The sequence below is a fragment of the Acartia tonsa genome, chromosome 7 (assembly GCF_053477335.1).
Source record: "Acartia tonsa isolate MP-2025a chromosome 7, ASM5347733v1, whole genome shotgun sequence".
Classification (NCBI taxonomy): domain Eukaryota; kingdom Metazoa; phylum Arthropoda; class Copepoda; order Calanoida; family Acartiidae; genus Acartia; species Acartia tonsa.
Genome location: NC_137266.1, coordinates 2471220 through 2712663, shown reverse-complemented (window position 1 = coordinate 2712663; position 241444 = coordinate 2471220). Strand labels below are relative to the sequence as shown.

Sequence of the window (241444 nt, the reverse complement as noted above, 5' to 3'; positions counted from 1 at the left end):
TTTATCTGCTTCATAGAATTCAAAGCCCTCGAATAGTTTGGGCATATCAGCAAGTATGTACAATAGCACATTCCTTTTTGAAAAAAAAGGATACCAATACAATGTAAATTTGAAACATTTAATAATCACCAAACCTTCCTGTATTCTAGCACAGTCAAATATGGATTAGTGTTTAATTAAAGAATAAATAAATAAGTACAGATGTATAACCCAGACAACTACATGAGTCTAGTTGTGGGGACCTTTTTCGTCTGCTAGCATATTGCTTTCTGTTCTTTAGTGGCGACTTGGTAGTGTTAATATTTCCGACGCTATTGGCTGATATCAATGATCCTATTCAAAGTCGACACAGGGTCTCCAACCCATGAACATTTATTCTTTTAAATTAATAATTAAAGGTATGGTTTTGTACAGTTCATATTTTGTAAATATAGGTTTTTATTTTACAAATGATTTTTTTAAATTTTGTAAACTAAAATTTATAAAAACAGAGAGAGTTTTAAAACAAATATTAATTTATCTTAGAAGCATTTAAGTCATTAATTGTACTTTTTAAATTTACATTCTTAGTCTACTGGGCGCTGCTCTCCAAATATGTACTAGGTATCTCAATAATCCACCTTTTAATATCTTTCTATCGATCTATCCTATTTGTATTCTATGTATTGTTTGTCTATGTTAGAAAAAGGGATAAGGAAAAATTATATACAAAAAAATTTTGTTTAATGTTGAAAGAGAAAAATTGTTATTAATCGTCCCTAAGAAATTCTCCGTGACGGGGTTGGGGTTGTTATAGGCTTCTACTATCCCAAAACATCCCAATTGTGAAGGAGAACCATATCAGCTTTTTATAACGTTTTTATATTCATTGGCCTAGCAATTTTGGGGACTTTTTAAGAAAAATTGGTTAATGAAGTTGAGTGCTTCTCGAAAATTTCACCAATTAAAATCCACAGTAGGGATATTTTTTTTTATCATCATTTAAGATGTACAGTACATCCATTAATCGGCCATTGTCTTATCCCTTTGGATCCCTGGTTCTGAATTCCCTTGAGACTGCGACATTCTCTTCTTTTACTTTCTCTTTCATCATCTACTAAGCCAGCACCAGGGAGCTAGAGGATACAATATTCTAGTATGTCTTCGAAACCGGTCAATATCCGCTGGGTTAGAACCGGTTTTACATAATGAAAAATCATGTATAGCATCTTATTACAGACAATTTGCTATGAATATTAAATTATAAATCATAAAATTAATACCAGTTTTGTTAACCCATGCCTTCGACATATCGGGTCTAACAAAACTGGTTATAATCTTATAATTGTTCATTTATATCCGCGGGAAAATGTTTATAATACGATGCGATAAATTTCAACTCCTAACCTGCGTCCGTCGCATGGCTTAACACGTAGCGCATCCGTTAGTCGTTGGGGAGGTGATAGGTTCAAATGAGGGCTTAACACCGCGTCATAAGAAGGTAAAAATAGTTCCTACCGCTGGTATGTCAGGTGCGCGACATTAATAAACAGAGTATACGGAATCTCTACTTATTACCATGCACAGATAGGACTTCCTGACAAAGGTCGTGTGATCAAAGTGTTGGTTGTCTGTTGGTTGTTACTGAACATAATACCAGGGTGTTTAGACAGAAAAGGAGAAATTTGGCTCCCCTTAGTTTTTCTGGGTTGTTAGACCTTACGTTACTGTAGCCTCGCACATATGAGGTAATCATATGTAAAAAGAAGGTAGATGATACAATATAATCTACAAACTCTTCTTCCCCCCCCCCCCCAATATTTTCAGTGACAGCATTTTATTTTTAAAAATTGGGAATAAATTGTTATTTTTTACCAACTGTCCCATCCCTGTATCTTTAAACACTTTTTGATTATCAGGGATCTAAAGGGATAAGACAATTGGACAATAAATTAACATTCATCCCAAATAATGATTGACAAAATCAACTTCTGCTGATAAAATGTTTTGGTTAAAAAGTAGATTATGAGTTTTAAACCAGTCCAAATTCAATAAAAGTACCCAACAGATAAAATAGCTTAAAATTAAATTCCCTCCATTCATGGCGTTTCTTAAATTCATCCTTACCTGTCCTTTAATATCCTGCCCTTCATAGTTTTTTTTTAGTTTTTAAAAGATCCATTCATGTTGTTTTTACTTTTTTATGCTTCTTACTTTTTTCTTTTTCTTCTTTGTAATCTTCCCTTTTCTATTTATGAAATCAAAGGTTTTCTACATTAAGTTTCAATTCAAAAGTCTGTAACGAATAGATTTTTTTGTTAATTGTTAATTTAGGCATGTTACAAAGTCTTATATATATGCTCTAAGATTATAATTCAAATGTTATTTATTTATTTTTATACCTTAGGATTTTTTAAAAAGAATGTTGTCTGTTTTTATATCATTGTTTATTTATCATCTACGCTATATTTTTCATCTTTTCAGAAACAGTACATTGAATGTTTTCTTTTAATAATTTTTTTTGATATTATTTTATACTGGGTTTTTTACTGTTCTATTTTAGGCAAAGAAAATCTTAGAACAATTAAATGAAATTTATCTGTACATTAGCCTGTCCCGTATTTGAAAAATTTTGTTAAAATTTTTGCCCCCAGCCATAATATAGTTGATTTATGCAAAATATTGACCCATGTAAAATATTTTTTCTGTGATGCAAAAATTGCAATGGTACAAGCACTACAAAGTTTTTAAAATTTGCAAAAAAGACCTGTTTTTAAAGCTCTTGTACCATCTCAATTTTAAAGATTTTTACAAAATTTCAATTCTAGTGTGTCTATATAAACCTGAAATTTACCAAAAAAAAAATGGGGGCAGTCTCAATTCTAACATATAATGGAAGAAGGTGTAGCAAGTAATTTTCCAAAGTAAAAATTGCCAGATTTCATACATAAATAATGGGGTTGGGCTGGAATCGATATATACAGATATCTGGCTGATTCATAATTCTGGATATCAAGTATTTAGGGTTATATTGACACACTAGAATTGAAATTTCATAAAAATCTTTAAAATTGAGATGGTACAAACTTTTTAAAATCTGCAAAAAGAACCGTTTTTAAAGCTTTTGTTTCATCTCAATTCTAAAGATTTTTATGAAATTTCAATTCTAGTGTAACAATATAAACCTAAATACTTGATATCCAGAATTATAGATCAGCCAGATATCTGTATCCATCCAATCCGGCCTAACCCTATTATTTGTGTATGAAATCTGGCAATTTTTACTTTAAAAGATTACTTGCTACACCTTTGTCCTTCATATGTTAGAATTGAGACTGCCCCCATTTTTTTTGGTAAATTTCAGGTTTATTTTGACACACTAGAATTGAAATATTTATAAAATCTTTAAAATTGAGATGGTACAAGAGCTTTTAAAACAAGTCTTTTTGCAAATTTTAAAAATTTTGCAGTGCTTGTACCATCGCAATTTTTGCATTACAGAAAAAATATTTTGCATGGGTCATTATTTTGCATAAATCAACCATATTATGGCTGGGGGCAAAAATTTTAACAAAATTTTTCTAAAACGGGACAGGGTACTGTACATATATTTTCTAAATTTTTGTTTTTATATTTTTTAAAAACATTCTTATTCAACTTCTATTAAACCTGCATTTTTCTAGACATTCTATGCTGGTTCTAAAGATAAAACAATCACACTAGATTTGAAAACTGACCAGTTAAACATGCTACTATTGCACAAGGAGTAAACATTTCTAAAAACCCAATTCTCTTAGCAAATAAAAGAATCCAAACAGCCATTAACAATTGTGTACTTAGGATTTAAGGTATCTTAGACATAAAAGGTTTTTACATAAGAATTGTATTTTAGAGTTTAGATTGAAAATTGAAAACAAATGCCTAACCAAAACAAATTGAATGGCTGCAAGATTTAATATATATCTAAAAAGAAAAATATTTATATTTTTTGATTCCACTATATTAATGCTAAAAAGAAAGCATAATAAAGTTGAAATGTCTTTAGCTTGATTGGATTTACAAGAAATGAACTTTGAAAGATATAAATGATACTGGTAGAACTTATTTTATAAAATTTGTTTGAAATTAAAAGGTATGCATAATTAATGAATTGAATTATGCATATTTAGTGAGATATGTATCATTACAGAATTTATGCGAAAAAGACACTCAACAGAAAATAATTTGGCGTATATTAGGTGATAATGTCACTTTTATAATAAGGCCAAAAAAGAAGGTCTTCGACAAAGCCCCACTCCCTGAAACATTTTTGGATCAAATAAAATATAAATTTTATAAAAGACCAAAATTATTTTGGCCATGGAATATCTACAAGAGTTTCCTTTTTAGTGCACCTAATTCAATTAAGCTTTCATTTAACATTGTAAAAGTATTAATTAATATTCAAGTGTTAAATATAACCTATCTAACTCTAAATTTTAGCTAAAAATTGCTCTTTTTAGAGGAAACCATTTATTTTAGTTTCTTTAAAATATCTGTTGTTTTTAACTATTAACTTTTATCTTTTTTAATTTCAATTTACAAGACTATTTCAAGTTGTAAAATTGATTATTATTTGCTTCTGTATAGAACATTTGTTATATTGTATCTTGTATTGTATTGTAGAAAGAAATCAACATAACACATTTCAAACATAACATTTGCATTGCAATTGAAGGGTTGTTTGTCTGTAGTTCCTGAAACAGGCCAGTATCTATTACACCTGATAATGACACAATTGTAGAATCCAACCTTGAATGAAAACACTTTTGCTGTGCAAGTATTATCAGGAGTGATAAACTTGAACCAAAAGTTATACAATATACAGTCAAGGTGTCCTTACAATCTGAATTAACCTTTCTGCAAAGTTTTAGCAAAGGAATATTTTTTTGCTTGGATTTGCCCATTAACAAAATTTTTTTTATGGTTTTGTGGTAAAGAATATTGAGATGGTCCAGCAATTTTCAAAGTAAGCTTAATTAATGTAATTCATTAGCAATCCAGCAAGAAACAATGCTCGGATTCTTGAATAATACAACTTTGAACAAAATAATTTTATTGGCAATTATAATATTAGAGTTTTTAAGTTTAATGATCTTTTTGACTCCACTGTGTAAACATCATTTATGTGTGTAGTGTGTACTATGAATTTAAATTGAATTTATGCAAAGCAAGCACATATTTTTACAGGAATCTATGGAATAAAGTTTTGGTAGCTAATTTTGCATTGGTTTTCTGAAGAAAAAAAATATTATTTATTTGTATGAACACTAAACAGGTAGCATAATGTTTGAAATAATTTTAAATAACAAAATAAAAACAGAATTAATAATAAAATATAATTTCCAAAACCTTAAGTTTTATCATTTTATCATAAACAAAGTTCTTATTTTTGGTTAATCCCTTATACTCTGCAATATGAATGTAAGTAAAGTCAAATCTTATGTTCTAGTAGGTTTACTCCAAATATTGTGTTAGAAATAGCTGCATATATGGTAATAGCTTATTAGCTTACAGTGGCTTAGTCTTAGCTTTTGGGGGGTTTTAAGAATATAAAATATTATTAAGTCCTTTGTTGTAAAATTGTTATCTTTTGAAGGATAACTATAAAATAGCCCAAAGCCCCAATAATACTTTTATTTGATTTGAGATCTATAGTTAAGTTTTTGTCATCCAGTTACTTTATTGTATACTAGCAGCTAAGCTCCTGGAGGCCTCTAGGGGGGGGGGGGAGTTGACCCACTCAACTTTTAACTTGAATCTATAGATTTTTTCTAGGTTATACCCTCCCCAAAGATAGTTATAAAACTTTGCAGATTAGAATTTACTCTGTAAAGAAGAACCATATCAGTTCAGTAGTAAGGTTTTTTTTGTACAGACAGACAGATAGGCACACAGACACCCTACTTCTTTAAATATCCCTTGCTAAATATGTATTAATATGAAACAAAGAAAAACTATTTATATTTTTGTTGTAAAGAAATTAGATAAATGCTGTCTTAATTATCTAATGATTTGTTAGGTAAAACAACTACCTAATAATATAGCACTGTAAGAAATTTCCTTTTCTTTAGAAGATTTAAAATACATATGAAACATCATATTCCTTTATCTAAATGGTCATAGCTGACATATCATTTAAGTGATAAAATTTACAGAATGATTGTATTATTTTTTACTTGCACATGATTTTACCTTATATTTATATTATCTTATGTTGTAAGTTTGAATTAAAGAAAATTAGCAAATATGTAATTATTAATTCAGTATTCTATTAAGATTTAGCTTATTCATTTCTACATACAAATACTTTATTTTATTGTTATACTTTTTAGAGTATGTGGAACTGGAACTGAGAAAAGTACTGCAGTAAAATAGTTTGTTTCAAACAATCAGACAACCTATTTCATTTATGTGTCTACAAATGTTCTCTATGTATAACAAATATTTTAGATAAAGATATTTCCTTATAAAGATTTTTCATTATTCTCATATAGGGCAAAGTTGTTATCAATAGATCCCTTATTATTAAAGGAAAGAGACATTAACAAAATAAGTAAAAGATATAAATAAAAAAAATCAAAGAATAATTCAAACTGATATATTTTCCTCTGCATAATAAAAAAATAAAATTATTTTTTGTATTTTTCTTTTTCATATCATTGTTTAATAGATTTTTTCTTTAGTTCATACACTATTATAGCTTTTTTTCAAAAACTTGTTTACTGAACTTGAACTGCAGTTTAAGAGATTTTAACTAATAAGGCTTCAAATTTAGGGTATTGTGTCTACTTGTGTCTGCAGTCTCTTAGCTGTTAAAATGGTGTATTTATTTCATGGTTCCTTTAACTTTTAAGTTATATAATTGCTTATAATAATGATTTCTGTGTTTTGTATTCAAACATTTTTAAATTTTTAAACACAATTTATTTGTGAGAATTTTGCAAAAATTGTGTTCCATCTCTACTATTACATTAGAAAATCTAACTCTTATGTGAGAAATGTTGTACTTGCCACTTGGTTAATTTAATAACAGTGTAAAATAGAAAATAAAGACTGGTATATGTCTATCCATGTGTGTTTATGTGTTGTTTATTGTGCCATTAAGATAGTAGCTACAGGTAACAATTATAGTCAGACAATTGTTGTCTTATTTCCCTCTGGTCCTATTTCTAGAGGTTTACATTTCTAAATGCAAACAAACTCATACAGTTAAACATTTTTACAGAAAATCAATAAGAAAAAGAAACAAAATTTCAATGTATTTATTTTAGTGCAAAGAAAGTGTAGGAAATTTACAAATGATTATAGTTTTGAATGTAGTTTGAGTAAAATAATAATTTCATTAATGATTATAATTTGTTAGCAGTTTCGAAAGTGGTTAAGATCATTTCCATAATAATGTACTATTATAATGTACTGTAAATCTTAGTTTCATAAATTCATTATTTCAAAATTGACTGTTGATTCAATCATATCCCCAGTTCAGACATAACAGAGGTCAACAGATTTTTTCTGTAGGTCAACCTAAACATTTCGATCCTTGTCTTTTGTGAACTGGTCTATATTTTATTGAATTACAAACTACAAATAAGATGTGATAATTTAATTGAATTCCATTATATTTTGCTTTTTTGTTAAAACTAATTTTTATTGACGGCCATACTTCTGAGCTTGTCTCCAAATATCAATAATTACATCCAGTATGCCAATAGCTGACATTCCAAGCCACAACCCAAGTGCACTTCCAATCTCAACTGCCAGGCTAAAGGCATCATAGCTGTATGTCAATGTGTAAACAGTTACTTTTTCATCATGCTCAACATCCATCAAAATAAAGTGAGGGAAATTTTGAATCTCAAATACTTTGGTAAGTTTTACTTCCATTCTGGTGCAAGAAGCCTTGCATGAGGTTGGTATATGTTTATTATTGAACAATCTTCTAATAAACCAATATGCATCATTTGAGTGGTTTTTCAAACTGAAATTTAAGAGTAATAAAAGAAAGATAATCTTGACAAAAAATTTGATATATGTCTGTCCATATTAACAAAGGTTACCTCAAATCACATGTACTCATGTTTCCTGGAAACCATATTGGTATACATCCCATCCATTCAAGCATTTTCAAATTAACTTCTCTCTGAAAACATTCTCCAAAGGTAGATCCTAGCCCATTGTAGTCAGTACAAGTTATGCCATCATTAATTGAATCATCATAAATCTCATAAGAGGCTATGAAATGGCTAAACTCATATACTTTTTCTTCTTTCTTTAAAGTTGTAGATTTTCCATGCATTTCATCTAATCTGAACATGGTACTTTGGTATGGATCCAATATTAGAAATTTGACTCCATGGTAGGCAGTAAAAGCTAAAGATGACATTGACTCAGGGAACACTTGCAGACAGAATCCATAAGGTAAAATGTAAACTTGTTTTACATCTCCAATACTCATGTCTGAGTAGTTGAATTGATATAAGCTTTGGCGGATGGTCTCACCAGTGAGGTTCACATCTGTAGAGTTACCTAACCAAGATGGTGTTACTGAGCCACTAACTATTCCAGATAGATAGTCAGTCATTCCTGCATAGCCAATTTCATTTGCTTTGTTGTAAATAAACTGGTTCTCGTTACAAACATAAAATAGTGGTTGCTGGATATCTTCAATTGAAGATGATGACATGGAGTAACTTTTAGGCTTGTTAAAATATTTTACAAGAGCTTGCTGCATTTGAAATATAAAAATACAAAAGGCAAGAATCTGAAATGCGGTTCTAAGAGGTGTATACATTTTGGATGTACCTATCATACTATTTCAAATATTCCATGACAATATGTCTGTATGTTATGATATGATTAATTGCATTCAATTTTTTTTATGAAATGCATACACTGCCCCCCTTCCACTGTCTCATAAATAAAGAATGATAATGCATTTAAAGAAATAAATAAAATACCTCTTTAAATCTTGCATTAAAGCATTGACTTTGAAATATTAGCTTTCCATTTATTTAAATATAAAGAAGTAGTTAACAAATATTTTCTTTAAAGCTAATTAATCATAATCTTTTAAAAATAGGGGATGGTTGAAAGGGTCCTGTTTCAGTCAAAGTGGGAAAATTAAGTCTGGTTTTAGGTGGATATGTCAGGTATTTTATGAACAAAGAACATTCCATTTATTATAAAGGCCTATCATTTGGCATAATTATTTAAATTATATTAAAGACTAGCCTACAGCTCACGTTGTTCACTGGTCTGTAATGTTCTTGAAAATATTAAATATCCGTAATGGAAAGGTAGAAGGCTAATGCAAATATTAAGGTATAAAATCCGATGTATTAAGAATTTGTAGAGGGCCCGATCTTTCAGGGTTAAGACAGAAGGCTTATTTTATGTTTGCTGACCAATACATGTATACTCTAAGAATAATATTGTCTGTTGGTCTATCGGTAATACTCTTAAATAATTTTCCCAGCTTTTATCGAAGATATTTTTTGTGTAAAGATTCAAATACCACTAAGTATCATTACTCAGTATGTCTGTCTTTTGTGCACCCTTTTTGCTTTCATTTGCTTTGCATTTTATTTTTTTTAATTCAAGAGCTTCTATAGTTATGGATTTTGTCATCCTTATTTATCTGTTAAATGTTAGTAGCGAAGTCAATAAATTTAAATTTAAAAGTTTAACTTTCTGTCTTAAGTGCTCTGAAATAAATAAAATTACTGTAGGAGAAATATTTATTTTCCCTTCTGCTATTTAATATAGAAGGTTTAATTTTTTGAAAAGCAATACACTTCTGTCCAACTATAGCTAAAATATTTGTTTTGGATTACATTTTTTATCAAGATTATAATGGAGCATTTGCAAAATTCATTTTCCGCTGTTATTTAGTAGCGAATCTCATTTATAATTCAAAACGTCTGTCCGTTCGTCTGTTGGCTAGGATTAGGGGAAAATGTGATTTTTATCATTTACTAATCAATGGCTGAAAAATTGTGTAAATATTCCCAACATAGCTTGCCAGTATGGACCTCATTTATTGGTCAGTTTGAAAAGGGATTGTATAATGTTAATGATCTATTTCTTGTTAAAAGCAAAACTTTTCTACAGTGGGGGTTGGTCTGTCCATCCGAATATCCCTAACAGATAGTTCTGATTGTTAATTTAGGCATATTAGAATTGTCCTATTGAATTCAAACTCGACAATAAAATTTTTGAAACTGTTATGTCCTTCAATGCAGTCAAAGTCAAAATCTTTATTTTTTTTCCATTGCTTTACATAGCTGCTCTATCACGTTAGTATGTCCAAATAAAATATCTTGCATTTAAGCTATTTAATGATATATTTACTCAAATTTTATTTTACAAAAATTCAATATGTACTCCCCCCCCCCTTTCTCTCTCTCTATTCCCCTGTTCTCTCTCTCTCTCTCTCTCTCTCTCTCACTCTCTATCCCCTAATTCTCTCTCGTTCTCTCTCTTTCTTTCTCTCTCTCTCTCTCTCTCTCTCTCTCTCTCCCTCTCTCTCTCTCTCTCTCTCTCTCTCTATCTCTCTCTCTCTCTCTCTCTCTCACTCTCTATCCCCTAATTCTATCTTGTTCTCTCTCTTTCTTTCTCTCTCTCTCTATCCCCTAATTCTCTCTCGTTCTCTCTCTTTCTTTCTTTCTCTCTCTCTCTCTCTCTCTCTCTCTCTCTCTCTCTCTCTCTCTCTCTCTCTCTCTCTCTCTCTCTCTCTCTATCCCCTAATTCTATCTTGTTCTCTCTCTTTCTCTCTCTCTATCCCCCCGTTCTCTCTCTTTCTTTCTTTCTCTCTCTCCTCTCTCTCTCTCTCTCTCTCTCTATCCCCCTGTTCTCTCTCTATATATATCCCCCCGTTCTCTCTCTCTTTTTTTTCTCTATCCCCTCGTTCTCCCTCTCTCTTTATCGACCCGTTCTCTCTCTTTCTTTTAAAAATATTAAGTTGCACATAAAGATTACGACTTTGACGTCTTATTTTTTAATATCTGTTTAACTGATTTATTCATTAATTTGTTGTTTTATCTATATTTAATGTAACAATACATGATATAACGTTTTGCTTCATTTTTTAAACATTTTTTAAAGAATATACACCTAATATTTTTCATTTCAAATTTTCGTCCTGAAAGGGCTAAAATGTTTAGTTTAATATCAGACCACATTACGGGAGTGTCACACGAATCAATTTATATTAAAACTAAGTTTTCTTAGATTTACTATATTATGAATTTAAATTTTCTTTGTTATGAATATAAATCAAATACTTCAATGTTATTCAAATAGCAACATGAATTAAAAAAACTGAATTAATGATGCTAAAAGTAGAATAATGGGTCTTATTGTTCTGGTCAATGAGAATTTAATAGGGATTATTGGAGCACTATGAGTTTTATACACTATACGTTTGGAAGATTCGAGCTCGTTTATAGACGTTTATTTCCTATATAGATCTGTCATGGATCTTGATGCAATACAGCAGGCCGTTTTGTACATGTTAAAAATTAGAAGATTTCATTAAATAAAAGTAATCGCAAATATACTTAGTAAATAATTAATAAGACGACTAATGGTAGTTATTATTCTCACAATAGTGTAGAAGAATGATAATGTTAAATTATCATTATTCATATAAATCATTTTATGAACAAAGGACATTTCATTTCATTACAAAGACCTATAATTTTCTATAATCATTTAAATTATATTAAAGACATTTGATAAGACTAATGATATTTATTATCCTCACAATAGAAGAATGATAATGTTAAATTATCATTATTCTTATAATTCTATTTTGTATTGAATGAAGATAAAGACAAAACTATTTCTTATGTACCTTTTGAATTAAAATTAAAATTAACATGGAACCTAAACAAAGCATTTGATTAACTCTAAATGCATTATTTTGTGCTTAATTAAATTAAAATTCTGGTTTTCGGTTTCAATGCAAACCAAACAATGGATTGTATTATTTGAACTTTTCTAAATTATATTGCATACTACTGTGTTTGTGTATTTACAAAATAAGGTAAATACTATCTAAAATTTGCTTTATGAATAAGATTAAATATTGTTTATCAAGATCTTTATTTACAATGATAACACAAACTGTTCAATAAAGGTATATTTTATAAACAAATATATATTCTTTGTTATAATTTTAAAAACAATTTGACTTAAACTAATCTAAATAATCAAGAAGTATATAGAAGAAAATGCAAAATAACTTTTATAGTGGTCATATGATGTGGCTTGAATATAGTTTTGTATTTCCTTTTTATAATAATATCAAAAATAGGAAAAAAACTGTTTTAATTATTTATCTAACAGAATGTAAAATCTATTTTGTTCTTTATGTTCATGTGAAAATGTATATATAGAGAACAAGTATAAATTTACCTCTCCTTTATTCCATGAATATATTTGTACGGCATATTTGAAAACCTGTTCTGTACAAAACAACATTCCCGCCAAGGGTCAAAAGTTATATAAGGGGTAACAAATTGATAGAATTTATCAGTGTTTATTTTACCACCGTAGGAGGAGGTGCTACTCTATATATTACACACATTTTATCTTGCTGTGTTTTTTAGTGAAATTATTTGTGCATATGAGCTGTCTGCCGCTACCAAGCTGATAGATATGAGGCCGAGCTCTATAGGTTCGGAATAGAGTCTCAGCAGGCAAAGTTTCACAGCTCCTGCCTGAGGGTGAGAGGCCTTGTATCAGCTGAGTCCTCCAGGCTGAAGTATGTTAAGAACATCCGCCGCCTGACCGCTGAATTAGAGTTCTTGCGGGACCAAAACCGGCAGGGTCTCCAATACATCGAGCAATTGTTGTCTGACGGGAGGGCTTTGAGGCAGAGCCTTAGCCAGAGGGAACGAGCTATTTGCAGCCGTGAGAGTATTGTTTGCGGCTATCTGAGATATATCAACAGTCAACAACGGCCGCAGGCCGTCTGTGCTGAGGTTGCTGATATTGATTACAAGCCTGTTAATCTAGACGAGTTTAAGGGTCTTACTGACCCTAGTGTTGGAGACCTTGATAAATTCCGGCTTCTGTGCAGTTTAATAGCTAAAATTAAGGAGGTGTGTGGTGACCTCACACGCTGTGAGGAGGCTGTAAACCGGATAGAACACTCGGTGGCAGCTATACTTGGTGAAGCCCGGTCCAGCCGTTTGCGTAGAGTGGAGCTGCGAGAAGCTGAAGTACAGCTGGGAGCGTTACAAGGAAAGTATCCTTACTTAATTGCCTTGTGTCAGGGAGCAGTTAGGACTGTAGACACGTCCTATGATGCCAACATTATCCAGACTGAGTACACTTCTTTGGAAAGAGTAGCCACTCAACGTGATTTCATCGCTAAGGACCTGTTGAACTTGCTCCAGATCCTGCCACCAGAGAGCCGTGAGTCCTTGCCAGACCTTGCCACCTACAACGTACAAGCATAAATACCTGACAAAGTGAGTATCTGTTAATTAATGGGGAGGGCAGGGGCATCCTTGATACTTGATTACTTTATAAGCTTTTATAGTATGATTTGTACATCTCTATTTATAATTTTGGGCTTTGCTACTTGTGGATGTTGTCATCCTTGTTTCATTTTATTTTGTATCTTGAAGTTAAATGCTTTAAACATGAAAAGATTTTACTTTTACAATTTTTAGGTTTTAACCGTCAAGAATATCAAGAACGTGTTTATTCAAAACTCAGGAAAAAGAAAAGCAAGACCAAGCCCTCCTACCCAAGATTTTGTTTTATGCCTCTATTAGTAGTAATTTTTATTATTTAAATTTTATGTATAATAAAGTTTTATATTTTACTACTTGTGTTGTTTATTTTTAACGAGATTTAACAATTTAACCATTAAAGAAAAGATTTCGGACGCTATTGGTTGTTTAATAGTCTTAAAAAGTTCCTAGAAATTACAGTTAAAACTTTCCAAACTTTGGGAAGTAAATATTTATACTTTCCTATGAAACTTAAAAGTAATGGTTAATAAATCTCCGTTGAAAATAAATCGCTCGGTCTATACTTTACGGAGCAGAGTGACAAAAAGTCAAGGTGGCCAAAGTTACTCACGGAGAGGACGGACAACGAGCAAGAGAAAACCAGAGAGAAGGGGATTATCCTGGGACGGACTTGAAGAGCCATTGGTTGGCCATAGCTACGAGGCCCCAAGGGACGTGATAAACCCAACCTCCCCCCCTTCCAGACTACCACTGCGCTCAAGCACACGAGCTGATTACTGTGAGCTTTATGGTAAGCCATTCTAGTTTGGCTAATGAACCTACAACCGTATATCCGGAGAGTGATATAAAAAATAAACTTTTTCCTGTGTTCTTTATTTTAACCCAAAGTAAAGTAGCAGGATGTCTGTCAGTCAAGACCCCTGTGCTTAACCGAGTTACAGAGAGAGTTATTGTCTACCCTTGAATAAGTTGGAGCCTTGTTTGAGATATATAGACGAGACCTCAACATATTTCTTACATATACCTGTCTAGGAGAGTTTGAGACCGACCCTTACAGACCAACAGACCAACACACACCTGAACCACAGAATAGTGTGACCAACCAGACTGACAGACAGACTCGGGGACAAAAATCCCGATACCTTAGCTCAGAAGGAGGCCCCTCCCACACCACTGTTGCTGTCCTAGCACAGGTCCATGCTAGCTGCGAGCCAGCTTCCCCTAACGATAGCTCTTGCAGCAAAATACTAAGAGCGTGTGGAGAGAATCTGACTTCATTAGAGAGCGAACAATCAGACGTATTCTACAACAATACAGACGCGGGTTCGAATCCCGTACATACAAACCAGAAGGACGGCGCTGGTTCGAGCCTTTGTACTAATAGTGAAAGCTTTGTAAATCCTAATCTGAGCCCTTTATCCCTGAAATTCAAAAACTACATTACAGCCATGGCTTCAGCTGCTGTGACAGACAAGAACTCTGCCCTTGCAGTAGTTGTTAGAGCGAAGATTGACTGGACTGACGATTTTGAAGGATATGACTTGGATACTTTACCAATACAGGAGATAGAGAACCGAATTAATCAGGCTAAAAAAACTAAGGACTTATTGACAGACGTGGAGGTTATGATATGTGTAGATCCATCTTTAGCAGCTGCTTTCCCTGAAGGATTGGACGGAGTGTCTAATATCAAGAGACAATATGTGCAATACTTAAAATCTGCTTTTCCTAAACTTACTGAGAGAAAAAGTGTTTCACCCACCCAACTAAACAGCAGACCTGTGTCTGCTGCTTCAACTGTGGCTGACGAAATTCAGATGGAGCGGGTTGAAAGACGGACAGACAGTATTGTAGAGGAAGCTGAAATTGTCACTGGTCATTTTGACCAAATCCCTAGTGTCCCTGCAACTTCTCATGTAGAGATAATGGATATAGAGGCCAGACTTAGCGGAAAAACGAAGGTTGTTAGGCATTCCAGCTGGATCTACTATAAAAAGCGGTAATATTAATCTCCCCCCTCCTAAGTTTGAAGGCGATTTCTTAAAAGGACCAGACTTTTTTACATTTAAGTCATCCTTTAATGAATATACCCGCACAGTAGGACTGCATAGTGACCCGGATAAACTGCTGCGGCTACGGACGGACTGTTTGAGCGGCCAGGCTTTAGAAGTTGTAACCACAAGTGAAACTTTTACTGAAGCTATGGATAATTTAAATCGCCTGTATGGAAAACCTAATTTGTTGTTCTGTGGCAAAGAGAGAGATATAGGAAACCTTGGAAAGTGCCCCACAGGTATACTAGAAAGGAGAGCTTGGCTCTTGTCCTTGTATAATAAATTGGTAGCTTTGAGAAAACTCTCAGATAACCATAATATCAGGGATGATTATGATAATAGCAGCATATTTTCTACAGTTATAAAAAACATGACTGACAAAGACAGAGAGGATTATGACAAGCAGTGCATTGATGCTATGGCATTAGACGGCAAATTAGATATGAGCCGCAGAGCCAAAGCCCAGTGGTTAGTACAGTTTTTAAACACACTTTGTGAAAGAGCTACTCTACAGTTGGACCACTCACTGACAGGATTGTCCCATTCTGACGATGTTTTTAAGTCCCTAAAAACTACAGGCGCAGGCAGTGACAAGAAGGACAGACACAAGCCTACAGAAAAACCTAAACAGTTTGAGAAAAAGGGAAAAGATAGCCAACGGGGAGCATTCCAACACACCCAGGGAGAACAGAGAGAGAGAGAGAGAGGAAACAAACCCTTAAAAACCTATCCTAAACCTGACATGAGTTTACCTATCCCTGACCAAGAAAAACGAGCACCGACCTTAATCAAATGTCTACATTGTAATAATCAACACACTCATTTAAGTGAGTGCAAAAAATTTGAAGAATGTGAGACAAAAGGGAGGTGGGGAATGTTATGTAAAGTAGGAGCTTGCTACATTTGTCTCAGAATGGACGCTGCTTATATCCCTGGTAGAAGAAAAGATTGGTTTGAGAAGCATCAAATTAACTGTAATAACCAATTTATATGTAACCATAAGAAGTGTGGAGAGAACCCACAATTTAAAAAAACGCACATCCTTCTATGCAGTTTTCATTCTAAAGAAAATACGGGAGAATATGAAAAGTTTTTAAAAACCCTCCCCAGTGATAAAAAATACAAATTTTTTATTGCTCAACAGGGATCCCAGAACATATATTCCGGCGCAACTTCTGATGAAGACACACCTCCTATATACATGATCCATACGATAACAACCAAAGCTGGCCGGGAGTTACAGATCTTTTACGACAGCGGCTGTAGCATTGGAGCTGTTAGTACGACAGCTGTGGAGGCTTTGGGAGCTAAACCTCTAGGAAACGGTCCTATCCCTTTGACTGTTGCAGGTGGAAGAACAATCTGGAATAAGTATGGGGACGCCAGTTTCTCACTAAAAACCACAGATGGAAACAGTACAGAGTTTACAATGCTACAAATGGATACAATTTCAGTACCATTTCCTGTTTGGGAACTGAAAAAGGCATGGAATGCACTGTGTAAAGGTGCCATGGAACAAGGGATGGAGATTAAATCCCTCCCAACCCCCCCTAAGAAGGTTGGGGGGCGGGAGGTGGATGTTATGTTTGGGATCAAATACCTGGCTTTTCATCCCACCCCAGTCCTAACCCTACCTTCAGGCTTGACATTGTTCAAGTCTAAACTCCACTGTCCATCTAACCAGATGGGAATAATTGGCGGTCCGCAGCCAGCTTGGGAAAGAACTCGCACAGCTGTTAGCACAATGGGTGCAAGTCAGTACTTGGCAGCTGAGATAAGAGCTGTTGTTGCTACAGACAGAGCGTTGAGAGGCCCTGATATCCCCACATTCATCAGTGATGATCTATGTGACCATGAATGGTATGAGACAACCACATGGACAGAATGTGAGCAGGACCTCCCAGAGTACGAGAATAAGCCAGCAGCTATGTGCTTCAAGCTTGCTGTCCGGTCAATGAGAGACTTCCAGATGGATGACGACATTGGATCCCTAATACAGTACCGTTGTGTACAATGCCGCAACTGTGGAAAGTGTAAGAAGGGAGAGGAACTGGAATTGAAGTCGTTACAGGAAGAAACAGAACAAGAGCTGATAGAGAATTCAGTTGAGCTAAAAGTCAGTGAAAAAGCTGTGTACTCAAAGCTGCCATTCATCTTTAACCCAAAGATGAAACTAACAGATAACCGGAAGGTAGCTGAAAAGATCCTCCAGAGCCAGCTAAACCAAATAGCAAAGAAACCAGGCATGAAAGAGGATATTGAGAAAGCCCACGCAAAATTAGCTGATAAACACTATGTTATACCTGTAACAGACTTACCTGAAAAGCTCCAGAAGGATGTCCTGGGAAGCGGTTACTACATACCATGGAGAGTGGTATACAATGAAGGAAGCTTATCTACCCCCTGCCGCATAGTGTTTGATGCGAGTGCTAAGTGCCCAGGTGGAGAATCCTTGAACGAAATCCTGGCCAAAGGAGCAAATGTCCTAGCCAGGTTATTACACTTATTGATACAGTTTAGGTGTGGAACTGCAGCTTTTGCAGCAGATGTTTCTATGGCATATAATGCCGTCAAACTGCATCCTGACTACTACAAATTTCAAAAATACTTGTGGAATCCTAGCCTGGATGATGTGTCCAGGGCCGTTGTCATGATCATTGTGACATTAATTTACGGCGTACGTCCCAGTGGAAACTTAACTATAGCTGCTTTTGATGCTATAGTTAAGTTTGCCCGAGAGGCGGGAGGGGTAATGGCTCTAGGTGCAGAGTCATTATCAAAGAAAGCATACATGGATGACATCTTCTCTAGCCACCTGAGTGTAGAGGAGAGAGACAAGACAGCAATAGGCTTAACCAAAGCCTTGGATGTCGGATCCATGACAGTCAAAGCTATCACTAAGAGTGGCTATACTCCAGGGGAAAAAGTGTCTGTTGATGGTGAGACTGTAGGCCTAGTTGGGTATATCTGGAGACCAGAGGAAGACACACTAGCCTTGGATGTAAAACCTATAGCCCTGGGAAAAGCGAAGAGGGGAGTTAGACCCCCCCCAGTGGATGGAGACTTGAAAATGGAGCTATCAAAAAATTTCACTAAGAGAGTGGTTGCCGGTCAGGTTGCCAGCGTGTTTGACCCCCTTGGGTTGGGAGTACCAGTTACCTCATGGTTAAAGGTAGATATGAGCAATATCTGCAAACTCCACCCAGGGTGGGATGAGATGCTACCAGAAGAGCTCCTAGATACTTGGGTACAGAACCTGGAGAGGGTACAAGGCTTAGCAGCATTGAGAGTACCAAGGGATGCCTGTCCTGGAGCCAGCCAGAAAGGAAAAATCCAACTGATAGCAACCTCAGATGCAAGCCAAGAAGTAGCTGTAGCAGCAGTATATGCCAGAACCCAGCTGGAGAATGGAGAAGTAGTTGTTAATCTAATAGCTGCTAAAAGCAAACTAGTCCACAAATTAACCATTCCCAGAGGAGAACTAACTGCAGCTGTCATGTCTGCTACATTGACCCAAATAATAGCAGCCAATTTCCCAAATCTTATAGAGGATACCATCTATTGTATAGATTCCTCTATTGTCCTCCATTGGATCCATCAGGATCAAAGACCGCTGCAGACAGCTGTTAGAAATAGAGTCATTGAGATAAGGAGGCTAAGCAAACTGGAGAACTGGTTCTTTGTACCTGGAATTGAAAACCCAGCCGACATCGGGACAAGAAGAGTAGCTGTTGAAGAGATTACAGGTAAAAGTGACTGGTTGACAGGAAAAGCATGGATGAAAGGGAAAAGAGAAGATATGCCACTGCAAGGGATAGAAGAACTAAGGCTGACAGCTGAAGAAAAAAGAGAAGCTTGCATGGAGATTAGGAATATGGAGAATAGAGGATTAATCCTGTACTCCACAATCCAGAGAGCTAACACTGCTATACAAATATATGAATTTATAATAAACCCAGCAGATAAGCCATGGGATAAGCTGCTACGTGCCCTAGAAGTTCTGATAAGATGTGGAGAAATATGGAAAACCTACAAGAAAGGAGCAGAGAACCCTAAAGGATTCCCTGTGGTGAACGGCACCATTGTACCAGTCCTAAACGGAGACGAGAACAAAAATGCTAAACAATACATATTTTCTTGTACATCAAGAGAGCTGAAGGAAACAGTAGATAAGAAGCAATGGGAAAATCTTGGAGCCTGGGATGGAGATATATTCTACTACACAGGTAGAATATTAGACTGCAGCAAGGAAGACAGCCTTGCAGGCGCAGCTATGGATCTCTTACCTAGAACTTTCAGTAACCCTGTTATTAGCAAAGAATCACAAGTAGCTAGAAGTATCATGAGGTATTCCCATGAGACTTTAACACATCATGGAACAGCTGCAGCTACCCTTCGGCGTAGCTTGGAGATAGCTTATATACTCCATGGGAGAGCCCTAGCTATAGAAGTGAGGAAAACCTGCCACTACTGCAACCGCTACAAAGCACGGATGATACAAGCTGAGATGGGTAGAACCCATGAGAATAGATTGTATCCAGCACCTGCATTCTACCTTACCCAGGTAGATTTATTTGGACCATTCGAGGCACATTGTGAGCACAACCATAGAGCTGTAGTTCAAATTTATGGAGTTGTGTTCAAGTGCACAGCTTCTATGGCTGTATGGGTAGAGATTATGCAGAAATATGATACAGAAGCATTCCTGCAGGCATATACACGCTTCATAAGTAGATTTGCGCACCCTGGACAGCTGCTAATTGACCAAGGAAGCCAGCTGGTAGCTGCTTGTAAGAAAGCTAAGATCTCATTTACTGACCTGGCAAAAGGGATAAATGGTAGATATGGAGTTGGAATTGAGTATACAATCTGCCCAACCGGTTCCCATGAAGCCCAGGGACAAGTAGAAAGATCTATCAAAGAGATCCAAAAGCTGTTTGATGTGCTGTTCAGAGGTCTTAAACTAGACATAGTTAGCTATGCAACAGCCTTTGCATACATATCAGCTGAGCTAAACTCCTTACCCATAGGATTAGGGACAAGGTATCAGGACCTAGACAACCTGGATCTGTTAACCCCTGCCAGACTAATCCTTGGTAGAAATATCAGTAGAGCCCCACAGGGACTTGTTGAAGTAGCCCGACCCCAAAGATTATTAGATCAACTAAACTCTGTGTATGATGCCTGGTGGAAGGTATGGGACAGAGAATGGATTGTCAATCTGATTCCTAGTGGGCAGAAATGGACCAAAGGTAACCCGGATATCGCTCCTGGAATGATAGTAATCATGAAAAAGGGAGGAAAAGATGCAGCTTTAGGAAAAACACCATATCGGATTGGTAGAGTTATACAGACACATAAGTCCAAGGATGGTATTATTAGATCAGCTGATATTGAGTATAAAAATGCTGGCGAAAATAAGTTTCGCACAACCACAAGGTCAGTCCGAACATTGGCGCCTTTGAGACTGGAGGAGGAGATGTATTTTCCGCCTAGATTGAGTAGATCCTGTGAAGCAGCTAAGAAACATGAAATGCAATTCATAAATCGCATAAAAGTGAACAAACTGGGATCACTGGCTAAGTGTGCGTTGTGTACCTTTTCACAATGAACCCTTTCTTGCCGGGAGTGTAAAATCTATTTTGTTCTTTATGTTCATGTGAAAATGTATATATAGAGAACAAGTATAAATTTACCTCTCCTTTATTCCATGAATATATTTGTACGGCATATTTGAAAACCTGTTCTGTACAAAACAACATTCCCGCCAAGGGTCAAAAGTTATATAAGGGGTAACAAATTGATAGAATTTATCAGTGTTTATTTTACCACCGTAGGAGGAGGTGCTACTCTATATATTACACACATTTTATCTTGCTGTGTTTTTTAGTGAAATTATTTGTGCATATGAGCTGTCTGCCGCTACCAAGCTGATAGATATGAGGCCGAGCTCTATAGGTTCGGAATAGAGTCTCAGCAGGCAAAGTTTCACAGCTCCTGCCTGAGGGTGAGAGGCCTTGTATCAGCTGAGTCCTCCAGGCTGAAGTATGTTAAGAACATCCGCCGCCTGACCGCTGAATTAGAGTTCTTGCGGGACCAAAACCGGCAGGGTCTCCAATACATCGAGCAATTGTTGTCTGACGGGAGGGCTTTGAGGCAGAGCCTTAGCCAGAGGGAACGAGCTATTTGCAGCCGTGAGAGTATTGTTTGCGGCTATCTGAGATATATCAACAGTCAACAACGGCCGCAGGCCGTCTGTGCTGAGGTTGCTGATATTGATTACAAGCCTGTTAATCTATACGAGTTTAAGGGTCTTACTGACCCTAGTGTTGGAGACCTTGATAAATCCCGGCTTCTGTGCAGTTTAATAGCTAAAATTAAGGAGGTGTGTGGTGACCTCACACGCTGTGAGGAGGCTGTAAACCGGATAGAACACTCGGTGGCAGCTATACTTGGTGAAGCCCGGTCCAGCCGTTTGCGTAGAGTGGAGCTGCGAGAAGCTGAAGTACAGCTGGGAGCGTTACAAGGAAAGTATCCTTACTTAATTGCCTTGTGTCAGGGAGCAGTTAGGACTGTAGACACGTCCTATGATGCCAACATTATCCAGACTGAGTACACTTCTTTGGAAAGAGTAGCCACTCAACGTGATTTCATCGCTAAGGACCTGTTGAACTTGCTCCAGATCCTGCCACCAGAGAGCCGTGAGTCCTTGCCAGACCTTGCCACCTACAACGTACAAGCATAAATACCTGACAAAGTGAGTATCTGTTAATTAATGGGGAGGGCAGGGGCATCCTTGATACTTGATTACTTTATAAGCTTTTATAGTATGATTTGTACATCTCTATTTATAATTTTGGGCTTTGCTACTTGTGGATGTTGTCATCCTTGTTTCATTTTATTTTGTATCTTGAAGTTAAATGCTTTAAACATGAAAAGATTTTACTTTTACAATTTTTAGGTTTTAACCGTCAAGAATATCAAGAACGTGTTTATTCAAAACTCAGGAAAAAGAAAAGCAAGACCAAGCCCTCCTACCCAAGATTTTGTTTTATGCCTCTATTAGTAGTAATTTTTATTATTTAAATTTTATGTATAATAAAGTTTTATATTTTACTACTTGTGTTGTTTATTTTTAACGAGATTTAACAATTTAACCATTAAAGAAAAGATTTCGGACACTATTGGTTGTTTAATAGTCTTAAAAAGTTCCTAGAAATTACACAGAACACATTTAAAATTCTAAAAATGATGAATAAATAATTATTATGTTAAAATTTTAGGAACATTGTATAAATATTGGCTTGCACTGGAAAGTTTTAACAATAACACTTAATAATGTGAAGAACTAGAACCGCAGTTATAAATTTAGCCTTTTTCAGAAATAAAATACAAAAAGTAGACTATTACTTTTCATAAAACATAAAACCAATCCAAAGGTACAATATTTTATGGATGATATTTATTCAAATTGAATAATCAAAAATCAGAACACACCATTATGTTTCTTAAATTTCAAAATAGTATAAAAATTATATATTGTTAATGATATTTTCTATTAATTGCTTTATACATTTATTTCCAACAAGCACTATACATTATCAAAATTGCTGGGAATTATCATGGACAATAATTGACAATATAAAAATTTGAACAAAAAAATCAAAGCTTAGGAATGTTATTAGTCAGGTGGTACCAATAAAATTTTTTAGACATAACTGAATAAGTAGTAATTTTTAAGAAAGAGTTTCTTTTGCATCATTTAATTAACACACTGTTATTTTCTTTAAAAAAAACTTCACAAGAGGTAATGAGTTTAAAGATTTAAGAAAAAATTGTTTTTAATAAAAGCTATCTGTTTTTTTCTATTTAATATCACACAAGCCAATTAACTAATAAATGAAACTATCCCTTTTTCTAGAAAATGCTAATTTACAGTAAAATCTGTAATCTCTCTCCAAGGAAAAAAAAGATGTTATAAACCCATTTTGAATGTTAAAGCTGGTGTATGCAATTTCCTTCTTATCATCCAAACATGTATTCATTTCATTGCCAAACCATGCACTATGTTCCAGCGAGTGACAAAAAATCGTTTTTTACATTTTGGAAAATACACTTTTTAACAATTGTTTAGTAATATACACAAGTTTTTGGAAATAAAGCCGAAAGAATTAGCTGCTTACTATAAAAAATAAGAATTTTATGTGTAATTATACCAGAGGTATGGAATTAAGTTCCTTTTCATCATTGTAAACAACTATTTTTAAGGTCAACTAAACTACATTTCAAATCAGTGTGGACCCTTTATTTTTAAAGCTATGTTTAAGTATTGTATATTTTTGGAATCAGTATGTAATAATTTATACGTTTAGCCTTTAAAAGAAGTCAAATCTCCATTTTTTGTTGTAATTGTAGATGGTTTTCTTAGCATACCCGATTTCTGTAAAATAGACAATTTTCTTCTAATGAAAATTTTACGTTTGGTTCCAGAACTCTTAAGCGCAAAAGAGCGCAAGCAAATCCTCTTACATGGTGATATTAGATGTATGTATAATATCAGAGAACTTTACCCTGTGTATGCGAAGCTATGCGAAGTTTGTTTTTTTAAGCCCTAAAGGTACTGGGTCTATCAAAAAATAACACTTTTTTAGAGATATAAAAGTAGTATATATTTCTTATTATTTAAAACACCTATTTAATTAAACTTAAAGTAAAGAAAAGTTTTCAAATCAAATAAAAAATTATCCATTGATGTCTAAGCTCTTTTCAGAACTATCATACCTTTTTATTAGGGGGGGGGGGGGGTGCTGGATTTATATCAAACTTGGATCCCATTAAAGCTAGAAGTCTAAAAATTTGTATGTGTTTTCATTGATCAACAAAAAATTTTATGATTTTATATGTTTAACATTATCTACTCCCTTTACCCTTTTATTGAGCAACCTTTCACAAAAGGTTCTTTCATACTTATTAAAAAAGAAGAGTAGAATTTATATTGATTAAGATAGAAACTGTTTCCTTTAAAGTTAAATGAAAATAAAAATTAAAGTCTTACATATCTATGATCTAAAGGGATAGGACAATGGCCGGTAATGTACATCCCCAATGCTAATACACAAAATTGCCCTTTCTATAAATTACAATTAGTTGTTGAAATGTTTGGACACTTAACTACTAAACCAACCAATCAAAGTCAATAAAAGTCCCAAAAGTTGTTATGCCTACAAATAAGAAAACACTTTTATAAAAACTTTGTGGATTAGTATAATAAACAGCCCATTGTTCCCTTTCTCCCTGCTTAAATATAAATATTAAAATGAGTAAGAAATTGGCTCATCTCTGTAAGTAATTTTTGTATTAGAAATCTCAAAATATAAATTTTAGCGGCGGCGGATGGCGGTTAAACGGCGGCAGATTTTCATGGAATTTTAGTCGTGTATTGTTGTTAGAATAGCTTTAGTTTAAAATTTGAAGTCTCTAAGTCAAAAATTAAGGTAAAAGGAGCTAATTAAAGATTTCTGGAGACCTGCAGGATCAGGACCTCCAGGATCATACCTGGAACCGGAAGTTGACTTGATCACCTATATTTCGAATTGGGATGTAGTAATATAGGATATTTTAGTATTTTGGTAAGATGAAATGCTAAGTTTATGTCATAAATAAATATTTTTGCCATTTACCTGTATGATCCTGCCAGGTATCCTGGCATCCTGAAGATATTCAACTTTCAGTTTTGTGTCATACCCATTTTAAACAAGTCACTCAGTTATAGCTCTCTATCTTTCACACACAGAAAATGAGATCGAAAATACCAGAAGGGGGAGGGTCGCTCCCCCCCCCCCCCGAGACTGTTAAGGGTTAACAAACATTGTTAATTGGTTTGTACAATATCTTTTGATATAATTCCCGTCAATGTAGCTCAAAAACAAAGGAAGTTACAGCTTCTGGAATGTGCTTATTAGACTATCTTTACACCCCCCCTTGACGCCCCTTGTGTAAAACCCCAATATAAATATTTTTCACCATTATTTTAAAAGATATATGTATACTTATTGCTATTTAAATAAAATTTTATCAAAATTTTCAAATATACACTCTCTATGATTTTTTGTCATTTTTCGGGATTTCTGGAATACAGTGCCATGATTCCTAATCCTTAATGGTCTAAGATCATGTTCTTTATTTGTAATATTTGTACAGGATAAAACAAATATGATTTTTCGGATTATAAAAATTTTCCATTTTTTTAATAGTAATTTGTCCTTTAGTGTTATATAACATTCAATAAAAATATCTTGAATTATCTATTTATCAACTTTAAAACTACTTTAATAGTTTATTGTAATAATTTAATAATTAATAAAATCCAGGGTTCTAGACTATAGCCCTTGTAATAAAAAACAGGTTTAACTTCTGTTTTGTCAAGTATACCTTAAAACAATGGAGTAGGGCAATGACTTTGCCTATAAACAGGCATATTTTCAGATGCAAAAGTATGTGCAAAGAAACTAAACAAAGTTGATCTTATTCTAACTGCAACCTCTTACCAAATTACTTTGTTTTTTTAATCTCTCCAAATCCTCTGTATTCATTCTAGAACTCTCTATAGTTTTATTGGAATATCGTAATAAAAAGTATTTTTACCCAATAATTATCAAATTTTTAATGTTGTTAAATGATACTCTTTGTATAATCTAATGGCTTTAGGACAATGAATACAATTGGTTTTGTTATATTGAATACTTTAAAAATGCAAGTTTCTTTATAAAAGATAATATAAATCTTTTTAGAAATCTTTAACACTTTATGATATGACATGAAACTATTATAGACTTTTTTGGATGAAATTGTCTGTTTATATTAAAATAGTAATATCCAATTAGAAATTATTTTTTTTAATTTTGAAAATTGTTATACCTAACACCCCCTCCCCCCCCCCCCCCCGCCACCGACAGAACTATGCACTCTGGCCGCGGCCCTCAGCACCTTGCCTGTCGAGCCGCAACGGTCAGCCCCCTTGCCTGCCTAGCCGCAGCGCACGGCTCCCTAGCCTAAAACCTAAACTAACCTAAAATAGTTGGTCTGTCGGGGGGGGGGGGGGGGGGTATAAAAAGGTTAAAAAGAGGAGAACGCCCTTAAAATATAGGATCTACTGCAGTTCACGGTAAAATATTGCTGGTAAGCAATATTTCCAAAAATCTATGAATTTTAAAGGCTGCTAGCTGCCAAACGGCTGAACGTACAGATCATACCCGCCTCCAATTTAAGCGGCATAAGAAGGGCTACAAATAATCTGGAATAGCCAAGATCCAATTATGAACAGGGAAAGCTTCACTGAAGAAAAAACGCGTAAAATAGGTCTTTTTCGCGCATTTCTCTGCACTGCGAGATAATTATGCATTATTGATTTATGGCTATTCCAGATTATTCTTATGCCGCTTAAAACAGTGTGCGGGCATGATCTGTGCGTTCAGCCGTTTGGCAGCTAGCAGCCTTTAAAGTTCATAGATTTTTTGAAATATTGCTTACCAGCAATATTTTACCGTGAACTGCAGTAGATCCAAAATATATTTAAAATGACATTAATGCAATTTTTCTTCTTTCTTGTGCATTAGTAAAAACTAATAAAACTAAATATCTATAAATAATATAAATCTTAATTTTCTTTAGTTTGTTTGTTTTCCTTGGTAAAGGGACTCATTATATGTATTTTTTCCACCCTTAGATAATGGATTGTAAATGATTTTATCTAGGTAAAAAGATCTCTAATAAATATCTAGAATATATTTTAGTTTGGTAGCTAATCTTCTATTTAAAATACATTGTCTTAATAATTTGATATTTATTTATTAGATATTTATAATTTTTATTCAGCTTTTATTAAAATCTGGCGGTTACTCCTCTGGTTGCCTCTTGGGGCACTTGAGGTAGTAGGGAGTTTAGTTATTTTTTTTTTATTTGAGAATTAAAAAAAATATTTCCTTTTCTAAAAAGATTTTTTTTTTTTTTTGGGGGGGGGGGTTGATGGATAGTGCTGCCCTCTACCCAAAAGCTTTAAACCTTCCCAGAAGCTAAACTGTAGAGAGGTTAGGGAGATTTTTTTGTAAAGACACTGACAGAAAGACAAAGATCCTGTTATTTTTAGATGAAGATAATTATATAGTAAATTTCGTTTTTGAGAATCTACTTTCTGTGCCTTGATATACATCCAAAAATTGGGATTAATTGTGAAAGAAGAAAATGAGAATGGTAGTTTTCTAGGGCCTATTAGATAATACTTATTTTGTATGCTCTAATACTTATTTCTTTGTTATGTTCATGTAAATAAGCAAAGTAAGAAACAACACTTTTATGATATGAAAAAAATATCACCAATGTAATTTAATTTGGCAGTAGTTTTTTTCAGTACTAATATAAATATTTTAAATAAAATAATTTGCTAAATTTATTCCATTTGAGAGATATAAATTTACAAACAGACCATAAAGTAGATATTCTTTTTTCAAAACTTAATCAGATTAAAAGTATTTTTGCTGATTGGAAAATAGTACCTAATTTTATATTCTCTGACTGTGCACTAGTAATGGATTATATGTCTAACAAATACTTATTCCTGGATAAATAAACTTGCCAATTTCCCATGAAATTAAAGAGGACCACTGCTACTAATATTTTGTAAAAAACAAGAATAACAATAAGGGTGGGGGTATAGGGGTTGTTTACCACCCTCTTACATTAGATAACCCCCTCAAACCTTTAAAACCCCTCATTTCTCCCACCCCCCTCCCGCAAAGTAAAAAGTTTGGATGTTCTTGACACACGGACAACGTGATTTATAAAGCTGATGTGATCTATGATCATAAAAAAAGAAAGTGATGAATAAATAAATGTAAAAACTATAAGAAGAATAGAATTATCAGGAAACATTCATAAAAATTTTTATAAAATGTCGTTTGCATGACGATTAGATAGAAGGACAAAGTAGATTATAAACTGGAAGCTTTAGCAATAAATTTCTTCTGTGTATCTTGAATAGAAGCTGGTAATTTCACGTTTTCATCGTTCTGTTTCTTACAGTCATACGTTTCAAATAATAGAGCAGCTTCTATACCAAAAAAACCCTTATACAAATAAGTTTGGTTATATAGGTTATGTGAGAGGAATATTATCATTCTAAAGATCTAAGACCCAGACGGGTTAGAAACTCGTTTCTTAAAAGTTAGTAAGTTTGGGTGGGAGGTTATTTACTTGTCTGCTTGTCGGTTTGAGGGATAATACTATGAACTCGAATAAAAAAAGAAAAAACTTTATACAATAAAACAAGATATATCATTTCCATAGGTATTGTATCACAGCAGCAATACGCTAAATTAATGAAGAACAATATTGTTTATAAAGACAATGTACGATAAATTGATGAACATCCCCAATGATGCACAAAATTACCCTTTCTGTAGATTACAATTAATGGTTGAAACGTTGAAGCACTCAACTCATTGAACCGGCCAATCAAAATTCAATAAAAGTCCCCAAAGTTCTTCAGTCAACGAATAGGAAAACCTTTGGGGACTTGTGTAATAACCAGCCCAATGTCCACTCCCTCCCAAAAGGATTTTACTGTTTTAGAAAAAAATTAAAGAGCACTTTGTCTACCTTAGCTACTGCAAGCATGTTTATTTAATAGTCTTAGATAGTTTTTATATGTACTTAAAAACTAAAAAGCAACTTTATATTATATTATTGGATATTCATTTTCATGTATATACTCTGTATGTGTAAACTATTGCAGGGAGGAAGGGGGCATTGGGCTTTTTATTACACTAGTCCTCAAAGTTTTATAATCAAATTTATGACAACTTTGGAGACTTTTAAAGAATTTTTGTTAGGTTGTTTCATTAAGTTAAAAGTCCAAACGTTTCAACCATTAAATATAATGTAGAAAACTTTTTTAGTGTATACATATTGGGAACATCATTAATTTATCGGCCTTTGTCTTATCCCTTTATATCCCTGGTATATACTATTGTATGTAAAAAGATCCTAAAGTAATCTTACACAAACAGAATATTGGTATTTCATATAATATAACAAATTTAGTTCTATTTTCAAAAGCAAAGCTTTTCTACAATTATGGTCGGTTGGTCCGTCCGTATCGGATAGCTCTTTATGTTATATACATGTTATAATTGTCTTATCAGTTTCAAACTTTACATGGTGATTTAATACAATAATTGGAACGATTTAGCTTGCGTAGTAACTCTATAAGCGCTATCGAAAATCAAAAAAACTATATATATTCTCCTATAGTTTTCCTAGGACAACAAGGTACAATATCATAAGCAAAGCATCTTTATAATTAAGACCTAAAAATAAAAGTGTTTCCATATACACTATTCTGAATTTTCAAACATAGTTGTACAATTTTGTTTAAATTTACAAATTAATATTCTGCTTTTTATTTATTTATTAATGTTTGTCTGTTTTGTTCTGTTTCTTGTAAATTTTTTAGTATAAATCTGTCTTCATTAAAATCATGGTAGTTTTGAATAAACAGTGTGAATATTCTTCAAGTGCAATAAAAGAAGATAAATAGCATCACCTTTTTTTAGGATAATTGAGTGTCAACTACCTATATGCTACATATGATTAATTATCATTCTTGTTGGGAATAGCTATCTATCTATCTATCTATGTCTTTCTAAATATATATCTTTTCATCTCACTATCTATCTTTATATCTATTCATATAATAAAGTAGCTCTGAGTGTCAACTACCTGTATGCTACACATTATTAATTATCATTCTTGTTGGAAATATATATCTATCTATCTATCTATGTCTTTCTAGATATATATTAACTATTTACCTATCTATCTATCTAACTTTATAAGTTTATATCTATGTATATAACTCAGTAACTTTGAGTGTCAACTACCTATATGCTAGCTATTGTTATATATATCTATCTATCTACATGACAATTTAGGTATTTATCCATCTCTATTAACTATTTATCTACATACAAATCTATCTATCTAACTATCTGTCTAATCATATAACAATGTTGGGGCCCAAAAAAATTGAATAGCTTATAATCATACATAGTATTTTATTAACTAGTGGCTACGCTATAGTTACTTTTGGTGCAGGAGAACCATATCGACAAGATCTCGACAATTGCTAGTCTGAAGTGTTTTTATTTTTAAGGGTATCTTTAAATGTGTCTTGGGTTGATATTCAGCTACACTGCTTTCATTTTACCTGCCTTATCTCTACCTTGAAGCTAGATGCGATGCCACTAGTTCAATTAATAAAAAAAGCAGGCAAACAGACAACCTTTTTATTACTTTTAGATTTAAATCTTATTATTTTTCCAAGGGGGTGAACCCTGCTGTTCATATTAAAAGCTTTATCAAAACTTTTAATGACTTTAGCCAAGTTTCTGTTTACTTGTAAATTTCATACATAACATGCTTTAGAATTTGTCTTTCCCATCTATCTATCTACTTGAAGAAAAAAACTATTTCTTTATCTATCTATTTTTTTTGTCTTCAAAATTAATATCTACAAGTCTGTTTTTAGATCTGCTTTAATTTATACTTTTCCGTGACATCATAGGTCTTACAATTTCAAAAATAAACTTCATATGACACAATCAAGATTTAACATATATCAAAAATGAATCATCCCATTGCATTGTAACAAGTATCATATTTTTGTTTTTAGCTTAAACATTCAATAATTACTGAACAGGATAGCCTTACATAGGTCTCAGAATAGTTTTAGTCTATTTTATATTTGGATTTAAGCCCTAGGGGTGGATTCTGGCTATTTTTATATCCCCCTTAATTATAGATTCTTTTGACTCCAAGGGCCTATCCGCTATTAACGAAAGAATCAATATGAGTAATATGAAATTAAGGCTAACCCAAAATGAAGAAAAGATTCGCTTTTAATTGAACTAAAATCTTCACGTTTCACACGCTTTTAATCATAATTCTATGTAAGCAAATGCACTAATTTAAACTTTATAAGCAAATGCATAAATAACTTCATACATTTTGTTTTAATTTTTTCCAGCATTTTCAAATTTCAAATATTAAATTTTCTTTATACTCTTAGAAATGGATATAGACAATACATGGATATCATAACAGGGGAAAAATTGTCGTCAATTTAGGTTGTTGTTTAATGGTCAATTTATTTATCCAGTAGGAAAGGAAGTGATGGGGTAAAAGGGTAGATTGTCATTTTAGCCCGTAACAGGATTTACTTTAGTAAAGAACATGAAAATATGGTTTAAGATCAAAGAAATAATAAATCCATTTTCTTAGGTCTATCTGTAACAAATATGGGATCTACTGCAGTTCACGGTAAAATATTGCTGGTAACGAGTATTGCTAAAAATCTATGAATATTAAAGGCCGCTAGCTGCCAAACGGCTGAACGTACAGATCATACCCACACACCATTTTAAGCGGTATAAGAAGTCCTACAAACAATCTGGAATAGCCAAGATTTAATGATGCACAGGGAAAGCTCCACTGAAGAAAAAACGCGTAAAATAGGCCTTCTTCGCGCATTTCTCTGCACTGCGGGATAATTATGCATAATTGATTTATGGCTTTTTCAGATTATTTTTAGGCCTTCTTATGCCGCTTAAAACAGTGTGCGGGCATGATCTGTACGTTCAGCCGTTTGGCAGCTAGCAGCCTTTAAAATTCATAGATTTTTGGCAATATTCGTTACCAGCAATATTTTACCGTGAACTGCAGTAGATCCCAAATATGGTTAATAGTTAATGTAGCACACCCTGCCTTGACCAAATAAAGGATAAACAAAAATTACCATGAAAACGAACAATGCAGCGTTCAAATAGGACCTAGAGACAAGTAGAATCCATTGAGCATAAAATCCTAGCTGTTCCTTCTTGCCAGATATTTCAGTTTTAAAATTTAAAGTGAAAATCACTAAATTCGCAAAATATACAAGGCAAATTGACAAACAAACATTGACACTTGAAGAGTGTCAAAACTGAAAAAGCAGAATTATTTGCTAAACTGCTTAATTGCAGGATACTGATTAAGGACATACTTACAATTAGGACTTGATTATAGAGAAGAGTATTTCAAACATCAGACGAATAGGATATCTATATAACATAAAAGGTAAAAAAAATCAGAATGATTTAAATGGCCGTTCGTAATGATTATAAAGTTGCTACTTTTCCTAAATCGCACGTAACTACCACAAGAACCACCATGGCAAGTTTGAAATCAGTAGGACAATTCTAACATACCTGAATAAACAATTAGAGCTAACCGTTACGGACATACTGATTGAACAACCCCAATAGAAAAGCTTCGCTTTCAATAATAGCAAATCTTAAATATTTTTTTTTTCTTTACATAATTTTAATCCAAAGAAAAAAGTGTACTACATATTAGAAAAGTTACAAAATAAAGGACAATAAAATAAAGAAAAGGAGAATGAGGGCATAGTTCTAAGGTCTTCCAGTAAAAAAATGATAGCAGTAGTTAGTTATCGCATCTTATCATGGACAACTTTCCGCGGATATAAAATTGAAAAAATATTTAAAAAATAAATAAATGTTCTGTTGTGGTTTTAGGCTGTTTTCCTGACTCCCCCGCCATCCCCTATAGGCTAGAAGGCAGCTAGCTATTTACACATAGCAATAAAAACATTCAAACAAACAGGTATACTCCTGATATGTATAGTAGCTACTCTACCTTTTCATAGGAATTTTATTGTTATTCTATATCTTTACATAGCTCTAGACCCAATTTAAAAATATGGCTTAATCACAGCATAGAATAAGGAGGAATAGAAGTGAAAACCCTAAATATTTCTGGGAAATTTGAAGGAATCTTTGACTTGCGCAGTAAAGACAATAATGCTGAAGTACAAATCACAATGACTAGTTGGACAAAATTAAAAAAATTTAATTTGTATCAAAGTCTAATAGATACTGTTAAATATTTGATTTAAGCCTTTGAAATTTAATTTCATATTGAGTGATTTATCTTTGAATATATTGCTATCGTTTACAGTGGGTACTCTTTAGCCCTTTAAAATATTAGAATCATAGAATGAAAACCACCGCTGTAATACACACCTCACATGGAGGTGGTTCCAGCATTAGATGCTTGGTCGTTAAAGACAAAGATGAAAAGTTACTTTTAATGTACACCTTGTTTTGATAAGTATGATTGACCACATTTATAATTTTTAAGGGTCAGCTAAATGGGTACAACCCCTCCCCTCCCCTCCCCTACCTCAAGTTCATGTATGGATGTAGTTGCTAGTATGTATAATCAGCTGTTTGAAAACAGCATAGGAGCAAAACCTATAATATAAATGCTGAGACCAATAATTTTGAAGTAGTAGGATGTTTGTCTGTAGCTTAAGATCTTGTGTACATTTTTGAAAAGTAAGTTGCTTACTTTAATTAAAATTTTTAAGGCTTTGCACATAAAATTCGATTTTAATCCATTGTGAATAGGGAAGAGAAAGGTCGAGGCTTGGCTACAAGGCTTTTAGTAAATTATTGCAAAAGGAATTTATTTTGAATATTTTTTAGAATAATTACTTAAATCATGTGATTTACTAACAGCCTTGTAGCCGTTTTAATCTTTCAAATGTTCCAATTAAGATTCAGGCTAGCCAGGCAGAATCTTCTACCTGGATTCTATTCTATACTTTATCTTCTTTGAATCACAGAGATCTTAAGGGATAAGACAATGGTTGATAAACAGATGTAAACCTGCAATTATGATGAACAAAATTTCCCCTTCTGTTGATTAAAGTGTTGTTTTTGCACATATATCAATATTTAATAAAAAAACCCAAAGATTTTAAGATTGTTGGGTACCAGAATAATTTACAACATTCCAATGTCCCCATCCCTCCCTCCCTGCTTGAACCTGAAATTTCTCTGTGTAAGTATGTGGATGAGTGGGTATGTATGTGTGTATGTTTATATGTGTGTGTGTGTGTTTGGTTGTATGTGTGTGTGTGTGTGTGTCTGTGTGTGTGTGTGGGTGGGGTAAAGTTACACACAAGTAATGAAAACTGAAGGGCTAATGCAATGGATAGGATAGAAAGATAGATAAATAGTTGGAATCATTACAAATGGATATATAGATAGGATTTCCATTTATTATACTTTGGTCGAAGTCAGCTTACAAAAGACCTATACATTTACATCGCATTTTAATAAAAGGTTTCGTGAGATAATTTTCTATACATTTATTACTTATCTGACTTTTTAAGAATATTTGTCAATTTGTCAAAAAAATTTTGTTCTTTGCTTTGCTATGGATGCTGTTATACCTATTTCCATATTCTTTTTCTCTTTTACTATTTTTTTTTTCTTAAGGATAGTATTTCAAAAGTTAATTTTCAACCCTTTTTTCTTCTTTATTCATCTTTCTTTTCTCTCCATCCCTCTTTCTCTTTCTCTATCCATCTCTTTTTCTCTCTCTCTCTCTCTTTCTCTCTTTCTCTCTCTCTCTCTCTCTCTCTCTCTCTCTCTCTCTCTCTTTCTATCTATCTATCTCTTTTCTCTTTATCTATCTATCTATCTCTCTTGTTTACTTCCTACATTAGTTTACTGTATATAGATCCCCTCTTTGGGCCTTATATATCCTCCCAATACCTTACATCTACCTATCTATCTATCTATTTATCCTACTATTTACTCTTTCTATTTACTCTTTCTCCTCCTCTCTCTCTCTCTTTTTTCTTTCTTTGCATCACTTTTCTTATCCTCCTTTTATCTCTCTCTCTCTCTCTCTCTTTCCCTCTCTCTCCCTTATATATTAGCCTCCTTTTTCTCCATCTCCCTCTCTATCTCTTTTCCTCTCCAATAATCCGAGAAAACTATCTTTCCTCTCTTTCTCTGGCTCTCTCTCTTATTTTATTTCTCTATTTTGCTCTCCAATAATCTTTCTCACTTCTATATATCTCTCTCTGTTCTCTTTCTCTCTCTCTCTCTCTCTCTCTCTCTCTCTCTCTCTCTCTCTCTCTCTCTCATTCTCTCTCATTTATCCTCTCCACTCTACTGTGAAACTCCCTTTCCTGTGTGAGAATATTTGTGTGTCACAACTAAAAGTTAAGGCCTTTCCGGCCCCACTCCTCAACCCATGGTGTTCAAACAATACTGCCTAGTTTCTAGCTTATCAGATCATAACAGGTCATTAACAGGTCATTAGTATCGACTAGAAATTCAAAGTAATGAACAATAACATCCTTATTTATTGCTTTAATTAGAAAATTCGGTTACATAAATTGTAAATTAATGGTTGACTCAGTTATTATTCTATCACAAAAAAGAAATTATTTATATTATATATTTATATAAATATAAATAATTATAATTTATGAACAATTTATAACTTATAAATGTCATTATTATGTTTTGATGACGTAAAAATACTGATATTTTGCAGTCTACAATAAACACCTCACAGAAAACCCATACTATCCTTATAAAGGATAAGAAAACAGTAAATTAAATTAGTTGACCAATACAGATTTTAGAAAAAATTATATACTAGATCAGCATTAAGAAATAATATTTAGAAGTCCTCTAATGAATATGAAATTTTTTCAGCAATTTGATTATATTTTTCTTGCCCATTTTATCTATCTATCAGCCTCTATTCCATTCTCTCTCTGTCTCTCTCTCTATCTCTTTCTCTCTTTACAAGAGTAGGGCCTTTTCTCTCCCCAATACACACCTATCTATCTATTTACCAGAGATACAGAGATAAGACAATGGGTAATTAATAAACCTCACACCCCCAATTTTAACATTGAACATATATTATTAATGTTTGGAAAAGAATTGATTTGCTCTAATATTTGTCAGTTTAAACCAAAAATAGATGAAGAATGAAGATCAATTTAACATCCATTATCCCATCTCTCTCTGAAATTCTCTCACCCTGAATATATGTGTATCTATCTATCTATCTAATCTCCTCTCACTCTCTCTCTCCACTAAGATTGAAAGTTCTGAGTAAGGCAACAGTGTATTATAAACCTCTGTGAGAGAGAAAACACATTTTTATATCCAAAAAAAATCCAATATTTTGTTTTAGTTATAAATAAAGTGATTTTAATAATATAAACTACAAAATTAAAGTTAAATATAAAGTTAAATTTAGGGTAAAGTATTGATACATTTTATATATTAAATGTTACATATTTTTTGGAAATATTTATGTATAATCCCACATGTCAAATAGTGTAAGATGTTAGTTAGCAACTGAGCAAAAAAAGAGAAAATAATATTTAAACCTAAGGGTTATAAAAATAGATAGATAGATTGATGAATAAATAAACAAGTAAATACATGAATTGAAAGATTATTATGTATACATAAATGTTTAAAAGAAATACAAAATTATAACCCTAAGTTAAAAAAATTAATGAACTGGATATAAGAGTGATGACCTAATTGATAGATTATTAGCTAAATATAAATATAATTTAATTAGAAAAGGGATAAAAAATAATAATAAGAGCTCCATAGTTTTTAAAAGATGTATAAATGTTTTTACAAATAGATGTATAGAAAATATAATACCTATTTATTATTCAAATAAATAAGGTTTCAATAGATTTGAAAGTCATATCAAACACTTTACTAAAGTCTAAAAGACATTAAATACCCATTATAATATATAGTTAAAACAAGGGATCTAAAGAAATAAGACAATAGCCGTTAAATTGATGTACATTCCCAATAATAATAAATTACCTCCTCTGTGGATTATAATTAGTGGTTAAAACGTTTTAACGCTCATTTTAATGAACTAACTAATCAAAATTTAATAAAGTCCCTAAAGTTATTAGCCAACGAATAAGAAAAATTTGGAGACTAGTGTAATAAACAGCCCAATGTAACCTCCCTCCCTGAGTTAAAAACATTAATACTCCTTTCTATTTTTATCTGTGTGCTTCTGTCTTTGAAAGCTAATAAATAATCGGGATAGGAATTGGATGTGGATTATGTTACTGTCATTGTCCTCTCCCTTCCTGGTAAAAATAAAAATAACTGATTGTAGTCACTCAAGGATAAAATTAAAAGTAAATACAACATAAGATAAAAATAGACAGATATATATATTTCTGTCTATAAGTGCTTTTTACTTTTCTGCCACTTAAAACCGTGAGTTTATATAATATATTGATATTGTTTTGTGTCTTTCCATTAGGATCTCGGTAATGCTGAACTGTTTGAGTTCTCCTTTTTGCCAGGTATAACAAATAAATCGATATGTCATGGAGATAAGAGCTTATATGCAGGGAAGGAGGGGACATTGGACTGTTTATTACAGTCCCCAAAGTTTTATTATAATCATCGTTTTACTTTAGCTTTAAAACTTTGGGTAGTTTGTTTAAATTTTGATTGGTTGTTTCATTAAGTTGAGTGTCCAAAAGTTTCAACCACTAGTAGTAAACTTCAGAATAGGTACTTTTATGTATCATCATTAGGGATGTATTGTACATCAATTAATGATATGATAATATATTAGCAGTAAATTACAGATTAATTTTAATCGGCCATTGTTTTAACTAAAACGCAAATAAAAATGAATATATTGTAAATGTTTTTGTAACACTGTAAGATACAAAACATATGAAGTTGAAATCTATGACGTTTTAGAAGCGAAACAACATTATAATTAAATTAGTCTATAAACCAGTCATTAACGTTATTGGGAAAGTGTTATTTGTATGTATGTATTTCAAAATTTTTACTATCGTTAATACAGTTATTATAAAATAATATAAAAATAAGTTACGAAATAGGTTATAGGTTATTTTCTCTGCTGCTATTAAAGATACATAGCTTAAAATTTCAGTCAATATACCTATGACATTGTTTTAATCTCGTTTTGTTCAAACTGCATAAATCTATTTTTGTTAATTAAAGTTTTTTTTTTATTTTCTTTGGATTTTTGCATATTCTTTTCTTTGTTTTAAAAACTGACCATTTGTTCTATAACTAACATTATATCTTAATAATGTTTAAATGTAAATCATAGAGTTACTACACTCTATATTTTATAACAACTAAATAATACAATTAATAAATATTCCTAGTATTTAGATGATATATAATATTAAATTATAGAGTTGCTATGCTCTTATTTTTATTGGTTTAAAGGAAATATCTTCTTATAAATCCCAACAACCCTACAAATAGCATCAAACCTGTCCTAGACCAATATAATCCTAAAAATCAATAGCCATTCTATTTACAAGAATGTTTTGGAACAACTATATAAATCCTTTTACTTTTAAGTATATGAACATGACAAAAAATAGCATAAAACCCCACTAAATATTCTTAAACAATATAAAACTTCTTGTATAGAAAGATTAAAGAGTACCTACCCTACTAAAATTTGAATATGAATTTTAAAATATTAAAAAAAAAAAGGTAGCTAGCATTGTATTGTATGGTATTTATATAATATGTATTTATTCAAGGACTCGGCAGCCGCGACTAAGCCTCAAGTTTAAACTCGTTGGGAAGCTTTGTTTTTTTTTTTGAAAAGATTAATTGTCATATTTTGGTTAGGTTTAGACATTCAGTTGATTTTTTAATTGGTAAAAGGTTGATTTTCCTAAGGCTTACAGGCGGCTGACGCGCGGCTGCCGAGCCCTTATATATATTCTTTGATGTTTGTAATATCCCTCAAATTGTTAACGAGCTTACTTTGGGTTAGGTTAGGTTAAGTAATAGTTCCATCCAGGAATGGAGGGGACATTGGACTGTATATTATACTCTTATTAATTTAAAAACTTTTGGTACTTTTATCAAAATTAATACTTGATGCAAATCTTTATTATATAAACTTTTTCACATTAATTTTAATCTACTGAAGGTGTACTTTTGTATATCCTAATTTTGAGTATTTATAGAATCTTAAAATAATGATTCTATTGACATTATTATTTAATATGTGAGTGAGGGGGGTTTAAAGTGTACACAAAGCTATCAAAAGTGATGTTACTTTGTTGTCTATACATATTTAAATTTTATGTTTAGCATACAAAAGTTTCATATCTTAAAATAGATGTTAGCGTACAATACAGGAATAAGTAATTGCAAGGAGGGAGGGGACAATGAATTATAAATGTTTTATCTATCTGAATATCTAATAAGCTAGTTATCCATCTAGCTTTCTATAAGTAAAATTATGTTAATATATTCATAAAAAAAATAAAACATTTGCTGTTCTGTTGTTTTAAGCCTGAAAACCTTATGTAGTTTTTTATTTCAAAATAAAATGGAGTAAAATAATATACATTTTGGTATGAGAAATTGTTGACCTTAACTTATTTGTTAAAATGAACGACTTAGAATCAAGGCGCGAAGCGCCAACAACAATACAATTTGGAGGAGGGACAAATACCTCGTCAAAAACTTTTGGAAGAGGGAAAAATAATGCATTTTACCTACCGCACCAAAATATTTGGTAGGGTATCACCCCATTTTCTTTACTAATTTGTTAAATTATTAAATGATGAGAGCTAAGCAATCTTTTTGCTGTAATTTTGCCATTCTGTCACATTTTGTGGAAGTGACAGAACAACCCTTTTATATTAAGCTATATGTTCTGTCATTCATGTCAGGGAGAACAGGGTAGGGAACTTTAGATTAATTCATTACCAAAAGTTTTATAACAACGTTATCTTACAAGTTTGCTCTAAAACTTGGGGTACTTTTAATATTTTTAAAGGTGGTTGGTTTCAAACTAATAGTGTACAAATGTTTCAACCATTAGTCTAAATATTAGGAATTAAATAATTTTGTTGATTAACATTGGGGATGTTTAGAAGTCCATTGTCTTATCCCTTTAGATCCCTGTATTCATGTACTTGTCTTTTTCTAACAATGTTGTTTTTCTATATTGTATATAAAAAAATAATAGTGAGGCATTTTTTATACATTTGTAGTGGCTCGCATCTACTCTAGTTTTATACATATGTACAGAGTAACTGTCAAATACTCTGGTACCCAAAGTTTTATACCCACGTTTTCTCACACGTTGGGTACTTTTATTGAAGCGTTGTTATTTTTTTCTCATTAAAAGTAAAATTACATTATCCCCTTGAACCGAAAGAAAATTGAAAACTAAAATATTAGGAACACTACATTTAATTGGATTTATGGGGATGGGAATTAATCAAATTCTAAATAAGGATAACAACATAATTAAGCAATGAAGCTCAAAATATCATTTCCAAAAATAACGAACACTGTCAATTCTAAAACAGATGCTAATAAGAATGTTTTTATTGAACGACAGACGGATGGATTAAGTAAATTGTATACTGGCTGCTCAACGATACAGGAAATGATTACAAATAATTTCACCCATCTATCCTAATTAGTAGCCTAGAACTATACGTCGTTTTCCAAATACCGTTTCCAACAAAGATTGATAGCGTTCGGACATTGCTAAGTTTATGGAACCTTTACACTACTGAAAAATATAATGTTCAAAACCAAAGCATTTACTATTGTTCATTTAGACATTGAGGACATTTTGTAGTTTGGGGTAATTTGATACTTTGTAAATAGAACATTATTCTTTACAGGATAATAGGACAAATATCTTTATTTCTAGATGGACAAATAGATAGATTAAGACATATATAACTAGATAGATAATAGTATAATGATACCATATATGACATAAATATAGTTGATTTTATAGAATATTAATTTTTTGTCTGTAGTGAAGGATCTCACTAACTACTGAACTGATGTGGTTCTTCTTTACATGGTAGAGTCTCATAGGTCCTAGGAATGTTTACAACTATTTTGGATTTAAATATTAACCCTAAAAAAAATTACCCCACGTCCCTATCATTCTTTAGTATTTCTTATAAAACTATGAGTGGGGGGGGGTACTTTCCTATAGAGTCCTCTAGGGGCGCAGCCGCTATTAGATTTATAAACTAAATGTTTGATATTGTTGAATAATGAACAAGAATGATACTTAAGCATAGCTAGAATTTATGTAAATATATAATAGATTGATATAGAGATTTGGACAGATAGATAAAATTATAGATATTTCAAATAAATAGATAATTTTACATATTTGTAAAAGTAGATGCCTAATATGCCTTATTTTTACGTCGTCATTAATGTAAACACTAAATATCAAACTAGAATGATATCTTATATCTTTTGATAAAACAAACGCTCCGGTGACTAACATTGTAAAGACTGAAACACATTGAGATAAAAATAGAAAGAAGATAAAGTTATCAAGTGTAAAATGTAGCCAATATTGCCACGAATATGGGGATGCTCATTTTTCCATTTATGGAAATGTTAATATAATATCACCCAATAAAGAATAAACGTATAAAGAAAGATGTTTATTACAGACCAATACCTCTCCCAAATAGCAAATTTGCTTTTCTAATAAAACTGTTATAAGTTTTTGGTGTAATTTTGATTGTTTTGGTTGATTTTTCACTGAAGGTCTAGATTTGACTGTGTTTATATTTTGGAAAATATCAGCTGACATACAAACGACCAAATACAAAATTGAGATAGGGTTTAGCTATTTGGTAAAAGTTATTAGTGGATGTTGCCCTCTTTACCATTACCCCCTACTTTCTTGCAATATTGCAGATCCAAGAATAAAATTTTATCTCTAAAGTCATTAAAACCTGAAAATTACACTAAAATTTCAACCTTATAATGTGGTATTCGGCAACCGTGAGCCATGTCTATGGCACCCCTGATCTGGGGTTCGGTGGAGGGTCAATGGCCCTCCCCCGAGTCCTGGGGAAGGGGTCTAGTGACCCCCTCCCTACGCTTAGAATTAATGATTGAATCTGTCATGTTTATTATGGTTAACTGTATTCTTAATTCTCCCCCACCCTTTCCAGGGATGGGGGAATCATTATTGCCCAAACTGACCATTGTATATGTATTATTTATGCTTTTATGTTATGATCATTTATTCCTATCCATGTAATTATTGTTTGTTGTATATAACTTCAGTATCTCTTAACCCTTCAATAAAGTGACAACTGAAAATAGATGTTGATCATTATCTAGTGAAAGCTAGAGAAGCGTAGCTTCTCTATAGTAAGGTGTCCACGTCTGTCACACTGCCGTAATCTAATTGAACTCCGGTGTCTGCCATTTATCCTCGGCGGATACCACAACTTTGGTGACAGCTGTGTGAGATTACGGCGAACCACAAGTGTAGAGCAGACGCGCATCTGAGGCTAAGGTACTCCCAGCAGTGAATCTGGCAAAACTGACGCAAGCAACCTGAATTACCCACCCTGGACAGCAAAGTTTAACTCTGCATCCGGCAGTTGTGGAAGCGAGACAGCGAAATCTGACGAATAACCGCGAGCAGCGCTGATATCTAACGGAGAATTGAGCGCCAAAAGGGCTGAAACAGGCCTGCGGACCGGCTGAAACAAGCCAAATAAGTGTAAACGGCTGGAAATAGGCCAACTTTACTGCAAGAAATAGCAGGATCCGAACCAGTGGCGCTAGCAGGACGGGACATTCCCTGCCGCCATCAGCCGGATTTGGATCAGCGGCGCTAGCAGGACGGGACATTCCCTGCCGCCGATAGGCTGAAACATGCCACATAGCTGCAAGCTGCGAGCTAACATACGAGTGTAGTGCACCAGAACAGAGAAAAACTACGTCAACCCCGAGTATCCTGAGAAGCTACAACGCAGCCACCCATCTAGAAAACAGATATTATATCACATTTGCAGGGATTACCACCCTAGTGTGATGGCCAAACAATAGATTTATGAGCAAAGCTTGGCAAACAAATTGTTGTGTTGTGATAAATCTAAGAATAGAACAGGCTTGGATTACTGTGTATTGTGATAACAGCTAAAAATAGAACAGAGTTGGTAAACAAATCTGTTATGCAATTGTGATAAGGACAAAAATAGAAGCTAGATGTAATATAATCAAAACAATCTCAAGCCCACAGCACAACAACAATACACCCCTTATTCCAAGGGAAAGGGAGGGGCCCCTATCCATTGAAGGCAAATACAATCAGGGTGATATAATAGATAAGCCTAAGATTAAGAAGAAAAGGCCCTATTACACCAGCACATAGTTACCCCCCTCCCTCACAGGGGGAACGGACGGAGTTACCCCCGTCCCCTCACGCGCTTCCCCCTTCCTACCCACACTAGACTAAGTCCGTCTGTAGTGTGGAGCTAGCGATCGGATACACAGAGCGCCATTCACAGGTAGCGCAATAGAGTGCGGAAAATATCATAAATCCAACGGACGAAGCGGACCAATGAGAGAGCGAGTTGAGGGGTGAGAGCGCGTTTTCCCCGTGTGCGCGGATTTGACGGCGCGAACGCGCGTTACAAGGACAGGAGATTTCACGCACACACACACACACACACACACACACTCACACCAGAGCGGAGCTACTCCATAGCATTTAACAGGGGTATTTTTATCAAATAAAGAATTGCAAGTTTCTTTCCTTCTAGCTCTAGTGTGATAAGGGAAAACCCAATCAGTTCCTGACAGCAGTTCAGACCCTCAACATCTATCTACCTCTACCAGCCTACCCTACAACCTCAACACCTAACTAGTGATAAGTACAGCTAAGTTATATCTTTGTAACTAAACTCCCAACCTAGTGATACAAACAGTGTTGGCTGTTAGGCTAGGAAGCCTCAAGTGACAAACCATTCAATTTTAGTACTGTATAACTTTGTGCCCGCCGTTTCACCGTTGACCCAATGGACCAGCATCAAGCCCCAGGAGGTGACCAAGCCCCAGGATGGCTCCAGGATGACCCTCAGCCGGCCCCAGCCGAGTACCGCAAGTTGATGCTGAGCAATCTGCCGGAGTTTAGAGGGCCGCCCAAGCAATCCTGGTCGGCACATATCCGCAGACTTGAGATGTCATGGGCGGCTTACCGCGTGCCACCTCATGATTCCCTCAACCGCCGCAACGCCCTACTACTGTCACTGGTAGGGCAAGCGGCGGAAATGGCGTCCCATCTGTTTGGCGAGGCAGGCCAAGCCTTGACCTACGAACAGGTCAAGACCGAGTGTGAGTTGCTATTTCGCCCTGCTTTTGAATCCCAAACGCTTAAACAAGCGTTTAGGGATTACAAGCAACACTCGACAGAACCTATACAAGCGTACATATCAACTAAGTGCGCCTTGTATAGGGACGCCTACAACCATGAGGATCTTGAGTTGTTGGTGGACGAATTAAATCGTGGAATTCGTAACGCCAACGTAAAACGCCTCATGATGAACCATGAAATTACGAGTGTACCTGAGTACACTCGTAAGGCCATGTTCACCGTGACCATGGTTACTAAGCAGCTGAAGGAAGGTGTGTGCTTAGTGGACTCGACCGACGGGCTGACTGGATCTGCCTGCATCCAGTTGCCCCAATATGACGAGTCGGAGCCAATGGAGATTGGCTCCTTGGCTCCGGGTCTCCACCAGATGGGGAAGGTCGCTCCAGATGACAAGGTTCCAGGCCGCTGCTACCGCTGCCAGGGGAGAGGCCACCGAGCTCGAGACTGCCCAACGCCTGTGGAAGTTAGCCTAGAGGAGAGACGCACCCAGCCACGCCGTGACCGTTCTGCCAAGTGTGAGCGTTGCCACTATGACGGTCACACGGCGGCCGATTGTAGAGCCGACTGGGCCCAGGTAGCCAGCCGCAGGCGCACCGCCGACAAGGGTGCCCCTCCAGGGAAGCCCAGCAGAGTGGCCCATATGGAAGGGAGCGCGCCCCCAGCACCACCACAGCAAGCAGCCGCCCCCAGAGCTGCGGACCGAGCCGATGGGATGCCGCAGTTTGGGACTGTCCCAGCTAGGATCAACGTACTGGGCGGCGCGGCTGAACCCAACCGGGTTGGCCTAGGCTTCAGTCTTAACCATCTGGGGCCAGAGCTGATACAGCCCAACAACATAGCCGAGCCAGAGGTGCTGAGGCCCCAGCCTTTTAGCCTCAACATGATGGAACCTGCCCGACTGAGCCTACCCAGCAAGAGTGGAGGGGCGCTGCCCAGCGTCCCTGAGACGGTGTATGGGGAGGCCCTGGCAGCCGCTGAACGAGAGAGGCAGGAGGTGCTAGCCAGCACCTCTGCATCGATGTATGGGACGCCACCCGGCGTCGCCACCTGGGATGATGGGGGGGTGCTATCCAGCGCCTCCCACCTGGTGCCTGGGGCGACAACCGTCGCCGCCACCGAGATACCTGGATCCTGGAACGAGCCAGCCTCCAACCTGATGTCTGGGGCGACAACCGTCGCCGCCACCGAGAGACCTGAGTCCTGGAACGAGCCAGCGGTCCCAGAGGAAGGGGTGACACCCGTCACCCCCAGTCAGCCAGCGCCACCAGCCTGCAGGGAGAGCCCAGCTACATGCCAGCCAGCGCCACCAGCCTGCAGGGAGAGTCCAGCTACATGCCATCCAGAGCCCCCTGCCAGCCAAGGGAACCCAGCTGCTCAACATCAGGATAAGTTGAATTTGTTAAATGTGTTGTATCCAAAATATGGTAAACACCCAGCCTTGCCTGTGCCCCCTGCACCTGAGGCTGGGGAGATTGAAATTTGGGAAAATAAGGACTTGCCTGTGCCACATGCACCTGAGTTCCTAGGGCAGGGGAGGGCAGTGAGTAAGGGCGAGCCTGTGCCACATGCACGTCAGCCCCATGCCACTGGGCATGCCTTGGACAAGGGAAGGGAGCACTTAGGGCTAGGGGAGCCGACACCCAGGCAAGTGCCAGTCGCTTGCCAGTCTGTCATTGGGGAGGGTATCGGGGTGCCTCGGCCGCATACAGATAACGCTCAATGGAAATTTGTATCTAGCCAGGAGCAGCCCAGCCGTGTCCAGCCCCAAGAAGCAGCCGTGACCAGAGCTGAAGATCCCCAGCCGCGTGTACGAGGAAGATGGTTACCTGGAAGCCTCTCCCATTGGTGGATGGTCCTGTGGGGCCTCCTGCTGGCAGCCGTGTGGCCTACAACCAGCTACGTCCTGGTGGGGTGGGACTGTGCCAACCCCACCCATGTCACGTCTTACAATAAAGAAAAGATGTGTGACACGGAGCCTCTACACCAGGAGGTGCCCCTGGGCCATGAAGTACACGTCCTGCAGCAAGTCAAGGTGAGGGAAACCACTGGGTTCAGCTGTCAGCTCACCGTGTCCCAGTGGACATTTAGGTGTGGGGTATGGGGTCACCTCAAGGTGACCTCGGTCCCCACCCTCATGAGGCCAACCAAGATAGACCCAGAAGCGTGCCGAGACCTGGCCAGGAACCGAGTATACACGTTGCCAGGCAAGACCCAGCCACTGACGTTCCAGCTGAACCACCCCCTGTTCTTCACCATCGACATGGTGGGCGCCCTCGTCAACAGCCCCGAGGGGGTGGGTTGCGAGGGGGAGGACGTCCACTTTGAGGGCCAGCTATACCGCAACGAATTAGTGCTCCAGGAGCGGCGGCTGCTGGTCAAGGAGGAGACCTATGTGGTGGAGGATGGACGGGTGGAGTCCCAGTCTGACCACCTGACCCTAGAGTGTCCCCATTCTGAGCTGTCCTGCATCACTGGGGAAGCAACCTACGTGTGGGACCACCTGGGGAGAGATTGCCCCTTGAGGCTGATCCGCAGCCTCCAGCCCAGCCTGGTGATGGATGCATATCTGGTTGACCATCAGGCCCAGTTTTTCATCAACATGACCAACCCCACCTCGATTGTGAACTGCGACTTCGAGGCCCATGCCACCAACCATCCAGCGTTGTTCGTGGCAGCTGACCCAGCCGCGGCTGCGCTGCCCAGAGTGTCGGCCAGGGATGTTGACGTTCCCCTTCAAGCACAGATCCATGCAGGTTATATTGGGTTTACCCTGGAAACGCGCATGAAAAGCACTGCAGCAGAAGAAGTAGCGGCCAACTGCTGGAAGCTCCAGCAACTAGATCCGGCCCACCCGGTGCGTGTCCAGGGGAGCACGTTCTCGGTACTGAGGGGAGACATCCTGCTGCAGCTGACCTGCCAAAGGCACAAGTACGTTGTCCGCGAACACAAGGAGTGTTGGGACAAAGTGCCAGTAGAGCCCACAGGTTTTGTAGACGCTGTGACACGGGTATACAGTGAGCACGCCACCAAGATCCCCTGCTCCTCCACTTACCCCCTGACTGTGCACGCGGAGGAAGGCTGGATAGAGTTAACCCCTGCTCCCAAGAAGAGGCCACCCCCGCTGGATACGCCTAAGCAGTTGTTGACAGAACCCTTAGATGACTTCAGTTCAGGTGGTTTGTATTCGCAGGCTGAGTTAAACGACTGGCAACAACTGCTGGCGTTCCCAGCATACAAGAGTGCCATGCTGACCGGCCTATCCTATGGCTCCTGCGTTCAGCAAGGCAGCTGTTCGGCCACAGGAGACCATGGGATAGTGTCCTACAACATTGACCGACTGGCGGAGGAAGGAGAGGCAGCCCTGGATGTCTGGGCAGGATTTAGACAAGCCATCCACGAGTGGGGAGATGGCGCAGCCATACTGTGCTTGCTGTTGTTGATCCTCAAACTGCTGGGGGACCTAACCATCATTTCTCTGGCAGCAGCACAGGGAGGAGTCCGGGCAGCCCTGAATGCGATATCACAAGTGTTCCTGTACCATCCAGCTTTATATAGGAAAGCGCTGGCTAGAGCCAGGCTCAACCATGCCAAGTCCCGGGACTTTTCAGTGGACTGGGATGCCATTCCCATCGGCAGGGAAGCAGCCGAGGAAATGGTGTCTATGAAATCAACTGACAGCGGGCATGACCGCCCAGGTAGGCCAGGACCACCCTCTGGCAGACCCCGCGGCCCCTCAGGAGGACAGGCCGCTGCTCAGACAATCAACCTGGCAGCCAGTGCCCCAGCCGCTGCCAACAACAACCAGCAGGCCCCACTGCTGACTGTTCCAGCAACAACTGTGCCACCAGCAAACCTGATACCTGCCGGCGCTGACCAACGTATCCAACCCAAGTCAGCCTCTGCCTTCTATCTCACACTGGGAGCCCACCAACCCTAAGAAGATACTCACCACTAGGATTCCATTGAATCATTATCGTTTGTATATATTTTAGCCCTAAGGAGCGGGCCGAAGGCCTCAACCACTGTCGGAAGTCTGGTAGGGAAACCACCTCCCAGCCTTCCGAGGGGAGAGTTGTGGTATTCGGCAACCGTGAGCCATGTCTATGGCACCCCTGATCTGGGGTTCGGTGGAGGGTCAATGGCCCTCCCCCGAGTCCTGGGGAAGGGGTCTAGTGACCCCCTCCCTACGCTTAGAATTAATGATTGAATCTGTCATGTTTATTATGGTTAACTGTATTCTTAATTCTCCCCCACCCTTTCCAGGGATGGGGGAATCATTATTGCCCAAACTGACCATTGTATATGTATTATTTATGCTTTTATGTTATGATCATTTATTCCTATCCATGTAATTATTGTTTGTTGTATATAACTTCAGTATCTCTTAACCCTTCAATAAAGTGACAACTGAAAATAGATGTTGATCATTATCTAGTGAAAGCTAGAGAAGCGTAGCTTCTCTATAGTAAGGTGTCCACGTCTGTCACACTGCCGTAATCTAATTGAACTCCGGTGTCTGCCATTTATCCTCGGCGGATACCACAATAAAACCTGATATTGGGTCGTAACATTTCTGTGACGTCATTTCCTCAGAAACTGCGAAAAAAAAGAAAATCTATATTATTGTGTTTGTGTGAAAGTGTGAGTTTATTGGGTGTCCAAAAAAGGGATAGAAAAATCAATGACGTCATGATATTGAGATCTTCATTTCAAGATATTTTTTTTAATAGGACCTGATATAGTTTTCGGCTATATTACTGTACTTCCTCTCCTTGGATGCTAGAATTATAGCCGAATATTTTTTAACTTCTTGGAAGGTTGGAGGTATTCTCCCCTAAATTAGTTATAAACCTTCCCTAAATACTTCACAAAAACATTTTGATTTGGCGGTTAACAGGATGCTTTGCTGCGGACATATACACACACATCCTGTTACTTTTACAATAGGATATAGTAGGCTGAAACATTAGTTAAGTTTATAAATTCTTTTGCTAAATCTAAAATTTTTTTTTGAGCCATCCTCTATATGTGGGTGTATGTTGCTATATTGGAATCATAAAATATAAAAATATACACTTATACTCTTTACTTTTGAGACAAAAATACAATATTAGGGATTTTTTACATTTATTTATCAATCTAGAGATTTTAAGTTGATCAAACTATTCTTTCAGAATCTTATACTGAAAGTTCTTTAGGGATAAGCCAACGAATGATCATATACAATCCCAATTATGACAAACATATATTCTGTTTTTTTCTAAAATCATGTACTGTGTCACCTTAAAATCATGAATTCATAGGTTTAGACAAAATTTAAAATTTAATGTTATTTAAAAGTATATATTTAATACGTACGAGTAGATCCTTTTATTCTCGTATTCATTCGAAACCGATTTATATCTGGTAGATTAGAACTGGTTCTCATCCATACAAAAAAATTATGTCTAGCATCATATTATATCCAGTTTTCTACGAACATAAAATTGTTCAATCATAAGATTAAGACCAGTTTTTTCAACCCGTGCCTTCGGCATCTCGGGGCTAAAAAAACTGGTTTTAATCTTATGATTGTACATTTTATATCCGCAGAGAGCTGTTTATAATAAGATGCGAGAAATAACTATTAAATCTTATTTAAGAAGATAAAAACTAACAGTGTCAACATTTTATACCAGTAATATTAATATGTGATTGGGTAATTTTATTAATCATAATTGGGGAGTGGATGTACATCAATTTATCATTCAGTCTTATCCCTAAACATCCCTGCATTTACTTTGATACTTAGTTAATAGGAATGGGGTTAAAATTGGTCTACTAGAAATTTAAAAGATTTGGTCCTATTTTGTTTTGTTAAATATGATTGTTGAAAAAGTAGAATTTTGTTTTGTTAATATTTCATCTTACTTTGTCTTTACTCATAAATAATAAATTTTATACAAAATAGACATTACTTAACTTTTTATTATATATGTCTGTATGTTTATCTATCTTTTAATCTGTAATATAAATTCTTATATTATCAGTACTTTTATCTACATATATTTTTTTCCATCTGTTTATCTGTTAAAATTATTGTTCAAAGTAGGTCTTTTTTACAAATAGGATATGTGAGTCCGTATGCCTGTAACGGATATCTCTAATCGCTAATTTGGTCATGTTAAAATTGCCCTACCAATTTTTAAACGTGGCATAGTGATTCCTGTAACAGTTAGGTACAATTAGGAAAAGTTAGCAACTCTATAGTCGTTACCAGAAATTCCATTAAAAACATCCAAGTTTTTTTGTGATTTGATAATCCTATTTATTAAATTTTTAGAATTATGATTCCAAAGTCGACAAGGTATTATTTTATAAGCGAGGCATCTTTATTTAATGATTATAAGTATTAAAACAGAATCCTGCAATTAAGCAATTTTGCAATAAATTTATAAACCTTTTTTAGATTTATAAATGTTTTACGTATCTTTATGTAGCTTTTTACCAACCCAGTTTAAAATTGTGAGGTATTTAATAATTTGGTCTATCCGTTATAGAGATTTTTCTGATCACATATACAAACAACAAACTCTATTATTAATATTATTTACATATTTTTCATATTCCCCCTCCCTCCATAAAAATTATTATTATATCAATTTATTATAATTGGATGTATATATGGTTATTTATTATGGACATAATGTAATAATCAAATTATTCTTATTTGGGTTATTATATTGCAAAAAAACACTTCCATATGTTGTTTATTATTAATGTATTTATTTCTCTGACCCTACCTTGGTTCTGTGTTTTTATATAAATAGAGGCTACGCCCCTAAAGGCCTCTAGGGGCACATGAAGAAAGTTGAGGATGTATATTTTTTTCTTTGAAGGGAGAAGGTGCCCTACATTCTGTGGACCTATACAAGCTTTATTTAAAAGGAGAATCATATTAGTTAAGCGGCTAGAAAGATCTTTTGCATCATATATCTGGACATCATATTATTTTTATATAAGGATTGATTTGGTAGTACAAACCAGAAATGTCCAGAAATTTTAATCTACAGAAAGGGTAACTTGGTTTAACATAATTGTGATTTAATTGTAATTGCAAACAAAATCTGCCCCTTTTGTGCTTTTGTTAATCAGTTGAATAAAAAGCTACATATTACAATTTGTTCTTACACAATATTTTTCCTTCTCTAGCAGAGGTCTGCCCCATGATAAATGATATTAATAAGTCGGGGAAAAAGTGGTTAATGTTTCATGTGTTGAGGTTAGCTAAAAAGCCCAGACACGCTTTTTAGATGTGTAGCATCTTTATAGATGTCTGGCTCCCTCACTCAATATTGATGTTTAAGGCACTAATTCTGTCAAAATATGGCTCAGTGCTTATAAACATAAGCTAACCATCAATGTTTACTGAAATTCCTGAAATGAATATTTACTACTAATGCATTATTTTTGTAAGGATTTTTTTATGGATAATTTTGATAACAAATATAGAACAACCCCTTAGTCTCCCATGATTTGAACTGGTCATCTAGCATCTTGTAATGGGATGCAATACCTCAATGCCCACTTTTAGGAATTAGGTAGCACCCAACACACAAACATCCCTTAGATTGTAAAACCTGTCCTAACTGTCCTAATTGAGTTGCACCTGTTTACGAGCCAAGAAATTCTTCTTACACTCACTATAAGTGTCACCTGCAGAACATAGCACTAGTAGGTATATCAACGTCTTTAGGCTGACACCAATTTACATTATATATAGTTTTATAATACTATGTGTTTCTATGAATGATATAATTCTTGTTAATATATGATATAAATACAGGCTAATGTATTTTTTTCAATGAAAGTGTTAGGTTAGCTTAGGTTGTAAATAAGCCATAAATATATTTATTATTTCCTCTATAAAACACAATTTTCTTATTTTTCAGTTGATTTTGATAAGTTAACTGTTGATTTTTCTAAATCAAAATTTGGGAATACACTATTTTAGCATTTATTTACTATTAAGGACAAGAAATAGAATAAAACCATCTGAAGATTTAATTGGAAAAGGAAAAGCTTAAAATCAATTTGAGACCTTGTGAAGCTTCCCTGAAATGGAGAACTCATTTAGTTTAATGGCTTAAATTTTAATTATCATGACAGCAAAGACCTAATTATTCATAAATTAGATTTATTAAGATTAATGCTTGACGTAATAATTGTTTGTTTTCATTTGCTATAACAGGGGTCAATGGGAATGATGGATAGGTGTTCAACAATTTCATTTGTCATTGTCTTATCCCTTAAGATCCCTGATACTTTTATGATATTAAGGAGAACCTGCAGATTTTGGCTTGTTGACACTAATTAACAGCATTAAAACATTAGTCATAAAATCTGGTCATGGTGTGCATCACAAAATGCATTGGATTTATGATATATGTGGATAAGTTTACAAGTGAAAATTTAGCTTGCTAAAGGGTGTTTAAATAAAAACCAATCGCTTCACTTTTTTCAATATAAACCTTACAGTTTTAGTCCAAAACTAATAAAAAATAGTACAATTCATGCCCAAGCAATGACAATAATAAAACAATATTGAATTTAAAATCTACTCACCCTTTAAGAGCACTAGAGCTCGAAACCTAGCCCTTGCAGAGAAATTTGCCCTACGCCGAAAGTGCATATTTTATAATAAAATTAAGACAAATTTGTCTCTTTAAAAAAAGAACAAACCGTCTTAAGTACTTGAAATCTTGTAGATAGACCCCATAATGTTTGGAGTTTTTGATGGGGCATGTAAAGACGTTTCTCTAGACACCTTAACAAGGTTTCTAACATAATCCTAGCCAATTTGGCATCAAAAAGAAAGACCTGACAAACATCAAGAACTAGATTTAAACAGAGCCGCCATGCCTCAATGTTGGCTGGGTCTGCCTTTTTTATCCCAAATCGGCTAGGATTGAGGTAGAATCCTGTTTGAGGTGTCTAAAGAAAGGTTTTTACATGCCCCATCAAAAACTTTAAACGTTATGGGGTCTATCTCCAAGATTTGAAGTACTTATAATGGTTCAAATTGTGAGCGATTGGTTTTTTTTTAAACACCCTTTAATATGGATCTCATGTATTGGTCAATTAATTCATCCAGCAGGAGGGGAGTGGATGATATAAAGAGGTTGGATGGGGAGTATCATTATTTTAGCCAGTTGGGAATAAAACTTTATTAGAGTACATGAAAATGTGGTGCAACATCTAAGTGATAATATATCGATTGCATCAGAAAATATACATAAATGCACTTAGCTGGGGTTGCTTGGCAGAAACCAGGATTGCACAGGATTTGGAACTTTTATGGTACAAAAAAAGGGGTAATGATTTACTTACAATCGACATGACTTTTTATGTAATTTTAGTGGTTCTTTTTTTAATTTTTGGTTTGAAAATATGTTATATGCCCCCCCCCCCCTCTATCTCGGCTCCTGGTACAGATAAAGACGTAATTTTTTTTCTGGTGGTTCATGTGTATTTTTAGAGAAAATTACTTTTTCTAGTCATAGCAGTCAGACCGCTCCTTAGCCGCTTTTTAGCGGCCAGCCGCTAAATTTTTAGAGCCCCCCCCCCCTCCCCGATCTGTAAGGGTTAATAATTCGGTTCACCAGCAACAAAAAATCACTTTAAATTACCTAGAGCAAATCCTAAGCTGATCAGGCACTTGAAAAACCGTAAGATATCAAAAACTAAAAGATTTTTTGATTGTTATTTTATAATACCATTTTTCTCTCTAGTTTTTTTTTAATATAAAAAGAGAGTATAACTTTTATTAATTGATTCGATTCATCTTTGTAATACTGTTAATCCATATGGTAGTGACCACTGACCAGCCCCTAAAGTTCCATATTTAAGAATTCTCTTTTGAGAATGACTATCTCTGTCCCAAGCATAAGCATTGAGCTATTGCAAATAAAACAAACCTTTTGGCAATATTTTGCTCAGCTAATACTTTGCATTATAGCCCCTTGAAGAATTACTAATATTGCCAGAAATCGAACTATTGTACACCTTCCCTCCTAAGTACCATTAGAATTTTTTAAAAAAAGTATTTGTTTGAGTTCTGACCTCCCCCACCCCCTAATTTCAAATTAATTTAAAATAAAAGGGAGGTAGATTTGTGTTTTTTTGTTCATTACTTTAAGTAAGGTTATGTTAGGTTATTTTTAGATAAGCGATAAGGGGGTTATCCTAGTGCTCAACCAGTGTTTGATGGGAAAGCACCAAATATTTTACTTCATCTTTTTTAAAACAGAAAGGTGGAATGGGTTATGAATGTTCTGATGTTAATTTGCTGAATATTTAATAGTGCAATAAAAATTCAGAAAACGAAGGAACACGGTTAGTTAAATCAATCAAAACCCCTTTAAATTCTTAATATTTTCTTGTATAACATACTACTTAAAAATAAATATGACAATTAAAAATTGATATTAACAATGATTTAATTTTGATTGTCCTGTCTCTTTATTCTTGAACAAAAATGCATGATAAGTTTACACTAAATAATATTTTGTTCATCATCACTATTATGATTAAATAATTCTTTATTTAATATCGTTCTAAATGCTTAAGTTTTTACATTTCATTTTTATATTTCAAAATGTTACTTAATTTTCTTATATAATACAGAAAAAAAAAGAATTTTGTTGTAACTAGAATCATCTTAGACTAGAGGAAATAGTTATGGCAAAATTATTTTCTTTTGTACATCTTTAAATAGGCAGTGAGGGAGGGGACATGGGAGAATAAAGTATACATTTATTAAATGGACTATGACTTAACTAGTCACCAATGTTTCTCCAGTTAGTAGTTTGAAAACTTTGGGGGCTTTATTAAATCTTGATTTAATTGAACAAACTAGCAGTATCCAAACTTTTTAACCAATAACTCTAACCAAAAAAGATTAAGATTCCTTATTATAGAAGGTCAAATGTTTACCTAAAAATAGAACAAAAAGTGCAACAATTTGGAGAAAAAAATTTACTTTTTCTTTTGCTGTCAGAAAACCAGGTCTCTGAAATATGATATATGGAACTGTTATAAAAATTTATGAATGCATGTGTTTTAAAATTTTCAATTTGGATCTTTTTATGATTCAGGGATATGTAAAAGAAGGGGTATGTTATGGTCTATAAACACGCAAAACTCAAATAAGATATTAGTGCCACCAAAGAATTAGTTTGTCCTGTTTGGCCATATCAAATGATCAGAATAAAACTGCTTCCTGTCTCAAAACAAGTTTAGAACATGCTAATGAAAGCTCTTTACTATTTAAACACATTTTGAGAAGAACTAAAATATTTTACTAACCATTTCAGACTTTTAATTCCTAAATAAGACACCACAAACGTCCAAACGTGGGAGTAAGTGGGTGTTTAACCCCTTATTAAACATTGAAACCATATATTTCTATCTATCTGATTTTTAAAGAAATACATAAGATTACCTGTATCAAACCTTTGAAACCCCCCTAAAACAAAAAATCTCGGACGTCCCTGTAAGGCATTGATTATTTATGCATAAAAATCGAAAGATCCCAAACGTGCTAGCTCTCAAATGTGTGCTCCATAGTTTATGGTGTGTTGAATCAGCAAGTACACTTCTTGGTATTTATAGTCTCTCCCAAGGTCATACAATTTTGACGGAGATCTTAAGAGATAAAGGACTATAATTTTGTACACACCCCAAAATTATGAAAACCAAGGACGTCTTATGTTGATTAAAATCAAATGTGGAAAGTTAGATTACTACTTTTTGTACTACCAAATCAAGATCTAAAAATTATTTTTAAAATTTCTCAGAAAATATTTAAAAGACTTTGGTGAGCAGTGCAATCTACAGGCGATAATCCCCTACCTTTCTTAGAACCAAATTAATAAGTTTGAACAAAATAATGATTATCTCAATTTAAAAATTAAAAATGAAAAATATTACTTAGCTGTTACATAGTTTGGATGTACAATTAGAGGTGCCAGGCCAACAAAATATCTATGTTTAGTATGGTAGGGTCAAGTGTTTTTAAGTTTACTTATATACAACAGCGTATGTCCATGGTCAACAAACAACTTCTATGCTGAACTAGGGTCAAAGACTGTCCAGTCCAGTCTAATAATAAATTATAATAACAAACAACAAACAACAACTAAGGTCCATAGTCAACATTCTACTTCTATGTTTAACAGGGAAGGGTCAAGGACTGTCCAGTCTAATAATAAATTCTAATATCAAACAATATAGCTGGAGGCAAAAACATGAGGTCTCAGGTTTGCTCTGGGAGAGAGATAAATTATCTAAAACATCAACCACCCAGAATTCTATAGTAATAAGAAGTATGACAATGTGTCTTAATTTTTTTTAAGTTTAATAGAACCCACCTCTTGATTCAAAGCCATTAGAGAAAGGTCACCCAACTTTTTAAAAAGTAGTATTAAAAACATGAAATCTATTAAGAATCACCACATTTAGCTTTATATCAATTGATGATTCCATTACCCATAATATCATATTAAGTGTCAAAATAGCTCTAACTCAATCATACGGACCCTGTATTGATAAACCTTGGGAATGTATACCATATTGTTACAGAATTTATCATAAGAGTTAGTTATCCTCTTGTATAAAAGTACATGTTCTGTGTCTGTTTGTCTGTACTGAAGGATCTTTTTAACTGGTGTACCTTCCAATAAATCCTGGGAAGGGTTATGCCTATTTTGGGGGAGGGTAACACCACTATCTCAAGACAAATCACCCATAGAAAAAAAATCCTTTTTAAAAATGGAAGGTCGACTTTATGCCCCCTTAAAACTCAAGGGTGCCTCTAGGGGCGTAGGTGCTTGTATGTTATTATATGAAGAGTTGTCTAAATCTGTGGGCACACCACCCCACTCAAAATATCTGCAATCATACAAATACACACAAATACAAATGCCTGCAAAAAGAATTTTTATTTGGCCAATTTTTCTTGTCTGCAATTTTATCTTTTGTTCTACTTTTTTACATTTTATTAGATTTTTGTAAAAGCTTTCAGGTTTGAATTGGAATTTCGGTCTTTTTTAGGTAATTATATAATTTTTTAATCGTATTTGATTTTGTAGGTACCCAAAGTTTTAAAACCACGTTCTCTCATTCATTGGCCTAAAAACTTTGAGTATTTTTATTTGATCTAAGTTTGTTGGTATAAAATTGCATTGTTTAATCTTCTCAATCAATGCTATTAATCTCCAGTCAGAGAAGGGGTAATTTTGATTATCATAATTAGGAGTGAACATTATTATCTCTTTAAACCTACAATTTTAAAGCTACAATATGAAATCTGTTAATTTTCCTTGTAGTGCAAGGGAAACATTTATTGTCAGTTTAAACTTAGTAAAGCATTCAATAGTCAAATGCAGTATACTAATTTAAATTAAGAAACCTGACTATTTTACAAGTATATGTTTATTTAAACTTAGTAAAGCATTTAATAATAATGATTTTCATATAAATCAAGCATATACGCCTCTCTAACATCTTGGAAGTAAAATTGTCTAAACTATTACTTATTTGAAGCTTTCCTGAATTAGATCACTTTATGTGTTATGTGGTCAGCGAGATATTATCTAACAACCAACAATTTTATTAATTTATATGATGAAACTGAGATCAAAATTCTATTCCATTTTGAAATTTTAATAAACAGACAACCTAAAAAAAACAGGTCAGGTTTTTTTATACTTGCACATGTTCAAACTTGTGGGTGCTCAATTAAACATATGTAAATGCTGCTAAAATAGAATAATAGTTGTAATCACTTTAATTTATATCAATGCATCTCTTAGTAGTTTAGATTTTAGTGTGGAACTTCAAAAAGACTTCAGTTTTTTTAGTAGATTTTTACCTTAACTGATAATGTTTTAGTTTTTTAAAACCTTTTTTTTAAGATGTAATTATTATATAACAGTGTTACAGATATTTTCTAACAATACAGCGATCTAATAAGAATTTAGGGATAAGGCAATGAAATATAAAGTGATGCACAAATTACAATAAACAAAACTACAATGTATAATTTTTTTTGTTTTTGAGGTGGTTTGGAAGTGTTTAACCCTCCAAGAAAATAGCCTAAAACCACCACAGGACCAGTAGATATATTCCCTGAAGAGTAGAATCCGATTGGTTCAGTGGTTACTGAGATCTTAGGGGACAGACGGACAGACAGACAGAGAGACGGACAGACATCATTCTACTTTGTATTTTAGATAATTAGAATGTAGAACTACACTAGTCCATTCATACACCTCACTAAAACAGTATGTATAATATTAAAGAGAATTAGTATAATTTATTGTGTTATCAAATAGTTATAGTATCCACTCCACTAAAGCCAATTATATTCATATACCTCACTAAAACAGTGTATATTATATTAAAGAGAATTAGTACATATAATTTATTAGGCCTTTAAAATATTATAATATCCACTCAACTAAAGCTTATACTGCCCATATAACTCACTATAGTAATATATATTATATTAAAGAGAATTAGTATAATTTATTGTGCTATTAAAATGAGGAATATTGTTCCTTATAGCGAAATAAATTTAGATTAAAGTTGCATAATTGTTATAATGTTATATATTTTATCAAATGTGAAGCTTTTCCATATTTTAAACTCATAGATTCTTGAATAAATAGAGTATGATATTGAAATTAAAAACAACTTTTTTTATCAAAAGTAAAACCTAAATTTTTGTTTAAATTTTGATGCTTTAGACTATAAGACACAAAAATATACATTTAATTTATTTAATTAGGCCTTTGCAAATGTTTTGTCTCACTTATTTTTTATTGATGTTGTCATCCTTGTTTTATACTTTTAAATTCTTTTGTTTTAAAGAGGATTAGAGTTACAATATATGTAATTAAATTTTTTTCTTCCGCTAGAACAGAAACGTTTTTTTTAAGAAAAAAATATAAAAATTTTGTAAATTGTTTCAAAATCAAAAGAATTGAAGATACAATTTGACAAAACTTTCAAGAAGAATAACAGTAGATTGTAATGCAGTTAAAATGGAGAAGAAAAAAACAGTAAAATATATAGATAATAAAGTTCTGTAATTGTAGGGTTCTTAAAAATACAATTATGACTTGAGATTGTTTAACCATCAATTATCCTTTTTTAATATCTATCAGTAGGCTTACCGGTATATGTTTATTGTTTACCCTTAGAAAAAACTGTTTTTCCTTTTCTAATGATTGATGTAACTTTACACAGCGCTAGTGTTGAAAAGAAACTATCCACAAAAAAAAACCAGCTCCAAAGTAGGATTATATTTAGTTCAGTTACATCTAATTTTATAGTTCTTTCTGCAGAAAAGATTGTTTTATATTCCTATTGTTTTTAGTCTGTCCGTCTGTCCATAATAATGAATTGGGGGAAACGTGATTTTCTCGGCTCCTATTCAAGATAGACAAATGAAATTTCCTCCTAGGTTTTTGTGATTTTATCTATTCCTATTCAGGACTGACGGCTGAAATTTTCAGGGATTGAATATGCTCATATTTCCATCAAGTTTCATTAAGCTTTTTGTCTATTGATTGTGGTGCTAGATCGATTCCTAGATTTTTAAGCTTAAAAGGTTACGTGACTTTAAAAGTTTTGTGATTTCTCTATTTCATCAAGTTTAATGATTTTTGTATGACACTGCTCTATAGTACATTTTTTCTATTCATGATTTTTGAGCTTCGCTACTTATGGATGTTGTCATCCTTGTTTACTTCTTTTTGTTGAAATCATCAAAATGAACTGAAAAGGTAAATAACCTAAACACAAATTTAAGAATCAACACAAATAGTTTATCATTGATTTTGACATCAATTTGAAAACTTTCAGATGCAAAATATGCAGGGATCTAAAGAGATAAGACAATGGTAGATACATTTATTTACCTCCCAATGATAATATATAAAATTACCCAATCTATACAAAACAATTAGTGGTTGAAATGTTTAGACACTCAACTTAATAAACCAATAAATCAAAATTCAATAAAAGTCTTCAAAGTTTGTAAGCCAACAAATGAAAAAATGTTATCATAAATTTTTGGATACTAGAATGATAAACAGCCTAATGTCCCCTTCCTCTGTATAATATGGCGTTATGTAGATAGAAAGATAGATTAAAAGAATGACAACATCCATTAGCAGCGAAACAAAAAAATCATGGATTGACAAAGAGACAAAAGGAATTGTAGAGCACTTGTTCAGTGGTCACAAAAAAGAGAATTAAAAATAAATATAAAAGAAGGATGATATCATTCATGAATATAGAGAGATAAAAATTCAAAAGTAAGCCAGAAGGACAGAGTGAATTAAATTCTTAAAGAAGCATAGAAAAGTATAACTTGACTTTTGCATTATGAAAAGGCAAATGGAAAAAATATATATAGGGTAGAAGTTCAGAGCAATCATCACAAAAAAATACAGAAATCTATCTTCAATAGATAAAAAATATAAAAGTCTATGATATTAAACCAGAGTAATCTAAAAAAACAGCAGATTTCTAACTTAAATAGAAGCTAAGTAAATCTCGTCTCAGACAGACAGATGGAATTTGTCAATTGTATAAACGGACAAACATATGGTTATAAATTAGCCTCGCTACTAAAAAGATAGATAGATAACAGATGCAAAATTTGTAAAGTTTACTAGGGCTTAACTCTTTCTCAATATTTAACACACATTTCATACAAATTTGTTGATTGCTGTAAAATAGAATAGATTATGGAATAGATAGATTGATAGATATTTCATGAGGATAGAAGATGATAGATAAATAGTTTAAGTTAGTTAGTTAGATAGATAGTTATTGATATTAAATTGTTTGATTGATAACATATGAGTAGCTGCCTAAAACAAGTTTATTATTTGGTATATAAATATTTGTATAGATGAAAAGGTTGATTTAAACTGTTTTAAATACTTGAATAGTTGACTAAATGAGTGCTTTTATCGGCAGATGAATATCTGAATAGGTAGATATATTGTTGCTTATTTAGATTTTTACAATTTGTTAGGTTACAAATGTAATTGTTGAACTCTTTATTGTCAACACAAGCGACTTCGACCCTAACATCTAGAGGCTTCGCCTTATGAGGTAAGGAGAAGTCAATCTTTCTATATAGAATTTGGTAAAACAATAGACACTGCTACAGGCTGCCTACTGCTACAGCCTACCTCAAAAAATCGGGTGGCGGATTTTTGTTTTTTGGGAGTTTGGGGTGTGCCACCCCCCAAGAAAATTGCCTAAAACCACCAGTAGGTATATTCCCTGAAGAGTAGAATCCAATCGGTTCAGTGGTTACCGAGAACTTAAGGGACGGACAGACAGCTACTTTGTTTTATAGATAAACCATTGAATTTATATGTAAACCATTGATCGAAAGCAATAAGACAATAGGCGATAAATAGATCCCCAAAATAATAAAAAATTAAACCATCAGATGAATAAATTATCATAATAAGTTTGGATCCAAATAATATAAATTTTAATAAGAATCTCAAAGTTTATAAGCAAACGAAGAGCGTGGTTATAAAACTTTGTGTGCAAGTAAAATTTTTGGTCCAATGTCCCCTCCCTATATGTAAACGCAAAGTATGCAGGTTCTACCACAGGCCTAGCTAATGCAGAATGATGTAAAATTTTGTTGAATGTAGTAAATTTGGGTCAATAAAGTTAACAGTAAATAAATCCAACAGTTTTCCAACAGGGATCTAAAGGGATAAGACAACGGCTGATAAATTGATGTACATCTCCAATGATGATAGAATTAACCCTTCTGTTGATTACAATTAGTGGTTGTAACGTTTGACCACTGAAATAAATGAACCAACAAATTAAAATTCAATAAAAGTCCCAAAGTTATTAAGTCAACAAATAAGAAAACGTTGTTATAAAACTTTGGGGACTAGTGTAATAAACAGCCCAATGTTACCTCCCTCCCTGCAATTTTACATGTTGGTAAAATTTTAAAATGCAAAAAGTAAAAATTTTATACTTTTCAAATTTTTTTTTTTTTTTTTGTGGGGTATTTTTTTTATCTGTAACGGTTTATCTAATCCATCAAAATATCATAAAACCTGTCTATAGAAATATGATTCATATAGCAGCTATTTACAGAAGCTTTTGAAGGTTATTTTAGGTTAGGTAAGTTATGTAAAAGTTAATGATTGCCCCACAGGGGCTAGAAATAGGAGAAAAGCTACTGTTAAAATACAATAAAACCCGCAACTTCGTTTTCTTTCCATGATCCGAGGTGGGATATGGCAAAACAATTAAAAGTCTCTAGAGTAATGGATATAAATACTCGTGGATACGAGAAAAATTGTCGTCAATTTAATTTGCTAGCTTGTAACTCATTTATTGTCCAGTTCTTTCATCCATTAGGAGGGGAGAGGATAAAAATTGGGTGGATTGAGACTGTGAGTATCATTATTTTAGCCCGCTGCGTTTTTACCTATATTGAGTACATGATAATCCAGTGTAGCCTCCAATTAATAATATATTCATTTTTTAAATCTAGGGGCAACGCCTTTGCAGCACAAATAAAATAATATTTCCTTAAAATATCAAATATTTCCTATTTGACTTTTCATCATTTTCACCATACCTTGATTGAATTTCCTATTGGTAGGAGAGGGACATTTATTGAGAGAAATATTTGAAAAATTAAATATGTATTATACAATGTTAGACAACCTAATTATCAAAAAATGACTTTGAGTATACAAGTACCCAAAGTTTTACAAACACCACTCGTTAATTGGTATATTATAATCTTTGGGTACTTTATATCAAATACATTGATTTTTGCATTATCCAAACTTTTCATCTAATGATTTCAATTGCAGAAGAGTTGATTTAGACCTTTATCATTGAAAAATTAAAGTTTATAGTTCGCTGTCTATCATTAGAGAAAAACACTAGAGGGAGAAGGGGTTAAATAACTGTATGTCCTCATACCAAGGGTCTTGTGCCTACTCTTAATTAGGTCTTTGAAAATCAAACAATAGTGTCGGGATTTTTAAAAAGTTGCCGAAAACAATTTGCTAGCAGACGAAAAGGACCTTGTCAGGGAGTTCTAGGTAGTTGTCTGGTCATACATCTATACTATTAATATACTGTCTTATCCTTATGTTGATAAAATAATAGCACAATATTGTTTGTAAGAAAACTTGTCCCACTTTTAATGTTTGAAATTATTTTGAGAAATTATTTTGACAATTGACATTCAACCTCTAAATATAATTCAATTCAAAGTCATCTCAAGAAGGATATGTTGATAGGTCAATAAAATAAACTAATAGTTGTTTTAAAAAGGATCAACTGATTTAAAGTTAATTATAAAGAAGATATTTAGTTGTCATAAAAAAAGATAAGGAAGAGATTTGACATGATATGAAATAGATATGATTGATTAATAATAGAAAAAAAGTAAAGTACGTCTATTAAAATGACCAACAGACAGACGGACCAAGAAAGATGTAAACTAGATGATATTTAGTGTATGGGATATCTTAACAAAAAATTAGTCTATACAAAATAACAGACGAGAAATCATGTTTCGTCCATAGCATTACGAACTGACTTACTTACGAACAGATAAATTGAATTAAAGAGTAGCTTTGCTTCTAAAAAAAACAGTGTATCTAAAAGAGCTGCTGAGTAATTCACATTTTGTCCATTGCATTGGATGGGCTGACATACTAAGATAATTATAGAGTAGCTTCATTATTAATAATATAATAATATATTATGCTTTTCATTATAATAGCATCAGTTTATATATTAGATTAGCCTGAGAGAAATAATTTATATTTAAATTGAACCTACACAAATGCATCCAAAGAAATTTAACTTGGACGATTTTTTTTGTGCTAGATTGCCAAGAAATGAAATTTAAATTATCTGAATTAGATTATATCTATGTAAAAGTGAACATAATATTAAAACTTGGTCTTTCAGAAAATATTATTATCGGTGGAAAAGTTTGGACACTGAACATATGTACCACCACAAATAAATTTATAGTATAGATGTATAAAGAGCTTACTATTTGATTTCTGAAGGCAAAGACCCTAAAGCTCAGCAGACGAGAAATAATTTTGTTAAACTTTGCTTTCTAAATTCAGCTTTTTAATGCTTTCTTCTGCTTTTTGAAAAAGAAAGGGACAATTTTTGTGAAAAATTGTCATTTCTGTCTTAACTTACATGAAGTATTTAAAACTGCCATTATCAATTTCTTACAACTAGGCTCCTGACTATGAAATTATATTAATAATCATCTTTTCCGATTTACACTACTGAATTGTTAAACCTAGTTATTTGTGATTAACAAGACATTTTTATTAATGATGTGAATGCTTTCTTGCAAATCATAATTATCAAGTTTTTAGTGACATCTAGCGACAAATATAGAACTAATATATTGCAGATGTTCCCAAATTTATTTTTCGCCTGAATTTACATTGTTTTCAATTATTTTTCCATAAAGGGTTGAACTCTCCCTGAGGTGGTGGCAAATTAACTATGTCCTTTTTTTAAGTAATTGGGTTATTGTCAGTTTTATGAGATCAATAGATAATTTTCAAAATATTTTTCAACAAATGAACAGTATTTAAAAAGGCAAAAACGAAATTAACTAGGTAAAATGCAGAAATCATTATAGCTAATACATAGACGTCTTTGTAAAGGGGTAAATGGGTGTTTATCCCTTTAGACTTTGAATCCTCTTATCTACACCTCTCAAGTTGTTTTTAAGTACGTTAGATTACTCCCCTTGAATGTATAGAACCCCTAATACAAAGTAAACAGCTTGGGCGTCCTTGCGTTAACATTAGTTTACAATTTGCTCTTGGTTCTTTTGCTAGCACCCGGCTGTATTTACATTTTTGAAAGATTCAGCTGATTTCGAAGACCCAACCAAAAGTCGGTAGAAGGTCTTTGACAAGGGGTGGTTGTTACATATACTATTTATCGCTCTATATATATTACTTTAATCCACCACATCAGGCTGAAATAAAAAGTTTCTAAGCCTACTAATCAGATATGGGGATTATAAAACTTTGGGGATCAAAGCCAACATGTGAAGTTGTGTTTGGGGACCAACCAATCTGATGTACCCTCCCTTCCTCCTGTCGATGTTTTATTTTTATTTTTTAAAGCAAGTTTTTATACCTATTTAATTTTAGATTCAAATGTAACACATGATGTCATAACATTTCAATATTTGATATTGGTTCTTCATATTTTAAACATTAAAAATAGGATTTTCTCTTTTAAATAATTACTATATGGGTCAGAGATCTAGTCTAAATCTAACAAAAGACATAAACTAAAGATGAAAAATCCAACTGACCAAAGTGAAACTTTCCTAAAATCAATAGGATCCTTGGTTAGCAAGATCTTATTGGACAAACAAACCAAAATGCTTACTACTATATATAATAGGTTGATAAATTTGTGATTATTCAAATAATTTTTGGCCACTTTTTATTTCTCCATACTAAAGGGGTAGGTATTCTAACTATCAATTCTACAAAAAATCACGAAACCTTTTAAAGTATGGTGGTGGGGGTATATTTTGTTTTTCTATGGAACTGAAGAGGGGTGGGTAAGAAGGGAAGGAAAAGGGGAAGGGGGTAGTTGGGAAATTTTCCTTTAGAATTGTTTGTCAGAATATTATTCCCTTTTCCCTGCTAAAAATGGAGTAAAATAAATTCAATTTTTTCTAATTAAAAACTAAATTCATTAAAGTGAAGAAACATATACTGTACAAAGAAATCCAGGAATGGACGATGAATTATAATTAACATAATCATCCCCTAATTGTAGAATAAATTTATTGGCGGTAATTTATTTGCACTCCTAGTTTGTGGAGATATTATGCCAACTAAAGAGAAGGGGATTTTTTTCCCGACTTTTTTTGAAATTCAACTAGTGCAGTTGCAATTATTATGCCTTTTGGTGAAAAAAACACTTGTGTAAAAATTTTAATCATTTTGGACAAGTATTATGCCCAGTAATTTCACTTTGAAATTTTGACGCCCCTTTTATGGGGGTCAGAAAATCATTGCATCGGAACTATGGCTTCATGGTGCTCCCTGAATAGGTCTTGAGGAGTAGAATCAGTAATTTTTGAAATTTTCAAAATATCTCGTTCCTAGCCTGAGAAAAGTTAAAAAAAAACCTAAAAAAACGCTATTGAAAATTGGCAAATTTTTAGAGGTTTTTAAATTATAAAAGCCAATTAGTCAACTTACCAAATTTTGATTGGGTTGTATAAACTAGCAGTGCAAAATAAATCTACAGAAAGAATACTTCTTTTTATTATTAGAATTGTACTTTATTTATCTTCCATTGTCTTATCCCTTAAGATCCCTTGTGCATATGTATTAGGGTGGGCCCATTTCCCCCTTTTTTTAGATTTTACTGTTATCATAAGTTGTGGAAGTCATATATATGTATGATAAGCCCCATTCAAGTTTCAAAAGTGACTTGGCTCTTATGGCTGCCGGCGCGCGGGGGGTATAAAAAGTGCCCACCCCCTTATAAAACAAAAAATTTAAATTCCTTCAAACACAGGCAAGTTGCATATCAAAATGACCGTATTGAAATGCTGATTACAAATCTGAAAACCGTTTTGAAAAATATTGTTCCTAGTTCGAATAAGACCTAATTAAGTACCTAAAAACAGCTGATTTAGTCAAAATTGTTAATTTTGGTAGGTTATTTGAAAATCATTTCAGACTGAATCAATATTTTTCAAAACGGTTTTCAGATCTGTAATCAGCATTTCAATGCGGTCATTTTGATATGTAACATGCCTGTGTTTGAAGGAATTTCAATTTTTGGTTTTATAAGGGGGCGGGCACATTTTATACCCCCCGCGCGCCCGTTGTTTTTGGATTAAAAAACCTCTTTCAAGTTTCACAGGGTTTTATATTGGCCAAGTAACCCTTGCAAATGTCTACTAATGTGAAATTCCAAAATCGACCCACCCTAATATGTATATGTAGTTAGTAAGTTAGAAGTAGGCCACTAAGGCTTTTGTTCCTTTAAAATGGTCCTACCTAACCACTAAATATCAATGATAATTTTGTTCAATAGCACAGTGTTTCAAATTAACCATGAAACTTTAAAAAAAATATATCTTAGAATAAGAAACTATTGCATAATTTTATCTGCTATTTTTTGGAGTAGCTGTCATAAATTCTAAAAAAAGAACTTGTAATATAAAGGTTCGTTGAATTTGGAAGTTTTGAAGTAAGCAAATTTTCTTCAGGAAGCAATGTCAAAGAGTTCTATACTTATTTTCTTTTTATTTTGCTTTACTCAAAATTTATTTTAATTTTTTCTGATTTGTATGACTACTCCATTTTAATGTGCTTGAACTTCCACATAATGTTTCAAATTTAGAAATAATACCAAAGAAGAATCAGTTGTTTTAGTGCTGTTTTAATAAAGTTTTTAACAATATTACAAAGTGCAGAAGTGAAGGTACACCCTTTTGAACAATTAGTAGAGATTAGGTGGAAAACTTCAAACTTTTTTCTCCAACCATTTTCTTCCCTTTTGTTTTCATACAGAGAACAATGGTGCTTAGAAAAGTTACATGTAGATTACATGATACTTTGGATTTACTGCTATGAGCTAAATTAGTATTAATACAGGTATATAAAACATTACCTCTAATAGCTAAACTGACCAATAAAATATGTAAACTTTACTCATAAAAAAATCAACCTCTAAAAGATAAATAACTACCCCTAAAATAGGTAAATAAATATTTTCAAATCTTTCAATGAAAATAAAATATTATCTATAAACTTAAAGGAAAATATACCAATTTTATTCTGATAATTGTTTATTCTAAGAACACTCTTATTAAATTTTCTGTTTTTTAGTAAAATCAATGCATTCTTAAATCCATGTTTTTTAATTCATTATATATATAAATTTTAAAATCTTGAAGTATAAATAAGTTGAGTCATTTGATTATAGACAGGTATAATCTTAATTCTTAATTTCACTTTTGTATTTCTGTTTTCAAACCCTAATCAAAATGGTGTCAAAGCATATGTCAAACTTTAAAAAGGACCACAATTAAAAAGAAACCATATGCAATGATTTGGCCTAATTCTAATCTCATCAAAGACTAGATATATGAACCACATTGGAAACTTTACTCTTTTGAATACTTTAAAAATATGCACTATTTCTAATCAATGTAAAATAAATCTTCTACAATTGTTTATCCAATTGTCAATTTATTTTATTTTATATAATGTAAAGCATTTTTAAAATGTAATGTAAACCATAATGCATTTTAGATGTATGACATAATTTTATTTCATCCAATAAACATTTCAAACAATTGATGTTGCACAATACCACAAAACTATATATTATACAGTACAGTAGGATTTAAAATGAATTTAAAAGAACTTCAACTTTATTGGAAAAAGGAAAAGAAAATATTTTAATTACAAAATGGTTTACACATAAACTTTCGCCTTCACAGGTTGGTAGTAGAATATATGGAGAAAGAATGGTGTACTTTGTAAACAAAGATAATATTGTTGTTCTTGTTTTACTCTGGCAATAGATTTAAAAATGTGGATGGTAATTTAGACACATTATTCTGGTAACTCGAAAAGGAATTTCTAGCAGACACAAAATTTTGTTCAATTAATACATTGATGAACTTTCTCTCATATATTTACTCTACTGGTAGGAAAACTATGAGTAATGACACAGTTAGAGAATATCTTTGCAATTATCAATAACATTATCTTGTTTTTAAAAATTTGACTTCTAAGAGCAATTTTGCTTATTTCAAATTATTTTCCAATACTTTACCAAATTGTTAAGGGACACTTTTATATTCTTTAAACAAGGAAAACTTATTAGTTCTTTGTAAAAGGTTCTATTTTTTATGATATAAATTGATTTGTCATTTATTTTGAATAATAAAAAAACATCTTAGTAAATAAAGTTTCTTTTGTAAAGATATTATATACACAACATAGTCTTAAAATATTGAAACAAAACAAACCTAGGAGTCTACTTTTGTAAAGAAATTACATTTACAACATAGTTAAAAGTTATTACAACGAAACCAAGCCTGGGAGTCTACATTTGTGAAGATATTACATACACAACATAGTTTTAAAATATTGGAACATTCTTTTTCAGCAGAATTTCAATAAGTTACAAGGTAACATAGGAATTTAATATGAGGTAGATAGCTATATTTATCTATTCTTCCATTAATGTATCTGTTTTTCAATTTCATTTAATATATTGATATTCTACAATTACATCCCCATTCCCCAATGATGATTAACAAACTACCTCTTCTGTTGATTGAAATTATCGGTTGTAAAGTTTGGACACCAGGGATAGGGAACCTATTTAGCAAAAGTTAAGTAAGGAATCAACAGGATTAGAGGAAACAAATAAGATAACATGATTATAAAACTTAATTTTCATTTCAATGCCCCCTTTCTACCTGGCTCATATATTGTTTCTGTCAAAAAAGTGCAAAGAGAGATTCTATGCATTTATTTATGTAAAATGTTTGCTGGGTGTAATAAACACATTTTTTGCTAAATGTATAATATATAATTAAATTTTACATAAAATGAAATAAAATCTAAATAACTGTCTGTACAACACAGAAAGTTTCAATTATCTAATTAAACTTTGGTGAGGAATATATTCGGTTAACGAGGTAAACTAGATATGTTCTTTCATTGGAGAAGAAATTAAGTTATCCAACTATATCATAATTGGATTATGTTATATATTGTATTTATGAACAAAGCAGCTGTTCAAAATTGCTTTTAACTGATTTGAACTAATAATATTTTTGTATTATTATTTAGTGTTCTAACTAGTCAGTAAAAACTTTGTGAAAGTTAATTATCAATTTTTCATTCAGTTTGTATGAACTCAAGTTACTAAACTGTCATGCCACAGTCTAACAGCCCAACACACATATTTATAGTGCTAGGTTTTTAATCTAATTTAGAATTGAAAACTAGGTGAATTTTTCTGGAAAATTGCAATTGGTGGCTGCCCAATCTTACTAGATTTCAAATTTATTACTATAGCCAAAAGTATTATCATTTTTTCTAAAGTACTATAACTGTTTTAAAGTCCTTTCAGATAAGTTTTGGGTAAAACTCCTCTTAGGATTGTATTTCAATTTTATTATCTTTTTGGAAAATTTAAATTTGAATTATTCAATTTTGCATTAAACAAATGAGGAGATTGATATGAAAAGTTTAAAAAAGTTTAAGATATTTGTTGACTTCTTATTCTTTTCATGCATATGTAATGTAGGTTAATATATAATCTGTTACTTGCACATATTGAGTTATTTGATTCATTGTCAACTAATTTATCACGAAACATTTTTGTAAACTAAGATTAAAAAAGCAATTCATATTTAATTATGTATGTGTGTTGGTGTGTACTGAAGGATCTCTATCCACCCACTCATTTATAATGTATTTAGCTTCTCATAGGTCAAGTGGGTGAGGGTTGATTCCCCCCCCCCCTTTTTGTCTTTAGTGCCACTAAAGGACCCTAAAGGCATAACCACTAGTCCCAGAAAATAAAGTAATACCAAACAAATTTCAGTTAGAAAAAAACTAGCTTCCTTATACCTTTCTTATTTTCATACTTATGATGCAGTATTTGTTAGCTCTTCAAAATAACTTACTTTTATTTATCCATTTCCAAAAATAAATAATAAAAAGTAAGAGTCATAGTGTAGTAAAGTTATATCTTGAACAAAACATAAATAAACTAACTTTCTCTGTAAATTGGAGAAATTGTAAATAATAAAGTATAATTTCTTCCTATATTGTATACATCTCAAACTCAATATCTGCTGTTTCTCTTTTTTCTCCCACAACCAATCATTCCCTCCATTTAACCCTTTCTGTGATTACTAAAAATGTAAAATAACATAAGTGCAACATCACACAAGCATCTTACCTTAAATTGGTTTTCTGATGTTATTTACTGATTTCTAAAACACTGCAACCCAGCCTTTATCCTCTTCAATTTGATGTAACAACTTTCTCACACAAGAGTATCATTTTGAGTTATAGAGATATCCCAGCAAATAAAGTTATTAGGCCAAAGGTAGCCACAGACTTCTTGATAAATCTCTAATAATTATACGTTAATAAATTAACAGCTTTTATTTAAATAACAGAAAATAGTGGTCAAATATTCAAGATTAATTTTTTTGATAAAACTGTTTTGCTGTCATTTTTCAAACAAACAACACCTCAAACAAAAGTTTATTTATATATTCCTATTTTAAAAAGTAAGAAGAAAATTTGTTTGATTAGGGATGGTTTTAAAAGGCTATTTTTCTGCCACCTCCTTATCTTAGATCAATCTCTTATTATTTTTAAAAGAGATTTGTGGAGTATTACTCTAACAACAAGAAAATAATATTAGAATAATGGAACAAATTAAACCACAAAATATTTGAGCATCTATTGCTAACATCTTTATTTATTGAAGGAAAATTGAGTATTATTGGGAAAGTTTCTTGCTTTTCTTGTTTATTAACATTCACTATTTTGTAAGCTGCTATGTGAGCTAATTGATTCTAATAAGGAAACTTTTAAAAAATTAATAAATCATTTTTATTTAGGTACTAGATAACTTACTCAAACCTTTACATATAAGATATTTGACACAAACATCAAACTACTTAACACAATAATCATAATGAATACAAAACAAAGTGAAAGAAAAAGTTTGAACAATTTTTTTCTTTCAAAATAACCTAATTATTTAAATAACTTTTGATGAAAAGGGCTATGACATACTTTTTAAAAAAATAACTTTTAAGGCTTTACTTTTTTGACAAAGAAGTGATCCTTGTTTTTAGTTATAATAATATTGGTGAGGGTATGATGAATGTAACCTGTATCCTCTTTCATCTTATTCCTATTCTAGGAAGGGAATATTTTTCTGGGTAAAAGTGTATCCAATATGAGAGCAAGATAATAAATGGAATGTAAGAACAAAATTATGACAATTAGTAAAAATAATCATTGATAATTATTAAAAATTTCATTCACCTTTTTTAATTCAAAAAGAAGTTTTTAAAAAAATTTTGGGTCTAGTTAACAATATAATTAGATTAAAAGTTTCTAAATATCCCTTACAGATATGTCAATATAGCATAATGGTATTTTTGTTGCTAGCCTAAAAAAGTAGATATTACTTTTTTCTATAATAAAAGTCATTTTAAACAGGGAGTAAGGGAGGGGACAATGGATCGAATATTCAATTTTTAAGAGTCTCAGACTTTGGGGACTGGCTTAAAGGGAATGTGCAAGAATTTAGCAGTTTCTGACTGAGTTTGGGGACTTGCACATAAAATGCCGCTACTCGTTATGTATGTTTTGAATATTGCAGACGGGGAGAAGGGATAAGGGAAGTGGGGGCAAGGGAAATAAACACTCGTTGTGTTAGTTTGTAATGTAGCAGACGGGGAGAAGGGAGAAGGGAGGTGGGGGCAAGGGGCAAGGGAAATAAACAGAATAAAAAGGGGCAGTCATATTCTTGCTAGCAGCTGGCTGGGTCCAATAATATTTTAATATAAAAATCACACCAAAAAACCTCAATATATTTCATCAAAAACAAGTTGTGATTTCACTTTACATGACGCTATGGAAATCTATTATTCAATTAACAATCCCTTTATAATTTCCTACAAATTTATTGGATTAAACTAGATTTCATGCCCTTTCTTTGATAACTCTTATATTGAATTAATTGCCCATTGTCCCCTCCCTTACTCCCTGCATTTTATATTATATTCATAAATTACTTTTATGATGCAGTTATTGAGATGAAAAGATGTAGTTTATAACATCATTATCTATATTATATAACTGTTAACCATTTCTTTTACCATTTTCCTTATATTGCAATAAAATGCATATTAGAGCTCCAAACACTCCAACTGACATTTGACTCATATTGATTATTTTTATTTGTAATATCTTAAATCAAACAAGTTTTTTGCCATACTTAGTTCATACATACTAGTTTTATTACAATAATTCATAATATTCTGCTTAAAAAATCGTTTCTGTCTATAATAGTACAGTGTTCTTTTTTCATCACAAGATTAGTTTGTTATTGTTATAGACACAGCTGTCCTTATCTATAACTTTAAAGAAATAAATTAAAGTATATATACTGTTAATGAAAATGTATTGAACTTTAATTTTTATGAATACAACAAATGTATTGCATAAGATTTTTTTTATGAATATCTTCAGGATATTTTTCTTTTATATCTATGTACATATGTCTTAATAAAAACATATGAAAAGATATCCAATATTAAAAGTCTGTACTTTTGTATAAGTTATATTCATTTGACTGTATTGATTAGTATAATAACATATATTAATAAATATGCCTAGTATATTACATACATTTATTGGTACAGTGTGATTCAGTAAAAAATGGTTGTATCAGCTAATAATATATAAATGTAATGGTCAATTAACTAATTTTTATGTAAAAAAAAAACAATATTCTTTCAAGCTTACAGACACTGTTCTATACTTTTTACATAGTATTTTTATCATGTTATTAATCTAGCTCAACCCAAAAAAAAGTTTAATTAGGAGCACTATGTATAACTATACATAAATATTAATATAATATAATATGCATACAAGCTGTAGTAACATATTGTTTTCCTCAGGGAACAAGGGAATTCTCTTATTGCATAAGTAAATGAGATTTGTAGACAAATTAAGTTCAAGGTTATTCAAAGAATGTAAACAATACTAAGAATTAATACAAATTAAGACAAAAAATCACATATGACCATCCTTATTTTTGATAAGCTAGGTTTTTTTTTATTTTTTAAAAACTTTTCATATTCAATTTTTTTATATTTAATCTTTAATTTGGCCATCCATTGATTCTAGAATGTCTAATTAATTATGGTATTCTATTCCAGAGCCTGATTAGGCATTGTTCCAACCTCTGGAAATTATATTAGTGAATAAAGTAACTAATATAACATGGTATAAACTAACTAATTAGATATGTAATTTATCTGCTTCAGTAACTGTCATCCAACAAGTCTTATATATATTCCATAATTAATTTCACTTGGCAATATCCTTTCACTTTTTGCTTACATTATGCACTCCCTCTCTGATATCCATATTTTATATCAAAATTTACTAAAAAAGAATAATCTAAAAAATAACCCTGATGATTAAATAAATGTTTAAGGTATAGATTAGTTACATAAGATTATACTTCAAGAAAGTTTGCAATTGATTGAAACAATGTTTTTCTTTGCTATCTTAAAACTTATAAAAAATAATTTGAAATAATGATTGTTTACTAGTTTTCTAAACTCAATTAAAAAAGTGAAAGAATAACTTAAACTTAGACCTTGTATTTAATCAAGTGAATCTCAAGCTTTGTGTTTTTTTCTTAAGTAAAAACCTAAATCTATATAAATCACTTTTATTTTTCCTTAGGATACCAGCACTGGAATAACCATTAATAAACATCTTAGAATAATATATGCATGTGCATTAAAAATATTAGACTGATTCAAATAAGAAGTAGCCAACATTTTTTTGGTTTCAAAAGCAAATAATTCAGATAATGAAATCTATCTTAAAAGTTTCCTATTTCTACATATTTTTAACCTTCTAAGTCTCATCTAAATATTACCAGTTTCATACTATAACTTTATTCTAATCTATAATTATTTAGTCACATTTTATAAATAGTTTTTTATTTCACATGATATGAAAATCACTAAAGCAATAAAGCACTCATAATGTAAAATGGCTAAACAAAAATTTAACATTAAAGATTTGTTACACATTTCTTAAGAAAACCTTCAATAGTGTATAAAACATTCTAATACTTTCTTCAATGTACATATACCTAAAACAATATAGGCATGGATAATATTAAGATAAATGCTTCTAGCATATTACCCAGACATAGATATAACACTTTTTTTCTCATTATATCCTTTTCCTGTCATGATCCTAGGTTTTTTATTTATGTGGTGTGCACATATTTTCCTTTTTTTATGCTTCTGCACTCTAAAAAAATATGCCTTCTAATCTTATTGGCAATGTTGTTTTTATACCGTGATTTTAAATTTACTTATGATATAGAAATGCTAACTTTCAAAGGAATTTTAAGAATCAATCTTATTTCAAAACTTAAGTGCTTAATTCAGAAAATACCTAATGCTTCTTCAAATACAATAAAGAATATCAACATTATACTTAAAAGTGAATAGTCCTAAGACTACAATAATGTAAATTTTTAAGAGTACTTGGAACATGTATTTTGGTATGTGTTTGTATTTGTATTTACTGCATAGTTCCCAAGGTTGCATTAATATACCTCAGCTCTGTACCACTTACAAGGTGGCCAACAAAACTGTGTTTTTTTTGTTATTTTTTAATCAAGAATGTATTGGAAATAGCTTATATAGACTGCATTAAACATCTTATTTATAATTTCCCAACTCTGCAATGTTGTATGCTTGATGTTTTTTATCAAAATGTTAAAGGCATCTTTTTTAAAGAACTATAACCAGAATAAGTTATAATTCTTTACATAAATAAGTGCTTATTTTCCCTTATTCCTACTAGATATCTCAGGAATCTATAAAACTAAGTTTTAAACTCACCCTGTATATTAACAAATCTTTGTCCTTGTCATGTCTATATGGAGATATCCATGTAGATCGGGTTTTCAATAATACAAATTGTACTCTAGCAGTTAATGGTTAAGTTCTTTTATTAACTTAATGGAAAATAATATGATTAAATCTGAAGTTTATTTGTTCAGCAGGCTTTACATACTTTGAAACCTTGTTAGAAAATCTTCTTTGTCTTTTTTTACTTTATTTATAATTTAATAAAAAATGTGTCAAATTATTATGTTACATAAAATTCACAATTTAAATGAAACAAATTTAGACATAAACAAGTTACAACTTTTTCTTTAGTTCTCACAGCTTTTAATTTTTGTTTACTTTGGGGCTTTCAAATTTGCAAGGATAAAGTTTAAGTAGGTTATGTAATTAGGTAACCAAAGTTTTGCTTCAATACATATTTCTCACACCAGTGCATGTTTACTTTTCCAGTTCCTATTTTTTGTTTCTTTGATTGCTTTTACAACTTTTTAAAGTAGGTTAAAATAAATTGAATTCTTAATTGTGTAAAATATGCTTTTACTTTTTTTTTGCAAAAGCTTTTAAAACTCCTCTGAATGTAATGAACACTTAGTTTTTTAAAAAGACATATGTTTAGATTTAACAATGATATATATAAAATTAATTTTAAGCTCATTTTACATTTTTGGTAATACTAATAGACTTTGTATCACAAAATGACATATAGAAATCAAACTGATCACTTTCAAGAGTTACAAGTTTGATAACAATTAAGCAATTATTTCTGAAGTGTTTTAATCTTGTATGCTTTGTTGTCATGGTTTGATTGCAAATTACAATTGATGATTTACATTACAGAACATGTATGTATTTCTCAACTAGCAAGGTTTGGGGGGGACATTGGACTGTAAGTTTGTATGGTTCTTTGTTTAATTCTTAGGGGTACTCTTTAAAAACTTAATTGGATGCTACAAACTAGAAGTGTCCAAACTTTTACACCAATGTTTCTTCGGATTAATTTTATTTTAACCCTTTACATTCGGGCTCCTTGCCACACAGAAAATGAGATAGAAAAAAACAGAGGGGGGGGCGTTCAACGCCCCCCCCCCACCGTTAAGGGTTAAAGGGGTTGCACATTGACATATTGTCCAATATCTTGTCCCTTGATATCCTTGGCTAAATGGAAATGAAATACATAATGGATTAATGTACTCCAGGTTCAATCAAGATGGAAATACAGATTCATCAAAGGGATGGTGTGAAGTTTTGTCACAGGAATCTTGGGTACTTTCAATAAATTGCAACCATCTTAATTAGGATACAAAGTCAAATGATGTCTAGCTGTTTATATCTCAGTCTGTCCAATTATATGCCAATTTTTTATGAACATGACTGTTTTACTGTTTATTGTTTCTGTTTGTATCTTCATCTGTCTGTCTAAATATTTCTCAATAAGTCTGTTCGTTTTTCTGCTCATCTGTCTGTTCATATGTCTCTTTATATGTCTGTCCGTGTGTCTGTTCATTTGTCTTTTCATCTGTCTGTTCATCTGTTTGTTCATATGTCTTTTTATATGTCGTTTGATCTGTCTGTCTATGTGCCTGTTCATCTGTCTGTTCATATGTCTGTTCATCTGTCTGTTCATCTGTCTGTTCATATAATTTCTAATATATTTCTCAATAAGTCTGTTCGTTTTTCTGCTCATCTGTCTGTTCATCTGTCTATTCATCCGTCTGTTCATCTGTCTGTTCTTCTATCTGTTCATCTGTCTGTTCATCTGTCTGTTCATCTGTCTGTTCATCTGGTTGTTCATCTGTCTGTTCATCCATCTGTTATCTATCTGTTCATCTATCTGTTCATATGTCTGTGCATCTGTCTGTTTATCTCTCTGCCCATGCATCTGTCTGTCCATTAGTCTCTCCATTTATATGTAATTTAATGAGAAAAAAATGTAAATAAATAATTATATTTTTAAGAAAGTATCCTATTAATCCTGAGAGTATGTAATGTGTAGGATTTCAAGTTTTCAACCTTCAATCTAAATGTAATACACTTTAATCTACATCAAATATATTAATCTTACAAATTACTATTATTATTTATATAAGATATATAATTAAGCTCTTTTATCTCAGAGGATTATTATATCAATTCAATAAAATTAACCTTAAACCCCTAAAATCTTTGTAAGATTAGATTATTGTTAAAAATGTTTAACCTAATAAATTGTATTGTTTATAGTCATCTATTGACCAAAGAAAAACTTTCTGCAGTCTTTTCACAGTTTTTCTTTAAACATTACATTTACTAAATGGTTCTTTGCATAATTTTGCAATTTTTCGTGCTAATGCTGGGCTTGTTATTGACAAAAAAAATATCCCATATTACATATGGATAAAAACAAACTTTTTGAAGTTTATGCTTATATTATTAGTTTAGGTTAGGTTAATTTGTCTTTGCTTATTTTGGAATTAGTTTTATTTCTAAGTTTTGTATGAAAAACTACTAAACGATGCTTTTCCTTTTAGACAAATCAATCCTTATCTGTCTTTTAAACATTTAGAATAATAAAAGAAAAACAAGAAAAATCCATTTACTTTCTTTGATAAAACCTTAAATTCCCTGCTAACCTGAAATAATTATGTTTAAACACATTTTGTTGGCATATTATCATAGAGGTAATTCACTTTCAGATGAAATAAAAAAAAGTTTTGTGTGTTTATTGTTTTACTTTAAGTAAGGTTAGATTATGTTATTTTGTTTACATGGTAGTCCCGCAGGGTTAGAGCTACCCACAGTAGTTAGGTTAAGGGATCTTCCCTATTATTTTGAAAGTATTCCAGTAAGGTTCTATGCGAGCTAGGCACTTTGAGAGAAAAGACCGAAAAACGCACTATAGATAGTATTTTTGTTTTTTACCAATCCAAATTTTGATTTTATGTTGCTATGCTAACAACATCACTAAAGTTTAACTGGGAATAAATGTATGAATGAACTTGCGAATTTTATCCACAAACATTATTTTCTCCAAAGACATTTGCTTCTAGCTCATAGTTTGACAAGCGGTTGAACCCTAGCTTTTAGCTGTATTCGAATGGAAAATAATAAAATAGCATAAAACCAAGGCTCAAATCTAAAATAAAATAGTGCCATAAATCCTTCCCAGGATCTCTGTTAAGCTTCCCTGCAGTTGAAAGTCAGTCAATTCATTATTTTTCAAAATCTTAGCAATACCTTTAGGAACTTTAGAGCTCTTAAGGATAAGACAATGGACGATAAAGTGATGTACAACCCCAATTGTGTTGAACAAAACTACCCCTTATGTAAATGAAATTAATGATGGAAATTTTTTCAAGACAAGATCTAATAAAAGTCACCAAAGTTTAAAAGCCAACAAATTAGAGAATATGTTTAATTTTATAAAACTTATTTAACTATTTACAGTCCAGTCCCTGACAAAATTAATTTGTTTCCACCCTGTGGTGTTTAAAAGGAAAAGTTCTAAGAATTGTTTTATGGAAAATACTATAAACAGACATATGGACATACTAAAGTACTAAAAAAGAGCAAAAATTTTAGTTTTGAAATTAAAAACAAAGCATTATCTTTATCTAGTTGTATTTACTTTTAGAGATTATTTTTCCTCATTTCTAAAAAGTTTTTTTTCAAGCAGTCTCTGAGATCTTGACTGACATAATTCTAGACATTTTTTATTTAAGATATAGGATTTTACATTTTCTTATCCCAGTTTTTCACTCTGTTTCAAGCCCCGTGGGATACTCTAAAAGAAATCACAGTTTTTCTTTTATAGACAAATAGAATGGCGGTTGCGCCAACAGCAATTTGCCTTTATGAAGTCTTTCTAACATTAAGTATTCAATTGGTTCAGTGGTTGGCAAAATCTTAGGGGCACTTGAGGAGTTAGGGTGGTATTTGAATTTGATAATCAAAATTTTGGAGGGCGATGTCTCTTGGGAGGGTGGTGGTACCCTTCCCAAAAAGTCAAACACCTTCTCAGGACCTATGAGAAGGTTCAGCGGTTACATACAAACATAAAAACAGGCAGATATCCTGTTACTTTCATATTTGAAAAGAAAGAGGCGGGGGGGGGGGGGGCAGTAAAAACCCATACCAACACATTTAAAACGACCTCCTTGAACAGTACAACAAATGCTAACCAGTACTTTCCGAGATCTTCAGATTCAGACCAGTTGGCAATTGACTACTTTGATTGAACTATCTAATGGTCTATCACAACCCTTAAAAATAAATTTACAACTACTTCTGAAGACTTAACTCAGTAATTGAAGGCAGACTCTTTCTATATATACATATTTATATCAGAGTAAAACTTTTCTATTTTTAACATTATGTATTTTATAATTAATTAATTCTTTACTATTTAAAAATATTGCAAATAATATGCGTTTTATTGTCTGATAGTTCTCCAATATTAAAAAGTTTATTTAATTTTGTTGTTATTGAAATAAGAGACACATTGCGGTTAAAAAATAAACTAGAATAGGAAAGAATTTTTGGTGAAAGTAGATTTATAGCCTGCCCAAGCAAGAATATGGGCACTCTTTCTTTCTTTCACTCTCTCTATCTCTCTCACTCTCACACACACAAACACTCAGTCTCTTTCCCTCTTAAACACAATCACTATCTCTCTATCTCTTTATCACCCAAAAACTCACTCTGGTGAAAGTAGATTGTTTCACCATAAAGCCTTCCAGCTAGGCTAGAAAATGTTTCTTTTTCTCTCACTTACACAAACACTCTTTCTATCTCTCAAACAAGTTCACTCTTTTTTTTGTGAAAGTAGATTTGTCATTTCAAAATCTACTTTCAAGAACATATTATTTATCTATCTTATAAACACATTCATGAGACCTCCAATGGGGGGAGGGAGGAGGTAAAGGGCTAATTCACCCCCCAAATGAATTTTGGGGTGAACAAACTTTTTTATTTTTTATTTTTACTTCCCCCCTACTACAAAAACAAGTGTTTGGACATCCTTGCCTCTATGATTTAAAGATTACCAACCCCCATTTTAAAAAAATTTGTTTGGGATGCCAAAGGCTTTTACTAAGTGGCTAAAAACAATGATTATCTATTTATTGGTCTTTTACAACCCTAAAAATGAATGAAATCTTCACGAAACTGAATGCAATGCTATTTAATATGTGTAAAATAGCAGACTCTGTTTATATATATATTTATAAATAAACACAAACTTTCTTTTCTTAACATTATGTCTTTAAAATCAATTCCTTTTTCATTGTTTAAGAATGTTATAAATATTAAGCGTTTTATTTTCTTATGATTCTCCTTTTTAATAAAAAAGTTTATTTTGTAATGTTGTTATTTTTATTGGAGACACATTGCGTTTAAAAAATAAACAAGATAATTAAAGAATTTTTGGTGAAAGTAGATTTTTTACTATAAAGCCTTCCCAACTAGACTAGAAAATGTTACTTCTGTCTCTCTCTTTCTCTCTCATGCAAGAACATATGCTCTTTCTCAAACAAGCTCACTCTATCTCTCTCTCTCTCTCTCTCTCTACCACTTACAAACTTTCTGGTGAAAGTAGATTTTTCACATGGATGCCTTCCAAGCTAGGCAAGAACAGTCTCTCTCTCACTTACACTCTTTCTCTCTCTCTCTTACCCACACTCTTTCTCTCTCTTTCACATACAAACACTTTCTCTCTCTCTCCCTTTAACACACACAAACACACCAAAACACTATCAATTTCTAATTCATCATATGTGAATCTGATTGGTTGACCTTTGCTTTTATGGTTGTCCAAAGTACTAAGATTTTTTGTCTAAAATTTACAATTCCACAACTACTAAACTGATTGAGTTCTCCTCTATTTTTCTCATCCATTTCTGTACATAGCCCCCTAGATAGGAGGGGTTCTGTTGCTAGTATTTATAACATCAAGTATTAAAAAATAGAGGCAGTTATATGTTATCTTATTGTTATAGTGGTAACTAGTGGTAACGCCTCTAGGAGCACTTAAGAAAGGAAAGTATTTGATCCTCCCCTTATTTTTTTAGGAGGGGGGGGGGTTGTTTAAGGGACCATTTCTCTTTACAGTCATTTTTCTTGTAAAGGAGAACCATATCGGTTTAGTAGTTAGCGTGATTTTAACATTGACCTTCTTGACCTTCTTTATGTATATTATACAAATCAGCACATTGCAAGATCTTTATCAGACTTCTTTAACTGACAACATTGGATATTAAAATTATTGGTATCTTACAACCTTAAAAATTACATTATTAGATGGAATGTGTTGATGAGTAGGTTTAGATGTATGTAAATTGGTATACTTTACATATATTTATATGTATAACTAAATACAAATTTTCTTTTTACAACGTTATGTTTTTAAAATTAATTCCTTCTTCATTATCTAAGAATATTATAAATAATATGCGTTTTATTTTCTTATAATTCACCAATAAGAAAAAAAGTTTATTTTGTGATGTTGTTTTTTTTTATTAGAGACACATTGCGTTGTAAAATAAAACTAGAAAATTTTTTTTTGTTGTGAAAGTAGATTTTTCCGTTTATAGTCTTCCAAGCTAGTCAAGAACATGTATTTTTGTCCCTCTCACTCACTCATTCTCGTTTTCTCTCTGTCACACACACACAAAAAAACTTTGTCTCTTTTCTCTCTCTCTCTCTCTCTCTCTCTCTCTCTCTCTTCCTTCCTTCCTTTCACACTCACGCACAATCTCTCTCTCTCTCCCTCACAACTCACGCACAAACACACACACACACACTAACAATTTCAAACTTGATTTTTGTCAATCTGATTTATTGACCTTTGTTTAGTTTTAACTGCCAGCTATTATATAAACCCTTTAATATAAAGGATTTACTTAAAGTTTTGGTAACCACTGAACCAATTGAGTTTTCCATCTTAGAGATATATATAGGTCGAGGGATTGTTTTAGGCTATTTTATGTCCTTCCTTAACCCTTTAATATGAAGATCCTAGATGCTAGTTGGGCCGCCGCTAGTATTATATAAAGTTTATTTTGTCTGAAGCTTAAGATTTCAACAACTTCTAAACTAATTAAGTTCTCCTTTATGAAAAAGCATCACATAGGTCACTGGATGGTTTTAGGCTATTTAAGTTTTTGAATTTATCCTTGCTATGGTATTAAGCTATTTTTCTTTCCCCAATTTCCCTTCTAAATAGGTAGAGGCACAGTCACAGTAATTAATTATTGATGCTATCCTTTATTTTTTTTGTTTTGGGGGAGGGGGTGTGTTTCTTTTTGGAGGGTGAAAAAAGCACCATCCTCCAAAAAAAGATGTTTCACAATTAGAGTGGGTTACCTATTAGACTGTAGATGGATATTATCTCTCTTCAAGTCAAATATTGTATAATGGGACTTTTACACCCCCAAAAATCTTGATTACTGTATCAGCATGGATGGTTAAAAACTAACATTGAGTTAGGCAATTACAATCACCTATTTATATATTAATACATTTTTTAATTTTCGAAATGATTTTGTAAGTTTTAAACTTCTTTATTATTTACAAAATACTTATAATGATAATATAACACTGCAATTTGTTGAAAAAAGTTCTCTTAATGATAAAAAAAGTTATATATTTTTATCTCAAGTTGATACAGTGACACATAGCGGTTTAAAATCAAACTATAACATACAGATATTTAGTATTTTACTCAATAGAGATATTTTGAAGTGTAATATATTATAAATCTCGGTTCCAGGACAAACGTCAGTGGGGACAAACGCAATCCTATAATATAAAGTAGTAAGCGTTTTTTGTCTGTCCCGAATGATCTCGCTACCCGCTGAACCGATATTGTTCTCATTTACAGTGAAGCTTCTTATAGGTCCTGTGAAGGTTTTAAACTATTTTTGAGGAGGGTGTCTTCACCCCCCTCCCCCCTAAAATAAATTTTTGTTTTATTCTTTTGAAACTCAAATTTAAAATGGTATGAGGTCGACTTTTCCCCCTCCTACCTTAAGTGCCCCTAGAGGCTTCTAGGGGCGTAGCCTCTAGTCTATAATACAAAGTAGAACGATGTCTGTCTGTCTGTCTGTCCGTCTGAAGCTTAAGATCTCAGTAACCACAGAACCGATTGGGCTCTACTCTTTAGGAATTATACCTACTGGTCCTGTGATGGTTTTAAGCTATTTTCTTGGGGGGGTGGGACACCCCTAACCCCCCAAAAAAATGAAAATAACCCCCCCCCCAAAAAAAAATTTTTTTTTTACTTTTTCTTTTCAAATTTAAAATACGAAAAATTAGGTTGCTCAAACCTCTTGGGGCAAAGCCCCTAGAGGCTAGGGGCGAAGCCGCTAGTAAATAAAATATTAATTATTTAAGTTTTTTAATACAGGTTAGGTTAGGTTAAGATATGAATGTACCAATAATCCCCTCCGCTGGGATAAGGTATTTAAAAAACACATAAAATGGTTTAAAATAATTTAGTTTAAGTGTCTAATCCGAAGATCGTGACTCCTGCGATTGTCCCATGACCAAAATCCCCTTTTTTGGAGGAAAAAAATACAGTTCTAAAAAAATGTCTAATCTGATCTCACGCACACATACACACATTCACACACACAAACACACACACACGCACACCCTACATGCACTCACACACGCGCACGCAATTGGGCACAACCAGACGCTTTCACCAAGTTCAATGCACACAGATAAACTAGGGATCTAAAGGGATAAGACAAAGGCCGATGAATTGATGATGATGCACAAAATTTTCCCTTATGTATATTGCAATAGGAAGTTGAAACGTTTTGGACACTCTACTTAATGAACCAACAATTTAAATTCAAATTATAGTTTTTGAGCCAACACATAAGAAAACTTTATTATAAAACTTTGGAGACTAGTGTAATAAACAGGCTAATGTTCCATTCCTCCCAGCACACATTGGTGACTCAAACACAAACCTACATCCAAAATACCGACAGTTTCAATGGTCGCACACAAACACACACACACACACATACACATACACACACACACCACACAAAAAAAAAAAAAACATTCTATTGATAGTACTACAACGTGGATCGAAAGGCCCCTAGCAGATGAACTGAAATTAGTTTCCGAATGTGAACACATTTTCCTAGGTGTTTCCCAATCCTATCTCAATATTTGCTACTAGCTAAAAAACCTTCAAACTTCAAAAAAAAATCTAAATTTGAATGTATTAACGATTTATACATTATACATTCAAAGTTTTAATTTTTCAAATTTTGATTTTTTTTTTGGAAGTTTGAAGGTTTTTTAGCTAGTAGCAAATATTGAGATAGGATTGGGAAACACCTAGGAAAATGTGTTCACATTCGGAAACTAATTTCAGTTCACCCCCTAGCAACCAAGGGTTATGTATTCAAAGGGTCAGAAAATATCTTTCAACCATCAAAAGTTGTAAATTTGAAAATATATTAGCCTAAAACCATCAATGAGATTATGTGTAGCTTTCCTATAAAAAGAAAGCTCAATTACTTTAGAAGTTATTGAGATCTTTAGCTACAAACAGAAAATCTTAATAATTTTTAGAAGAGGGTAAATTCCTTTATTCTTTCTTCTAAAAGTAAAAGGATGTGTGTCTGTCTATTTGTACCGAAAAATATCAACAATATATAATTTCTTTTATCAGAAAAGCTTAGTATTTGCAACATGAAGTTTTGTAAATTCTTTTTTTGGGAGGATACCTTTGAGAAATTTGTCCTGAGAAAAAAAAACCAACCCTATTTTTTTTAAAGCGCAGCTTTTCTATAATTATGGTCGGTCCGTCCGTACGTCCTATCGATTCCTGTAGTAGTGATTTTTTTATGTGATTATCCGATTGATCTGATTTTTGGTATACTGATTCCTGGGACAACAAACTACAATATTATAAGCAAAGCAACTCTATAATCAAGTTCTAAAGATGTAAGTATGTCCATAAACATTATCCTGTATCAATTATCAGATTTTCAACAAACTAACTTATGATTTTGCTTTGACTCTTATACATTTATATTCTGATTATTCAGTTCTGACACTATACAAATGTTAATGTCCGTTTGTCCTACCCTTTCAGTGCTTCGCTTTTATGAATGTTGTCATCCTTGTTATACAAAGGTTTTGGACATAATCGTCCTTGTATTACATAAAACCAAACCCCAGGGAAGGAGGGGATAATGGGATATTGTGAAAAACTAGTCCCCAAAGTTTTATAAAAATATGCTTTCTTTGTCGTTTACTTAACAACTTTGGTGATTTTGCTTCATTAGTGTCCACACATTTCAACCACTAATCGTAATCTACAAAATTGTAATTTTGTGTGTCATCATTGGGGATGTATATCAATTTATCATCCATTGTCTTATCCCAAGCCAAAGTTCCAAGATCTAAAAATATTATACTGTACACTTTAAATTGTAAAAGTTTACAAATTTAAAGAAATGAAACTATAAATTTATGGGTAGTTCAACCTTTTTTACCAGTGGATCAAACAAAATTTCCCCTTTTTTCATAATTGTAGAAACATGTTTCTAATAATTATTCAACCTAATCATAAGATTAAAACGAGTTTTGTTTTGATATTTGTCCGTAAATGTCTGTAATATGATGCTAAGCATGATTATTGAATATGGCTGAGAACCGGTTCTAATCCAGCGGATTATATAAAATATATTGATCATAATGTTACAAGCGAAGCATCACTATAATCAAGTCTAAAAATATTAAGTATATTCATATTAATTAAGCACCTTATATTTATGCAATTTTAAGATTAAAATTTTCTTGTAGACTTCTGAATATTATTAACTCGTTGCTACTCTATATTTATTGAATGGTCGTATGTCTATCTGCCTCATTTGTTTAGCTTTGATGTCATCCTTGTTTTAAAAAACAGGGTGGAGGGGGGGGGGAGAGAATGGTCTTTTTTCCTATTTAAGGATTTGTCAATTTATGGTTAAAAGTATTAAGCCTATAATTGTACATGTAAAACAAATTTGAGAAAATTATTAAAGTGAAGCTTTTCTATAATTATATATGGTCGGTCCTTCTGTCCGGCCATACGTCTGTCCGTCCGTTCGTGACTGATAGAATTTTTTCGTTATTTAATATTCAGGCTTGTTGGAATAGTCCTATCGATTTCATGGTGATTCCTGTAGTAGTTAGGTACGATTTAGAAAGAGTAGCAACTCTATAATCATTACCAAAATGTCCGTACGCTCATTTTAAATATGTTGATTTTTTTTTACTTTTTCAACAAATTTTTATGTGATCTGACTATCCGATTGGTCTGATTTTTGATAACTAGGAAAACATAGTACAATATCCTAAGCGAAGCAACTATATAATCAAGTCCTTAAAATTTCAGTATGTCCTTAAACAGAATTCTGCATTTAAGAAGTTTTGCAAAAAAAAATACGTATAAGCCGAATCCATCCCTTACCCAACAACAGGCGGATGGATTAAAACACGGTCACGGGTCATAGATAAAAGTTTGACAAATAATAAGGCCACCTGCCCTAACTCAGAACTTAACCAGGGATGGAAGGAAAAGAATGTTGGTCTCCAAAGTTTGGTTAAAACGTTGGTAACTTTTCTTGTTTGGTTGGTACAAACTAGCAATGTCTTGATTATTCTACCAATAATTTCAATGCACTGAAATGGTAAATATGTTTATCATAATTTGTTGGCTTCATCAATATTGTCCATTGTCTTATCCCTTAACCCAGAACCCTTCACCAACCGGTCACATACTATGAATGCCCCTGTGAAGCTAAATGTATCAATGGATATAGTATACTTAGATATATTGACAAAGAAGAATGTGTAATCAATTTAGGTTGCTAATTTGGATCTTATTTATTGTTCAGTTCGTTCATCCAGTAGGTTTCTGATTTGTTAAATATCGATTACTTTACATAATTTTAAAAATCGGCGTTATATATAGTTATATATAAATTTATATCCTAATTAAATACTTTTTTGCTTTAATGTAAAAACACCACATACCATAAAATACTCTCAAAGTTGCATCATAAGAGTTTTGTCCCCCAAACACCTGCATTTTATTGAACTACCCCCTTTTCTCTTATTTTGTAAGATGGTAAATCTGCCTTCTCTCGTTACTTACTCGTTAAATTATGCCTTTGGTAGGTTAGGGCTATGAGGGTAATGAGTGTTTTAGTTTGATCTTGAAGCCATTGTCAAATCTCGCGCTGAAATAACCTATATGACATTTAAATATTTATTTCTACAAGAAACAATATATCGAAATAACCTATATAATTGAGGAAATAATAGTTATTTATATCATCTTATTATAGACAACTTTCCGCGGATATTAAAAGAAATACAAGATTATAACCAGTTTTATTAGACCCAAGGTCCGAAGGCCAGGCATAACAAAACTGGTTTTCTTTTTATGATTTTGATTTTAATATTTGTAGTAAAGTATTTTCAATAGAGTGCTATACATGATTTTTTAGTATGGCATTCGGTAAACAATCAGTTTCGAAGCCATACTGGAAATAATTAATTTTTTAGTTGTAAATTTATAAGAGCTCTACTATACAAAACGAGCATGTTTACTATTGAACATCTTTATTAGACATGGTTAATATTGTATTTACAACGTTTATATGTTTTGTTTGACGATTACGATCACACAAACAGCTGTCTAAAATAGTTTTTCTATATCTATGTTAACTATCTCTAATAAGCCGGGGCCCATTCTTGGTTGAGATGTTTACACAATGTAGACAATATTAAATTCAAGCAATTTGTATATTACCGATGGCAGAACGAGTAAATAAAGTGTCAATTGTTATCTCTAGAACTACTTCTCTCTTTTAATCTTTTATCCTTAAATTTTCCTTTATCTTTCTCTCTCTATATATATTTAAATTTCTATATCTATCTTTCTCCCTCTTTTTCTCTCTAATCCAAAGAAATAACATGAGGACTGAGAATAGAACTAAAATATATCTCGCTGTTTTGATTAAACATCTTCTGAAACCATTTCTTTCTGCTATTTTCTCAATGTTTTGAAACCTTGTGCCGAAGGGTTGATAGATAGATACTCATTGGTCAAAACACTTTTCCAACATTTTTTATTGGCCCTAATTTTGAGTAAGTAATAAAAGTTACTTTTTGTAATTTTTGGTTCAGTTGACGTTGGATTTTGGGTTACAATGGTTAAAATGTGTTGACTTTTGTGAAAAAAAAGAGTTATAAAAGTGTTTCAAAAACATTGTATAAGTGACAAGGCATTTGAAAATTACCTTATACATTTACCAAATTGATCACTCTTTTTTATGACAAATATTTGCTCTGTAATTCAATTTGTACATTTTTCCATCTAGACTTTTATATTGACCTCATGGATGTCTTATAATTTGCTTAATCCTATTATATAAAGTAGTAAGATTTTTTGTCTTTAGCGAAGGATCTTGCTATCCGATGAACCGATATGTGTTTCCTTTACAGTGAAGCTTCATATAGATCCAAAGAATGTTTTTAACTAATTTGAGGGATGGTATCTCCTCTCTCCCAAAAAAGTTCTCTTTTTACTTTTCTATTTAAAATTTAAATTTAAAATGGGGGAGTGGACTCCCCCCCTCCCCACCTAAAAGGCCCCTAGAGGCTTATAGGGGGTGTAGCCGCTAGTATCTAATTTAGTCGAAATAAATTTTTAAACCACTTTTAATGATATAAAATGCCAATATATATTGGTGAATAAATTTAGTCGTCGCCTCGTCAACCAAAATTCAACTTGATTGATTCACATCAGTCTCTACTTTAGCCAATTTACCCAGGATCACAGATGGACCACCCCCAGCCATTAATATGGATGGGCAATTGGACTGTAATTTGAACTGGTGCCCAAAGTTTTATTAACATGATCTCTTATTCGTTGGTTTAAACACTTTCGGGCATTTATTATTTTTTGATTAGTATTTTCAAACTAGAAATAGATAAAAAATTAAGTCATTTCTTAGAAATTCATAGAAGATGTAATTATGGTTATATGAATGTTTGTAAATTTATTGTCGATTTTAACTTCAGTAACGTATACGTAAAAAGCACTGCGATGTTGAGGCTCCCCAAAAAAAACTATAAATTGTATAGAGGGGGGGGGGGAGTATGGTTTTTTTATTGGTTGAAAAATAAGATTTTAAAATATTGATATGTCTACCCTTAGAAAACTTAATGTACCAAGAAATAAGTTTTAAACTTTATTAACTTCATCAAATCTACTAAATTAATGGGTATAATATATGTGGATATATTGGCAGGATAAAATTTGTCATTTATTTAGGTTGCTAATATGGAACTGGTATAGGTCAGTTCGTTCAACCAGTTGGAGGGGAGAGAATGGGTAAACGAGGTGGACGGGGGTATTATTATTTCAGCCAGCTGCGAGCATCCCTTTCATGAAAGTATTTATATATCAATTTCTAAATTCTATCCCTTATTACAAGCAAATCTTTGCTTTAAATTAATCGTTTCCGTCCGTTCGTAGGTTCTTAATCTTAAATTCAGACTCGTTATAATATCCTTTTCATATTAAACCTTGTATGGAGATTCCTGTAATTTAAAGGAATAATTTTCTAGTACACAAACAGACAAACATTATATTACTTTATAATTTTTTTTTTCATTATGGCTTCGGAACCAAATAATATCCGCTGGATTATAACCGATTCTCAGCCATACTGAAAAATCATGTATGACATCGAAATTAACATATTTTCCACAAAATCTAATATAAAAATCAGAATATTAATACCAGTTTAGTTAGCCCGGGCCAACAGTTCCTTGAGGCTAACAAAACTGGTTTTATTCTTTTAATTTTTCATTTTAATGTCCGGGGAAAGCTGCCTACGATGTGATAAATACCATTATTTTATTTTGTTTCTTTATTTCAGATTTCAAAATGACAGAAAAAGTGTGAAAGAAAAGCTACCACCCAAAAAAAAAGTTATTTCTAGCTTAGAACCACCAAAAATGTGACATAACCATAAAAAATTATAATGATGTAGTGAAAAAAATAATATAGTGATTAATGATTTAAAGTGATTAAAAAAAATTAAATTAAAATGATTTTTGAAGTGAAATAAGAAATAACACATTTTTAGACATCTTCCTGACAAAAATATTTTAAAAGAAGAAATATGCAGTGGTAAGTTTTTAGTAGTGTAGCTACTCTTTAATTCATTTTGTCTGTCCGTCAGTCAGTCCGTAACGCTATGAGGAAAATGTGATTTTCTCATCTGCTATTCAAGATAGACGTCTTTTTGTTTTGTGTATATTCCCTATACCAATGAGCATCTAGTGGGTAATTTACTTTTTCCGTCTATCTATAAGATTAATTTATATACATCACAGCCCCAATGATTCAAAAGCAAGATTACTACTTCTGTAGATTGAAAAATTATTGGTTGAAAAGTTTGGAACTAACAAAGGTACCCCAAGTTTTAGACTTATAGCTTTGTTGCAAACTTTTGGTACCAGTGTATTTTACAATCCTATGTCCCCTCCCTCCCTGTTGTATAAATACAAATGTCAATTTAAATTCTTGAAACACGATATTTTTCTGCATTGCTGAATAAGCTCATTGTTTTTTTTATATTTTTTTTGTTACTCTTGTAATTTATCACTAGATGTCTCATAAACAAACTTAAGTCTCTATAAAACTGTATTTTTAACAATAGGTAAAATTTTTAATTTGTCAAAATACAAAAGATGTAGACATTTAAATCTTAAAGTGCATTGTATGTAAAAATAAAAAGATGAGAAATGGGTACAAAACATATTTGACAGTAAATTTGTAACAATAAATATATTTTTAAAATTTGTATTGCTGAATAGTTTTGTGTCGTTTTTCTTTGATTTTGATAAATATTTTGATGGCTAGAAAGCCTTACTCTAGAAAAAAAACCTGCAGATTAAAACTAATAGGTGATAAGCTAGGATACTACTATTTTGGAACCAATCAAACAAAATTTAAAAAAACACTCCTGAACTTTTAAGCCAATGAATAAGAATAAGAGACGTGGTTAGTAAAACATTGGTTACCAGTTAAATTTACAGCCCAATGTTCCCTCCCTCCCTGAGCATAGACACAGGATTATAAAACCTTGGGTACCTGTTTAATTTACAGTTCAATGTTCCCTCCCTCCCTGAGTATAGACACAGGATTATAAAACCTTGGGTACCTGTTTGATTTACAGTCCAATGCTTCCTCCCTCCCTGAGTATAGCCACAGGATTATAAAACCTTGGGTACCTGTTTAATTTACAGTTCAATGTTCCCTCCCTCCCTGAGTATAGACACAGGATTACTTTAAAATCCTACTGCAGTCTTATTTTACCGTTAACTATAAAGTTACGGGGACAAATAAGTTAATATGTGCGTGAGGGGGGCGTTCAGCATGTTTTTAAATTATTTTATTTTTATTTTTTTTGGGGGGGGGTATCTTCCTCTCTTTTTGTCTGTATTACACTCCCCTAAATACACACCCTCTAAATTTTGGTAGAATGGGGTATTAAAAAAGGCTGTCACTTACAAAACACCTGAACACGACACTGTTTACTTACTTTAATATATAGGATTAGAGATTTATTTTACTCCTTGAACAAATGTCCAATGATATTTATCAATAATGTATAAATTTATTACCTATAAGTAGCTAGGTAAGTTCTATATTATGTAAAGCTTATTTTAAAATACCCAGCTGGAGGTGGGGACAATGGCTTGTTTATTACACTAGTCCCCAAATTTTGATTAGATGGTTCAACTCAACTCGAGTTTCCAAACATTTTAACCAATAATACTAATATTTAGAAGGGGTAGTTTTGTGTATCATCATTAATTAAGGATCTACATTAATTCAAGGTTCATTATCTTATCCATGTAGATCCCTGTAAAATACCTATTTTAGGTACTTAGGAATTAACAAAGTCAATTATGGCCATACTTAGCACAAGTGTAGCATTTAAAATAAAAGAATATGTATAACCCAATGCTTTAAGATCCTTTGTAGCGATTTACCTGTGTTAATATTTCCGACGCTATACGCTGATATCCAAAAGACCCAGTTGTAAGTTTGCACAGGGTTCCTACCTCGTGGACATACAGATATTTTACTTTGATGCATTTAAAATTTACAATAATTTTGAAGAGAAAAAAATTAAAAAAAAAAGGATTAATAGCCAGTTAGACAATTTACATGTTTTGTTAAGACTTTAAGAGTAGCTCTGCATGTGCAAAATGTCCAATATTAATATTTAATTTATGAGCCTGTATTATGCAATGCGGAAATAGAAAAACTTATTGGTAATTTCATAAAGATCCCAAGGATAACCGTTTCAAACACTGTTGCTTTAATTTTTTTAACATAATGGACTCCAAATTATACTGCTACCCAAAGTTTTACATCTTCGTTAGAACAACTTTATTGATTGAATTTTGATTGGTTGGTTCATGTAGTGTAAAAATTGCTAAACTTTATCTATCTATTTATCAATATATCTATGTAATACCTAACTTATCTATCTATTAATCTCATAAACCAACTATTTTTTGTAGGTATGTTCGAATCCTAGCTAACCAGCCCTACCTAATCCTGCTTATTTCTGGAGCCCTGTCGGGCATTGCTATAGGAATCTTATTCTCATTTTTATATTTTGATCACCTTGCAAATCTTATCATTTTTGAGGTGTTTTACATTATGCTTTAAAACTACAAAAAAAGATGATAAGTTGCTTTCCCTCAAAGTGCTTATAGAGCATGGAAATCCCCTTATTTTATCGAAATAATTGGAGATTTGGGGAGGTTATTTTCCTTTGTGTTGCCTTATCCTCTGTGTCTCAACCCTGCGGGACTATTTACTACCTAATTTAACCTAACTATAGTAATAAACAAGTACAAGGAAAATATCCCCTAACATATTTTCAATTCATTTCATTGTTTCATCTTTTAAATAAACACAAAAATGCAATTATCTTGCAAAATACTAACAAAATAGAAAATGAGAATAAACATTGTTTGTCCAGCTTTGTCACTGACGTTGAAAGATCTGCCCGACTTTTCCAACCCTCAAGATGTAAGTACATTTTTTAATGATAAGAATGGTGGTTAAAACACCCCCCCCCCCCTCATCATTTTGATTTATAAAAATGATAAGCATAAAAAAAGTGAAAAGGAGTATAGTATTTTTCTCCTTTATGTGTATAAATTTCATTATTTTCTACCAAGGCCCTAATTATTTATAGACTTGAAGAACCAATGTCAGGCGTTCCTGATAACCATGGAACAATAGTAAATAGCCGTTAAAGAGATCTTACGTGATACATTAGGCATTATAACAACTGACTATTTCAGCATATATAATTTTTATTTATCATATACTTCTCTCAGTCAAAATTAAAAAGTATATATCAATAAGAATTTTAGCATGAAAATGTTATCTAAAATCAATAACTATTTTATTTTTTGAAAAATTTTATTCAATTCAAAGATCTTTATGAACAAACAAACGACCTATTGATCCTAATACACAGAGAAAAGAATTGTAAGATATAAAATGACCTACTAACTTGTCTATAGAATATAGATGTATCTTTCAATGTGTTTATACAATAACAGCAAACCTTTATAAACAGCTAAAATACAATACTGCTATTGAATTAACTTTAATGAGTTTAAGTAGCAAATATGCTCTAGAATTAATAATATTTTTCTTTATGCCAGCCTTTAAAAATTTAGGGTATTGGCTGCTTTATGAGAATGTCTGTTATTTTTCAAAAATTCTATGAATTAATGAGCATCTACTATGTAACTAACTTTATCTGTCTGTCTGTCTGTTTTACCGATCTCATACTTATCCAAAAAATGCTAAAAAAAGACCTTCTAGGCTTTTTGTAAAAATGTTTACCTTTCTTTCTTGTAAAAATTTAGAGTATATTTACTGCATTATGCTATTTACTATTTTCCCATATATTTGTTAGAATGGATATAGGAAACTTGGATATATTAGCAGTGGAAAAATTTTAGGTTGCTAATATAAACCTCATGTATTGATCAGTTCGTTTATCCAGTAGGAGGGGATGGAGTAAAGAGGGTGGTTGGGGGGTATCGTTATTTTAGCAAGTTGCGAGTATCATTTGATTAGAGGACCTAAAAATCTTGTGCAACATCCAAGTAATAATATGTAACTGATATGTAATAATGGCTTTGGAATAATCTTTGAAGTTTAATTTTGACTCTAAGTAATCAAAGCTTCTCTAAAACTAGTGTCTGGCTGTATGTCATCAAGAGATTGTAAGTTAGGGGAGTTGCTTGCTTCTTCATTGATTTGTTACATAACTTTACAAAATATTTTCAAACAAGAATGATTGAATTCATATAATACCCACCCTTTAGTATTCTTTTAAGCTAAAATACAATTGTTTTTTTACCTTTTTTTTAAAAATATTTCTATTATTAGTAGCGCCCATAGCATCTATGTGCTCTGTATTCTAGAAGCAGAAAAATAGCCCAAAACCATCCCTATTCTTTAACCACCTTAGAACATACTTGAAGCTTCTTTAAAATAAAAAACTCAATTGATTCAGTAGTAATTGCAATTTTAAGCTGTAGACAAAACAGCCTTACTACTTTGTATGACAGAAAATTTAACATTTGATGCATTTTTCTACCATGTTATCAATATATATTTGCTAGTCAAAAATGTAAAAGCCAGTGGAATTATCTGCCAAGCAAATAGTAAAGAGATTTACTTAATGATTATTTTAGTCATATCATTGGAGGATAAAAAGGTGGTTTTCCTTTTCTGCTATAATCATTTACTTAATCTGAAATACATCCTTTGTTAGACAATAAACATGTTATATTTTTTCACTGCTATTGAAGGATTTCAACTCCTTTTAATGAACTTTTATGGGATGTCCTACCCATTTCCTCTAAAACAATAGCCTCAAACTAGGCCACAATCATTTAAGGAATATCTCTAAAATTGTTCACCCATTGATCTATTAGTATATTGAATTAAACTACACTCAATATATGTTTTAGCATGTGTGATTAAGAATTTTAAAGTTATTATAAGAACACCCCAAATATAATAGTCCTAAGAAAAGTAAGCCACATATATTCTTACATTTTATCTCCATTTCACTAAACGACTATTCTTTTTTCATCTTATTCACAGTGGAATAAAACCATATAAAATGGAGTTTAGGTACTATTGCTTTGAAATTTGGGTAAATAAAACAGTGTTTTTTTTATATTTTTAAATAGTGCCTTATTTTTAATAGAAATAAGACTTGACTTTCAAAAACAATTTTGATTTAAATCCCAATATTACTGTGTCACTTATCACATGCAAAAATGCAAAGTAAATGCAAAATACAATTCCCCCTTTTTTGCAAAATATATTTCAAATTTATACTGTTAAGTACTATCTTCCTATCCAACCTTTAAATATTTATACAATTTTTTAAGATGTAAAATGTTTTTAAGTGTTATCTAATGTCTTGGTAGCCTCACAACGCTTATTTTATGATATTGGTTAGAATACATAGATGACATGATATCAAGACTCTGACAAACATTTATATGTGAAAATTTCCCCACAACTCACTTCCTTCTACCCCGCCCCTTCTTACCCACTTCCTTTTAGTTATACCCCGCACAAGTTATATGTCAACAATATGGCATAAAAATATCCAAATTATCAGCAATTTCAAATGAAATTGACTTTGCTGAATGAGAGCCCCTGATTTTTTTCAAATTTTGTCCAAAACAAATTTCTATTTTCAAAAATTTGACTTTAAAATTGCAATAAATGTAAGGTCATTGAATGGGATCTGAAACATCCATAAAGACAATATATGACCACAGTTAATATAGATTAAGAATGAAAATAATTTTTGTAGACCTATTCATTCTGATTATAAAACTATTCACCAATTACCTAAATTCAAAGCCCTATCATTGTGTAGTTATTATAAAATACACACTTATGTAATATAAAATATGTTGTTTTTTCATTGCCTATTCTGTTACTAATTTTTGAAATTATAAGGAATGAATTATATATTCTAGGCAGTTTGATGCAAATTAAATATTAAAGTAAAAGTATTGTAAAACGATTAAATTAGATATATATCTTATAACTCATAACAAGAAAAAATTATAATAAAATATATTTAAATCCTGTTATAAAATTGAATATGAATAAAATTAATTACATTACATTTTGAATTATATACAATGCCAAAGGTCTGAACAAGCTCCCCCAAGGTAAAATTATATAATTTTTAAAGTAGATAATATTGAAATTAAAGAAAATAAGCATTATCTTCCTGAAACGAAAGAGTTATAAAAGTCTTTTGCTCACTTTTATCTTAACTTTCATATACATTTTCACTTTCCTCTTCTTCACTTTGTTCATCTTCAGAAGCCCCATCATTCAGTTCTTCATGTTCATTATCGCTTTCACAATTATCTCCCTGCCCCTCCTCCCATTCCAGTGTTTCATTATCAAATGTCATGTACAGAATTGTTTTCCATACTTTCTCCCCATCCTCAACAATTCTCTCCTTTTCCTAAATATTTTAAAGATGTTTTTTTCATGTGGCAATAAAAAGTTAATACCACAAAAATAAGTTTTGTCAACAAGACAAAAAAGTTGTTAAAATATATTAAAAATATTAAAACAAACCTCATAAACAAATATATTTTCATGAATGTGATGTTCTATTTCATACTTAGGCCCCATGTTCCAATTGACAGTTCTTCCAACTCTATGTTTCCTTGCATCATTCTTTCTAAAATTGCTCAGTTATTTTTAGGTCCAATATGAAGAAAAATATAAATTATCACAAATAAGTGTAATGGTAAAACTACATTTAGCAATAATTAAAAGTTGTGTCATAATAAATCAGCATTTGCTTAATGTAAATGTTTTTGAATTAGATTATAATTGTAATAAGTTTTACCTATACAGACCAGGGACAAGTTTTTTATTGGGAACAACTGCAGTAATTTCTTCATCTCTCTCACAGTTCTTCAGTTTTGTGTAACCATCCTAAGATTTTCAGACATTAATATGTGTTATAAATTTAATATACTTTTAATCAATGAATAAATTACCTTTGGTTCAAATTTCTCGAACATAACTTTGTTTTTGAATAGACCACGTTTACCCCTTAGGGTATGCCAAGAAACTTTTTTCTTTCTACCATCTTCTTTTACATCAGGGATATAACCTTCAATTACACATTTGTTTAAAAGCCAAGCTTTTCTATAATAATAGTTGGTCTATAGTCCAATCATTAATATGTCCATAATAGTCTTAGACATGTTAGAATTTTCCTATTAATTCTTAACAGTTAGGCATGATTTGTAAAGTGTAGCAACTCTATAATGAATACCAGAAAGTCTGTATGTCAATTTTCTAAATTCTGATTTTAATCTTTTTTTATGAAATAATTATCCTATTATTAAACAACAAGGTACAATATTATAATTGATGAACTTTATAATTAAATTGAAAAATAAAAGTATGTCCTGCAATTTCAAAAATTTTGCAACAATTTATGTAAATTTTTTTTAGACTTGAAAATTAATTATCTGCTACCTTTCAAGGGTTATAGTTCATTTATCATTTCTTTTTAATCTTTGATATGATTTTAGGGTATTTTAAAATAATTTGATTTACCTAGTCCCATTCTGTCTGGATAATCCTTGACAAGTGACCTATATGGCAAGAAAAATGGCTCAACCTATAATAATATTTTTGATCAATAAGTGTAATCTGATAACAGCCAAAAATCATTATAATTTGATGGATTTATTTGTTACATAATTTTATCTAAAATATCAATACTATACAGATAATTAAATTTGAATTAAATTATTTCAACTTTAACTATGAATCCTACCTGATTGACACTTGTAATAAGGTCATCCATATCATTATAAAATGAACTCATACAAGCCTCTGTGTCTTCAGCGGCATTGTCATCATATGAATTACTCAGATAGGTTGTCTCAATGGCAAGGAACTTTGATCTTAATTGATTCATTATGTAATACAAGATCTTAGATGATAAAAAATTAAATTTATGCTCAGTAAAGATCTATTGCTAAATTTTAATTCTTGTTAAAATGAAATTACTTTACCTAGATGCAATTAGCATATCAAATGTTGAGAACAATTGATTAAGATCATTGTGGCAGTATCTTGTGTAAATGTGTCTCAGATATGCTGTTAAGTTTCTTTCATTATAATCTCTTTTCACAAAAGTCTTGCAGCGAGATCTGTCATACGTATACTCATTTGCCCATTTTTCCAAGTTACAATCACTTTCTAACATGTCCTCAAATTTGCCATCAATTTCCCTTATCCCATCTGTGTATCTCATTTCTGCTACGAGTTCAAGTGTTTCAGTTGTAATATCCTAAATATTGATATTAAGATTAAAAAGACATGTGTAGTAAACTTTAAAAATATAGATTAGTAGAAAATAACCCGAATATCATCCAAAGACTCCTTGATATATTGTAGATCATCCTCTATTTGGTTTTGAACATCTGCACTGGGATCAATCAACATGGCAGCTTGTTTTATTGCAAATCCTAATAATCAATTACATATATGAATAGAATTGTGATCAGTTTGATAGCATGTATACTATGGCCGGTTCATGTCAGAATTAGACAAAGAAGGGATGTGTAACAGATAAACTAACTTATAGAAAATTTCTTACAGAAAAAGAATTTAAAAAAATTGAGATTTAGAATGCAACCACTTAAAAATGTAATTCATTAATAAAAAAATATGCAAAGTCCATTCCACTTATTATCTCAGTTTCTATTAGTGCTAGAGGGCTAAATATTTTTGTGCATTTCCCCACTGTAATAATGAATTTCGTGCTATAAGTCATTTTTTGCTTCCTTACCTTTTATTTACCAACCTTTTAGCAACGACCAGACATATAATTGTATAGCTATTTTAAATGAGAATAAAAAATTATTGATTCAGAACTATTGCTTCATGGTGCTCCCAGGAAAGGCCTTGAGGAGTAGAATAAGGAACTTTTGTCTATTTCAAAATATCTCGTTCCTAGCTTTAGAAATGACTAAAAAACTACCATTTTTTAAGGTTTATTGAGAATTGTTCAATTTGTAGAGGTTTTTTAGGTTTCCTCAGGCTAGGAACGAGATTTATTGAAACAGTTAAAAGTTCCTGATTCTACTCCTCAATGCCTTTTCTTGAAGCACCATGAAGCCATAGTTCTGATTCAATAAATTTTTTAACAGCCATTTATAAATTGCTATACAATTGTATGTCTGGTCGTCAGCGGTTTTAAGATTTAGGATAAATATTAAATCATTCAGAGGTGTATTATATTCATAAAAATCATTTGCAGATCCCCGCTTTGGTCTCAGAAAAAAATATCCAAAATCGACCCACTCTAATGTATACCTAAGCACAGTTCACTAAAGAATATTAGAGGTCAGCCAACAAATATCTTTATAAACTTGGTTGACCTAAAATTTCCATAGGTCAACCTCAAATTTTGAGAGGTCTTGAGTGTACTAGGCTTTACTTTCAAAACATACCAAAATTAAGAGAATGACAGGATTCAGAAACAAATGTTGTTCTTAATTGAATTTATTGCACAACCATTAATTTCAGTTATTGAAGAATACCTGTATAAGCAAAGAATAAGTTAGGATATGTTTGTTTGGGAAATATTAGCTAATTTACCTAAAATCTTTCCACCAGCAAAAGCAGGACAAATCTCACCAACAAAAGCAACTCCTTCACCAGTTAACTGTAACACTGAGGCTATATGCCCTCTGTGTTCTCCTGAAATTCAATAAATACCTAATTGATATAATTTTTTCAAAGCCAGGGATTATTTGCAATTACTGTATTTAATATGATTGACTTTAATGAGTTAACAAAATAGGAAAGTATGATGGAAATTTTACATTCTTACAATTTTAAATTAACCTTTTGGTTACCTATGAATGACTTTACTTCTTCCATTTCAGTTTTAATTTTAGTAAAAGAATATTTAACTTGTTTGTGTGTAAATGAAATATGTCACTGAAGAAACAATGAATAAACACTGTTATACTAAAATGTTATTTAAGTAAAGATAAGATTGTTTTCTTTTCAACAGTAGAAATATCAAAAGTATATTATCTGTCCAAATGTCTATACTGCTGTAGTTGCAAGCTTTGTGTTCTTAGTTTTCTTAGAAATTATTTCAAGCCTATAGTTTAATTATTCTGATATTATTCAGATCATATTATTAATCTTAATTGGATTGATGTTTGATTTAAAATATTAAACATTTCCAAAGAAGTATTCTGGTAGAATTTACTTGCCAAGGTGTTTCCTTAGTGTAAATTATATTTTAAAATTCAAAACAAGGATTATTTGGTCCAAAAGTAAAATTTTAGCCTTTAATTTTACTATTGATTAATAAAAGACAATAACACTATGCTTATCTTTAATTAAACAAACAAACAAATTCAAATTCTTTTAAATGGCACTCTTCATTATTTTACATACAAAAAATTTACATGAAGTTGCTAAGGTATTATAAAATTACTTAATACTTATTAAACCAAATAAACAAAGGTGAAAGGAAATACACTTAACCCAATAAAGAAGCAAATTAATAAATATAAACCTTACATTTACCTAAGGAAATGTATTAGGACAAATAATCATGATGATTTAAACAAAACATTATTACTGAAGTTATCATGAAAATGCATATTTTCCTGCTTTTTATAAATAGGCTTGTAATATTTTTATTCTTATTACCTAATGTAGAAAAGAAATAAAAGTAATATGTGTTATATACTGGGCTACAGGAATAGGAGCTATAAGAAGAAAAAAAGTTTTTTTTTGAAATAATAAAAGTATTAAATAACAGTTGCTTTAATTTTATTTACAACTTACTCTGAACTGGAGATAGCATTTTTTTTTGATGTTGTCTTTGCATTTAAAGTAGACTTAGGTATCAAACAATTCATTTATAATATTTTAATAGTTGTTAGATTAGCCTTACACACACAGAATTAAATATTGGGGAAAGCCGTCTTAAGGGATTATTAAGAACACAACCCCCATAAATATATTTTTTTGGAAACATATCCCTGTAATCATGAAATTGGTAGAAATTGGTGCAACAGAGTGCAATTCTACTATAATACATAATCATAAATATTACATATTATTGTTAGATAGATAGATATATAGATGATATATATGATTAGATAGACAGACAGGTATAATTGTACTTAAAATAACCTAAAATATTACAGATTTGTGTTATTATGAAAAACTATATAAAAGCAAACTTGTACAGAACTGAACAAATATGAATGTCAGTTTTTTTACACAACTGAATTTAGAAAGTGATATTTAATGAAATTCTTTCTTGTCTGCAAACAAAAAGGTCAAGAAGGGGGCGAGGTACTTGTCTAGAATATACATCTAAAATTATACATTTATTTAAAGAATTGTAACCTGTAGTGTTTGAGGAATTATTGCAAATAAAAATAAAATAAAAGAGTTTTTATTGAACATTGGATATTCAAAATAACTTAACAAAATACAGAATATTAAATTATGTTGCTAATTCAGATTTAATTTTGACTGAAATGTAGCATTTAATGACAAAATTTCTAGAAAAAAATATGTTTCAAATCAAGGCTAAAAGTTAAAAGTCTCTCAGCCTTCCTTCCATTTCTAAGTTTTTGTACTTCCTTAAATACAGTTCTCAAAGGCCTATGCTATATTATATTACAATACCACAATAGTCTTTCAGAGTCCCATATTCCTACTGTTATATACTCCTTTCTAGTTAGTTTAGGATCCACTTCTGAAATGAAAATGTTCTGCTGTGCTTTGAGACATAAAAAACTTAGACTTTAGATTTCATCACTCAGAATTACACACACAGAAAAGTTAATTATAGAACATAGCTAAAACAGTTTTTTTTTTCTTTAATAGTATGAAACATAAAAGATGCATCTATTTTGTTTTAGTACTTGTATTGAACATATTAGAACACTTACATAAATCTAAAACAAATCAAACCCCTTGATAAACTCACAAAATTGACATTACTAGTTTTTTTTAATATAAAATTGATAGACATAGTTTAATTTAAATTTTGCCTGGCCTATTAAAAAAACCATACAAACACTCTACACATAATCACACAAACACTCTACACAGAATCACACAAACACTCTACACATAATCACACAAACACTCTACACAGAATCACACAAACACTCTACACAGAATCACACAAACACTCTACACAGAATCACACAAACACTCTACACAGAATCACACAAACACTCTACACAGAATCACACAAACACTCTACACCAAATCACACAAACACTACACAGAATCACACAAACACTCTACACAGAATCACACAAACACTCTACACAGAATCACACAAACACTCTACACAGAATCACACAAACACTCTACACAGAATCACACAAACACTCTACACCAAATCACACAAACACTACACAGAATCACACAAACACTCTACACAGAATCACACAAACACTCTACACCAAATCACACAAACACTACACAGAATCACACAAACACTCTGCACAGAAACACACAAACACTCTACACATAATCACACAAACACTACACAGAATCACACAAACACTCTACACATAATCACACAAACACTCTACACATAATCACACACACACACACACTAACACACTAATAGTTTTAGCATGAATAATTTACTAGACTTAAGTTTCATTCTTTTCAGGGTTAAGGCATATCTAATCATTACAGTAAAACACTAGAGGGAAAAAGGGTTAAATATACATGCATATCCCAATGACCTTGTGCCGACTCTCAATTTGTTTTTGAAAATCAACGGGAATATCAATACAGCCAAGTAGCAGAAAACTAATTGCTAGCAGGCGAAAAAGGTCATTGATTAAGGGGGAGGTAGTTATCTGTACATACTTCTATACTATAGATCTATTATCTAATCAACAATTATTTAATAAAAATAAAATTTCAAATAATAAATAAAGTTAAAATAAAGTGTGTTACCTTTTTTTATGTTTTATTATTATTTGGCCACAACTTGGTCAAAAATGCTCACAAATCAGACCTTTTTCGACCAAAGATGCTTAAATGGTTCCTTTATAAGCCCAATCAATCAGTTTTAAGATATCTTTATATTTCAAGGAAAATTGATGAAAATACTAAAAAATGGCAAATTTGGGTGTTACCTTTTATATGCACAGATACCATAAAATCAACAGAAAAAATACTTATTTTTACTTTTCTGTCATTTTTAAAGTTGTATTCTGTTAAATTGGCTATTCTGGAAGGGATTTATGCATTGATTATACTGAAACATAATATTGGACAGAAATTAATGTATTTCAAAGAAAGAAATTTTGGAAAATAAGAAATTCGACCTCTATCACTTTAGAGGACAGCTGCCAACCTCCAGTTGACAGGATGTAGTTAAATACTTGTTAGCAATAATAATTATCCCAAAAAGAAAAACAAAAAATTTTTAATATGGTTAAAAAAATGATAATCTAAATCTTAATTTTGGGGATGATGATCTTAAAGATGCTCTTGCTGTTGGTGATGATGACCCAGATGGTATCCAAATACATGAGCATTATGACAACTTATCTATTAAACTATGGTCCGATTTTTGTATTTGTAGCATTCTCCAATCAAGAGAAATCCCAATTCATACAATCATGGTTTTTAAATTCTCCAATTTATAAGGTAAATATAGTAGTTTTTAAAAGATGGTTATATTTCTTGTTACAACTTTTAATTGGAGGCTGCTACAAATACAAAAATTGGACCATAGTTCAATAGATGAGTTGTCATAATGCTCATGTACTTGGATACGATCTGGGTCATCATCACCACCAGTAAGAGCGTCCTTCAGATCATCATCCTCAAAATTAAGATTTAGATTATCATTTTTTTACCGTATTAAAAAACTTTTTGTTTTACTTTTTAGGCTAATTATTATTGCTAACAAGTATTTAACTATATCCTGTCAACTGGAGGTTGGCAGCTGTACTCTGAAGTGATAGAGGTCGAATTTCTTATTTTAAAAATTTTCTTTCTTTGAAATACATTAATTTCTGCCCAATATTATGTTTCAGTATATTTCAATGCATAAATCCCTTCAAGAATAGCCAATTTAACAGAATCAAACTTTTAAAATGACAGAAAAGTAAAAATAAGTATTTTTTCTGTTGATTTTATGGTATCTGTGCATATAAAAGGTAACACCCAAATTTGCTGTTTTTTAGTATTTTCATAAATTTTTCTTGAAATATAAAGATATCTTAAAACTGATTGATTGGGCTTGTAAAGGAACCATTTGAGTATCTTTGGTCGAAAAAGGTCTGATTTGTGAGCATTTTTGACCAAGTTGTGGCCAAATAATAATAAAACATAAAATAAAGTAACACACTTTACTTATCTTTATTTAAAACCTTATCTGTGTAAGAACTTAAAATTCCTTTAATATTTAATCATTTTAATGATTTGATATTATAACTGAACTTAAATATTAAATTCAATAAATATAAATATTTCTTTTTTTGTATCAACTTTTTTTTTTTCTTTAGAACAGGTTCTAATCCTGCGGATATTAATCAGTTTCAAAAATGCCTAATCCCTGAAGCTTTTTCCCAGACATAAATTTGAATTGTGATTTCACTTGTTTTCTTTGGGTCGGGTTAGGGCATGGGTTTGTAGTCTTTTATTGAATTATTATCACACTAGACACTAAAATTTTAGAGTTCCCAAGGTGCTTTGATAAGAAGAGGGATTGTTTGGTATGGAAATGTTGGGCTTATATCCAAATATTAATAAACTTTTATAACAATTTAATACCACATGTAAATTTTGTTGGAAAAAAATTAAAATCTACATTTCAAAAATCAATGTTATAACTTTTTGTCTAAGATTAGAGAGTTATACAGTGTCTTGTCATGTGTGACTTCATAAAAATACGTCTAAATCCATCTTTTTTTCTTTTCTTGTTCTCCTCCATTCTTCTTTTTCAGACACTTGACACTTTCCGTATATCCTCGAGTAAACATTAAAAACTTTTGTTATTTTTGAAGAAAATTGTATATAGGACGGCAAAAAGCTGCAACTTTACTGTAATATTAATGTATGAGATGGCTCAAAACCCTGGCTATGAATCTTAATCTTGATTTTACATTTACATTTATGGGATGGAATAAAGTTTAATCTTTAGAACTCTTACTTTAACACAAATTATAAAGTAGAATTAAAAGGATTTAAGAATGGATAGCTTTTTAGAGAGAGAGAGAAGGAACAATGAGCGCTTTATTACACCAGTACCCAGAGTTCTGTAAAGAAAAGTTTTCTTATTTGTTTGCTAAACCATTTTGGAGACTTTTATTGAATTTTGATTGGGTGGTTCATCAAGTTGATTTTTAAAACGTTACAACTACTAATTGTAATTTACATATGGGGTAATTTTTATAAGATTAAAAACCAGTTTTGGTAGACCTGAGAAGTCGAAGGTCCGTGACAACAAAACTGACATCCATTATATGATTAATATAATATCCGTGGAAAATTGTTTGAAAATTTTATTCTCTACATGATTTTTCAATATGGATCAGAACCGGTTTAAATCCAGCGTACATTAATCGGTTACAAATCCATACTGGAAATGGTTTTACTACAAAATTGATTTAAGAAATTATTGAAAAACTAGTCTCACACAAGTAATCAGACATTAAAGTAAAAGAATAATAGCCAGCGTGAGCTATACGTAACTTTAGCGTCGGAAATATAAAGTACCTACATAAAAAAAGCAATTGCTAGCAGACGAGAAGAGTATCCACCTAGGGTGATAGGTGACATTGGGCTGTGTATTACACTAGCGCCCAAAGTTTTATAAAAACGTTTTCTTGTTCGTTGGATTAACAAGTTTGGGGACTCTAACTAAATTTTAATTTGTTAGTTCATTAAGTTGAGTATTCAAACGTTTCGGCCGCTAAAGGGAAATTTTGTGTATTATCATTTGATATATATATATATATATTGATTTATCGTCTATTATCTTATCCCTTGAGATTTCAGGTATCCAACACTTGTGTCATATAGATGTTATGATTATACAACTATACTTATACATTTATTATGTAGACTAATAAGTAATGCACTTTTTATTTGATAATTATATAAACCAATATTGATAACAAAAATTGGTATTTCTCAGGGAAATTAAGAATAATCAATATCTGAATTATTTTGCATTTGTATTCTATAGGAATTATGAATTGTCTAATTAATTGTCTTTCAATGATCCCTATTACTGAAACTTATAAAGATTTGTACTTTAAATAGTTTGTCTTAAACATTTTCACCAATCAAAAAATAGTGTCTTTTAGCATACTAGCATTTATTAAACAGTTAGGGAGTTACATCCATTTTTATAGAAGCAGAAATATAATCTATGATTACGGTTTTAACCCTCTAAAAAACGTAATCTACTATTTCATTTCCCCCTCTCTTGGTAATGATATCTTCAATACTGATATGATTTTTGTAATCTACTATTCTAATTTTGCCTCTCTTGGTGATAATATCATCAATACCTATACAATATTTTAAATGTACCATTCCACTTTCAAGAGAGGCGAAACTGGAATGGTGGTGTACACTTTGAACATCGCCATAATTGAAATCATACATACTATTTTTAAATAATGTTAATCTTATGAATGTATAAAATACTTTTTATAATTCAAAATTTTTTATGTAAAATAAAAATAACAACTAGAATATACCATTACTATTATGTCGATTTATATAAGTAAATCAATGTTTATGAATACGCTGATATGTAAACATTATATTTCTGCTTCCATAAAAATGGATTCAACTTCCTAACTGTTATAGTAAAACAGTAGAGTGAGAAGGGGTTTAATAACTGTATCTTCCCATCACAATGTCCTTGTGCCGACTCTTAATTTGGTAATTGAAAATCAACCAATGGTGTAGAGGATATTACCAAAGTCGAGTTGCAGGAAATAATTTGGTAGCAGACAAAAAAGGTCATTGAAAAAGAGAGGGAGATAGTTATCTGTATATACATCTATATTATAAATTTGTTCCTATATTAGCGCCAGAGATCAAAGGGATAAGAAAATGAGCAATAGATTGATGTAAATTTCCAAGATGTAACAAAATGAAAAAAATAAACTGCTATTTTTTTACTAACCAATTTAACCAATGAATAAAAAGTATCATTTGTAAAACTATTCTTATAAAACATTGGGTCCAATGTCCTCTTCCTCCCTGGTAACCACTTATGTTATGTACATAAACAAACCCATAATTGATTTACCAGGATTGTAAACATTCTAATAACATCCCTGGCCACTCACTTTGCTGGAGAAAATATAAATAATTACAAACCAGTAGGTAAGGCTTTTAGGTGGCTAAGAAGTTTGAAATCCATTATCCTATTATATAAAGTAGTAAGTGTTCTTGTCTGTAGCTTAGGATTTCGATAACTGCTAAACTGATTATGTCCTCCATTTTAAGGAAGCTTTACATAAGCCCTGGGATGGTTTTATGTTAATTCATTAGATTTAAATCATGGGACGGGTTTTAACTATTTTCTGTATTCTGCTTTGTCAATTCAGGATTTCTAGATGTTAGGGGCACAGCCGCTAGCATATATACACAGTAATAAGCTAGCTAGTAAAAAGAACATTACAAAAGCTTGAAATATGAAAAAAATATTATCTTTTTTGTTTCTATCATCAAAAGGAGGGTTGAAACAAATAAATAGCTAAGACCCACCCAAAGACACAGCCATGAATAAACTAAATTGGTTGAATGATTCATGAAAGATTATTTTATCATAATTGATGGTATGCTTCAAATTAGCATCCATTGTCTTATCCCTTAAGATCCTAGGGTCAAATAACATATTGTAATGATAAAAATGGGCATTTTTTGGACTGCAACAACTTTGTATTACAATCTGTCCTACATTTAATGACATATTCATTAGGTGATTCCTAGGACAATTTATATAAGGTATGACACAATGTTAGCTTACTGTAATACATAACATTTTATTGTGATTGTATTATGGTAATAACTAAGGAACTAACCATTATGTAGATGAATGATAAACATACTCTTTGGTCAGATAACAGGATAACTGTTGCCAAATGATTTGGGATAAACATTGATAATTACCTCACATTACAGTTATAGATTTGTGTACACTTTCCAGAGTATTATGTCAAAATTAAAGGCACAAAAAGTACCTCGTCAAGCATGGAAACCCTTTCCCTTTTGTTTTTGAAATAAAGTAAAAGGAGGTGGGAGTTTTTAATTTGTTAGAATTAGGTTAGGTTATATTGAATACTAAGGAGCCCAGCAAGTTAGGGTTTCCTGAAAGCCTGCAAAAATACTACTCTTCTCTCATACTTTAGATTTTTCAAAATTATGGGGGGTTACCAGTCCTCAACAAACCACTTTGTGTGAAAGCACCATAAAGCTGAACATTTAAAGGAGGTTAAATAAAAAAGAATAAGACATATAAGGCCAATAACAAAAAGTTTTGAATTGAGACTATCAAGAAAGGCTGGAGACATTTATTTGTAGAGATGCTACGCAACTAATAAGTAATCTAATTGATTGAATACATGTTATATAGACTTATAGACTGCAACAATTGATATAGTATTAATTAGATGTTGCAACAGATTTTAATGTAATCTGATAAAATAATACTGGTAGCTGGCTAAAATAATGATTTCCCACTTAAAACCACTTTTACCCCATTCCCTCCCTCCAACTGAATGAACGAACTAACCAATAAGCGAGGTTCATATTAGCGAACAATATTATTATCAATAAATCCACATATATCCTATATCCATTACAACTGCAACAAAAAAATTGTTATGTAATAATAATCATAAAAGCAAATTGCCTACATGTTAGTCTATAAATGAGTAACATATATAAAAAAGATGTTCATATACAAATAGAAATACAAGGACAATTATGTTCATAAGGAGTGAAACATTGGAATTAGATTAAAAAAAAACAGAAAAAAATATTGTAGAATTTAAAAAAAACTGTCAATAGAATTACAAAAAAAATCACTTTTGTAATTAGAAATGTCGGTATGTATGTCTTTATGCCTTTACTTTGAACTTGTGAAATATGGGCAAACGGACATACCTTGATTAAAGAGTAGCTGGGCTTTAAAAAAAAGACCTCTTTATGTCTGTATGTATTAAAATTTACATGGATATAATAGTAGGTAGATTTATAGATTTGCTATATCAATGAAGTATTATTTTTTTCGTTTCTTTATCAATTTAGCTGGCCTTTTGATTATATTATTATACTTATGGATGTTGGCACCCTTGTTAATCAATAAAAGCCAGTACATCTAACATATACAGTGTGGGTTTTTTTTATGAGAACTTTTTTGAAAGCAATTTTACCCCACTTATAGTTATCAGAATTTAATGATTAATGGCTTATTTTCTTCGTTTTTTAAGGCAATTAATAGAACACCAAAAAAATATTTCAGTTTTTATTTAAAAAGTACAGTAAAATCTAATTTTTAAAACTTAGGTGTCAACATATAAAAATGGTTTTAGCGCATTTTTCTTAAAAAATGGATTTCCTGTAGTCGACTTTGGGGGGCCAGTAGTCCCTCCCTGGTTGAGATATGACCTTCAAACTTTGATATGTTCTAGTACATGTCCCTAATAGTATCTGTATACATTTTTAGCTCTATATCTTAACTTTGAAGTATTTAGCAGCCATTCTTGCAAAAGGTTGATTATTTGAGCATAAGAAAAATGCGCTAAAACCATTTTTAGATGTTGACACCTAAGTTTTGAATTTTAGATTTTACTGTACTTTTTAAATAAAAACTGAAATATTTTTGTTGTTGTATTAATTGCCTTAAAAAAACGAAGAAAATAAGCCATTAATCATTAAATTCTGATAACTATAAGTGGGGTAAAATTGCTTTCAAAAAAGTTCTCATAAAAAAAACACACTGTATACGAGGTAGGATGTATTTCTCCATATTTCCTATATAATCTCGTAAATGGCTTTGTTGATTAGGTTCTCAAGTTTCTGGGAAACAATGTTAGTAGGTCGACGTTTTTTACGCCATTTCCCACCCTTTCAGAAAATATAATTGACAACAATTTTGTTTTAGGGTTTTGAGTCACGAGGCACAGAGATATCTGACAAGCTAACAACCTGGACCAACCTTTTGGATAGTATCAGCCATGTGGGGCCTCTCATTAGTAACCCAAACCTGGGTATTAGAGTCAGGTAGAATAATTGTTTATTGCTGATATTTTATCAACATATGTTGTCTATAATGTCTATGAACATATCTTAAAAATTAGCCAATGGGATAGTATTAGCCATGTGGGGCCTCTCATTAGTAACCCTAACCTTAGTATCAGAGTCAGGTATAATTATTATATGCTAATGTTTATTAATATAAGTTGTCTATAATGTCTATGCATTGCATGTATCTTGAAAATTAGCTACTGGATAGTATTAGCCATGTGGGGCCTCTCATTAGCAACCCTAACCTGGGTATTAGAGTCAGGTATGATTCTTATTGATTGTTGTTATAATATTATCCTATGTTGTCTATAACGTCTATGAATATATCTTGAAAATTAGCCATTGGATAGTATTAGCCATGTGGGGTTCTCATTAGTAACCCTAACCTGGGTATTAGAGTCAGGTATAAATACTGGAGATTGCTGCTATTTTCAGAGAGGGAGGAGACATTGGTTTGTTTATTACACTATTCCCCAAAGTCTTATAATAACGTACTCTTATTCTTTGGCTTAACTACCATGTAGACTTTTATTGAATTTTGATTTGTTGTTTCATTTAGTTAAGGGTTCAAGCGTTTCAACCAATGATTCTAACATACAGAAATGGATAATTTTGTTTATCATCACTTGGGATGTACATCAATTTATCGGGGAGTGTCTTATCCCAGAGATCTCTGGATATTTTGGTGTATAAAACTTGAAAATTAGCTACATTATATATTAAGTTTTATCCATTTGGGACTGCTAATTAACAATCCTAATCTTAACTTTGGTTTGATTTCTCTTTTGCTAGTAAACAATCCATAATAGCTAGTATTGCTGCGCTGCACCCCTAGCATCTAAGGAGGCTTATTATTCAAAGGGTATAAAAGGGCAGAAAAATAGTAAAAAAAACATCCTAATATTTGATTTAAAAAAAATAATATACTATAACCTTTCAGAAACCTCAATCAGTTCAATGTTTATTGAAATCTTAAAAATTCCAACAAAACAACCTTACTACTTTATATAAGAGGATTATCCTTGTTTAATGTTAATGTTGTATGATGACGTGCAATGCTTTGCTTTGTTTTCTGTGTAGTTAGCTACATCTCATAGGGCGTGTATTTGCTTCTTGCCCGATACTTAAAAAAATATAGCTTAGAACCTGCTAAAATATCTTTGCAAATGGATAGTTAGAATTGTTTAACCCTTACAGATCGGGGGGGGGGGGGTCATTTTGACCCCCCCCCCTCTATTTTTTCAATGTCATTTTTACGTCTTTATCTTTTACGTCTTTATCTGTAACAGAAGCCGAGTTAGAGGGGGGGGGGCAATATGACCCCCCCCCCCGATCTATTAAGGTGGGAATAGGGGCCCGATCTGTAAGGGTTAACATTTATTTTATAAAATCATTTCTTGATAAGGTTGAACTAATGTTGACATAAAAATGGATATAGGATATACGTGGATATATTAACAGGGGAAATTTGTCTACAATTTAGGTTGCTGATATGGATCATATTTAATGGTCAGTTCATTCATCCAGTAGGAAGAGAGGGCATGGTGTAAAAAGTGGGTTATTATCGTTTTATTCAGCTTGCTGCCGAGCATCACTTAATCAGAGTACAAGAAAATCTGGTTCAACATCCAAGTAATAATATATCAATTGACTTGGCTGAGGACCAAAGATGCAAGCTTTTCCGGAGTGGTCCTATCCGGGGAGATGGAGTAGAAGTCCCCGTGCAATCCTGCATCAACAACACCTGCTTGACCATACACCCTGTCCGGGTGTCCACTAAGGGGCTGGCCTAATAGGGTATTAAGTCAGCCCCTGACGGCTCTGGAGGACTTCAACTGTATTTCATACTGGTAACCAAAGTTTTCAAAACAAACACATACTTTAATTTATTTAAGTACTAAAATAAAACTATGATTGGTTGGTATAAACTAGCAGTATCTAAACCTTTTTTCCAAAAATTTTTAATCTACTTTAGGGTAATTTGGTTCATTATATCTGGACCTGGAGGGTGCAAATATCCATCGTTTATTGTCCGAATTACTTTTTAAGAAATTAAATATATCTATAACCAGCAAGTCTAAATAAGGAAATAATTGTGAATAACTTACCATTTGGTTAACCTCTTGAGTTTTTAAAGGATTGAGCTGTCAGAGGCTGAGAGAGTTTCCAAATTTGCAAGGAATTTCTGCACTTTACCTGGTTCTAAGAATGTACAAAACTATGGCAACACAATAGCTGGCTTCTAGTGACCTATTGTTGTTTCCAAATTTACAAGGAATTTCTGCACATTACTTAAATCTAATTATACCATATTATGCCATAAATTTATAATGATACATGTCCTATGTTTATAGACTTGTTCTCTTATATATTTGCTTTAAAACTTAGGTAACTTTTATTAAATCTTGATTGGGATGTTCATTCTAGCATTGTCTAAACTTTTCCACAAATACTTAAATCTTCAGAAGGTGTAATTTATCTATTATGATCGGGATGATATAACAATGTATCTTCACATGTTGATAGAGGTTTTATCGACTTTGCCACAAAAAAATGTCTAGATTTGTAAAATACTTTTTGCTCCCTCTCCCCTCCCAGAAAAAAAGCTTATCCTTAAGAAATATATTATTCAGTGAAGCCTAATAAACAAACACTTTTTAAAAAGCTGCAATTATACCCTATTTGTCACAAAATTGTTTCTATTGTCTTTAGAAACCAAACTTTACCTTGCAATATTCATCTATAGGATAAAGAAATATGCAAAGTTTAGTAATAAACAACATTATAATATTCTTTACATTATACTTGATAGAATCATATTATCGGTTTAAAACATGTTATACAATCCATTGACTTGTGAACTTTGGGGACTTTCATTTAATCTAGCAAATTAATCATGTCATAATTTGAATTCTTAAGGGTTATTTGGTTTATCATCAATATTTTTTTATCCATTGTCTTGTTTATTAAGATCCCTACTTTGCACTTTTTATCTTAAAACAGTTTCCTTTATTTGGAGCAATATATTGTACATTCAATATTCAATACTCATTCTCAACTTTCCTATCTATCTTCTATCAATCTATCTATCTTGCATGATTAATACATTTAATTGTCAATAACTATCCCAAACTCAAAAATCAACATTTCTATATATCTTTCTTTTCATCTTTCTATCTATCTTTTTTTTCTATCTTTATTCTTCCTAGCTTACTATATTTCATTATCAATATAATTACAGTTGCTTTTTGATTTTTGTTCTTTTGTAATAACCAGCTGATCTTGAAGACTCAATACAGAGTCGGGAGAGGGTCCCAAGCATTGGACAATTACATATAGCTCGTGCCCCCTCTTTTCTTTTACTTTACTATATTTTATTGTTAACAGGTACATTCCAAATTCAATGCACGGTATCAACTTTACTATTTATTTAGCTATCTTACAAGCTTAGTTTCTTTCTTTTCAATGGGTTTACCAAATTCAATATATGTTTTATACTTTTATACGCTAGCTATCTTTATATTTACCTACTTGAGTATCTATCTACCATTCAAGCCTAGAACCTTTCAGTGTCAATTGGCAACCTAAATCCAAAGTACACTCTATTTAGGTATCTATCTATCTTTCACAATTAAAAGTCACCAACTTTTTCACGATTTTTAACTTTAGGTTACCTGAAAGGTATACAGATAAAATTTTCCATCTTTGAATTTAAAATTTAATAAATAATACTTATTTATCGCAAAGTATTATAGACAGCTTTCTGCGGATATTGAATACTGAATTTAAAATGGAAAATTGTCTGTAATACATAATTTTTCAGCATGGTTGTAAACCAGTATTAATTCGGCGTAATTTAATCGGTTTTAAAGAAAACCTAGAAATAGATTTAAAGTTAAAGGCTGCTTTATTATCAAAAGACAATTCCAAAAAATCATAAATTACTAAAATGCACAGAATTTTTTTTATATATTTTACCATATTTTTCTTAATTTCTAATCATATTTATATTAATTATCAAATTATATAAAAACATCTGTCAAAAACAATTAATATTCAATAAAAATTATTAAAAATAACATCATAATACGTAATATACATATATTCTATAAATCTCAGGTTCTCCTACTCTACAAGTACTATTTCAAGTTTTTTTTATGGTGATTCATGTAATAAAAAAAGATACAATTAAGAAAGACACTTCTATAATGTACTCGTTTTAAACAAGTTTGTGAATTTTTGGGCTTTCATGCATGACATTAAGTTTTATGTAATATGCATCCTTATATATATCCCCAATGATGATACACAAAATCAATCTTCTGTAGATTTCAAGTAGTGGTTGAAACATCTAGACACTCAATCTTATGAATCAACTAATAAATTTCAATAATTCTTGGGTGTCATTCCTTTGTTTATATAATACTGTAGTCAATGACGTAGATTAAAAGTTTGGTTTGTCCTAAAAAGAAACAAAAAAAATATCCAGGATATCCTTATCCAGGGTTAATGGATAAATAAATTCTCCCTCAGTGTTTATGTAATAATGAGACAAATAGTTTAAATGGGAAGGGTATTATTAATAATATTGTGTTCAGAATGGCTTCAATACTGATAACCCTTGGACTAGAACCTGTTCTCTGCAATATTGCAAAGTCATGTATTGCATTGTATTGCAGACAATTTATAAAGACTATTAAAATAAAAATCATGGAATCAATTCCAGTTTTGTTAGCCCAGGCCTTCAGCCCAACGAGGCTAACAAAACTAGTTTACATATATAATTTTCCATATTGAAATCTCTGAGATGCAGTTATAATACTATCGGATGAATAACTATTCCCCTTCTTCTGTTTTTAAAGTCATTGACAAAAGTCCCAAAGTCTGTATTCATTAATATCCCTGTAACTCATTTTCTATTCAGCGTCCATGACCATAGTCCTCACAGTTTTTCCCTTCATCTTTTTACGCAACCTGGCAGTATCACTTTAGTTGCAAGTGGACCACCCCCCTCCCCCCTTGATAGCCTTCTGTGTAGTGGGTCTCTTTCAAACCCTGAATTATCCTTTTATAACCTAAAATAATGTGTTTATGCAACTGTCTGAATTTATCAAACATGGGGTAATAGTGTTTTTCTTGTTATGCAATATTCAACATCGAACATCCATTAGCAATCAGGTTTTGGTAAGTCAACAATTTGGCTTGTTTTTCTTCAAAGTCAATTTCTTAAATGCTTAGGGCATTTTATGCATAAATAATACCTTATCTATAGAAAAAAAAATAAACAGTAATGGTATTTATGAAGATTATATCCTGTCTATAAAAGTAGAATACCTACCATTTCAAAAGTTTGGTTGCATTGTTGAATTAAGATTTTTTTGGCAGGTTTAAGTTTAAAAAAACAAGACTAAGACAACTTTTAGCTCTCAATAAGATCAATTTCATACTAATATATTTTGTTTTTGTATTATGTTTCTTTATTGTCTTGATAAGTATATTTTGACTATCTATGTCTTTTTTTCCTCTGTCTGTAAAGCTGCTCTCTATTTGGTTCTCTATTGTAAAGTTAGGACTATTCAAAGAAGAGGAGGCAAGAATCTTTATCTTTAACCTTTTTTCTCGTATTCATTCAAATCAGGTGGATAGGAACCGGTTCTCATCCATATGAAAAAACTATGTCTAGCATCCTATTATATCCAGCTTTCTACGAATATAAAAATGTACAATCATAAGATCAAAACCAGTTTTTTTTAGCCCGTGCTCTCAGCACCTCGGGGCTAAAAACTGGTTTTAATCTTATAACTGTACATTCTATGACCGTGGAAAGCCATTTATAACACGATGAAAGAAATAACTATTCCTTTCTTTTAATATTTTTTTTTTCTCATTAATTTTTTTGTCTATTTTCTTGATTTATAGAAGTAGGCCTTATAATACAGATATATTTTGACAAATAAAAAAATAATCTATCACAAATTAATATTCATATACAATTAATATTGAATTTTTTAAAGTTTATAAAAAGTTATATTTTTGTGTAATATTGTTCAACGTAATAATTTTGAACAAACATTATTAGGTTTTAATTAAAATTCATTGTTAGTTTTATTGAAGTTGACAAGCTGAATACATTTTTCTACCAAATTAAACAAAAAGTGCTGCTTCTTTGAAACAAATTTTTTTACATGATAGATATGCAACAAGTTCAGATTATATATTTTTGTATTCTCTATTTACAAGATCAATAAATTTGAATCTTTTTAATTAAGAAATATGATTCAACTTTCTTAAGAGGTTATAAACTTTATTATCTTAACCTTTTTCTGAATTACAGTAGAATTACATAAATTTGGAAGTTTTATATTCTACGAAAAGTGCTTCAAGTACTGTTAAAACCAAATTTGATTAAGTAAGTAAACCTATTAAGCAAACAATGTATGACTTAAGTGACCTCAAGGTTTTTACATACAAAAAAAGTTAAATACAGTGATGTGCATCAGTTATTCCAACCATATCACCATGAACAGGTCAACAATACTAAAAATTCTGATAATTCTGATTTCTTTGGCAATGTTTGCGTTCCAAATGAAAACCTCCCTTGAGAACTTGTTTAATCCACCAATTATAGTATCAGAAAAGAAATTGTCCATCACTGAAATAGACCCACCAATGATTACAATCTGTCCCCTGAATCAAGTTGATGAAGAAAAACTGAAATCCTTTGGATATACAACCTATTCAAAATTTCTGAAAGGTATTATAAAGCCATTTCATCCAACCAACATCAGCTTTTGGAAATTGTTTGAACAAGTACTAACATATAATCCCTACTTGGATCTTAATTTGGAAGTTGAAAGCGAGGAAGCAAATTACAACATAACAAATTTTGTTAGACAATTCTATCCTAAATTTGGATATTGCTGGGAATTAACTGATTATGATCTTACAGATGAATTAAAAATCGTGATTGAAGGAAAACTTACTAATGCAATTGTACTGCTAACAGATAAACTACAAAGAACAAAGCCAGCAATCGCGATTTCTAACCACAGAGGTACAGCTATTCAACTAGATATTTCTAAAGATTATACATACTTTGTTGAAATTGGGATAAGGTCCTTTTCAAAGCCTCTAAATCCCAGCTATTGCAAAGACTATATTGAATATGAATTTGAAAAGTGTGTTGATTTGGCATTTGAAAACTTTGCTATGGAGGGTTATTTGTGTTTACCCCCTTGGTTAACTTCACAAAATGCATGTTCTGATATGAAATGGAGAAAACAAACTACATCAATCATATTTAGTATGGTGTCTGATGTTTTAGATGTCATGGGCTTAGATCCCATTATTGAAATGAAAAATTTTTATGAAAAGAAAAAATGTCCTAAACCATGCAAAGAAACAAGATCACTTGTTAGGCCTGGGTTTGCTCCAACATCTGACAAAATAGGAGTCGGTGTAACAACCATTCTGTTTGATGAAATTGCAATCTTCACTGAGGATATTGTCAGCTATGACTTCTCCAATTTTCTATTGGATCTTGGAAGCTCTGTTGGACTCTGGTTTGGAATATCTGTTGTTGGCCTCACTGATTTGTTTTTGGATGGCTTCTCCCTTGCTAAAAAAGCTTTCATGGGACTAAAGAATAAATAAGATATAAAAATTTAAGTTACCTTACATAATTACTCTGTTTAAATAAGTTTTCTAATAAACTGAATGTCTGTTAATAAATGTCAATTTTAATTTTGATGTTTTTGGTGTTTTGTTTGAAAAATATATATGTATTTATATTTTTTGTTTTTTTTTATTTATCTATATTATGAAGTACTAGAAATGATATATGTCTGTTATTATATTTACATGGCAAGATCTCAATATATCAAATGCCAGTACAGTTTTTTTTTATTCAGGCAGGTTTTTTACTTTTATATGAAAAAATTGAGGAAGGGGACCAAAATCCAGAGAGTTATTATTCCATTACTAATTTGATTGAATCAATTTATCACTAAAAAAGAAAAGTGATCCATATATCTAATTTCATGAAAAACAATGAAATCTAAGGTAATAAAGGGTAAATCTAATTTCATGAAAAACAATGAAATCTAAGGTAATAAAGGGTAAATCCCACTTTTATAGGGCTTATGTTCCTAAATTCATAGCTCAGCTTTGTTGCACTATTGTCTTCCTTGTTATGGTCTTGTTCTACCTTGTTCTCATTTTGAATAGATTCTAGGACAACTCGGTACAAAGTAAAACCTATTCATTTAGCCGATCTATATTTCTAAAAAGCCCAGAAAATAATTTGACAGTGTGTATAAAAATCAATACACAGATTGTATAAATCATTCCCAAGAGGATAACAGATATTTAGGAAGTATACACTTTCTAGCAGCAAAGATATTTATAACTAGGGTCTGTAATATTTTAGTTAAGGTACATAAATATATAACATTAAATTACATCAGAGATCTTAGGGATAAGAAATGAACGATAAAATAGAAGACTTCCCTAACAATGATGGACAAAATGGTATATTGATTTTATTAGAAAACTACTAAAAAGATAGTTTATTGGATGGGGTGTTAATTCGATTTTGCAAATTTATCACATTATCAAAATCTCAAATTTTTGGAACAGCACAATCTCTTCCTTTTTCCTTAGCTATTAAACACCATTTTCATTTGTTGGCTCATGTTTTATGTGTAAAAACTATCGGCTGTGCCTTTTGATGCCTTTAAGATCCATTGAGGAATTGAGAGTGGGAGAGTATATTTACTTTGGAGGGTGGATATACCTTCATCTAAAACCTTCCCATAAGACTTATAAAGAGCTTCACTAAAATAAGAACCTTTTCGGTTCAGCAGTTTGTGAGATTGTTTGCTACACACAAACAGACAGACTGTTACAGGATTTATATAATATGTTAGTGAATGCCTTGGATTTAAGTTAAATCCAGCCTGAAATAAAGGTTCTTTTCCTCAAAGTTTCTATTGAGCACTGAACTCTCCCCTTCCCATTATTTATTGAATTGGTTGTAAATAAAGTGAGTTTTTTTCTATGCTTGCGTAACCCTTAGTGACTACCAATTTAACATGGCCTGCCCTAAACAAACAAAACCTCACCACCAACTTTTGTGCTTATATTTTTTTCAAGATAAGGGGGGAGGATTGCTTGACATGAGATTTTTAGGGGAATTACTGTTAAATCCAGCCAGAAAAAAAAAACTTTTTTTTTCAATATATATATACACACAAGTTTGTCAATTCATCCAAGCTTTTTCTTTCATAACTTTACAGGGAATTAGGAATAAGAAAGAAAGTTAATTATTGTATCCTGTATTTGGTCTCTAAAATTGCTGGTTCGAATTAGTTGCATTTTTACAAAAGTGTCAGTGATTTTATGCTATGACTTCCCCTTTCCACCCTAGAGGTTGGGGGCGAAACAACTAGCCCTATTATATAAAGAAGTAAGGTTTTTGTCTGTAGATATTTAAACCGATTGTGTTCTACACATTTGTGAAGCTTCACATAGGTCCCAAAGGTGCATTTTGGATATTTTATTTGAAAGTTAAGTCTTGGAATGGTTGTAGACTAATCTTTGATACAGTGTTTTTGATAAATATAAAAATTTGGTAATTTTATACAGAGTATTAGATAAAAGTATATTCGCTTATTCTTTCTCTCCTTGAAAACTTTAACAATTTTACAAATCCATTTGACTATCAAAATTGAAAATAAGCTACTTTGATAGTTACAGTACATACAGTATAATTTGTAGAAATATAAGAAATAATTTAAGTAATAATTATCTTTTTAATTTCTAAATTCTGATTAAGATTTATGATACAGTAGTTTTTGTAATTCTCTTTGTCTGTCCGTTCATTCATACCCTATGGGGAAAATGTGATTTCTCGTCTGCTAATTTACATAGATTTATGATTTTTTTGTTGTTGAAGATATCCCTTACCTTTGCAAAACACATTTTTATACCTTACTTTATAAGTTGACTGTCGGTTTTTTATGACCAATACATACTTGTCTCTATTACCCACTTTGTCTGTTTGTCAAACCATGATGTTTATGTTTGTTTCAATACTTATGGATGTTGTCATCCTTGTTTTATGTATACCTACATATTTATATTTATTTTTGTTCAGGGCAAGCCAAGAGAAAAGAAGGAAAAAGAATGAGGGAAGAAAGAAAAATAAACGAAAAAATAGAAATAGAGATAAAAGAGAAATTGATATCTATAAAATGTTTAGAGGTAAGTAGATAGATAAAAAGATAGATAGATATAAATGAAGAGAATATAAGCCATAAGTTTTAAACACTTATCGTTTGGAAAACTTGAGCTCATCCATAGACAATTATTTCCTACTAGCAGCTTCGCCCCTAGCCTCTAGAGGCTTTTCCCCAAGAAATGTAGTGCATGTGGTGCAGCACCAAATAGTTGGTATCATCTGCATCATTAACCCTTAACGGTCGGGGGGGGGGGGGGGGGGCGTTGAACGCCCCCCCCCCCATCCGGTTTTTTCTATATCATTTTCTTTGTGTGCAAGAAAAAGAGCCCAAACTGCTTGACTTTTTAAGTATGGGTATGACACATAACTGAGAGTTGGAATTTTTTGAATATCTCCATCCTGGCGGGCACAGGATGCCAGCAAACCTGGCAGGGTCATCCAGGTAAAGAGCAAAAATATTTTTTTGACTAAAACAAAGCATTTTATCATACCAAGATACTAAAAAATCCTGTAGTAGTACATCCTTATATGAAATACAGGTGTTCAAGACACTTTCAGGTTCCAGGTATGATCCTGCAGGTCCTGATCTTCCAGGTCTCCAGAAATCTTTAAAAGGCCGCAATTTTTGACTTAGAGACTTCAAATTTTAAACTTAAGCTTTTCTTACATGTCTACATAACGTATTAAAATTTCATGAAGATCCGCCGCCGTTTTCCCGCCGACCGCCGACTGTGGTGGCTGGCAGCTGGCAGCTGCCAAGTACAACTACGGCCGCTGAAATTTATATTTTGATATTTCTAATGTAAAATTTACATAAAGATAAACATTTTATGGAAAAAAAAATTTCTTCTAGCTTCAAAAATAAGAAAATTACAGCCGTTTGAATTTTTTAAGTAAAAAAAGACCTAAAAACAAAGGTTGTTAAATAAAAGGGTGAAGGAAGCGAAAATTGACTTAGACTTATAAAAGGTCGGAAATTCATTATCAAACAGGGGACTTGCACAAAAAAAATTAGCCCTCTAGCTCTAATAGGAACTGAGATAATAAGGGGGGGGGCGATTAAGGTGCGGCAAGGGGCCCGACTTAAATTAATAAAGAGTTAAAAAAAAATTATTTGGAATTTTTTCCATTTTTGGGGTGGTTGGGTGTGTCCCATCTCCCCCAGAAAATAGCCAAAAATCACCACAGGACCAGTATGTATATTCCCTAAAGAGTAGAATCCAATCGGTTCAGTGTTTACCAAGATCTTAAGGTACGGACAGACATCAAGCTACTTTGTATTATAGATATAGATCTAACATGGATCTTTAAATGTTAAAAGTTGAAAGATTCTATAAAACCAAAGTTGTTGCAAATATAGGTATTAAATGATACAAAAATAAATAACTTTGGATACTTTTATTAAATTTTGATTGGTTAGTGCCTAACTAGAAATGGCAAACATTTAGCCAATGGTTCTAAACAACAAAAAGAGGAAATTTTGTTTATTTTCATTTGGGATATTCATTAATTTATTTATTAAGTTCTAAAATAAAAACTGAATAATAAATCTTGTATGCTAAAGGTTTGATCTTAAAGTATTATATGCAATCCAATGTTCCCTCCCGCCATGATGATACCAGTATTGAGAAACTTTGGTAGAAGGACAAAGTAATTAAAAATCAGCCATGTGACGTCATAAAAATGAGGGAGATGAGAGGAGAAATGAGAAAGAAAGAAAATGGATTATCTCTCATTTTAATGATGTCACATGGCTGATTTTTAAGTCACTTTGTCCATTTTCGAAACTTTGTAAAAGATATATGTATTTATGTGTTTCGAAGCATTATTGACAGACCGTTGGATGGAGCAAATCATACACTGAATGCTAATTTACCAAAAAACTTTTGCTGTCTATCTTAATAACCAGTCAAGAAAATAACAATTTAACTAATACCTAGACCGATGGACTGACAGACGGACAGACAAATAAATTAAAGTACCTACACAACTAAAAAGAGGAAATAAACTAATAGAAATAATAAAAAAAAATAAAAAGCTTTCATCTAAATTATTTTGCAAGAATTTTTGCCCATAGAGAATATATATTTAGGTAGTTACAATCTAGTGTTCTATCAATTCCGTTTAGTGTTATAAATTAGAAAAAAGGCAATGCAATAAGAGCAGGAACGTTTAATAAAAAGTTATGTTTTTACAAATCTATAAAAGACACTTTATAATAGCTAGTAAAACCATAATCGTCTTGAGAATCACCTAATACGACGCAAATACTATCTGGCCATAATTACAGATTTGTTGTCCATATATACCTATGTTATTGCCACTTATTTTTCATAGACTAACAGACAAATAGCTGGAACTATTCTAAACTTTACTTAACCTAAAGTAACCATAAAAAAAATACATTTTCTCCCTCAAAAATTTTGTTTGTAGTACAGTTGCAATGTAAATTTGTGGAAAAGATAAAACACTTTTTCTATATATGTATTTTTTGAGGTAGTTACAATTCAGACAAAAGGTTATATATGTAAGTACTTGACTAATTTCAACTGTTGAGTAACCTTTCTATTTTTCTGATAGCTATCATGATAATAACATCTGGAGGGCTTTGGTATCGCTTCGGGTTCTAGAACTTTCCATGCACCTTGAAACATACTCCGCTACTAAAAATTGAGGTGTAAAGAGATCTTTGTCCTAACTGTGCATGGCAATGTCATGCGCCTGTTTAAGGGCCAAGGCATTCCCTCTACTTACCAATTACGCTGAGACCTTAGGTCAAATGCTATCATGAAATGCAAGTTCCGATTATGTTTTCCAAATTAATTAGAATTAAAATCTTTTTCAATAAAATGATAATGTTGTCTGTAATATTTTGTTGTCATAATGAAATGAAAAGACAAATACTTAAACTATATTTTAAAAAAAGAACCTTTAAGTTTTTTATTGTCGGGTCGTTTAGAGACAAAATAAGAAAATAGTCGTGTTTAAAATAGACTTACAGACTTTCTAATAATTTGATTATTGAGTTGCTATGCTAACTATGTTCAAAATTCTACTAAAGTGTTACAAGAATTACAATGCAAAGTGTCAAATTTAACGATATGAGTAATCCTTTACCAGAAGAGCAGACATTCAGACTGAATGTACTAAAATGTAGAAAAGCTTTGCTTTGCATGATAAATATGAAATATGTAACATCTTAAGGTTTGCTGTTTATTTATTTTGATACTGCCAGTCCCATGATATCTTATTTGTACCCATTAGTTTATACATGTTAGAATTGCCTTATTTTATTTAAACTTTGCCTGAACGTCTCTATAATTATTACTAGAAAGTCCGTATGTCCCTTTGAAAATGCTAATTTTTAACTATTTTTAAACAATTTTTGTTTTGTTATTTATTTACTTTGATATTGGTAGTCCCTTGATATCTTATTTGTACCCACTCTTGTGATTGTTTTACGACACTTTTTTAAAGCAAAGCTTTTCTATAATTGGACCGTTCTGTCAGTTCGTCCGTAACGGATTGCTCTTTTTATTAGTTTATACATGTTAGAATTTCCTTATCTTATTTAAACTTTGCATGATTATTCCTGTATCAGATTTATTAAGCGTAGCAACATAAAATTGTTACCAGAAAGTCCCTTTAAACAACTTTTGTTTTGTTATTTATTTACTTTGATATTGGTAGTCCCTTGATATCCTATTAGTACCCACTCCTCTGATTGTCATACGACACTATTGTATTATTAGCACTGCTACTCTATAGCTAAAGTTTTCCTAAGGAACATTGTGTAAGAAAATAGCTAAAAACCATTACAAAATAAGTTCCCATAAAAAATAAAGGATAGGATGATGAAAAAAATGATGTACACATTGTTCTTTCACTTTGTTTTATACTAGCATCTAAGCCTCTAGCATCTAGGGGCTCTGTATTTGAAAGAGCTGTAGTAATAGTTCAAAACTATCCCAAGACTTAAATCTGACAAAGAAATAGCCTAAAACCATCACATTGTCTATATGAAGATTACCCAAAAAGGAGATCTCAATCAGTTTTGTAGTTATTGAGATATTAAGCTTCAGACCAAAACCTTTACTACTTTATATAATAGGATATAAATAGATAGATGTATGTCTTTTGAGACCGATTAATAACCGCTAGATTTTCAGTTCTGAGAAAATGAAAAAAATCATGTAGCGTATCGTATAACAAAACATTTCCAAATAAAGTTAAAACCAGTTTTGCTAAACTTTCCCAAGGACCCTTGGGACCAACAAAACTGTAATTAATATAATACTTTTTTTATTCTTCTATCCGCGGAAAGCTGTTATCATAAAATGCAATAAATAAACTTCTCTTTTTTTAGACCCCGAGTTAGCTGCCCTGAAAACTCCATTCCACGACAGAGAGAAAAGATCGTACCTACTCCAAAATAAGAATGCATGGTTGTGCGGGGATCCAGGTTTGTATGCTAATCTATCCATCTATTTATTTATCCATTTTTCCGTCTACTTATCTGTTTATCTGTTTATCTACTATTCATTCTTATATCCATTTTTTATGTGTTTTTTTACACTTTCTTTATCAATCTATTCAGCCATCTACCCAACCATCTATTTATCTATATGCCATATATCTATGCGTGTATTTATTAGCCTATTTATTCATCCATCTATCCACCTATTCATTTGTCTATATATATATCAAGCCAAGTTGATATATTATTAATCATGTTGTCATTATTCCGTGTATCTATTTATCGATCTGCTTATTCATACATATGTCCATCAATCTATTCAAACATCTATTTACCCATATTTCCAACTATCAATCAAATCATCAATCTATTTATTCGTCAGTCAATTTGTCCATCCTTCTATATCTCCATCTATACCTCAGTTTATTTAAAAATCTATTTATCTATATCTATCGTAGTTGGAGGTTATATCCATGTAGTGTATGAGAGTACTCAAGGAGAAATAATATCTATCTATCTATCTAACCATCTATATATCAATCTATCTATCTATTCTAGTTGGAGATTATGTCCATGTGGTGTATGAGAGTACTCGAGGAGAAAGTCTGTTCACCTTAAGGTCCATTCAGTCTATGTGTAGGTACGTATTTTTTATATACCTTTCTTAATAAATATATAGATGTATAATCCATACAACTATCTGACCCAAATGGTTGAGACCCTTTTTCGTCTGCTAGCAAATTGCTTTCTGCTTTTTGCATCAATATTTTCGACGCTATATTTGCTGATATTCAAAGACCGAATAGAGGGTGGGTACAAAAAGTTTTTTAACCCCTTCCCATTCTATTTTTTTCCTTATTTTCTATACTCTTCTTTTTTGTAAAAGAGGGAAGTATTTTTTGAGGTGGTAACATTTTAAGGGGATTGTGTCCCATTCACAAATAAATAGCTTAAAACCATCGGATAATCATATATATCATGCTAAGAAGATACCAACAGCTGTGGCAGTTACCGAGATCTTGTATATTTGACAAAAGCCGCTCTACTTTATACTTTTTTTATATCTATATTTACATCAATATATCTCAATCATAAATTCCCACTATGTATTATGAATGGATATAGAATATACGTGGATATTATGACAGGGGAAAAATTGTCGTCAATTTAGGTTGCTAACAAAGCCATAATTTAATAGTCAGTTCGTTTATCCATTAGGAAAGGAGGGGATGTGGTAAATAGGGTGGGGGATCGTTATTTTAGCCAGCTACAAGTTTCACTTACATAGAGTACATGCTAATCTGGTGTAAGATCTAAGTAGTAATAAATCTAATGTATTATGTACATTATGTTCTATCTATTATTCATAATTATACAGTACTATACATATGCTAAAATATAATTAGTGGTTAGGCGATTCTTAAGACGATAGGTCATAGGAGTGTAACATTAAAATATTAAGTTAATATAAGCTGATACTTTACTTTTTTAATATTGATGGTAAAGGAGGAAGTCCCCAAAGTTTTATGATAGTGTTTTCTTGTTCGTTTGCTTAACATCTTTGGGGACTGTTAACGAATTTTGATTAGATGGTTCTTTAGGTCGAGTGTTTAAACGTTTTAACCTTAAATTGTAATCTATAGAAGGGGCAATTTCATGTATCATCATTAGGGATGTACATAAATTCATCGTTCATTATCTTATTCCTTTAGATCCTTGGTATTAATCTCCCCTCGACCTTTAGCTATCCTTATTATCATATTTGATTAGTTATCATCACAGAGTCGAATAGTGGTGTAAGCATTTAAACAGAAGTGTAAGGGGAAGGAATGATATTTAGAGGGTTGTAATACCGACAACAAGAGGGGTGAAATCGGAGGAGGGTGTATCAACCCCACCTTGGGTGTCCAACATAATTTACAAATTCATAGCATACCGCGGGGCTGTTTCCAAAACCTAACCTAAAATTAGCATGAACTATGCCTTTTTTTTAAATTATTGATCTGTCGAAGTAATATTTTAATACTCTACTCCAGTATTGCTTGGAAACCGATTATTATCCACTGGATTAGAACCGGTTCTTAGATATACTAAAATGACCGCATAGAATTACAGACGATTTTCTACTAATTTTATTTTTAATCAGAATTTTTCATTTTTTTATAAATTGCTATTCTTGTTTTTAGATTAGAAGCTTTGTATTTCAAGAATCAGAAGGAGTTTAGCGAACTTTGTGAAACTAAGGTTAGTACATTATATTTGTATGATGATTCCTGTAACAAACAGGTCCAATTTAGAAAGCGTAAAATAAGTCCTATTGATGTATAAGTATGTCCTTGAACTAAATCCTGTATCTTTTGCAACTTATTTACAATTTTGTGTAGACTTGTAATTTAATATTCTGCTTATTAAGTTATGATACTTACAATTAATTGTTAATGTTCGTTTGTCCTACCATCTGATTGTAGAACTTCGCTTTTATGGGTTTTGTCATCATTGTTCTAATTTATAAACACTTTGAATTTAACAAAGCATTTAACAACATAGTTTTAAATAATATGTATATTATGGTTGGATTCGCTTTTTAGTGAAAACTCTTAAAAGGTATGCTTCCTTTTTTCCGTAAGTTAAAAACAATTATAGAGACATGTTTTGTATTTCTTCTTATTTTAATTAAACAATTATAAAAGGTGCTAACGAAAATAACCCTTTTTTATTTAACTCAATCTAGCCCCACTATTAGATAGATAGATAGATATGTATTTCAACATAAGCATACAAAATAATAGTAAATTTTAATCAGAAAAAAATAATACAGTTTTTATGAGTATACATCTCTATCCCAAAGTAAAACCTTACACACTAAATGGTTTTACCCAGATTTATAAAATCCATTTTGTACAGATTTGTATTCCAAGATTGTTATATTTAATTGTATTTTTATGACATAATGTTATCCTTATAATAGTACGACTTTTGGTGCTCTTGACGGCATTTATTTAAACTGGTTAAAAATGTCCTATCAATTTCAAACTTTGTATGATGATTGCTTTAACGGTTAGGTACGACTTAGAAAGCTCAACAACTCTTAAATCATTACTAGAAAGTCCGTACGTCCATTTAAAACATGCTTAAATTAAAAATAATGAGATTGTTTTGTTTTGCTCAAACACTTTGGAGGGCCTTAAATCTTGAGAGGTCTATACCTGTAGTGCCCTAACCTTGCGGGCATACCCTTAACTTTATATAACTACACTTGACCTAAAAATCAAAAACAAACTTAAAAACTTACCCTCTCCCCCATTTTCTATTTATTTTTATATATTATTTGCTTGAGTAGGAACTGATAATAACTACTCTTACTTAAAAGTAACAGGATGTTTATGTGCTTTTCACGCTAACCACTGTACCGGTATGGTTTTCTTTTACATTGAAGCTTACTGATTTATATGATTCTTATTTCTATCTACATGAACCATATACCACATGTAGTAACCTAACTGCACTGTGTAAAATAGAAGTAAAACAATACTTCCCTATACTATCAATTATTTTATGCACTATAATGGATACTTATTAATAAGGGAGGGAGGGGTCATTGGACTCTAAAGTATACTGGTACACAAAATTCAATACACAGGTTTTCCAATTCGTTGACTTAAAAAACTTTAGGACATTTGTTAAATATCAATTGACTGGTATAAAGTAGCAATATTCGAACAGTTCCATGAATAATTTTGATCTACAAAAGTGGTAGTTTTGTTTATCATCATTGACAATGTACATCAATGTATCGTTCATTATATTAAAGGGATAAGACAATTGACAATCAATTTATTTAAACCACTAATTGTAAAATAAAAGGGTTTAACAACTCGATTCAAGATTTAATGAAATTCCTCAAACATTGGGGACCAGCATAATTTACAGTCCAATGTCCCCTTTTTTCTTGCATGGTTCTGTAAATATAAAAAATTTCGTTTTCTTTTACTTAAACCTCAAAAATATTATCTAGTGTTGGTCAATGGTTTGGAATTAAAGCAATGAATTCATATTATCTTTTATACAAGAACTAGAGATTTTATTTATAACATTTACAGCAGGGAGGGAGGGGACATTGGGCTGTTTATTGCACTAGTCCCCAAAGTTTTTTAATAACATTTTCTCAATTTTTTATTGAATTAATTTGTTGGATTGAGTGACCAAACGTTTAAACCCTTAATTGTAATATATAGAAGGGGTATTTTGTTAGTTATCATTAGGGATGTACATAAATTTACTGGCCATTGTCTTATCCCCTATGACCCCTGATATAATGTAAAGTATAGTGTACTTATTGTATTTCTTTTACCGCATAGTACTGAATAATTTTAGCATAAAGTTTTATTTAAACTTCACCAAAAAAGAAAAGATTTCTTTTAAAGTTAAAATTATCTATAATACAAAGTAGAATGATGTCTGTCCGTCTGTCTGTCTGTTCGTCTGTCTGTCTGTCCGTCTGTCCGTCCCTTAAGATCTCGGTAACCACTGAACCGATCGGATTCTACTCTTCAGGGAATATACCTACTGGTCCTGTGGTGGTTTTAGGCTATTTCCTTGGGGGGTGGGACACCCCCAACCCCCCAAAAAATGAAAAAAATCCCCCCTCATTTTTTTTTATTATTTAAAATTTGTGGAACATCTCCAGAGGTAATTATTTTTCTTTTTCTTTAATTACCTCTTGGGGCAAAGCCCCTAGAGGCTAGGGGCGAAACGCTAGTATAAGATAAAGCAATAACAATTATTCTAAAGTGAGAGTACATTTAAATATATAATTAACATTTTTAGAATAACAAACTACTAAATAACGGTAATTAACACTAGTTTTTTTCTCCCTATATCCTTTTATTTATTAATGCCATTAAAAATACATTTTACAGACAATATTTAAATTATCGAGACTACACTGTAATTGAAACAACAAACATAGAAAGGGAACCAAAGCTTTAAGAATGCGCGTTGCGTCCTTAAAATATGCATGAAAGATTCTTAATATTTTTCCTAGATAAAAAATCTTCGAAATTAAAAGTTAAAAATCCTCTAAAATGTTTCAGGGTCCTGCTGAGTGTTGTCCAGGATGGTCGCTGGGTGGTTACATAGCTCTCCTACATAATAGGACTTCCTGTTTTACGATTCAGGTAAGCTTTCATTTTTTTTGTATGTCTTTATGTTTGTCTGTTTGTCTGATTGTCATGCTTTTGTAAACGACTTGGGGTGTAAAATAGCCCTCCTACATAACATTTTTCGATCCAGGTAAGTTTATTATTGGTTTTTCCGCTTGTCTCTGATTCTTTTATATGCCTCATGGTTACTATATAGCAGTGCTTCATAATAGGACTTCCTGTTTTACGATTCAGGTAAGCTTTGATTTGTTCTGTTTGTCTGTCTGTCAGTCTCTGTACTACTATTTTATGCCGATTCATAGCCCTCCTACATAATAGAAATTCAGTTTAAATGCCTGTCTTTGTCCTGGAACCCTCTCTTTGTGTGTGTCTATTTGTCTGTCTGTAATGCTTGTGGATGCCTCTTGGGTCCTACTAATTAATAGGACGTCCTGTTTTAATTTTGGTCTGTGTGTCTGTCTGTATTTCTGTCTTTGTGTCTGTCAGTTCGTAAGTCTCTAAAGCCTTTATTTGTCTATTGGATAGATTGGAGAGGTGCATAGTAATTCTATATAATAGGACTTTGTAGTTTAATATCCACGTAGGTTTAATTTTGGTTTGTTTTTTTTATGTCCATTGTTCTATCTATGTGTATGTCTGTTTGTCAATGGCAATCTATTTTTCTATAAGGTTTTATGTTTGTTTGTCTGTCTGTTTGTCAATGACAATCTATTTTTCTTTATGGTTTAATGTTTGTTTGTCTGTCTGTTTGTCCTCCTATTTGTCTGTAGGGTTGTATGTCTCTTTGTTTGTTTTGATATTCTGTCTGTTTGTCTGTCTATTTATCTAATTGACTAGGGGCGAAGCAACTATCAAACTTAAACCGTGTATGTTTTTTTTTGATTAATAACACGCATTTGCGATAGACCTACCAAATATAAATTAAATATATAAGCTTTTACAAAAAAAATTAAAGTCAAATATATAATATTTTTCTCCTTAACCATACTTGACTAAAAATAGAATATATTAGATTATTAATATCATAATATTTTTATATTTTCATCCACTTTACAATCTCATCTAGGTTTATTAAGTTTTGGGAGGTTGAACTATTTTTCATTTTCTTAATTTATTTACCAGTATGGCTTTGAAACCCATTAATATCCGCTAGATTACAACTACAGACATCTTTTCCACGAATAATAAAATATAATCTGCATAATATTAATATTATTTTAAAAAATTTACTATCCACAGAAATATATCTATAAACCTCCGGACAGACAGACAGACATTTTCATACATTGTATTATAGAATTTTAAAAAATATCTTTATATATCATAATATTATATTATTTCAAAATTTTGTCATCCACAGAAATATATCTATAAACCTCCGGACAGACAGACAGACATTTTTAAACATTGTATTATAGAATTTAAAAAAAATAATTTTATAGCAACTTTTAATACAGATTAAATGATTTCAGTTTTTCAACTATATCAATATTTTCTAATTTAATTTTATTACCTTATACCATAATATTTTGTATGTTAGAGTGTTATAAGGTACATAATATTAAGATTTATCTATAAAACATATTTATTTTTTGTTTTAATCTAGACATTTAGAAAGTCAGAATTCCATGTATTAGGGTTTAGAAGATGATTAGTTATCTTACCCCTATATCAATTTACTAGCGGCTCCGCTAATCAACTTTTAGTTTAAGATAGTTTTAAAAGATTAAAAAGATTTTGTAAGCGTGATCCTTTGTTACATACAGATACACACATACAGACACCCTGGTTTTTTTTTCAAAAAGACTAGTTGCTGCGCCTCTAGCATTTAATGGGTTTTCATTCAAAGAAATGAATGGTAAGAAAAATAGTCTAAAACCTTACCGAAATACAAAAAAGTAGCCTAAAGAAGAATGCAATCAGTTCAGTAGTTTTTGAAATATTATGTTAATCATATTATTGTAATACATAATATGTATATTATTAATTATTTTATTTATTAGGAGACTGATGTTAAGAGTACTTTGGATCTGGCTAAACAATGTTTTCCTCATTATGTGGTAAGATAGATGTTTGAATACTTGAATAGATTGGATAGATTGTTAGATAGATATGATAAAAAAATAAATAGATGACACAGAGATGGTTGAATATAAAGTAAGATAGGTAGTTTTACAGATCTTGACTTTAATATTTCTATTGAATCATATTATATGGGACGGAAAGACGACCGACCTTAGATGTAAAAAGCTTCGCTTTCAAAAACAAATAAAAGATAACATGACAAACAAAAAAGAAACTGCATCGTTTGTTTTTGTTTTGTTTGGATATTTCTTAAATCTGCAAATATAGATGTTTCAACATTGCTCACAAAACAATTATTTTTGCAAAAAGTGAGGATTCGTTTTATTCTTATTATTAAGATAGGCATAAAAAGCATTACGATGCACAAATTTTGTGAATTCAGATATATAAATTAATGTTTAATAATATAAATCCTGTTTTTTGTTGGTTAAAATTACTGGTTGGGTAGTTTGGACACTGCAATTTGTATCATCCAATTATCATTTAGTCAAACTCCAAAAAAAAAAACTTAAAATAGTTAACTAATACTTCGGGAACATGCATACTCTATATTTCAATGTGCCCCAACACCCTCCCCCATCCTTCCCTGTGTTAAAAGGCTTTGGTAGGTCCCCAAATTTTAACACATCCTCTTATTTGATCTCTTTTAAAACTATGGGGACTTTAAATTAAATCTAGATTTGGCTGTACAAAACAAGAAGTGTCCAAACTTTTCCACCATTAATTTACAAAGGGTTAGGGTGGGAGAAGGGTCGGTAGATTTGGTACATAAATGTCTTCATTGTCTTCAAAATATCAAAATTAAAATATCCGAACCAATTAAAAAAAAAAAATTATCTTGCTTAGATTAAACGAACACTCTGGACAAAATATTTAGAATATATTCCCGGAAACTGAGATGACAAAATATGTTTAATAAAAACTTTTATGGGCGCAAGATTAATACAAAGTTTTATGGGCGGAAGCAGGTTTATTTAGGGTTATTATATCTGCATTAAACTTGGTGATAATATTCTATTATTTTTCATTTTTTATTTAAAATATTTAAAACAAGGATGACATCCTACAATCTAGCATCTAGGGGCTCTAATTTCAGAGAGGTCAGAAAATAGTCTAAAACCATCCCATGATCTAAGTAGGAGAACCCAATCATTTCAATTTTACTTCTTATATAAGAGGATAAAAAAACCAGAAATATATAATTTCCAGTACAGCTTCGAAATCGATTAATATTCGCTGGATAAGAACCGGTTCTCATTTTAATATCCGCGGGAAGCTGTTTATATCACGATCCGATAAATAACTTTTAGGCTTATTCGTCAATTTTATATTAAGTATTAATCAGTAGATTATTGTAAAATCATTAAAAAGAAAATAGTTATCATAGTTTTTTCAAATATTTTTCTGTGCTGTTCAACTTTTTAAAATCTAATTTTGATATATTTCAATGCTTTTTTAATCGATGTATTATTACTTGGATGTTGCACCAAATTTGCATATGCCCTGATAGTAATTAGTTAATGCTCACAGATGGCTAAAAAAACTCTAACCCCCATCAACCCTCTTTCCCCTCCTACTAGATGAAAGAACTGACCCATACATTAGTTCCTTATTAGCAAGCAAAATTAACAACAATTTACCACTGTCAATATATCCACGTATATTCTATATCAATTGTATGAAAAGGTTAAAATTAGAAATCAAGTTTCTGTACTTTTCAGACTTTAATGTTTGTCTTGCAAATATTGTTTTATATATTGATAGATTGATTAAATGATGGATAAATATATATGGATAAAATATACATGGATTGATAGATGTATAGAAAGATAGATATAATTATAGAATAATAGATGGATAGAATGATGGATAGAATGATGGATTGTTGTTGTTGTTAGATAGATATATGGATAGATAGATGGATAGATAGATGAATAGATAGATGGATAGATAGATGGATAGATAGATGGATAGATAGATGGATAGATAGATGGATAGATAGATGGATAGATAGATGGATAGATAGATGGATAGATAGATGGATAGATAGATGGATAGATAGATGGATAGATAGATGGATAGATAGATGGATTGATAGATGGATAGATAGATGAATAGATAGATGAATAGATAGATGGATAGATAGATGGATAGATAGATAGATGGATAGATAGATGGATAGATAGATGGATAGATAGATAGATAGATTGATGGATATATAGATGGATAGATAGTTAAATAGATTTTTTTATTTGATACACAGACCTTAACATATAACTATAGATAGATTTCCATACCAATTTTCTTTAACAACTCAATATAGATAGATAGATAAAATAGATACATCATAGACTTTGATATTTGTGTTTGATACAAAGTTTTTTCTATTCAGTTTCTCTGTTTATAGGAAATATAAAAACTTTTAAAGTCAATCTCTCAAGTTTTTTAAAGCGAAGATTTTTTATATTCATTAATGTTAAAATCGTCCTTTCAATTCTATACACAAAAATAACAGGATGTAAAACTGCAACAAAAGATTTGCAAATTACAGATAAGTTTCTTCTTTACAGTGAAGATTTAGAGAGGGTTTACAAATATTTTGACTGGGTGTACCTCATCCAGAAAAATAGTCCCTAAATAAAAAAAATCACCCCAATCTAAAATTATAAGTTTAGGGTCGTCTTCGCCTTCCGCTTTTCCCTGGAAGCCTCTAGGGACGTAAATGCTAGATATTTTAAAACATAGCAACATTTCTTTGAACTAATCTGTGAATTATATGATAAGGTAATTTGAAAACCAAACTCTTGTTTTTCTGATAATCTAATATGTAATTGTAGAGCTTCTCTTGTAAGAATGCTGTCATCCTTGTTTGTCTATGGTTTATTTGATTTTGATTTTGAATGTATTTTTTTCTATTTCAGTAATTTTTTGTTCTTATAAAGAGCTTAAAGATATTTTTATAAGAAAATAATCTATTTTCCAGTATATCCACCGGATTAAAACCTGTTCTTATCTATACTGAAATAACATGTATAGCATTTTATTGCAGACAATTTACTACGAATTTTAAAATGAAAATTATAAAATTAAAACCAGTTTTGTGAGCCCAGGCCTTCTGCTCCTAGAAAAGATAGACAGCTGAAATTTTTAGTGAAGGATCTTATAACATATGCCCATCTAATCTATACATTATTTTGCCTTATCTGTCTGTTGTTTGGGGTGCTAGATCGATTCCTAGATTTTCATGTTTTTGTAATTTTCTCAACTCCTTTTTAAGATAATGGGCTAAAATTTTCAGGGATTGTTTAAATTTACATTCTACATATTTTCTTTAAGTTTTATTACGATTTTTTATTAGTTGGGGTGCTAGATCGATTCCTAGAATTTTAGGCTTTCTATGGTTTACTCGATTCCTATTCATAATTTGTGGCTGAAATTATCGGGAATTGAATATGCTCATTCTACATATTTTTATCAAGTTTCATTAAGATTTGTCTATAAATTGCGATGCTAGATCGATTCCTAGATTTTAAAATTTTCGTGGTTTTTAAGGTTGCGTGATTTTTAAGGTTTCCTTATTTCCCTATTTTATCAACATTAATGTTTATTGTATGAAACTGCTTTATAGCATTTTTTTCCGATATCCATTCATAATTTTTGAGCTTTGCTACTTATGGATGTTGTCATCCTTGTTTTATTTATAGATTTTTGTCGGCCATGCAATACAATAAATTTTGTATTCATAATGATAATTTTTTTATTTTAGTCTGGAGCTCTGAGTGGGGTATGTGCTGGAAACTATATGGCCTGTCAGGTATAATGATAGATAGATACATGGATTAGATATCCGTAGTAGATAGATAAAAAGATAAACAAATTGATAGACAATTAAATTTATTGGTTTATAGATTACTAGCGGCTACGCCCCTAGAAGCCTCTAAGGGCACTGGTAGGAGGGGGAAAAGTCGACCTCATACCTTTTTAAATATTAGTTTCAAAAGAGTTTTAAAAATAATTATTTGGGGGGGGGGAGGGGGGTGAAGACACCCTCTCCAAAAATAGTTTAAAACCCTCCCAGGACCTATAAGAAGCTTCACTGTAAAGGAGAACAATATCGGTTCAGCGGTTAGCGAGATTCTTCGGTACAGACAAAAAACGCTTACTACTTTATATAATAGGATGATAAGTTTATGAATCGCAATCGGTTGAGACTCTACCTTATAGCTAGGAAAGGGCAACATAATAGCCTTAAACTATCTCAAGACTTTAATCTAAAAGTAAATAACCTCAACCCTTCCTGGAACCTATGTAAGCTTCTCTAAAATGGAGAACTCAATCGGTTTAAAATTTAAAGTAAAGACAAAAAGTAATTTGCTTCTTTATATTGGAGGGTGGGGTAGTTCAGAAAAATAGTCTAAAACCCTAAGACACCAATAAAGCTTCACTGAATATACAATTTATTTAGACCGGCAATTTCTGAGATCTTTAGCTTCAGATAAAAGAAAAAAAACATTTAATTTATAATATAGGATAACTAGACATTTGTTTATAATAAATCTTTAATATCCCATAAAACTTATTCTATCTTGAATAGTATATGAATCTAACTATATAGTTTTCAATGATATTGTCCAAGTTTTCTTTCATACTTTTCATTATGTTCTTCCTATAAAACCTTCAATTTTAAATTATATTTTAGATACCTATTTCTTTTTCAAGCAATATTTTTAAGGGAATTTGCTTAAAATAATTTAAAACCTGCTTTGAACATTAATGTTCTGAACTAAATCTGTGGTTTCCAATCTTACTGGACATACATTTATACATATTATATCCTTTTTTGTGATTTTTATGTGGACACTTTTTTGATCAGTTGTGTGAATAAAAGACTAAAACTTTTCCGTCTTTCACATCTTCTTATTTAATCTTATTTTATGATAATTTTATGGTATTAAAATAATCTGGATGCAGTGGTTATAGGATTTTTATCAAAGTAAGGATACTATATAATTCACTCTTTCCCAAGCCTATAACGCTATTGGAGAAATATGATTTTCTCCATTGTTATTTAAGATTTGACATTTAGAATATTTATTTCATTAAATAAAACAATATACAAAGTAAAAAGGTTATGATTATTGTTTGTTAATATGTTAGTGTTTAGGTTATGTTAGTACATTTTAAATTAATACATTATTAATAGTTATTACATAGCTTGTTATATCGGTATGTAGTTATAAGCACGTTCATTTGTTAGATAGTTGGGTAGCTTGTTTGGTGGTTTATTTTTTTCACTTTTCTAGACTGCATATTTTGTTACTTAGACTGCATAATTATTTAAATTCTCCATTAAAGATATGCATCAATTTGGACTCATGATGTTTTAGGTTATTCTCTTCACATCCCTACCCTTTTAAATACAGAGGGAATTCAAACAACATGTGTAGATTATAATTTTAATATGTTTAAATTTCCATATTTTGATATTAACTGGAAAGCTGATTTATTCATTTTTTCCAAAATGATAACTAACCTCATTGTACTACTTATGTTTTAGGGAGTACCACCGCCATGTGTAGAGCACAATGCCATATATACCATCCTACACTTCCTTACGGATAGAAACTTTCTTTCTGTCAAGGTAATTTTTTTTTAAGTAATAAAGTGGCTCTTGTAAAACTATTTTGTCTTCAACATTTCAGGCAGTTATATTGAAAAGTTTTTCATAATACCCAATTATTTGCTCTCTTGGTGTTGATTAAAGCATAAAATATACATTAATATGGTAGAGCACTTGAGGTACAGCTTACTGTATTTATTATCTATTTATTTATCAGGGTGATGGTACAAAGTTGCAGTATGCCATGTCCTTCCTGCCTCTGGCCAGAAGTACAGCCATGATGCCCTTGTACACTTCATTGGATGGACAAGATATTGCAGATGGATCCACCAGGATTGTTGCTATGGACTTAGGTACGTATATATGTTTTAATATGTAACTGTATATATTAATTGATAGGCTAAACATAGTAAATTAGTCAACTAGGGTATACCAATCAGTTCTCAATTTCTGCTTCTCTAATTATCTATCTATCTTTCTTTTCCTATAGGTATTTTTGTCTATCTAAATATCAAAAGGCTGTCCTCTATTGTTTATGTATTTTTTCATTTATTTATCTATGAAACAAATTATTATTTTTTCTATCATGGTATATGAGGCAGTAGGTTTAATTTAATTTAAACCGTCTATCTATAAATTAATATAATTATATATAATTATTATAATTATATAATTATAGACAGATAGTTTGATAGACTTATATAAGCCTATCAAAGTGTCTGTCTATTCACTTAAGTATATGTATGTATAATATTTTCAATCTATATCTAGATATGTCTACTAGTAATCCATTACACTAGTTATCTATATATCTACATATATCTAGGTATAAAAGACAGTTTGTTCAATAAATACCTTCTGGAAGACGCCAACTTTCTATTTGTGGCTGTGGCTCTCATTTTTATCTCAGGAACATTTTCAAGTTTATATCATTTGTTGGGGGATGGAAAAATCACCACCAAATACTTCACATATGTTTAGAAACATATGAAAAATAGGTATTATGATTTGTGGATGGAAAATGGGATACTATCACTCTCCATTGCATTGTCAAAATGTTACCAAAATGGTTGCTAGAATTGCTAAAAGATTTTCTTTACAGTCAAAAAGCAATTCTAAAAATAGTCATTAAATATGTGTTGCCATAAAAATCTCTCATAATATTATATTATTCTATAATATATATATTTACTGTCAAATTGACCAATAGAAATAAATGAACCTCTTCTTTTGCTAAATGATTAATTTCTTCTTTTTTTTTGTTTTCTGGTACACAGCTATGTAAATATGTGTTTGTGCATGCATATGAATGTAATGTATGTAAAGGAGTTCCTGCATTGAAGCTAATCTAATAAAAGATTTGATACAATTGAACTGGTTAGTTTTAAGTAATCAGTTTATAATGTTGCAGACACCTCTTTCAATAATACAATAATCTATGTTTCTGTTTGACTAAGCATAATTTTATATGCCATAACTCAGCTCAGCTCAGCTGTTTTGCATTAGCACTTGTATACATATAGATTGAGAAAACAGGAAAATGGTTAATGGTGGCAATATCCTAGCTGCCCAGAAATGCCTAATTGTCAACACTTTGCTAGTTGGGTCTAGATTTGTTTGATTTTATGGTGTCACCCAACTTATCAAACACATAATTTGGGTTAATGTGGTGTGATAGTTCATTCAAGAGTTGTTTTATAAAGAACTTTAGATCTTTGATGAAAGGAACATGATGCATTTAAAGCCTGACAGGTTATATACCTTGTTGCTAAGTTAAATCAAAGCTATAAAGTTTGTTTCAAAAAAATCCATAAACTTTTTAAAATTCTTTGATATGATTAAGAGAAATTAATAATGTTAGGATACTAAACTAATATAAAAAAAAGTTGATTTATAAAATAAAAAAAAACATATTTTGAATGACATTACCTATCAGAACAAAGTAACTATTTTTTGTGTCTGTTTTTACTTTTTGTAAACTTTTTATATGATGAAATATCACTATCTGTTTTCTTACATAATACGTAGAAGAAGTATATTTTAAAGCTTATTCTCTATTGGGAGTAATTTAATGAGCACTAACCATTAAGTGAAACCATTACAAGCACTATATAGGTTTTTACAAACTAGGTAATTGAATAATTAAGGTTACTAAATGTTCTCTAGTCTATGTTTGGAGAAGAAATGAACTGATATATTCCTTACTTTTATAAGGAAAGGTTCATATATGTCATGACTTTAATAAAATGTTAAATTTACAACATCAATATACACATTTATAGACATTATTGATGGAGGAATTACTAAACAATCTTTAGTGTACATAATAGTTTTATGATGATTTTCAGAAAAAAATTTAACTAATATTCTTATATAGCATCTTAGATAACTCTATATTATATCCATTATAGAATGTACAACAACTTAACCATAATAAAAGTTCATTTGTTTTATGTAACTTTTTATAGTATAAGGCCCCCTGTTTATTACAGTATTTTATTTGTGACAAAATATCTAAAAATACCAAACTTGCTTATTGGCCATTTGGCAGACACTACACAGGAGAAGATAAAGCACAAAGGGTGTAGGCAATATATCATTCCACAGTGAGCTACATTACATTGTCAATAATATAACATTTCCAGCAAAATAATAAAATTTGCTCTCAACTTCTTAGGATATAAATCAGTTCTGTCAAAAAGAACAAAGTCTTAACAGATTAAATAACAGATCATAGAAAATAATTTATATATAAGTGTTTAATTTATTTCTAAGTGGAAAATTGTTTTTACCATTTAATATTTAAGCCCTGTGGTTAAATCTGAAAGTTAGTGAAATCAAACTTGATTTATAATATGGTTACAAATTGAAACACACACACACACACACAGATTTATTGTTTCAGCTTGAGTTTAGAATATTCTCAAATATGGAATATTTATGCAAGAATAATACTTTGTATTAGAAATTGAACTTTTTCTCATATTATCACAATTCTTTACTATCAAATGAGCCGTACAAATGCAATTTATAAAACCTTTCTGCCATTTTTAAGTTAAAACTTTAAACCCAAAAAGAAGATTAAATTTTCATTCCATTGCAAAAAACGCGATATTCAGTTTGTTTAAATATTCAATTAATTAGGTTTTTTCAAGAATTTCATGTGTGTGAAAATTTTTTGAGCGTGGGAACCATTTAATTTTCATTTAAATGATACATATGTTTTTCATTTAATTTCATTTTTAGGACCCGTGGGAACTTTTTTTTAGTGTGGGAACCATTTAATTTTCATTGAATTTCATTTTTTGGAAGTGTGGGAAAAAACAAGAGAAAAAATATGTTTTAGTATAAAGAAATGTTCTATCAGTTTCAAACCTTTTTCATTCGATAGATCATACTGACTTTGGAAAAACTGTCAGACCGATTTTTGAAATTCAATCTGTGAAAAAAGATATTCAAGTTTTAATTTTTGTTTTGAAAATATTATTTTACATGTATTGACGCCATCTTGGATTATGATAATTTTTTTTTGTTAGAAGATTTTTTTTTCTAAAATATTTTTTAAAAATTAACTTTTTACAATAAAAAAATCTTTGAACTAAATTGACCAATAATTCAAAGATTTTTTCTCTTTGATTTGGAAGATTTTTTATGATTTTTATTTTTAATGTCAAATAAAAACACAACAGTGAAAAAAATAAAAATTAAATGAAAAAACGTTTTATGATTTTATTCAAGAAATTATTTGCTAACATCACCTTTTTGTTGCAATAGAATGTTATTTAAGCAAACAAAATTTAGCATAAATGGATATTTAAATCCCTCGGTATTAAATGATGAGCTAACGCTCGATCATTTAATACCTTGGGATTTAAATATCCATTTATGCTAAATTTTGTTTGCTTAAATAACTCATTTTCATTTATTTTTCTTTGATCTATAAATGGTTTTATTTGGTTTACAAGTTTAATGCTATAAAGTTTACATTGAATTGGATAAAAAATTAGACCAAAAGTTTAGACCCAAAAGTCTAGTTTTAATTAGAAAAAATAAGAAATTTAGAAAGCTGAATAAGAATTCTAAAGAGTTTTGGTTACAAGGATTTATTCTTTGCCAAATGATGTTCAATTATCTGATTCTGTGAGGGAAGTGGCCCTTCCACTCAACATTATCTACTTTTACATTCTTATACATGTTAAACATTTGATGTTGCAGGTTCGAGTCCGGGACCAACATCAATGCACTCATCTCCCACCGCTGTTTTATATATTGATATTTTGATTATTATGTTATCATGTTATTTGTGTTATATTTGATATTGATCATATGTCCGCTGCTAATAAAATAAGATCATGTCACATTGCATTTATATCATTTGTATTACTATTTCCAGATGAGGTTTTAGTTTTAGTCTATAAGATGTATGTTTGTATTTCAGTATGATAAGCAATGCTAATTAAGAATGGCGGAAAAGTTCGGTGCTGTTAATACATGGTTTATTAGATAGGCTAATTTACAAATAGCCGGTTTTTACTCAATTAACAAATAGTAGCAGCAGCTTGTATTTTTTATAAAAGATCTACGGCAACCATGTAAAAACACACACCACTTTATCTGCTATTTAATTTTCCAAAGATTAGACCCGTAGAGGTTCGGTGATTATTTTCAAAAGTGCATTGTATCATACTCTGAAATAAACTGTAGGCCCGTAGCAAGGCCAGTGATTTAATTATTCCAATTATTAGGCCCGTAGTAAGGCCGGTGCATGATTTACAAAAATTTGTTTTGTCATAAACATTTGTTGTTTTACAAAAACATAGTTGTTATAGTTATAGTCAAGTTGTGTTTAAATAAATAAATAATATTTTGTATCAATAAAAGAAATATTCTATGTGTTTTATTTTCTTTTAATTAACGCACAACAAGGACACACAGTGTCAACAAGTAGCGAAAATAAAATATCCAAACTTTATTTCACTACAATCGGATTTTTTTTTTTCCCAAAAAAAGATCGCAAGGATAATAACCTTCCATAGTAGCGTAAACCAACAACACTTTAATGGGAAGGACGAAACCACGTCATATCCAAGACAAAAAGTACAACCGTATATCCATACACGATTGTGTAGATAAAATCAAAAGGAAAAAGGTTGTTAATAATAATAAGAGGCGAAGTTTTTTCCAAAATACTGAAACCTCATCTCACTCCCCAAAAATGACTGAAGTTAAAATCACTCAGGAAGCACCCAAACTTTCTGATTACTCCCTATACTCAGACTACAAAGATAATGTAACATTATGGAACATTATTACTGACATTCCAAAGTCAAAAAGAGGAGCGTTACTCCTAATTGGTATAAAAAACACACACGAATCATTCGGTGATAACATACAGCGTCAGCTTTTTCAAAAGCATCGCCCAGAAACGATAGCGGCAGCAGAAAACGGCGTAGACCTCATTTTAGAATTTTTAGATACGCATATAGGTAAACCGTCAAAATCGTTAAAATTTCAATGTCTCCGTGATATCGTTGATTATCGCCGTAAACAAGGGCAAGAATTTGCGGAATACGCAAAACATTTTGAATATTTAGTAGCGAAAGCGGAAAATGCAGGTTTAACCACACTGTCCACGGACATAAAAGCAGGTTTTCTTATGAATAATGCCAACCTCACGGCACAGCAAATAGAATTACTAAATTCTGTAGTCGATCTATCCAATGACGACAAACTCTACGAAAATGTTAAATCAAAAATGTTCGACATGCTCACTAATGTCTTTGGCCTCAATAAAGAAGAAAAATCTGACACCCTGTCAGATGCCTTTATGGCACAACACGAAGAGGCATTCGCTGCCTGGACCAAACGAAAAAATTTCCAAAAGGGTAAGCAGGGAAATAGTTTTCAAAATTCACAAGGGAACAATTACCAAAGTTCACAGGGTAACTACAAAAACACCCATGGGGGAAATAACCAAAACTATAAGGGCAATAATAATTTTTCAAACCAAGGGGGGCAGATAAACTCAAAAGACGCAATGGGACGCATTTTACAATGCAGAAATTGTATGTCCATAAGACATTTACAAAGAGATTGCCCATACAATCCCAAAAACCAAAATGCTAATAGGAACCAGAGGACAAATAGGCAGGCGTTTGTAATAGAAGGCGAAAATTCAGGCACGGAAGACGACATTCCGGAACACATACTAAAGGAGATAGAAGCAGAAAGGGATGCTGAAGATGATACTCAAAAACACATTTTTTTCACAACCGATGAAAATGAACTATCCAAATTCACAGCTGAAGCACTAAATGCTTCTGCATTGGACACATGCTGTTCAAGCAGTGTAACAGGTATGAAATGGCTAAAAATATACATGGAAGCTATTCCAAAGCATTTAAAACACCTTCTCTCAGGTCCACATAAAAGTAAAACTTCATTTACTTTTGGTAACCAACAATCCCTAAAATCTCAAGGAATATACAAAATTCCAGTTATCATTGCTAATGATATTCATGAGCTATCCATTGATGTGATAGAGTCAGACATACCTTTGCTCTTATCCAAAGATCACATGAAAAAGCTTGGCATAGCTATAAACTTAATCAATGACACAGCCACAGCTAATGGAAAACCCATCAAATTACATACCACGAGTGCAGGTCACTATATCATAAACCTCCTTGGACAAGATGATGCTGAAGACTCAATGGTCATGGAACATGTGATGCTAATTGATCTAGAGAAAGCTTCAATTAGAGATCAATACAAGATGCTCACTAAATTGCACAAGCAATTTGGGCATGGAAGCAAAGAGAAATTTGTAGACCTTCTCAAAGGAGCAGACAAGTGGCATGATCACTTTGATGAAATGATAGACAAGATCATTGACGGATGTGAAGGATGCATCATGAAGAAGAGATTACCAGATAGACCATCAGTAGCATACCCACTTGCTAATGATTTCAACCAGTGTGTAGCAATGGACCTAAAAATACTAAAAGGCACACCCATTCTTTATATGGTGGACTATTTCACAAGATACACCGTTGGAACGGTACTAAAATCAAAGACACCTGAGGAAGTAGTAAAAGCCTTTATGACACATTGGGTTAGATACTTCCAAAAGCCAAAGAAAATTCTGACAGACAATGGATCAGAATTCACAGGTTCAATAATGATGGAAGCTATGAGCAAACTAGATATCAAAGTTCTCACTACTGCTGTATACAGTCCCCATAGTAATGGGATTTGCGAGAAAGTACATGGACTGGCAGATGGTATTGTAGTAAGAGTACAAGCAGACAATCCTGGTATCGATCTAGAAAGTGCAGTGGCGTGGGCATGTGCAGCCAAGAACTCCCTGTCAACAGTACATGGATTTTCACCATTCCAATTAGTTTTTGGAAGACAACCAAACATTCCAAACATTATTGACGAACCACCAAATGTACTGGAGGCAAAGAGTCACAGCAAAGCACTAGAAGACCAACTGAAAGCCTTACATGAGTGCAGAGCCGCATACATGAAAACTCAAAACTGTGAGAAACTCAAGAGAGCACTCAGAACAAAGATGAGAACCGCACAACACATATACAGTCCTGGAGACTATGTTTATTACAGAAGACAGATTGATGACAGATGGCTAGGACCAGGTAAAGTGGTATACCAAGATGGCAAAGTGATCTGTGTGAGACATGGAAAGTACTTTGGACAAATTCATGCCAACAGACTGCACCCAGTCAAACCGGAACTAGCTGCCAAGATAAAAATAGAAGAAGGAGATACCACAAAAACAGAGGATAAATCAACAAACAAAGAAGTTGACAGCAAGGAAGAAAAGGAAACACACACAAAGAACACTCAGGAAATCTCACAATACGATCTTGCCCAAATTGAAGATGAAATCACAGAAACAGAAGATAATGCTACAGATGATAGGTCTGAAAATAGCCATGAAGATATAAACACAGAGGAACCAGGACAACAAGAAAAAAAGAAGCCTGGTAGACCAAGTAAGAAAAGCAAATCTCACAAAATACAAGTAACTATACTCAAAAAGGCAGAAAAAGTACAAATCAAGCTGGATGGCACTTGGCACAATGCAACAGTCACCAGCAGTTGCAAAAGAACAGGAAAGTACCCAAACTGGTATAATTTCAGTCTTGAGAATGGTGAAGTATTAAGTGACGATATCGAAAATCTGGAGATTAGAAAAGTGGAAGAACCAAGGGTTGAAAGGAGAGAGAGAGAGGACAATTCAGAGAAAAATCTTCCGGAAGAAGTATTGGCCACTTTAGTAGCGAAGGATGAAACAAACACTCCTGAAGCACTGGAAGCTAAACAAAAAGAACTGGACAAACTACAACACTTTGATACTTACGATATCATAGAGGATGAGGGACAAGAGTACATAACCACACTGTGGGTGCTTACCATGAAAGGAGAGGAAGTGAGAGCAAGATTGACAGCTAAGGGTTTTCAAGAGATTCATGATGTACCCAAGGAATCACCAACCATGCATAAACATACATTGAGAATAATTCTAGCCATTGCTGCAACAAAAGGCTGGCAAATCAGTGCAAGCGATGTAAAATCTGCTTTTCTTCAAGGGAATGAACTAGATAGAACAGTTCTGGTAAAACCTCCAAAAGAAGCAAACCTGACAAAGAAGCTGTGGAGACTAAAGAAATGTCTTTATGGTCTCAAAGATGCAAGCAAGAAATGGTACGAAAAAGTCAAGAATAGATTGGAAAAACTGGGATTCAAAAAATCAGCCTATGACTCAGGATTTTTCTACTTTCTCAATGAAAAGGGAGAACTAGAAGGAGTGATTGGCCTACATGTTGATGATTTTATTCACTGTGGCACTGAATTTTTCAACAAGAAAATTCTACCCCAAGTTCTTGAAACTTTCCAAATGGGAAAGTCAGAAAGTGAATCCTTCATGTATACAGGATTCATGCTCAATCAAACAAAAGATGGCATCACCCTTGATCAAGAGAAATATGTGGAAGGAGTCAGAATTCCTCAAATTGAGGCAAAAAGATTGAGCCAAGTCAACGAGGATATGACACCTGAGGAACTAACACTATTAAGACAAATGACAGGCGCCATAAACTGGACTGTCAGGGCCACCAGACCAGATATTGCATTTGAGATGATTGAGACATCAACGAAAATGCAAGGAGGCAAGGTAGCTGATCTTAAGGCTGCAAGGAAAACCATGATGAAACTCAAAGACGTAGCCAAGATAAAAATCAGCAACCTCAAGGATTTCAAAAATGTAGAAATCTGGTCTTTTACAGACGCTAGCTTTGGCAACCTCAACAACGGGGTCGATAGCGCACAGGGATATATCATGTTCCTAGTCAATACAATCACAGGTGACTGCGCTCCAATCGAGTGGAGATCAAACAAGATCCAAAGAGTCACCAATTCCACACTTGCAGCAGAAACGATGAGCCTTACCACAGGCATAGATGCGTCAATAGCCACAAGATGGTTCTTGAGAGAAATCATGGGTGAAAAATACGATTTCCCCATCATAGCCATTGTGGACAACAAAGACGCCTATGAAGCTACTCACAATTCCACTGACGTCAGTGAAAGGAGGCTAAGAAGAGAAATAGGAATGGTGAAGCAGTGGTTGAAGGAAGGAGACATCAAGAAACTAGTCTGGGTGCCAGGAGATCTTCAAGCCGCGGATATCCTGACAAAGAAAGGTGTAAATCCCACAAAGCTCATGATGATCCTACAATCTGGAAAACTGGGCTCTGAATACATCAGAGCTATCAAAAATTAAGTTTTCAAACAAATATTAAATTTTGTCTTCTCAAAGATGAAATTTAACCTTAATTTTTCAATAGTACAAAAATTTTTTTCAAATTTTATTTTCTTCATGTTCAAATAATTAATTCAATTTAATATTTTCAAAAGTTTAAAATAATTTCACAACCACTTGAAAGGTAAATCCCATACCATCAAAACTATTACAAAGACGACTTTAAAATAACTACGAGTTACGTTGTAGATACAAAACAACGGAAGTAAGCTAATTAAACTTCTTTTTTTCCAACTACGACGCAACAACTAACGAAAGCGCAATACGCGGCATTTTTCACAATAACGGAAGTTCTTTTTTAACCAACCACGGATCTGATCGGACGTGTTTCATTACCATTGGATTTTATTTTTCTCAAAAAAGTGACTTTTCATGTGTTTTATTCGAAATAAAGCATCAGTTTTCGCTTTGTTTTACAGCAAAAAACCTCCTGATTTCCAAATAAATCATCTCGAGTTTCCAAGGTAAAGAATTTATCCAAAAATTCTTAATTTAGGCAATTTTCTCTATTTCAGATTTTTTATTCAAACCATTATTTGTCGTTTTATATCTTTAAAAATAAAATCACTGACAAATATTTTTCAAAAAGTCATCGCGGCTATTATGATAATAAAAGTTGAACACAAGTTGTCATTTTCTAAAAATTATTTTGTTCCTTGAATTTTTTTACAACAAATATTAAAATACGAATAAAATTTATCAAGTTTAGTATTATAATTTAACATTATCCAAAAGTTTTTTTTGTTATCTCCTAACTCTCTCTACTGTGTTTACAATCAAGATCTATTTAACAAAAAAAGTAGTTTATTTTTCCTACAAACAATTCCCAAAGGTTTCATAAAACTTTACAATTTTCCGTTTCCCAATAACTAATGTTTTAAGCTATTTCAAGTTTTCACAAAAATTGTTTTCTTTTCAAAGAATCTAATTTTTTTCAAAAATTTCAGTATGGCTGAGAGAAGAGACAGCGGCAACATGAGCGTGCAGGAGAGCTCCGACGAGGACTGGGACAAGCACGAGCCGAAGGTTGTCAAGCAGACTGGACCCATCCACCTTCATTATTCGGACTTTGAATTGGAGACCCCAGCTGGTGCTAAGGTGAAATACATTCACCTGAAGGAAAAATCTCTCCAGGAATTCGGAGAGATGCTCCTGTCGGCGATGGAGAGAGAGGAGAGGCCAATGTACATCACGGTTGATGTATTAACAGCTTTTTTTCTAGAGGAAAGCTATGCCGACATCACCTCGGTGATAAAGGCAGTGACGGAGGCCTCGTTAGAATCGGGCCGTCACCGCGTGACATGGAGCACCTTGAGGTACTGCCCGGACAACGAACGCTACTGGAGCGACTTGGGTGACCTCAACAGCTGGATCCGTATGTATACAGCCCAGACGGGCGACCAGCAGCTTTCGCTCCATAAGCTGTACCTGAAGCCTAGAGGCAACCAGCTCTTCACCTTCGCCGAGATGTATAACGAATGGTGGAATAAGACAGCACTAGGCCTAGTTCCCAGCAGTGCAGCAGTGGTGGTCAACACCACCTGGACGGAGAAGCATCATTCTCATGCCTATCTGAGTCCCAGGCTGCCTAGAGAACCGAGTAAGGAGGCGCTGCCCATCCCCTGTCCGTTGGGGATGACGCCAGAGTACACCGAGGATGAGAGGATCCTTTCCATACTGAAGAGCCGTGGACTCTGGAGAGGTCGCAGGACCAGAAGCGCGTCAAGGCGCGTCAGCACGAGGAAGGGGAGCCACAGGACGTTGTCCCGGGAGAGGGCCGACAGCCTCGTTTCGGGAGCCCGCCCGAGAGGTGCCAGGACGCCGGACTCGGTGTCAGCCCTGGAGAGGCTCTTGAACAGAGTCAGCAGGATGCCGAGAAAAGACGACCCCCACTCAACAGAGCGCGAAGCTTCCAAGGTAACGTCCAAGATCGCGGAGCTATACACAGCTAAATGCCAGGAGTTGACGCGGTATCAGCTCGAGGTCGAGAGCCTTCGCCTCGAGATCGAGCTCGTCAGAGAGGCTCGCGACGTTAAGATGGAAGCAGAGTTGAATAAATTGAAGGATGAAAACAGATACTTGAAGGAAGCGCACAATAGAGCTGATAGACTGGCGGATAAATTAACAGACATCAAGGAGTCGCTGCGTGTGGAGAATGACAAACTCTACGATGAATTGCAGTTGTTAAAGATGACAAAAAAGGAACGAAGAGCCCATAGGAGGAAACAAGATGGTAAGAAACATTAAGTAATGTTAAACATTTGATGTTGCAGGTTCGAGTCCGGGACCAACATCAATGCACTCATCTCCCACCGCTGTTTTATATATTGATATTTTGATTATTATGTTATCATGTTATTTGTGTTATATTTGATATTGATCATATGTCCGCTGCTAATAAAATAAGATCATGTCACATTGCATTTATATCATTTGTATTACTATTTCCAGATGAGGTTTTAGTTTTAGTCTATAAGATGTATGTTTGTATTTCAGTATGATAAGCAATGCTAATTAAGAATGGCGGAAAAGTTCGGTGCTGTTAATACATGGTTTATTAGATAGGCTAATTTACAAATAGCCGGTTTTTACTCAATTAACAATACATAACTTAAAATTGTCTCTTCAAGGACTTCAAGAGAGATAAAGATAGAATTCAGATGATCAACATTTCTATTTAAATTTTGTTCTTTTACTTAAGAAAATACAATGTCAAATGCCTTTATGAAATCATAGAAATGAAAGTATATATTGTTTAAATTTTAAATTTAAGAATTAAAAAAATTTGTCATTTATTCTGAAAATTATTGTTCTACTGAATATTATTTTTTCTCTATTATGTTTTTTTAAAACATAGAGTTATAATTGTGATTTTAAGTATCAAAGTAGTTGAACAAACCATAAAAAGTAAGAACAGTTACAACTTCATACTTGGATGATACAATTTACCCTAATCCAATTAACTTAGCTTTATACAACATCACATTTATATTCATTAAAGCTTAAACTCTACTGTAATTCTAATGATTGTAAAATAACAGAACCACAAAAAGCTCAACCCAAATGTTTTACTGCTAAAAGTTATAGAAGTTTTGTTACACATGGAAAATTTTGTATTGCTTTGTTCCTCATGTGAAATTTTTTTGATCATGATTTTCTGTTGTATAATAGAAAATTAAATTGGAATTAAAAACTTGATAACTGAACTTCTGCAGTGTGGAGCTTTACCAGCTCGTTGACCATCACCTTTGCAGCCCTGACCTCCATCCTGTTCGCCATCCTGACTGCATACTTTATCTACACCTGCATCTTCAACCTCAAGTTCTTTCCCTTCATGAATATCTTGGCTGTTATCATAACATTAGGTATGGTATTTAAGTAACAGACAGAAACATTAAAATAACAAAAGACAGACAACATTAAAAGAAGTTCAAGAAAAAAATAGATTGACAAAGCATATATTTATAGAATTTCAAACAGACAGACAAACTTGCAAAATTAAAAACAGATAGACTAAGAGACAGAAAGAAAGACAAACAAACAGACAGACAAAAAGACAGACCTACAGAATGACATACAAGCAGACAAATACTCTTATAATGAATATTTCTTTAGGTGTTGGAACTGATGATACCTTCATCCTGTGTAAAGTTTGGAATCAAAGCCTCAGATCTTTTAAGGTATTATCATTTCTAAAAAGCACCGCTACTCTACTTTGTGGTTATGTATGTATATTAGTACATCTAGTAATGCAATTTTAACATTTAAATATTATTGAATATTTTAGCTTTTATACTACTTTTTAGAACCAACCACCAAAATTAATTTAAAGTACCCAAACTTTTGGAGCCAACGATAAAGATAAATAAGTAATAAAACTTTGGGCACTAGTGTAACTTACAGGTCACTTCCCTTCCTAATAGTTTAGTCAAAACTTTAAGATATAATTTTGCTTGTTTTAGATGAACGAGAAAACTCCAAGCCTGGAAGAGTTGGTGAGCTTCACTCTACAGCACGCTTCTTTTAGTATGCTAGTGACGAGTCTTACTACGGCGGCTGCTTTCTTTGGATCCATTGTTTCAAGTATTACAGCTATTAGATGCTTTAGGTATTTATTTCTTTTTTAATTTACTATACTAGTGGCTTCTTAGAATCTAGAAGCTTCATTGCATTGCACAGTTATGGAATCTTGACCACAAAGATTTTTTTATCCAATCTTGACAAGTGAGGTATTTTTGGAAAGAGGAATATCCATAGAAAACGCCTATGTAAATTAGAAAATCCGCAGAAATCATATTTGCAAGTTATTGTCAAAAATCTGCAATGTTAATTTGCAAAATTAATTTGATGCCTTAAGTGACTTTTTTAGAAAAAAATCTTTTATGAAATGTGTTTATCTATAAGTTTAGAACATACTTGAGGCAAAACAATTTTCTTTAGTGTTACTTTTTTCACCTTATATATAAAAAAAGCAGTTTCTTACAATTTATGATAAAAAAAGGTATAGGAACAAAAAATATGTTTTTTCTTGATGTAAACACAATAATTGGCATAAAATCTATCATCCTGAATGTAAAAATATAGAATCCTTTTTAGAGCAAATATAGTGCAAAAAGTAACTAAGACATTTTTGCAAAGTATGAAAATCTAAAGTAAATAGTTCTTTTTGTTTTTGATATACATATAAGATAAATGTATATAAAATTAGTGATCAAAAACTATAAAACAAGTTATAACTTTTTTAACCCTATCATAGATTAAAATGCACTTTTAAGTTTACTCATTACCAAAGTTGCACATAAAAACTCTTTTTATTAAATTATTAAACAAAAGAAATTCAAATCAACAATTAGGCGTTTTTTATAATGCAGTAGACCATTTTGTAGTTGGTTTTTTTGGCATTTATTTTGTTTAATTACTTCATAAAAAGAGTTTATATGTACTACTTCGGTAATTCTTAAACCTTAAAGTGAAATTTAATCAATGACAGTGTTGAAAAAACTTATACCATGTTTTATAGTTTTTGATCACTATTTTTATATACATTTATCTGATATGTATATCAAAAGCAAAAAGAACTATTTTCTTTAGATTTTTGTACTTTGCAAAAATGTCTTAGTTACTTTTTGCACTATATTTGCTCTAAAAAGGATTCTATATCTGATTTTTACATTCAGGATGATAGATTTTATGCCAATTATTACACCAAGAAAAAACATATTTTTTGTTCCTATACCTTTTTTTATCATAAAATGTGAGAAACTGCTTTTTTCATATATAAGGTGAAAAAAGTAACACTAAAAAAAATTTTTTTGCCTTAATTATGTTCTAAACTTATAGATAAACACATTTCATAAAAAGATTTTTTTCTAAATCTGTCATTTAAGGCATGAAATTAATTTTGCAAATTAACATAGCAGATTTTTGCAAATAACTTGCAAATATGATTTCTGCGGATTTTCCAATTTACATAGACGTTTTCTATGTATATTCCTCTTTCCAAAAATACCTCACTTGTCAAGATTGGATAAAAAATTCTTTGTGATCAAGATTCCATAACTGTGATTGGGGAACCATATTGGTTTAGCGGTTAGCTAGATCCTTTGGTATGGACAGGCAGACATATAGACAATATGTTACTTTTAAACAGGGATATCAGAATTTTAATTCAACTGTTTATGCATAGCATATGTATCAAGCCTTTTGCTTTTCAAGATACATTTAGTAGATCAATACTCTGTATGTTTTACCTAATTAGTCATAAAAATTTAAAGGACACCTCCAAATATTTATTTTTGCAGCTTACAAGAAAGAACATTGTATATTTGTTTTAATGATTAACCTTTGCCTTCCATATATTTTGTCATCCTTTAAAAAGACCAATATCAAAACAGAGATGCAAAAAGACCAATATCAAAACAGAGGTGCAAAAATTAAAACCATGTTATTTTGTCCCATATTAAAAGGGGGACAAATTTGATTTAATTTCATCTTGAAAACATAAATCAGATGAAGATGTTATCAAAACAAGTGCAACTTTGAAGCTATGTTTGTTTATTTAGACTAGGATTCTATAATAATGCAGGGACTAGGGATGCTATTCTGACAAAAAAAATTCCCATTAACCCTCTTCCCGTATAATTTTAAAGTTACGTATTATGTTATATGATGTTGAAGTAAAAAAAAATAATGTTTGCTTTAAGTGTTATGTAATTTATGGTGCTAAAGATATGTTTTTATCTAAAAAGCATCGTTTTATTATCATACATATATCTTGCTCATAAATATTATTTTGCTTTGGAAGATTTCTTTTAATATGTTTCCATTTTCTGATTAATGAATTAAAATTGTTTGCTAAATGTCTTTTACTTGTATTATTTGCACTTTTTCGTGAATATTCAACATACTGACAAAAATTCATAATACTTGGTCTTTTGTTCTTGAATCTACTTAATAACTTAATTGGTCCTCCGTACATTTTCACATTTTAGGTTTTGTCAAATCTTAATTGGGATGTAAAATTCAGCAATGTCCAAATTTTTCCACAAGGTTTAATCTACAAATGGGGTAACTTTGTTTATCATAAAAGGAAATGTACCTAAATCATATTTTTGTCATGCAACTTAAGATCCCTATTTTTTAATGATATCAACACATATGTGAAAAGTTTTGTGATTTAAAATTTTCTTTAAATACATTCTTTTTATTTATAACCATTTAATAGCTGATCTTTAAATCACTTTGACCGTAGGTCTCAATGTCCATCTTTGCTCTAATCTAATTATATTTTGTATTTTAGTATATTTGCTGGTCTCACCATAATCTGCAACTTTTTCCTAATGGTCACATGGGTACCCGCATGGATTATTCTTCATTATCAAATTATGTCCGCCCAGGTATCTATCTATCTTTTTATATATCTATGTATATATCTATTATATATGACTATCAATAAATCTATCTATCTGTTTATCTAACTATCTATCTATCTAACTGTAGGGGCGCCGTGGCTCAGTGGTAACACACTGAACTACGGTGGTGAGAGTTCGAGTTCAATTCTCCGTGTGTTGACTCGAATTTCTCATTCGCAATAATAATCACGCAACTTCCCCTGGTTGTGTTAGAAGGGGATTATTGGGTAAGTTTGGATACTCAATATTCACGTACATAATATCAGTACTACCCTTATCCCAAGCTCCTCTGAGGAGAGCGTCATTCATTACGGTGACTTAATTTGGGACACCTGCCATACTCGGCGAGGGTGAGGTAATAATGAGTAGCTCTCATGAGACAGCGGGTCAAGTCATAATGTGCTTGAACGTGGAGCTTGATAGCCCTAGTGGCTATACAAAAGTGGCTCAGCCTACTCCATGACTACTTAGGCCCAAACCCTAAGAAACTATGGCTAATCAATCAATCAATCAATCTATCTAACTGTCTATCTATCTATCTAATTTGGATACCAGCAAGAATTATTCTTCATTATCAAATTATGTCTGCACAGGTACCTATCTGTCTATCTTATTATCTGTCGGTATTTCCATCTATCTATCTATCTACCTGGCCTTATGCCCAGGTATCTTATCTATTTTTTAACTATCTATCTATTTATCATAAATATCTTTTTATCTGTGTGTAACTCTGTATTTATCTCCTCAATTCATTTTGAAAGGATTTTTAAAATAGAGTGTACTTTCACTTCCGCATATAAATCATCAGAACTACCTATTGTTCTATTACAACAGCGCAAACATAGACGTCCATGAATGGGGGTAATAGGGTGTTAACTCCACTCAAACTATGAAACCCCTATTTTTACCATCCTCAGAATATAAAGCTTGAACAACCTAGATCTATGGTATAAATGTATATACAGACAACTACCTCCCTTCCTTTTTCAAAGACCTCTTTCGTCTGCTTCTAAATTATTTTCTGCTACTTGGCTGTGTTAATATAAGCGACACCATTGGTTGATTTTCAATGAACCAAAAGAAAGGTTGCACAAGGCGGTTGTGATGGGGAGATGCAGTTATTTTAACCCTTTTTCCCTTTCTGCCATTTCTCTTTTGATTCCCTTTAAATTACTATTCTCATAGTTTTGGCTTTTTATGGGGATCTTAAGGGATAAGACACTGGAGGATAAATTGATGCGCTGAACATTACCTAAAATTACCTAAACTTTATATTTAACTTATTGGTTGAAAAGTTTGGACACTGGTAGTTTGTTCAAACTTTGATTAATGTATCAACCGTATATGAGATGGTTGTAAAGCGTTTGCAAACCATAATAATTTACAGTCCAATGTCCCCTCCCTCTCTGAAATTTTGCCAAATTGCGAATATTTCTGCTATTGCGAATATAAACACGTGTGCGGATGCGTATTCCCACTTTGAAATATCACGGTCAATTTAACTCAAATAAAATAAAATTTTACACATTTTTAATTTTCAAAGCTTTTCACAAATTCGAATAAAATAAATATTTTAAATTTTTCAAATATTTTTAGATTTTTGATAAAATTGAACTATACAAATGAATATGATATTTTGTTCTTTATCAATTAAAATTCAACAACATTCGTTGCATAAAAAACTAATTTATTATTATGTCCTAATTTTTTTATCAATAATTTATTAATCTACAGAATGATAGTTATTTAAATTTATCTCCTTTGTCTTCATAATTTTGTACTTAAATATATCAAACAAAACAATATAATTGGTCTAAATAATGATTATTTTAGGTGCTACACAGGCGTCTACCAGTGGAACGATTGGATAATTTTGTCACCAAAACACTAGAAATTTATTCAAAATTTACAGGTAAATGTCATCTTTATTGATGTTCTCCCCTAATTATAATTAACAAAATCATCCCTTATGTGAGATCCAATGCCCTCAGCAACACGTCCTGATATTTTTCATATTGTTTATTATGTTCAAAGAAAATCTTGACGGGCAGACCAAAAAAAACTTGCTTCTTATTTGGATTGACTGACTTGGCCCGGTTTTCATAATATTTGAGTATATAACAACTAAATTACAGTTAACTCTTCTTTTTAGTAAATTATTTATAAATTAACTTAATATTATTTTAGGCTGTGTTTCAAAGTTTTTTGAAAAAATTCTTCCAATGATGATTGTCAGACCAAGACTTATGTGGATTATTTTATTAGGTAATACAATAGATAGATAGAAAAATACTACATATAGGTAGATAGATGGATAGATAGGTGATCAGTTGTACATATAGGAAGCTTCACTTATGATGATTGTCAGACCAAGGCTTCTGTGGATCATTTTACTTGGTATGAAAGATAGATAGATAGATGAATAATTGAATAGATAGATAGGTCGGTGGATGGATGGATAGATAAACAGATGGATAGAAAGCTTTACTAAAGATGATTGTCCAATGAATGGCTTATGTAAATAATTGTATTAGCTATGATAGTTTTATAGATGGTTAGGTGAATAGATAGATACATGGATAGATTAACAGATGGATAGAAAGAAAGCTTTACTATTGATGATTGTCAGACCAAGGCTTATGTGGATTATTTTATTAGGTAAGAATGATGAATATATAGATGGATAGGTAAACAGATGGATAGAAAGCTTTACTAAAGATGATTGCCCAATGAATGGCTTATGTAAATAATTTTACTAGCTATGATAGATTGATAGATAGTTAGGTGAACAGATTAACAGATTAGATTAACAGATGGATAAATAGAAAGCTTTACTGTAGATGATTGTCAGACCAGGGCTTTTGTGGATTATTTTACTAGGTATGAAAGATAGATTGAAAAATACAACATATAGGTAGATAGATAAATAGATAGATGATCAGATGGACAGATAGAAAGCTTTACTATTGATGATTATTAGACAAAGGCTTATGTGGATTATTTTACTAGGTATGAAAGATAGATAGATAGATGGATTATTGAATAGATGGATAGGTAAACAGATGGATAGAAAGGTTTACTAAAGATGATTGCCCAATGAATAGAAAATAATTTTACTAGCTATTATAGATTGATAGATGGTTAGGTTAACAGATTAACAGATTAGATTAACAGATGAATAGATAGAAAGCTTTACTATTGATGATTGTCAGACCAAGGATTATGTGGATTATTTTATTAAGTAATACAATAGATAGATAGATAGAAAAATACAACATATAGGTAGATGGATCGATAGATAGGTGATCAGATGTACAGAAAGAAGCTTTACTTATGTTGATTGTTAGATCAAGGCTTATGTTGATTATTTAATTAAGTAAGACGAATGGTAAATATATAGATGAATAGTTAAAGACAAATATATAGATAAGTAGATGGATAGATAAACATAGTGATAGAAAGAAGCTTCACCAATGATGATTGTCAGACCAATGCTTATGTGGATTATTTTATCAGGTATGAAAGATAGATAGATAGATGGATAATTGGATAGATAGATAGGTTGGTGGATTGATAGGCAAACAGATAGAAAGAAAGCTTTACTAAAGATGATTGTCCAATGAATGGCTTATGTAAATAATTTTTCTAGCTATGATAGATAGATTGAGAGATGGTTAGGTGAAAAAGAAAGATAGATAGAGAGAGTAACATACGGATAGATAGAAAGCTTTACTATTGATGATTGTGAGACCAAAGCTTATTTGGATTATTTTAATAGGTAATTTGATAGATAGATAGAAAGAAAGATAGATAAAATGGATAGGTAGATGGTTAAGACCAAACTCGTGTGAATAATTTATGATTTTGGTTCAAGTATTTGAATATGTATTATTATTTTAGGTCTTGGTGTTTTGATCAGTTTTGTCTTCCTTTTCTATCCAGGTAAAAAGAAACCTGTATATTATTACAACAGCACAAAATTTAGATTGTAAATTTTAGAGCAGCTTTGCATTTAAAAAGTAATAGCTTAAACTTTTTAGAATTGCATCTTCTATATTGTATGTAGTTATTTCTTCTAAGAAAGATAGCTTACACATTTCCTGTAGAATCCCAGATTTATTTGGGGATTCCCAGAACCATTAGGGGTTTACCAAAACTATTTTACCAACAAAAAAAAGTAGCTACATCGAGAAAAAAAATACTACGGCCTATGTATTCGAAGGGGTAGAGAAGGGAAAATTTAAATCTGTTTATAAAATAGCCTAAAATCACTTTGGAAGCTAACTTCAAATGGGGAAATCAATCGGTTAGTAAGATTTTAAGCTACAAACATATTCATCCTATTACTTTTATAATTAGGTTATCATCTATTAATCTATGTACACATCTATTTCAGGATTGAGATTACCTAACACAGATCAGCTTCAGTTATTGAAGGGGAATCATCCTGTGGAGAAATATGACCTTCAATTCAGGAAAACACATTACTTCAATTTTGATTATTTTCTCAATATCTTAAATTATTGTTCCGTTACAGAATTTTGAAAAAGCGAAGCTTTGATCTTTTAGGCATGTTAGAATTGCCCTATCTTTGCATAGTGACTCCTGAAACAGTTAGGTACAATATAGGAAGCGTATAATTTTTACCAAAATGAATGCTAGATATTTAGGCATCATTCATACGTGATGTAGTTGTCCTATTTGTATGTTTACAAATGTTAATTAATGAGGCTATAAGGGATCATCTAATTGGCGAAGCATCTTCGTAATGTAGCCCTAAAACATCAGTACATCTATGAGCTTTTTAACGTGTTTACAACAAATTCTAATTAAAATTTTAAATATTCTCTTTCATTTTCAAAAGTGCAGTTAATGTGTGTTAGTCAATTTTCTTATTTTTCGTTCATTGAAGAGTACCTATACACAAAAATCATAGATATACAATTAATGTATTCTTGACTTTAAAAAAACATTTAATAGTCAAGAATAGATAGATAGATATTTTGCAATAATCTTCAATCTTCATATGCTGGTTTTTATCAGAAAATAGATTCACCATAAACCGATCTATAGATGAATAGATCGAGGAAATAGCCTAAAACCATGGCATAAATAGGAGGCATATGACCTGAAAAGCAAGTCCTACTCGAATCAGTGGTAAGGAAGAAATAAATTCTTTTCAGCAAATAAACATTATTCTAGTTTGTTAAGTGATAGAACTTAACTAGAATTATATTTCTTTGTCAGTTTTATCTAGTATCTTTCTATCCATCTATCTATCTATATTTGTATCTATCTATCTATGATAATACTATATAAATTCTTATCGTATTGCAGGACTCAATAAAAATAGATTACAATTTCTCTATTTTAGTTTTATCTACATTCTACAATAGATCTATCTATTTCTGTGTCAACTTATCTATACAGTATTCATCTACCTATTTATCTTTATGTCTATTTTTATCAATCTATCTGCCTATTTTTGTATCAACCTATCTATACAGTATAGTATATCTATCTATCTTTTTCTTTATTTATCTATCTATGATCATACTAAATATTGTTTTTAAAGTGTTGGACTCAATAAAAATAGATTACTTTTTAAAAGCGCAGCTTTTCTATAATTAGGGTTGGTCCGTACGTCCGTCCGAGATAGATATACTAAAAATGTAAGTATTTCCAAAACATTATCCTGTATCAAGCAGTTTTTCAACAAATTTACTTGCAATTTTGATTCGACTCTTTCGATACTTTTATATTCTGATTATTCAGACACTAGACAAGTGTTAATGTCCGATTGTCCTGCCGTTTCAGTGCTTCGCTTTTATGGATGTTGTCATCCTTGTTAACATTTTCTCTACTTAAGTACTATCTACAATATATCTTTCTACATATCCTATTATATAAATTAATAAGTTTTTTTTGTCTGAAGCTTAAGATTTCAATAACTACTAAACTGATTGAGTTCTCCTTTTTTGGTGAAGCTTCACTTAGATCCATGGATAGTTTTAGGCTATTTCAAATTTTTTATTGAATTCTTTTGATGGTTTTAGACCACTAGAAGCTAGGGAAGCAGCCGCTATTTTTTTTATAAACTATCTATACAGAATACACCTACTTATCTATCTATCCGCCTATCTATTCATCTATCTATCTACAAATCTAACTATGATGATACTATATATTGTTATTATAGTGTAGGACTTAATAAAACTAAATTTGTGTCTCCTAGTTCTATATTTTAGAACTATCTATTATATATCTATCTACCTATTCATCTATCTATCTACAAATATAACTATGATGATACTATATATTGTTATTATAGTGTAGGACTCAATAAAACTAAATTGGTGTCTCCTAGTTCTATATTTTAGAACTATCTACAATATATCTATCTATCTATTCATCTATCTATCTTCAAATATATCTATGATGATACTATATATTGTTATTATAGTGTAGGACTCAATAAAAATAAATTGGTGTCTCCTAGTTCTATATTTTAGAACTATCTACATATATCTATCTATCTATTCATCTATCTATCTACAAATATAACTATGATGATACTATATATTGTTATTATAGTGTAGGACTCAATAAAACTAAATTGGTGTCTCCTAGTTCTATATTTTAGAACTATCTATTATATATCTATCTATCTATTCATCTATCTATCTTCAAATATATCTATGATGATACTATATATTGTTATTATAGTGTAGGACTCAATAAAAATAGATTGGTGTCTCCTAGTTCAATATTTTAGAACTATTTACAATATATCTATCTATCTATTTATCTATCTATCTATCTATCTATCTATCTATCTATCCTTCTGTTTATTCATCTATCTATCTACAAATATAACTATGATTATAGTATATATTGTTATTATAGTGTAGGACTCAATAAAACTAAATGGTGTCTCCTAGTTCTATATTTAGAACTATCTACATCTATCTATCTATTCATCTATCTATCTACCTGTCTATCCTTCTATCTATTCATCTATCTATCTACAAATATATCTATGATGATAGTATATATTGTTATTATAGTGTAGGACTCAATAAAACTAAATTGGTGTCTCCTAGTTCTATATTTAGAACTATCTACATTATATCTACCTATCTATTCATCTATCTATCTACAAATGTATCTATGATGATACTATATATTGTTATTATAGTGTAGGACTCAATAAAACTAAATTGGTGTCTCCTAGTTCTATATTTTGGTTAGAATAAGATTTTCTTTTATCTTTCTTTCTCTGCGTAGATGCAAGGAGGGAGGGGACAATGGGGTGTTTATTACACTAGTCCCCCAAAGTTTTAAAATAAAGTTTTTTTATTCATTGGCTTAACAACGTTGGGGACTTGAATTTTGATTGGTAAGTTCATTAAGTTCAGTGTCTTAACGTTTCAACCATTAATTGTCATCTACAAGGGTGATAGTGTGTATTATCATTGAGAAGTACACTAATTTACCGGCCATTGTCTTATCCCTTTAGATCCGTGGCATAGATATACGCAGTACAAAGTGACATGTAGTTCAGGGATTTGAGGGATAAGACATCTTATGATAATTTATCTATAGTTATTCCTGTTGAATTTTAACTATCAGTTGAAACGTTTTGAACTAACCAATCAAATTCCAAAGCTTCTTTAAATAACAAATTATGATATCGGGGTAAAATCATTTGGGTACCAGTTAGTCCAGTGTCCTTTCTCTACCTGCATGCATTCAAACAATGATATTTATGTGAATGAGTAGGGTATTAGTTAACTCTCACACATCTATAGTTATAGTTTAAGAGTAGATGTGAATTTAAAATAAAAAACTTTCTTAACTCTCAGATTCAAATTATACAACCTCATTTTAGTACCCAAAGTTTTTTTTTGTTTAATTTAAAACTCTGGGTACTTATTTCAAATCTCGAAATGTTTGTTCAAACTTGCAGTGTTCAACCAATAATTTTGTTATCAAAAGGGGTTATTTTGTTTAGCATCATTTGGGATATGTATCATTTTATTCACTTCTCTTATGCCCCATTGATGTCTATTGCCTACCTGACATAGCAGCAGTAGAAAAACTTTTTACAGGAAACATTTTTAAAATATGTATTATTCACAATATTTATAAATAAAATTTACATTGTATAGTTGTGTAAAGTAAATAAATAAGGATTTATCTGAAGAAAATGTAAAATATTTACCCAAAAGCTTACACTAGTATTTATATGGTGTTCCAGCATTATTGCTAAAACTATATTTTCATGCTGTATTTGATTTTTTTTGGACTTTAAATCACACTTGTACATGTTCTCTCCTTTGTTGGCTTAATAACTTTCTTTCAAAGTTTAATAGTTGGTCCTAAGAATTAATGTGAAATTGGATTTTATGACAGAGGTTGCTATTTCCCCCGTCATTTATTGGTCAGTTCGTTCATTTTCATATAATAACCCTCTACAAATTTTACTTTTTTAGAGAAGATGTGTAAGATCCAAGTAATAATAAATATATTGTCAAAAGTTTTTATCTGAAAGTTTTTCACAAAATAATGGGTAATTTTGTTTATCATCATTGGGGTTTACATCAATTTATCGTCCTATATCAAATCCCTTGCAATATACATGAAATTTTTAAAAGTAGTTTTGTTCAAACTCTTTACTTTAGGGCTAGCTGTAATCTCATAAGATTCAAGTAATGTACTTTTCTGGAGATGAAATTCAATTTCAAAATAAATCTTCTCGTATCTGCCTATATATCTATCTATCTACCAATTTACCCATCTATCTATGTATTTTTAAATTATATTCATTTCTAGGGATGAAATTCAATTTCAAAATACATCTTCTCGTATCTGCCTATATATTTATCTATCTACCAATTTACCCATTTATCTATCTATTTTTAAATTATGTTCTGTAGAGCTGAAATTAAATTTCAAACTGTATCTACTGTAGTATCTATCTTTCTTTCTATCTATTGAAACCAATATACCCATCTATCTATCTGATTATAAAAGATTTAAATGATGTTATCTTCTAGAGACGAAGTTCAATTTTGAAAAAATTATTTTTAGATGTATCTATCTACCCAGTAATTTTTATTTTAATCTAGAATCAATCGTATAACATTCAAGCAAAGTACTTATCATAGATTGGATTCAATTTCAAAACAAGGATTGCAACATTTATAAGCGAACAAAAACAAATACTAAGACAGACGAATACATTGAGTTAATAATTAATTATTGATTGACAGACAGACTAAGTGATCTACAAAGAAGTCAATCTGAAGATATGAAATGAAATCTAAAGTAATGTGCTTATTGTATCTCAGGACAAAATTTAATTTCGAAGAAAGTTTTCAGAAACAATTCAACCTTCATCTTCCTCTCAGGTAAATAAATAGATAGATAGATAGATGGATAGTTAAATGGATAGATAGATAGATAAATGGATAGATAGATAGATAGATGGATAGTTAGGTGGATAGATAGATATATTGATATTTAGATGGATGGATAAATAGATGGATATATAAATGGATGGATATATAAATGGATGGATAGATAAATGGATGGATAAGTTGATAGATAAGTTAATAGATAAATAGATAGATAAATGGATAGATAAATGGATAGATAAATGGGTAGATAAATGGATAGATAAATGAATAGATAAATGGATAGATAAATGGATAGATAGATGGATAAATAGATAATGAATACAACTAAAAGATATACGCATATATGTATACAGCAAGTTGACATTGTAAAAGACATATTCTAATTGACGCATAAAATTAAAATATAGGCGGAAGTAATAAAATTAAAGCAAGTTCATCTTATATATATAATTCTATAGTCCTACATTAATAGAAATATAGATAAATAGATAGATTAAAAATAAGAATAGATTGGATGGTCTAAAAACCCAGGAAAAAATGTAGGTTTTCTAAACTCATAATCCCACTTGAATAGATAGATATACAGAAATATAGATAGATAGATTTACTGGTCAACTAACCCCGGAAGAACTTGCAGGTTTCCTAAATTCATAGTCCCACTTCAATAGAAAGATAGATAGATATACAAAAAAGTAGATAGATGAATGAATAGATCGATAGATATAATGGTCAAGTCAACTAACCCCGGAAGAGATTGTAGGTTTGCTAAATTCATAGCCAACTTCAATGGGAATTTTTATGAAGGGTGTTTCACAACTGCAGCTGAAATAACGTATAGCTACAGTAACGTAGATGAGTGGGGGTTCTATGCTCGAGAAGGATACCGTTACCTTGCTTAAATAGATTGGTTATTAAGATACATTGTTATTAAATTGTATTTCTTTTTGCAATTTTATACCTTTTTGTGAGAACATATTTTTATATTTAAGATTCATTTTTTATAACATTGCGCCATATCCAGTAAAATTATACGTACATTTCATTTTCTGGTTGGAAGCTACAGTAAAATTTTAAATGTCCATATGTCTATCCTTTTGTTTTGTCTATCCTTTTGTCTGTATCTTTTGTGATTATCTCAGCTATTAATTTAGATAGTGCTATATTTCTTTTGTAAGTTGGTTTTATTTGAATTATCTATCTATCTATCTGTTCATTGTAAAATGTTGAAAACGGGAGTACTATGGCCGTAAAGGGCTCAATGGGACACTGGTACCCAAAGTTTTAAAATAACATTATCTTATTCGTTGGCTCATACAACTTTGGTTACTGTTACTAAATTTACTAGGTAATTAGTTTCTTACTAGAATTGTTCGAACTTTAAAAATAATAGTTTTGTTAACTTTGTTGTTCATTATTGGGGATGTATAATGTATATTGATTCAACTTTCATTGTCTTATCCTTTAAGCTCCTTGAGATTTTGTATTTTCTTGGAATGATTCTCTTAACTAATGAACAATGAACATGTTAAGATTATGTTTGTCTATTTTGTTCTCGAAATAAGGATCAACGACATATTGCAATACTTTTTGGTATTATTGATTATCCCTTTACTCTGGAGTGTAGCGCAAGTCATATTGTGGTATCCGCCTAGGTTAAATGGCAGACACCAGAGTTCAAATGACTACGGCAGTGCGAACAGACGTGGACACATATATTATAGAGAAGCTACGCTTCTCTAGCAATCACTAAATAATAAACAGAGTCTATTCAGTTGTTCCTTTATTCAAGGTCTAAGGTTTACTAAAGTTATATACAACAAACAATAAATACACAGATAGGAATAAGTAATCATAAACAGAATCAATATAATACATATACAATAGTCAGTTTGGGCAATAATGATCCCCCATCCCTGGAAAGGGTGGGGGGGGAATTAACAATACAGCTTAACCATAATAAGGCTGTCAGAATCTATCATTAATTTTAGGCATAGGGAGGGGGTCGGCTGACCCCTTCCCCAGGACTCGGGGGAGGGCCCTCGGCCCTTTCCCGAACCCAGGTCAGGGTTGCCATAGGCATGGCTCACGGTTGCCGAATACCACAACTCTCCCCTCGGAAGGCTGGGAGGGGGTTTCCCTGCCAGACTTCCGACAGTGGTTGAGGCCTTCGGCCCGCTCCTTAGGGCTAATTTATATACAAGCGATAATGATTCAATGGAATCCTAGTGGTGATTTTCAGGGCTGATGGGCTCCCAACGTGGGATAGAAGGTAGAGGCTGGCTTTTGTTGGACACGTAGCTTGGCGCCAGCAGGTGTCAGGTTGGCGTGGGGCACAGCCACGGCGGGGCCGGTCAGTCACGGGGCATTCTGGTTGTTGTTGGCAGCGGCTGGGGCACTGGCTCCCAGGTTGACCGTCTGAGCGACAGCCTGGCCTCCCGAGGGGCCGCGGGGCTTTCCAGAGTGTGGCCCAGGCCTGCCTGGGCGGTCATTCCCACTATCGGCTGATTGCATGGATACCATTTCCTCGGCTGCTTCCCGGCCGATAGGAATGGCATCCCAGTCTACTGAAAAGTCCCGGGACTTGGCATGGGTGAGCCTGGCTCTGGCCAAGGCCTTACGATACAAGGTTGGGTGGTACAGGAACACTTGTGACATCGCGTTCATGGCGGCCCGTACACCTCCTTGTGCGGCTGCCAGGGAAATGATGGTTAAGTCTCCCAGCAGCTTGAGGATCAACAACAGCAAACACAGTATGGCTGCGCCATCTCCCCACTCGTGAATAGCCTGTCTGAACCCAGCCCAGACATCCAGGGTTGCTTCTCCTTCCTCCGCCAGTCGGTCAATATCGTAGGACACGATCCCATGGTCTCCAGTGGCTGAACAGCTACCTTGCTGAATGCATGAGCCATACGACAGGCCGGTCAGCATGGCGGCCTTATACGCTGGGAACGCTAGCAGCTGCTGCCAGTCGTTCAGCTCAGCCTGCGAATACAAGCCTCCCGAACTAAAGTCATCCAAGGGCTCTGTCAGCAGCTGCTTGGGTGTATCCAGCGGGGGTGGCCTCTTCTTAGGTGCGGGGGTTAGCTCTATCCATCCTTCCTCAGTGTGTACAGTTAGGGGGTAGGTGGAGGAGCAGGGAATTTTTGTGGCGTGGCCGCTATACACCTTTGTCACGGCATCTACGAATCCTGTGGGCTCCACCGGCACCTTGTCCCAACATTCATTGCTCTCCCTGACAACATATTTATTGCGTTGGCAGGTAAGCTGGAGCAATACATCTCCCCTCAGCACAGAGAACGTGCTCCCCTGGACACGCACCAGATGGGCCGGGTCTAGTTGCTGGAGCTTCCAGCAATTGGCTGCTACTTCTTCTGCTGCGGTGCTTCTCATTCGGGTTTCCAGGGTAAATCCGATGTAACCTGCATGTATCTGGGCCTGCAGGGGGACATCCATGTCCCTGGCCGATACTCTGGGCAGCGCTGCCGCGGCCGGGTCGGCTGCCACGAACAATGCTGGGTGGTTGGTGGCATGGGCCTCAAAGTCGCAGTTCACTATTGAGGTGGGGGTAGTCATGTTGATGAAGAATTGGGCTTGATGGTCAACCAGAAACGCATCCATCACCAGGCTAGGCTGGAGGCTGCGGATCAGCCTCAAGGGGCAATCTCTCCCCAGGTGGTCCCACACGTAGGTGGCCTCCCCAGTGATGCAGGACAGCTCAGAATGGGGACACTCTAGGGTCAGGTGGTCAGACTGGGACTCCACCCGTCCATTCTCGACTACATAGGTCTCTTCCTTGACCAGCAGCCGTCGCTCCTGGAGCACTAATTCATTGCGGTACAGCTGGCCCTCGAAATGGACGTCCTCCCCTTCACACCCCACCCCCTCGGGGCTGTTGACCAAGGCGCCCACCATATCGAAGGTGAAGAACAGGGGATGGTTCAGCTGAAACGTCAGTGGCTGGGTCTTGCCTGGCAGAGTGTAGACTCGGTTCCTGGCCAGGTCTTGGCACGTTTCTGGATCAATCTTGGTTGGCCGCATGAGGGTGGGGACCGAGGTCACCTTGAGGTGGCCCCATACTCCACACCTAAATGTCCACTGGGACACGGTGAGTTGACAGCTATATCCCGTTGTTTCCCTAATCTTGACTTGCTGCAGGACATGTGCCTCATGGCCCAAGGGCACCTCCTGGTGTAGCGGCTCCGTGCTACACATCTTCTCCTTGTTGTAGGCTGTGACATGGGTGGGGTTGGCACAGTCCCACCCTACCAGGACGTAGCTAGTTGTAGGCCACACGGCTGCGAGCAGTAGTCCCCACAGAACCATCCACCAGTGTGAGAATCTACCAGACAGCCATCGACCTCGCGCACGCATCTGGGGATCCTCGGCTCGGGCCACGGCTGCTTCTTGGGGCTGGACACTGCTAGGCTGCTCCTGGCTAGATATAAATTTCCATTGAGCGTTATCTTTGGGTGCCAGGGGCATCCCGATACCCTCCCCAATGACAGACTGACAGGCGACTGGCGCCTGCCTGGGTGTCGGCTCCCCTAGCCCCAAGGTGTCCCTTCCCTTGTCCATGGCATGCCCAGTGGCATGGGGCTGGAGTGCGTGTGGCACAGGCTCGCCCTGTATTACATCCCTCCCCTGCCCTAGGAACTCAGGTGCATGTGGCACAGGCAAGGCTGGAGGGTTACAATACTTTGGATACACTACATTTGTCAGATTTAACTTAGCCTGGCTCAGTTGGGACTGGTTGGCAGCTGGGTTCCCTCGGCTGGCAGGGGGCACTGGATGGTGTATGGCTGGGCTCTCCCTGCGGGCTGGTGGCGCTGGCTGCTGGATAGCTGGACCCTCCCTGCTGGCTGGTGGCGCTGGCTGATTGGGGGTGACGGATGTCACCCCTTCCTCTGGGGCTGCTGGCTCGTTCCAGGACCCCCCAGTCATCGCAGGTGGCGGCGCCGGATGGCACCCCATACATCGACTCCGATGCGCTGGCTAGCGCCTCTTGCCTCTCTCGCTCAGCGGCCGCCAGGGCCTCCCCGTACACCTTCTCAGTGGCGCTGGGTAGCGCCCCTCCACTCTTGCTGGGTAGGCTCGGTCTGGCCGGCCCCATCATGTTGAGGCTGAAGGGTTGAGGCCTCAGGACTTCTGGCTCTGCAATGTTGGTGGGCTGCACGAACTCCGGTCCCAAGTGGTTGAGGCTGAAGCCCAGGCCAACCCAGTTGGGTTCAGCCGCTCCTCCCAGCACGTTGATCCTAGCTGGGATGGTTCCAAACTGCGGCATTCCTTCGGCTCGGCCCGCTGCGTTGGGGGCGGCTGCTTGCTGGAGTGTTGCTGGGGGCGCGCTCCCTTCCATGTTGGCTACTCTGCTGGGCTTTCCTGAGGGGGCGCCCTTATCAGCGACGCGTCTCCGGCCGGCTACCTGGTCCCAGTCAGCCTTGCACTCGGCCGCCTTATGGCCGGCATAGTGGCAACGGTCACATTTGGCAGGACGGTCACGGCGTGGCTGGGTGCGTCTCTCTTCTAGGCTGACCTCCATAGGCGTAGGACAATCTCGGACTCGGTGGCCTTTCCCATGGCAGCGATAGCAGCGGCCTGGAATCTTGTCATCTGGGGCGACCTTCCCCATCTGGTGGAGACCCGGAGCCAAGGCGCCAATCTCCATTGGCTCCGACTCATCATATTGGGGCAACTGGACGCTGGCTGATCCCGTGAGCCCGTCGGTGGCGTCCACTAGGCACACACCCTCCTTCAGCTGCTTGGTGATCATGGGGACGGTAAACATGGCTCGCCTCGTGTACTCAGGTACCGAGGCGATCTCATGACCCATCATTTCACGTTTCACATTAGCGTTACGAATGCCACGATTTAATTCGTCTATCAATAATTCAAGGTCCTCGTGGCTATAGGCCTCCCTATACAATGCACACTTTGTGGATATGTATGCTTGTATAGGTTCTGTCGAGTGTTGCCTATAATCTCTGAAGGCTTGCTTCAGGGTCTGAGATTCATAGGCTGGACGAAATAACATTTCACACTCGGCCTTGACTTGTTCGTAAGTCAAGGCTTGGCCTGCCTCGCCAAACAGATGAGAGGCCATCTCCGCCGCTTGCCCCGCCAGGGATAGTAAAAGGGCGTTGCGGCGATTTAGTGTGTCATGGGGGGGCACACGGTAAGCCGCCCATGACATTTCGAGTCTCCGGATGTGGGAATTCCAGGATTGCTTGGGCGGTCCTCGATACTCCGGCAGGTTACTCAGCATCAGCTTGCGGTACTCGGCTGGAGCCGGCTGGGGATCATCCTGGAGCCATCCTTGGAGCTGGTCGCCTCCTTGCGCTTGTGGCTGCTCCATCGGGTCAAAGGGGCAGCGGCGGGACACGAAGTTTTAAGTCAATACTATAAGTGGTTTACACTTGAGGCTTTCTAGCCTAGCAGCCAACACTGTTTATCACTAGGTTGGTAGTTTAACTACAAAGATTTAAATTAGGTGTACTTAGAGTACTTGTCACTAGTTTCTGAGTTGTAGAGTAGGCTGGTAGGTGTAGATAGTTGTTGAGGGTCTGAACTGCTGTCAGGAACTGATTTGGTTTTCCTTATCACACTATAGATAGGAGGGAGGAGCTTGCAAGTCTTTTTTTTCTAAAAATATCTCTGTTGGATGCTATGGAGTAGCTCCGCTCCTGTGTGTGTGTGTGCGTGAAATATCCTTTCCTTGCAATGCGCCTACGCGCCGTCAGATTTGCGCACACAGGTAAAACGCGCACCTATCCCTCAATCCGCTCTCTCATTGGTCCGCTTTGTCTTTTTCGTCCGTTGAATTTTTTTATGCGTCCCGAGCTCTGCTGCGCGACCGGTAAACGGCGCTCTGTTCTCCCGGTCGCTATCTCCACACCGTGGGCGGACTTATTCAAGTGTGGGTAGGAGGGGGAGCGCGTGAGGGGACGGGGTAAACCCGTCCGTTCCCCCCTATGGGGAGGGGGTTGCTGTAGGTTTGAAGTAACTGGGTGGTGAGGTGATTGTGCCTTTTCCTTAATCCTGAGCTTATTGTTATGTCACCTCAATTAGATTTGCTTCAATTGATGGTGGGCCCCTCCCCTTCCGTTGGGATAAAGGGTGTATCTGTTGTGCTGAAGGCTTGGGGGGTTAGATTGTTTATCAATGCATTGTTATATTGTTATATATTACATCTAGGTTCTATTTTTGGCTTTATCACAATACACAACAAATTTGCTTACCAAGCCTGTTCTATTTTTAGCTTTATCACAATACACAACAAATTTGTTTACCAAGTCTTGCTCATAAATCTATTGTTCAGCTTTCACACTAGGGTGGTAATCCCTAAACTGTGATATAATATCTGTTTTCTAGATGGGTGGCTGCGCTGTAGCCTCTCAGGATACTTGGAGTTAACGTAGTTTTTCTTCTGCTTGGTACACTACACTCGTATTTTCTCTCGCAGCTCGCAGCTAATTGGCTTGTTTCAGCCTGTCGGCGGCAGGGAATGTCCCGTCCTGCAGCGCCGTGTATCCGAATCCGGCTGGTGGCGGCAGGGAATGTCCCTTCCTGCAGCGCCGCTGGTTCGGATCCTGCTATCTCTTGCAGTAAATGTTGGCCTATTTTCAGCCGTTTGCACTTATTTGGCCTGTTTCAGCCCGTCCGCAGGCCCTTGAGCGCTCAATTCTCCGTTAGATGTCGGCGCTTCTCGTGGTTCTCCGTCAAGTTTCACTGCTCTCCGCAGTCTCTCGTCCGATTTCGCTACTCTCCGCAGCTCGGGTTCCGCCACACTTAGTGGTCTTTCGCTAGGTTTCGCTTCCACAACTGCCGGATACAGAGTTAGACCTTGCTATCAAGGGTGGGTAATTCAGGTTGCTTGTGTCAGTTTTGCCAGTTTCACTGCTGGGAGTACCTTAGCCTCAGCTGCGCGTCTGCTCTACACTTGTGGTTTGCCGTAATCTCACACAGCTGTCACCAAAAGTTGTGGTATCCGCCTAGGTTAAATGGCAGACACCAGAGTTCAAATGACTACGGCAGTGCGAACAGACATGGACACATATATTATAGAGAAGCTACGCTTCTCTAGCAATCACTAAATAATAAACAGAGTCTATTCAGTTGTTCCTTTATTCAAGGTCTAAGGTTTACTAAAGTTATATACAACAAACAATAAATACACAGATAGGAATAAGTAATCATAAACAGAATCAATATAATACATATACAATAGTCAGTTTGGGCAATAATGATCCCCCATCCCTGGAAAGGGTGGGGGGGGAATTAACAATACAGCTTAACCATAATAAGGCTGTCAGAATCTATCATTAATTTTAGGCATAGGGAGGGGGTCGGCAGACCCCTTCCCCAGGACTCGGGGGAGGGCCCTCGGCCCTTCCCCGAACCCAGGTCAGGGTTGCCATAGGCATGGCTCACGGTTGCCGAATACCACAATATGTTATATTTTCATTTAATTTACAATTTATGTGTCTGTGTATTTAGATATTAAAGTAGTGCAGATACTCCATAACTAGTGTTTGGTCAGTATTATAACTCATAAAAAAGGTGTTAAATAGAAATAATGTTTAGTATTTTACAATTTACTACTTTTTACAATACCTACAGTTTTATGATTTATAAGAATATACCCGATATGAAATTATTTCATAGCCAAATAAACACAAAGAAGACTGGTTAAAAGATGCATAGCTATATAGATAGTCAAGCAATCAGATGGTTTATTAGATAGCTAGATGGTAAGATAGTTAGATGTATAGATAGCCATAAAGATAGAAAGATAGATAGCCTTTTATATGATATGTTTTTGACGTTTTGATATTAAAGTTTGTGATGTATAAAATTTTAATCTGTTATGTCATTGTAGCGGGATATTGTCCTGTCTTAACAGGGTCCGGACCTTAAAACATTATATAAACTGATAACAATTAGTCCAATACTTAAATTTTAATCTGTTATGGCGTTTTGTCCTTAGTAAAGTCCAAACCTTAAAATATTCTATAGAACAATTAGTCCAATACTTAAATCTTAAATCCTTAGGTCATTGTAGCGAGATATTATCCTGTCTTAACAGAGTTCAGTACTTAAAATATTCTATAGAATTCTTATCAATAAGTCTAATAAGTCCAAACCTTAAAATATTCTATAGAACAATTAGTCCAATACTTAAATCTTAATCTGTTATGTCATTGTAGCGGGATATTGTCCTGTCTTAACAGAGTCCAGTCCTTAAAATATTATATTTTTTTTTTTTAATTTTCAATACTTAAATCTAATGTGTTTTATTGCATTTCCTTATATTTTTACAGCCCCTTCCTTTAAATAATCCTAGGAACTTTTAACAATAAGTTTATTACTTAAATTTTAATCTCTTATGTATTTGTAGCGGGATATAAGCATGTCTCAACAGAGTCCTGTCCTTAAAATTTTTTAAAGATTTTGCAAGAATGAGTCTCATTATTTAAACTTTTGTTTTGTAATTGTAACAGGACATTGTCAGTTTTAGTAGTGTCCATGCCTTAAAAAATTTACTAATGCTACTTAAACTTTAATCTGGAATGACATTGTCGCAGTATATTCAGTCTGATTTTTGTTCAAAACAAAATAAAATTTTAAGAATTGAACTCAAGATAAATGACGTTTTTACCCGGTCCACAAATTTCTTTTTTCTTCGTAATTTAAAATTTTAAACTTCTAGGTTTTTTGTTTGGCTTTGCTTATAAAGATACATTTATGAATATTTTTCCTTATTTGTTTAAGGTGATATATTAAAATATTTTTGTCCTTTAAAAGTGTTTAATTAATCATTACAAATAAATTTTTTTTCTTTAATTGTATCATTTTTAAGGAATTTCAAATTTGGGAGTATATTAATTTAACTGTTAACTATTAGATGCGTTGATAGGAGATTGGAAGATATATTAATTTTGTCCTTTTGTGCTCTTCCAATTTTTACCTTAACAATTTACATGCTAAAGTTTAATAATGTTAAGAGGATAAAATGTGCATATTGAAATAGATTAAAATTTTGTTATTTGTTTTAGATTTGTTTGGGGAGTGATGGTTGATGATAATGGAGACCAATTAAACCCAGGAGATACAGGTAAAAATCTTATTATTTTTTCTACATACGCTAGAAGAGGCGGCTGTTCAAAACATTTGAGTCCATGCTATTATGAAATAGCAGATAAATAGTGCATAGTATCTAGTTAGAAACCCAGTATTTCATAGAATTATTCACGACAAAATAGGTTTTATTTGTTGGTTCTTAGTAAAGTAAAGGCTGGTTATTGACCACAATATTAAATGTATAATTGTCATTTATACAAGCAGTAAGAAAAACTACACTATCATCATAGTCATATGTGTAGTTAATATAAAGTACTAAAGTACTTCAAAGAATGTTCACCAATGAAATTGACTACTTAAAATTCACTGCTAATTAAAATTGAAAAATCTGAATATTTACATTTATTAAAATAAAAAGTGTTTGATTTTTTTATTCCATTATTCCTACCAATGATAAATGGAAATTTCCTTGACTTAGTTGTATATAGGTCTCTGAATGGTTTTAGACAATTGATTTGAAATTATTGAAACAATTTTAGACTTTAGTTTTAGTGTTTATTGGAGATAAAGTTATTGGTACCAAGGCACTTCAAATATAATAAAGCATACATAGATCAACTATTATCTGATGGTCTTAGATAATGATATTGAGTACCAAAATTCATAGTAATTCAAATTAAAAATAAAATGTTATTAATTTACGATATTTTTTATTTCTCTTATTAGTGATTTTAAGAAAAAACACTCAAACAGAGCATTAGATTATTTTTGTTTGGCTAAAATAATTCTTAAAAGACTGATATTTTTATTTTTTTTTAACATATAAAGAGACATCTAGTGGTTAATTTTAATCTTAACTTTATGTTGAGGTTGATGTATTGTCGCTATTTCTTAGCGAGTTAATTACGATAAGTAGAAATTTACAATTTCTTAGACTTTTTGATATCCGTATATCTGTGTCAATAATGTCAGAAGTATTTTGCTAACCGCTGAACCAAAATAGTTCTCCTTTCTCATAGGTCATGGAAAGATTTATAACTTTTTAGGGGGTTGGTACACGAAGTAACCACCCTTTCAAGAGAACACCTCTCGAAAAGAATCACCCCCCCCCCCCCCCCCCAAAAAAAAAACAATAGTGGGAAGTCAAGTGCCCTTAGTCCTATTATACAAAGTAATCATTTTTTTGTCCTAAGCTTTATATTTTAAGAACTACAAATAAAGTTTTCCGTTTTAAGAAAGCTTGACATAGGTCCCTTGACGGTTTTAGGGTATTTAATTAAAAAAAAATAATTCTTGGGACTAGTTCCTTCCCTTCCCGTTCTTTCAGATACAAAGTTACTAAATAATACGGGTGGGCGCAGTCACAATCTTGAGACTCAATTACTAGTACAGTAGTATCTCGGATATTACGCATGCTTTGACAGATAAATTGCTGACGCTCATAATTATTTGACTGAGTACCAGATTTATCATTCAGACAAATCTAAAGACCCATAGATTAGTTAAAAAATTAAATTTTTAGGAGAACTAGAAATGGACCCAGAGTTTGATATTTCCAGTAGAGAGGCACAATCTTGGCTTTTCAAATTTTGCCAGGTAAAATTTATCTTTTCTTTTAGGGGGCCGACTATAAAGATTTATTGTCCGTTTGTCCGTCATAACCTTGTCCAGATGTTACAAAAACTTATATTATATTATTGTATAATAGAGTATAACAGATACTTTCTTTTAAAGTGCAAAGAGAGAAGAAAAAAAACATCCCTTTTATTAAAAAAAAATATTTGATATAATCTTTTTTTCTTTGTTAATGATGTATTCAATTATTTTGATTTGTTTAGGAACTAAGAAAGCAGCCATTCTATGAGTCAAGATCTCCAAGATTACAGTTATCTAATTGTTTTATTCAGACTTTTAAGGTATATTATAGGATAGATGCAAAGAAGATATGATAGATGAATAGATAGATTAATAAATAGATAGAGAAATAGATATATGTAGTATAGAATGCCAATAACAATGAAATTATCCCCAAGTTTTATGAACGTTTTCATATTCGTTTACTTAACAACTTTGGAGACTTTTATTTCAATGTACTTTGTTCGTTCATTAAAATGAGTGTCAAAACGTTTCAACCACTAATTGTAATCCGTAGAAGTGGTAATTTTGAGTATCGTCATTGGGGATGTCTAACAATTGATTAGCCATTATCTTATCCCTTTAGATCCCTGCAATGAATTTGATTGGTTAATTCTAAACTAATTGCTTTTCAACCAACAATTTTAATCTGTACCAGGAGTAAATTGTTATCATCATTGGGAATTTATATTAATTTATCTTCCATTGTCTTATCACTTAAGATCCCTGATTTTTTTACTCATAATTAAGATAATATTCTCCAAAATTTTAAAGCCTTTTTGCACACAATATCGTTTTCCATTGTTTTGCTAGTTTCTTATACAATATTGGTTTACACTGGTTTCAGAGATATTAATTGACTAGGTATCACTGTAGGATAATTGTTATGAATGTTATGAGTATATAAATGTAACAGTATAAATTTAAGTATCATATAATATCTTAGTTAAAATATCTATATCGTTAATAGAAAGTTACTTATGGTGTTTAGTTAATGAACTTCTTTATTAGTATCTGATATACCAGTTAAAATTAAAAGTTTTTAGATGATGATATATACTAACGGATTCGTCCTTCTATGGGTACAATAGGTTTGATGAAGGTGAGGGCTGGGAGGAGAGTTAATCCCTACAATTTTAATTTTAGTTTTAGAAATAAAAAGTAAACAAACAAAATAAAGTCGATTTCTCTTGAAAAGGTAGTGATATCCTCTCCCATAATAGGTATAAAACTTTCCTGACTGCAGTGGTGATATTACTGCAGGGCTAACCTGTATCCAAAAAAAAAATTTTTTTATATGTTTTGAATAAGGGGGAGCGGGGGGGGGGTGTTGAGGTTTCTGAGCAAGTATAGGCCGAAATTTGTTTGTTAACCGGAAAAAAAGTCGGATGCACTTAAATTTTTTTCCTGTTCCCTATCCCATTTCCTCAAACTTATAATTCCTTTAGAAAATGTTTGTAAAATTATGTTCTGCTTGACTTACAGATAATCTGAAGGTGTGCATTCACTTACGCATAAAGATTTATATGGGGAAAGATGAGAGTTACCCTAAGAGTACCTAATCGAGTACATAACCCCCCCCCCCCCCTCCATAAACTTAAAAAAGAGGGAGTTTCTTGGTTTTCCATATAGTTTGGTTAGGTACAGGAAAGCTCAGACTGCATTGGGCACTGCATGATTTGCCCAACATGGTTAAGGCCCCCCTCCCACTGGGGTTAGGCAAAAAGAAAAAAGACTTCACCTAAGTATTTTAAAAATTAGGGGAAAGGGTGAAAGCAACGACAAAATAGCAAATATGTATGTGGACTTGATATATGATGTCAGGGAATCAAAATTGATTACACATATTTATTTATATGCGGAATTGAATTCACACTAAATCTATATACTATACACTATACAGCTTAGAATTTGAATTATTTACCCCCATACAAAACTTTTAAAGCTTTCAATAAAGTTCCTAAGTAAGGAGAGAGGAGAGGGTATAATGATTTATAAACTAATCCTTCCATCAAATCTTATAATATATCAATAATACAAAGTAGTACGATGCCTGTCTGTCTGTCTGTCTGTCTGTCTGTCCGTCCGTCCGTCCGTCTAAAGCTTAAGATCTCGGTAACCACTGAACCGATCGGATTCTACTCTTGAGGGTATATACCTATTGGTCCTGTTGTGGTTTTAAGCTATTTTCTTGGGGGGTGGGACACCCCTAACCCACCCAAAAACAAAAAAATTCCCCCCTTATTTTTTATTCCAGCATTTATTTTGAATGAAAGAATAGCAACATTCTCTCACTAAAAACAATAAATATTAATTTTTTTTATCACCTCTTGGGGCAAAACCCCTAGAGGCTAGGGGCGAAGCAGCTAGTACCTATATAAAGAGTTGTAAATATTAAAGAGAAAATGAACCTAGTAATAGTAATAGTAATAGGAGGTGGGAAAGGAAACCCTTAAAAAAGAGATGGATTTTTGTTACGTCACAAAGATATTACTAGGTTCAGAGAAAATGATGTAGATTAAATTTATTGTTTATGATATTTGCCCTTTCCTCATTAAGGTAGGTTAAGGCATTTTTATTCCCCAAAGTGAAGTATGTTCGGTTCATACAAAATAGAAATAGAAAAATTACCAATTTTTTATATATATTTGTAACTAGCAAGGAGAAAAATAACGGGTACCCAAAGATTTGTAAACACATTCTCTTATTGGTTGGCTTAAAACTTTGGGTAGTTTATTTATTTTATTCAATTTGATGAGTGTTTTCAACCAATAATCTTCATCTATTGAGCTTTTTTTGTTTATCTTCATTAGACTGTATGTATATCAATTTATCTCCCATTGTCTTTTCCCTCAAGATTCCTTAGAATATTGAAAAATGAAAGTATCCTCCTATTTATTTAAAGTATGTAACTTTCAACATTTCTTATACAATATCAATTTGTTTAAATGGCCATGTGTAGATCAAGACTGGTAAAATAACGACAAGTATATCCATAGCAGATATCTAAAGGGATGAGACAATGAGCGCTAAATTGATGTACATCACCAATGCATATGCAAAAAAATACACTTTCTGCAAATTACAATTATTGGTTGAAGTTTACCCAAAAATGTTGACCCTTAATAAAATTGAGGGTTGTAATTCAGACTTTGAATATTTTGTCCAAAACGCCTGGGAGACTGTGAATTATACTTTTTTAAATTACGTTTCTTCATTACATAGTTTTGGTAACTTTGGTGTCTTTAGAAATGATTAAATGTTGATTCAAACTAGAAGTGTCCAAATTTCCTTCCTATAATTTTTTAAAAATTTTTTGATCATCATTGGGTATGTTAATCATTTTTTGTTTGTTATTGTCTTGAATAATTTACAATACACCATATCACTGTTCTTTATCAAAATGTACTCTTTTTTTTAAATGCTGAGATTTCTAAGGCAACTCTAAAACTAGCCTGTCTGGCAGTTATTTCAAACTTGAAAAGAATTTTTAATATTTTAAACGCTTTTCTTGTATATATTTACAATGTAAGAGGGTGTAATGGTTTCAAATGTTTGAAAATGTTGGCGGTTTCTCTTAAAATCTCCTTTACTTTACTATTGGTTAGATTAAGCGCCACTCGCGGGGTTTAGGCATATAAAAACTACTTATTCTGTATCTTGGAATGGTTTCAAAGCTAATATCATGTTTATAACCCTAAGCCCACTATTGTAGCTAGCATTCTCTAAAACCTTGTAGAACAAGGCCTGCCCGTCCATCTCATTTATTTGATGTAGGCTAACCGTACTGCTTTTTAGAGAATGTTTCAGTTTTAATCTATTTTTGGCTGTATGTTAAGACTCCTCTAGAAAAAATACAATGCTTTAAAATCAAAGGTAGCGTAAGCTAAAATATCTTCTAACATAATAGTGTAAATATTAGTATACTTTTTAAATTAACAAAAAAAAATTATAATTTTACATACATATTAAAGATTGTATAAAACTGAATTAATTTGAGACACTCTAACAAATATGATGTATAAAACATATACCCAGGAAGGGAGAGGATGTTGAGATCTTTATTTCACTAGTCCCCAAAGTTTTATAATTTGTTGGCTAAACAATTTTGATACTTTTATTGAATTATTCGTTTCAACCACTAAATTGTAATCTACAAAAGGGGAAATATTATGTATTATCATTGGGTATGTACATCTATTTATCAACCATTGTCTTATCCCTTCAAATCCCTGAACTATACCTATTGTATAATATGAAATAGCCTAAGGCTTAAATATTTTTCCTCCCTGTCTACAATGTTTCTTCTTTACAGATTTAAAAAAAAATATTTTATATAAAAAGAACATTAAACTGATATACAGTAAAAATACTAATTTTACACAAAGGATAAGAAAATGGACGTTAATTTATGTATAGGTATACATGCCCAGTGATGAATAACTACTCTTTCTGTAGAATAAAATTACTGGCTGAAAAGTTTGGACTTAGGTTGTCTGTAACAAATCAACCAAAATTAAATAAGTACCCAGAGTTTTTTAGCCAACTAAAAAGTTAATGTTGTTATAAAACTTTGGGTACCAAAATGATTAATAGTTATCATCTAATAAAAGTTATTGATATCAATCAATGATAAAAAAACTGCTTTATTCATTTTACATTATTTAGCTGTTTTAAAGGAGCACCTTCCCTTAGTTTTGTATATGAAACTTTTGTGTTTCGCAGAGTGAATATTTGAGTAAAAGTAAATGTAGGGGATTATAAATTCATATTTTATCATACTTAACAATTCTTTGCAATATAAAGTAGTTCAATTTTATGTATATACACACCCTGCCTTATCTTCCTGTCCGGAGCAACTAGGATTTCATTCTCAATTGATTCTACTTGTCTCTAGGTCCTATTTGAACGCTGGATTGTCCGTTTTGATGGTAATTTTTTCTATCCTTTAAATAGTTAAGGCAGGGTGTGTATATATGTCTAGTAAAGATTATCTAATTGGTCTTCTTTACAGTGAAGATTACAGGGATGGGTAATAACTATTAAGGGTTCTGTACCTCTACTCTCCATATTTAAAAATTGTCCCTGTAATAGATTAACTCCCAACATCCTTCAGCAATGGTTAATTTCATTTTAAATTTTAGTATTGGGATGTTTTCCTAATTAAAATCTATTATGTAACTTTAGATCGAATACAAAACTATTTTATATCCTTCCCTCGCCTTTCTAAAACAAAGCCAATTAAAGCTGCAGGTGGTCATAACTAACATAACAAGGGGGGGGGGGAAGTTCTGACACATTTGCGTAAACGGTAAGTATAGGCTTTATCTTTGGACTGAAAGGATAGGTTATTAGGGATAAAATCATTCTTATATGATGAATTTCCCCCAGATTTAAGATTTTTTGGATAGGCCTCCAGGATCCGGAGCTCCAGGCCTCCAGGTGGTCTCTGTACAGGTAAAAATGAAAAATAAATTTAAAAAAAAAAAAAGTTACAGGTCAACTTATAAAACAAAATATGCATCTTTTTTAATATTATTCACATATTTGAAGAAAAAATATCCATATTTTGTTTTATAAGTTGATTTTTAACTTTAAAAAAAAATTTTTTTTTCATTTTTACCTGTACAGAGACCGCCTGGAGGCCTGGAGCTCCGGAACCTGGAGGCCTATCCTAAAAATCTTAAATCTGGGGGAAATTCATCATATAAGAATGATTTTATCCCTAATAACCTATCCTATCAGTCCAAAGATAAAGCCTATACTCACCGTTTACGCAAATGTGTCAGAACTTCCCCCCCCCCCCTTAATATAACGTTTCATATTCTAATGACATTATGACTATTTTTCTGTTGATATAATTTTGACTGTGATTCTTTTTAAAATTCTTGTTTCATTTCCCGTCCTATTCTACCATATGTATAACTTAATTTTTATATTTGTTTCTTCATGATATCTTAATTAAAATTTTTGTGCTTTGATTATTGGTATTGTTATTCTTATTTTTTATGCTCTATAATTACAAAATCTTTTTCCTCTAGTTTTATTGTGAAAGAAATTGCCTTTTGTTAATTGAAATGTAGAAATATCTACCATTGTTCTCACCCTTCTTGACATTAATCCCAAATGCAAATAAGAGCATTGTATTTTTAAAATGACATTAATCCAATATTTTTGCTTTTCTCTTAATGTATATTCTTTAAATACAGATCAAAAATTTTCCATAATAGCTTCGAAACCAATTAATATCCGTTGTATTAGAACCGGTTCTCAGCCCTACTGAATAGTCATGTATAGCATCGTATTACAGACATTTTTTTACGAATACTAAAATAAATATCATAAAATTAAAACTAGTTTTGTTAGCCTGGACCCTAGCAAAATATTTGCTGGTTTCACAATACAACTTTAACTGAATTTAAATTTAAATTTCCATTTCGGTTGTGTTGAATTTAATCCGTTCAACGTGCAATATAGGTGACTGAAATTCAGTAGTCCGAAAATGAAATCATGAAATGTACACGGGTATGTTATCATTTATATACTGCTTTTAAAAGTTGAATAAATATTTGTTTTGAAGATATTCTCTTTTTGTACATTTCTTTAGGAATATAAAACTTGAAAAAAAACATACATACAGAAAATGTACTGTACAAAATCGTCTCTTCAATTTACCTGTCATCGCATCAAAGGTTTAATTTTTATGTAAGTTATTTTAACATTGGATATATACATAAATAGATGACCAGAAAAAATTTCAGGTAGATGAACAAAGTCGATGGATGAATATATATGTACACGGATAAATTGATTGATTGGTAGATATTGATTGAATTATTAGCCATAGTTCATAGGGTTTGGACCTAAGTAGTCATGGAGTAGGCTGAGACAATTTTGTATAGCTAGGTGGGCTATCAAGCTCCACGTTACATTATGACTTGACCCGCTATCTCATGAGAGCTACTCATTATTACCTCACCCTCGCCGAGTATGGCAGGTGTCCCAAATTAAGTCACCGGAATGAATGACGCTCACCGCAGAGGAGCTTGGGATAAGGGTAGTACTGATATTATGTACGTGACTTTTAAGTATCCAAACTTACTCAATAATCCCCTTCTTACACAACCAGGGGAAGTTGCGCGAATGTATTCAACTTGACCTTGCTGTAGAGAATCAGTGTTCCCTATAAACCTTATAATTATATGATAACAATAATATTTATATTATAGGATATAATGGACAGACCATGTTATAATGATCTATCTAAAGAGACGCACAGATCTTGCTGTAGAGAATCAGTGTTCCCTATAAACCTTATAATTATATCATAACAATAATATTTATATTATAGGATACAATGGACAGACCATGTTATAATGATCTATCTAAAGAAACACACAGACCTTGCTGTAGAGAATCAGTGTTCCCTATAAACCTTATAATTATATCATAATAATAATATTTATATTATAGGATACAATGGACAGACCATGTTATAATGATCTTTCTAAAGAGACATACAGACCTTGCTGTAGAGAGTCAGTGTTCCCTATAAACCTTATATCATAATAATAGTATTTATATTATAGGATACAATGGACAGACCATGTTATAATGATCTATCTAAAGAGACACACAGACCTTGCTGTAGAGAGTCAGTGTTCCCCTACCATCCAGATGTTTTTAATCAATGTTTACAGCAGGAAATGTTCTTTAACTGCAAATTATTGGTTAAAAAGTATGCACACTACTGGTTTGAACTAACCAATCAAGATTTAGTAGAAGTAATAAAATTTTTAGACAAGCGAATTATAGAGTGTGATATAAAACTATAAAATCATAGTAATTTACACTTCAATGTCCCAGCTTTCCCTTTGGAAAACATAAATATGAAATCTATATGTTAGAAATTATAATCTTATTATCAAGAAGGGTGGGAACATTGGTTTGTAATTTACACTGGTACCCAAAGTTTTAAAACCTCGTTATTTGTTGGCTAAATTAAATTGGGTAATAATGTTAAATCTTGATTTATTTGTTAAAAAAAACTAAAGTCCGAACTTCTCAACCAATAATTCAATCTACAAAAGCAATAACTTTTCACAATTTATCGTCCATTGTCTTATCCCTTTAGATAATTGCCTATTAATTATTGCTTGTATTAAAGAACATGTACTAAAACAGGCAGTAGAATACCTGTATGAAACCCCCTCAGACCTCTGGTTGCCCGGCGTGGCTGGACCTAAATTCAACATGGAGAATAGAAATGTTTCAGCTATCATCATTGAGTTCCCGAGCAAGTTCAAGTTTTCATTCAAGTAAGTATAATTACAGTTTTTGGTATTTTATATTAGTAGGGGGGGGGGGGGGGATTTGGGCTGTATATAACGCTAGTTCCAAAATTTAAAATAACAATTTCTTATTCGTTGGGTCAACAACTTTAGTGAACTTTGATTGGCTGGTTTATTAAGTTGAGTTTTTAAATGTTTCAATCACCAATTTCATTCTACAGAAGGGGTAATTTTGTGTATCATCATTGGGGATGTACATCAATATATTGACCATCGTCTTATTCCTTTAAGTCCCTAATGTCAATTAAAATTTGAACAGAGTATTATTATTCTTTTTTTTATTTTTTACTTGTCCCTCGTTTAAGATAATTCAGAGTAAATTATACTGGTACCCAAAGAATTATAAATACATTCTTTCATTTATATTTATTGGCTGAAACATTTGATTTATGTATATTTAACATTAAGTGCCTTTATATATTACTAGCGGCTACGCCCATAGAAGCATCTAGGGGTACTTAAGGTGGGAGGGAAAAAGCCGACCACCACCCCCCATTTAATTTTAATTCTTTTTTGGAGGGATGGTCATTTTTTATTTGGATGGTGGAAAAACTCTCCCAATAGTTAAAAATAAACTTTCCTTGAGCCTATAAGAAGCTTCACTGTAAAGGAGAACCATATTGGTTCAGTTGTTAGCGAGATCCTTCGCTATAGACCAAAAAAAGCTTACTTCAATATATGGTATAAGATTTTTTTTATTTAACTTCGCAAGTTTTCATGAAAAGTAATCTTATTTTTTTAATTATAAAACTATAAAAATAAATCAAATAATATATAAAAAATGCATTAGAAAGTAAATATAAAATAATGAAGGAAAAATGTAATAAAAAAAGTAGAAATAATTGAATAAAATGTTTGAAAAGAGATATAAGTTAATCTTTGCGCTAGTCAATCCGATAGTTATCTCTAAAAAACTAACAAGAACGTCAATGTTAAAAGTAGCAGAACAACCAAATAAAATGTAGTCAATAAATCAATATAAGTATAGTTGTATAATTTATTGAAATAGCGTTACCTATTAAGAGAGGGGTAGGTTTCGGATGAAATCCGATAAAAATTTATGTTATTTTTTTTAGAAATAAGAAATACACATATTTAGTAAATATTATCGTTCCACTTCTATTTTTAAGCCTTAAAACACACACCTTTACGGATTTTACCAGAAACTTACCCCTCTCTTTGTCAGCCATGGCCTCTTTTATTTAACAACTTGATGCTAGGGGCACATGAAAAAAAGTCCATAATGTCAACTAATCTAACAATATCAAAAATGGAATGGAAAAAAATGTCAAGGTATCATCAAATAAGATAACTGGTTGAAAAAAAATTAGATACAGTCTACTGTTCCCTCCCTCACTATTAATTGACCAGAGGATTCCATTATTTGTACCTTTCTTCCTTTTATCAATGTGCCTTTTTAGTATAAATGACGTACAAACTGACAAAAAAGATTATATAGTAGCTTCGCTACTGCAAATGCACTTTTGGTGCTATTCAAGTTTTTTGGTGTGTGCATGTTTCCTTTCCTTCATGTTAAATTGCACCACACATAGCATCCCAGGGAATAGTCAGGGGCAAATGACGCATTTTATACAGACAACTAACAAAGGGTTAGTTGTCTGTATAAAATGCGTCATTTGCCCCTGACTATTGATTGATTAATTGATTGATTAGCCATAGTCTCTTAGGGTTTGGACCTAAGGGTCATGGAGTAGGCTCAGACACTTTTGTATAGCCACTAGGGCTATCAAGCTCCACGTTCAAGCACATTATGACTTTACCCGCTATCTCATGAGAGCTATTCATTATTACCTCACCCTCGCCGAGTATGGCAGGTGTCCCAAATTAAGTCACTGTAATGAATGACGCTCTCCGAAGAGAAGCTTGGGATAAGGGTAGTACTGATATTATGTACTTGATTATTAAGTATCCAAACTTACTCAATAATCCCCTTCATACACAACCAGGGGAAGTTGCGTGAATGTATTCAACTGAGAAATTCGAGTTGCCACATGGGGACTAGAACTCGAACTCTCATCACCGTAACTCAATGCGTTACCACTGAGCTACACATAGCATCCCAGGGAATAGTCAGAGGCAAATGACGCATTTTATACAGACAACCAACCCTTTTTCTTGATTGATTAATTGATTGATTAGCCATAGTCTCTTAGGGTTTGGACCTAAGGGTCATGGAGTAGGCTGAGACACTTTTGTATAGCCACTAGGGCTATCAAGCTCCACGTTCAAGCACATTATGACTTTACCCGCTATCTCATGAGAGCTACTCATTATTACCTCACCCTCGCCGAGTATGGCAGGTGTCCCAAATTAAGTCACTGTAATGAATGACGCTCTCCGAAGAGAAGCTTGGGATAAGGGTAGTACTGATATCATGTACTTGATTATTAAGTATCTAAACTTACTCAATTATCCCCTTCATACACAACCAGGGGAAGTTGCGTGAATGTATTTAACTGAGAAATTCGAGTTGCCACATGGGGACTAGAACTCGAACTCTCATCACCGTAACTCAATGCGTTACCACTGAGCTACACATAGCATCCCAGGGAATAGTCAGGAGCAAATGACGCATTTTATACAGACAACCAATCCTTTTTCTTGAACATTTATAGTTAAGCCAGGTTAAATTGGCTAAAAATTCTTCAATTTTGTTTTCTTTTCCTTCATGTTAAATTGCATCACACATAACATCCCAGGGAGCAGGGAGGGGTTATTAGCGCATTTTACAGATAACCAACACTTTTTGCGCTGATAAAGCCTGTAAATAGGCCAAAACATTTTTCAATTTAGTTTTCTTTATCTTCATGTTAAATTGCACCACATAGTATTTCAGGAATAAAGGGGGGGGGGGGGGTTCGATTAAAACATTTTAATACATTTGTCCTAAATATGGGTTATAACATTTTAGTTTTTGTTATCTTTTTCTTAAGTGGTCACTCTTTACAGACAACCCGACCTTTAATTGTACAACCCTTGCTAAAGGTCCCAAACTTTTATATTAATGATCAACGCCTGTATTTGTGTCAAGGTATTTCTTCATATTATAATGATTATTTTAAAAATATATAAAAATCTAGTTATGGCTGAATTAATTATTGATCATTGTCCTATATCTAAATTTCTGTAAAACAAATAAACGTTACATACAAAAAAAGGCTTCCACCTTGAATCATTCTAAGACTGAAAAAAGTTGCAAAAGTGAAGGTCATTTTACTTGATTAGAATATTCTTTACATGGACAGACTTATACTATCATGGTAAGCTTTAGAAATATTAATACTATCTAATGTTTTATTTGCGTAAACATCTATCTGCTAAAAAACTGTGAAGCATTATTGGACAGTCTTTTTTACCATTTGAACCTGAATAGGAAATTTTATTGCAGCTTTTTTGCTGCACATTTGCAAATAATTTTATCTTCTATTTAACCTTTTTTTGGCTTTTTCTATTTTTTTCTTTCGTCCTGTTTTAAAACCAAAGCATTTCTATAATTACAGTTTCCGTCCGTTGTTAACAGGTAACTATGTTCGTTAATTAATACATGTCAAAATTGTCTTATCGATTTAAAACTGTGTATGCTGGTATGTTTTAGGAAGCGTAGAAACTCTATAGTGATTACCAGAATATCTTAATACAGTATCCTGTATTTACCTAATTTTGAGATAAATTTATAAAAAAAAATTCTTTATACCTACACTTTGATGTTCTGCTATTTAAGTTTTGACACTCTACCATTGTTAATGTTCATTTGTTCTAATTTCTGATTTTAGAGCTTGCTGTTATGGATGTTGTCATCCTTGTTTTATTTATATATAATTTTTATTTAGGTATTCTGAAATGAGAGAGTTCTATAACACAGTAGAAGCTTGGTTTCAGGTAAAGACTTTTTTTACAGCTTTTAGTAGGGATGTAAATAATTAGATTAATGTGTAATATCAATTAAATTGATGATAAACAAAATTACCCTTTCTATACATCATAATTAGTGGTTGAAACGTTTGAATGCTCAACCAACCAACCAAGTCCCCAAAGTTGTTGAGCCAATGAATAAGAAAACGTTATTAGAAACTTGTAAGACAAGTGTACAAACAGCCCATTGTCCACTTCCTTCTTGGCTTTCATTTGAAGAAATAGCTTTCAATACTTTTCATAGTAATTTAAAGTTATAGATAAATCAGAAACCATCATTGATTATTTTGACTAATTATTTTTTCTCCTAAAAAAGTTACAAAGTTAATTTTTCTTGGTGGAACAATTGATCACGAAAATGACTTATTCTTAATGTTATAGGAAATTATAGTGACTGCTCCAAAATCATTAAGAGGTGGATTCTTCACCAGCTATTTAGAGTTCTATGATTTACAGCATTCACTACTACAGGATTTTATTTATTTCAACTTAGATTTTAAAAATCATTCAGTTAGTTAGTTAATAGATGTATAAATAAATTAATTATAATTTACAGTATACAATTGTTTGATAAAGATAGCTGTTTAGAGTACTTTACTAACATGTGAATTTATTCAAAATGAACACATATGTAGATAGATAGATAATTATTAGAATAGATAGATAAATTAAATACATACCTATAAAATAGATAGATGATAAAAGTAATATGTCAGCATATGTAAGCTATGTATTGAATATGAGAACATAAAATTATGATTTATTTTAACATCAAGCATAAAATGTTCATTCAATGCTGCATTATTTTTATAACTTTGCTGAAAAAAAAACATTTTGTTTTATACAGCCATTCCTGAGATTTTTCCTATTTAACTGTTTGGTGAATTAGATTAAGTTTAAGAAAACAAGTACATTTATATGAAATTTTAAACAACTGAAGAATTTTACTATCAATGTTTCAGAACTAAAGATGTGTCTCGAAGAACTGAAATTAATAAAATAAATAAATTGTTGACTTTCTTAGATTTAGGTCACTTACCTACTAAATTTTTAGTTTCAAAATCATAAAAATGCATGTAAGAAAATTCAGGTGTATTGTAAGAACATATTGCCTTGAAATGTTCTGAATTTGCACTGCCATGCTGGTAAAGGAGTTTTCAAATAATGCAGCAAAAGTTATAAATTTAAAAACAAGAATAAAACTTTTTAATTATTAATCAAAAATTTTTATTTTTTATTTGAAAATAAATAATTGTTTCATCATTTTTTTGATAAGCATCTACACTTTCATTTATGAAATCTTGTTGAACTTCCTCTAAAATTTAAATAATTTTTCTAAATTTTGTTGTTTTGTAAGAATATTAGGTAAGAAATTCAGGCTTAAAAATGCATTAGGAAGCAATGCAACTTCTTATATGTATGTACATACATACCTTATCTATTAGGAAGCAATTCAGCTTCTTACATGTACATTTTATCTTTCTTCCTGGAAATAGGACTATTTATTTACCTGGGTATCTACCTATTTAGTTACTTTAGTTATATAAGCTTTGCTTAGGTCTATTCAACAATAACTGAAAATAAGTTAATGAAAATATTTTTATCAAAGTTAATAATATGACTTCTTAACTAAGCTAAGTTTATACTGTTATCTTAACACCTATCTATCTAGATTTTTTACTTTAGTTATATAAGCTTAGTATAGGACAATCTGGCAGAATAAATATGAGTTTGTTCCATGTACAGTAAGTTATTAGGTAATTACAGTGTTTACAGGTATTATCAGAAACTTTTATGATTTTAAATGATTTTAAAATAAAGTATTTTTTTTACTTTTCAGTGATGACTCTAAAGATGAGTTATATTTCTTCTGTAGTGTATTCCTTCAATACAATAAGATTTATATGAATGTGCATATAAAGTTACTAAACTTATCAATTACCATGTATGAAATTTACCCTTTTAATTAACCATTGACAAGTTGAAATAGATAAATGAATGTTAACAGGGGACCTACATATCCATCATTGTTGCCATGGTTGTCAGGAAATCATCAATCTATCTTTTATCATAAGAATGAGTTTATGAAAGAATTACTGTTTATCATAATATATTTGATAAGGTTTGGCATGAACCAGAAATTGTCTATATAATTTGCAAAATGTATGGTAATAATTTTAGCTCTTTTGGTATTATGAATCAATCAATTATTAGTTATACAATATTATGACTTTGCTTCGATTATCGTTCTAATTTTAATACAGTAAATACAGCAATTTTCAATGAACTTTCAGACCGAAAAATAAGTAAAAAATGTAAAGTTTGCATTAAATATAGCAATTGCTTTTCATTGATATATAGACCATCTTCTTCTATGATTTGTTATCCTTGTTATCTAAATAACACAATCTTGCCTAAGAAATACATATATTGTATGTATCCACACAGCATATATTTCCATAATATAGAAATAATAATCCTCAGACTTTATATTGATATGTGGCATATTTTCTTTGCCAACATAAATATGATTGATAACAATAAAGAAAGAGTAAATGCTAAATATCATCATATACTTTTGGAAAAAAACTAAAAAAATATAAATAATTAAGAAATACTTAAAGATGTTTAAAACATTAAACAGACAATAATAAAAAAATATATAATTTTCTGCAAGAATTTTCTGTCATAAGATACCTATCTGTAATCTTTATAAGCATTATACATACTTTTTTCTAAGTTCCCTGCTATTTTTCTCTTTATATGGTTGATGATTTTTTTTTGCTACAATTTTTCTATTTGTAGCATAATCTATTTTAATATTGTCTATCTCCCTAGCTATCTGTCTTGTTATCAGTTGTACTATTTACTATATATCTTTATATATAAGTGGATATCCTGCTATATTTTTATACTATGTTTCTAGCTGTCTATCTTTATGAATAAGATGATGATTATGATAATACTAGTTTCCTGGTGCTTCTGTTGGCCACACAAAACCTTCTGCTCAGGAAACCATTGCACACACACACACACACTCAAACATACACACACACAAATATACAATAAACATATTAGATACCCAAATCAAAAGTTTATTCAAACAGCAACTTTAATAATAATCTAAACTTTAAAAGTTTATTCTTAATATTTTAAGAAAACATTTCTCTATATATTGTTTTATTCTTAAATCTATATTTTTATTTATCAAACTCTAATAATATCATTTTTCTTTCTGAAAAGGTTGCTATACTCAAAACTCTAGCTTGATCTTCTAATTATTAATTCACATAACATTATATAATTTTAATCAAATTAAGTCTGAGAATACCAACAAAAAATATTAAATTAAAAAATTATGTTTTGAAAATGTATTATTTATCATTTAAATAATAGCTAATATTAATAAATAATATAGCCCAGTTCACAAAAGACAAAGGTTGACCTCTGGAAATTTTAGGTCAACCTATAGAAGCTTTATGTTGACCGGTTTTAGAAAGGTATTTGTGGGTTGTACATGTTTAGGTTGACCTACAGAAAATATTGGTTGACCTTTAAAAGTTATTTATTAACTAGGCATATCCCTCTATTTGATGCTTGTTTCTATACAAGCACTAAGATCCATATTGCACATATATTCATATCACATAATATATGATAATATATATTACATACATAAATATGTAATAACACAAGGATGACATTATCAAAAAGTAGTAAATCTCAGAATTATAAAGTAATCAAAAAGAGAAATAACAAGAACATTACAGATGGACAAACAAACTTAATTATAGAGTATATTTAAAATGAGATAAAAATAAATTAGTCCTCATAAGTTTATGTAATATATTCAGAATACTGATATTTTTCACTTAGAACTGGGAAACAGACATACAAATTGAGCTATTGAGAAGCTTTGCTACTAATAACACTAGTACTGCTTGTAATTTGTCATATTCCTTGTACTACACATAACAAATGAGTAAACCATTATTTTACCATGTATTACTTTTTTACTACTTTCCAAATAATGCATCAGCCTTTACATTAATAAAATGTGGCTTTTATCAAATTATGTGGCAATGTAATAAAATTCATATTAAAGCACATAACTTTCCAATGTCAAGATTAAGATTATGTCAGCTTTTTTATAGCTAGAAGCTGTCTGTCAATCTTTTTAAGTAGTCTAGGGATTATGGTTATTTTTAGCCTTCAAAATGTCCTTTGAATTCAAATAGTTGTTAGATAAATGATATTGCATCACTTTTCATAAATATAATTGTTTTGATAATGATAATCATTTATGATATGATATGATTTATGATGCATTGTGTTTTATGAGTCCAATCAATATTTAATTTTCATGTCAAAATTCAATTACTAAATTTGCAAAATTGAAATTAAAGGTCATTTTTTAAAGTTGCCATTTTGATGTAAAGCAGAGGATTTAAGTATAAAAAAATGTTTTTTCTTGTGTAATGCATTTAGTTTTATTAATTTCTTGTTCTTGGATTAAAAAAGCAAAAATTTATCTTGTTTCAGCTTATAGGTTCCTTTTTATATGCCTGCTTATTTTGTCATAGCTAAGCTTTACTTACTATAATTTTGTACAAGAAGTGAAATTCTTGACTGCTTTTAAAGATAGAAGTCTGAAATTTCTCCTGATAAATCGTACTAGCTATGAGCATCTTGACTGATAACCCCATGACCCATAATATGGCTGGTAATGGATCCCTAGAAACTTGCATCCAATCAAAAAATTTTCTTATACCTGCCTATAATTTCACTTTATTTTTATATGATAGGTAATGTAATCCTAGAAACATTAATCTAATTATTAGGTATTTATGTACCTGTCTATAAATCTACTTCTTTTTTCTATGATTGGTGATGCAATCCTAGAAAACTGATTCAAATTATGAATTATTCATTTACTTGTTTATAATTCTACCTTATTTTTCTATGGCTGGAAATGCATCTCTAGAAAACTTAACCTAATTATGAACTATAAATGTACCTGTCTGTAAATCTACCATATTTTTCTATGTTTGGTAATGCATCCCTAGAAACCTGAATCCAATTATAAATTGTTTGTTTACCTGTCTGTAACTCTACTATATTTTTCTATGGATGGTAATGCATCCCTAGAAACCTGAATCCAATTATAAATTGTTTGTTTACCTGGCTGTAACTCTGCACTATTTTTATATAGTTAGTGATGCATCCCTAGAAACCTGAATCCAATTATAAATAGTTTTTTTACCTGTCTATAATTCTGCATTTTTTTTCTATGGTTGGTAATGCATCCCTAGAAGCCTGAATCCAATTATGAATTGTTTTTTTACCTGTCTGTAACTCTACTATATTCTTCTATGTTTGGTAATGCATCCCTAGAAACCTGAATCCAATTATGAATTGTTTGTTTACCTGTCTGTAACTCTACTATATTTTTCTATGGATGGTAATGCATCCCTAGAAACCTGAATCCAATTATAAATTGCACAGAAAGAAGGATTACCATCTCTCCCCTTCCATTCTTTTTATTTCAAACTTTGTTTAGTTTCCTTTTATCATTTATGTATCATTTTGCCCTACCTTTTTTCTCTTTAAGTAATATTTTCTTAATTTTCATAATTAGTTTTTCTCTATTTATTTTTGTTTACAAACAGTTGCTTGCATTGGATAGTGAAAAGTTTGACATGTGATGAGATAAAAATAAAAAAATAATATTTCCTAATAGTAAAGTATGACTTAATTATCAGGTCAAAATTTTGCAAATCAACAAAACATTTAAGCTTTCGAACAGAACTGAAACAAATTTTATTCCTCTAGTAATAGCTTTATTTTGACTATTCATAATTATTGGAGATTTTAAGTCAGTAGACTAAAACAAGTCCTAGAAAATCTACTGTTTCAAATTTTATTATTTCCAAAACTATTTTATTTTCCATTTCAAAGTTTGAATGCACTGTACCTTGTATCATATGTCTTTTTTTGATGGTATGCATAATATATTCATATACAAATATCTAGTTTCATACAATTTCTCTTTTCCCCTTTGAAATATTGACTAAAACACTATATACATGAAAACAAAGGAGGGTTTCTAAAAAAATATTTCTTCATATTTTTAAAGAAAAATCTCTTCCATAATATAATGGATTGATAATCTTACTAAGTAAATAAAAAATGCTCATATCATAATTTATAGAAATATGAACAAAAAAATCCAGAAATTCACTTTAAAAACAAAGAATACAACTGAAATTTTTTGCATAAACATTGTTATAAATGTGATGCTTCTCTACACATGGGTCTCAAAGGTTAGCATAACAATAATATATGTGTGTGTAATGGTTTATTTCAACTTCAGTGTACTTGCTATTCTAACTGTTGCAAGTATCATTCTGGTCACTGTAGCTATTCTTCTACTTATTGGTAAGTTCTTCAAATATTTATTGTCATCCTCTTGGTTTCACTATTAATCAATCTATTATTTATATTTAGAGCTAAACTCCTTATCCTTTTGACTTTCTGTTGATTTCACTCTTCCCTCTCCCCATATAACTATCTATCCAATCTATCCATCTATCTATGTATTCATCAATCTATCTGTATAATTCAATATATATTTATCTATTATGTTTAGTAATTACTTTATCTATTGGTGTATCAGTTTATTTGACAATTATCCAAACCTTATCCAACTATCTAACTATCCTTTTATCAATATTGTTATCTATCCATCAATATATCTACTTATCTATTGAGGTTGGGAGCTAAACATCCTAGAAAGTGTAGTAGTTACTTTATCCACTGGTCATTCAGTTGACTTAACCATTTATATACTTATCTATCTATATATTTATCAATCTATCTATCTAAATATCTATCTATCTATTTAGGTTGGGAGCTGAACATCCTAGAAAGTGTAGTAGTAACTTTATCCATTGGTCTCTCTGTTGACTTCACCCTTCATTATGGAATAATGTACACTCTAGCTATAGATACAGATAGGTAATTTATCTTTTCATTACATTACCAGTTGCCGCGCCTATAGACTTTATGTAAGAGGGTATTTATACCTATAAAGCATACGTGAAAAGTACAATCCATTCTGTTAACAATTTTACTGTTTATTATAGGGTTGTATCTCAGTGAATCTTAATTGAAAAGATTTTAAAAATAAAATCTATTTAAAAGCTTTGAAATAACCTTTAAAACAAAATGACCAAATTAAATCTTAAATAGATAAGTAAAAAGTAAAAAAGTATTATTATTTATTAATGTTCATTATTTTAAATCTTTTACTTTGTAAATTATCTAAATATTTGTTTATTGTTGTAGGGAGAAATGTGTGACCTACTCACTATCAAGTGTTGGTTCTCCAGTCAGTATGGCAGCCTTGACCACTGCTATTGCAGGCGTGTGTCTGCTACCTAGCCGTGTGCTGGCATATATTCAGGTATCTATCCATCTATCTATCTTATCTCTTTAGTTAGTATGGCAACATTAGCTACTGCTATTGCAGGCGTGTGTCTGCTGCCTAGCCGTGTGCTGGCTTATATTCAGGTATCTATCTATCTTATCTCTCCAGTCAGTATGGCAACCTTAACCACTGCTATTGCAGGCGTGTGTCTGCTGCCTAGCCGTGTATTAGCTTATATTCAGGTATCTATCCATCTATCTATCTAACTATCTATCTTTTCTTTTTGGTTAGTACGGAAGCCCTATTAATTGATTGAGCACTGAGCAGGTGAATGTCAGTTGCCAAGCCGTGCCTTATATTCAAGTATCTTCCTACTATTTTTTATTTATCTATCTTTCCAGTATATTTATCTTCCTGAGAAATTTCAGAAATCTTCATTAGCAGCTGAGAAAATTATATTTTCCACTTTACAAATAAAAAATCTAAAAGAGGTGTGCCAACAGACGAATATTAGGGAATCTTCACCAAAAAATTAAGACTTCTTAGACGAAAAATACATTTATTCTCAAGTGACATGCAGAAAGACAGACAGACAAAGTAAGTTATTGAATATCTTCTTTGTCAAAAGGCAAAAAGCAAAACAATATCCATTGTCAAACTTGTCTCCAAATTGCACAAGAAAAAGTTTCTCAAGTCTAAAAACTGTCAATAGAAGAATATTTTAAATCTATCAATTAATTTATATTCTAAAATTATTTCAAGTATGGGCTTAATCCTATATCATAAAGAATTAATGTTTTTGTCTTTAGTTTGAACCGATTGAGGTCTCCATTTAATATAAGCTTTACATAGGTCCCTGAATGGTTTTTGCAATTTAATTTCTAAATTTAAGATTTTTTGTTTTCTTTTATAGTATAAGATTTTAATATTACTGATTTAGTTCTAAATTTTTGGAAAAGCTTCACATATCTTTAGAAACAGAGTGTCTTTCCGTCAGTCTGTCTGTTTGTTACAGAGAATGCTGATATACTTTTATCTATATATGCTCTATATTCTATACAATATATATATGTAGAATATATATAAATTTGTCTGTCTGGCTATCAACTAAAAAGTTTTCTGAAAAACGTCAATCTTCAAAATATTTCGCATTCAAAACTTTTTCATCTGTTAGATTCCTATTAATATACCTAAGCGATGTCTATTCTCTTTAGTTTATAAATTTTAGAAGATTTTTCTATTTTGCTGATAAAATTTCAATAAAAAATTGAATATTAATTTTGAGGTAATTCTATAAAATATTTGCAGTCAGTCTGTAACGCTATAGGAAGAATATCATTTTCTTAATACAGGCTAAAGATTTTTTTATTGATATTTCTTACTAAACAAACCTACTGTATATAACTTACTTGGTCAGTCGGTCTGTCATTCATGTTAATGTGTAATAGTTTAATGTTTTTGTTTATGTAGTTCTCTCATTATTTTTACTTTTTTTATGACCACTGAACATCTGCTCTATAACTTTTCCGAATGTACATTCATGATACTTTTTTTCCATACTTATGGAAGTTGTCATCCTTAACAAAGATATTTTTTATGGTCTATCTTTCTAACAATTTATCTATCCAACTATCTAAAGATTTTATATGCAAAACCCAAAACTTTGTATCAAATACTTTTTATCTTTGGCAAAAATTTGGTGACAGATTTAGAGCTTTTTTTCTCCGTCTGTCTATCTGTATGTCAATATAACTGTCAATTTGAAACTTTTAGGGAAAACTAGGGTTTGCATTTATCCAATTCAAATTTATTATAGTATAAAGGATAGACAACAATCAAGCGAACATTATTTTTGTTTTGTATTGGCAGAGCTTTTAGTAGGATTGCGCTCCTAGAGGCTCTAATGGGAAACCTATAGGTTTTATAGCCAAGTGAGGTGGAGGCGAAGAGGGTGAGGGGACTAACATATTACCAAAAAAAGGGTGACTAAGCTCAGCAAATCAGATTGACAAACAAACATTGACAAAAATAGAGTTACTGTTATTTTTTTGAAATTTATGTATGTTTATTAATTTAGGTTATTTCTTAAATTACAGTACATTTTGTCTAAATAATGAATATTTTTCTTTTCAGCTTGGTATATTCCTGATAATACTTAGATTAAAAAAATAATGATTATTTTACTTTTTAGATTAAAATGTTTCTGTATATACTAATGGCAATTTCTTGGTTATTTTCAATCTTCATAAACTATATTTAGAAAATCGTCTAAATAATGATAATTTTCTTTTCAGATTTGTATGTTGCTGTGTATACTTATGGCAATTTCTTGGATATTTTCTATCTTTATAAACTATATTTTAAAAAATCGTCTAAATAATGATTATTTTTCTGTTTAGATTGGTATGTTTCTGTGTATACTGATGGCCATTTCGTGGATATTTTCTACTATCTTCTTTCAAGCTTTGTTAGGTAAATTTAAATCAAGGTTTTTTAAATAGAAAATAGTACGATATTTGAGAAAGGTAGGGGGACTTTGTAAATTATACTCTTAACCAACGTTTTTTATTTGTTCGCACCTTCGTTGGCTTAAAGTTTTTGGGTACTTTTATATTTATGAACCATTAACTTCAATTTACAGAAGAAGTGGTTTTTACAGGAATTTACAGGAGATATTTCTGGAATATTTAGCTTCAGAAAATTACATTACTAGTATTACTTCATATAATGATAGCAACTACGACCTAGAGGCCTCAATGGGCAAGTAAGTTAAAGGGGGGTGGGGGTATGTAGATCTTTACTTATAGACAGACAGACATCCTGTTACTTATAATGATGATTTATTTTTAGCAACTCTTGGACCAGAGCACAAGAAGACCTTCCAACTGCCACCAAAAGTTCAAGATTTTGTTGACAAATATCTGTCACTTGGTCAGGCTCAAGTTAACAATCAAAAACAGGTAGTTTGTCCAATTTGCCTGTCTGTGTGACTGTCTAACTGATTGTCTGTCTATCTTTGTATCATTCAACATATTACTGTTTAACAGCCAAGATTTGACAAATATTTATCATAAGGACAGACCCATGTTAACAATAAAAAAAAAGATAGTTTGTGTAGTTGTTCTATCTGTCTGTCTGTCGAGTATACAATTAACAAAGATTTTGTCTGTCTATCTTTGTACTGTCTACTAACAGCCAAGATTAGACAAAGATATATCATAAGCACAGACTTATGTTGATAATCAAAAACAGGTAGTTTGTTTGTCAATTTGTCTGATTGTCTGTCTAGTAAACAATTAACAAAGAGTTTATCTGTCTATCTGTCTTTGTATTTGTCTACATTTCAATGTCTAAAAAATAAGATAAGAGAAATAACTGTTACTTGAACAAACTCAAGTAAACAATTAAAAATAAGTAGTCCAACTTATATACTAGTCTATCTGTCTAGTAAACAATAAACGAAGAGTTTGTCTGTCTAATAACCAAGATTTGGCAATTACCTGTCACTTGTATAGGTTCAAATTAACAATCAAAAAATGGTAGTTTATCTTTCCTTCTGTCTGTCTATCAAACAATAAACAAAGAGTTATTAATGATAAGAAACACAGTGTTAGTTTGTCTGTCTATCTGAATGTCTTTCTTTTCATCTGTCTGATATATCTAATTATTTACATATTTATATGTATATCTAATACATATTGGTTCGTCCATTTATCTATCCCTAACTAACAAGTTTAAATCTTTCTCTCTATATATCTAATTATTTCAGTCAAATTTGTTTTCTGATCGTCTTCTCAAATTTCAAACTTATCTTTTTGGAATCTATGATTCTATGTATCTAGCTATTAATCCATATATATGACTATCTGTCTATCTTTTTCAGACTTATACGTTATCTAAGAGTGTTTTATTTCAAGTTTTAAACTCATCTATTAAGAATCAATCTATCCATCTAACTATATATTTATCTATATCTATCCTGTATCTATATGCCTATCTATCTATACCCAACTGAGAGTGTATTATCTCAAGTTTCAAACTCTTCTATTAGGAATCTATCAATCTATCCATCTAACCATACATTTATCTATTTATCTATCTATCTATTTATCCAATTATCTATCTATTTTAGGCGTATACCCTATCAGAGAGTGTGCTATCTCAAGTTTCAAACTCTTCAATTAAGAATCTATCAATCTATCCATCTAACCATATATTTATATTTTTATCTATTTATCTTTTTATCCAATTATCTATCTATTTTAGGCGTATACCCTATCAGAGAGTGTGTTATCTCAAGTTTCAAACTCATCTTTTAAGAATCAATCTATCCATCTAACCATATATTTATATTTTTATCTATCTATCTATTTAAGGCGTATACCCTATCTGAGAGTATGTTATCTCAAGTTTGAAACTTTATCTATTAAGAATCTGTCAATCTATCCATCTAACCATATATTTATCTATCTATTTAAGGCGTATACGTTATCAGAGAGTGTACTATCTCAAGTTTCAAACTCCTCTATTAGGAATCGTGTTTCTTATATTATTGAATTCTATAGAATTCTTTTAACAAAACAAGGATAACAACATTCAAGAAGGGAAAATGCCTTGGATCAAAAACATTCCCAAATATTTAGGCAATATTTTAGACAAATGTTATGAAATAAAAGGGTAGTCGTTTAAATTTGATAAATACAGTACGTAACGGGAATGGAGGAGACATTTTACTGTAAATTATACTGGTACCCAAAGTTTTATAATAACACTATCTCATTTATTTGATAGTCATTGGCAGTGTCAAAGCTTTTCATCTACAGAAGGGTTAAACAATTTATCGTCCATTGTCTTATCCATTAAGACCCCGGACAATAATTTAAGAAAAATTTAAGAAACATGAATTTTTTATAAACAGTTTTAAAATGGCTGAATCGCCGATGAAAAGTACAAACGGGACATTGTTCACCACGACACAACCAAAGGAATAAAATTAACAGTATATCTATTCATTTAATCTTTTATGATAAATAAATAAATAGGTGTTTCAATGTATATATTATTACTTAGATCTTACACCAGATTATAATGTTCTCTAATAAAATGAAACTTGAAGCTGGCTAAAATAACAAGTCTCCCCTTCCCAAACCTTTACCCCATCCCCTCACCACCTAAAGGTTTATCGAGCTGGCCTATAAACGAGTTCTATATTCAATAGTTAGAATATTAATGAATAAGAGTAAAAGCAAAACTGTGAGTAAATTTGTTGAAAACTGTTTGATACAGGATAATGTTTATGGGCATACCAACATTTTTAACCTTGATTATAGAGTTGCTTTGCTTATATCATTGTACTTTGTCCCAGGAATCAGTATACCAAAAATCGGAACAATCGGATAATTGGATCACATAAAAATTTGTTGTTACAAAAGTAAAAAAATCAACATGTTTAAAATGGACGTACGGTCATTCTGGTAATGATTATAGAGTTAATACGCATTCTAAATTGTACCTAACTATTGCAGGAATCATCATGCAAAGTTTTAAATCGATAGGACAATTCTAACATGCTTAAATTAACAAAAAAAAAGCTATCCGTTACGTACGAACGGACCGACTCTAATCATAAAAAAGCTTCGCTTTTAAAAATATCTTTTTTGCCTATATATTACAAAAATATTCCTTGTATAATTGAAAAATAAGATTATTTTACCCATTAAGAAAAGGCATTAGTTAACTCATGCAAAAGCCAACCATTTATTATACAGCTTTCTCTACTTTTTTTCTCCCTTTATTGCAGGGAGGGAGAGGATATTGGACTGTTTATTACACTAGTCCCCATAGTTTTTGATAAAGTTTTCTGATTCATTGGCTTAAAAACTTTGTGGACTTTTTATTGAATATTTATTGGTTGGATCCTGAGTGTCCAAACGTTTCAGCCACTAATTATAATCTAATCTTTTATCATCATTGGGGTTGTACATTAATTTATGGGGCATTGTCTTATCCCTTTAGATCCCTGCTTTATTGCAAGATATTTGCATTGCACAGTTTATTTATGTTTTATAGCGCAGCTGTTTAATAATTATGTATGTTCGTTTTTCCATCTTTTAATTCCCGAAACAATATTTATTGACTAAACCAGCAGTTTAAAGATCTTACTAGTCATACATACATTTGATTTTATGATTAATGAACAATGTATGAAGTCAATATATCTTTAAAATAATTAAAAGAAAGGTAAAAAATATAAATACAAAATGTAACTATTAGTTAATTATAAATCAAATGCTATCTTTGGGTCTTGAATGCATTAATTACTGAGATTTTTATATAAGCCAATTGATTTATTATTATTTGGACCCAACACCAGATTATCATGTACTCTAACAAGAGAAACTTGTAGCTTCCTAAACACACTTCTTCACACTTGATAAACGAACTGATCAATAGATGAGGTTGATATTTGCAACCTAAATTAACTACAATTTCTCACCTATCAATAAATCCACGTATATCAAATATCCATTAATTCACCTGTTAATTTGGCAAACAACTAAAGAGTGGAGTATCAGGTCTGGGACAGCAAGTACTTCCTTCAGCTCCACCTCCAACTTCCAGGTACATTCAAAATTATTGGTCGAAAAGTTTGTACTTAGTTTTATAGAGCCAACATTATAAATTGTATTTCTTTCTTTCTATCTCAATTTGTTTAAATTGCTCTCTATTTTACATCATTAATTGTTTAGGTAATTTAACTGAAAGTTCCTTGTCGAGCCAAGAACACACAGTCCTTCCATAATTTTGAAATAAATTGTAAACATATCATTTTGAAATAAGTACCTTGGGTTGCGTGGGGGGGGGGGGTAGATATACCACACTTTTCTGGGATCTTGCTGAGTCAAGTATCAACTGTTGGGAATATCAAAGGATGACTCCATGCAAAATTTGAGCCGGATCCGGCCAAAACCGGCCGTGAATTTTATGAAAATCCGTTTTTTTTCCGGTTTTTAGGGGGTATCTGTAAATCGATTCAGCTGGAGCAAAACCGGTTAGAGGTACAAAAATCACGCCTTCGGCGGCAAATAACGGCTAAACGGTCAGCCGGAGGCGAATGAAACATAAGTAAAGAAATGTCTGCCTCAAAAAGTTGTTCAACATCAAAGAGATGCTTGAAGTCTCTAAAACGACTCCTTTTCCTCCTTTAAGGGGAAAAACTGAAAAAACGTGATTTTTAAAAGTATGCCCCTTTCGTGGGTGTGGGGGGCACTGAACCCGTCACCCCAGGGTCACCAAATATAAAGTCTAGGCGGCCCACAATGCTGAATTTTCACCAAGTGAAAGTCTTGTGTCATTATCTCTTATGAGAAAAAAGTTATTAATTAATTAAAATTTAAAATTGTGATTTTTTGATGGATTTCTTTGATGAAATGACAGGCCGGTCAATTTTTAGGCCATTTTTTGCGGTTTTCGGGCCGTCACGCCCAAACGGTTTGAGATAATCTCACGGGACCTTTTGCCCAACCTAAGTCTGGTTATTTGTGAGGTCTAGGAAAAAAACAGACTTACGCAAAAGATTATAATTATAATCTTTACACAGAAAAATGGCACGAGGTGAGGGTTTGAGGGGGCAAAATGAGCTGACCAGCGATTTTTGACGGCACGCAGCGACGTCGTGCTTCATCCAATCCGGGATTTTTTTTCTTAGACCTTACAAATAACCAGGCTTAGGTCGGGCAAAAGGTCCCGTGAGATTATCTCAAACCGTTTGGGCGTGACGGGCCGAAAACAGCAAAAAATGGCCTAAAAATTGACCGGCCTGTCATTTCATCAAAGAAATCCATCAAAAAATCACAATTTTAAATTTTAATTAATTAATAACTTTTTTCTCATAAAAGATAATTACACAAGACTTTCACTTGGTGAAAATTCAGCATTGTGGGCCGCCTAGAATTTATATTTGGTGACCCTAGGGTGACGGGTTCAGTGCCCCCCACACCCACAAAGTGGGCATACTTTTGAAAATCACGTTTTTTTAGTTTTTCCCCTTAAAGGAGGGGAAGGAGTCGTTTTAGAGACTTCAAGCATCTCTTTGATGTTGAACAACTTTTTGAGGCAGACATTTCTTTACTTATGTTTCATTCGCCTCCGGCTGACCGTTTAGCCGTTATTTGCCGCCGATGGCGTGATTTTTGGCGATTTTTGCCGTTTCCGAGGTTTTAATGGACATTTAGGAGGGGAAAGAGTTGTCCAATCAAGTTGATGATAAAGTACAATTTTGTAGGCAATTGCATTGGCTAAATTTCATGTGAAGTAAAATTTTTGTACCTCTAACCGGTTTTGCTCCAGCTGAATCGATTTACAGATACCCCCTAAAAACCGGAAAAAAACGGTTTTTCATAAAATTCACGGCCGGTTTTGGCCGGATCCGGCTCAAATTTTGCATGGAGTCATCCTTTGATATTCCCAACAGTTGATACTTGACACAGCAAGATCCCAGAAAAGCGTGGTATATCTAGGGGGGGGGGGGGGGCAGTATGTCGTTTCTAAGTTTTTACTGTAATTCAGATTAGGTTATATTGGGTACTTTCAATTAATATTAAAGATACGGAGTAGGGATAGGGGAACTCTATGGGAAAGAACAATCTTTTTTCATAATTCTTTTTATTTAATATTTTCAGTTTTAGATTTAATTTAATTTTAGGCACCTAGCCCGCCAGGCGAGTGGCGATATGGGAGGCAATGGTCGTAGCCAGCAGGAGTCCGTCAGGATGCTCAAATCTTCGGATCCTTTATCCATGAACGGGTCTAGAATGCAGTCTGTTGAAGAAGGTATATCTAGTTTTGTATTTCAGTCCGTATATATCAGATACCATTTTAGAAAATAGTTATACTCTTTACATAGGGGCTTCATTTATTAGATATTTATATCAGTTCAGAGATCCCATACTGCAAACAGAAAAACATACTGTTACTGTTATATAGAAATGTATAAAAAAAAATATTTTCTGCCCTATAATACCAACTAATACACTAATCTTTTAACCTTACCTAACCTAAATAAAAGTTCCCAAAATTGTTAAGACAACGAAAAGAAAACGTTATTATAAACTTTGAGGACTAGTGTAATAAAAAGCCCTATGTTTCCTCCCTCCCTGCAATCTAACCCATTTCATTTTAGGTATTGTACGTGCGACACCTGTCGATAGTAATACAACAATTATCACTTCCCCTGTTAGTCTAAGAGATGGCGGTGAACAGCGACAGTCGATGGCAGGTAAATATTTATCTGTGTTTATATCCATTCATCGATTTATCTATACAATAGGCATCCATTAATCTTGATTTATCTATCTATTCATGAATTTATATTTCTAACTGTTTATAAATTTTTACATCTATACAAACATCTGTTTATCTATTTAACTATCATTCCATTAATAATCAATCCATCATGCCTCTATCAATTATCTATCAATTAATGCATCAATCAATCCATTCAATCAACCATCAATCAATCTATACATCAATATATCAATCCATACATCGATTCATGCATCAATCCATCCATCAATCTATCCATCAGTCCATTCATTAGTCCAACAATCAATCAATTTATTTATCCTACCATCCGTCCATCCATCCTTCAATCCAGTAACGTATCTATTTATCTAGGATCACGTGACAGAAAAGGAAGTATAAGAGACGTTGAACCTATGACAGGATTCAAGAAAAAGCGCTGTCTCTCCTACTCTAAACCTGGCACATCTAGAGGATCTTTTCCAAGGTATGTAAATTCAACCTAATACAGGATTCAAGAAAAAGCGCTGTCTCTCCTACTCTAAACCTGACACATCTAGAGGATCTTTTCCAAGGTATGTAAATGCAATCTACTACAGTATTTAAGAAAAAGCGCTGCCTCTCATACTCTAAACCTGGCACTTCAAGAGGATCTTTTCCTAGGTAAAGGGTGAGCAAAAAAAAAAGCGTACCTTTTTAAAATTTAAATTGCACGGCTTGTGTTAATAGTAGAAAAATGTTACGCATACCATTAGAACCGCTAAGAAGTCTATTTTTTAAAAAATACAAGAACGATTCCTGTGCTACGCATAGTTTAGGAGCTACATGTTAAAATGTCCCAACTGATGTAAAACTTGACTTGCGAGTAAAAATTAGAGAAGATATTTTGCAAAAAGAGATGCCTACATTTTTTAATTTCAAATTGCGCGGCTTGTGTTAATAGTAGAAAAATGTTACGCATACCGTTAGAACCGCTATGAACTGTATTTTTTGGAAATATAAGAACGGTTCCTGTGCTACAAATAATCTAGGAGCCAGATGGTAAAATGTCCCAAAATTTACTCGCAAGTCAAGTTTTAAGTCAGTTGGGACATTTTAACACGTAGCTCCTAAACTATGCGTAGCACAGGAATCTTTTTTATATTTCCTAAAAGTAGACTTCATAGCGGTTCTAACGATATGCGTAGTATTTTTCTACTATTAACACAAGCCGCGCAATTTCAATTTTAAAAAGGTACGCATTTTTTTTGCTCACCCTTTATGTAAATCCAACCTATGACAAGATTCAAGAAAAAGCCCTGTCTTTCCTACTCTAAAGCTGTATCTTTTCCCAAAACTTAAATCTTAAAATATTATAGCCTTAAACCACCCAATGACATATGTGAGGCTTCTCTTAAGTGGAGAACTTCATCAGCTTGGTACTTTCTGAAATCTTTACTAGCTATATTTTTATTCAAGTCATTTTAAAGCATCCTGTATACAGCTAGAAATAAAATTTTCAATTTGACGAAGAAATTACCCTCCCATTGATTTTGTTTCATTATGAGGTTTCGTGTTTTTCATATTTTTTTATAGATCAATTTATATATCTGTATTTATTTAGAAGTAGCCTACAGCTAGAAACAAGGAGTAAAAGTTTCGACTTGGCGGAGACCTTGATATTTGATGATGCAGAAGAACAAAATACTGAAGAGCATACGAATGGTGGTCCTGATATTGATCCTAGGTAATATTCTATTAAAAAAATTAAAAAAAATAGGGATGTTGAAAGTTGTGTTATCCTACCTTAAAATAGTTACAAACCTTCTTAGTAGATCTTACTTGAATATATTCATCATTTAATCCATTGTAACTGTCTACCTATTCATATCGATGTATCTATATAAATTTTATGATTTTAGATTAAATCTTTTAAATGTCAATCTTTCCCTAGCTATTTATTTAGTTTTTTTTCCAATAAGTTTTTCTAATCTCATATGTCTGTTTAGGGACAATCCATTTGCTGGTGATCAACCTTTTAAACAGGTAAATTATTTTCAATGCAACGTACAGAAAGACTTTTACAAGATACTTTGATTGGAAGTTTTAATGCCTCATAATAATTTCGGGGATTTCCCTAAAAGTGATTATATCGAGCAACGACCCATCCATTATCCCCCACCTTATTGTTACAAAAAGTTTAGGGGGATTTCTTAGGCTAAAAGTGTGGGTGGGTCTGACCTTAACAGCTACCCAATCAGTACCCAATATAACCTAGCATATTAACAAAAAACAAACAAATGCCATCTATCATCGAATTGTTTTAATTAAATTACAAAATAAATGTTGGTGTTCTGTGCTCCGCTTGGCGGTTTTAAGGAAATCGCAAATAATTTTAACAATAGCATGCTCTTGCTCATTATGTACATAAAGCAGTGTATATCGTAATGTCTTTGGTTATGACGCAGTTTTAAGTAACTATTGAACGAGAATAAAAAAAGAAGGACTTTTATAAAATAAGACCTCCCAATTTTAGATTTGATAAAAGAACAAATCTTTTAATTTTAACTGCGTTCAAACGAAACCACAAAGCTTCCTTTGTTATAATTTTTTTAATCCTTATATAAAAGTAACAGAATGTATGCCTGTGGGTATTTCTTTAGTGAAGGATCTTGCTAACCGCTGTACCCTAAAAGTGAAGCTTTCTATAGGCCCAGGGAAATTTTTTTTTTAGGGGGGGGGGGGAATTTACTCCACTCTCCCAAGAGATCTTTTAAAATGCTTCAAACAAACCTTTGTACAGTAAAGAATAATAAAAGGTTGACAAGGATTAGATGTGATTTAATCGAAATATATTCCTACAAATTGAGCTGTGTGTTTTTTCTTGGATAGTCTCTTTTCAACATCGCTGCCGTGTATTATTCCATTTAAAATGCTTCGACAAAGACTAATAGAAACCTGTATCTCCCTTATTACATATCCTTCTCTTTCTACTTTTGCAGTTTTGCAAGAATACTCATTTGTATAAACTTAAGGCGAGAGAGATTCAATTAATCAAGTTTTTAGATTAATCTTTCCGTGATTTTCCTCAGAGTACCAAAAGTGTCCCCCCCTTGCCCCCTCTTTGAAATAAATTAAAGATTTACCAAGGGGGAATAGTTTTGTTTTCTCATACCGGCTTACCCCTTCGGGGATATCCAGTGCCCAATATAACCTAACCATAAACAATTTACACCAATTAACCCCTCCGCCACCTACTTTTCATTTTTTTTTCAAAAATAAGGGGTTGGGGAGTCAGTACTCGACAAAGGAAATTGCAAATCTTTCTTATACATGACTCAAACTGTGTTTTAACATTTTATACTTTTTAGTATTAAGAAGGTTAAGCCGTTAAGGGATCTTAAGGAACAGTAAATTAATGTTCATCCCCAATAAGATAAACAAAATTATCCCTTATGTAGCTTAATATTAAGAGTGGAAAAAAATATTTTGAACTTCTGACATGTTGAAATAATTAGTGCTCAAAATTGTTCTTAAATCTTATTATCTTCTTTTATATTTGGAGACAGAAAGAAGTCATTTAAATCTAAAATTACTCAGATTTTGGAGTTATTAGAAGGTTCCAGCCATACATACAATAAAATTGCTAATGATCCTTCTGAGATGGAGAACCTAATTGGTCCAGTGGTTGTCAAGATCCAGTTTTAGATCATCTTAAGGACCTAACAGGACCTTAACAGATACCATTTTATAAAAGTAGCAGGATGTATATCTCGTATAATAAAGGAATCTCGCTAAATGCTTAACTGACACGGTTCTCCTTTACAGTAAAACATCAAGGAAGAACAATATTTTGATAGGTGTAGTATATATGTTGGTAATAAAATCTAAAAGTAACAATATTTAAACTTTTACAACAATATATTTATTTTCCATTGTCCAATCTCTGATAAAACTGTAAAAATAAAATTGTTCCCAAATGTTTTATTAGCAGTAAATCTAGTAAAAATCCTTTATAATTGAGAATTACTATCACAATTCTAGGCGAGACAAAGCCTTTTTTTTATTCTTTTTTTAGATTTTTTAACAAGCAAAATTGGTGCTTTCCCTTAAAATTGCTAGGGAGCATAAAACCTCATTTTAAAATATAAGGGGGGACGGGTATTTATTGTTGCTTAAACTTATACCAAATATAACATAATTAACCTAAATTAAAAACAAACAAAATTTTTATTAATTTCAAGGGGATGCCTTTGCTTGCTGTATACTTTGACCCTTTTCTAACATGTTCATTATGTTAATATTAATAATCTAATTAAGCAGGGAGGTAAGGGACATTTCATTGTAAATTACACTGGTTTTTTAAAAATGTTTAATTAGGGTATCTCAACAACTTTAATTAAATTTTGATTAAATGGTTCCAAACGTGTAATATCCAAACTTTTCAACTAACTTATTTGTATAAAAATCATAATTTGGGATTTATATCAATTTATCTTTCATTGTCTTATCCCTTAAGATCCCTGAGTATAAAGAAACAATTAAGAATATGTATGTACTATGTAAAACATATAATTCTTATCTTTTATTTCAATATGTTCTACAAACAAGAACTAGATAAAAGCAAATAATAGTTATTTATCGCATCGTTTTATAGACAGCTTTCCGCGGATATTGATATGAAAAATTTTATTATTAATACTAGCTTTGTTTACCCCTAGAGACTGAAAGCCCGGTCTAACAAAACTTATATTGATTTTCATGATTTTTTATATTTATATTTGTGGAAAATTGACTTAGAACCATAATCCAGCGGATATCAATTCGGTGTCGAATCCATACTTGAAAATAAATTTCTTATCTTTGTTCACTATTGAACTTCAGTTTAGTTCAAATTTTAAACGTTAGGCTAGCTACGCTTTAGTAAAAGTAGTTCTAAACTAAAACCTGATCGATATTTTTACTTTTGTAGATTTTTAATATTAAAATTTTATCAATTTTAGTGAAATAAGATATCTTAAAAATCTCATTTAAAGCCTACCATTTATACCCAATATTCAAGAATATGTAATTGATATAATGCTATTTTATACCACAAATAGAACAGCTATGGACAGGAACAGAAGGTTCGTCTGAATTTTAAAACATTTTATTAAGAGCTAAGCTTTTCTTCATTTAAAGTTGGTCTATCTGTATGTCTGTTACGGATTTCTTTGATGGTTAATTTAGTCATGCTAAAATCGAACTGGATATTTAAAATTAACTTTTATTCTGCTACCCTTACTAAAAAAACATTTCCAATATTCGAAACCGATTCTTTTCCGCTGAAAAATCATGCATAGAAACGCATTACAGACATTTTTCCACGAATAATAAGATAAAAATAATACCAGTTTTGATATGCCGAGACTCTCGGGGCTAACAAATACTAGTTTTAATCTTATAATTTTTCATTTTAATATCCGCGGAAAGCTGTCTATAAAACTATACGATAAATAACTATTTCGGGAACAATGTAAAGCAATTTTCGACCTTAACATATTAACCAACAGACAAATAGACATGGTGTTATTTTTAGATTAAAGAAAAACAAAAGCATCATATATATTTTAAGCTTCGCTTTTATAAATGTAGTTATCTTTGTTTTCATAAATTCTGGCACTGCTAGTTGAAACTAACCAATCAAAATTTAATAAAAGTTAGTACTCAAAGTTTTTGAACCAATGAATAAAATAACGTGGTAATAAAACATTGGGTACCAGAATGATTTTCTGAGTACTTCACGACAAAGGTTTTGATGTCCAGAAACATAAAGTGACAGAAACGTCCATAAATTTTAAAACCCCAATTGTTTTTATAGGAAGATGAAGAGAGATTGCCCTCGCCCCCAGCCACTTTCTCATCTAATCAAGATCATATAGAGTATACAGTCACAACTACTGTTGCTACTCTTCATACAGATCCTAGGTAGATAGATAGATAGATCATATAGAATATACATATGAATATATTTATTTTATTGCAAACTATTAAAACTTTTTTTTGCAAAAATGCGCAAACTTTTTCTGTTTGAATTTGATTGTTATTGTAATAAAAGATTGACTTGTGCATAAAACATGAGGCTTTATAAAAATTACTTTTTCTTTACTTTAAATAAAGAAATACATTGCTTTTGTTTCTTGCTAGTTGATAGATTGGGGTCTTGCATTTAAGGAATATTCCTAAGTTGGTATTTTTTTCTAAATCTAAACAAACCCACAAACAAGCTATTAGTAAAAGTAAACCAGTAACAAACGTAAAAGACAAAATAAAGTAATACATATTCAAATTTTAAGATTATAGCTTTTATGTTTACTTTTATAGAGTAAAAAAATAGATGCTCAAAATAATCAAACCTTTGTTATAAAGATAATAGGTGGATAGGAAGCAAGATAGTTAACTTACATAATTTTCTTTTATTTAAAAGAAACAGATTATGACATCTTAGATTCAAATATAGATAGATAATAAACAAAACAGCTAGATAAATAGATAATTCAAACTCTATTTTGAAAGTAGAACATAAAATTCTGCTAAAATCTAAGCTTCTCTATAAGCACTTAAAAAAGATAGATTTTTAGCCAATAATAGATAGAAAAGTAAATAGATAGATTGTTACTCAAAGATAGATATATAGATAATTATGCTCTATTTTAGAAGTAGAAAATCGGAAACCTGCTCAAAACCAAGCTCACCAAGTAGGAAATCCTTATGTGATTTGTATAGGTAAATATAATATTATCTTCTAAATTTTTGTCAAGATTCCCCTTACCTTTGGGCCTCGCTATCAAAAACCCTAGGGTAGGTTGGGATATTACACAGTAAATTACACTAGTTCCCAAATTTTTATAAACTCGTTTTCTCATCCATTGCCTCAAAACATTAAGGTGAACAAAATTATGAATTTATTCTTTAAACTTTTATTAAATCTTGATTGGGTTGTACAAATCTTCAGTGTCCTACTATCAATAAATTATATTTACAAAGGGGTTATTTTGCTTATCATAATTTGAATTGAATTGTTATTAATTGGTATCCAAAACTCTTCAATCCATAATTCTAGTGTAAGGGGTAATTTTGTTTATCATCATAGTGGAAAAAGGTTTTACAATTTTTTTTTTCAGAGATACAAGTTTGCCGAGGTCAGGAGATTCATCCTTGTTCATATCTGATGGATGGACTTTGAGGACAGGTTTGTTGATAGTTAGATAGACTGATAGACATATATATAGATAGGTAGGTATCATGATACATCCTTATTTATCTCTGATGTATGGACTTTGAGGACAGGTTTGTTGATAGTTAGATAGAATGATGGACACATACATAGATAGACATGATGATTCATCCTTATTTATATCTGATGGATGGACTGATAGCTAGATAGACTGAAGGACACACAGTTTTGGTGAAATTTGATCCACTTACTCTTAATATTTTCAGACCAATTACATCGGATGACAAATACAATTAGATCCATTGATGGTAGCATAATAGTTTTGATGAAAATTTGACCCACTTATTCTTGATATTTTTAGACCCACTTCACCAGAGGACAAATACAATAAGATCAATTGATGGAAGTATCAGTTTTGATGAAAATTTTGACCCTCTGAACATGAGCACATCTAAAAAGGCAACATTCTTGACTTAGCTTAACTTTATATTTTATCCATTCTCAAGTTTAGTTAAAAAGGAGTAAAAATATTTTTTAGGGCGTTGGTATTTTTTTCTGGGAAGGAGGAGGTACTAGTTACTAAAATAGTTATGAACCTCCCCTTGATCTTTCATTGTAAAGGAGAACCTTATCGGTCTAGTGTTCAGCGTCATCTTAAGATGCAGACTTACACATAGATTTCCTGTTAATTTTATACAAGAAAACTTTAAATAAGAATTAAAAGTATTAAAGCATAAAAGTAAAAGAAATCTTGCTTAAATTTTTGATTGCTAATCTAACAAGAATGTACAGTGTGCGAAGGGTCATGGAAGTTTGAAATCTAGACACAGCACTCCCAAACGTCCTTCAGGAAAAGGGATTAGGATTTTATCAATTACATAATCGTTTTTCTTTCTTAAAATTATGATGTTATTACATCCTTTACATTTACATAGGTAAAAGTGGCTATTTGTTTTTAGGTTTTTGTCTCATTTTATACATTTAAAAAAATAATATAAACTTAAATGTACAAGGGGAATGCTAAAGGCCATGGGTTGAATATCCTCTCAAAAATTGCAAATTCTTATTATATTAGTATGACTGTGCCTTCCCCCCACCCCTCCAAAAGTGATAGTCTCTATATCCCCATAAATATACATATTCTAAATCAATATGATTATTGTAATTAAAAAATCCTAATCCTTAAAAAATATCTAGCTTCAGCAGGTTACAGTGTAAACACCCCTGTTACCCCCACCTTACCCCCTGTACCAACTCCGGTTACCCTCACCCAGCCAGCACAACAGATGATAAAGGTATCTTCTTGATGTTCTTGTATCAACATAATTAAGTCATTAAAGTTATAATGTTTCATAGAAAATATTGTTGTCTAGAAGTAACATAATGCTAATACTTAAAAAAATGTTCACCATTTTTCTATAAAGAAGTTTTTTCGACCTGGCATTAAACAGTCTTTTTTTTCTTTATCTCCAACCACTACGACAGCTATTACTTGCGGGCTCACCCTGTATAACCTAACTTAACCTTGCTTAATGTAACATTATTTACAGGATTAATAAACAACCATCCCCCTCCCAATATTTCAAATGAAAATTAAGCGGGAGGGTTAGTTTATATGCTCTACTAGATACTTTACGGGAAACCGCCATATTTTGATCAATTGTTTTTTTAAGACACCAACAAATAACAAGGATGATACACAGAGAAACGGAGCGAGGCACGAGTTCCCAAGTCCACCAAAAGATCTGATAATGCCACCACGAGATAGTTGTGAGGTTGTGTCACAGGTGGGCGATAATAAGGAATGGTTGCAGAGTTTTATAGGAGATTTTAAGTTAATAAGTTAAGGTGTAAATATGTCTATTTGTTTAGTACAATATGTACTAATTTATTTTTCTACTTATTTTAAATATTGATTGGTTGGTTCAAAACCTAGTTTAAAAACTTAAAACTTTACAAACAATAATTTATATCTATTATTATCTAATATTACAGCCCTATTTGTTTATCATCATTGGGGCTGTAAATCGATCGTTTTTTTGTTTTTTAGAAGAATAAAGCATAATATATGTACTTTTGAACTTAACAAAGCTTTTAATTATTTCTTTCTTATTCATCTTTTAAATGATGATACCAAATATTAATTAGTGTTTGAACACTCAACGATAGGACAATACAAGATAAATAAATCTTAGTTTATTGTGTTTGAAACTCTAATACTATTAAAACCAGGATGAGTTAGAGAGTGATAGTTTTATAGAATCACTTGACGACGTGTCAATAAGAACTCAAAAATTTGAAGAAATCCTTCTAGACCCGGTGAAATATAACATTAACAATGTTAATAATAACTTTAGTGATAATAATAAAGACGACATTTATGCAAAGGAAGACGATTATCAACAGCAATCAGCTGATTTTGCGCAGTTGTCGACGGCGTCTCCCGCAAAAAATGTTGAAAATGGCGCGAAACTGGATGATGATTGTGTTAGCATTGATGTAACCGCTGAAAATGAGACTCTTAGTGATACCAAATTTTGTGAAGAGGTATTGTATATAACTTGTTTATACTAGGGATCTAATGAATTAATATTGATCCCCAATTATGTTCCACAGAATCACCCCTTTTGTATATCAAACTTAGTGGTTGAAACGTTTGACCACTCAACTTAATTAACAAACCAATCAAAATTCACTAACATTCCTAAGGTTGTTAAGCCATCTGATAATAAAACTTTATTATAAAACTTTAGGGACTAGTATAATAAACCCTCTCTCTCTGTGTTTTTTATACATGTTATTATACAATATACATATAAAAGAAAGCTCTCTTTTATTTTGAAATAAATTGAAAGTCAGAGGGAGGGGTAATTTTTTTACTGTAGGTCAGGTAAGGTAAGGTTTTTTTAGGTACAACAGAGTAACCCTGAAGGCATTTGAAGGGAAAGCACCAAAATTGTTTGGTAATTTGGTAAAAAATTGGCTTTTTAATTCACATCCATTGACTTTTAGATTATTTATCTTTAAAAATATTTTAGATACAAGGGCGTCTTGTCCTACTTGTGGTAAATAAATTATTATTTCTTTTTAGTTTATTTTGAAAGAACCGCATAGAAACCTAAAAAAATAACATTATGTTAAATAACTTTTAAGGATGTTGATGGGGAGGAGATAGAGATAGATGTAGAGGATAATAGCAGTCAGATACTCAAACAATCACCTAAATCTATGAGATCTTGTAAGGTACAAGATAATTTATTCATTTATAGAAATATTGATATATTGATTAATAGATTGATTGATAGATTGATTGATCGATTGGTTGATTTTTAGATTGGTTAATAGATTGATTTTTAGATTGATTAGTAGATTGATTTTTAGATTAATTAAATTATTGGTTGGTTGATTGATTAATAGATTGATAGGGAGTTTGACTGGTTAGTTGATAGCTTGATTGATAGCTTGATTGATTACTTGATATATTAATAGGTGAATTGTATAAATATACATATATATTAATAAATTGATTGTTAAATGGTTGAAAAATACAGAAAGGTAGTGAGAAAAAAGATAATATAAAAGGATAAAAAAAAGAAAAGGAATTTCTAAACACTTCCTGAAAATATAAGATTGTTCTGGTAAAAACTTGCTCGTCTCAGAATTTCAAATAAATGTCAATATTCTGTCAATATAATTTGGGGATTTTAGGCTAGTAGGTTTTTACACAATATTGTCATACTCTTGGGTACTAGGTTTCTTTTTTTTTATTGTCTAGAATATTCTTAGTATATAGTGAAGCTACTCTATCATTTCAAATGTTTGTCTGAATGTTTTGGCTGTACATTATTTTCTTGGCTGTAATTCTAGATAGATGGATTCTAATAAAAATTCAGTGTATATTTTTTTGGGTAAATACTACCAAAGAGCTGAAACAATTTGCTGGCAGAAGAAAAAAGTCCCCACCACTAGGACCAGTATAGTTAATGTTATCTAGGTTACACATACATACTTATACATTTATAATGAAGATTACCCTACCCCATGCTCATATCTCTCATTTATAATATCTTTCTATCGATCTATGTATTGTATTATCTATCCAACCCTAACCCCATTTTTAAAAGCGAAGCTTTTCTATAATTAGGGTCGGTCCGTCCGTACGTCCGTCCGTACGTCACGGTTAGCTTTTTTCGTAAATTTAGGCATGTTAGAATTGTCCTATCGAATTCAAATTTTGCATGGTGATTCCTTTAGTAGTTAGGGACGATTTAGAAAGCGTAGCAACTCTGTAATCATTACCGAAATGTCCGTACGTCCATTTTAAACATGTTGATTTTTTTTACTTTTTTAACAACAAATTTTTAGTGATCTAATCATCCGATTGATCTGTTTTTTGGTAAATTAATTCCTGGGATAACAAAGTATAATGTTATAAGCGAAGCAACTCTATAATCAAGTCCTAAAAATGTAATTATGTCCATAAACATTATCCTGTATAAAGCAGTTTTTCAACAAATTTACCTAAAATTTTGCATCGACTCTTACACATTTATATTCTGATTATTCAGTTCTGACACTATGCAAGTGTTAATGTCCGTTTGTCCTACCGTTTTAGTGCTTCGTTTTTATGGATGTTGTCATCCTTTTTTCTATCTATTTATCTGTTAATACATTTAGGACATATCAAGTGAGTCGCCTCCCCTGTCGTGTCCTATTCCCCCCTCGCCACGCCCTGAGGAAGATTCAGAACCCAATTCTGTTACTTGTGTAAGGTAAGCATACATCATTTTACAGGGTGTCCCAGAAAATGATTTTTTTTTTGTGGGACACCTTGTATCTTTTTTTTCACATTTATGTCATATCCGCTTATTTCATCCTGCAAACCTATTTACAGTAATTTTATGTGTATTTTTTAATCTTTTTTAACCTTTGTAAAATTAAAAATCTCCATTTGCTTTAATTTCTAATGTTTTTAAATGACAATTTTTGTTTTTTATCAAGTTTTGTTTTTTGTTTACTTTTAGAAACCAAAGTGTCCCAGATAGCTCAATTACAATAGTTAGTCAATGTTCCTCTACTCCCTATCAGTTATTACATGAACACAATAGTTTAAAAAGGTAAGGGATAAACACACTGAATTTATTTTTACACAGAAATTTGTTTTTTTTTTAAATCACGCAATCTTTTGCAGTGAAAAATAACAAATAGTCATTAAATGTTCAATTATCAGTTATTACATGAACAGTAACACCCTAGTTTATAAAGGTAAGGGATAAACACACTGAATTTGCTTTTAAAAATCACGCAACCTTTTGGAGTTAAGAAGAGAAAAATAAGAAGTAAAATAGTCATTAAATGTTCAATTATCAGTCATTTCATGAACACCCTAGTTTAAAAAGGTGGGATAAACATACAGAATTTGTTTTAAAAATCACGCAACCTTTTGGAGTTAAGGTGAAAAATTATGAACTTTATATAGTTTGTCAACTCCCTATCAATTGCTAAAAAGTTTTTTAAAATACAAACTTTAGTTGATAAGCTGTTTATTCACTTTCTATATTTAGTTTTTAAATGGATCTTACAAAAAGTTTCAACAAAACAAAATCACAGCACAATAAACAATTCAAATTTTGTTTTAGTTAAATAATATAAAACTTTAAATGCCTAAAAATGTTAGGAATCATGGAAAAATATGAATATTTAGAAATTGAAATATTTGAAAATTTGCAAAATGAATGTTATGAACAATTTATGAGACAATTTTTTCATGCATGAACTTTTTAGCTAATCTTATTCATTTCAATTAATTTGCCATTCATGGTTAAATCCTTTTTTAATAGCAAAGCTATTCTACAATAAACCTGTCTGTCGGTCAGTCCGTAAAATAAAATGTATATTATAATTTACTTAAATTGTCTTTCTGTCAGTAATGCTACAACTAATTAAATATAAAACAAAAATATCATAAACATAAAACCACTGAACATTTACTCTTTAAATCACTTTGTCCGTATTACCACCCATGACTTTTTGTGCTTTGCTACTTATAGATATTGTATTATCCTATTTAGTATTTTTTTCCCTGAAAAAAACATCTAATAAGAAATGTTATTTTCTCAGCTACTATCAAAGATATGTGTCAAGTAATCAAAAAACAATTAATGTACTATATGTTTGACTGTTTTTTTTTTATTTCTTAAATAATAACATTGTGAGAAAAAAAAATTTGAAGACAATTTTTCTTTTTTTTCTGATGTCTCTAGTATGACAGACAGAAAGGAAATAAGCTTCATTAAAGAATTGTACTCTACCTACTTACAAAAGGACTTATTATCTATAGAGTGGTCACTTTTCATCTAATTTTAATATTTTTTCTAGTATTGAAGTATAATTTCCTGTTTGTTTGTCTTTTTTTAATATTTAAGTTTTGTTCTTATTCGTTGGCTTAACAACTGTGTTGGCTCTTATTGAATTTTGATTAGTCTGTTCATTAAATTAAGTGTCAAAACGATCCAACCACCAATTTTAATCTGCAGAAGAAGTAATTTTGCATCATTGGGGATGTTCAAGAACTTATCGGCCATAGTCTTATCCCTTTAGATCCCTGGTTTTGTTGGCCCGGGCCTTTTTCCTTTGTGAACAGAAAACAGGAATTTGTTATCCTAAAATCTGCGGAAAGCAGTCTTTAATACAATTAGATACAATATAACTATGCTTTGCCAATTTGTTTATCTTCTAATTTTTAATTTTATAATCTAATTTAATCTCTCTAACTATCTTTTTTTATTTTTTTTTCTCTTTCTCTCTCCACCTTTTTATTATATTCTTCCAACAAAAAATGTCTTTATATCATTTTCTTCTCATATTATTGTTCTCTCTCTCTTTCCTCTATATCTTATAGCTGTATTATTTATCTACTTGACAATATGTCTGCAAATAAAACCAGGAATCTCAGGGGATAAGACAATAGACAATCATAAATTGATGTACATTCCCAATGGTAATAAATAAAATTACCACCTGTGTTGATTAAAAGTATTTAGCTAAGGAAAGAGACACATATTTAAAAAACTTTGGGTACATGTACATATACTAGTCCAATATTCACTTCCACCCTGAAAAAAAACACTCTACCAGCTACCTATTCCTTTAATCATTCTATCTCTGTAGATTTTCAGCTAACGTGAAATAAATCCTTATGTTATATCAATATTTAACCATTTAAGGAACCAATAATACCTAAGAAGGTTGATAATCAAAGACAGGTTATGACACTCAATGAAAACTATTCCCTCATAGAGAGTATTAGGCTGTATTGCTGAGCACAGAACATCCCCCCCCCCCCCAACCTCCCTTATTTAGGTTAAGTTATTTTGAAAATGGGTAGCAGGCCCTGCAGGTTATTGCACCAGTGTTAAAAATCACAGGAAACCCCTACAAATTTACATAAAAATATCGGTCCTACGACAAACGCAGGAGTCCCAAACGCAAAAGAGGACAAACGCAGGAGTGGACACTTAACCTAACCTAACCTATTTTAGACCTTCTTTTAGGTCTTTTTTTAATGCCTAACCCCTGCGGGGTATTCAGTGTACGACAGGCAACAAGCGTTAGCTTAAGTTAGTGATTGTAAAAAATAGTTTTTTTTTTGTTGAATATATATTCCTGTCTTGGCATATTAAAAGAAAATATTTATTCTGAAAGAAAGTTATGTTCTTTTTCTGTATCTCATGTAATAATTCTCATAAGACATGATGTATTATACATGGATCTAAAAGAATATGACCGTAGCTAATAAATTGATGTACATTGTACAATCCCAAAGTTGGTACTTAAAATTACCCCTTTTGTAGATTATAATTAGTGGTTGAATCTACTGATGAACCATTCAATCAAAATTTAATTAAAGTCTCCAAAGTTGTAAGCCAACGAATAAAAAACATTACTATATCATTTATGGACTAGTGTAATAAACAGCATAATGTCCCCACCTCCCTGTGTATTAGAAGTTTATTTTTTTAGTTATGGATTTGGCAACAAGTTTTTGATGCATTATTTCTTTAATTGTTATGATAAATCATTATCATAGAATAAAATAATATTTTTATTGTAAAGCTTCTCTTTTATTTACCTTGTCTGTCTGTTCGTTAGTCCGTTTAAGATAAGACTGTTGTTTTTTTGGCGAAGATACCCTTTACCTTAAATGATACAACTTACTTAGTCCATGAGCTGAAGATATTTATCTAACTATTGATATTTGAATGTTTCAGATTTTCCAATGTTATCCTTTTTTCCCCATCTTTCTCTCTCATATTATGACCACTAAACATTAGCTCTATACCTTTGTCTGTTTGTCCATTCATGATTGTTTGTGCTTCACTACTTAAAGAGGTTGTCATCCTTGTTATTTCTGTACGTAAAATAGTCCATGTTCTTGATTAATAAGTTAGGTTTCAAATTATAACCACGTTATGTTATTAGTTGTTCCTAAAAAGACATGAGGGGTGTGTTTGTGTGTTATTAATCATTATTGGGAATGTTCATCAATTTATCGTCCATTGTCTTATTCTTTAAGGTCCTTGCATTTTTCAGGAAAAAATAAGTTTCAATAAAGCAATAATTGGTATAATTTACAAAGCTTTTCAAAGAATTACATGATTAATTCTTATTGTACTATGTTTGTAGGACAAAAGAAGAGACTGAAAACGACCAGCAGCGTCAGCGGCCCAAGAGCAGCCTGGCCAAGCCGCGCAAGAGCTGCCTGGTTGACCGGCGGCCGCGCAGTTCAGCGGACATGTTTGCCGACGATTTCCTGCCGGAATCGCCGAATCCGCCGCAGTATCAGTCTGACTCTTGCTCATTTGATGGCTCCGTTGATTTAACGAGTAGTGTTCAGGTATGGATTTGAACCATAAATTGTTACTACAGCACCTATCCCCCCCTATCCCCGCCTAAGTTAATTGGTATTGTGTTTGTTTAATAATCAATCTACACTTAAACTTACTATGTATTTCCGTTTTGTCCGTAACGATATTGAGGAAACGTGAAATTTTTGAGATGCTATTTAAGACACTCGACTGCATCCATGAGTATACAACTTACTTGGTTCGTTGGTCTGCCGGTCTTGCTACTAAAGTAAATACATATTTTTTATGTATAAAGGTTTCGTGATTTTCTATTGATTATCATATAATATATTCTTTTTTTATATGGCCACTGAACATCTATTTAAAACTCTTTTTGTGATTTTGTGCTTCGCTACTTATGGATGTTGTCATCATTGAAGAATATATGAAACAAGAATCAATATTTTATTACTTGGATGTTGTACAAGTTATTAATGTACCCTAATAAAGTAAAACTTGTAACTCTATTTACCCCCTTTACATAATCCCCTCCTTTCCTACTAGATGAACAAACTGACTAATAAATGAAGTCAATGAAAACAACCTAAATTGATGACAAATTATCCCCTGTCAATATATCCAATCCATTGAAACAAGAAAGTTTTATCTTTAGTTGCAATATGATTTTTTATTAGCTTTATTTACTTTATGCATCAGTAATCAATATAGAAAGTCTAGAGGATCATTTCTTTTTTGAACCAATTGGAACACTCATTTAATCTATATTGTAAGTCAGTTAAAATTACATCATCAAAGAATTATTGGATTGACTAAATATAAACAACAATCTTTTTCTGCTAGATTTTTTTTAAGTTGGACGGATTTTTGTGTCTAATTGACCTTTCAGGGTATTACATCTATAGAACCAATACAAAACAGAAATAGAATATTCAAAGCAATGCATTTTATTTATATGTTTTCCTTCTTCTAAATATTTAATTTTTTAGATATCTTACTATTGAATTAATCCATGTATCTATCTACTTTTTAATCTACATCTTTTTATCCTACCAGTTAGCTATAAATAAATAAAATGAATAAATAGGAGCTAGTAAAAGAGAAATGACTATATATTCATTGTCAATCTATTCACTTTCTAATCTATCCATCTACTAATCTATCAATCCATCCATCTATTAATCTACCAGTCCATTCATCTATTAATCTATCAAGCCATCCATAATCTATAAATCTATACAGGTTAGTGAATCAATAGGGGCTGGTAATAGTGATATAGATCTTCAGACTATCTATAAATAAATCCATCTATTAATCTGTCATTCTATCCATTTATCCAGCTATCAAACTCTCCATCTATTAATCTATATAGGTTAGTGAATCAATAGGGGCTGGTAATAGTGATATGGATCTTCAGACTGTTAAAGAGATAGCAAATGATTTCAACATGCAGCCACTGCCTCTGCCACCATTGAGAACTGAGGTAAAATAGCAAGACATCAAGTAGATAGATAGCAAGTAAGAAGATACTAAGATGTCATGTACATAACTAGCAAGACATCAAGTAGATAGATAGCAAATAAGTACAACATTCAATCACTGCCACTACCACCATTGAGAAGGTACATATCAAATAGAAAGTTTGCAAGACATCAATTAGATAAACAGCAAGACCTCAAGTAGATTGATAGCAAGACATCAAGAAGATAGTTAGGAAATTATTTCAATATTCAGCCACGGCCCCTACCACCATTGAAAGATAGATAGAAAGACACCAAGTAGGTAGATAGCAGGACATTAAGTAGGTAGATAGCATGACATCAAGTAAATAGATAGCAAATAAATTTAATATTAAACCACTGCCTTTACCTCATAAAGATAGCAAACATCAATTAGATAGTTAGGAAGACATCAAATAGATAAAATATTAAGCAAATGATTTCAATATTCAGCTACTATTTCTAATAGAAGAATTAGAGGACATACACAATTATGGATATATTTATCATAACAAACTATCACAAAGCAATGTTTTTTTCTTAGGGTTTAAGTTTATCAAAGCCAGAGGAAAGGTTGGAGGTTTGTCTACAGCCATTAGAACCAAGATATCAACACCATAGACAGATAAATCACAAGTAAGACATCTAATTTTCTATCTTTCAATCTACTTTTCTTGTAAGGTTGGTAGTACCTTTTCCTAAAATAGTTGTAAACCATACCTAGAGATATGTGAAATTTCACTTAAAGGAGAACCACATCAGTTCAGCGGTTACTGAGATTCTTAGCTACACTAATCAGTACAAACAGACATACACATAGACATCCTGCTACTCTTACCATAGGTATATAACTATCTATCTATTTAGTAGGATGTATGAAAGAGATGGGGACCTACTAGAGGCTGGAGATGTTATTTTTGATACTATCAGTGGCCTACATAGGAATATAACTATCTATCTATTTAGTAGGATGTATGAAAGAGATGGGGACCTACTAGAGGCTGGAGATGGTAGTTTTGATGCTAATAGTGGGATATAACTATTTATCTATTTAGTAGGATGTATGTAAGAGATGGGGAGCTACTAGAGGCCGGAGATGGTAGTTTTGATGCTAACAGTGGCCTACAGGATATAACTATCTATCTATTTAGTAGGATGTATGAAAGAGATGGGGAGCTACTAGAGGCTGGAGATGGTAGTTTTGATGCCAATAGTGGGATATAACTATTTATCTATTTAGTAGGATGTATGAAAGAGATGGGGACCTACTAGAGGCCGGAGATGGTAGTTTTGATGCTAACAGTGGCCTACAGGAAAATATACTTCAATTAAAAATTTAAAAAATAAGATGTCCAGATTTAAAATATAACAATTCTTTTAAAATCTAATTGTTTAGAATCTTTTTTTTTGAAGTAAACTTAGTTATTTTGCTTGTCAAATTAGAGGTTTATTTCAGTTCAATAAAAGAAAAAATATATAAAGATGTCATGAAAATAAGCCATCCTTTTGAAACAAAAATTTTACATCTTTTCAACAATGATGTGGTCTGATTGTTTTTACACTGAGTTAATATTGGTCCAAGTAAAGGAACATCCTAACTATTACAGAAACCAACCCTTTAAATGCACGACCTTAATCTGGAAGTGTAAGGTAATGAAAAATGCCTGTTTTAGGCCAAGACATTACCCATACTATTACTTCTAATGTTACACATCAACTTTACAAATTTAAGTAAATATTTTATGATTACAGTATTCTCAGTTGGTGATAGACCCGCTTACAGGGGACATAATTCCCCTCTCAATGCTGCATGGGGATCATTTACCCCCGGGAGATTTTGTCCAGGAAAAAAATGGTCATTTTAATTTTAGACTCAGTCCATAACGTTATGAGTTTAATGTGACTTTTGGTACATAATGGGTAATTTTGCGGGGCCATTTAATTTACTGGATGGATGTTTTTTTTATCTATTGCCTTTTTCTGCATTTAATTAGTTTTTATTATTCCTTTTACTATGCTTTCTTTTTTAAACTTTACTAATTTTCTATATTAAACCTTAAAACTAAAACTAAAAATGACCATTATTTGAATCAGGGAGGTCCTGGGCTGTTGGGGAGTGATATGTCTGGTCTGACCACCCCTATGTCAGGGGAGGTGCCTCCTGGTCCCTTCAATATCATGCAGGACTGCAGGTAAGATTATCTATCTATCTATCTATCTGACTACCCCTATGTCAAAGGAGGTGCCACCTGTTCCCTTCAATATCATGCAGGACTGTAGGTAAGATTATCTATCTTCTATCTATATATCTGTCTATCCATTTATCTATCTGACCAACCCTATGTCAGGGGAGGTGCCCCCTGGTCCCTTTAATATCATGCAGGACTGTAGGTAAGATTATCTATCTATCCATCTATCTATGTATCTATCTATCTATCTGACCACCCCTATGTCAGGGGAGGTGCCACCTGGTTCCTTTAATATCATGCAGGACTGTAGGTAAAATTATCCATCTATCTATGTATCTATCTATCTATCTGACCACCCCTATGTCAGGGGAGGTGCCTCCTGGCCCCTTTAATATCATGCAGGACTGCAGGTAAGATTATCTATCTATCTATGAATCTAACTATTTTTCTATCTAGATCTGAGCTACCCCCCACATGTATGATGAACCAAGAGCTAATACTGGGCCCAGAACCAGTTGATTATCTATATATCCAACTATCTATTTATTTATCCGTACATCTATCTTTCTATCTAGATCTGAGCTACCCCCCACGTGTATGATGGACCAAGAGCTAATACTGGGCCCAGAACCGGTTTATGTGAAAGAAAGTGCTACAGGGAGGCTAAAGACTGTTTATCCAAGGTATATATTTATTCATATATGCAGTATATAAATCTAAATGGATTCATTATTACTTGGATGTTACAACAGATTTTCTGTTATTTAAGAAAGTGAAACACGTAGCTAGCTAAAATGACGATCCTCCCTCTCCCCTCCTACCTATAAATTATATCCGTGTTAACAAACTATATTGACGACAGTTTTTCCCTTGTCATAATATCCATGATTATTCTACATCCATTTGTATGTATCTCTAACATCTATAATAGACATATAAATAGACATTAGTTTTGTAACTCAATTTGTCCATCCATTAGTTGGTTGCGCTTCGCTACTTATGGATATTAACATCCTTGTTTTTTTTAGGTTTGATCCGTTGCAACAAATCCACCAGCAGCCCAGCCTTGACCGTATGCAGGCGCTTGACCGCCTACAACACAACAGCCGGATGCAACAACAGCAGCGCAGTGCAGAGTTGGCACTGCGGGGAGCAGACTTTCCACAGCGGGGCGCTGAATTTGTGCACCGGGGAGCGGAGTTTGGCCAGCGGAGCGTAGATCCGCCGCTGCGGGGCATGATAAATGCTCAAAATAGGTCGATGGCCCCGCAGGGTTATGGTGGGGGTGGAGTAAAGGATGATTTTATGCTGTATACGACCCAACAACCACATACATTTATTTCGAACCCAAGGTATTTATAATTTTATTTACTAAGTATATTTGCGATTACTTTTATTTAATGAAATCTTCCAATTTTTAACATGTACAAAACGGCTTGCTTAATTGCTTCAAGATCCATGTCAGATCTATATAGGAAATAAATGTCTATAAACGAGCTCAAGTTTTCCAAGAAATATATGATTAAAACTCATAGTGCTCCAATAATCCATAATAAACTCTCATTGCCCAGAACGATAAGACCCATTATTTTACTTTATTAAAAATAAATTCATTTTTTTCATTTCATGTTGCTATTTACCTTCTATTGATGTATTTAATTTCTAATCATAAAAAAGAAAATTTAAATTTATAATATGATACTTACTTGGGTATACTTGTAGAGATTATCTTCAGTGTCCTCTGTGTAAGGCTCTGGCGAAGATTTCAGTTTCTCGTAGGGTCTGCTCTATCATTCATCCACTGTTTAAGACTCTTTTTAAACTTGTGCTCTGGCAAAATGTTTTTCATATCACTTGGAATTTTGTTCCAAGTATCTGCTACTCTTACAGTAAAGAAGTTTTTTCTTAGTTCCAGGTTACTTCTTTCTTTCACTATATTAAGAGGATCTATCTGGTGTCTAGTAACTACACCAGACCTGTTAGAACCTGTATACTGGACACTGCAATTAATATCACCTATCTTATGAGTAACTTTATACATTTGTATAATATCAAACATAGTTCTTCGTTTCTCAAGGCTCCAAATATTTAACTCTTTTAGCTTTTCAGGGTAACTTTTATTGCTCATTCCAGAAATCATATTTATTGCTTTAACTTGAACATTTTCGATAGCTGCTATATCTGTAGCCAACCAGGGTGACCAGGCAACACTTGCAAATTCCAGGTGGGGTCTGACATATTGTTTATAGAGACGTAGAAAGACATTCTTATCTCTATAATGGAAGCATCTAGTTATTTGTCCAAGTACCCATCTTGCTCTCCCAACAGCCTCTGTACAGTGGTCAGATGGTTTAAGATTTGAAGTGATTTTAACTCCAACATCTCTTTCACATTCAACCACCTCCAATTCTTCACCATTCATTGTGTATCTAAATTTTGGGTTTTTCTTCCCAAAATGAATTATTTTGCATTTCTTAACATTAAACTCCATGCTCCATTTAATACTCCAATCGTACAGCTTGTCCAAACATTGTTGTAATTTGTCAGCATCATCTTTATTTTTTATTACTTTAGCACCTTTAGTGTCATCTGCAAACTTTCTTAACAATTCGATGGCTGTTGCCTCATCATCTATGTCATTAATATAAATTACAAATAGTATTGGGCCAAGCACACTGCCCTGTGGAACACCAGAGCTAACATCCTTCTCATCTGACATGAAACCATTGACAGAAACTCGTTGTTTTCTGTTGCTGAGCCATTCTTCAATCCAGTCAAGGACAGCACCTTGAATTCCATGAGATTTGAGTTTTTGGATAAGCTTCTTGTGAGAAATCTTATCAAATGCCTTGCTAAATTTTATAAATTTAAGAAAACTATGTTTTAAAAGAATTCGATTGTGGCGACATTTTGTGTGTTCAAATATTAAACTAAAATTGTAATCATCATCATTAACCCTTTGGTGATGGTAATGTAAAGAAAAAAATATAATTTTAAAAAATCTTTAAAAAATCATTTAAATTATTAAATATTTACTTTCTTTTAGATAGTAATGCCGGGTGAGGAAAATAGATTTATTGAGAAATAGATATGCATATAGAAAACTAGCCAATAGGGAGATAATTATATCGAGCCAACTCTAGTATATTTATATTGTATGTATCTATAATCTGTTTTTCTATTTATCTATATCTGTCTATCTAACTATCTATCTATTTATCTAGGTATACATCAGCTGGTACACAACAGGCTGTGGAACCATCAACAGCTACAACCACAACTATCTATCTATCTAGGTATACATCAGCTGGTACACAACAGGCTGTGGAACTATCAACAGCTACAACAACAACCTATACAAGTAGTTTGAGATCTAATTATGACAAGTCTTCCAGAAATAAGGAGGGGAGGAGTAGGTAAGAGAACTTTTATTATTTCCATTTATCTGTCCATCCCTCTATCTATCTAACTATACCTATCAATTTACCTATCTATCTGTCTATCTAGAAATGAAAGTAATAGCTACCATGAGTCTCTACCAAGAACCTCTCTAAGCAGTAGTAAGATACAACTCTATGTCTATCTATCTAACTATCTCTATCTATCTAGAAATGGAAGTAATAGCTACCATGAGTCTCTACCCAGCACCTCTCTAAGTAGTAGTAAGAAACAACTATCTATCTACCTATCTATCTCTATATATCTAGAAATTAAAGTAATAGCTATCATGAGTCTCTACCCAGCTCCTCACTAAGCAGTAGTAAGAAACAACTATCTATCTATCTAACTATCTCTATCTATCTAGAAATGAAAGTAATAGCTATCATGAGTCTCTACCCAGCTCCTAAATAAGCAGTAGTAAGAAACAATTATCTATCTATCTATCTAACTATCTCTATCTATCTAGAAATGAAAGTAATAGCTACCATGAGTCTCTACCCAGCTCCTCACTAAGCAGTAGTAAGAAACAACTATCTATCTATCTATCTAACTATCTCTATCTATCTAGAAATGAAAGTAATAGCTACCATGAGTCTTTCTAAGCAGTAGTAAGAAACAACTATCAATCTATCTAACTATCTCTATATATCTAGAAATGAAAGTAATAGCTACCATGAGTCTCTACCCAGCACCTCTCTAAGCAGTAGTATGAAACAACTATCTATCTATCTACCTAACTATCTATCTATCTATCTAACTATCTCTATATCTAGAAATGAAAGTAATAGCTACCATGAGTCTCTACCCAGCACCTCTCTAAGCAGTAGTAAGAAACAACTATCTATCTATATATCTAGCTATCTCTATCTATCTAGAAATGAAAGTAATAGCTACCATGAGTCTCTACCCAGCACCTCTCTAAGCAGTAGTAAGAAACAACTATCTATCTTTACCTAATTATCTATCTATCTACCTAACTATCTCTATATCTAGAAATGAAAGTAATAGCTACCATGAGTCTCTACCCAGCACCTCTCTAAGCAGTAGTAAGAAACAACTATCTATCTTTACCTAATTATCTATCTATCTACCTAACTATCTCTATATCTAGAAATGAAAGTAATAGCTACCATGAGTCTCTACCCAGCACCTCTCTAAGCAGTAGTAAGAAACAACTATCTATCTATCTACCTAACTATCTCTATATCTAGAAATGAAAGTAATAGCTACCATGAGTCTCTACCCAGCACCTATCTAAGCAGTAGTAAGAAACAACTATCTATCTGTCTGTCTATCTAACTATCCCTATATATCTAGAAATGAAAGTAATAGCTATCATGAGTCTCTACCCAGCACCTCTCTAAGCAGCAGTAAGAAACAGAAATCTCCCAAAGATTCATCAACCAAAATGTACAAATCAAGGAAAGATACTTTGAATAATAGCCAGGCTAATTAACAAGGATGACAACATCCATAAAAAATTAAGTGTTAAGTCATAAATATATAATTGACATCCAGATGTTAATGGGTCACAAAGGGATATTAAAAATAAATATGATTTCTCTATGGATATTTTTTTTCCCACATAGCATTACAAGCAAATGAAGGAAGTTATAGATTATCTTTCATACAAAAATATTTAAGATATGGCAAACGAATAGTCAGTCATGTTATGCTCATGAAAATGACTGATAAATTTCATTTATCTTTAATATTGGCTGAGAAATTGTAAAGTATTTGTGTTGTGCAGAGCTAACAGTGGTGGTAGTGGTAAACAAGGACAACAACAACCTTATGATTGTTGTAGCGGAGCTCAGAAACAACAACAACTTCTAGCAGGTAAACAAGGACAACAACAACCTTATGACTGTTGTAGCGGAGCTCAGAAACAACAACAACAGCTTCTAGCAGGTAAACAAGGACAACAACAACCTTATGATTGTTGTAGCAGAGCTCAGAAACAACAACAGCTTCTAGCAAGTAAACAAGGACAACAACAACAACCTTATGACTGTTGAAGCGGAGCTCAGAAACAACAACAACTTCTAGCAGGTAAACAAGGACAACAACAACCTTATGATTTGTTGTAGCAGAGCTCAGAAACAACAACTTCTAGCAGGTCAACTAAACAAGAACAACAACAACAACTTCTAGCAGGTATAATAGTTCAAATTAAAGTTTCAATAGATGGCAGCTAGGTAATTATTTCTTTATACACAAACTGTCATGTAGTTTTGTCAAAATTGTATCATTTTTAAAAATTTGCAGCTTTAATGAGAGGGCATATTTTTTCTGCAAAAACAGGGGTCATTGCGAAATGGGCACGTAGTTGTGTGTAATACAATTACATATAGATATGCTGTTTGCACCTTCTTATTATTTAATTATTTCAGGTGGTGGGGAAGGAGCCAAGCCAAAGACGACAATTCATCATGACAATAATAGTTCAGATATTCAGGTAACAATTATGCTTGGCAATTTTAGAAGCTTTGCGCTCTATTGCACATATATAATTAATATTAGATAATTTCCTAAAAACATACATTTTTATTATATTATAGGTTATATTCATTATACAGGTTATTTTTATTTGTTGAAATTAAAGTTTTAAATGTTAATAATTTAGGTTATAATGCATAAGGGATCTTCCAAGACCAAATCCAGAAAAGAAAGTGGAAAGGCAAAAGGAAAATGCGACACCTTACGGCCAGGTACTGTTTTTATTTAAACTTACTATTATTTTAACTGTAATACAGTTTTCTGTTCTTTTCCTAATTTATTTTAATTATAGGAATGGGAGGACACACTATCACAAGCAGCGAAGCAGCCAAACAAAGCAGTTATGAATTTAGGAGTAAAACTATGGACTCCAGGCATACTAAGGTAAGAGATAAGCATACTGTAATGCATCTTTAAAATCACGCAACTTTATCAAATGGGAAATAAGTTTGTGAAAGGTAGATATATATATTAAAGAAACAAAGCTGTTACGAAGCTATGAGTAAAACTATGGACTTACTTATAGGTATAAGGGATGTACACACACAGTTGACCTATAAATACAGTAAAAGTGAAATATCTAAAGAAGTAAGGATAATTTTTGATTTCTCCACTTTAGGTTCAGATAGGTCCAGGTTTAAGCCTAATATATTTTCATATTAAAGCCATTCTTAGACAGGAAGCTTCCCTGAAAGAGAGAATTAAATAAGTTTACATTCGAGAACGAGATCTTAATTGAAAACCTAACTACTTTATAAAATAGTATTTTAAAGATGAAATTATAATTCCAAAAAATATGTTTTCAATGAACATTTGTGTGTAGTTTAAATTTGCATAATTGTTTTACCTTCTTTTTTTTGAATAAAAGATTTAGATTTTTCTTTTTTTATGATTTGAATTTGAAAACTAAAAATATTTTTGCAATATTTTACAGGCCTTCTTATGTGCGAAAATAACATAAAGTACATTCATTACGTTGACCGCTATTAATATTAAAGCTATGAGGTGCTTAGAAATCATAGACGTCCAAGGGAGGGGGTAAAACTTTAAAACCCCTCATTTTACTCCCTAATTTTTTTAGATACATTAAATTACCCCCTAAATCCTTTAAAACCTATTATCCCCCCCCCCCCCAAAAAAAAAAGCTAGGATGCCCTGTTGGAAACGTCAATTTTATTTTACTGTATCAAAGGGGATCTCATGGGAAAAGACAATTGACAATAAAATGATATATGTACAAACGACCCCAAAGATGCTAAACAAAATTACCCCTACTGTAGATACAAATTATTGGTTACAAAGTTTGAACACAAGCTTTAGAACCAACCAATCATGATTTGATAAAAGTACCCAAAGTTTTTGAGCCCATGAATAAGATAAGCATTGGGTACCATCATACCTTGCAATCCAATGTCCTCTCTCTCCTTGAATCAACTATAATGGACACTTTTTTAGGATGGAAAAGGAAAGACTCGATCTTTGAAGAAGCGTGGCTCACTGAAATCCATGTATGATGATCAAGCTGGAAATATTAGCGCTATTAATGAGTATGCTTGGAAAGATTTGAGGTATACAGTCTAGATAGTGTTAGATACATAGATATGGTTTAACCAACCATAGGAATCAAGCTAGAAAGATTAGCGCTATTAATGAGTAGTCTTGGAAAGATTTAAGGTAAAAATAGATGGATAGATAGTGAGATAGTTACAAAATTTTATCGAATAAAAAAAGGTACTTGCTTACATGTGGTAGACTGGAGCACCGAAACCCCCCCCCCCCACGCTTAGTTTTGACAAAAATCAAAAATAAGGGGGGGGGGGGGTAGTTTTTTAATGTTTGGAAAACGGCAAGGAGGAAAAGTGCTCAGCAAGGCAAAGACTTAACCCCCCCTTAATTTTGATTTTTGTCAAAACTAAGCGGGGGGGGGGGGGGTTTTCGGTGCTCCGGTCTTCACATGTAAGCAAGCACCTAAAAAAATATTGAATTAGTTTTTAGATAAATTGATTGATATATAGTAGAAAGGTAGTTATGTAACTATAAATGGGTGCTATTATCAAATAACCCTATACAGATACTATTTAGATAGATTATAGGTTTATTGTTTGATATTTAATTACAATTCCTTAGTTTTTAAGATAAGATATAATAATTATTATCATAATTTTGTATTTTGATCTGATTTTTTTTTTTTTTTTAAGGCATCCTCTATCCCGCTCAACTGAAACAATACTCTTTGACAAGGTAATATTTGACTATTTATTTGAAGCTTCGCCTTTTTTTTCAAAATATAAAAGTAATTTGATGTCAATATGTCTATCCGTTTCAGACCTTATACATACACTGGTACCCAAAGTTTTATAACCAAGCAATCTTGAACGTTTGCTTCAAACTTTAGGAGTAGTGTCCAAACTTGTAAAGCAATCATATTTATCAATATACAGTGTGTTTTTTATGAGAACTTTTTTGAAAGCAATTTTACCCCACTTATAGTTATCAGAATTTAATAAGTAATGGCTTATTTTCTTTGTTTTTTAAGGCAATTAATAGAACAACAAAAAATATTTCAGTTTTTATTTAAAAAGTACAGTAAAATCTAAATTTCAAAACTTAGGTGTCAACATATAAAAATGGTTTTAGCGCATTTTCCTTAAAAAAATGGATTTTCTGAAGTCGACTTTGGGGGGCCAGTACACCCTCCCTGGTTGAGATATGACCTTCAAACTTTGATATGTTCTAGTACATGTCCCTAATATTATCTGTATACATTTTTAGCTCTATATCTCAACTTTGAAGTGTTTAGCAGCCATTCTTGCAAAAGGTTGATTATTTGAGCATAAGAAAAATGCGCTAAAACCATTTTTAGATGTTGACACCTAAGTTTTGAATTTTAGATTTTACTGTACTTTTTAAATAAAAACTGAAATATTTTTTTGTTATTCTATTAATTGCATTAAAAAACGAAGAAATTAAGCCATTAATCATTAAATTCTGATAACTATAAGTGGGGTAAAATTGCTTTCAAAAAAGTTCTCATACAAAAAAACACACTGTAGAAGCTTTAATTTTGTTTATCTTCATTAAAGATTGTAGAAAAAATTATCGTCCATTGTCTTATCCCTTGAGATCTCCGATAAGTGTGGTCCAAAAATTATTTATTGTGGGGGCACAAACTATATGTAACCCTATCCACAAGACTTTCAATTGAGTCTTTGAATATCAGTCAATAGCAACGGGAATATAGCTACAAAACAGAAAAAAGCAATTTGTTAGCAGACAAAAAGGTCCCCATCCCCTTAGGTCAGATAGTTGTCTGGGTTATACATCTATATTTATGAATTTATTATTTTGCTGTAGGATGACAAGAATTCAGAGCCCATAGTGCCCAACAGAAAGAGTGGAACACCTGACGTTTGGCTCCCCAGAAGTATCAAAGCATAACATTAAACAGATGTTTCTCATCCCCATGCATTAGGGTCCCACGGAATTTGACGATTTTGGAATTTGAAAACCTGACCTTATCACTAAAATAACAGTTGATTACAGGATGAATTTTAAAAGATTTAGGTCTGGTTTTTAAAATTCATTCATAACAAAATCAGTGGTACCCAACCACACATGAGAACATCATATTTAAAACCATAGAAATAATGAAAATAAAATAAGAAACAAATAGTATTTAAATATAAAAACTACAGTATTACCATTTATATAACAACAATAAATTATAATTTTGAGTTTAAAAATTCTGAATTAAAGCCAAAGATTTTTTAGAGCTTTGTTTGAAAATTTTGAAACTGTAAATAAAATTTTAAAATTGCATATCTTACAAAAAAACTTTCTAGATGAAATTTATTAATGTTCTATCTGCTTATAATTACAGTGTTAACTTTATGTTAAAAAATGTAAAAGATGTATATAATATAATTAAAATTACTGCTCAATTTAAATTTGTTACCTAATTATCTATATGTAAATAGTTATTTTATTATTTCAAACCTAGTTTTTTTATTTAAAATGTGAACAAAAAATCTTCATAATCATAAAAAAATGTGCCAAATTTTTTTGTGATTTCTTAAGATGTTTACTTATATTAAAATGGCAAAGTGATAAAAAAATGTTTGTCTAAGCTGTTGTAGGTGGTTTCCCTAAAAATGTTAATTTACTAAATAACCCCCTCCCCCCTTAATTCTAGTTTTAAATTAAATAAAAATTTAAAGGGGGCTGATTTTTTCGTTGGAGAAAAAGTACCTTAGGTAGAGGGTATCCCCAAAAGGTTAGGGCCCCCAACACCGGTGTCAGGCATAACAAACCATTCTGGTCTTTTCTCAACCCTAAAGATATTCATTTTTTTGTAAATAAGGGGGTTAAAGTATTGCAACATTATCATTTTGTGATTTTATCTTAGGTAATATGTTAAGAAATTATAGTTTGTGTGATAAAAGAATGAAATATTAATAGTTCTGTTAAAAGATTTACAAAATTAATCATAAAAAATTACAAAAACAATAATTGCAATTAAAGATGCTCATGGATAAATATTTGTTATTTACAATTTAAATTTTTTTACTGCTTTGTATGAGTGAGTTAAAAAGTGATTCCAAAGTCATTTTGACAATACATATACTAAAGGTTTTTGAGAAGTTTCAAAAACAAAAATAGTTATATGAAAGGGAGGGGGTAAAATCTAATGTATAAAATATCTTTTTAAAGATAGGAAGGGGTATCAACAACCCCTTAACTTCAATTTGGAGGAAAAATATTTAAGAAGCAATTTGTATATGTCCCTGTTAATACGAGACTGTAATAATGACTTTTGAACGGCTTAAATTATGTAATGTTTGTGTATGTGTGTGTGTGTAAGATTGTGTACATATTATGCGACCCTTTGCTCATTATAAATATAAATAATATATTAATACATAATATAATTATTATAATTCTAAAATATTTGTTAAGTTTTTCGTATGAAATATATATTATACATCATAAACGGTGTATTTTTTTCTTAAAGAGGCGAGAGGGAAGTCAAATCAACATTTTTTAAAACAAATTCTAGGATATATTTCAGGGTCATGCCTTTGGACGCTGCTGCTGATTGCGGCTTGCATTCACGAGGTTTGTTGCGGTTGCAACTGCAGCTGCATGGATTGATTCTTCAATCACAACATTATACAAAATGCCAAGATTCTAAGAGTAGCTAAGGCTTATTGAGTGGCTGAATAAACCAAACCAGACGGCTGTGCGGCTTATTGGGTGGCTTTGAAAGCCTCGCAGCTGATTTATGAGGCCTTTGGGGTGGATGATTGTTGCTGTTCCTGCCGAGCCCTGAGCTGGATCTTTAAATCATTTTAGTTGTGAGCAAAATTTCCACCAGTGAGAGCACAGCATTTTATGAAATGCCGCGCTGTGATTGGCGGAAATTCAGCGCACCCCGATCTGGCTCACCACTAAAATGATTTAAAGATCCAGCTCTGGAAATATTATATAATCTTAAATAAATGAAGCAGTGTTATTTTATGATTTAGTTTATTATCTAAAGCTAAAATGATTTTGATAATATTATACAATACTACCAATCTATTGTCATACCAATTTGAAAGGGACAATAAATGTATAAGTATAGCAAAGACGATAAAGTTTTTTCTTTGAAGTATAGATATATCATCTAGACAACTTTTGCTAGCAAATTGCTTTAGCTGTGTTTATATTTCTGATTTCAATATATTTTTTTATTGTTTGATTTTTAAGGCACATAACCAAATCGGGACAGGGTCTACGCCCTGAGGGCAGAGTTACAAATAGTGTGGTATTCGGCAACCGTGAGCCATGCCTATGGCACCCCTGATCTGGGGTTCGGTGGAGGGTCAATGGCCCTCCCCCGAGTCCTGGGGAAGGGGTCTAGTGACCCCCTCCCTACGCTTAGGATTAATGATTGAATCTGTCATGTTTATTATGGTTAACTGTATTCTTAATTCTCCCCCACCCTTTTCAGGGATGGGGGATCATCATTGCCCAAACTGACCATTGTATATGTATTATTTATGCTTTTATGTTATGATTATTTATTCCTATCCATGTAATTATTGTTTGTTGTATATAGCTTCAGTATCTTTTAAACCTTCAATAAAGTGACAACTGAAAATAGATGTTGATCATTATCTAGTGAAAGCTAGAGAAGCGTAGCTTCTCTATAGTAAGGTGTCCACGTCTGTCACACTGCCGTAATCTAATTGAACTCCGGTGTCTGCCATTTATCCTCGGCGGATACCACAACTTTGGTGACAGCTGTGTGAGATTACGGCGAACCACAAGTGTAGAGCAGACGCGCATCTGAGGCTAAGGTACTCCCAGCAGTGAATCTGGCAAAACTGACGCAAGCAACCTGAATTACCCACCCTGGACAGCAAAGTTTAACTCTGCATCCGGCAGTTGTGGAAGCGAGACAGCGAAATTTGACGAATAACCGCGAGCAGCGCTGATATCTAACGGAGAATTGAGCGCCAAAAGGGCTGAAACAGGCCTGCGGACCGGCTGAAACAAGCCAAATAAGTGTAAACGGCTGGAAATAGGCCAACTTTACTGCAAGAAATAGCAGGATCCGAACCAGTGGCGCTAGCAGGACGGGACATTCCCTGCCGCCATCAGCCGGATTTGGATCAGCGGCGCTAGCAGGACGGGACATTCCCTGCCGCCGATAGGCTGAAACATGCCACATAGCTGCAAGCTGCGAGCTAACATACGAGTGTAGTGCACCAGAACAGAGAAAAACTACGTCAACTCCGAGTATCCTGAGAAGCTACAACGCAGCCACCCATCTAGAAAAACAGATATTATGTTACATTGCAGGGATTACCACCCTGGTGTGATGGCCAAACAATAGATTTATGAGCAAAGCTTGGCAAACAAATTGTTGTGTTGTGATAAATCTAAGAATAGAACAGGCTTGGATTATTGTGTATTGTGATAACAGCTAAAAATAGAACAGAGTTGGTAAACAAATCTGTTATGCAATTGTGATAAGGACAAAAATAGAAGCTAGATGTAATATAATAAAGACCCTGATATACAATCAAAACAATCTCAAGCCCACAGCACAACAACAATACACCCCTTATTCCAAGGGAAAGGGAGGAGCCCCTCTCCATTGAAGGCAAATACAATCAGGGTGATATAATAGATAAGCCTAGGATTAAGAAGAAAAGGCCCTATTACACCAGCACACAGTTACCCCCCTCCCTCACAGGGGGAACGGACGAAGTTACCCCCGTCCCCTCACGCGCTTCCCCCTTCCTACCCACACTAGACTAAGTCCGTCTGTAGTGTGGGGCTAGCGATCGGACACACAGAGCGCCATTCACGGGTAGCGCAACAGAGTGCGGAAAATATCATAAATCCAACGGACGAAGCGGACCAATGAGAGAGCGAGTTGAGGGGTGAGAGCGCGTTTTCCCCGTGTGTGCGGATTTGACGGCGCGGACGCGCGTTACAAGGACAGGAGATTCCACGCACACACACACACACACACTCACACCGGAGCGGAGCTACTCCATAGCATTTAACAGGGGTATTTTTAGCAAATAAAGAATTACAAGCTTCTTTCCTTCTAGCTCTAGTGTGATAAAGGAAAACCCAATCAGTTCCTGACAGCAGTTCAGACCCTCAACATCTATCTACCTCTACCAGCCTACCCTACCACCTCAACACCTAACTAGTGATAAGTACAGCTAAGTTATATCTTTGCAACTAAACTCCCAACCTAGTGATACAAACAGTGTTGGCTGTTAGGCTAGGGAGCCTCAAGTGACAAACCATTCATTTTAGTACTGTATAACTTTGTGCCCGCCGTTGCACCGTTGACCCAATGGACCAGCATCAAGCCCCAGGAGGTGACCAAGCCCCAGGATGGCTCCAGGATGACCCTCAGCCGGCCCCAGCCGAGTACCGCAAGCTGATGCTGAGCAATCTGCCGGAGTTTAGAGGGCCGCCCAAGCAATCCTGGTCGGCACATATCCGCAGACTCGAGATGTCATGGGCGGCTTACCGCGTGCCACCTCATGATTCCCTCAACCGCCGCAACGCCCTCCTACTGTCACTGGTAGGGCAAGCGGCGGAAATGGCGTCCCATCTGTTTGGCGAGGCAGGCCAAGCCTTGACCTACGAACAGGTCAAGACCGAGTGTGAATTGCTATTTCGCCCTGCTTTTGAATCCCAAACGCTTAAACAAGCGTTTAGGGATTACAAGCAACACTCGACAGAACCTATACAAGCGTACATATCAACTAAGTGCGCCTTGTATAGGGACGCCTACAACCATGAGGATCTTGAGTTGTTGGTGGACGAATTAAATCGTGGAATTCGTAACGCCAATGTAAAACGCCTCATGATGAACCATGAAATTACGAGTGTACCTGAGTACACTCGTAAGGCCATGTTCACCGTGACCATGGTTACTAAGCAACTGAAGGAAGGTGTGTGCTTAGTGGACTCGACCGACGGGCTGACTGGATCTGCCTGCATCCAGTTGCCCCAATATGACGAGTCGGAGCCAATGGAGATTGGCTCCTTGGCTCCGGGTCTCCACCAGATGGGGAAGGTCGCTCCAGATGACAAGGTTCCAGGCCGCTGCTACCGCTGCCAGGGGAGAGGCCACCGAGCTCGAGACTGCCCAACACCTGTGGAAGTTAGCCTAGAGGAGAGACGCACCCAGCCACGCCGTGACCGTTCTGCCAAGTGTGAGCGTTGCCACTATGACGGCCACACGGCGGCCGATTGTAGAGCTGACTGGGCCCAGGTAGCCAGCCGCAGGCGCACCGCCGACAAGGGTGCCCCTCCAGGGAAGCCCAGCAGAGTGGCCCACATGGAAGGGAGCGCGCCCCCAGCACCACCACAGCAAGCAGCCGCCCCCAGAGCTGCGGACCGAGCCGATGGGATGCCGCAGTTTGGGACTGTCCCAGCTAGGATCAACGTACTGGGCGGCGCGGCTGAACCCAACCGGGTTGGCCTAGGCTTCAGTCTTAACCATCTGGGGCCAGAGCTGATACAGCCCAACAACATAGCCGAGCCAGAGGTGCTGAGGCCCCAGCCTTTTAGCCTCAACATGATCCTGAACCTGCCCGACTGAGCCTACCCAGCAAGAGTGGAGGGGCGCTGCCCAGCGTCCCTGAGACGGTGTATGGGGAGGGCCTGGCAGCCGCCGAACGAGAGAGGCAGGAGGTGCT

General features: G+C 32.6%; 7 protein-coding genes across 7 annotated transcripts; 6 read left to right on the top strand and 1 right to left on the bottom strand.

Moving 5' to 3' along the window:
• The first annotated feature begins 9163 nt into the window (after positions 1-9163).
• On the top strand, positions 9164-13865 carry LOC145324090 (uncharacterized). The gene is made up of 3 exons (XM_080166715.1): positions 9164-9170; positions 12655-13499; positions 13704-13865. The coding sequence occupies exons 1-2, from the start codon at positions 9164-9166 to the stop codon at positions 13485-13487; spliced, it is 840 nt and encodes a 279-aa protein (XP_080022841.1). The 3' UTR covers positions 13488-13499; positions 13704-13865.
• Positions 13866-91505: 77640 nt separating this feature from the next.
• LOC145324087 (protein dispatched homolog 1-like) lies at positions 91506-160940 on the top strand. Its single transcript, XM_080166712.1, has 22 exons — positions 91506-91755; positions 94164-94237; positions 94631-94680; positions 111911-112029; positions 122210-122316; positions 126660-126755; positions 127329-127410; positions 128957-129014; positions 131864-131947; positions 133936-133992; positions 137784-137831; positions 139575-139658; positions 139855-139990; positions 140464-140547; positions 152700-152849; positions 153100-153164; positions 153447-153592; positions 156284-156380; positions 158229-158307; positions 158583-158660; positions 160296-160337; positions 160792-160940. Exons 1-22 carry the CDS (start codon positions 91748-91750, stop codon positions 160938-160940), a joined length of 1893 nt encoding a protein of 630 aa, XP_080022838.1. The 5' UTR covers positions 91506-91747.
• Positions 97983-101765, bottom strand: LOC145324053 (uncharacterized). Its single transcript, XM_080166680.1, has 10 exons — positions 101616-101765; positions 101356-101457; positions 100114-100220; positions 99765-100042; positions 99524-99653; positions 99301-99364; positions 98733-98848; positions 98579-98667; positions 98302-98407; positions 97983-98185 (listed from the first exon to the last, which is right to left on the bottom strand). Exons 1-10 carry the CDS (start codon positions 101638-101640, stop codon positions 97985-97987), a joined length of 1218 nt encoding a protein of 405 aa, XP_080022806.1. The 5' UTR covers positions 101641-101765; the 3' UTR covers positions 97983-97984.
• Positions 160941-165750: 4810 nt separating the features above from the next.
• Positions 165751-190329, top strand: LOC145324086 (protein dispatched-like). The gene is made up of 9 exons (XM_080166711.1): positions 165751-165808; positions 175867-175925; positions 177414-177487; positions 177730-177807; positions 185116-185264; positions 185434-185471; positions 185694-185844; positions 189729-189777; positions 190192-190329. Exons 2-9 carry the CDS (start codon positions 175883-175885, stop codon positions 190327-190329), a joined length of 720 nt encoding a protein of 239 aa, XP_080022837.1. The 5' UTR covers positions 165751-165808; positions 175867-175882.
• Positions 190330-196163: 5834 nt separating this feature from the next.
• LOC145324084 (protein dispatched homolog 1-like) lies at positions 196164-202230 on the top strand. The gene is made up of 7 exons (XM_080166710.1): positions 196164-196248; positions 196716-196827; positions 197158-197275; positions 199639-199711; positions 200090-200199; positions 201719-201771; positions 202158-202230. The coding sequence occupies exons 1-7, from the start codon at positions 196164-196166 to the stop codon at positions 202228-202230; spliced, it is 624 nt and encodes a 207-aa protein (XP_080022836.1).
• A 1567-nt stretch (positions 202231-203797) lies between these two features.
• Positions 203798-214616, top strand: LOC145324083 (uncharacterized). The gene is made up of 11 exons (XM_080166709.1): positions 203798-203860; positions 205944-206071; positions 206421-206516; positions 206915-207026; positions 208143-208265; positions 208528-208564; positions 212379-212485; positions 213215-213283; positions 213682-213749; positions 214096-214193; positions 214527-214616. The coding sequence occupies exons 2-11, from the start codon at positions 205972-205974 to the stop codon at positions 214614-214616; spliced, it is 900 nt and encodes a 299-aa protein (XP_080022835.1). The 5' UTR covers positions 203798-203860; positions 205944-205971.
• Positions 214617-215590: 974 nt separating this feature from the next.
• LOC145324082 (uncharacterized) lies at positions 215591-235988 on the top strand. Its single transcript, XM_080166708.1, has 22 exons — positions 215591-215605; positions 215967-216281; positions 216888-216977; positions 218412-218506; positions 218759-218851; positions 222420-222630; positions 223971-224081; positions 224642-224733; positions 225338-225410; positions 225850-225943; positions 226193-226289; positions 226862-226969; positions 227315-227638; positions 229583-229702; positions 231045-231149; positions 231478-231566; positions 232121-232185; positions 232354-232438; positions 232519-232610; positions 233682-233794; positions 234425-234467; positions 235581-235988. Exons 1-22 carry the CDS (start codon positions 215591-215593, stop codon positions 235662-235664), a joined length of 2514 nt encoding a protein of 837 aa, XP_080022834.1. The 3' UTR covers positions 235665-235988.
• Positions 235989-241444: the final 5456 nt, after the last annotated feature.

Bases quoted from the DNA above. Each gene is read 5' to 3' on its own strand.
- LOC145324087 (XM_080166712.1), top strand. The intron at 139,991-140,463 runs GTACGTATATAT...ACATATATCTAG, and splicing joins GATTGTTGCTATGGACTTAG to GTATAAAAGACAGTTTGTTC. The intron at 140,548-152,699 runs GAACATTTTCAA...GAACTTCTGCAG, and splicing joins GGCTCTCATTTTTATCTCAG to TGTGGAGCTTTACCAGCTCG.
- LOC145324084 (XM_080166710.1), top strand. From the start codon at position 196,164: ATGGTTTATTTCAACTTCAGTGTACTTGCTATTCTAACTGTTGCAAGT. The intron at 196,249-196,715 runs GTAAGTTCTTCA...CTATCTATTTAG, and splicing joins AGCTATTCTTCTACTTATTG to GTTGGGAGCTGAACATCCTA. The intron at 196,828-197,157 runs GTAATTTATCTT...TTATTGTTGTAG, and splicing joins CTAGCTATAGATACAGATAG to GGAGAAATGTGTGACCTACT.
- LOC145324082 (XM_080166708.1), top strand. The intron at 218,852-222,419 runs GTAAGGGATAAA...CTATGTTTGTAG, and splicing joins GAACACAATAGTTTAAAAAG to GACAAAAGAAGAGACTGAAA. The intron at 226,970-227,314 runs GTATATATTTAT...TGTTTTTTTTAG, and splicing joins CTAAAGACTGTTTATCCAAG to GTTTGATCCGTTGCAACAAA.
- LOC145324053 (XM_080166680.1), bottom strand. From the start codon at position 101,640: ATGGAAGAAGTAAAGTCATTCATAG. The intron at 98,668-98,732 runs GTAATTTATTCA...TGAAAATCTTAG, and splicing joins TCGAGAAATTTGAACCAAAG to GATGGTTACACAAAACTGAA. The intron at 98,186-98,301 runs GTTTGTTTTAAT...TAAAATATTTAG, and splicing joins AAAATATATTTGTTTATGAG to GAAAAGGAGAGAATTGTTGA.
- LOC145324083 (XM_080166709.1), top strand. From the start codon at position 205,972: ATGGGAGGCAATGGTCGTAGCCAGCAGGAGTCCGTCAGGATGCTCAAA. The intron at 208,565-212,378 runs GTAAATTATTTT...TTGTTTTTATAG, and splicing joins GTGATCAACCTTTTAAACAG to GAAGATGAAGAGAGATTGCC. The intron at 212,486-213,214 runs GTAGATAGATAG...GCTCTATTTTAG, and splicing joins ACTCTTCATACAGATCCTAG to AAGTAGAAAATCGGAAACCT.
- LOC145324086 (XM_080166711.1), top strand. From the start codon at position 175,883: ATGGTTGATGATAATGGAGACCAATTAAACCCAGGAGATACAG. The intron at 177,488-177,729 runs GTAAAATTTATC...TGATTTGTTTAG, and splicing joins GGCTTTTCAAATTTTGCCAG to GAACTAAGAAAGCAGCCATT. The intron at 185,472-185,693 runs GTTTGTAATTTA...CTTGTATTAAAG, and splicing joins CAAGAAGGGTGGGAACATTG to AACATGTACTAAAACAGGCA.